The following is a 288358-nucleotide window of genomic DNA, read 5'->3' on the forward strand; positions in this document are numbered from 1 at the left end:
CCAACCTTCTCACTGGCAGAGCCTGGGAAACTGAAAAATCCCTGACTAAGTATAAACATTACTTAGCAACAACCAAGCACATCAGTGTTATCAACGTTATTCTCATACTAAATCCAAAACACAGCACTGCACCAGCTACTGAAAAGAAAATGAAATCAGGGCAGCGGGGAAAGGAGGTGAACAGTGGTGGGACCCATTGGGTCAGCCAGAAAAACTGAGCTTAGCTGTGATTCTTAAACTGATGTTCATGAGTTTTAGATGTTAAACAGATCTGCCACTGCACAGGGCATTGCTGACTCAAAAGAAGAGTACGGCAAAGCTTTAGACCTATCTAGCTAAAGGCTGACCCTGAGCACTGTTTCTTGGCTCCTGTGAGCAGTGTGCTTTTTGGAAGTGATGTGCTCCAGATGTCCCTAGTGATTTTGCACATCTAGGAAGGAGAGTGCACCAGGGCCGGACACCTGTCCTGTCAGCCCTGGAGCAGGGTTTTGTCTTCAGAGTGTAATCTTGAAGACTGTAGAGAATTTTAGGTTAAAGAGATGGGCACAAAAGCCTGTTAAAATTGGAGTTTGTACGGTTAGTTGTGGTGTCACGTTCAGATCCCTAAACATGAGTCCCTGCATGCAGGTCCCCAGCTCGGGAGCACGTTCCCTATGGAAGAGCCTGCCCTAGGGCTCACCAAGTCACAGAACCTCCTCCTCCAGCTCCTCCTGGTCCTCCCACTCTGGCCATCCAGGGCTGCACGAGGAGGCAGCCCCCCAGATGGAGACCCCAAGCACTGTGACCCCAGCTTTTGCCGTGTTCCTTGCCCCACACCCCAGGCACAGCACCACTGAACAGGGTCCATCGACTCCCTGGAGACCAGTGTGGGAGATCCTGGGCATTTTTCAACCATTTTTCAACTCTAGACACTTTCCCTTTCCTCATTAGTTCTCTAGTCTCTGCTTTTGCCTAGTCTTTTCTCATCCCATGAGAGCTTAGGTGTTGGTTAGGAAGAAATGAGACCCTTGAAGTAACGTGGTAAAAGAACTGTGCAGATTGCCAGCGTAAAGCCTTTGGTCTCATTAAAATCACAGCTAAGTCACAAGTGTGCTTTCTGCATGAGGATGAATTTTCCTTCCTTTCTACTTTCCCAGCCCCTACCTGTGATACGGGATGCTGAACTCCTCTGCTTTTCAGCATCGCTGCAGGACCATCAGGACTTTTTATTATCCGTAACCTTCTTCCTGCCCCATTCTGCACATCCTGGGGAGCCTCAGACCACTGCTATACCATTGCAGCTTTGAGCCGTGCTGTTTCCCTCATCCTCTGCTGCCTGGCTGGCTGCAAAGGCATATTAAACACCTCCCGCAGCCTCCGAGTGCAGCAGGGTGGGCAGAGCAGAGCTGCTGGCGGAGTTTGCTTTCAGCTCTCGGGGCTGAAGTGGTTGACAGATGTTTGGAGGATTTCTTGTCTCTGGACCAGCGCTTCGTCTGTTCTGAGTTATTCAAAACACAAACAGTGGGATGGCAGGAGTGAAATATGTTCAGAACTGGGATGTCAAAACAGAAATATATTTTTAAAAAGACAAGTGTCAAAAAAAAAAAAAAGGTGTTCATGCAGTTTATAGCAAGATGTATTTAAATATTTGAGATTTTTTTTTTTCTTTTAACCCCCGGACACCCACCTGACATGCTGTTCCACTCTATCTATAGCAGTTTTCATGCTCAAATGTTATCAAGGGCATTTTGGGTCCTGAGACCTTCCCCTGCTGATGAATGGATTGGCCACATTTCTAAGGTGTTTGGAGTACTAGCTAACAATGTAATTTGGGACTATCCTGTCAAGTGCACTGTTGTAAAATTACAGTGAGATCCCACAAATGCAGTAAATGATACTGCTGAATGGAGTGGTGGAGGGGGCATTTAGTGAGAAATAAAATTACTCAAAAAAAACCCAGAGAGGAGTGGGGGAGAGATAGGGAGGAGAGGATGACAGAAGGATAAGAAGGCTTGGATTTAGAGGAGAAGAGAGGCAGTTCTGCATATTTTGGAGCTGTAAACAGTATAGGAAGAAGAGTTGCAGGGTCTTGTAGCAGATAGCCACAGCCCTCTGAAAAGGGCTGTTCTCTTTTGGCTGAATTACTGCCAGTGGGTTGGGTGTTAGTAACTCCAGTCACAGATAGACAAGTAAGCATTCCTCCGTGAGATCTTTGGAAAATAACCCTAATAAAATTAAAAAGAAAAAAAGAAAACACGGGAAGCAAATGTTTTAATCAGCAATGGAAGCAAAGTCCAAAAACAGAGGATAAATATGACTTTTTTTTTTTCAATTCTATTTATGTTTTCTCTTCTGTTTTGAGCATGATGATTGGGGGGGGGAGAAACAAACCTAACCCAAGCAATAAACCAACACTCCCAGAATGTTGAAAGTTGCTATGTCCTATCCAAATGTTTCTGTTAGAATTAGGGGAGTGCAAAATAAGGATAAAATCCTATTATTGCTCTGCACTAATAAATCAGCAGAGTGCTGCTTTGCTGGCTTTCACCAGTTGCAGAAATAATTATTTCTTCAGCTATTGATGTTGTTCATTTGGGTATTATCCCCATCATTTCTGTTCTGCTTATAATCCTTGTCATCAGGACAGAGTCATGCAGTAATATTACCTGATCTCATGATACTCTTTGGCCTGCAAATTAATGTGTTGCTATGCTTTATTTCGAGAACACTTTTGGCAACAGTGGATTCTTGCAGCGTTGTTACTGCTCATTGTCATGACAATGTGTTTTGGTTAGGAACACTGTTTTGGTTTTTTTTTTTTTAGAGGCTTTCTGTTCTCATGGCAGGTATCACTGATGTTCTGGCACTTTCCTTTTTTTTTGTTTTGTTTTGTTTGTTTTTGTGTGTGTTTGGGGTTTTTTTTGTGGGGTTTGTTTTTTTTTTTTTTGTTGAGATCTGGTGTGAAACTGAAAGCTCCAAAGGTACATGCATGGTGGATTTATGAATTCTAGTTTTAAGCTTGCAGCACTTCTATTACAACAGTTTGGACCATGACTGAGTGCCTGTTCCTTTTTCTTTCTAATAGATGGATGGCTGTACAAGCAGGGCCCAAGTTAAAAGCAATGGGACTGCTTTTCTTTCTACATTAGTGTAACTCAACCAACTTCAGTCCAGATTAATTTGATATTAACGCAAATGAAGAATAGAGAAAAATCTGGCTGTGTTCAGGGGTGTTTTACATATTTTATATTCTCATTTTTTTACGTTAATGTAAGCAGATTTTATGAATTCTTAGCATCCATAAAAAGCACATAGCCAGGAAAGATACTGCATTTTTTTTCTGAAATGCAAGTGGTTATATTTACCCGTGTTAGATTCATAATGAATGTTTGTTTTAATCTGTTTGTGTGCACTTGGTGGTGGACAGTACTTAAATATTCATACATAAAGCATTAAAAAATTTTGTAAACTATTGTAGCTGAGGGCATAGCTATACCTACCTAGCCAGCTAGAGAATCAGTGTGTGGGTGTGGAGAGGGAAAAAGATAAAATAGCAAACCTGGATGATCTGTATTTCACATAACTGGATCCAAACAATGATTTGCCTTTATTCTCGCTGACCCTCATATTTAAGGTGTAATTACTTTATGTCATTGGAGGCATTTTGGCTTGGTGTGTTGTAAACCCAATGGAAAGATGATCTGTAACTGGCTGTGTTACCTGTCTGCTGGGTGATCCTAGGAGGATCCTTCTGCCTACGGCTGTTCCAGCTTGTGCTGCTGGACAGTTTTTGAGGAAGAACTAGCAGGCTGAAGCCTTGATCTGAGAGCCCAGATATATAACCCTTTCTCTGCCATGGAACTGGGTACTGGGGGCACTTTTAATTTCTGTCTTAGTGGCCAGCAGTACCCAGCTGAAATGTCATGGTCCACACTTAAAAAGAGTATTCCGGTTGGGTTGTGTTTTTTTTTTTGTTCCCTCTTCATTCATCTTTCTTTTAGGAACACTTTGTTTTAAATTGATTTTGTTATTAGCGGATCTGCTCAGAGGTAGTGCACCTGTTAATGTGTATTGAGAACCTGACTCCTGACTTTAGCAGGAACAAGTGACAATGTTTTAAATTAAGCTGTCCTCCCTACAACTATCCTTCTTTCCTTTATCTCCCCACCCAGCTATAAATAACCAGGCAGCAGAAGGCAGGTAGTGTTATAAATTGTCTAGCTACACAATTGCCTCATGTTCTGCATTCTGTTCTCTTTCCCTACTATCATCCATTTTAAACTAAAAGTTCATCAATTTGTGGTTCTGGCATGAAGGGATGTCAAATAAATTGATATTGTAGTGTTTAAAAAGTATTAAAGAATACAAATATATACCAATACATTGATAATGCTCAGCAACCAAAAATATAGTGCTTTATTACTGTCATTTAAAGACCAGGGGAGTGACGTATAATATGAGAAAGAGTGATTATCGCTCATAGTCTCTCATTTAAAAAGATGAGTGCTGATTTCACTCGCCACTAGGCCCATGATCTATTAGCCTTCTGTTTCCCTTATACAGTAGGTGTTCCTTTAATAAAGAGCTCGCTATTTCCTTCTAAAATGTCAGTATATCATCCATCCCAGGTTTTCACGGTGGTTCTACTAAACAGTTGCAAGCAGGAATTGTAATGAGACATGGCCCTCTTGCTTTCCTAAATGCCCAACCAGAAGCGCATGACACAGTACCTGCCAGGCAGTCGAGGCAGCTGGCAGGAGCAGCATCCTTGCCCAGCCCCGTCTTACTTTTGGGTTTGTGCTTCCCCTCCGTTGGTTTTTTTTTTCCCCATGACCTTTCAGACTGCCTCCCTCTATTCCGCTCCCCTTTGGCCAGTGCTTTGCTATATTTGGAGAGGTGCTATAACAAGCATAACTTATTTTGCATTGCAAACATTTTTTAAACACAGCTTAACTGTCATGTAATGTAAGTGGATTAGGTCTGAGTTGCAGAAATGTGTTTGCATTCATACCTAGAGCTTGTTCCATACACTGGGGCTGTGAGGTGAGTGTGACCTTCCGGGCATTGCTCACCACACCACTCCAGGCTGCCACATGCACATAACAAAATGGGCAATCCCAATTCCTCACGCTAATCCTGAATTTCATCTTTATTTATTAAGAAATGTGAGGGTGTGTCTCAGTTCAACTCACAGACTTCTTGAAAGAAAGAGACAGAACACCACCTACCCTGTCAGAACACTTTCCACAATTTTACTGCCCAGGCTATGACTGGCATCTTTCATTCATGTCTTAGTAAGTGTTAGAAGACAAGGAGTCGAAACTGACTGTTGACCGCTGTTTGCCCTAACAGTCCCTTTCCCTGATACAGCAAAAGCACGGGTGAGCCAGCTTGTAGGGGAAGGGGACTTAAGGGGGGAAGGTGGGTAGAGTTGTGGGGGGGATTTTTGTTTGTTTGTTTTTTCTTTAGTCACTAGCAGCTTCTAAAATGCCTAGTCATAGGAAACAAAACTTTCTTAGCTGCCAGTTTACTCATAGATTTGTCTGAATGTTTCCCATTTTGGATAAACCTTCAGGTATTATGCAAAATCCCACAGACCATATCCTGCTATCAGTTTTAGAGCTGAACACCCCTCCCATTGCCACTGAAATTTTGATGGAGGAGGGGAGGTTTGCATAAAATGCAATGACACAGTATGGTCCATGATCTTGTTTTCACAAATCAGGCTGACTTGCTAGATGGGTTTCTACCGTTGAGAGCAGACAATGCAGCACTTGTGTCTGGTATTTGCAACTCTGGGGATTGAGACCAAAAGTGCTGTCATTGAAAGTTGTCTGGCACTGGTCAACTTCCTTCCCCTTTTCACTCTTCTAAAAATCTTTAGAATTGTGTTTTTGACAGTATTTTTTGCATAAATGTTTTGTTAGGCAAACTTGAGAAAGCAAAAAAAAAAAAAAATCTTCTACATACTTGAACCAATCTTTCAAGATATCTTTCATGCCGTGCTTTTTGTGCAGTGCCAATCTCAAAAAATTATACAGAGTTGTTGAGAAAGAAAGCTGTAATGCAGTGCTGCTGCTCTACAAACTAACAATATCTAAGAGAGACCATGGTCAGTTGGGCAGCAAGTCACTCTTCAAGTTTCTCCTTTTTCTTATTATTTCAGTGGTTAAATCACAGCCTTCAGAAATTACTTTCACAGAAATAGTTATCAATAAAACCAGCTTCAGCAGGAGGATGACAATAAACTTTATTATATTTGTGCTGCAACTTCCAGAAGCATACAGGACTATTTAAATAGATGTTCTTATTCCATGTAAGGAATCACTGGCCATGAGATATGAATACCAGACTGACAGCAACGGTGTATTCCAGGCTGGAGACTAATCAAGAGACTAATATATGTCTGTTCAATTCAGTGTTAGTCTTGCTAGTTAAAGCAGACTAGTGACAGATATAGATGGGGGTAGGGCAACAATTTGTTACCCACTATAGCAAATCAACTTATAAATAAAAATGTTACAGAATAAATGCCATGAACTGGGGAAACTGATTTATTTACTTTAGCGAGACAAGGATGTCTTATTCTATCCAAAAACTGGGGGCAGTAATGCTAATGAGTAGGATGTGATTGTGATAGATCAGAAACAGGGATTGGAGTCAGTAGTAGTCTTTGTTTGCTCTGTTTCTTGCTTGTAAGTAGGAAGCTTTCTAAGAGGGGAACTCAGTGGTTCTGAGTTGGCTCTGTAAGAGATGCTAAAGGTAGATCTGGCAACAGAATGCAATGAGCCTCACACATAATTTGGGGGTGGAAGGGGAACTGTGAGTGAAATATAATTATGGCTTGCTGGGCTGGTGATGCTGCCTTGAAGTTGCTCTCCTCCCTGTATTGTCAAGACATTTTCAGTGCAGCTGGAAATGCTGTTGCTAACCAACACAGGAATGTGAACACTAAGAATATAAAACCACTGGCGTTTTTAAAGAGAAAATGTAAAAGCTCTTCATCTGGAAGATATTTGTATTTGCTAATGGCTTCTGACAGTGTTAAACTTGTGGGTAGTATCATTTCACAAATGAGAGGTTAAAAATTCCACAGGATCCCTCCAAACATGAACCCAGGGTGTTTTTAAGGTTCCTGGCAGTGAAGAAATCTAACCTTAGCCTGCCTTGTCATCCAAAGATGGATTTGTCCATTTTGTTGCAGATCTTCTTTTTCTGCTGGTTAGGAATGAGGAGAAAAAAAAAAAAAAAAAAGAAAGAGAGATTGGAAGTGGTTGTATTTCAGGAAAATACATCTTGCTCATAAATAGAGGAACTGCTGTACTTGCTGTAATGCTGCATCTAGTCAAGCATTCTCGATAAGCTCCTGATGCTCTGCTCCATTTGTGCCCAACACAGCAGCCCAACACAGGCATTGGAAATTACAGTTGCTCTTCAAAGCCAGACCTCTGGCAGCTGGCATTTCACCTGTGTGTTCTGCCAAGCGATCATGCTGTGCAGGGGCCCACCTCTGCAGAGGAGCTGGCTTCTTGCTGCCCTGCTAGTCTTCAGTGTCACCTCTCCCCTCATGACTTGTGGAAACTCAGTCTGTGTTACCAAAAGAGGAATGAAGAAGGAGACTGTTGCAGTATATGGACGTCTGAAGAGCAATTGGAAAGATATGTATTCCTCTTTTTAGTGTTGTTTTGAAGCCCCTGCTCTTTTAAGAAGGGACAGAAAAGTCTCAAGGTTCCCCAAAATCATCCGTGAAACCATTCAAACATGTTTTCCTGAGAGACCGAGAATTAACAAGAATTGAACTGTGTTCGGCTTGATGTATTTTTCAGTTCAGTCAGAATAGCTTCTTTTTGCACATATTCCCTTGTGTCAAGTAGAGCAACGTATATGTAAAAGCAACCAGAACACAGATACATGTACCCGTATAACAACGATACAATCCTGTTTCCTACCAGGCGTATTTCAGATGTACTTATTCTCGTTAATCTATAATTGTTAGTGCCTCATCCTTTGACCCTTTTTTTGTTTTGCTGGCAGCTTGTATCAGTCAGGTACTGAGGCCAGCAGCTTGCACTGAGCTCCTGTGGCACGCTTGTGTTTCCTGCTCCCCCTGTCCGTCTCTGCTGCCTCTTCTCCTCTTCAGCTGGTGCAATTCAACACAATTCCTCCTCCTGGCAGGACTGCAGCACTCACTAAATCCAGGTCTAAACAGCAATCTGGGACCACATCACGGCACCTGTAGTGAGTTAAACAGAGTGGTCTTTCCCAAAACCTCTGCTGCAGCAGCCTGCCTGCCTGTTTTCTGGGTGAGCTCCTTTGTGAATTGGCTCCTCGGGCTGGAGGTGGGGTGGGGAAGTGGCCACTTAGGCACCTGCAAGGGGTCTATGTGTGCCCTGACCTCTGCTCATTAGGACTTCTTAATTCTCCCTCTTGCTTCATCTAGGTTCTTGCATCATTCAAGGGCATTTTTAGGTACTTGCCTAATGCCAAGCTGCCACCTCATTATTTTTTTAATTTTTTTTTCTTTTTGGGAGCAATCTTTTCTGTTTGGGGTGAAAACAAGCTGTGCTCAAGCACTGCTTCACGTCTCTAAAAATAAAAGTTGGCTTTCTAAGCGCACAGCACACTCCCTCTCTTTCTGCCTCTCCATCTCCCCCCGCTTCCCTCTTTGCTTGCTTTTTTGTGCTGGAGAGACTGGGAGGGGGGCATTCTTGGCAACCTCCGAAGATGGATCCTAAGTGGTGCACAAGCACACACATAGCAATTTGGCACACAGCAGGGGCTGGGGGCGGGAGGCATTTTGGATTTGTCAGCTCATCGACACAGCTAGGTTCTTGTCAAACAGCAGAAGTTGCACAAGTCCCTGGTGGCTGAGATGCAATCGGCGAAGCTGTGTTGGTCTGGAAAAGCAAAGTTGTGAGGCCATGGGATCATTTCTTCCCCCGTTTACAGTTTACAAATTGGGTCACAATCCGGTGTTACCTCTTCAACACCTATTCTCTTTCTTGTCTTCTATGCCCCAAATTTTATGAGTTCTGACATCTGTTCTCTGCCTGTGTATCTTCATGTCCCTGCCTTCACATATTTGCCATTCTGTTAATTGTGATATTGTGATACTAATTGCTAGGAAATTTTGGAGACCTTACGTGGCCAGCACGAGCCTGTGCCTGGGGAAGATTTTGTCAGGCACAGAGGGGTTCCAAAAGGTGATACACGTGCCATGGGAGTTGTACAAGCTGCTGCGAAGCACTACTCAGTATAGGGCTGAACCAGGAGCTGCCTTTGCCAGTAATGCTGCTGCCATTGATGCAGCGTCGAGGACCTGTCAAAAAGTGTATGAAAATGAAAAGTGTATTGCGTTCCTGGTCTAGGACCTAAATATACTCTGCATGGCATGATATGAATTTCCTCTGATGAGATCCCTTACACTTTCCTAAACTCCTTTTCTGACTTAAAACTTTTTGTCACTGCATTTTTGCATGACTCTCAGATGCCTTTTCTATTTGGGCTTGCAAGCAAAAAGCATTGGAGCTTTATACCTCTGTGCTGTTTGGGAGATGTGCTTTCAGCTGCAGGCAAATATACAGTGTAGTTTGGAATATGCTTGTCTTCCTTCCATGATTCTGTCAGTTGCTTCAATTCATGCTATATAAATTTCTTTAAGATATCTCAGTAGCAGAGCAGCATAACTGTGTGGTTAGATTCTTGCCTTGACCTCTGCTGTTGTAGAAGATATTGAATTGTAGTGAAGGGAGCAGAGGATGCTGACAGATCCCTGCTTTTGTGTGTTCACAACCACTACCCCTGGTGCAGCACTGCACTCTGATACAGTGAGGGGCTGCTTCTCTGCCAGTAGGTGCAGCTAAGTCCCAGGGAGTTATTTTAGAAACCATTAAGCCAATCTGTCACAGAAGGCTTGGCCTGGAATTAATTTTGTGCTAACATGATGATCAATCCAGCCTTCCCCAGAATGGTAGAGGTGGCATAATTACAGACTTGGTAGGAACGGAGCTAGGACATTCTGAAAATCTCACTCTAGGACTCGAGCAGTTCAGAGGAGCTACTGCTCAGCCTTATCTCCCACAACACGGTCCTGCACATCACATGCACCACTCTGCACACTGGATGAAAAGCTGTGTATATTGCTATTTTTCAGATGAACTGATAAACTGTAACAGAACAAAAACATGATTGTTATTAGTAACCACATGTGAGGATATACATCAAAACATTCACATTTTTGTCTGGGTAATTAAAGGGTGGCTGATGGTTCAAAAATAAGTCTCTAGTGATTAAGGTATTCTGCCAAATTAAATGTCCTGTTGCAGAAATATGTGAATATTCCCTTATATCTACAGACTGGCTGGAAACGTGCGTATTGTTTTTGTCTTATAAAAATTATTTCTACCTGTTCTACTAAAACAGCAACAGTTTGAAACTGCAGACATCTCCCTCAGAGTGCTTTTTAGCAGTAGCTTGGTAGGTAGGACCTTTTGTTGGGTTTGGTTCGCTTTAGACAGGGAAGAGGAACCTAACATTTTTTTTCATATACTGGCTCACAGATCTGATTACCAGGTGTTGGGGGACGGGGGTAGGGTGGGGAGGGAAGGAGAGAGATGTAGGCTGTGACCTTGATTGACCTAATCTTCAATATAAACTACAGTCCCAGACATTTAGTGCTGCTGTAATGAAGTACAACCCAGTACACTCAGTTACAGATATTTGGAACAGTTGTAAAAACTAGAGGCACCTCCACAACAAGGCAGAAGCCAAATGTGGCTTTTGAGTGTCCAGCTCTTGTGGATCTGATCATACCTATTTTTGCCCCCTCATATCCTTGGGTGTATGTTTCAAAATACAGGGGTTTGAGGGGCTGGACTATCCTTTCATTACTGTAATACTGATTCTCGTGATAGTGCATAGCAAGGTATGTTGTCAACAGTATAGGAGACCACACACTTGCTAGAAAATCTGTGATAACTCTAAAAAAAGAATATCAACATATATGTGAGAAGACTCAATAGTAAAGTAAAATCTCTTGTGGGAATTGCACGCAGGCACATCCAGGTCCAACACCAGCCTCATGCCAGAGTCTGAGCAGCTTGTTTCATGTTGTGAGTGCTTGCACAATATTGAGTGATGATACCAGCTGTGCTCAGGTTCTTGAATTACAGCTAGGAGGTGGCCATAAAGGGAACACACCATGCCTGCAGGAATGGTTGGCTTGCTGCTAAACTGCAAAGCAGTATGCTGGAAGCTGAGACTGAAAAAGAAATAAGTAGTTTCCTGAATATCTCTGTTGTTTATTATAACTATCTGGGAAAATACGGCTTTGCATGTCAAATTTTGTGCTGATATGCTTACCTTCTAATGGCAGATGTGGGCACGTTATCCTATATATAATACAATTTTAAAGCAGACGCTCAGAGGTGAGATAGTCTTGTACCTGCACTCAAGCTTTGTATCTACATTAGGTCTTCACTTGATCTTGAATTATTTGGATAATTGTTGCTAAGAACACGTTTCCTGAAATGGATATGTAACCCATGCCTCAGCCGCAAATACCCATCACTAAACTGACGTCTCGTGCTTCTCTCTTTTAAGGCAGGCTGTAATTTTCTTCCTCAGGAAGCTTCATGCCTTTGACAGAAACTGAACAAAGCAAAGAATAATTAAAGTTATTTGTTTATATAGGTGGTCACACATGGTCACCTAACAGATTATGTCACATAAGGATAAAGCAGGCTTCCATGTTCCATTTTGGTATGTATTAGAAGGGTTGGAAGAAGTGGATCTCAATCCACATTCCATAAGAGAAATTACGTAGCTTCCATCACCTGACATCTTTTCTCTGAAAGGCTGTGAACTAGAAAGAGAATTTTCCAAATCTACTAATAATGCTAGTTGATTTAAACATTAAATATGTTTTAAATATTTAACCTAAAGGTACATGTTATGGCTAAATGGAAACATTTTTTATAAACTGAATTACTTGAATGAGTAGAGAATACTTGCATATTGCAGTCTGGCAAGCCTATCTTGATTTGGTTGGGTAAAAAAACAATACAGCTAGTAGTGAAGAAGAGAACCTGCCCAGATCTTGGCCTGATCTATATATTACTATCAAAAGAGACACTTGGCTGTGGAAGTTAATCAAGTTTCTTTTCCCCCGGGATCAAAAAGGTTACTCACAGAATGCGAAGGGAATGTAGGGATTCAGCTGTGTCACATTTTCTCTCTAATTTAGCTGTCTAAGAAGCCTCCCACGTTTTGCAGAAGTGGAAACATCCAGCTTCATTTTATCTTTCTCAGACTGCAGCAGCTTGCTTCTTCAGAAGCAGAGGTCTCTCCACCTATACTGTTAGTGTTTGTCCCTTTAATGCTCCTACAGTTTTACAAACGCTTCTGCTGCATTTTTAAATTTTAGCTTATAATCACATTTTTTTTTAAAAGGCACCATCTGGTCCCTGACATGGTTTAAAATAACAATCCAGCCAGCATGAAGCCATCAGTGAGACTTTACACCTTTCACAACCCAGTATAACGAGTTTCCCCACCTATATTTCTCCATAAACACTGCCACCACTGGGTCCCATGCCTTCCGTATAGGTCTTGTAGAAAGCAGGGCCTTGAGACTCTCGCTTTCCGCCCCTTTCATCTTTGACATAGTTATTTAATGGAAACAAAACAGATGCATCAAAGAAGCTTACAGCTAGGACTATGGAAGATCTGCTGTAAACTGCTTGGTCAGAGAATTTGGAGTTGGAGCTCACGTTCATATTTAAGCTGCCCTCTGGTGCTTGTCGCTGCTGCAGTGCATGCCTTCATCGCATCCCCTGGTGCCTGGAAACCCCTGCAATATCCATGGCTCCATAGATAGATAGAGGAAATAAAGTGTTGCAAAAGTTCCTTTAAAAAAAAAAAAAAAACAACAACACAAAAAAAGTGGCCCAGTTCTGTGTGTGTTTTATTTAAAGCAGGATGTTAATGTTCTATTATCATTGCAGGTTATGCTGAGCGGGAAGGTTTTCTCAATTTTGGTTTTTATGAGTCACTTACAGCACTAGCTTCTTTTACCTTCTTGCTCTGTGTAACAGCACTGTCTGTCATGGTGCTTTCCCAGCAGTCAGAAATCAAAGCCTGCCACAAAGTAGTGCGATCGTGCGACCATCACCCTCGGCACGGCTGAGGCTCACCCTGGTATTTCTCTTCTGGCTCTTGGAGGACCTGAGGTTTTCAGTGCCAAGGTAGCAGAGACACTAAATACGAATATATCCTTTCCTATTTGTGGCCAGCAATTTTGGAAGGACCAAAACCATTGCTGGAGAGAAAAGCAGACTAATGTGATGAATGGCCAAGGACTACGCAGGGCTCTGGGACTTCTGCACAGGTTATTCGTCCGGTGGGATATTCACTCTTATTTTTGTTTCCCTTTTAACTAAAGGCCGAGCTGGACAATTATTTCCATACAAGCTGCTCTGTGCCTGGATCATGCTCCCGTCCCTGCTGCGCTTCCCTGGTGCTGGCGGTGCGGGTGGTTAATATTAGCCGCGCAGCTGATTGCCCCGGTTGGTGCCCTGCGACAGGTGCGGGACGGCCGCCACGCTGGAATCCCGCCCAGACCGACGCTGGCGCTGGCACCAGCTTTCCCATTATATCAGGATGGGCTGTGTCCCGTCGCTGCGATGCCCCAGCCCCCCAGGCTGGCCCCAGCTGTCTGTGGGACGTGGAGCAGGGTGGTGGGCACCCAGGGAGGCTGCTGCGGGGAGAAGCAAACTGTGATTCCTCTGGAGTGGAAAGACGGGACGCTCCTGGATGGGACTACTCCTGCTGTATGGATGGGGTAAGGAGAAGGTCTCATCAGAGCCCTGGGCTGGTGGTTTTTAGCAGATACAGGTTGTGTTTGCTCATCTGTTGGCCGTAGTGTCTTTAAAGCACAGCACTTCAGGTTTGCATTAAATTTAATCTGCAATCTCTAATTTTAGAATGCTCCTGTGCAGTTATTTTCAATTCCAGTGGTGATTAGATGGTGATGGCATGTTTTAATAATAAACATGGGAGAGATATAGAAAAAGAAATCAAATGTGCTGACTGCACTTGTGGGGAGGAGAAGAAGTGCTATTGCTCTGCTCTAAAAGGGTCTGCTTGGGTATAATACCTTAAAGTCTCCCATCTTTTTTTTTTTCTATCCACCCCCTCACCCCCTGACCCCAAACCATAGTAGTTTTGGCAAGACCAACAAAATGTCCAGGTGGTGTTTACTTAGTGTAAAGGCTGGAGAGAGGAAGGGGGAGCTGAAAGGCTCTTAAAGCTTCACAGGATCATTTCTAGTGTCCTGTTCTCTTTATGTGACTCCTCTCTGTTGATTGTGTGAGGTGAGGCAGGGCTGTCAGGCAGATCAGAAGAGATCTGTGTGCCTCAGTTTGACTTCTGCTGAACAATGTGGGTGTGCGCCCGCGTGGTGCCTATGTGCATGCTCACAGACAGAGCAAGGCAGGTTTGCTTAGGGAGTCGAGCAGGCTCTGTCTGCAGTGTGACAGTCTACCGTTTGCTGGAAACCAGATACTGCTCCTGCTTCTAAATTAAGGGGAAAAGTCAAAATAAAAAAGAGACTTGTCTGAAATCCAGTGATTTCTGTTCTGAATTGGTGCACTACCAAGGGCAGAAGGTTTGCCCCAGCAGTTCTCCTGGAGAGTTGAATTTGTGCAAATGACACTGAAATCAGTGGGAATGTCTCCCTTGATGGTGGCAGGCTTTGGATCTGCACTGTCCTCACTATTTCCATCCATGGGTAACAACGAAACAATCTTGGGGAGTTGTGAAATAAATAAGTGCTATCTGGGCCAAATAAATGCAATGTGGAACTGATGAAAAAGCTCCAACTTCTCAAGTGTCAGGTGTCTCTAGGCACAGTCCAGGTCTAAGTCTCTTCCAGGAGAGGTTTTTGTTGAGGCCATTAAAATTTGAATGTGCTCTTGACAACAAAGACAGACAATGCCTTTTCTCAGTGCTACGTGTGACAATTGTGTGTGTGTGGTTGGGCCTCAAAGCGCACCAGAAGCGTTTTGCTGCAGGAACCGTAATGTCTCGGGGTGGGGTGGGGGGGCGAGACCCTTCCTGGGCTGGTGCCTCTGACTGAGGACGCTGGGCTACTCTAACACTATTAGCGTTCCGCTACCCGTGACCTCTCCACCGCCAACACCGTGCTGGGGACTTGACGTGGCTGGTTGGCAGTGAGGACACTATGTAAACTATGATAATCCCATACATCTCATAACGCCCTGACTCATGCTTCCAGACAAGCTTTTCTCTGGCTCCCTCTCTGCTTCCCCCCATCCACCCGCCCTGGTTTCTATTTCTCTTGATACATGAAGCAGAATGTGCTGCGCCTCAAACAAGTGCTTCAGTCGTGCCTGGGATGGGGCTCCCGCACAGGGACGGACGGGCCAGTGCCATGGACTGGTGTTTTGCTGAAGGGAGATACACCAAGGCACAGGGAAAATACATGGCCACCTCCCTCTGAAATTAATTTATTTGCCACTTTGAAAGTGCCTCTCTAAGCAGCTCACAGAGAAGCCATTTGCAAATTTGATGCCATTTTTTAATACAAGGTGAAAATGGATTTCACTGTCACTAAACTCAGCAGCTAGGAGTCTTTCAGGAGAGGTGCAGCAGTCTGCGTCCCTGGAGAGCCAGTTCTGATGCCTTGCAAAGGATCTTGCACCCAGGAAGGAAAGCAAAAATGAGCATGTGGATCTCTAGCAGTGCTGGGGACAGGACAGCACATTAATAAAAAGTTTATTTATTTATTTAACCATTATGAGAAAATGCTCAGAGTTACAAAGGCTTGAGAAGAATATAATGTTTCTCCTGCTTTGTACACAAATCAGATCTGATTCTATCTTGGGTGGCAGTTAGAGGGCATATTGAAGTAAGTTTTACAATTGACCTTTCAATACCAAGCAGGTCATACAGTCATTGCTGTATCTGCACAGTTCTTTTTTTAATTAAAATTATGTATCAGTTTCATAGGAAAATGACATTATGTGTTTATGGGCTCCTGTATTACGTTATGTAGTACAGCATACTCATAACTTACTCTCCCATCATTCTACTAATTTCTTGGGCATGTAGCTCTTAATGTCACTGCAACATATTATGAGAAAATCTAGTTATATTTCTAAGAGTATGGGAATCCCCGCAGTTGCTGTAAACGCACTACCTGGTCAGAGTTACTTTACTTTGATGTTAAGGAAATAGAAGAATATACTCTATTGGCATACACTGGTGAGTAGGGAAGCTAGCTAGTGAGGAAGGCAATCTCTTTTGCTTCTTGAACCATTACACACATCTGCCTTTTCCTATGCCCTAGGAGTAGATATACATGTATGCATTTGAGAATATGATTTCTATGACATACAAAGGCATGACCTAGCTACTCATAAAATTGACCCTGTTAGGATTCTGACACCACTGCTGGTGAAGCTGGTGATAACCAAGCATGCAAGCAAGGTATCCCTCGGTCAGATATTGACAATCCTGCACTTCTGTGAAATTGTAAAGGAACACTTCTTTCCCTTTCTGGCACAGAAAATCTGACGATGGCCTGTTCCCTCCTCACCAAGGTCTGGAGACAAAGAGCAAGGGAGAAAAGCTGTTTGCCAGGGAAACTGGGAAGAGAAGACTGGGACAGATTTTCTACCAGATGCTCCCCAGAGCAAAGGCAATTTCCAGACGAGTTTGTTTACAGCTACAGTTGTGTACTGTTTACAAACTCTCACCTCCTAAAAACCAAAGAGGGAGGGGAAATTATTGGAAACACATTAAAAAAATGCATGACCGATCTTACCAAAGGTTGTAGAGGTAATTAAGTGACCTACGTGACCCATCCTTTGGGGAGGTCTGAGGAGGACGTACCCAGATGGAGCCAAGTCTGTTGTTGTCTGGGTGCCTCCTGTTCTTGCCTCACTTGTTATTGATAAACTTAACTGGCAAACTGGAGTAATGTTAATGTGTTCTTACAATAAGTGATTACATTTAGATGCCTTTGATTTGAATCTAGGTCTGTTTCGGATGTAATGCTAGGTTTCCCTTGTAACTTTCGTGGCAAGTTCAGACACCTCTCCCTTGCTGCTACAATGGCAACTGCACCTTTGCTTACACTCCCACCCCTTCCCTGCAGTGATTAAGAAAGGTTAGGTAAAAATCTGTGTTTCCCTGTCTTCAGGCTAAAGGTGTCCATATGTGTGCATGGAGGGGAGGGCAATACGGCAGCATGGTTACTCACAGGGAATGAAATCTCCATCCTTTTCTTTTCAAAGGGAGAAGGGGATGAGGTGTTCCCCAGACAGGCAGGTTGACATCTCCAGTATTAAGAGAATGTTGATAGAGGAGGCTTATAAAGCAGGTGCCTCACTGAACCCTTTGCAGCACGTTGGCAGGTCAAGTGGTAATGGAAGAGTGATGAAATGGAAAACAGGAGCAGCCCAGGCCCCTGGCAACCACAGTGGTGGATGCCCATGCAGTGCAAAGGCCCAGAGTGGGAGCAGGGTAGGTGACTACCAGTGACGGATGACATTGAGACCTCAGAGAGAAATGATATAATAAATGGTTGCTCTGACACAGTAGGAAATGTTTGCGTAGCAATGATGGGTAATAAATAATTATGTTGTTATAGATCCTCCAGGCCGTGCTGGAGCAAAAATACTTTCTGACTTTATTTCTCTAACGGAAAAAGGTAGGGAAGCAGGGACTCTTATTTGTAATACCCAGGTATGAATAACACTGTTTCCTGCACACAGTCAGTGTAATCTAATGCTGATCCAGATCCAAGTCAAGTACTGCTGCAGCTGTAGGTAGGTTCTCAGTTGTCATAGCTAAGGTTAGAAAACAGCTTCCCTTGCAGCTTGTCTAATGTCTCTATCTGGAGCTGGGCCCCCACCACTGTGCCCATGGTTAAAACACTGTCTTTTCTTGCACTTTATCAGGGCTGCCATGAGGATTGGGACAGTCAGACAGTTTGCCCCAGGCTTTGACTCATTTTATGTGATACATGGTAATATACAGAGGACCACAGATTCAGCTTCTGCCCTGGAGTTTCCAAGTGTTCCTGTTTACCATTTTCTATAGTATTTTACTTCCCCCCCCTCTTTTTTTTTTTTATGAATTTTTCTCTCTTGCTCATTTTTAGTTGAACACCAGAAAACAGACCTCTATTGCTGCTGCTGCAATGGTCAATTAGGTAAGCTCTCCATGCTAGTTTTTGCTGGGTATATAAATATCACCTGGGTGCAGCCTTAAAAAAATAGTAAATTTTTTGATTAAGAAATCTGTTAATTGATTTATCAATCTGGAAGGGATTGTTCAAGAAAGAGTTTACTATTTCTTATTTAAAACAAAACAAAAAAAAAAAAAAAAACCCAAACAAAACCAGGAATGTAGAGAATACACTGGCTATGTTTTTTTACATTTTAAGATAGCTTCAGAAGTCTTACCCAAAACCAGTGAAATCAGTGAAAGTGTCCCCTCCTTTTTATTTTCCTTATAAACACCTAAGGAATGAAGGAATACATAAGCAATGTCATACTGAAATTTTTTTTTCCCTAGTATGTGTCTGAGGGTTAGTGAGCAGCCAGAGAATGACAGCACTAAAATTATCTGCCTAGCCTCGATGTTTAGAGTCTTGTACAAAGCATTTCAGAATACTTTCAGTGTGTGTGGGGGGGTTGGTGGCTTTTTCCCCCTCAAGAATCCCACTCCATGTAATGGTAGCTATCCTGCTGTCCATGTTTAGAGGACAACTATACTGCAGAAAAACCACCACCACCCCAAAAGAGCCCTCTTACACAGTCAAGCTCTAGTCTCCAGAGCCTACATTGCTAAAAATGTGAGGTTTTGTGGGCCACTGGTAATTGGGATGGGTGGTGTTAGTCAATAAGGGAGGGGCCAAAAAAAGCATTTAATGTCCCCTCCCAACTGGGGTGCTGGTGTCTACAGGGGGATTACTAGAACTGTCCAAGAGAGTGTTTATAAAATCAGCATTGACTTTAAATGGCATACTACGTGTATTTTCATAATTTGTAATTTTAGAAGCTTTGTCATTTCAATGCCTTCTTGTGCACCTGATTGCATATCTCCCAATTTTCTCAGCTATGATAAAGGTTTCTGGGACTTAGGGCTTGGCAGGGATGGAGGGCTATTTTGGAATAGGCATGTAGTGACCTCTGATTTGACTTACAATATTAGGCAATGGCCCAACAGTTGTTATATAGGCCTACTGAGTACCGGCATTTAGAAAGCGAGGTCTGCAAAACAAAAGATTTTTTTCCTCAACGTGTCCCATAACTATGGTAGCTCAGTGGGACTTGATAGATTCTTATTATTTCCTGTGCTGCTGCAGTACGCTAAGCCAAAGCTAACTGGATTTTAGGATTACTTGCTGTTCAGTGAAGCACTGGCATCACCAGATTATAATGCAGGAGTTTCCAACCACTGGAGTATACAATATTAAATCCTGCAATATAGCTTCCAGAGTATTGCATTACATTGCCTCCTCATTAATCCTTTTTTCCCTAAACCATATGATCAAATATTTGTTCTATTACAGATAACCCTAATAGGGCTGGATCTAGTTGATAAGCAAGACTGCTCGGTTTTACATAAGAGAAAAATAGGGGTGGAGGAGATATGGGGTGGGAGGGGTTGTGTTGTAGGTAATTATATACAACACATATTGGTTCCAATATCATGTTTATCTTAATTATAAGAATCTGTTTGAGCCATAAAGAAAGTTTCCCTAGAAGACAGCTGACTAATGGGAGTAGTTTTATCTGGTCTGCTACTGTTCTTTTTATTTGCAGATGTTGTATGCTTTACAGACTAGTTGTGAATATGATTATCCCCACTTTAACAGGTGAGGGATCCTATTTCTTAAAGATGAGAGAAAAAGTTAGAGGGGAGCACCAGGTCTGCTGCCACCCATGCTATGTCCTCTTTGACTTTCCGAAGAACATTTTTACAGCGACCCATAACACTGCTCCCCATTGCAGGCTCCAAACAGCGCACACGTATTTCTGGGGTTGAATTTCAGCCCTACAGCTCTCCTTTTGCTGACAGTGCAGTAATGAGCTGAAACAACAACACGCTGGGGCTGCGTGGACATTGCTAATGCCAATGAGTAAGTAAAGCTTATTTGTCATGACAAGGTGATACTTGTATATTATGCCAGTTCTGAGGCTGTTAAACAAGAAAATCTCTACTAGGGGAAAAAAATATACTGAGGAGATTAAAAAAAAAATCAATATTTTCAAACTGGGTACTTATGTTTATCAGGTTTCTGCAAAAGACTGGAAGCTAAATACAAAACCTCACATAACAATTAATTTTGCCTTGAAATTAAAATCCTTTCCCTTTTCATGCTTGTAGACACATGAGTATAAGAGCAGTGTCAAGCCAATGAGCTGGAGAAGAGCAGAGAGCTGAGCTGGTTGTTACCTTCCCAACTGTCTGTCAGGCCCTCAACAACACCCTGTATTTAAAGGCCCCGTTGGCTGTGTGAGTAGAAGACACGTGGAGGGGCAAGAGGAAGAGCTGTTGCTTTGATTGGCACCGGTTATTTGTGACAGTGGTGCTGGCAGGAGGCAAGGCCGAGAGCTTCAGGCCCCATCTTGCTGAGATGAGTGAACAGAAATCAAGGGCATCATTGGCTTCAGCGTGGCCCAGGCAATACGATCATACTCCCTGTGGTAAGCCAGGCTGCCAAAAGGCGGGAAGTACAACTAAGAAGTTTTTTTTCTTTTTTTAGAGAAGGATGTATCTGAGTAAGCTTATAGTAGAAGAATTCTGCCAGGAAAGCTCAGGCTCCCTCTGTGGAGGTTTGGGCTGTGTTTGGTTACAGGAGAGAGGAGGTCTTGGTGTGGACCCTCCTTCTCCTTTGTTAGCCCAGAGGATAAACAAGGGACCCAAGAAGCTGCAATATTTCCACCATGTGCCATTAGACCCTGAACTGAAATCCCAGGATCATATAGCATATTTAGATTATTAATATTTCAATTATTATTTTAATTTTGTAGCAGTATTCATATCGGGGGTCCAGATGCTTCACTATTTGCAGAAGAGTTGGTATGTCTGCTCTATAGGATGGGGAAACAGGTATGGCTCCTGCTTCCCCGGGCAGGCTGGTCACAAAGGCAGCCTGCTTAAAGTCTTGGTCTGGCTCCTCCTTGTAAAACCTTCTTCTTCATTGCAAGGAGGCTTCAGTGAGCATCACAGGTGAGATGGGGGTGGTTTGGGGTGACAGGTTATGGGGCAAAATCTTCCAGCCAGATCTTTCATGAGCAACACCAGCCAGAGTAGGCATCCTTGTGTCTGGTCCCTGGAAAGGGAGATAAATCAGTCTTAAATGGGCAATTTTATTGACAAATAATTCAGTCTCTGATGTGCAAAAGATCTGGTGTTTTTCCCTGAGTGAAAACTGATGTGTACCATAGTAGCCAGATGAATCACTGCACAGAAAAAATCAGATATCAGAAAATGCCTTGTGACAAATGGTCAAATGCAGCTCAGGGCTGATCCCGTTGGTGTCCTGGGTGTTCCCCTCCAGGTCATTAACTAAGGTCAGAGGCACCTTTGCATTGCTCAGATTCAGAGCCGTCATCTCCACAGTTCATCCCAATTTTTCTGTTTGTTACACAGAGTGAGGAGGTGAGAGACTATCTGTTTGTCTCTCTTGGGATTCTGGGGAACAGCAGGGACTCTGGGAAAGGAATAGGGCATAAGTACCAAAACCTCCTCTCCCGTCTACAGCTCCTCATCTTCAGGCACTGAGAATTTTAGGAGGGGCTTGCTAACAATGGGGCATTGCAACCACCCTGTTTGTTAGCCATGTCCCTCATTAATTTGTCTAGTCTGCCTTTAAGCTTATTTTACACTTTTTGGCCTCTGCAGCATCCTGCAGCAGTGAGTCACAACTTAATTACACCTTGTGTGAACAGGTTCAGTGCTGCATTGGAACTGGCAATTAATACTTGCAGTGGCAATGCGAAGAGACATTTTCCACGTGAAATGTGCTTTTCATCAGCACTACCCCATGAGGGGAGCTTCCTGTTGAAGCTCACAGGAGATAACACGTTTGAGGGGGGAAGGGGACAGTGCCAGCCATCACCTCGCCGATGAGCAAGAGGAGGTAGTTAGGTACTGTCAGTGTGGTGCCACACACCTCGTGCTACCTGGCACTGGAACAATTAAAAAAACCCCCACGTTGCTTGCTGAACCCCAACTGCTTATTTGGTTCACTGTGGCTATGGAAACACCTGACCTATTTACACCTTCAGGGGAGTGAGTGGTGGCTGGTTGGAAGTGAGGTGGGAAAAGGGGGAATGCTTTGAAGCTGGATTTCGGAGATTTTTAATTAAAATGATGATGTGAATGAGTGTGTGTGTGTGCTTATGAGGGAGAGCCAGAGGACCATGGCCTGAGGAAGCCAGGGACTCCTGCGTCAGCACAGCTGTGGCATCAGGTGCTCCTGGAGCAAACGTGATTTTCCAGGGGCCTGTGTTTTGAATATACAGAATAACATTTGCCTTCTCACCTAGTATTTCCAAAGGTTTCTCCATGGCTTTCTCAGGTCTTATGGGAATTAGTTCTCCTGTTACTTTGTCAGCAGACTACTTCATGCTCCCTTTACAGCATTATCCCTGAAAAGGCTCCTGTACATTGGAACCAGCTTGCTCTACCAAGAAAGAAGAGCAGCTTCATTCTGCACAAGGGTTGCCCCTGCACCTTAGAACTCTCATCTGCTCCTTGCCTCTCCCTCAGTACAGCTGGGAAGATGGGAATGAGCAACACAAATTCATTTGGCTACCTCAAATGGAGCAGGAGATTTCACTTAATTGCAGCTGGGGCTTTTACTTAGGCTGCAGATTCCCATGACAGGATAATGCCATGTAAGTTAGCAGAGGATGGGCACAGCAGATATCAGGCTGAGCTTCCAAATTCTGTTCTTCTCAGGGCACGTATCGATATAAATGGGCAAATTAGGTTATAGAATAGCAGTTACCTGAAATAGAGCCCTAGCTAAAAGAAGAAGAGATCTGCTGGAGAAGGGAAGATATAAAACTCCAGGTGTAAAGAAGACCTCTGCAGATACACGATAATCACAGTGTGTATTAAGAATGAGAGGAACTCCAGGACTTCGAAGATCTGTTGGGAAAACTTGAGGAAGAAAGGACATTCACATTTGATATTAGTGAGAAAGAGTCTTTAATATTCCCAAAGCATCTGATTAATAACCATAGCATCAGACCTCAGGAATGCAAATTTGGTAGCTCTTTAAGATAAAAGCTCGCCCTCTGCAAGCTTTTTTTTTTCCTTTTTTTTTGATTGCATGTTTTAAAACCATTCATGTTCTGGCAGGTAACAGTTTTTTATCCTGAAAGTAAGGGTTGACTGAGGAACAAACTGTGCAAATTCTGTTCTCAAACACCAAAATTAGAGAGAAAATACCATCTGCCTCCTCTCCAGCCTATTCTCCCTGGTCCCAGTAATGCCTTCTAGTGGAAAAACAGTTGTGACTCTACTAACAGGGCACAGCAATGCACCATAGCACAATGGTTTGCGTGTGCGGCGGGACCGTTGCTCCTCCCCAGAGGAGGCAGGTGGAATTCCTGTTCCCAGCTGGATGGGGAAGATGTTCACCGTGCTCTGGGCTGCTAGGCCCCTGCCTGGGCTTGGTGGGATGACTCTTCCACGGCAAAGGCTTTCAGGTGGCATTCCTGAGAGCTTTCTCCTCACCCTGCTACAGCAATCAGGTTGATGGAGCTTTGACAACAGCTGTGACTCATTTCAAGAAGAAATCCACTTAAGTGCTCATTATCACTTCAACATCATTTACATTTTTCCCAGTCGGGGTGAATATTTTGTCGTGACAGGGCACAGGCTGTTTTCTTTGCCCTGGGAAGCCTGTGCAAACAGACTTTCTACCTGGGAGCTCTTTCCAGAAGCTTTGCAGCTGGCTGTCTTTTGTTTCTGACTTCTTTTTTTCTCCTTCTAATCCTTAATGGCTGTCTGGGTTTTGGAGACTAGTTACACAACACTGTTTTTTCCCTCCTCCAGCATTGCTGAGCAAATTTCAAGGCCGGGGAGGAGAGACTGATGTGCTGAGCCACCTTTGCCCATCCACTTGTGACTGGGGTATAATAGGTACAGTTGATTTGAAACTGCCAAGAGTTTGCTGCCAAATCAAATTTTTCATAAACTGATTATTGCAAAGTGCTCTTGGCAAAGGGAAGTTTAACACCTTTCTACCAAGTTCAGTTCAGCACAGCTCATAAGAGGACGCTGTAACAATAATCCCCTTCTGAATCCTTGGCCAGGATTTTAGATTTACCGAGAAACTGTTTCCACCCACATTCCCTCACCCATGAGTAAACCCACTTAAGGTTTTTTTCATAGCTATTATTGGTGCAGGCATAGGAAGACTTCTCTGCTGGCGTAAAGCAGCCTACCTCCATTGACTTTAGTGCCCTGAGTTACTTTAGTACTGTGGGGGTGACCATATGATTCAGACACAGGCAATAAAATTGATGGTAATCTACCTTCAGTAACTTAATCTTAGCATTTTCCTCAAAGAGAGCTACGTAGACAGGGAAAGGGGCTGGCTGAATTATTCAGATAATACATCTGACAATTTCTGCCTTGTGTTTCCTGCTTGCAATATACTAATCCAAAAAGTTTTTGGTTTATAAGGTATTTATTCTTTATTTTTTGTCCGTGGGTTATAAAACAAGTAGGTAAATTTTGTTCCTTAAGATGCAATGTTGTCCCTGTTGCCTGATGGCTGTCACCCTACAAGCAGAGGGACCACTTCTGAGGAAGCAGGACAGCCTCCTACCTACAGGTGACTACTTTCACTCATTCAGAGGCACATACTAAGTGGACAGTCCCCAGAATATGCTTAACTTGCATGAGTGTTCAGAAAAGGAAAAAACGGAAAACAGATCACAGCTGAAGCAAAGCTGCTATTTGCAATTAGCCCAAATCACTTTCAGAGCTCAAAAAATACACATCAAGAATGTTATTTTAGACAAATACACCCCTTCAGTTTAGCGACTGGAGGCTGTGCCCCCTCAGACCAGGAGGACCTGGTTCATGGTGGTGCCTTGATGTGAACTCCAGCCGGATAGTCCGGGTGGCGGGCAGGGATCCCACAGTGCAAACACATCTACTTGGCAAACCTGGCGGAACAGATGCCGGGTATAAGTGATGCTTTAACAAAATAATAATTCGCTATTATAACACACACACACACACACACACACACACACACACACCAACACTCAAATCACCTTTCTAGCAGGCACTCCTAGCTTAAAATGCATAGTACCTTAGCAATAGCAACAGGGGGAGAGCATGTCCCTATTTATTGTTCTATTTGCTTTGCCTTTCCTTCATATTTACACCATTAAAACATGGCAGGGCTTCACACATGCTGCTGACATAGATGCAACAGAAAGCCTGTACTACTCCGAAGGGGAGACCTTTATGGAAGTGCCAAGGAGCAGAACAAAGGCACAACGTGCTGCTGGGTCCGCCACCAGCAAGCACTTGTGTGGAATAATCTGTGCAGTGTACGGGACACATGCAGACAGTGCAACCACAATTGAAAATTATGCCATCTGTTTAGGAAATCTGAATGTTTTTGATCTGCCCCTGGAATGAAAAAAGAAGTATGAGTACTGAGGCTTTGATTCTCTTTAGTGGTGCAAACAAGCAAGACATTTCCAAATGTCCAAGCAGGTCCTCTTCTGCTTGGGAGAGGGTGCCTGTGCTGGTCCATGGAGCAGGCAGGGGAACTGTTTTCACATTTACGAGAATTGTGAAGTAATTGAGGTAATATTGATGTTTATAATTCAAATGTTTCTGCTACAATGTTTTACAAACATTGCATAACTTGAAACATTTGGGGTTCAAGAATCTACAAAACCTGGGGCGGGCGGGGGGAACCTGCATGTGGTCAGTTCAGGGATTCTTTTATTTTCATTTCTTTTTGTTGTCCATTAGCATCCATTTTGAAATGAAAAGTCACTTTGATTTGAAAAAGGATCTTTTGTAATAAAAAGTGAATTTCAGTGAGATGTTTTAAATGATGCGGAATGTTCACTGCAAATGACCTAAACCCAGTGCCAGATTCTCTCAAAAAAATGCTTCATTGAATACTTTGTCAGCTCTTCTCAGCACATAGGCGTTATCTATAGCAGTAGGAGTTCTGATGTTAAAACAGAAAGCACATATTGTGAAAAACTGTTGTTTCAGTCAGATAATTCTTAAATATTAAAGATAGTTATTTGACATGATAAATTGTATCAACAATAATTATGTAGTAGGGTAGGAAAAATGGCAGCTGTGAATGTGCTGTAGTTAAGTGGCCAAAGACCTTGGCACTAAAAATTCACATATTTGTTGTTTTAACAAGAAAAACTATGTTTTATTCTGGTTTTAACATTTCAGACATTGACTAATATGCCAGTGATGAAGAGTTTTAAACAAAAAAGAAAGCTAGAAAAATTAACCACTCATATTTTTCTGGCATTCCAGGGCCTAAAATGTCAGCAAAGATGGGTTAATGTAGATTTCCTCTTCTGCAAGACAGGAAATTAAAAAAAAAAAACCAAACAAACTACCCAAACAAAAAACAAACCAACCAAAACCACAGGCAAGCAATGTAGGGTTTTTTAGAAAACATGAAAAAAAGTTCATTTTATTCTGGGAAAAGTTTAGGGGTTTTTTCCCTGATTTTCTCTTTTAATCAACTAAGGAAGAGAGGGAAAGAGAAGTTGCAGTTGCAAAGTTTGACAGCTTCTTTAAAAAAAATACTTTAAAAGCGCTTTCATTTCTTGAAGAAATGTAAACTACTCCTAAACAGCAGTATAGGAAGATGGCCCAGAATAACCAAGCCTTCTGTTGCTTCTTTGCAAAAACACTTGTATCTGCAATGTAGCTCTAGAGAGCTGCATCTGTGCATCTGCCTCTTTGAATTGGGAGTCTGTTTCCTTTGGTGAGATCTGGGTGAGGAAGATTATGGTACGTTTCACTTCTTGTCATACCTCCCTCCTAACCCTTGCATGTGTACGTATGTAAAATGCATTTTGAATCAGCCCCCAGAAGGAGGGTGGCTTTTAAGACACAGATGTCAGGATCTGCCCTGCCTGGCACCTACTGTCCATGGAGTTCTTGCACTGAATGAGAGGATAATCTCAAAGACTAAGATGCTCCTTCTCTTCACCCCCCAAACCTCCTTATAATGAGTGGGTTGCCAGACCAGAGGACAGCAGATTCATGAAAGGGAGTGCGACTGCAGTGGTTTCCATAACCTGTTATTCACCCTCACCACTTTCTCCCAGCCTTATCCTAATCTGCCCACCAACCCCAGCAGGACTGGGGACATGGTACCTGTCTGGAGCCACCCAGGCACATGTCAGGTGAAGCAGGGACCACAACATTTGGGGTTTTGCCACTCTGCCTCCATGAGGTCTGGGAGAGAAGACAGTGATTTGATTCCTCAGTTTCACTCTGGTCTTCTTGCCTTTGTTAACAGAGATACCAGATTTTTTGGGGAAAAAGCTCCAGATTTATTTCAGAGAAAAAGCTGAAGTGTTGTTCTCATTCAGAACTGGGAACAAAAATGCTCTTGACTACTGGGAACAAAAATGCTCTTGACTTTCTCAAGGCATAGAATTCTAAAAATTCGCTTAACATCCTATTTTACTGGCTTTTCAGTTCTGAGTTTATTTTCTGTATTCTCCTTTGGTATGTCAAGAGCACACAGTGCTGGTTTTTTTCTTTCATTTGGTCTTTTTTGCAATAGCTGGAATACTTATTTTAATCGGTTCTGTTTTTAAACCTTAAGAACAGCTGTTACTTGGTGTTGACTAGCACATCTTAACATTGCTTGTAGATCACACAGTTTCTTTTTTACATTATAGCTGAAAGTGTTTTCCACTTAGTTTAATCTTTTCTATAGGTATCTATTTAAATACCGTACATTTGAATTTATTAAAAAAAAGAAAAGAAAGGCAGGGTCTCTAATTTGCCTGGCATTACTCTGTTAGACCATATAATCCAGCATCAAACATTTCTTTAGACACCTGCCTTGCCTGGTTTCATTCAAAAACTTTCCTCTGTTTGGAGGCATCGGTCAGACCCCTTGGGCAATTTGTTTCCAGTCGAGAGATATTGCTTCCGTGTGATAAAGTTGTGGTGTTTTCTTTGATTTCGTCCTTCTGTGGCATTAAGATTGTAAATGCAACAAGTGTTGATGAACAAGGCAAGGTGCTTGCAGAGCCTAACAGCCAGCCTACATCAGTGAAAGCAGAGTGGTGTAGGGACAAGAGTCATCTTTTGATCTATTAATATGTACTTTGTGTGTACGTATAGGCTGCTGTGCAGTGCAGTCTCATTTACTTGCTGCCTACATGACAAATGTGGTGCCTGTGTCATCTCTGACCTGTTCCTATGGAAAATGATCTTTTAAAGCCACGATCTTGTATGTGTGCTGCCTGGTCTGCTGCCAGAGGATGTTGAATACATGTATGGTATCATCATCTTGTAAACAGGGTTTGCAGTATGGCCAGCATCATTAGTTAATTAGACCCTGGCTATTTAGGCACCTGGAACAAGCAGAGGGAATATAATTCTTCTGATAAAAGGATTTATTTATAATGAGTCTTGCCCCATAATGAGTTCCAACTGGGGGAGACTGACCATTAGTGGATGACTCACAGCATTACTGTAAAGATCAGAGTCACATATTCAATTTTATAAGGCTTACATACACTCGGAGAGAGCATGGATTCTAGAAACAAATCTTTGGCTCCGGTTTTTCCATCGTGTTAAATTTGATACAGTCTCTATGCCTGAGAGTAAACAGGCAGGACACAGCAGACTATTTATTTTATTTCATTTTTTTATTGCTCTTCCTCTCTACAGTTTCAAGAGGAAAAGAAGCTGAGTTTTTAATATTGTGAGAATGCTCAGCCCTTTTCAGCTGGGAGATGTCAGAAGCAGCTGCAGACCTAAACGAAAGGAGCTCATCTCTGAAAATTTGCTATGCTGTAATAAATGCAGGGTTCTGCTGGTGAGCTGCTGATGGCCCTTTAATGTCTTTACACTTTAGCAGTACTCAGAGGCACTGTGGTTCATCCCCCTCCCTCCCTGCCCCAGCAGCTCCTTTCCCCTCCTCCCTTCCCACCCAGGCTCAGGATTTCATCATGTGAAGGCAAGAGTTTGCTATAATATCCAAGGGCTACGCTGAGTTTGAAGGAAAGGGCCGTGCCTGTGTTTATCATCCAGCCAGCAGCTTCCCTTCAGCTCAGGTTGATGTTCCCCCTTACTGGCATATTCACTTTAAACGTTTGGCTCCTTCAGTCACGTTCGTATACCCTGCCTTATTGGTATGCAGCATGGGGGTTATTATCTATTTATTTTATTTAAGTAGCATATGCTATGCAAGGAAGAATGCATTTTCCCAGTATCCTTGTGACGTATTTTCCCAATTAGGGTTGCACAGCGCGTTAGGATGAAACCCAAGGACTACCTTCCAGCCTCCAGGTCTCTGCTGTTTTTGTGCTAATCTGTGAGCATCGTCATCTGCCAGTCTGGAGACTGGCAAAGTGTTAAAAGCGTGACAGATTTCCAAAAAATGCATTTACAGCTGGGGAGGTGAGGATCGCGTATGCAGAGCTCGCTAAAAGGATCTCAGAGCTTGAAGGAGGCTCTGGGAAACCGTCTGGATGTAGTGTAACCTGCAGTTTAGAAAACTTAGAAAGCCTTTTCTCCCTGAAGTTTGAGAGATGGTGAGTCTAGTCATGCTGTAGTTCATCATGGGGCACATGAGGCGTAGAAGTGTGAGCTGGCAGGTGAGACCCCGAGGAAAGCAGGGAGCACGACTGACAGGCAAACCAAATACTGCCTGGAGCAGCTCTGGATAATGTGGCAGAGCTTGGGCTACCAGGCACTTGTAATGGCCAAGAGAATCACTTTGAGGCAAATGGGCATATGCAGACAGATGATAAAGCAACAGGATAGCTTGGATTATTTGGAGATTATCACAGCTGAAGGGCAAGAGTACTGTTCACTGCTGGGTAGCAATGGGACTAATCTCAGCATAAAATCCAAAATCTCTCTGACAGAGGAAGAAGGAGACCAATTGCTGGGATCCTGCTCAGCCTAACAGAATACAGGGACGTTTCTCGGCACTGATGAAAATATAGTTAGAAAAGAGCCGTATGGGGTTTATGAGACTGTAAAGAATGTGGCACTTGGAGCCCTGCAGGAGGCACTGAAGCTGGCAGTGCTGTGGTCTTGAGCTGTCACTGTACTTGCTGAAGCTCAGTGGTTAAAGGCAACAGTCCCAGTTGCAGCGGGATACTGGTCATTTGAAAGAGCTGTGATTTCAGGGTCAGGAAAGAACATGGCAGAAAAAGCAACTGTAGGTTTATAGCAGTCTCCATCAGTTGACCTGGCTTGAGAGGGCATGAGTGAGAACATGCAGGGTGACAAGGAATCCCGTTTGAAGACATACAAGCTACGGTAAAAAAGAAGCATCAGATGACCCAACAGTGATAAAACTCATTTCGCTAAGGCAAGTGATGCTCTGGTAACCTCTGACCATGGTAAGAGAGTCCGCTCATGCCTGCAGGTGACACCAAGCAACAACCGCTGAAGCCAGAAGTAGTCTCTGGAGTCTGGAGGAAAGGGTGTAAGTGGTTGGAAGACTGCCCACATGCCGAAGGTCAGTAGGTATAAGGCAGTCTCTACCTCATGGAAAAAGATCTCCTGCTAAAAAGCTCATTTTGTTTTACAAGCTTGGAGTCTTCACCTGTGCTTACCCAGCACTCAGCTGGCAGGTGTAGTGGTATAAAGAAAAGAATCGGCAATCATCATTATAATGAAACTTCGTATTTTCCATAGCTTGGAATATTGCAGTAAAATACCATCAAAAAGTGAGTTGTTCTGTCTGACGTGATAAGTATTAACATTGGGAAATCATTTTCTGTCTTAAATTTTCCCTCACATTTTTTATTTCAGATGCTGTTTTTACTTCAGTTTGATTTTTTCAGACATAAATAGTCCCTTATATAAGACTTTAGCTGTCCATTTTCTACTGAAGTTCCTCATTTGTTCTCCTTCTATTGTAGGAAACCTGATTGTAGATAGAGTATGCCAAGAAAATAAAATGGTCCTTTTGCTCCTTTTTCCCAGCATGCTACCCAGTTGTCCCAAAATCTCATTGCTCTTTAATACTGAAGACTTCAAGGCAGAGAGAGATAAATAGAAAGAGACTAAAAGTACCTTTATATGGGGCAGTTTGCCATCTGGCACATGCCTCAGTCTGAAGCAGTGTTTAATTGTGTTTGTTGATCATAGTTCTGGCCTGGATGCTTTAATATAGATGTTATCTATTAAAAAAAAAAAAACAAAAAAAGAGTGGAAAACAGAGGAAAATTCACACTGCAAGGTGCCGAAATACTTTTAAAATTTTATTTTTCCTTTTACAATCTAGAGCCTGGGAGATTGAAAACATCCACATTATGTTAAATGCAAGTAGAGTCTTTGGAGTACCAGTTTACCAAATATGTGCAAAATCCAGATGTAATTCATCCCTGATGTTGCAGCTGGGATGGATTTATTCCAGGATCTATACAGAAACCTTTAATTCCGTGGTTGACAAAGACCAGCAAACAGCCAGGTTGTGTGCGATGTGCCAAGCATTGTAGGCTGTGGTTGCTCTGCCTAAAGTGCCTTCAGTGACCTCATTGTTGTCAAGTGTTTTCTATGGTTTTGTATGCATGAGCAGCCAGCATAGTTCATTCAGCCTTAAAATATCATAGCCATTAGCTAATGGTGACAGGTTTGGGGTTGGTTTGTTTTCCTTTTTTCCATTTGTTTTGGGGTGGTTATTTTTGCACTCCCTTAACTTGTGATCCTACAACGTGCAATTCCTCTGCGAACCATGTTGTGAGAACGGGGTATATGTCTGTAAATTGAAAACTGAGCTACAGAAAAATCTTTCTGGGGTCTCTTCCTCTGTATAGCTTATTAAGAGAGTAATGCAGCATTACTCAACCTGGATGGAAAGCAGCCTGCGAATGAAGAACCGCAGTGGAGTACAGGAGAAAAGGCAGGTCTGGAGGCTGGTGTTCCCACCTCCACATTGCCTGGAGAGCAGGCACAATTCTTCCAAAAGTTTGGCAGGCAAAGCACTGCTCCCAGCAGCCTGAAGTTTCTAACTGGAGCACTTTGTCTGCTCCCCCATCGGGGGTCCCATGCAGGTGTATCGTACTTGAGCAGAACAAGAATCCAGCTCTTTGCAGCTAAACTGTTTCCAGGTGCAGGCAGCGAACCTTGTGTTTGGCTTCTCATGCTCCGCCTTCCCCAGAGCAGCCTGCAGCAGCTGTGGTGACACTGCCAAAAAATAATAATTATAGTTTTAAAAATAAAGCTCTCACTTTTCTGTAGCTTGTTTTCCTTTAGGATTAATGACAGTTGTAAAAAAAAAAAAAAAAAAAAAGGGCCTCAAAAAACACCTCCCCGACCATTATTGGGAATTTGATGTAGAGTTCCACACAGTTGTGAGCAGGGAGTGGGGCAGAATATTGGGCTCCATATCACGTGCGTGGGTTTGATAGGACAGCTTTTCCCTGTGAGAGTGATTCCCAGCTTTGTTTTCTTATTTTCAAACTTAGTCTCTGAAGGAAGTATGAGAAATAGGATAGATCATGTATAAAACACCCAGGTGGAGCGTTGCTGGTTTAGGTCTTTCATCCTTAAATTGACAAGAATGTTGTGAGTTTCATAAAACCTGAAGGATACATCTGTGTTCCTCTAGCAGGGCAATAATAAAATCAGCAAAGGCTGATGCTACTGTGCGGGTACATCGCTCACAATAAACATCTGAAAGGCATTACATCTTTACAGTAAATGAGGCTGTCAAAGAAGGCCACTTTCAACAAATCATACTAAATTATGGCATGTGAAAAGTATTGCAGATTAGCTACTTTTAGCTCATTCAGTGCTTAATGGCTGGACTTGAATGGCAGGCAAGAGGAGGGAAGCCGATGGCATTCAGCGATGTATTAGCTATGTAAATACAGGGGAGATGTCATGAACCCAATTCTTCTGCTGCCTGCCCTGCACCTTTGAAATGTAAGGGAGCTTCAGCATGTCTCCAAGGAGGTTGGCAGCAAGTGCTGGAGCAGGCTCACAGTGGCTGCGGCACATTGTGCTACTCGCTGCGCTCCCTCTTTGTGGAGACATGTTGAGCATTTTCCTTTTCCCTGATCTCATTGAAGCCATTCAGGCTGAAAATGTGTTTTGCTCTTTGTGTATCAGTGCAACAACCAGTGTAAAATGTCTCTTCATTCTCAGCATTACCAGCTGACTAGCAGCCACCCATCCCTGCCTGAGCTGCCTGCCTCTGTCCCCTCCCTGCTCTGCCACCAGCTCTCCTTGCTGCCTTGCTCAAACCAGCTCCCCCTCTCTGCTGGCAGCATGGACCAAGTGGCGCTTCCACTTGCACATGAGTCAGGTGGCCAAAAACCACAATAGAAAGGAATTATTCGTATTTGTAGAGTGAATTACTGGTATTTATAGTGCCTCTGGCAAACTCTCCCTTTTTAAAGGAAGTGCCAATAATTAGTTATGGTGGTTTAATTAAAGAGAGCAATCTGTCATTAACAAAGTGATGATATATTTTATATCTGATTTTTATTATTTTTATTAATCAGCAGTACTTCACAGATGTTATATTTTCAGTTACTTGTAATGCTCTTTTGCGCATTTTTTCAACTCAAGCTGGAATAATTATCATGTTTTAAGACAAAGTCAACCTGAGGGGGAGATTCTGTTCATGTCGTACTGGTGCTTGTGGCAGTGTTGTGCAAGTTACTTTGGATACTTTTGAGAGGAGGTAAATTTCAAGTTTTGTGCTTTAAGGTTCAATGCTTTGCTTCTTCTATGGTGTAAGTCACCTGCTGAACTTAAAACATATAGGCTATATAGAAACAGTTTACTATCCAACTTCTCCTCGCATAAGTGTTCATTTCTACTGTTTAGACATCACCGTGCAATAATTAGTCTGATCAAAATATCTCATGTGTAATTGACCACAGGAAAAAAAAAATAATCAGCTGTTCTTTTTATTTGTTTCCTGATAAAAAAAAAGAATTCACCTAAAATTTCATTTTGTGGTAAACTCAGATATTCTTCATGATGGCAGCTGTACATCCCAAATGACCGGTTTGAACGTGAAATGTATTTTGTTCTAGTAAATGTTTGTTCTTCCTGTGGTTTTATCTTGGTCTGGATAGCCGAAATTGGTATTAAAACCTGGTAAAGACCCAGTGACTATACAGGAGCAACTTTCAAAGAGCCTGTATTTTTCTATATTTTGCTTTGGAGACATATGTATTCAGTTGACAGCATCTAGGTCAGAATGACTATGGGCATTAATTTCTTACAAGATGTGTATGACTATTCATCTGTTTTTTGTACTTTAGAGACAAACAAGAGGCACAGTATTGGGGATCATATGCTCCTTAAATAGGTTGCTTTGCTGCAAAAGCTGGCAGAAAAATTCCTGAACAGCTTCACACTGTTGACATTAGCAGTTAACACCCTTCTTGTATATGACAGGGCATGTGAAAGTGGTGTATGGCCACCTAAGCTCACTGTGAAAAGCAGAGTAAAATGGTTCAGAGCTGTCACTACTACAAGATTTATATTCACTCCTTGCTGTTATGTCCTGCATGCACCACACAACCTCTAAGCTGATAGCCCCTGGATTTTAATTTTCAGGCTAAGTCCCTTGACACTTTTGCAGTCCTCACGGCTTTGGTGGCAGAGCTGTTCCTGCAAAGTGTAGCCTGCTGGAGAGGTTGTAGCTGCAGATTTAGTCTGAATGTTAATGGGATATAGAATTGATGTAGATGGGAAGGGGGAGGAAGATATTTTCTTTCCAACCAGAGGCACACTCTCACCAGAGGTGAAATTGGTGTGATCCCACCAGTGTTCTGCTTAAAAGGCTCCTGCTGAGGCTGGTAGAAACAGTGATGTGGCTTCTGCCTTGGAGCAAGAGGCATATGTACACATAGTGCGTATCCATCCAGGCTTCGCGGTGGGGGCCAAAAAGCCTTTAGCTTTTTTCTCCTGTCTTTCCCTCCTCCTCTGCTTTTCCTTCCTCCCACAACTCTATATCTGAATGTAATTGCTATTGTTTGTTTTGAAATCATTTGGGAAACTTTTACAACAAAAAAGAGGTTAGCATATCACTATTTTATATCAGCCTTAATTTCCTTATTTATCCTTACAGATATCTTTTGAAAGAGTAGCCAGGATTTAGAATGTCCACATCAACTATAAGCTGAACCTTCTCAGATATCCTAGTCACCTTCCCTCCTACCTCCCCTCCTACGTAGTGATTCAAAATAAGAGACACCTTCCTTGAGGGGAGTGCTTACCTGTGCTTAATTAGAGATTTAACTATAGCCTTAAATGCTTTCCCAAATAGGAATTATCAAGTGAATCACAGCCTTGTGAAAATCCCTGGCAGGGAAATGTTAGTTCTGAGGCTTCCAGATGGTTAACCATGCCCTTGTTTTGAGCTTTGCTGAAAAGTGCATGAAAAGACTCACAGCTAGAAATACTAGCGCTTGCATTTATTTATTTATTATTTTGGCTATACTCCTTTGCACGCAGGCTAATGATCCTCTCAAAATGAGAATTAGTGAATGTTGGTATTTACTGAAAAGGAAATGCCGTCATCACATCAATGTGTGTATGAGCTAATGCAGATTTCTAGGGTAGCAGAGAGAAGGTCCTGGCAGTCCCTCTTACTGTGCTGAAGGAAAGACTGGAAAGGTAGACGGAAGAGAGCAAAAGATAAAAAGGAAAGAAAAAAAAAAAGAGAAAGAATTAAAAAGCTAATAATGGTGAAAGCTTGCTGCCCGGGCTATGTCTCTTGCTGTGTTTGAATGATTTTTCTTTGTAGACAGCTTTGCATGGCACTATTTTTAGAATCTCTTTAATAATTGAGCTGTAGCGATTGTGCTCAGCAGTTAGAACAGGCAGGGAAAATAGCATCTCAAAGAAACCAGGCACCAGGGTAATAATTTAAATCAAACCACATTACATTGTGCTCCCCTTTCTCCCCTCCCCTGGAAAGGTGAAATGCCGCAGAACAATGAACATAGGGGGGAAATGAAAATTGGGCAAGTTTACAGCACGTAATAAAATCCATCAAGTGAGTTTATGTCTTAGAGGTGGAGCACAGGAAGAGGAGATCTGGTCAGCTGTTAACAAATTAGTTGCTAGATGGTTTACGAGGGGAGCGCCTCAACTTCCCACCATCAGCAGTGAATTAGGAAAGAGCGGCCTGCCTCTACCTTGCAATGGGAGAATTGTCACAGAGGAAGAACATTTGTCATACCAGGCCAAAACAAGTGCAAAGCAGCAGTCCAGCAGAATACAGGCAGCTCCAGGGGTACTGTCACTTTTTGGTGTGTTCGGCTGTTGCCTGGCTGTACGACAGGTCCATGGCCGTCACTGGCACGGAGCTGAGTGCCTGCTCTGCTCCTACCAGCTGCGCCATACAGGCCGGAAAGCCCATAATGATCGCAACATATTGCCCCTGATAACTCTCCTCATAAGCAGCAAACTGGGACTCTTGCAAGAAAATGACTGAGGCGTTGGCAGTAAATTCAGGATAAATGAATCACTGTCTAACATCTCTTGAAAGTACAGGGACAGCAGCTACTATGGCAATCTGTATATTAATATCACACCAGTATGATTTTTAGTGAACTCTAGCCATCATAATACATATTAAAACCTAAATTGGTAACATTTATATTTTTCACTATATTGAGATATTTTTATTAATGATACGTCCAAGCCTGATGGCATAGCTAAGTTCTCTTTAATGATTTCAGGCATTTACTTTGCAGTTCCAAGTTGGGTGTCTTGTCTTATATTAACATGTTTAATTATTATACAGACATAAAATACTTTGAAAGAGAAAAAGAATATAAAATATTATGATTAGCACTAAATGGCTGGCTTTAAAGATAGAAAAATAGGAAAATTTCAGTTATCATCTCACAATGTAATATTTGAACACAGTAATAATTAGAATCTATTTCTGAACAAAACTATCAGAACTTGTAGCAAATTCAGAATTTCAAAAATGAAAATTTTGAGAAAATAAGAAAAACCAAGCACCTATTCACAAGAATTTTCTTTTAACAAAAAACTCTTTCTCTGAAGAAGACAAACAAAGATATTGAGAATTTCTCAACCAAAGAGTCTGAGTGTCGACCTGGTCTGCTCAGGATGTCTGAAAACCTGGTGTAAGCTTGAAAAGGACATAAAGATCCACTGGGAGAAGGAGTAGGGCCTCTGTAGATGATGACTATAAAGAAGCTGTACTTGTCTCTTGGGAAGCTTGATTTTCCTATCAGCGTATGGAAGATTCCCCTCAGCATGCCTTTTTTCAAACTTTTTACAAATACTAGAATTTATTCTTTAATACTTGAACTCAAATTCCTCTCTCATAATACCTTCTTCCACTTCTGTGACAGTTTGTATGAAATAATAATATTGACAGTGTGAGATGAGAAATACCCGTATGATAAGAAGCTGATGTTGAAGTTACTGTCTTCCCTTCAAGTTTCAACAACTTGTCTGTGAGGGTGAAAAGGCTTTTTAGCATAAGTCATAAAGGTCCACTGAAAATACTAGAAATATAATTATATGGCATTAGCCTTCTGTCCTGTTCTAACCTGATTTGGAAAGGAGTCCCCTCTTTGAAATTCAAGAAGAATATTAAAATTGATTTTCTTCTATGTGTTCTCTTTGTCAGTTGGGGTTTTTACTTCCTTTTTTAATATTGTGCACTTTTTGTGTTGCTTGTAATAAGACTGATTTTTAAAGATATTCACTTGTGATTTTAAGCTCCTGGGATTTGTTCATGCACTGTATGTTGACCTGGTTCCCAGAATATTTAGTTTAATTTGGGAGCTGTCAAGAAAAACAAAAAGTAAGGAAGACTATGTCTCAGGATAAGTTGGTCCTCGGTAAACTAGTAGATGGCATCTAAATTTTTTGTGCTGAAGAGTCTGTTGCCCGTCTGCAGGCAAACTAATTTGAAAATTATAAACAAGAATGTCGCATTCATTAATAATGAAGTAATCCTAGCAGGCTTGTGGAAGGGGTTGTGTCAAGAACTGGTAGTTTGGAGACCAGGCTGAGACTGTGATTGCTGGATTGAATTAGTATAGGCTTGCCTGGGCTATCACAAGGCAGGAGGAGGCACTGAAGTATGACCAATATGTACTGGAAGACAGACCACCTAATTTCCAGATATCTGTAACCATCTGTTTGCTTTGAGACTGTGATGTGACGGAAGGACTCTTTGTTAAGTCTGTGAATCCAAAATTTTCTGACATGTCATCATGGGAAGATTAGCCCGAGAAACCTTAAGTCCTGCAGCCAGGGGGGTTCTGGAGGCTGGATGTGAGCAAGATGAGGTGCAGAAAAAGTCTAGGACATGTCTGCTGCAGCTGAGAAGATCCGCATAGAGAAAGCACATGAGGGGTGGGGGTTGTACTTGACAGATGTCCAAGACGTCTAGTCCCAGGCCTAATACCCATGATTGCTGACTGCAGACATGGTGACTCAGCACAGGGGAAAGGCAGAAGTGCATGAGGCCAGTACTCTGATCTTCTTCCCAAGAAGAGATCGGGGCTAGACTATAGCACACCCCACCCTTGCAAAATATGGACTAATATCTAATTATTTTTTTATTTTATTTTATTTAGAAGTACTCTATGCTTTCCAACAGCAGTTGTGCTAACTTGGAAATAGGAAGATTGAGCCTAAAGCATTTGGTATTATAGCAAATTCATTTGTCCCTGAAGAGCAGAATGGCTTTGCTCTGGTTCTTCTTTTACCCTGTGTCTGCTTGCTTCACCCCCACAGTGCCCTCCCTGTCATCTCTGGTGCTCGCAGCAGGTACGGAGGAGATGTGTTTGGGGCTAGCTAGCTGAGAGCACTGCATGCACTGCTTGTCTGCTTGGCCACTACCCAAAAGAACAGACAACAACTCTTACCTGTGTTTGCCTCAGTACAAGCAGTGGCTTGGGCTTTGCCTGCCTGCCCTTCTCTGTGAAACTCGTATGACCCTAAAAGTTTGAGAACATGTCCCAGAGGCCAGGAGGAATTTGTCAGTTCTGTGGGGAGTAGAGGGAAGAAGGGGAATGACACTAGGCAGTGCAGGCAACACAGTCGCATGATCAAACTGGTCTGACAAGTACACTGAAAGATAAATTTAGCCTTTGGTTTTAAAAGAAATTTTTTTAAACTTGTTAATGTCATATATAACAGAATATTTATAGCACTCTAAATGTTAAGCAGAGGGAAATATCATTGCTAGACAGAGGGCTTTTATATGAATAAAAAAATGTTCAACTTTTCTTTGGAGACTTATCAGTGGATAAGGAAAAGTTACCGATGTAGTAACTGAGGGGTAGAGGAATATGAATAGGCAGTAAAAAATTAATTGTATTGTTTTCTTTTCAGCCTCAGATTTGATTTTATGCTTACTGAATGTTGGCTTCTATTTACTGTGGAGCATAAGTGCTGGATTCTATCTCAATACAAATATATATTTTTAAAAAAAACACAGTAGCATGAATGCCTTGGCACAAAAATTTCATTGTTTATGGTTTACAGGTTGGCTGATATGCAAAGAATATGTGTGAGTAACATCTCTCTGCAGAAAGGTAGAAATATACATATATCATTATACTTGCAGGCATTCAGCAGAATGGCAATTTTCAACTTCACAGACTTTCCTAAAGCTCAGCTGCATGAGCCAGTTGGGCCCATGAAATTGAAAATGAGCTCAGATTGGTTTGGAGGGATTAGAGCTACAAAGAGCATCCACAGAATGGTGAACTTGGCCTTTCTGAATTATCTGAATCCAACCTCAGAAATTCTAGCTGGAAACTTCATTTGATGGAATTTGCAGCATGCCGGAGAGAGTCAAGTGGACCTGTGGTCCCAGAGATGACTTTGTGGCTTAAATGTTGTGAGCTCTCAGCTCAACCCTGACTCGTCTGAAGCTTGAACAGATCTATTTAGTATTTGGGGGTATTAGGTGGATTATGTGTCAGCTGAAAAGCCTATGGGTCCTAACTGCTCATGTAAGCTTGTAACTCTACTTCTGTTCCTCTTAACCTTCTTTTTCTGAATTATGAGTGATGGGAATTAGCCTTTACTTAATTTTGTTTTCAGTGGAGGGAGAAAAGGAGGAATTTAACATTTAATTTCTCCTGACTTTTTTAGAAGAGAATCACAGCTAATAGTCAAACATCTGGAAAACCCTTCAAGTTTGGCCTTGTTGGCATCTCCAGTGTTCCCTATGCAAAAAGAAAGACATCTTCCACAATAATTTTCTAAAATAGTAACGATAATTCCTGGTTTTGCTACATTCAAGTATCTCAGCTTTATGGAAATTAAAGTAAGAAAACATCTTCAGTAAGAAATGTAGTGGCTGAAAAACCTCTGTCCTGGTGACAGAAATAAAAGCTACCTTCTGTTGGGAAGATGCCCATTGCCTTTTACAGCATATGACATTGTAATCTCTTCAGTGTTCAACCATTAAGGTGTAACAAACTTCTTAATGTCCATTTGTTTACGGAGACAACTGTCAGAGGGATCATTTAATCTGGTCTGCAGTGTATTTTTTCAAAAATGAAAGACTACCACTTTTTCTACCAGTCCTTTTCTTTGTGTAACTAGCAAAAGCTATATTCTAGAGAGAAAAAAGAGCTTGTACAGATTTTAGGATCACTAGTTAAGTTTTAAATTGTATCAAAGCAGAACTCTAGTCACAGCCTCATCGCACCATCTGTGCACTTGATAAAAGATCTGTCCATTTAAGGATATGCTGAAAGGGAGATAGGTAAGAAATTAAAGACTCCTATATTCATGGACACTAGAATGAAGTACAGTGCAATGGTGTCTTTGTACATAATTTCTACAGTAAATCTCACCATCAGTAGTTTTATTTGTATGACAAAGATTAAGAATTAACAACAATATATAATAATCTTTTTCACATGTAGCTCAGTATCTATCTTTCTGCAGAGGCTGATGCTTTTTTTTTCCCCTTCCCCTCTGAAAGCTTGAAAGAAGCTCCTGTTTTCATAACAGCATTTTTGTGCCATTGTTTTAAATCAGATTGTCCTTAGATAACACGCAATCATTATCTTCTCTTAAGATACCCATTACAAAATGGCCATTGCTTTCTGTGTCAGTCTAGAGATACTGAAATTATTTTTAGTAGTCCCATAGTGAAAAATAAACCTTTAGAAATGGAGAGTAGTGGAAAGAAAATGACCATTTTATTCTAGCCAGGTAGATACAGCAGAAGGTATCTGAGTGTTAATTGTATAGAAAATGCAAAGTCTGTTCATCGTTATGCTATCAAAATTGCTTGGGACAAGACAACAGGCAATTGTGAGAAGCTAAATTTACTGAAGGATCCATTTAAAATTATATTTTAATTTAAAAACTAATTAACAAATGTACTTGTAAGTACATGGAAATATCAATTATGTTCTGAAAGTCTAAGTGCATCAATATCAGGAGCCTAAGCAGTGCTCTTCACACATGACAGTATAGTTAAATCGGGCTTAAAGTGCAAAAGTTAGTTCAAACTTATCAAGGTGACACACATAATCTATATATATAAATATATATATAATCTCTATATATATTTGCAGAATAGATACAAATGGATATTCTGGTGCTTTATATGCATTCATTCCTCTATTCTAAATTGTTTCTTTGAAATAAGAGGGTTTTATCAGACTAGTAAGTAATTTAAGACCTTATATTACATTTGGGCAAATATGTTCTTCTTACTAATTTATTTTCATTAGATACTCAGATGTATAAATGCACTTACAGCAAACTTACATGGCTCTCAGGAAGCAGAAATTGCCTCATGTTGAAGCAATTTTATGGTACCATTAAGGCTGACCCTAGATAACTGGTTAGGAAGGTTTTATGCTATCACTGCACCATTCAAGGTAAAGTGCTAACCCGGCATTGTTACGGCTTCTGAAGTTAAATGGAGTCCTGATAGGTCTTTGCAGTTATTTTACTGTTGTTGTTCATTAATATGTAATGGTCAGATCTTGGATGCTTTACTACCAGTACTTCAAACAGAAACAAAAATAAGTGATTTAAGAGCACTATAAATATCCAGCGCTGACATATTACAGTGCTAATACACTACGAGCCAAATTTTCAAAAATGTTTGACATTCAGGCTAAATTCTCAAATGAGCTAGATCCCAGTTCTGCATTTCAGTCAGACAGCAAAGCTTCAGGGGAAAATCTTGCTCCAGGGACTGTTTTGGGAAGAAAGACAGTTAGTCTGACTGGGGCCCATATGCTGTCCTGATGCAGTGACCAGCAGCATCACCTTCCAGCCTGGGGAGGAAGGGGGAACATGTGATCATGTAGCACAAAAGCTGCTGATGTTTCTTCATTCTGCTAAGATTAGAAGCATCTGCCTACAACCTTCAAGGCTGAAGAGCAAGGCTAAATTATTAAGTATTAAAAATAATATTAAGTATCAAGGAGCAATTACTTCCTAATTTAGCGAATTCAAGAATTTTATCTTTAGACAGTGCTTGAGATGAATCTGTATATAGATGCAGATCATGAATATGGCAGGATTCAAGAAAAGCTTGTAGAAAGACCTCTAGATCCCTATACTAGATTGTTGTCTATACACATATTCATGGAATATAAAGGGTGCGTGTGCTTATATGTGTCTGATGAATAACAGCAAAAGGAAGCAGAAATAAAACTCTTAATATTCACAATACCTCTCTAGTACAACCCTCAAAACACCAGCCTAAAACCATCACAGAATTTTTCCAGAAACTATATTTCTTGTACCGTGAGGAAGATAACCCTTAATGCTGATGCCCAGCCACTGTCATCCATGCAGATACTGCTGTAGGTGGAGCAGGTAGCACAGCCAGACACTACCCTTTAAAAAACAACACCTAAATACAACCCTTTCTTATTTCAGTTATTAATAGATCTGCCTCACCCTCTGCCATTCTCTGAATAGAAACACTCCAAAGTGCATGCTTTGGGCTAAATTTCATTGAAATTTCATCCAATGCCATCCATCTGTTTCTAAGAACAAAGCTAGGCAAAAAATAATAAAAAAAAAGGCTAGTTTTCCTTTACTAAAAGCAAGCAAACGGAAGAACCACTCTGACAGACTTTCCTGAAAAGCCCCAATTCCCCAACGACCTGAACCAGATCTTTGAAAGTAGCAGTTGTTTTGGAGATGTGCATTTTTGCTCTTCCCATGAGCATCTACTGAAATTACAAGTTTTGTAACTACTGTTCAGACATGTGCAATAGAAATTTCTTTTGATTCTATTAGCTAATTTTTTTCATGCTTTCACAGCGTTTTGTAAACGAAATCCTCTAAATAATTTAGCTGTCTGGAGCTGCAGCTATACAGTGAGTGTAAACTGCCAGCCTTCACACTGCTGTGGATCTGTTAAGGAAATACCGATGGACTATTGATGTTCTGCCCCTCGCAGTCTTTTTTGGGTCATAATATGATGCACAGAGGTTTTGGCTCACACTTACTATCTGAAACTGTCTGACATGCACAGATCATATTATGTCACATCTCTCATGAGGGTCTTTTAACAAGTCATAGCTTTCTCAAGAACAGGGTTTGTGTGTTTTATCAGCTCTTTAGTATGTGTTGCTGCCTATAACATATTTAATTATCTGCACAGATTTTCAGTTGGTCTTCATTTCCTTGAAATGCTTGATCAGTCAAGTCACTGACAACTGAACAGCTGTGTTTACTTCTGTTGGTACTTTGTTTGTCCAATTTGCTTTGATCCCTCTAACAAAGAAAAAGCCATTTTGATTCTGGTTTTGGCTCAGAAAAAATAAGTTTGGTGTATACAGGCCTCAATCCTAACTAGAGCTCTGTCCTCCAGGCATATTCTAAAAGATAAGGAAGGTGAGCTTCAGTCCCCATCCCACTCAGAAAGGTGTTATGGGAGCTAAGTGTGACTCTCTGGATCACTAGCAGTAACAGAAGGGAGAGCCAGTGGGGGTACAGTCTGAGTGACTAGAAATCAGTCTGAAGGAAAAGCTGAAAAAGAGATCTGGAGAGAAAGGGAAAAGACCAGGAATAACTATATAAATGGCATTGTTCTGTGTATTCTGAGGGGTATCAGAATAATCTTGCTACGCTTGGGATTTGATGAGGGTTCGGATACTAAGGAAGAGGAATGGGTCTGTGATAAATCTTAGGTTTGGAGGCTGTGATTAGCTATGCAGGGAGAATGATCATGAGATGAGTCCAGCTGGATGAGAAACAGGTCACGGTCACAATCAGGAGCTTACAACAAAGCATCACATTTGAATCCATGCAAATGCACTATTTCCACAGCCTGAAGTGGTTCTTCAAGGACCTTGGATGCAAGCTTTGCTTTTAGAAACTTCTGTGAAGTTCTCCCCATCCCAGAAAAATATGTGTTTAATTCCCTTTTGGCGTTGTTGCACCTGAACGCTAACCTACTAATGTCCATGAGGAAATAACAGTATTAGTTTTGCCTGTGTCACTTTAATTAGCCCCTCCCTGCTCTGCACATAAATAATTTACTCTTTGCAAAATAGACTTTAACTGCATGATCAAATTTTTCCCTCTTGACTCATGCTTCTTTCATTGCAAAGAATACCTCTGATACAGCAACAAATACACACTGTGCAGCAAAGGATGCTGTTTACCTACAGATCCCCTGCCTCACCTGTTGCAGAAATTAGGGATTGTATAGAGGAGCTAAAAATGGAGAAAGAAGATTATCATAGTGAAATGCTTTCCTGCGGGCTTTTTTTTCCTTGCTTCTGCCATGTTGTTCTGATGCAATATTTATTAAAACAAGACAAAGACAGAGAAGCTTTTACAAGTCCCATTTGAATACTTTCACAAACTGTTGCCTTAAAACAGAAAACGTCCTCTGAACTGAGATTCAGTTGCTGATAATATGAAAGCCACACTGCTGTTTCACTGGTTGCTTCTGTAATGGATCCAATGACTCTTTTCTACATTACATGGAATAGGAGCCATAATGTTCCTACCTAATCCTTCTCAGCTGAAGGCATATAACTTCCATGTAAGCTGCAGCAACTGGGAGCTGAGAGGCAGTAACATCAGAAAGCCTTTCAAATTCAACTGAAGCAGCACCTTACTGAAACCAGTCTTTCAACTAGGAGTGAAAGGTCTTCATTTTAACAGAAACCTAAGGGTCTTATCTCTATGAGCATTTGAGGACTCACAGCATCAAATGAAATTGGTGGGAGATGTGCTTTGGACATAAAAGATGTCATTGAATGCCAAGTGCATTCAAACACTCTAAGCAAGTCAAATGCCTCTTTAGCCTCTGTTTTTAAAATCTAATCCTCAATTCTGGTAATTTAAAATGGAGTTAGTACCATCGTTTAATCCCACAGCCTTATTTCCCAAACTGCTCGAATGCTATAGTGGTATGTGCCAAAGAAAACTCTGTAAGCAAATTGTCATATTCAGAGCAAGGAGTAAAGTACAAAGCCGAACCATTAACACTGATGAGAAATGAAACACTGACCAGCTTCTCATAAAGTGAGTACCATCCATCCAGCGTGTTGTATGGTGCAAGGCATCTGCCAAGCAGTAGTAGGTGACCATGTGATTAAAAACTCTTTGCTAATGCATTCTCATAAAGGGAGTAACCTGAAGTTGTACAGGCCATTGGAAGCTGCTCAAAAAAGCAGAAGTAGCCTTGAGAGTTAAGTAATCAATAAGGTGGAGTTGAGCATGCTATTTATGATATTCTGCAGTTTATCACATGGCTGTCATCACTGCACATACAGAATTATCTGTAATTGCAGAAAACTCTTCCATAAGATTCTTTCCTTATAAGAATGACTACAGTTTGCCTTATTTATTATTTTTTTCCTAATTGTGACTCTTCATGGAGAGTTTTTAATATGTGCTTCTTCTCAGTATCACTCAAAACCATTTTTTCTAAATTAAATTCACCATTACGTTTAGAAAAGAAGTAGTACAAATTTACCCATTATTCTAAGGGTGAATACTAGAACCTGCTCCATCTCTGCTGTAGGCTGTCTTGTAATAAACTGTTTTAATTACAAGTAGCCTTGCTGTCCATGATAAAATTGCATAATTGTGCTGCATTGCGAGCTGTGAGTGATACCTCTGTCTCTTTCTTTCCCTGAATTTTTCCTTCCCTGAACCGCACTTTTTGACAAACATCCTATAATTGCATTTAGTCACTTGGATGTGCTAGGCAGCTGGTGCTAATGATTAGAAATACTGAAGCAGTTTATCCAGCGAGTGGGTTTGTTCATGTGATTCTGGAGTTCAGTTTGTGGAGTGACAATGGCATGTGAGGGACACGAGGGGAAAGAAAATTTCACATCAAATAAAAGCATAAAAAGGAGCAGATGTGTAAAAGTGGAGGTTCTTGCTTACCTCCTGTGTCAAGTCAGAGTTAAGGAGACAGTCCTGAGTGGTCTCTTACTGGCTGGAGTGCAGTGGAAAATATTAATAAATTTATGAAGTGCCTAAACTTGCCTCCTAGCCTAAGCTCAAAATCTTGTTTAGCTCCATTGAACAATAAGGACCTTCTACTTCTATTAAACAACAGAAAGCATTTTGGTACTCATACTGTTAGATCCTTATAACCAGATGTGTCCAGATTACCCAATTTATTGAGTAATCTAAAGTTTTTTGTTTTTCAAGGACACAACAATCCAAATACAATATAAACCAGCAAAGTTATTCTGCATTTTGTCTGGAGGTTCTGAATCCTCTCTTCCTTTTATGCAGCTCTAATTTCTTTTGTGGGAATGTCAGAACTTAATAAAAAGGCTAGGAGCAGTACAACTTTGTTTGTAAGTTAGGGAGACAAGCAAAGCAGGGGCTGATAAGCCAGGATGATAATGGCCTGTCCCTTTCAACGAAAAAGCCTTGAGTAATTTTGTCCTGCAAGTGAGGTACAAGTTTGTTATAATTCCCAGTCAGGATCACCTGAGTATTTTCTGCCACTGGGTCTAGTGATAACAGGCAAAAATAAACAAGGCAACAAGAAACAGCAGACATTATATAGGCATCATCAGTAAGTCAAAGCTTCCTCTAGTGCTTCCCCCCCTGCCCCTCTCCCCGCCTCCCCCCACCCCCCCCCGCCCCCCCACCACAATAACTGTCTTTTCTCATGATACAGAAAGCTATTTCTGGTCATATGAAGAATGTTTGAGAAGCCAAGTCAAAGAAAAGCAGAGCCAAGGTTTTGTCAACAACTGAAAACAGTGAAGAGAAAGAAAAAAGGGTCTTATAAGGAACATTAAAAAAAAAAAAAAAAAGTATGTTTTATTTTCAGTTAGCCCCTCTTCTGAGAAACTATTTCTTTGCATAAGACCTGATGGCATAGGCAGCTTAGGTATCTGACATGCTCTCTGATGGTCTAGTATTGCCCATAGTACAATTGTTCATTGATAAGGTTGCATTTTAATTATGTTTTAAGAGCTCATTATGATCATAGAATATCTCAAGCTGGAAGGGACCTGTAAGGATCATTGAGTCCAACTGCCTGCTCCTCGCAGGACTACCTAAAACCAAACCATATGACTAAAAGCGTCATCCAGATGCTCCTTGAACTCTGTAGTACACATTTACCTTGGGACTAAGAAGAATGCATGCAAAACACTACAAGTGACCAGTTTACAAGTTACGCTGAAACTTCTTGATTTCTTTCCAGGGATTTTTTGTATCTTAATGATATTAAGATTAGTAAAGGTAAAAAAAAAGCGAACACCAAAAAACAACCAAACCCAAACTCCAGTTATTTTTCTGTTATAGTTAAATCTCTGAACAATTTAGACAAGAAGACCTAGTTTCAGTTAACCTGAATTGTTCAACATCATAACAGGATCCAGCATTTCTTATCGGGGGTTGTATACTTTCATAGCCAAGCCTAGTTTGACTATGGTTTTTCACCCCTTCTATCAGACTCTATATGTGATGGAAGCAGTGCTGTTTAACAGTGGGAATCACATAATGCAATGGATGTAACAGTATTTGGATTTTCTGTTAAAGATATTAAAAAACTGGCCTTTAGCAATGAGTCTTTACCACAACCTCGGGATACTCTAGTAGCTCTCATTTCTCAGACTTCATAGCTCTGGAGGTTGCTGTCAACAGCAGATCACAAAATTCAGCTCATCCCCACTCCTTTTGAGTTGATGAACTCTTCTCAGTCAGCCCCAGGTTAGACTTCTGTGTTGCAGTACTGAGGGACTCCACTCACCCATATGCACCACAGCTTTGGCTCCCCTAGTACTGTGAGACAGAAAGCAATTATGATCACTGAGGTTCTGTAGGACTTTCTTGGAAATTGCATACTGTATTTAGGCAGTCAATGGTGTTCTGCAATGCATGGGGCCGTTTTCGATCCAGAACTTACATGAAACCACCTTTCACCCTTTATTTTGTCATAGTTCAGTAAATTTTTAACTTTTTTGGACACCTTCAGAGACTTGTCAGTAAAATCCAAGTGTAGCAAGCTCCCCGCCCCCCCCCCCCCTTTTTTTTTTTTTTGTTTTTTCCTACTGGAGCAGCAGTCAGGGAGGCTGTTCTGTCCTAGAGCATCTCTGAAGCTTCCTGTCCACTGGTATCAATTCTCCTTTCTTCTGGGGCTTGCTTTTCTTGGCAAGACTGGTGAGCTACATCAAGTAACCTTTAGATCACCATTCAGGGCACATCGTTTGTTGTTTCCATCTTTATTCTTTGGGGTTTGGAAACAGCATACATAATTCATGTAGCAGGTGCAATTTCTTGTTGTCGTTGTGCTACAATATGGTGCGTAGTGGTAATCAGTAAATTAAAAAAAAACCCAACATTGGAAATGAAGAGGCCATGGTGGGAAGTCAAAATATATGGATATTCTTAGTAGGTAAGCTGGAAGTTAAATACTGAAGTTGTATGCTACTACTGCCATTCACAGTGATCTATCTGCTTTATTTTTCCTGTGTATCATGCTTTGAGGGCTACCTCCCTCAATTAGGAGCTTAATTGGAACTGGAAGGATCATATAAAGGAGTTGCAAGCTTAAGTTAGCCACAAATGTAGAGACACATGCTTAAAAGTAAAAACAAGAAAGTAAAAAATATGGATCACAGCTTAAGATGCTTTTCAGTTGTTTGAGGAGGCAAACTAGTTTTACAGTATTAATTAACATTTTAGGGCATGCTATATCTAAATAGCAGGAGACTGTGTGTACGTGTGTGTGGGAGGTGTCATTTCACCACAGAAAGATAGAAATAAATAAAAAAGTGGTCATTTTCTCAAAAGTAAAATTTTACTGATGTGGTACAATAAAAAGCTGAGAAGCAAGTTTTTACTATCAAATGAAGAATTTGGGTATTTTGGCAAAGGGCATTAGAAAAGCGTAGCACTGAAACAGTTGAAGAAGAACATGAAGTATACATGCATCTTGCCTTCTCCTTCTGTCGTTAATTGCCTCTCCACATCTCTGGCAATCAAGCTGTCCCTCCTCCATTTCACAGGCAATGAAGATGCCAAGAAAAGTTGTCTGGCCCTTTTCCCCTAACTCAACAGATACAAACAATGAAGCCCACAATGGGGCTTCTCCTTCGGCACAGCAAGTTTAGGATTCTCAGTGAAACCTCTCTCATGCGGATCTTTATTGCCTTGTTCATTGCTGGTATCTTTTGCCTGTTGCTCCCTTGCATCCCAACTGCACGGCCGTGGATGCCAACCTCAGCCCCTCTGTGCCAAGATTCCTCCTTCTAGTCACTCCTCTGACACGTGTCACCTACATAATAGCGGGGTTCACACAACTGCTCCCCTTGTCCTGGTGTCTTGCTTCATAGGTCTTTTCTAGATGCAACATCTATTTTATGGAAAGGTTGTGGATAGATGAATAAGTATATCTGCGATGGAAAAATACCATGAAATCTTTAAAATACTTGATTGCCATTTAATGTACAGTTACCATCTTGCCACATTTGTTTGCATGCATCTTTTGTGTGTGTGTGTATGTGTGTGTGTGTGCTTTTGAGCCCTAATCTTGCATTTCATTACGCCAGGATAGTGATTTACAACATCAAAAATATTGTCGGTGTTCCTAATGGAGGGGGTTGGTATTTAAGCATCTGATCATTATAATGATCCCACTTAGGCAAATAAAAGGAATTTTGCGTGAACTGAGGAAAAGCTGTGACTAAGAAAACATCAGTTACAATGAGCAATTGAAAGCAGCGGATTGTAAACACCAGGAAGGAAATCTGTCTTGCTGGAAAGAGAGGAAAAAAAAAAAAAAAAGCTGATTTTCCAAGGAGGCTTAGATAAATAATAGAACTAAATGGTGGACAGAATAAATATTAAATAAAATGCCTGAAAAGAAATCCTGATATCAGCAGCAATTACATGTTTTAATATGTTATTTGTAAGATAATGAAGGTGATTAGGACAGGTGTCCAATTATATATTCTGTTTATAATTAAGCCTTTAGTTGATGGCATTTTTAAACCAGACAATAACAGAAACTGAAGAACACAGCAGCAATTTTTTTTGTAGAAGTCTATTTTTTGTGAATCTCTGTGGCCAACTGTGTATTGATGCCTACAGTCTCGTTAAATCATCTATCAGTCATTACGATACAACACTGGATGTACTTCACCCTTACATTCTGACTACTGCAGGCAAAAATATTGATATGATTTATTTTCTAAGGTTATGTGTTATAGGAGTTAACTGACAATTCAGTAACTCAGCAACCTCCTTGATTATAGCTTCTTTATATTGTCGTGCTCTCATGAAGCAAAATGAAAGGAGGAAAACCCAGCTGAGATGCACAGTTCCAGATAGCTTTTCTGCATTTTCCAGGGAATATCCCAGTGAAGTGTGTTATGAAGTTAAACGATAGAAAGTCATCTCACACACTTGGCTTTGCCATTGTTCACAGCAGATTTGGGTATAAAGTGGATTTTCCAGCTTCTTGCAATCCTGGGGGGGGGTGGGGGTGGGGGTGGGAAGAGAAGAAATGAAGACTTCTAATTTAACTCAAAATGTATTCATACAGCTATCTATTATATAGCTCTGTCTTGGATGGATTATGAAAAAATAGAAGCTTCACGTCAGATTGCATGTTTTCAGTTCCAAAATCTGAACACATTTTAATTCTGAAAAGTACAAGCAATGTTTTTGAGTAAAGATTTTTTAAAGACAAAGCAGTTAGTTTTAAAGATAAAAAAACCTGTTATAATTATTTTTAACATTTCTGATGTGCTGGACTTTTTAGGACTAATGAAAGTCCTTGTAAGTTTTCACAAATGGTGAATTTCTCTTTAAAAGACAAATAATAGAAGAGGTGGCTATTAGAAAGCAGGTCCAGAGATACATCCCAACAGCATGACTCATGCTCCTAAACTCATCCTGTGCCTGATACATCAACATTTGCTACCCAACATAAGCCTGTAGCTTGGTTTCTGTTGAAAGAGGAAATAAGATTTTTAAAGCGGGAGATAGGAGACCAGACTTTTGCAACATGTATGGCCAGACCTCCAGCTGACAGCGTTAGCAAAGATTTACTGAGAGCTGAGGAGGACTGCTGCCTGCCTGTTAGCATCGCTAAGCACAGTGTGTTTCTTGTCTTAGGGACAGCATTGCACAGTCACATGTTGGAAGCACCAGCCGTGAATAGTAATCCCGGTTCTGTGCTTACTGTGCTCAGGGATCCACAGAACCAGGCTTCATTCTGGATGGAAAAGATAACGTAGGGAGGCAGCTGTGCTGTGGTGCCAAATGGTTGCTTGATGCCTGAGATTATATGATTAAGACAGAAAAGTAGGGGGAGTTACTAACTTGTGCTTGTGCATGTGTTTTTGGGTACGTGTTCAAGCACATATATATAGAAAAGCATTTAAATGCGCTTCTGTGCCAAAAGTTTTGAAAATCAAAAAGTAAATAAAGATGCATTCCTTTATCTAAAGATGAGGTTTTGGAGCTCTGAACATCTCTTTAGGAGGCTGCAGCCTTCAGACATATTCATAAGCACTCCACTGAGTTGCTACTTATATTGCTAACTGCCTTTGGTGAAGAATATGTTTCAGTAAATCATAAAAAGAATAAAATTAATGAGTATAGATTCATGCCAGTTTTTGGTTTTTTCTAAGCTGTTTCACATGTTCCTCCAGCCTTAAATGAAGGTTACCTAATACATATGCCATGATTACACACGCAAGGTTTTAAAGTGTCATTTTCATGACATTTTTCATGAATTTCATGAAATTAGTTTTCATGAAACAATTGAAAGCTAGCAGAGTTTTCTCAATAACTCTCTCTGGAGACAATCAACTGCTTCACTAGAGCTCAGTCTTTGCTGTGAGTTCATTTTCCTCCCATCTTTTGCCTCACAGAATGAAAGTAAAAAAGGAAAAATATAGGAAACTTTAATGTGAAAAAGTTACAAAGTGAAGAGCACTTAGCATATAATACATCATATTATATGAAAAGGTATTGGCTTTTTGTTAAAAATGTCACTGATTTCTAATTATCCAAAACAAACCATTTTAAGAAAAAGCTATTTTGACTATTTAACTTGTATGAAGGTTAAACTTCTTACTGCTTTTAACTTTGTTAACTGGAAGTTATCAACTTCCCTATTTTAAATATTAATGTATATACATAAGTATATAGACAAAGAAAACATTTGTTCCAAATATTTGGGTTAAATTTGCAATATACGCCACATAATAAAATAGTAGGAGGTCTGTGAAAGGATCTAAACAACTGTTCTTGAGAAAGAAAATTGCATCTTAACGATCTGTTAGTCTTCATAACAGAAGAAAAAGAAAGATGGATGGCTTTGCTTGATTCAGGCTATGATCCTCTCCAGCCGAGCAACTGGTGGCTTCACATTCACTGGGAGCCCATGAAGAGCCCAGAGAGAGCATTCAAGCTTTTCTGTGTGGTTTGTGCACACCTTCTCTCATGTTTCTTCCTTGGAGCCTGTTTTTTGAAGTGGAATGTTGAAATCTTGGCAATCTTTCAAAAAATGTCTCTTGTTTACTAGCCAGCCCTTACAGGATTTTTGCACTAACAGTAGTAAGATGGGAAAATGGACATCAAAATGCAGGCTTATTGGCAATGTGCATTTGTAGCTAAAAATATTAATTAGGAGTGATTAGGAACAGTAAAGATAAATGTTGACATGTTGTTAAGTCTCTCATAAATACATCTTCATCTGGAGTAACCTGTATAGAATAGCTCACTTTATCCTACAGAGGATTCTGTGAGGTTAGAGGGTATTTCAGAAAAGAATGACAACAATGAATAAAGGCATAGGAAAGCTCTTATATGAAGTGAAAAACCTGATTACCTTAGAAATAAGATGACTCACAGGTGAAATAAAAGCACATAAAGCAGTGAACGGTCACAAACAGGTAGATGAAGAGCCTCTGTATTGCTATGCTGCTGGAATTTATAAATGTGGATGTTTAACATTAGAAAATAAATGCTCTTTGCCATGACATCAAAGTTCTAGGGGGTATTGTTACCAAATTCATACACTTGAATCTTGGTCATTTGTATGGATAAAGAAAAATTTCTCATGTTTAGTGCTAGGAAAGAGCTTGGGAAGACTTATTTATTTCTTTTAGTTCACTTAAAGATCTGAGGTAGGATTCTGGTAGGATCAGATCCACTAGGATGATTTCTATGGGGGTGTATATGTGCATATCTCACAAGTGCCCCTTCCTTTACAAGAAACATAAATGCAGTAAAATGAAAACAATACACCCCAACTCTAGCACAGTAGACTCCAGGAGACATCTTATTTTTGTAGGTGTTTACCTAGAGGGAGAAGAAATTTCTCAGTTGAGGTTGTTCCTGAAACTAGGATATAGCATGCTATAGGGACTGAAGTTATTTGCTGGTTGTAGAAGAGGCTGGGAAAGAAGACCAGTATAACTTACTTCACTTAGGAAGTTGACCTTATGAAGGTCGGTAGACCTTGGGACTGTGATTGATTGCATCTACGTAACACACAGAGCATGGTTTGAATCTTCACAGACCTTCTACGGCACCTCTGTGGCAGAGATGTACCTTTTTTTTCTCTTTCCTAAGGTCAAATGGATCACCTGAAAAGACTAAAATCACAAGAGGGCAAAGCCACAGCTAACCAGAGAGGCGATTTTACAGCTTCATGCTGTGTCCGCACACAGTCTGCTCTGGCATGTGGCATGACAGTACGCTGAGTCCGTGGGGCACAAGAACAGCTGAGAGACAGTTTGGAGCTTTTCACCACTCAAGTTCAGTACAGGGTAGGTTCACATTGTCTGTAGCAGGCAGAGGCTCTGACGTGGGTCCTGTAGAGGGAACCTGTAGGTGTGTTTTTTTCCTGGAGGGAAGCAGTTACTTCACTCTGGGATAAAGCCATCCTTTCTTGCAGCCCAGAAGAGAAGGCTGTCCTGGTTTTAATGGTAGAAATGGAGTATGCTTCCTGCTATTTTATAGACCCTTTGGACAGAACAATAGAGAGGAAAAAATGGAGATGAAAGTTCATAGCAGGCCCTTTGCAAAAATGAACAGATAAAGGGAAAACTATCTATCAGATGGCAGCTGGTATCAATAACAACAAACACTTTCAGGAAGGCCTCAGATGCATAAGGAAAATGATCCCCTTTGCCTTCTCAATGAAAATTTTAGTCTATATTATATCCCATGAATATTATGAAGCTCTTAGAATATGAGTAAAGGGAAGGTGAGACACAAGTAACTGTATGTTTCTTTTTCTGAGGAACTACATGGAAAAGGCTAGGATTTCCCACAAGCTGCACCAACAGAAAAGATATTTTTCTTTCTTTGATGGATTAATTGTATGGACTGTATTTATACTGTATGCATGACATTCCAGCACATTGTTCTTTTTTGTTCTCAAATTGGTTTGTTTTCTCAACAAAGCTTGGATTGTTAACAGTGACTTGTCATTCATCTCGAAGTCCTTTCCAACTTCATGACTGATCTTGCCTGCCTTTGATTAAATTATATTTTAAAACATATTTTCACTTGGACTTTTGTAATTTTTCCAGCTGCCATTTCTCATCTCACCAGCTTGCTGAGGCTATTTCAAATGTTTTCACTGGAAAATAATTCTCTCAAGATATATCACATAACTAAAAAGGAAAACAAAGGAGAATCTAATTTACCTGAGGTAATAATCCTAGAAGAACATCAACTACTGAGTATCAAATAATAGTTTAGTAGTCCTCCAGAACAACAAATGAATGTACTCCTCTGTTCCTGGGACTCCTATGTGCAGGACATCACTGGGAGAGCTGGAACTTGAATTTTCTGATTCCATCAGAAACTGGGGATGTTTGAAAAATGGATAGTTCCTCTGTTGCAAAAATAGTATCACCTGCTATTCCAGGCACAATAAAAAACAGTTGAGTACTGACCTGAAAAAATTAGGAGTTGAACCTCCAAAGCAAGCTGCTATAAGCAAACATTTTTACCTCACAGCCCACCTCCATGGACATAGCATTTTACTGTTTGAATCATGCAATTGTTTTGGCCTGTAATCCATTGCTTTTCTTTCTTTTATTTTTCCTTCCAGCTCTCAAAAAGGCCAGCAGTAACATCTGTTAGAGTTAAGATACACTGCAATGACTTTTCTGATACTGGAGCCCTGTAGCATATTGGCTATGCAGAAGCAAGGAGATAGGCTTTTCTGTCTACATGATCTATAACACTATGTTGTTAATTCAAGAAGAGTGAACTATTTTTAGAGGTTACCAAATGACTCAGAATAAAGAAGCAATTGTATAACAGATGCAAAACCGAACATTCAGATTATCTGACTGTTAAAAAACGGGAAGAAATCAACCTAATTTCAGTTCAGCTGGAGGGAGTAGGCTTCTTTAACAGCACCGCAAGTTAATTTAAAGTGTGTTCCTGAATATAGAACCTTTGCTATCATGAGCTACAGATGCTTTAAAAAACAAACAACCCCTTGCCTCCCCTTTTGATGAAAAATATGAATTTTAGTGCGAGAGTTTTATGCAAGTGTTTGATGTTGCTGCATTGCACCTAGAGTTTTAAATCCCATTACAAACTGCTTATCTTATTAAATGAGGAGTTTAATAGTATATTTGGATAGTCGGCAGCCAAAACAAGATCAGCAGTGTTTTCACAGAGTAGGAAAAATGATAAAAATTATGATGACTGAGTACATACTAAGTGTCAACTCTGTCAGGATCATGGGCTTGAGATTTAAGTTTTAATATAATATTTCTCAAACCTTATTGATTGTCACTATTTAAAATTTACAGGTTCTCCTCATAATGCTTCAGGAACATTGAAAATGTTGCTACAAACTCAATACCTGGAAAGTTTTGCATTTGAGTGAAAAAAATAAAAATGACTGCAGTGTTTATTCTTAAAAACTGAGACAACCTAATAGCCTTAATATTTCAGCAGTTTTCCAGGCAGTTTAATAGATGCACTGCATGAGGTTAAGATAGAAGTTTTTCATTACAAAACAGGAAATAAGCAATTTTTAAAACTTGGCCAATGTTGTGTAACACTCCTGTAAAGATGAGTAGTAAAAATTAGGCTCAGGTGACATCAGTGGCATGAATTCAGCAGGGCTTGGATTTCACTCCAGCTGCCAAAATTCTGCTTTCTTCTACCAGATGCTGGCTTTAGGGGAAATACCGGTAGTGATGTGACTCTTATTGTATCGTAAGATAGGGTAACCTGATGTGAGCGTGCCAAGGTGGAACCACGCGATGGAGTCTGCAGTGGTTACCTTAGCATGTTCAGCTTTGGGGAAAAAGAAACACACAGAGAATGAACTAGAAACACGGGCAGGCTGAAGGAGGGCAAACCCAGTTTTGGCTGAGATGAGGGCTGACAGCAAATCCGTGCTGGTTAAGCAGAGAGGTGGAAATTTTCCTGCTGTGTTGGATTTTTCAGGTTAATATGGTGGAGCTCCTTACTGCTTCTGGGCTAGAGGGCAGGTGTCAGAGAAGCTACAGCTTGCAGGGTTGTGGGGAAGGAACAGAGCTTTGGCAGTTCTCAGATAGAGCTGATCTCAGTGTATATTTCTCATATTTGTGATACCTAAGTACAGAGAAACTCTGCTAGTGAAAGGGAAACAAATTCAGTTCCACTGCATTTTTTTCTACTTGGCTTTCCAGCCCTAATGAATGAAAATTCATCTGGAGAAACGCTAATTGGGTTTGACACCACAAACACAGCAGTAATGGAAGCAGGTTTCTCGGCTAGGCAATCTGATGATCTAACAAGCTGTCTCAATGAGATTAGCTAGTTTAAGGTCTTGTGACATTATTCATTAGTTTTCTAACACCAATCTTTACAGTACACTTCCCAATTTGATGTTGTATCTCCTTCTCTAGCTATAGGCTCTGTTCTTTTATACCCAAGATAATGCTTCTTGTTAATTCACTGAAAATCAGCAGCAAAAAAACCAAACCCACTCCCTACCACTTCAGCCTTCTCACAATATCTCCTAGGATGCTCGTTTCACATCCATGTCATTTTACTGTCAGTGTCAAGGTGACCAGATGAGTTGATCAAGAAGGCGTCAGCAAGTATTTATAAATGGATATCTGGGAAATGTGTCAATGCTGAAATTAGTTTTGTGCAAGAGAACTGGTCGAATGTAAATGTATTTTCAGGAATGGTCAAACTGCAGGAGTGTAACAGTTGATTGCCCAGAGGAAGTATCAAAATCCTGTGATTGGCAAGTTCTTTGTTCATGCCAGCGCAGGAATTTGAAAAAGGCAAAAGGGTGAGAATGTCTGCAGTACCATACATGAGCATGTCAAGAAAAGATTATCAGGACTAATGCATGTGCCTGTAAATAATACTGGACATGTTTAGGCGGCATTAGGATTGAAGCAAAGCATCCTCTGTATATTGTCACATTTTAAAACCATCTACAGTTATTCTTGTGATTATTCTTACTGCTTTTTGTGATAATTCCATATCAGTGTGAAAAGTTCTTATTATTGTAAGTCAGTCTGTTGCTTTCAAGTCAACCCAAAATAAAACTAAGTTGCTATCATAGAATAAGTGCATTTCACTGAAAAGGCAAATATTAGCTTCAGTTGCAGAGACACAGGAGTTGTAGAGGGAAAATGTGCTGTGCTATTCCTTTGCTCATCACAAAATTATAATGTGGAGGAAAAAGTTTTTGGCATGCATAAACAAAACCCAATGCATCTAACTATTTGTCTTGGTAGTTTCACACATTTCTTCTTTTATAGTGAATCATAATATGAATGCAAATATCAACTGCCGTCTTTCAAGAATTAGAAAGTTTCAACCACTATTTTTTGTCATTCACTGTGCAAATGAACACTTTGAGTATCATAGGAAAAGCTGTTCACAAATGGAGCGTTTCTCAATACTTTGTCCTATACTGTTTTATTTAGGCTATACCTATAAATAGAAATCAGCTGCTGAGAAAAGAGTTCACTGTGCTAAATCATGCTGTTCTATTTTGCTACCCAGCTAATCCTGGTAAGGCTAAAAAATAGTTAATAGGCAGTCTGTAACATCTTACAAGATGACATTTGGAAATCCTGCAGTCATATTAGTCATTAGCCATGGCAATATTCTGCCATAAGGCAATGAGTCAGACAATTGATTAGAGAACCTCATCACGATATACCCTCCGGCATGAATAGGGAGAGAGGGAAAGGAAAAGGAGAAAGCAGAATTCATGGGACACAGGACAGGAACATGGAGGAATAGAACGCAAAGAAAGTCTGAAAAAGCTAATTATTTAGAGGTAAAGGGTAATGGAGAAGAGAAAGACAGCATAAATCATTAATCTTGAGGACTCACAAGATGTGCTACCCTCATGCTTTGTGAGTGAAGTCCAATATCACCAGAAAATGTAATTTTTCTTGCACTCATAGCATGGCATCTTGCTCTAGACATGAGGCAGCTGTCAGCCACCTTCCTTACAGGTGTTTGATAAAAGTCATGGAGAAGACTGGCATCAAAACACTGTCTGTTTTTAATTCTCTCTATTTTCTCAAATGGCTCTGTTGGATATGTATGGCTTTACCAGCTATGATGTTTGCTGAGGAGCATCAGCAAAACAACCAAGAGTACACAGAAGCTGACAAAAGGCCTACAGGGGATACTGGAGAAATGCTCACCCTTGGAAAAAAATGCTGGGCACTGCAATTAAAAGGAGAGCGCTCTGCTATTTAGGGGTTTGTGATGCTTTTAGTGGTGGCCGTGCTATGACTCCCCTGCTGCTGTTTTGGAAATAAGCACACCATTTTTGGCTGTGATGCCCAGGCATGCAAGGCTGGGTGCCTGCCCCATCCCTGCCATCAATCTTAAAAGCTGCCAGCTCCTTGCAGGAGAAAGGCAGGACACTGAAAAGACAAGTAGGATTTTTTTTGTAGAAAATTGTAGAAATAGTAAGAATGGCAGACACAAGAAGAAATCACTTGTACAGCTATGATTTCACTGCAGCATCTATCTTTAACAAAATTCTTCTCCCTAATGCGTGCTTTTCTCCATAGCAGGGTATGATGACTTAAGGACCTTATTTGCGGTATTTTCAAATGTCTGGGTCTGTCTTGATCTGTCCTGAATCAAATTCATCTAGGTTCTCAAGTAATATACAGTTCCGTCAGATACTGGTGAGCATTGTCATTTTACTCCTGCAGATTTAGTACCATTTGTCCGATATACTTGTATTATAAACAGTCAGAGGTGCTTGTGCCTTTAATACAGGGGAGCTACTGGTAAGATGTTCTCCACGAAGACACTATCTTTAATGGCGTTCACTGGCTTTCTTGGTTTTCAAGATTCATCTCTTCTCTGAGGCATTTCAGGAAAGAGGTTCCCAGTTTTGTTTACCTTCATAGGAAAGTAATTACAGCTATAATATAGGAAAAAGCTATCTGTTGGGTGTTTTTTTGACTTGTTTTCTAAGTATTCTGATTTGTATGAAAATACTCTGCCTGTGATAAACGCCTACTATAACTACTTTATAAATCAAAATGAATAATTTATTGTTTGTGCTTTTAAAAACTGTGTTAATCAATACCAAACATTTCAAAAGAATACATACAGATGATATTATTGGCAAACAAGATTGCTGCTGAGATCAATGTAAAATTCCCATCGTCTTCAATGAGACTATTTTCAGACTGGGATGTAGAAAGTTACATTTTTGCAGACTGTCATTACGTAAACTCATAATGATGGATAGTCCTTTCCCCGGAATTTCAATAGCCATAAGAAAGAGCAGAAGAAACAGGTGTGAAGAATAAAGGCAGGCACTGGGAGGTGGGTTGAATTGCTCAAAATTATCTATTAAATAAAAGGTGGAATCAGGAGTGGAACCCTGATATTTGAAGTCAAGACCTGACTCCTGCTTAAAGATGTTGCTTCACATGCAGCTTTTTCAGGTGATGCATGGCTCATCTTGGGCTGTGGAGATCTCATATAGTGTGTAACAACAAAATCAATTGTAAGAACAAGCTTCAGCAGATTACTCCCCACTGCCACTAATTACTTTTCATAGTGGCGTCTTGTCTTTCTCTCTGCCCTATCGTCAGGCTTATGAAGCACTTCCCCTCTCCGTCATTTACTTCTGCGAGCCATGAAGCTCTCCTGACATTGACAGAAGAGGCAAGCTAGGGAGAAGGCTTCATGCCTCACATGCTCATATAAACAGTAGATCACAGGGCCATGTAATAGAGTTACAGCTTTGAAACAAGGCTCCTGTTTGCCATGCCTATCTCACTTTCAAATTGTTTAATAAATCCTTCCTTCTTCATAAGGAATCTTGAAGGGCCTGTGGCTAACTCCTCTTTGGGGTAATGTGGTGATATAAACACATTTAATTATCTTGAATAGCTAGAATTTTATGACATAAATGTTACTGTAAACAGAAATATTGTTGAAAGCTTCGCAGCGTAAGGATAATGCCATATGTCATTAAAATACATTTATCTTTTAATTGTCATATTAATCAGTTGATCCTGTGGGCTGTAAACTTATCACAAGTTTGGTTTGCATTAGAAATGGGCCATGAAACTGTAACTGCAAACCCTCACGCCACTTACTAAACTGTGACTAATTTTACCTATTCTGACATTATCAACCTTCTGCAGTTGCTTTAATATCTTTGTACAAAGATTAGCGTAAGTGTTTGGTTATGTTTGTGTCTTACTTTGTGATGTCTCATTTCTTTTGTGTAAGTGCTGTTGCCAATAGTCAAGTACATGAAGAAGTCCAAGCACTACATCGTTTTCTTCAGAGTACAATTATTCCTGGATAACATTGGGAAATGATGAATGTGTCTAAACATAGAAATTATTTTACATGGAACCAATCATCAAGATTAATGGCTACTGTGGTTCATTATTCACTGTACTTTAAGGAAAACTATCTGCAACATAAGCCATCAACAAATAAAACAGAGGTTAGGGTCATGGTCCAATCTTTCAAGAGTGTATAGGACTTCTCTTACGCTGTTCAAAGAACTTTTTGTGTGCATGCACTCAATTGGGTCTCAACAGGACTGTTCTGAAATTTCTTGATGGGCATGTAAATTTGACTGAGGAGCATAATCTGGCCCCTTATGAAAGCCTGACACTCTGCCCAAAATGTCAGGAGGCTTTGAATGTAAAATTACATATCCTATAGATATCTTAGTCCAGTGCTCTTGACCCTAAAGTCACTGACAAGAGATGAACAACAGCAGTAGCCACAGATAGCAGATGAATCTTGATAAAAATGAATTTCAGGAGCACTCTATCCATTTACACAGAGCAGTTATACAGTATCTAAGGGCAAATGATGAGTCCCTGAATATATGTTGAGCAAAGCTGGAATAGCACAAAAGTTGCCAGGGTTTTTTTGAATGCTGAGCAAAGGAACTTTATTAGAATCAGAAAGTAATGTCATTCTGAGACCTACTGTCTGCATCTGTCTCTTTTTCTGCCATCTCTGTTATTTGTTGAATTTCTACCAAAAGCCTGCCTGCCCTCTAAAGCCTGGCTTCTAGCTATGGATTTAAAGAAATAATAGAAGTGTTTTATATTTTTTAATTCATAATGTATTCCTAATAACTTCTTGTAAGATACACAGCATGCAAGACAACACTAAAGCGAATGGAAGGACCGATTTTTGATTCCTTTGAGTTTGGGTTTTTTTTAAACAATAGAACACTTTCTGATGTTAGGGAGTTTCATAATTCAGGTAATTGAAATGCTGACGAGTAGCAGCCATGGAATGAGATCTTAACTGAAAACAGAAGGGTGAACATATAGTTTACTCTGTGGGCCTTGGATCAGGCCCTGAGAAATTTTTGTTTGTTCTGTAGCACCACATAGCTCCCATACTCATCAAGAGGTGTTCAAAAGCAGAGCAAAGCATGGTTATTATCTCTCAGAATTTTCACAAGGCTGAAGCTACACTGCATTGTTGTGTTGTACCAAACTTTTAGGGAATTATTTAGTGTAATATGCTTCCAGGGTTTTCAGTGACACTGGAAACTGATTAGAAATGTAAAGCATATAGTATTAAAATAGAAAAAGAAAAATAGAAAAAGAACAGGCTTTTCTCACACCAAAGCCAATTTCCTTATCTGTCCCAGCAAGAGATCAGCAGTAGGAGTTAATATAAAGGCAACACATAGGTAAATGGCTCTGGCAAATGCATCTTCGTCTTTCTAGGTATCCCGTGCTTGGTTTAAACAAATATGTCATTCATAGCTGTCTATCCATTGATTCAGTCATGACAGGACATGCTTTTGTCCCATTTGGGACTATACCTCTATTTGTATTATGTATATATTTGCACAGATATTGGCTCCTGCTTTACTAACAGGGGAGAGGCATAAAAGGGAACTTCCCTTGGAATGGCAGGAAATAAATTTTTTATATGCACAAGTTCCTGGTAATCTTAAGGTCAAGTTGACTAGCCAGCAAATGGGTTAAGAGTAGCCACGCTTATTTATTAACCCTTTTTTCCCCCCTGTGGCTGTCAGTAAGTTTACATTTGGCTGCAGGAATCCAATGTCGGTTGGCAGCACAGGCGCTGAGACATGTAGAGCTTGTGCAGGTTGCAGCCTGGGTCACTGCTTAAATACTGAGTTCTGAATTTCATTCTTATGCTGTTCAGTGCCCCCACCATGTCTTTCAAAGTCTTCTAGGCTCTGGTTTATTGTATTACCTTTGTCAGTCTGAAGTGCAGTATTTTATATTTGTCACAACTGCCCTTCATCAGGTGTGGCCCAACCTTGGGCTTTTTTGTCTTGTCTTTTTTATCAGCGAGTCGTCCAGTATTTTAAATAATTAAAACCACATAAAAAATGGTTGCTGTTGGTGACACAGCATACAAAACTAAGGCGTTTTATGTCAAAGCCATGTATTTTTACTGCTACTTTCTCATTTGCTTGAACTAGATTACAAAATTGTTGTCATGAAAAATTAAAGATTATAATAATAGGCATTATAATCCTGTTTACTACATGCTGCTAATATAGAGAGATTTAGATTTCTCCTGAGGAATGGTTTGATGTATATTTGTTTTCAATTAAATTTGCATATGCTGCTGTAAAGGGAAAGATACTCTATTTATCTCTCTATTTGCTTTCACTGAGGAGGGAATAAAAGTTCCCTACGTCTCCCCCTTTGCTGCATCACTGCAGGAGAGCCCTGCATTGTGCATCATGAAGAGATTGGGAAGCTGGGTAATTAATCATGAGCTTTTATGTAATAGAAAGTTTAAAATTCATTAGCTTTATATCAGAGTGAGTGTTATGAGGGAGAACATGTTGTGAATGAGAGGGAGAGCCTTATAATTAAGGAAGTGTGTAAATAATAATGAAAGTCATTAGTGCCATTCAGTTTGTAAGAATGTCATAATGTAATTGGAGCATTAAAGTGAAATTTGTGATGACAAACATTAACGATACAAAAGAGAGAAAATGTGGTTATCTTTAGTTTGACAGATAATGTCAGCTTTCTTGCAAGGCCCAGATGGTGCACAGGAAAATGTTATGAACAGTTTTATTTTAATATTTTTATGATGTGATATTTGGGAATACAATGTCACAAACACACAAGGTTTGCATTTTTGAACCAATAGTGCCTTGCAGAGTACAAAGTCCAATGCTGAGTGGCTGAAGCAACGGATAGGGAAAGTCTTGTCATTAATGCAAGATGGTTGCAACAAAGGTGAGGTGCAGTGTAGCATGGTATTACAAGGCTGTGAAGTTTTCTGTCTGTGTCTCTCTCTCTGCATATGCACTTTGAATCTTTCTTTCCTTTAAAAAAATATAAGAGAGGGGGAGGGAGAAAAGGAAGAAAATGATTTAACAATTATGCAAGGAAATTATATGATGCTAAAATTGTACCATGTTCTGCTCTTTCAATGAAGGGACTTTCTACAGTATTGCACATTGCAAAGGCTATAATTTTAGGACGTGAAAAAATGTAGATTCCAAACAAAGGAAAATTTAAATAGTGGATAGGCAAGGCGAAACAAAAAGAAGGCAGCTGGAGAAAATCTGGGGGAACTGTATTATTTTAAGGGCAGTGACTGAGAAGTAACTATGCTTAAGACTCCAGGACCTGAGAGATCCAAGGCCTCAAAGCACTGGAAGCTTAAGCACTAGTCTCTGCATTCTGTCCATGAAGTACAGAGTTGAGGGATTTCATACTTCCCCCATCACTTCATCTTGAATGGACCTAATTTTCACATAAACAGTCATTCATTTTTGACTGTCTCTTTCCTGCAGCCAACTAGCCAAGACAACAGTTGATTCCAAAGCATTCAAGAGAATCACTGCAAATTGCTAAATTGAAGCTAATCAAGTTCATGTTCTGCTAGAGTCTTAGGAAATGAGCAATGGCCCCAAATGTGTGAAAGTGGAGGGGTAAGGGTGTGCTGGAAAGCAGTATGCTCTGCTCACGGGTAAAGGGCGTGTGCTAAGGTGTTAGGGCAGTCAGAGGGGTAAAAAAGCACATTCGGCCAGTGCAACATAGCAAATCCCACCCCTTAGCAAATAATTACACCAGTAGGATTTCAACCCATAGCTCCTTGAAAAACCTCTTAAGGCTCCCCAGTCGCATGACAAAGGCCACATTTTTGCTGGTTTTATCACCACTGACAGAACTTGAGAGGGTTTTCAAAGGACACAGCAGGAATTATTCTCTGCTTACTGTAGGGCTGCTGCTACTGTTGGGATCTTTGGCATCTTACTGTCCTAAGTCTAAAGCAGAGTCACTCTGACTATGCTAAATTATGGTTACATCTGTGCCTTTTCTGGTCATTTTTACCGAGCATACACAAAACTAATATGATGATACATAAACTGTAAAAAGATGCTGTCAGTTACATTGCCTCCAGTAGTTTGTAAAGGGCTGGTTTTGGAACCAGTGTGATTTAGCACAGGTTGGGATTTTTGTTTTGGTTTGATTTGGGTTTTTTTTCAGGTTGCTCCTGTTCTTTAGCACATCACACTGTTTTACACGTAAAGCACAACATGGCCTTAAAGGGGGCAACTATCTCACACAGATTGTGAGGGGAACTGATCTGACAGCAAATTACATTACACTCTTAACTCTGGTGGAGAGCCTCCTTATCTCTTGAGCAGCGTTCATGACCAATGTTTGTCGTTTGCTGCTTCTCTAACTGAACAGGTTAATAAAGCTGGGGGAAGAAGGAGGTTAAACACAGCTGATCACTGTTTTACAGAATAATAACTAGCTTTTCTTTTCTTTGCTTTTAGTGCAATTCTGACCTTTATATCTATTTCTATATAGATTACAGATTTTGAGAATTAATCTGTAATCTGCCAGGTTCATCCCTGTTTAGGTAAGACATTTTTTTTTTTTCAGGCTTTTCTCTTAATTATTCCTGGTGCAACAGTGTTTAAGATGTGACTATCCACAATACTAGTGGCCACATCTTAAAGACATTATATTGTTTTTACACTCTTTAGACCCAGACAATGTCTCTATTAGAATCATACAGTTGTTTAGGTTGGAAAAGACCTTTGAGATCATCAAATATCGCCATTAACCTAGCAGTGCCAAGTCCACCACTAAACCATGTCCCTAGGCACCACATCTACACGTATTTCAAATACCTCCAGGGACTGTGATTCCACCACTTCCCTGGGCAGCCTATTCCAACACTTGACAGCCGTTTCGGTGAAGGAATGTTTCCTAATATCCAATCTAAACCTCCTCCTGGCACAACTTGCCTTTCCTCTTGTCCTATCGCTTGTTCCATGGGAGAAGAGACTGGCACCCATGTCGCTACAACCTCCCTTCAGGTAGTTGCAGAGAGCGATAAGGTCTCTCCTGAGCCTCCTTTTCTCCGGGCTAAACAACCCCAGTTCCCTCAGCCACTCCTCCATAAGACTTGTGCTCCAGACCCTTCACCAGCTTCATTGCCCATCTCTGGACACGCTCCAGCACCTCAACGTCCCTCTTGTAGTGACGGGCCCAAAACTGAATGCAGGATTCCAGGTGTGGCCTCACCAGTGCTGAGTACAGGGGGAAGATCACTGCCCTAGTCCTGCTGGCCACACGATTTCAGGCACAAGCCAGGACGCTGTTGGCCTTCTTGGCCGCCTGGGCACACTGCTGGCTCATGTTCAGGTGGCGTTAACCAGCATCCCCAGGCCCTTCCCCACCAGGCAGCTTTCCAGCTGCTTTTCCCCCAGCCTGTAGCACTGCCTGGGGCTGGTGTGACCCAAGTGCAGGACCCAGCACTGGGCCTTGTTGAACCTCGTACAACTGGCCTTGGCCCATCAGTCTGGCCTGTCCAGATCCCTCTGCAGAGCCTCCTGCCCTCTGGCAGATCAACAGTCCCCCCCAGCCTGGTGTCATCTGCAAACTTACTGAGGGTGCACTCGATGCCTTCGTCCAGATCGTTGGTAAAGATTTTAAACAGGACTGGCCCCAGTGTTGAGCCCTGGGGAGCACCACTTGTGACTGGCCACCAGCTGAACTTAACTCCATTCACCGCCACTCTCTGGGCCTGGCCATCCAGCCAGGTTTTTATCCAGTGAAGAGTCTGCCCATCCAAGCTATGAGCAGCCAGTTTCTCCAGGAGAATGCTGGTAAACTGAAGCCCCCCATGAGAACAAGCGCTAGCGATCATGAGACTTCTCCCAGATGCTTGTAGAATGTTTCATCTGCCTCTTCATCCTGGCTGGGTGGTCTATAACAGGCTCCCACCAGGATATCTGCCTTGTTGGCCTTCCCCCTGATTCTTACCCATAAACACTCAACTCTACTGTCACCATCATTAAGCTCTAGGCATACAAAACACTGTCTGACATACAGGGCTACCTCACAGCCTCTCCTTCCTTGCCTGTGACTTCTCAAGGGTTCACAGCCATCCATGGCAGCATTCCAGTTGCGTGAATCATCCCACCATGTTTCCATGATGGCAACTTTATCACAGTTTTGCTGCTGCACATGTCTTCCAACTCCTCCAGTTCATTGCCCAAGCTGCCAGCATTGCTTTAGATGCACTTTCCTGTCACCATTTTGTGGGGAGAAGCCCTAATAACCATGTGACAATTCTCAAATGCTTCTGTGGTTTCTAACACAACTTGAGTGGGAACGACCTTAGCAAAGGTAAAGCCCAACCTTCTTCTACAATTAGACTTTCGACTGGAGGTCTTAAAAGAGCAATAATTTCTAAGTCTTTTTGTAGTGATGTACTGATTTGCATCACTTCATGTTTATGGCCCTGAGTTAGCAACCCAGCCTGGCAGGTGCATCCACAAGAGGTCTGAGGTAGAAGTCAAGGGCAGTGCCACTCTCTGGGAGGTCCTCAATTGGCTTCCTCTATATTATGGTTAAAATGCAAGTGCAACATTTAGGCATTGTGGGTGGTAGGAAACCTTGAAGTCCCAAGGTTAATGTATGTTTGTAGTCAGCTCATTGGAGGTCAGGCTTCCTGGCCAGTTGAGCCTCAGACTATACTGCAATGAGGTAGGGTGGGCAGCAGGAAAGAAACATCGAACTTACACAGATGCTGTAGCCAGCATCCTTTTCTAGACATTCTGATGCAAGATGTTAAACAGTATTCTTGAAAAAATAAGGAAAGAAAAATTGAAAAATGGTATCTGGTTGAAAAGTATCAACATACTAGTGTAGTATCAAGTTATTTGATACCGCAGGTATTCAAAAATATACCTACAACATACCTGTAAGGTATGTCTGGGCCTGATGTCAGTGGGAGCCTTCTCTCAAACTGTTATGTTCAAAATATGCATGTCAGAGAATAGTAGATGTTCTAGAAGCAGAAATTAAGAGGGCAACATGTTCAGGGAAATGTCAAAAGGAGAAACTGGTAGTTGGTGAGTACTCTGGGTTACAGGGGTTGACTGGCACAGCAAGCTGTCTTGTCTTCACCTCCAAATCATTTGCCAACTTCATTCTCTAGGTTTTCATGTGGTGTCCAGTCTGTACAGCAGCACTGCTTATTTACCAGCCATTGCATTGGGTTGCATCTATGTGCCCTGACTGAAACACAGAACAGAGATGCGCTGAACATTACCAAGACCCAGGCTCCTCACTACATGACATAAATAGCTGAACTGAAATACCTCACAGTCTGTATGATTGTTCTCTGTCTACTTACAGCTGGTGTGATGGTCTTCTCTAAATATTCTGGTGTTACTTTTGAGTGTTAAACCAAGCCTACAGCTCCATAAGCATGTTTTACTGCTATTCTTAATATTGCTTTGGCAGGATTTCTAGAAGGTAAATGGGGATTCTTCTTGAGATTGCTTTTTGCTTTTTTCCCCATCTCTGTCTTTTCCTGGATCCACTTGCTCACCCATGAAGTACCCCAGTCCCCAAGCATCCCTTTTGCCAGGACACCTTAAAGGCAGATGTAGGTCTAGTGATGGTTGAACAGTGAGAGGCACACCTGTATCGAAAGCCTGTATTACCCGCATCTTACTGTGGTAACTGAAAATTGTCAGCAAAGCTTGTCTGGTTTTCTCGGTATGCTGGGAGGAAAGCTGTGCTTTTATACTTTGCTTTAGACAAAGAGCTGCAACGAAGACTTTGCTTGGTAAGATCTTGATGGGAAACCGCTTTGTGCTAGTGAATTTGTTTCTGATTCATATGACTCCTATGCTGAGTACTGTAACTACCCTCCTGCAGACGCTATGTTTGTCATATGTCTCCTCAGAGCCACTCATACTTGTAAGCCAAGCAGTTCCTGGGCTCTTAGGTGACCCTGAGCCGTTGGATTATTAAAGCTCATAAATCCTATTGAAAGACTTCAGAATTTCCTCAGCCTGATTTCTTCCCTACAGTACTCTCATATGTGTAGGTACTGCACATTCCCCACAATGAATCACAGGTCTCAAGATAACCAACTCACTATGTTCCCTGCCTGGGACTCTCCTTCCTCCTCTTTTTCTCACCATTTTCTCTCTGGCCCATCCTAACACCACAGCTCACAACATTCATGCTGACTCTCTCTTCTTACTGCTCTTCCTCTTACTCACCACAGCTTGTTTTTTCTCTTTTCCCTAACGTGCACACCACACATATGTTATAAAAAATACCATGATGATGTTCCTACATCAGAGATGTTCTTCTGTCCAGAGCAACTGAGCTCTTCTGCCTGAATTTCTCAAACTGTCACAGCTTTTGGAATGTTGTCTACAATATGACTGTCAGGATACCAGGCTGAGCCCCATGTGTGGCCTTTGGCTTGCTTTGGAACTTCCTTTTCTGAGCTCCCAGCCACCCTTCAGCCTGTGAAACAGTCCACTGTCCCTCCAACACTGTGTTCTGAAAGTCCCCCAGTCCTCCTGCCTATAAACATATATTAAGGAAAAGGGTACAACAGGAAAGACCATTTGCACCAATGCTAGATGTCAAAGCTAGAGTTCAAATACCTGCTAATCTTCTTTTGAGAATCACAGCTGAGCAGGAGCTACAGTTTCTGGTCTTAGGGGGGGACCAGACCACTTTTTTTTGTGGGGTGAGGAACTCCACACCGGAATATCTTTTTCAAGATACACAGATACGGCACATCAAACAGTTTGGGATTTCTAAAAGAAACTAAGGGGGGGATTTGAAATGTCAAACACAAAGAAATGATGCTTTGCTTTCAGTGGGAAAAAAAACCCAACCTTCCTCAGCTCCTCTAGCAACAGATTATATTTTTAAAGTGTCGTTCATTGATCTTCCTCCAAAGAGAGTGTCTTAGATTTAGGTACCTGATCTTAATCCTAATGAAGTCCATTGCAAAATTCTCACTAACTTCAGTGGGAATAGCATAAAGCTTCATTTTTTTTAATGAAATTTGAGCTACCAGTACAAGCTGTATACAAATTGCTTGGTTAATTTTCCTTTTTGTAGCTGGCATAAATATTTCAGCTGTTCCTGAGACATGTTTGAAACTAGAGCAATTTGGCTATATTTACATAGTGTCAAGTGCCATTTTAAATAGAAACGCAGTATTTTTAAGTCCATCTGCAAATTATGCATGATTAATTTGTTTGTAACATGTAGGACATAAAAATGTAAAATGTTTTAGAAAACCCCAACAACTGAGATTGATCACTTTTACAGGAGATTATGATAGAACACATTGAAAGTTAGTGCATTACACTATTGTGCCTCATTCGGCATCATTCCATAACTCCAAAACACAACAGACTTTATATGCTAGCTTTGTTTCACTGAAAAATTACTAAAGGCAGAAGAAAATGCAGTCATGCAAGCTTTTATTGATGTATTAAGTAACACTGCATGCTTTCTATTACAGGAATCTCCTGTGATTGCAGAACTGCGTGAAGCTCTGTATGTTTGTCCGACATCACTTACCTCTGATCTAATGTCAGTTTTTGAGAGTCACTAAGGTGTTCTTGATTTCTAAGTGAAACTGAGGTAACATAGAAAGTGGGCTTCACAGAGAACAAGTAATATAAACTGTTGTCATGTTTCAAAGATACCTCCAGCTGAAGCATTTGGTGTTGCCTGTTGCAATTTTGTGTACATATAGCACACTTATGATTCACTGATGCAGGGTAGTCCTATTGCACCAGAGCATTTTGCAGGACCAGAGTGCTGGAGAGCATGCACTGGGGGTTAATTAAATGCTTTAGTCAAGAAAGTATTTGAAGAAGTAGGTCTTGTGTCTTTTTTTTTTTTTTTTTCCTCCTGATTACCACTGACATCTGGCTGTGCAACGGGCAGAAAAAGGTGTTGGAGATCTGAAAAGTTTGTCTCGTTCTGCCTCTGCTTAAAGATGCAGCTTTTGCTGATTTCTGTGAGGCTTAAATGGACAGTTATCCCTGTGCATGTTTACAGCTCAGCACAGGCAGCAGTAAACCATTGCCATGGTTCCCCACATCTTAGATACTATGATCCATGATTGTGATTTTTCTTTCTACTAAGAGAAGTCCTGAAGAAAGGATGTAAGGTGCATATTCTGTTAGATTCGTATCTGACCAAGAAGGTCTGAGGCGACTTCTCAACAAAGGGAGGTAATTTCATGCAGTGTTTGATGCTGCTCACCATTCTCAGTTGAAAAACTAGCTGCATGATACTGGGGTGACACTGGTTGGTTTTCTTTCTGGAGTATTTCTTTTGGTGTTGCTGCAGCTGGCATCTTTTAGCATTCAGTAACTTGCCCCAAGCACATCCTGCCACACAGGACAGAGTGAACTGCCAGGACTATAGCTTGGATGAATTTTTGTCTGCTTACAGATCTGATGCATAGCTTCGACGCTTCCGACCCTGAAGACACACCAGTATCCCAGCGGTGGGAGACAAGCTGTGGACACGTGGCTGTTTTACATGTTCATTGTGTCTAGTGACTGGGGTAAGGTTTTGAAACATTCAGTCCCCTCACCCCCACTCCTCCTTGTAGGCGAGTTGCAAGCCGTCTAGTGAAGGCGTGACTGAGTACCGCTTTAATGTCCTCATGCAGCCGCATTCTCTCCCTTAGCTGGGTACCCTTCTGGGGAGGGAGGGGATGATGTGCAGCAGCCAGGTGAAGTCCTCTGCACTTCAGTGTGTGTTCAAAATAGTTTTGAACTATTTGATATAGAATAGCTTGATAGCTATTTTGGGAAACGAACTTTGGTCCACAGTGGAGATGGCTGAAAGAAACACTTCAAAAGTAAAGAACTGGTCCTTCCCCCATTGCCAGCTGTAGCATGCTCGTGCCATTTATGGCCTTTCTGCCAGTCTTTTTGCTTTCAGATGCAACTTGTAGGACACGGTGTAGGAAACGTTAAATAATGACATTAAACGTAGATGGAGCCGCATGTGACCATCCTAGGAGTAAGCCACATCAGGACGTGCATTAGCAGAACAGGTTTTGGTGTGCCTGGCTGAATGCCTCTGATCACTTGAGGCGTGCACCCAGAGGCTGCTAATGCGCACCCCGTTGTGGTTCATTGCTTGCTGTATTCTTCCAGTCTGATTCTGTTCAGCGGTCCCTGGTAAAAGCAGGTGTTTGCTTCTGAGGGGAAAGAGGGATTCCAGGGGTGCCAGGATAATTTCTACTAAAGCAAATGTTACCTCCCAGCCTTCTGTGTATTTGTCTGTGTTTGACTGGTACACCTACATTTCGTTAATTCTGGCAAACTGTCTTTTATAACAAGGGCTTTCTGAAAGTACATGATGAAAGGAGTGCATTTTTAACTGTTTATTTTAAATAAGAATTGTCTGTCTGTGGGAGTCGGGTTATTTGTATCACTGTAGACAGAAATGATCACTATATTTCATAGGACCTTGCTGCTTTGTACTTATTGACTGTTTATTTTTCATGTGTAGAATTACTAATTGCAGCTAGTACCAGACGCTTCTGTCTCCTTTCAGGTTATTGTAGTAGAGGGCATTGTACCAGATGCATGGCTATTCACAGAGCATGCATTTCCAGCAGCTGAATTGCTGGATCTGCTCTAAATGATCTATGGCAATTACATTTGGCGTTGTACAGCTATAATTTTACTGCATATTAATAGTCACCTAGCAAAGAGGTAAATGCCCTTTTCTCGGCTGGGTGCAGAACGAATGCCTGGATGTATTCAATTGGGTAAAACAAGGCTCGGTTTTTAAATGGATAGCAGGGGTTTTATGTATTGGAAATGCATGTGCTGGTGAAATGTCTGTTTGCCTCTGCCTCAACGGTGTGCAGCGAGGCTCCTGGCGAGGCTCCTGGAGAAATATCATCGAGCCAGATCCCAGATAGAGACATGCTGGGGAGGGGGAGGGGAGGGGAAAGGGGATCATGTGCCATGTGCCCCATTTTAAGTGGCTCATCTGCTACCACCCAAAATCTGCTGCAGTCTTTTTTTTTTTTTTTTTTTTTTTTAACCCCTTTCAGCAGCTCGGCAGATCAGTGCGGATGCTATCAGGCTTCACCCGCAAAAACAATAATTAAACCCACCCTCCCCAGACCGTCGCTAAAGCTGTCCTCTGGAGTCAAGGGCCCATTTTCTTCCCTCTTTTCTTGGGGGTGGGGGCGATGGGGAGTGGGTGGGAGCAAATAGCAAGGAATCGGAGGAGATTAACGAGCTTTCTCCTTATTAGCCCTGCTCCGGTGCTTTGTCTCTGCTCCTGGCTGGGGATGGGCTGACGGGGAGGGCTTGGGGCGGGGGGGGGGGGGGGAGCGGTGTGACTGGAGGGGTCGGCGTGCGGGGAGCCACACGGACGGACGGGCCGACAGCCAGCCAGACCGACAGACATACCCACCCCGCGCACAGGCAGCCCCCCGGCGGCCCTCCCGCCCCGGATGCCCCCCGCCCCGGCACGCAGCGGGCGGCATGTGCCCGCGGGGGGGTTGGGTGGGGTAAGGGGGGGCGGCGGGCGCGCCATGGCGGCGGGGTCCCCGGCTCCTGCGCGGCGGCCCTTGGCGCGGCCGAGTCAGCACCAGCCGCGGCGGCGCTGAGCGCGGAGCCGGCGAGGAGCGACAGAAACGCGCCGCTGTCTGCGGTCCGAGGCGCAGCACGCTGCGTGGGCGGGGAGAGAGAGAAAGGGAGAGGGAGAGAGTGGCAGGCAGGCAGTACGGCGGGGAGCGCGGCAGATAAAGGACGGGCGGCAGGCAGAGAGAGCAGCGAGCCAGCGGCAGCCGGGCAGGCGCCCAGAGCGACGCGCCAGCGAGGACGGGCAGCGGCAGCGCGGCGGGACCAGGGCGAGGCGAGGAGAGGGGAGCCGGCCCCAGGCGGGGGTCGGGCGGCGCCGCCGCGGCCACCGCGCCCGGCCAGCCCCGCGCCCGGCCAGCAGCGCAGCGCGGCGCGGATCTCCTCCGCGGAGGAGGCGGAGGCGGAGGAAGAGACCATGTCTTTCAGGAAGACAGGCACTGTACTGTAACAGCAGCATATCTGCAGCAAAATAAACAAACCAGCCAACCAAAAAAACCAAACAAACAAAAAAATAACCCGAGCCACCAAGACGCTGGGGGCAGATCCCGTTTGCAGGCAAGGTAAAAAAAAAAAAAGCAACAAAAAAAGAAAGAAAAAAAAAAACCAAACAAAAAAACCAAAAAAGCCAAAGCAGAATCTGTAGACATTCGTGTGGCGTGATGTTCTTTGTTGTTGCGATTTCTTTTCTTTTTTTTTTTTTTTTTCCTTTTCCTTCCAGCATGTGTTTTCTGTCATTTCGTTGGAGCCATTCGCCCCCTTCCCCCCCTCCAACCCCCACCCCCCGTGATCTTTTAATTTTTGAGGTCAGGGCGGCTGGAGCATGTGAAGCGAGGGAGAGGGGAAATAGGAGCTGTGCATGGAGACGGGCTTTGCGTTTATTACATGCGATGTGCAATTATTTATAGCAACCGCAGGATTCCGACTCTTAAGATGTGGTATTTACCAGAGGGGGAGGGAGAACAAAACAAAAAAAAAAAAAAAAAAAAAAAAGGGGGGGAAAAGGGATATCATTCATAGCCTAGCGGGGCAGGATGGTATCGGTGCCGGAGCCGGAGCCTCGCATGGGACCTGGGAGCGGCGGGGTAGAGGTGGCGAACGCCAGGTAGGGCGGCGCGCAGGGCTCGCGGCTGCGGGCGGAGGGCGGCGGCGCCTCTGCAAACTTTCCGCGTCCGTCCGGCGGCCGGTACCTCCCGGCGGCAGCCGCCCGTGCCCCGGTGCGGGCGCGGTGGCGGGGCTGGGGCGCGGAGCCGGTGGCCGGGAGGGATGGCTGAGGCTGGGGCGCCGCGGAGGGAGCTGCGGGAGCGGGAGGAGGAGACCTTCCTCCGCCCAGTGGTAGTTTTAGCTAAAATGTATCAAACTGTAAAACCCTCAACTTTTGCTCGCGGATGTGCGAACACCGAGGGATAGGCTTTAAGAAGCCGCGCAGTGCTGGTGGGAAAGCCTCGGCTGGCGTGACTGGCATTGTTCTTACGGGTGGCGAGGTGAGGGCAACAGATTACTTGATGCTTCCTTAGCATATCTCTCTCTTTCTTTTCTTCCTTTTTTTTTTTGTTTGTTTTTGTTTTTTTCTTTTGCATGCAGTGAAGGAGGATCACACTCCAGGAGTTACAGTCATATTGTTAGGTATCTTAGCTGTCTGTTTTCATGAAAAAAAAAACCCCAACCAGTTAATGTTACTCCACTTAGTGTAATTCTGCCTACTTGTATGTGTGTGCGTTTCAACGATGTGGCTTGTAGATGTAACCAAGACGTGCTCATCCAATGCAGCCATTGCGCAGTCTTGTTTAATTGTCGATTTGGGTTTTTTTGGGGTTGGTTGTTTTTTTTGGTTTTTTTTTTTTTTTTTTTTGGTTTGCATTCATTTACCGTTTCAGCCAGCGGGGGGAACACACTCAAATTTCGGGTGCGTTTTCCTGTGCTAGGTGTGTTTTTGCGCCTCTGCTCTCCCTCCTGTCTGCGCTTCCAGGTGTGTGCGGGTTTGCTCAAATTCATCCTGCTGTCGCGTGTGACATTGCTGTAAATGTGCCGAGAGGGGAAACAAAGGCATTGAAGAGCGGCACAAGTGTTTGTTGATCACCTGTTTGACTTCTCTACCATTGCACAGAGCTAGATGCATGCCCGGTGTGCATTCTTCTAAATGGCGTATGTAAATTTTTAGGCAAGTACAAAGCCATTGAAGCTGAGGGTGATGGGGAGGGGAAAAAGAAATACTGTAAACTGACCTGCAACTTTTCAGTCGCATAATTTAACTGCACGCTGATTTTTTGTTTTAGCAGTCTTCGTCACGGATCGAGGCAAGTTTGTGTGCACAATTAGGCTTGCAAATTGCTAATCTCGCACTGACTTTGCCTCTCAGTTCCCAGCTGGGCATGGTTACCTTGAGAGCTGTGGTATCAGCACTGTCAGAGCATGCTCCGGTGGGGAGATCGGGTGTGTTCTATTTTTAATACTGTTTAATGAAGATGCTTCTCACTCTGCAATATGCGAAGCATAATGGAAGAGCAGAGCGATGATTGGTTATGGATACTGGAAAAGAAAAATGCAAAGGTAAAAACGGAAATCCCTCAAATATTTCTATTACATTAATGAAAGAAAATGCAGCTGTGCAGAAGGGTGATCGATTAGTTGGTTTTAAATCGGACTGGTGGCGTCTAAGATGATTTAAAAAAAATATCTTAAAGTTGTATGAAACAAACTGTAGATAGGAAATTATTTTGTGCTGTTGATAAATCTGATTGTATGTGGGTATACTTAAGTTGAGGAATATTCCATTTGAATTCTTTTTTCAATTTTGAAATGTCTTACAGTGGAGTAGCGCTAAGGAACATCTTCAAAATATTTTTTTTGTCTTGTGCTAACCAGTTTTGATGATTAACTATTTATGTTCTTATTGGTAGCCTCCTGAAGCAGTGATTTTGAGTTTTTCTTCCTTGCAGTTAAAAGTTAATTAAGCTGATATTAAAAATCATTCTTGCATGTAATGCTCGCAGAATGTGAGCAGCTGTAAACCTCTTGCGATATTTGTGTAAAGGAAAATACCTATAGATGACTACAGCGTGTGCCGTTATGCAAGATGTATGTAGATACTTTTGAAGAACTGCCTTGTTTAGTTCTTTGTATCTGTAGTCAGAAATACATTTATTAGCTATCCGCAACAGTCCGTGCACGCAGAATCATATAGAGAAACTTGCCTTAATTAAAGATGTCTTCTGTAAAACAACTGTATTTTATCTCTGTTGCCTACAGTTTTACTGGATGATGGTCTAAGAAACGGCTGAGTACCCCTCCTGCAAAATCATTTTTCAGGCAATTGTTTCTTTCTGCTCTGTGCTAGTCCTTCTGACTGGCCCAGGGCTAAGTATGCCAGTGAGGGCTGCTCAGGCGGGTGTTGTGCTGCATTGTACCTGTGAAGGAAAAAATACATAAGGGTGATAGAGGAAACACAATGAGATTTTTAACACAGGTGTAACTGATAGAACTCAGAGAGAGAGAACAGTGCAACAGTTGCTTTGAAACTTTATCCTGCTGTGGTAAAACTGTGGGCCAAATCATGTTTTCCTGACAGTGCTGCTTTTCCTGTGGGCTTTACCGGGGTTATTTGCATGACTGCAGTAAACTGGACTTGGCCTGATAAATCACTGTTATTAAAAAGAATTTCTGGAAGTACATAAAAGAAACCTAAGAAGTTTTAAGATCCGATGCATTCTTGGCTTCCTCCCAGGTTATGATTTTAACAACTAACTTTAAACTTGCAATGAATAGGGCAGGGGAAAAAAAAGTGCACTGATTCTAGGATGGCGTGCTTATAGTCAGTCTTTCCTTCTGTAGGCATCACTCTTCCTACAGTCAGTGGGAGCTTTATGTTTGGAAGTGTGTCTGGTTTAGTTCAATGGTTTTATGAGTGCTAAAGACAGACACAGGGACAAATCTCCAGCAGCTGTAAATTGGTGTAGTTCCATTGGTTTTAAGAACAGTATAGATTTACACCAGCTGATGATACGCCCCTCTGCTTGAGACATACAGGATCTGTAACTTGCTTTGAGTGGTATTATTGATCTTGATGGCATTAATTTCAGAGCAGGAAAATGATTTTGGCAGATTGGCAAACCCTTGTTTATAGGGACTACTCAGGAATGAGTGGCTTGATCCAGTGAGTGCTCCCAGCTCAATTTATTTGCTCAGTTGTAAAGAGAATTTGTAACTTACGTAACTAATTAAAGGAAATGCTATTTGTGTTAAGTAATCTATTTTCAAAAATACCACTAAAGGTTGGCCAGTTGAGAAGTAATGTAACTACCGTGCAATAAACTTGCAAAATCATTTTGTCCCCTGTTCATTCATTTATTAGATTTCAAGTTATGTATTAATGTTCTTAGCAGGTAGTAAGTCAAGCAAATGGGTCACTTTTTCTTCTAGAAGATTGAAACATTCATCAAACAAGTAATACATGACAAAGACTCTGTATGTTCCAGTGGAGAGCACTTGATTCTGAAGACTTAAAAGTACTGTGTGTGGACACCTTTGTATGGTAACATGCATTTCTAGGGTGCATTCTATTTTGATGACAAACTGCAATCCAGGTAAGTAGGATTTCCCCATTTTAAGGCTGGGTAAATTGAATTGCGGATAAATTAGGCAAACCATGTGAGGTCACACATCTAGGTTGTTGTTGGTGTTTTTTTTTATAGTTGTGAAATGAGACCTATTCCAGTCTTCAGCAGCACAGGTCACCCCCCTGGATGATAAAGCTGCCTGATTAATTCCTGCTTTTTGTTTTGTTTTCTAATTTTTCCGCTTCATATATGAAATGGTGACTTTTAGAAACATGTAGATGTAAATAAATTTACATGTTACAAATATATTTTTACATAATAATTTAATGATAAGCCCTTCTAACAAGGAAATGCCCTCAGATCAAGTGCAAGGAATGACTCGTGTCTGGTCATGTTGTTTTGTTGTTGTGTTTTTTAAATATATTAAACATGCCTATAAATTCAGGTAGATATACTGGTTACTGTTCGTGGGCAGGGTATGTTTTTCATGGGTTTAAGAAGGGGGCTTACACCCAAGTCAGAATAACAAGACACTGTGGTTTGCGCGAGTATGCCAGTGTGCACGCACACATAATTGATTAGAAAAATAAAAAAAAAAATACATTCTTCTCTAAAACTACAACACTTTCTGCTTTAATTAAGACTCATTTTTTTGATAAATAACATCTATGAGGCATTCTTGCCAAGTAAGCCCTCATTTGTCAGTGAAGGTCCAAACCGCTTAGTTATAGGACTTAAGAGCTAAACTGCTCTTAATTTTCTTCAGCGTTTGAAGTAACTCCAGTTTTAGGCTCCACATTATCTCGTGGTGGTTTTACAGTAGGTAAACTTGATGATGCACTATCAGTGGCCCTGTGTAAGAGTGCTCCCTATATCTAGAGGTCTCCTACATTTTTCCTTAGCTTAATTTATAAGAATACCTAATACTGTAATACTTACTGTGCGGCATATGCAGTCTAAAGTTAAGTATTGGATTAATGCCAGGGGAAGAGTATTGGAGCTTTGTGTCAGCTTTAGGAAAGAAGCCCTTAGCAAACACTTTCATAATATCTTATCGCAATTGCCCTTTTCCACCTGTTAATAATGTTGCCAATATTTACTACTGCTTCCTTTTTCACTGTTGTGGTTTCCAGGCTTTCAGGTAATCCATCATCAGTACACTTCTTTATGGTTCCTTGGAAAAAGGAGTTGCTGAAAAGGTCTCCTTCCACTCAGATGTGTTGGTTTTTAATTGTATGGTGAGATTTTTAAGCTATGTTAGATCATTCCAGATTCCTAAGTAATAAGCTGGTATATGAAAATGTTACATCACACTTCCGCCCCCAACTTAACACTTAAATTCCCTTTTACTGAGAGGAAGAAGCAGACTAAATACGGGGAGAAATACAAAGAAACAAGGAGTAAACAACATAACATTTTGCGGGAGTGAGTTCATAAGGACTGTTCAGGTGAAGCAATTGCTACTGTGATAAACATTGTGAAAAATACGAAAATACTAGACAATCCACAGGTTTTTCTGTTAACGTTGAAGATGCTATGAAGTGTGAGAGAGTGATAATGACATGCAGCATGACTTAGCTGAAATGCAGAAGGCGTAGTTAGGCAGTGACAGCTGGGAATTTGAAAATTATGATTTGGCTATCCAATGACTTTCTGAAGCAGGGGGTTTAGAGTATTTTCTAGTCACTGGCAATATATGGAGGCAGTAACTACGCAAGACTGTTCTCGGGGCAGACATGTTCACATAGCATATGTTGAAGCATGTAAGGTGAGAAGTGCATTTTTATAAGTGAAAGAAAATGTTGCTCACAAAGAAACTAGGAGTCTTTTATGCTTCTTTCTCCAAATCAGATGTCTGCTCTTGATCTTTTCAGGCCAAGAGTCACAGTTAAGAAGAAGAGTACCATGGGAAAGCAAAATCCTATGACAAGTATTCTTGTAATTTAATGCTTTCTGGTATATTTCTCATTTAGTCTTAGGCAATACTATGATTTATTTATGAGCTGATAATACAGTGCCTGTGTTAAAATTGTCAAAGCTTAGTGACATTGTCTGACTGATAAAACTGTTTTCCCTCATTTGGATGCCTTCAAGCCTTTGAGTCAGAGAAAAGCTTAAATGGTCAGCAAGACGGTGTTAAAAAGATAATCAGCAATTAAACAAAAAACCCCAAACCTAACAAAAGCCTCTACACCCCTTTCCCCACTATTAAGTACTCTGAGAAATAATAATAAAAAAAAGTCTTTTGTTTGCAGTCTATACTAAAACATAAAAATCAAATATATATGAATCAGCTACTTTCAGGCTTCTGTTTTATCCCAGTCTTTATGGCCACACAGCAGTGATTTTACTGGATTCATCAAATCATCAGAGCCAGTTTTATGTGCTATGAATTAAATTCTGTCATCAAAAGCATGCTTGAACAGCTAATAATTTTGTCATTAATTAATCCTATTGCAGTATTTTTATTTTTATTGCCTCATGAGTTGAAGTCTCCCTGTGCCTTCAATACAGAAAGCATTTTGTAAATTTTCATTTTATCATTAACTATGAGAGTCAGATTGTCATGCTTTTTTTTGCAGGGAGTGCGTGCATCTTGGTTTTGGTGACTTGCAGAGCTTCTCATGGTGTAATGCTTTGTCTGCTGTGAGGAAACTTAGCACAGTTGGTTCCTGAGTAAAGGGAGGTGGCAAGGCTTTTCAGCTGAATGAAGCTAATGCAGACAAACTGTAGTGATTAGAAGCATGTTAGAAATACAATTCCATCGTTATGTAGTTAAATGCTCCATGCTAATTAATATGGAGTTCAATGGGAAGTTTTACTGGGTAGCCGACTTTGGTGGTGATGCTCTCGTGAAATAAGTACAGTGTGATGTGCTTCTGGAGAATATGCCTACTTCGTGCTTTTTGGATGTTTGTGCCATTGAACTTAATTTGAAATGCTTTGCCTTCAGTTGCACAAAAGTAAATTGTAAATTGCAGTGGCTTAAACTAAACTTTAAGGTTTTTCCATTTTCAAGCGACTGTTCCATTTCTAAATACACTGCCATTGGCATAACATTTAGAATAGTTTGAATGAGTTTGCTTAATGTATTATAAAGTATTTGTCATGGAGTCAGAAATGTTTATTGTGTCATAAAGGCTGTAGGAGAAACACATCAAATAAATTGGTCCACTCTAAAGGTTCCCTACAGATTTTAACGTAAGCCCGGGAAATGTCTGGTAGCTTTATTATTTGTGTACTTTATAAGCCATGAAATCTGAAGTGAGGAGGTCAGACTTTCATGCTTTCGGGTTTGTTCCTTTAAGAAAAATTCAGAGCTTTCTCCTATCGACAAAATAAAGAATTGTGAATGTAGATCTGAAAGGAAAGCATAGTGAGTAACTTAAGGCATCTTAAAATGCTGTGTTTCATAACATATGCTATTATGAGGAAATTGATAATGAAGCTATGTTTAATTCAGGTATGATTTTTGAGGAACTTTAATTCATAGAAAACAAGTCTAACTGAATTGGAAAATGCATTGTACTTACTAGCTTTATGTATCTCAATGTGCTTTTCCACTATGGTATAGCAATCTGTTTTGCATCTGAGCAGCGAAATGGAGTGGTCTTTATTGACAAGAACTGTGGCAAGCAGCATAAGAATCCTGTTAGATAATGAAGACAATGAATTATTACTGATGGATAATGTAACTTTTGTTTAATCTGCATACTGATAAGAATGACAGCATTTGAAAGAAGTCCTTGAACGACCCGCTTCTTGAAGCAATCATCTCAAAATCAGAGGCTGAGGGAAGGGAGTGGTGGGGTAAGGGGCGTAAAGGAGGATTAACGGCACTAGTACTGCTTGTAATGTGAAATCAGGTTATGTGGCATCAGATGTAGGAGGACGGCAAAGGGAAGGAGGGCTTTCAGGAGGTATTCTCTGAAGATTAAGTAACTGGAGTTTTGAATTACCCTGAGAACATATATAGACGTGTAGCCTCCTTTCAGTATAATTTGTTTTCTGATTTAAAAAAAAAAATTATTAAAAATTTCTGATGTGTGCACTGTGATCCCTGTCTTTGCGTGAAGGATCAGGACAAAGTGACTACTCCTCTGCAATCACACTTGATCTCCTCAAATCTGAGGTTACAGGAATTGTAAATGATTTACGTCTTCTGATTTTGCTGTTGCGGTATTGCTCCTTTCTGCCACCTACCTGGCAGAAGAGAAAAAGGAAGATAACGAAATTGTTGCCAGGGTCTGAGGGCAGCTACAAGGCAGCGGGCGCTGGGATGGTGCATCTTAGCCTGGCTTAATGTCAGTGTGTGAAGCTGGTGGGTGAGTCCTGGGGAGGCATGCAAGATCGTGGGCTTAGTAGTATGTAGCCAGTTCTATGAGAATAAATTGGTTTCTGTCCTTAATAGCTCTTGTCTTGGCATGCTATAAGCTCATAAATTAGTTAGGTATTTACTGAAATAGCATAATGTGCCCCATGACTACATAAACTCACACCTTTCTGTAAAGGGCTTTGTATTAATGGAGAAAGATTGGTAGAAAAGAGCAGATTGAGACACAGATCCTGATGCAGATTTTGGCTACCTGTGGTTATGCTACCGGTAACCATGTAGCCATAGTCGTGGGGCTGTGGTTTCTGCAAGACTCCCTGTCCGCTCAGTCTTTCGTTGTGATCGTTTCCGCAATGCGGGAGGAAGATGCGGCAAGCACCTACCTCTTTCAAAGCCCGCATGTTTCTTTGATGTGTTTGTTACTCCTCAGGGTTTTTTTCAGGAAGGAGAACAGAGAACGTAATTTGTACTCACGAAGGCTAATTATAATTTTTCCTCTGCAGATAATTTCTTAGAGAGCTGTATGTTAAAATAATTGCTGCTGTTTTCTACATTAGTTATGTTCAATGTCCAGGCAGTGAAAGTCAAAATGTAGATTCTTTTGGCGCCTATTCCTGTTTGTGTTTATTTAATAACATACACTTGTGTCACATCTTTATTAATGTTGTCAGGTACTTCAAAGCCATCTGTAATAAAACTATCTGTATAAGAGTGTGTCAGAAAACAAGACAGTAAAATATAGGTACTTCTTAACAAAACATTTTATTGATTAAACAGCACCATTTCAGTATGTGGAAAAATGAAATCTGTTATTACTTCAGTACTTTGAGGGTAACTGCAGTGATACCTGAGTCTTTGGCTTGCCTAAAAAAATGACAGCAAACCGAGCAATTCCGTTGTGTGTTATGTCAAATTCTATGGCACGGGAACGTGCTTGCTAGATTTGCATTGACTTGAGGTCACAACAAGAGGAGCATAAGTGACCCAAGTACTTCTGATGCATAGTTAAATGTTCCCCTGGAATGTAATGTCATTTATTACCTATGCTCAGTAGTTGGAATGAGGCTGGCAGGTAACATACCAGCGCCTCTCAGAACATCAGCTGCATGTACAAGCAATTTTGATGTCTGTTCACTGCCAGACAGATGATTTTAATAAAAGGAATTCCGAGGCTCCATTTTTTTACCTCTGATGGTTTATTTTGGGGCCAGTAACTTGAGGTGCTATTAAGCAGTGTAAAACTGGGAAAATGGAGATAATTTCAAGTAGTCTTACAACCTCAGCAGAGAAAATAAAAAATATGGAGGGGAGCTAATGTTCTATTCTTCTGGCAACAGCAATGTGTGTGAAGTAAAGCACACTGAAGTTAGGAGACTTACTGCATCCTTAAGTGTAATGTACACGCAAGGGATCTTCCTTAAAACCAGTCCGTAGCCCTGATTTAAAGGTTGCTGAAAGCGCAGGAACTGAAATATTAGAGGAATTCAGTGCAGTCCTAATAGAAGCTCTTTCCATGTTTTGTTTCTTGATGTATGTTTTAAGCGTTTATGTCTCTGCCTCGTTCCTGCCTGTTTCCATGTATACATCGTTTGTCTCTGTTCTGCTCCTTACATCATCTGACCATTCTTCATACGGGCCCTTCGCTTTTGTAAGGTGTGCCCCTAGTGTGAACTTTCCTCTATTAAACTGACCTTTCTGACTTTTCTTGGGTTTTCATCATTTGCTCGCATTTCCCAGCTTTTTCTTCTTTCCTCAGTCTACATCAGTTGCCCCTGTTTGAAATGGCTGAAAACTTTGATTTATTCATCATATAGTACTGCACTTTAAAAAGTAATTTAATTGTGTTGATATCTGGACAGTCAGTTTATAACAAAACATGTAATATAATGCATATTATCGTTATTCAAAATATGCAGGTTCCCAAATCTCTTGGACTTTGTTTTGATGCCTCTTAAGGAGGGAGTGCCAAAACAGCTCTGATTGCATCTGTGAAACAAAAGGGTTTGTGCTGGAATCAAGAAGACCTTGTGCTTTTGAACTTCTTCATGTGTGCAACTCACAGCAGTGTCCCTGGGTCCCGTTGGGGACCACAGAAACGTGTACATTTGAAGCTCCTGGAATATATTGCATTCTAAAATCCCAGTCTATTTATGTAGGGTTTTTTTTCCCCTCAAATTAGTAATATTTAAAATAAATTTAATATTTATCAGCTCTTAGGAAATAAAGCATAATGGAAATGACACAAAATTAAGTGCCTTTGACAGTGTGTGTTGCCGAAGACTTTTTTTACATGTTGGCCCTGTGCCCTTTCAGATGGGCTGCTGTCCGTGGTGTGAGCAGCAGGTATTAGCACCTAATGCAGTTCATTGGCTGCAGTTTACTGTGTTACTGGGTTGCACAATGAAAAGAGGGAAAAATGAATGGTGTTCTTACATGGAGAATTATTACATATTTCATGTCTGGATGCTTGTTGAATAAGCTTGGAAACTGCACCAAAAGCTGAAGGTTACATATTCTTCTCATCACTTTAATTATAATGATTGCATAGCCACAGATCCTGGTCAAAAGTGGAGGAGACTGATTTTAAAGATAGTTACGAAGACATCTAGTTGTCTGCATTTGAGGATCTATACTAAATCATTTTTGTGAAATGCATAGGTAGAAGCCCCTTGTAAAGACAGGGAAGTAAAGGAACCGATGGCTGAAATTTCTCACTGAAATGGAAGACTGATGTATTTGAAGGAGCATGGCTTACTGCTGTTGTCTGAAAGTTTAATGTTTTATTTTCTTTTAACTGGGAATCCAATCTTTCCCCACCCCCCCCCTACATTTTGTTGAGAGGTACATGTGTTTAGCTGCCAATTACAGATTTAATTCACTTCTTTGTTTTTCAGTAATCTGATTGCCATTAGGGCCTAGTTCCCTAACAGTCCGCTGTACTGTCAGTTTACTATGAAAGTACCATTCTGAGTATTCCGAAACCTAATGGAATGATGGCAGCAGTCTGAACTGATGATGTATATCAGTTATGAACTGATTTATTTATATATTTTTTTTAATGGGTTGATCTCCAGACTGGTGGACGGTCAGTGCTGTTATCTCTCGAGCAGCACTGAAGTGAAGAAATCTCTCACCACTGAAAGACAAAATTCTGTGCTATGTGGAGTCATTCCATGTTTCAGAGGGATGTCATACTAACAAGTCATTTATTCCATGAATAACGGTGCCAATACTCCTCCATGTACTCAGTGATAACTGAATCCTTTAGTTCAGCTTTTTGATAAGGAGGTGATGTTTTGATTTTTTAACAGCATATGTGTATATGTCTGTAATATCACAGACCTGGAATGCAGTGAAATGGACTTGTGTTTTCCTGTAGCCTAGGTTTAAGTTGACTGAAGGAAAGCTCTTGCTTTTATTGACTTAATTCTCTAGTCTTAATCCTTGCAATTAAAGGTATGAAAATGTTAGTTCATATAACCTTATTGCTGCAACTCGGAGAAATCTGCAACTGGATTCTGTTTCTGTAGCAGGAAGCTGATGTTGCTAAAAGATCCTTCCAAAATGTGCATTCACATATTTTGTGGTCACTTAAGTTTGAGATATGACATTTATATCTCTGAGTAAAGCTAAGCCTGGGATGTTTCCCAAATGACTGCATTGCCGATCTGCTGCTAAACTGCCTTTCCAGTGCAGTGAATAGGAGAACAGCTAGATTACATTTGCAAGATAGACAGGCAAAACATTTATTTTTAGCTTTCTGCTAATTCAGACATTGGAACAGGTGAACTCCTGTTATGTGGCACAGGAAGCTGCTATAAAAGTAACGTTCCTTTGTGTTTTTAAGCCCACCAAAATGACTGTAGATGCAGAATGCAGTCTTGACAATCCCCGTGCTTGTGCTCACTAGTGTCAGCTAAATGAAAAGAAACTATTGATTAAAACATTATTTTTTCTGGCATCCCAGTAAAGACAAGATGTGGTGAAAAGCAAACAAACAAGAAACCCCCCAAGTTTAAGACGAGGAGGAAGACGCTGTAAGAGTACCTGGCTCTGTAGGAGACCTTCCTCCACTGATGCCTGGCTGTGAAGTGTGTGTATGGGGAAAAAGTTCAGCAGTGGTAAATGGGCCATTGGAGACCTTTTCCTCTCTGCCCCACATAGCCTATAGGTGATGGGTGTGATAGTCATAAAATACCTGTTTGCTTCAAGAAACAAAAGGAGACCGATCCTTTTATAAATTGGCTAAGTAGTCTGCCAAGAGAGAGGATGCATTTGTTGGGTCACTAGCAGGTAAACAGGGCTGCTGCCTTCTGAAGTATTTGTCATATAGACAGTGAAATACCATGACAGTTTTTTGTCCTGGTTTGGTTTTTGGGTTTGTTTGGGGTTTTTTTTTCAGGAAGGGCACAGATTTTCAGTACTTCCAAATGCCTGCCTGAAGTTATTGGAATAATTTTGAGTTACTCTTTTCCAGTAAACACCTTTAAAAATATTTGTCTTACAAAGGGGCTTTTCTGACAGTGGGAATAGCTACAAATTCAAATGCTACAGATAGTATCAGTCGGTGAGCTGTATGCCATACCAATACCCTCACAAAACCCAGCTTTCCCCAAAAATGCGCTTTCCAAAAAGCAAATGGGTATGTTGTGAGCAAGTAACACAAAACACTTTCAAGAGGGGAATGGTCTACTATGATGCAGTAACTCAGAGAAAGGTATTAGAGCAATAGAAATCCCTATTGTTTATTATTCCTCACATTTTCCAGCACTGAATTTCCCTTCCTCATGCTCAGCTTTAAGAAGCATGGATATCCCTTGGGAAGGAGAACAGGCAGCCAGCCATCTCTCATCAGCATGAAACTTTTAAACAAAGATTAATTTGAGGATTGAACAGAGGAAGAAAACGAAGGAATGGTGGTGTTGTGGTGGGGTTTTTTGTTGGTTTTTTTTTTTTTTTTTTAATGCGCTTTCAGCACCATTTGCGCTCCCCAATGAAAAGTAAGCTGTCCAACAACTAACTGCAGTGATCCAAAGTACGTCTGTACAACATGGTGGTGGTTGTACCACAGGGTAGACAGTGAGGATAAAACCTGTGGTATAAATGAATATTCCCAGCAAGGCTTTGAAAAGCACTGGCAGTGAATTGTAACTTGGGTAACAGAAGCAGACTAGAAGTTAAATTGAGCTGATTGTCCTTACAGATTGCCTTCTTCAGTTTGCACAGATACTCTGTAGTGTGCTTTAATGGGTGTACAGCTGAGGTACTCAAGCCTCAAGATACCCCAGAGAAATACTCCTCCTGTGTAAATGAAATAAAAAAAGATGGTGTGAGCAGTGTAGGCACTGCTAATCAGGCTAGTAGAAGGAAAATGAAGAACAGCAGTCCACTTTCAATGCTGTGTTTGTAAATAATGAAAACGCCATCACGTCTGTATTTAGACGCTGATATGACTGCCTGTTTTTCCCTGTGTTTGTCAGTGTTACAGTGCAGCCTTGCATGCTGCTTACTTCTGTTCATTACTCTTAGGAGATGAATCTGAGCCATTATTATAAATTACTTGTAAGTGCTATTTCAGTTTAATTAGATTTATAGCAGAATGGATCATGTAGACAGAATTTTGCATAAACAAAAGCATTTCTCTTGCACTTTCACTTTTTTACCTACCATGTTATAGTAGTAGTTCCTAAAACGGTTTGATCTGGAGGCTACATAATTGTAATGTGCTTCAGGAGATCGTACAAAAGAAGCATGGAAGGTTTTTTTCTGATCATTAATGCTGCTGTTAGAAGTGCTGAGCTTCTAGGTTTCTTGTCACATGCCCTGTATCTTCATGTATAAACAAAAAGTATTTGTAAATATGCTTACTGTTCATTAGTGGCTCCTTTTCATACATGCATGTTCACTACCTGCCACAAGAGTGTCTGGGTTTAAAGGGGGCACTGTAGGATGGAAGGCACTGGAGAACTGTAGTGAGGTGCATGTTGGTCTCTTGTCCAAGTAGCAAGCAATAGGACAAGAGGGAATGGCCTCAAGTTATGCTAGGGGAGTTCAGATTGGATATTAGCAAACACTTCTTCACTGAAAGGGTTGTCAGGTGTTGGAACAGGCTGCCCAGGGAAGTGGTTGAATCACCATTCCTGCAGATATTTGATAGACCTGTAGATGTAGCACTTAGGGACGTGGTTTAGCGGTGGACTTGGCAGTGTTAACGGTTGGACTTGAGGATCTTAAAGGTCTTTTCTAACCTAAACAATTCTATGTACCTGGGGAAAAGGATGCTGGTTACCCTTCTAGATCTTGTTTTGACCAATTTCACTGCTCATTTAACCTCTGTATTCCTCAGTGTCTCCTCACCTGGAAGGAAATGCTCACTTTTTGTGCTTATTCCCGCAGTGTGTTGTTTCTCCTTAATTAGTGATTGTGGCATTTCAGCATCTTTTATAATAAAGAGGCACTATAGGAGTATACATTTTGCCTCTGTTGGCAGATACAATCAAATTATGGTACTTTCACAAGTTAGTTCAGTCACAGTTATTACTTCTGGGTATGCCTTCAATCCACAGTGAATATGAAGATGCTCACTTCCCTGTTGCTGCTGTTACTCTCCACTGTCACTGTTGGGTATTACTGCCTTTATTTAGTAATTCTTTTCCAGACAAATCATGCAATAACAGGTTTCTGGCAGTTTTAGCAAGTGACAATGTTGAAGAATTTGCACAGTTACAAGATAAACAGAATTTGAAAGACAAGTCACCATGTGGTGTGGTTTGTGGTTTTTTTTTTTTAAAAAAAGAGCGTCACAACCATGTTAAAGTTTAAGATTTTTAGTACCTGAGGCAAAGCTCAAATGAATAGATAGGTTTCTTTCAACTGGTTTATTTTGTATTCTATGTGTAGAAATATGTGCTTATGTATAGCAGGTATTCAGGGTTAGCCCTTGCCAGGATAGTTTTTCAAACAATGTGTTGGTTTGTTGTTTTTTTAAAAAACCTGATGATATGTACAAGTAAAAAGAATGCATCCACAAATGACAGATTTGTGTTGCGTGTAGCTTTCGCTGAAGTAGGTAGTTTATTATTTTGCAGGTCAATAGACAAAACATTTTGAGGGGGAAGCTTTTGAAAAAGTTACAAAGTAGAATTGACCTGTTTTGTTACAGGCATGTGAATTTCCCTCTTGTGCCTTTATCTTTGTGTAGAGTGTTTATAAAAGGTCTTCCCCCTTTAATAAACAATAATTATTTATATTTCCTTGTGCTAAGTTCCATTCGATGTTTCAAAAATACTAGTTTTCCTGATAGAGCTGTGATTCTAAAATAATTGAAATTTTAAATGAATCCTTTATTTATGTGGTTTATTGTTGGAATTTAAATGTTTTTCTAAACAGCTTTTTAAGTGTGTTATGATAATATATGATATTGTAATGATTGCATAGGTATACAATAGAATTTAATTGCCTTTTACATCTCTGTTTGGACTTTATCTTGAGACACTTACTTTGCATTAGAATCTGTTATTTCTCACTTGACAGGGTTTTTCTGGAGGGAGGCTGGCATACAGAAGTGTCTTAAAGCCAGACCCTGTCTGGTTTGCTGTGCTCTGTGTGTGTGAGAGGTCCTGGCTTTTACCTTTAAAACTTCCACTGACTTCTGTGGCATCACAGTTTCACACTTGGATGTGGCCTGGACGTGACTGAAGTTTGTGTACTGAGACAACCAATTCTTCGTGTCACTGGCTTATACGCTGCTTAAATCTGTGGCTTTTGGGTGATAACATAATTTTTCTTTTTTCTTCTTAAAGCACATAATCATTCTCTTATAACTGCTCCGTGCCATTAGCTTTAGGCTTTTTTGCAGTCTTTCTCCTTGCCGCTGTAGGTTCACTGTGAGGAGCAGTTTTGACTGCTGTGCAGCAGGTACCCAGAGGCTGCATCCCCTGTTTCCCTGCTTGTCCAAGGAGATACCAGCCATGGATGAGTGGCTTGGACAAGTGTGTTAATTGCTCTTCCAGTTTTGTTCTCAACATAAAAGAAGGGTTTGATTTAAAACAGGAGTTATACTTCTTTCCAGCTGCCATGGAGCATCGTGCCTCTCCTGGTCTCCAAGTTTTTTTCTAACTACTGGAAATTTTAGTTTTCTGCTTGCTGGAGCTAGCTGCAGCCAGCTTTTTTCTTTTTGTTTTTAGTAACACCCTGTTTCTCTGTCCTTAAGTTCCTTTGTGTTTTTTGATATTTCTGATACTGTGAGATTATCAGTTTCCTACACCTCTGTGAACCAGGGAACACCCCTATGCCTGTTCTGTCTTGCTTGTCTGTTCCAGAGAAGCTTCCCTGTTATAGAGAGTTCTTTGTTCACTTCTTTAATAGTTTCTTATGTTGTCAAAAATCTGTAATGTGTTTTAAATTTTACAAAAACCAGATGGCTAGAGGCATAAATTCCAAAGCCAGTTTTGGTAATAAAATAAGCCTGTGGCAGCAGTAAAACATTAATGTATTTAGCATTAATTTGCTCTTTGAGAGGTAAGATTGCCTGATAAAACCTTTTATATTGGCCAGTATAGACAAAAGACAATGCTTTCCTGCTATGGTGAAGTATAGATTGAGTTACAGGATGTTGTGTTGGTTTTCTGATTGTCTGATGAGAATGTATATTCATCATCTAAACAGATAAAGGTACACTTGCATTCAGTAAACTTGTCCATAGTGTGTCAGAAGCATAGTCTTCCATGTGTGTCACTATTTAGCCTGCATGTGTATTTCTTTAGGACTTAATGCTCCAAAAAACTTAGTTCTGATCTACTAAAACAGTTGTGAATGTTTTATTGTTAAATTATGTGCGTGTCAGTGGTTACAGGATGTCACTACCCATTTGTCCCCAGTAGGATGATACTCAGCTGACATTAGCTTCCACAGAACCATGTGAAAATAAATACGACTCCAGTCATTGTTCAGTGACTTGTTTTGCCTTGTTTTTCTCATGCCCAGATTTCTTGTATGTATAGATGATATATATATGATGCTCAGCTGTGCTTCACTGCAACTAAATTTTTGCATTCACTGTGATCGTGAGCATTAAAATAGTGTGAAGATAGAAGGAAGGAATAAAAATTATTAGGTTAACTTTAACCAGGTAAACTAATGGCATTTCTGGTTCTGAAAAAAATCACATTTACACATCGGTTACATACATGTGTAATGTGGCGTTTGCCAAAAAAGAGAAAACAAAAAATCAATATAGTAATATCACTTTTCATTTTAAAAAGAGGGGCCCCGGTCAGCTTCTTTTGTTCCTTTATTTTATAAATATAGTCAAAGATTCTGAAGTATCAAATAAATATTCAGTGCTTTCACCGAACTGGAGCAGTAAGAAGTGTCCACAGCCGTGCATTTCAGGAGAGAAAGGGGTCTGTGAGTTTTATGGTGCATCCTTGAGATCAGACTTCCCCAAGAGACAGTCCATATATGAAAAGCAAATTGAGTCTCTTCGTTTCCTATAGAATCTCCTAAAGGACCAAGAAGACAAAATTGTGGTAGTTTTAAGGTTTTTTTTTACCATGGCCAGTTTACATCTGGAACCAATAATCTATAATATAGGAGCAAACCCAGAAACAATGAAAGCAAGCTCCAACCTGAGATACTCTCCTGGGAGGTAATTTTGAATCTGGAACGTAGTCAGAGAAGTGCTTGGCAGAGGAACTAAAGACCATTGAAAGAAGTTTTATGTTGTGTCTCTTGAAACAGAAATAAATTTAATGTACTTAAATTATCCCTTCAGACCTCAGGCTTTATATTTCTATGTAATTATTTTCTTTTATTTTTTTGTTTTCCCTTCCTCCCCACCCCCCGTCTGAATTGTAAGAGATTCTAACTAGGTATATGAAATTCATTCTTGTACAGTACTGGTTCACATACTTGGATTGCTACAAATATTTAGCATAGTAAGTCAACAAGCCTTACTCCATAAGAGATTATAAAAACTGAAGAAGCGGATGTAAAAGAAAATTATTTGGGTGTTTTTACTTTCAGAGAATGTGAAAAAAAAATGTTTAAATGCCTTTTCATGTTTTGGTTAGTTTTGTGAGGTTGCTCATGCAAATGTTTGGACTTAAATGAGAAGAGCTTTGATTTCAGTGGAAAGCAGCAGAGTATTTTCAGCATAGAGGAAGGTAAGCTGATCTTGAGGCCCCTGATAGGGTGTATAATACACGGGTGGAATTACAGCCAGCAACCACATAAGGCTGTGGTGTGGGGAGGTTGAACAGTAGCTTTGCCAATCACAACTTCAGCTGAAATATTGTTAATTCTGCTGTGGCCAGAAGTCAGTGCAGTCTGATATCAGAATCAATTGCTACAAGGTATTATATGTTTGCATATTGAGAAAATCACTGACACTGAAATTGAGACAGGTTTCTCCTTATTGCATTTGAACCTTTGGCAACCCCCCAAAAAGTGGCTATGCAGAAGTTAAATAACCTGAGAGATCTTTCTTACAGTACAGAGGATAATAGTAAGACATCTGATAATGAAGGGAAGTGAAAGAATGTCCTCCAGAGGAGGTCTTCTAGTAGTGTGTGCCCTACCAGCAGCATGCAAGCCATCTTACGGTGTTCTGTGAACAGTGCTTGGATAGCTACGTGTCCTGTACTTCTAAAAATATGGGAACTGCCTCTCTTAATTATTTCTGTTTGGTCTGAGACTTCATGCTTCAGAAGTTTTTTTGTATTGAAAAGCCCTCTGAGGAGGAGAGAAGTCTTACAAATTATTTTAAAATACTGATTCTAGCCTCCCTAATTGAATAACTGTAAGAGTTATGTTTTACATGAGTGTCTAGATTTTATGGCCAAGATCAAAGGCTTATTAAACTCTTCTCTTTTTAGAACCACATGCTGAAAAAAGGGTCAGTTACATTGAACAGGCATAGGTGGGAGGCAGACAGAGAAATAAAGACAGAGATACATGTTCATGCAGCCAAACAGAGCATGGGAGGCAGATGTGTTTGCAGCATCAGTGGTGGTGGTTGTTTTGTTGTTTTTTTTCCCCCAGGAACATAAGGCACATTGTTTCTGACAGTGAGTGAGAAGCATTCATTGGTAAATGCTATGTCTTCAAATTTGTACCTTTATTATGATAAAGATTAATTGGTTTGTAGAAAGTTATAGGAGTGAGAATACCTTTGAAACTCTTGTTTTACTTTGTGTTTTCTTTCCTGGTTTTCTTCTCTGCTCAGTAACCTTTTTGATAATCTTTGTTCTGTATATCATAAGATGAGAAGAGTATTTTTAGGCAGCCATGTAAATTGAAAACTGACATGTCCCATTTATGCACATGCAATGTACTGAAATGTTAGATACTTCGTTTCTTAGGCTGTCCGAAGTATGAAAATGATTATATGCCAGAGCCTCCAGAACAATAATCTTGTCATGCTCTGGTTGTAGTCAGAACGCAAGAGGTGCAGAATTTTTGGGTAGAAGGCAAGATAGCCAAGAATCAGGTCAATCTTGATAAGTATTAAAACTTCTTATCGTGGCACCCCAGTCAAGTGTGCTTTGGGCAGTGTACAGCAGAATTGCACATGGTAGACGGAATATTTACAAGTTCTGGGCTTTTCCTTCATGTTGGTTTTAGAACCATCATTGAAAAGATCCATCGTTGACTTTCTTCTGACGTAGCTATCCTTTCTTTGATTTTTATAAAACTGGTGACAAGCCACTTGCAGGGAAGGAAGCTTGATTCTGTAAATATGTGCGTCTAGGTGGGTAAATATTTTGGGGTATGTTTTTTGTTTCTAAAAGTCGAATTTTTATTGGTCAACACAAGTATGTTTGAGAGAGTTGTGGGGTTTGGTGGACTAGTATGACTAGGACAGGTATCGTTCAGTTGGCACTTGAAATCCTGCCTTGTTTCATTCTGAGCTTTTGAGCAACTGGTATGTTTGCTGGAGGCTGGTTAGTCTGTCTCAGTATTTTTCTACTCTATCAGTGCCTTGGCATTTTGATTTTTGTGAGGTCTAAATGTTTCCCAGAACAAAGGTTTCCAAGAAAGGAGGAAGAGCCTTTGTTGAACCCGACAATTGAAGTTTGGGCAGTTCAATGAGGCAATGTCTTTTAGGAGACCATTAATCTTTCAAATTCTAACCTTTGGTTGTATAACAAAAAAATGCAACACTAGGCATAAAGTAACCTGCCAGCAATTACATTTGGCAGCCTTTGCACCTGTCTTTGGCCGTAGTCATATACAAATGTAAAGAGCCTTAGACCTTTTATTCTTAGATCTCCACTTAGGCTAGAGGCAGGCTAAAACTTTTCTGGATTTAAGGTGGTAATGATGTGGATAAGGATTGGGAAAAATCCGATGAAGGAAAAAAAAAAAAAAAAGCAGTACATTCCCTCTCTATTCTTTGTTCTTCAGAGACACTTCTGAATGAAAATTAGGTCAGTCTTAGCCTTTTGTAGCTTTGAAATTTGAGGTTCCAGAAGGCAGTAGTGTGTTTGGATATATTTGTAGGACAAAAGAGACAAGGGAAGACTCTCCAGTGGCTAGAATTTTCTGCTCTTTAATAAGTATTCTGTGTCTAAATGTGTGGGAAACACAGGGTTGTGGGGAGGGGAACTGCAAAGCTTATATATGTAACACAAAGCTCTCTGAGCAAGAGATGGTGGGGTTTTGGGGGCTTTACTGTTTATTTGTTTGTTTTAGAATGATTGCCAAAGCTAGACATGCTAATGATTACTATTTAGAAATGTTGTAGTAGTACTTAAAGTGTTGGTCAGTTCCCACTGATGTAACTGTTGTGCAGTCTCCCAGGCTTTGTCTGTACTGAGAAGATGAAAAGGGGATGGGAGAGTAATAAACATGCAACCTGCATAAACAACATATACCAGCAAATGTCACAAGAGTTACAAGACAATGTTTTCTCACGTGGGTTATGAAGATAGGTTAGGCCATAGACCTCGGATGTCTCTCCTGGGGATAAGGAGAAAAGGAACATTGCTGTCCTTTAGATTGAATTTGTCCATCTTCAGAACTCATTGTCACCTAGTATTATTTTTGGTATCATATTATTGTAGACTGAAGAATTTCCCTTTGACGAGAGAAGATCTTAGTATGACTTGTTAATGGAAAATGTAAGGTCTTTGAGTTGACTGAGAGACGTAGGTCTTTTCTTGGCTGGGTGCATTGTAACTGGGAACATGATAAAGGGGATCTGACTGTGTTGGTTGGTGTCAATGTGCACTGGAGTTGCCATAGCAAAGTAATATATACAAGGGATAGTGGATTTGCCTGCACAGTGGTGTAAAAATGTAGTATTGTAAGTACTGGTTTTCCTAATACTTGGCACTGTCAGCTCTATTTAAATACCAAATTCACCATGGACTTAAATAATTAGAATACATAGAATAATGTTCCTCTTCCTTTTTTGTGCCCTGTTTCCCTGTATCTTTTCCTCCCTCATTTTTGAAATGAACAAGGAGATTAAGTACCAACCTCTATTAGTACAACGTTGCAGTTGAGAACGAAATTGTCAGGATGGCTGCTTATGGTTCCCACAACAATCATAACTAGACTAAATTGCACATATGTATTAAGACATAAAACCTAGAATATAGCAATATGGAATATTCTTTATAACACATTATGCATGCCGTGGGAGCCATCACTTTGAAAATCTTGACTTCTGTGTTTTTAAAATCTCTTTTGACATGCAACATTAATGTATTTTTTCCTTTTGCATGTAATTTTTTTTTTTCCTGTGCCCACTGGTGATGAAAATCGGGTCATGAATGTGATCTTGGTACCCCTATGAACTCTGCCTAGCAACCAGTCCTTCTCCTTCATTTAATGTTTTGGCAATGAAAACTAATACAAGGAGAAATAAATAACAGCGTGCAGTGAAATGAGAAGTATAAAACAGTGAGCTCCCATTAATGGCTGCATTATATCTCTGTAAGTTCCAAATGATCTCTGATAAATGTTTTTAGAAAAAACAGATTGAAATATTACTTTCTTGGCTTACAAATACAAATAAAGGGATACTTAAATTTCACTTCTATTTTGCCGACTGGTAAGAGTTGTACCATTTTGCAATCTAGCCAGCCTTTGGTTCATGTGCTCTGCAGTACAATTAACAGTTCCCTTGCCGAGGCTGCACCATTCTATCTGGGCAGAAGTAAATTCACAGTGATTGCTGAAGCTAACTAAAATCACCAGGCTTCTATGGCAGCATAGCAAGCCTTGCTCTCTTCACTAGTCCAGTGGTGGGATTCCTGGGCTGTTTTTGTCTCCTTTTAGCCTGTTTCCAGTCTCATCCTTGCTTTACCCTGTTAGATTTGGTTCTGATGTTTGGGTGTTTTAGCTGTCAGCCAAATGAAGACTTTTCTTATGTCACTTACAGGGACAGGAAGATTGACCTGAAACTGGTCGTGCAAGGGTCTGATTATTTCTGTTCGTTTGAAGATAGCTTCGTTTTCAGAGTCAGCATTACTATCATGCTTCAGGCTTTCTACCATCATCCTCTTCTTGTGACTCCCATTGAAATCAAGAGGAGTTCGTATGGAGCAGCAGGATAGTTTGTAATCAACAGCAGGGTATTGCATGTACAATGATCTTGTTTAATTTAGTATAATTGGAGTTGAAGTGCAGAAATCCTGTTATATCTTATTATGATAAGGAGCTGGAATTTTCATAAGGGTGTGTGATCTTTTGGTGTCCAACTTCTCTTGGAAGTTAATGAATGTTTGAGTCTTTATTGTCCTACAGTTTGAGCAACTGCAGTTTAACATTGATTAACAGAATGCTGATAGGACGTTTACAGTTTTAATAGGGATTTGCTTTTGTCCCTAAACATACATTCCATGTTCTTGTCTCGTTTTGGTTGGCAGACTTGTTTCCTCTATTATGGTAGCTCTGAGCAGGTCCTATCAAAATGTGGAGGATGCTGGATAAACACACAGATTAAAAAGTATTTCCCTCATCAAATAGGATGCAATCCATTTCATTTTGTAATTTTAGTTAAAATGACAAAATAGACTTTAAAAGCATGGTGTTATCTGAAATATTTGAAAAGCAGGCACCGCTTTTCATGCTTTCACAGGTGTTATCTTTGCAGCTGCTGATAATCTTGCATTGGTGTTGTTGGAAGATGTACTGTGAGACAGTGGCTCTGACAGCCACAACTTCCAGACTCCTTGCTTATAGGTCAAGATGAAGGTGACTGATAGTATATGACCATAAGAATATTTGGTTTTATTAACAGCGAGGTCCGAACTTGTATGTTGGTTTTCTATGAGCTGGCTAGCTAACCCAACAGGTCTCTTCAGGAGAACCAAGATTCAGAACAGGGATAGAAAGAAGACAGAAATATTACTGTTCTTTGATGGTTTATCTATTTAGTTGTCTCTGATTCAAAAAGTATCCCTTAGATGTAACGCTTTATTGAAATCATAGGCTTGAGGTGGTTCAGATCCCCATGCATGCAGGAGTTTCTGATTATCAGGGCTTTTCTGGCACAATTCTCAGCTTGAAACAAACCTAGCTTTGCTGGTGAGTTTAGTTGAGCCTGAAATGTGTCAGACTGCATGGTGCAGTTACACGAGTTGCTGGTAGGCCTGTTCTTAGTTCTTCCTAAATCATGGAAATTTCCTAAAGAGAAGTTACTTGGATACTCAGAGGACAACCTATACTGTGCCCACAAGTTTTCAGATTCATGACAACTATGTATTTGCTTAAAAGTAAATTACAGCACTGAACTTACTGCTAGATACTTTATTTTATTTTGAGGTATGCAACAGTTCTATTAACTTTCCTGTTGCGCTTTTAGGGGAAGAAAATTAATGATTGTCAGGTTATTCTGTGTACATTGTACATGCACGTGAAAGCCCATGCTCATCAGTATGAGCTGTGACAAGTCACTAATGCAACACAGAAGCCTAGGCAATAGCAAAAGGAAAAAACTGCGGCCCAGTTAATTCTGTTCAGCAAAAAGAAATCCAGCTGGCATTCTGGAAGTTTTAATTTTAAGGAGAAGATAGAGATACAAGTATTTTAACTGAAATATTTTGGAAAATAAGTAAACTCTTTAAAGCAGCTGAAGGTAGTTTCCAATATATTTTGTTATGAAATTAGTTTTTCAAGTCCTCCCTTAAGTTTGTTTTAAGATATTACCATAACTTTTATGGTCAGTTGATTACTCATTTAGCCACAAAGAGGAATTTCTTAAGAAAAAGTTTTGATATTTTAGAGTGAAATTTTTTTCATTTCTATAATGTGATGAAAGATTTCACTCAATCTTATGGATTTTTTGGAAGGTCATGCATTATTGAAAGTCCAGTGATTCTCCAGTAGAGTTGCTAGTGTGTGATTATATTTGGATTTGTTCCTGCTGGTTTTCTGCTAAAACTGGGAGTATCTGTAAGTTTGCAAAAGTCCCTGGCCGTGTTAACCACATTTTGAAATAGAGCATATTTACTAGGGATTTTGTGGAGGTTTTTATTTCTTGGGATTGTTTTGTTTAAATTAATTCTTATAAAGCAAATTTCTTAATTGTTTTGTGTGATTTTGAGATACTGTAGTACTTATACCATTTGTGGAATAGTTAATTTTCTTTATTTTTTTTGTATGAAACTGTGATTTTTCCCTCTTTCTCTGTTCTCAGTGTTTCAAATCATACAGTAGGTACAGTTTTTAAATCAGTATTTCATCAGAAGATTTGTTTTGCTGTATCACATCATAAATTAAGCAAAACGTACAGTAAGCTAGTTTTACTACTTTACTACTGTCTTTTGCTGTAAGTTCATAGGCAGGTAATATTTAATGTCAGAAGAAAAGAAAAGGGCATAAATTCTTGCCATTGCACTTTGACATGTTACAATAAAACATGCAAAGGATAAGGTCTATTTTATTAGGAAGGGTGATTTGCAAGAAGGATCACAATTCCTCAGAACTGCCATGGTTATTGACTTGCCCTTTCTCATAGTTGTGTCATGTTTCATCAGCCTTTAAAAATCTTGAAGGTATCACAATAAATCCTGAGGCTCCAATAGGGAGCATTACATATTAAGAAGTATTGACCAAACTGACTTTGTGTTTTACACGAGGTGATGGTTTCAGTTCTTGGAAGGGGAAGGTCAGCCTAGACTCAAAATGACTGAATAGGTGAAAACTACGTTCTTCACAGGTGGACTTCTTTAAATGTGTAGAGGGACAAAAAAAAAAAAAAAAAAAAAAGTCACTGGACACTGGATTACGTGGTTGAATACCACTAATATTCATAGCCAGCTGATACGAATTTTTTTAAAAAAGAATTTAGGGCAACTGCAGCTCCAAAGTATTCACTAAATTCTGAAATCTTAGAGGAATCTTCTTGAAATGAAAGCCTTTTGTTTTCCAAAGGCTGTTAAATGAAGGCCCCATTTAAACAGTCATTTAAGGTCCAGTCTGGGACGCAAGCCTGGAAATACATCTTTACTTTAAAGAATCTGTAGCTTAGAGCTGTCTCTGATATATATCAATTTGTCATAGCCAGCAAAGTTCTACCACCTCCATTTTTCTTCTTCAAATTTCATAAAATATATTCTTCTCAACCATTCCAGTGTTGTGCTTTATAATCGTATTTCTGTTTACTCTCTGATACTGAGCACGGCAATGAAAAAAATGTGATGATATGGCCATTCTGCGATGGAAATCAAATCTATTACAGGCTATAGAAATTCAGTCCCACACTTCTCTCCTGTAATTTAAATCTCAGTATTTTTGGATCATTGATGTAGTTAGTGGTTTCTAGTGCCAAGTAAGACAGATTGTTTCACAGCAGGTAAACACAATTTTGGATATTATAAAAGTTTTCTTAAAATCATGTTTGAACTTGTGGAGACTTCAATCTGTGTAACAAGATTTAAAGTACTCAAAAAAAACCCCAACCAAAACCACCACACCACCTTCACTTTTTCTGATTGTTTTTTGTATGTCCTTTTTGAGTAAATATTTTTTTTCTAGTTTAGATTTAATAGCACATATTCCTTGGAGATATTGGCATGAATATTTGATTTCTGCTGTGTGTTCATTGCTCTCTTTTATTAGTTTGTGTTTCATGAAGCTTTCTGGCTTGGCATATGTGGAGTGACCAATTAAATTTTTAACAAAATTGCTTAGCTCTCTCTCATACATGTTATAATTTCTTCCCTGAAAAAAACAGATATCAAACTGCTTTTCCTGCCTTTTCTTTTGCTCACAAGATCACGTGGAGCCTGGAATTACCCACTGGAAAAGGCAAACATAATGCAGAAACCCCAGGATTTCTGGCAAGGTATTTTCAGAAGCCAAAGCTGCAGATCCATGAACCGATGCTGCCAGTTCTGTCAACCCATGTTTCTGCCTTTTCTCTCTTGACTATTGCAAAAGCTTTTAAAGAGGATTTCTTCCTCTCACCATTACGGTGACAGTATAAGACACCTGATTGGTGTTTTATAGTAGGATTTTTTTGTTTCTTCAGGAATTGATTGCAATGTGTAGTATGTTGTAGTGATGCTGCTAATGAGGCAACGTGATGTGTATCAGTACCTGTCTTAAGGTGGATTTTAAAACAGGGGGAGAATCTCTAACAATATTTTTAGAGGTGTCAAGGGAATTGTCAAAAGATAGGAACGTTGATTTCCCTGTTATTTCTACAAGTGAGTATGAGCTGAGGATATCTGGCACTGAAGTGAACAGGGCGTTGTGCAGAAATGTGTAATGGTTTTGTTGGCTTTTCTAACATGCATTTAATCATTAGGCATTTTAACTTCTAATTTACACTTACAATTGGCATTTTTCTTAATTTTCTTTTGAGACCATGGCAATATAGACCATTGAGTGCAATCCATGGCATGCTTAAGGCTTCTCTTTGTAATGTGTGGTGTTTACCACTTAACTCCGTTGCCTGAGACTGGCCAAAATGGGACCAGCTAAATGGGATTACTGTATTTACATAAAATACAAATATTAATAGATTAAAATGTACATTTTGTGTATTTCTATATATTTATGTTTTATATAACTATATAGATAGTCATATATATTATATGTGTTTATAATTTCCCTGTAGTATTAGGACAGTAAGATAACATCTCTGCCTTAATTTTCTTTTTCTTCAGAGGGACTTTAAACAATGAGAGAAAGGGGGATGTGGATCTGGTGGGAAAAAGTAATCATTCTTAGGAGAGTCAAAGTTAAAAATAGGGAACATCTTCAGATTTGATTGAAAATTGCCAAAATCTTGACTATACCCCTTGCAAGATTTTAGGGAGAATGGTGGTGTCTAGCAAAGTTAGCTTACTTGATGGGATTTTATTTGCATGAACTGTTCTCACTGGATGTTGCTCTCCCAAATCTACTAAAGATCAAGTAAACCATCTACCAAAAGCCATCAACTAAGCATTTGTATTCCAATATGTTTTCTGATAAACACAATCGAGAAGAAGCAATGGCAGCATTCCTATGTTGATAAATGAGTAAAACAATATATTAAAAAATCATACAATAATCTTGTACTAGAAACTCTCAAAGGGTCTAGCCTTTGTTAGAAGAGACTTGAACGATAACTATACAAATTAGTTGGAATATGAGCTTGGAAAATCTACTTTAAAACAAGCTTGATTTCAATGGTCTTTGACTATGGAGAGTATAATTGCACGGTTTCTGAGCAGCAGAGTTAATGTCTTGTAGTGTGTGATATGATGTTGGGGGTTTTTTTTTGTTGTTGTTGGTTCCATGGTTTGGGTTTTTTTGTTTATTTTTCTTGGGTTTTAATCTCATATAGAATTATAGGGGTTTTTTTGTTTGGTTGTTTTCTTGAAAGAAGACTTTCTTTAGCTTCAGGTGAATTTTGTTTTGGAAAGTGATATTAGGACAAACAGGAATAGCTACTACATTTAATTCTAGTAATCAGAAGAGACTTTTGGAAGGAATTGATGTTTGTGTTTTTTTTCTTTCAGTTCTTATGTGAAAGCTTTTTGCTGTTTTGCAGTCAGTGTTTGCTAAGGCAATTCTAGTTATTAGGCGGAGGACTTTCATCAGCATAGTGCTGCTTTGCTGTTAGCAATTATTTTCTATCTGGGTTCGCCAATTAAGCTAGTGCTAGTGAAAATGCACCTAATTTGTCAAGAAATGGTAGGATGACATATAGGGCCCACTATATAAATTGGGAAAGAAAAAAAAAAATCAGGGAAAGTCTATTTGAAATTCAGGAACTTGGACTGTTCCTGCAGCATTTTCATTCTGGTTATGCCTCCATTCACTGGTGATGTTTGAAGAAGTGTAAAGCAATTGGTCATAAGTTATGGGCCATCCATGTCCTGAATATCAGTTTTTTAAAAATTTTAGTACTGTACAAAATTATGTTCTTTGTTTTATTTAGGGTTTTGGGTTGTGTTTGTTTGTTTGAGTGTTGTGGGTTGTGTTTTGGTTTTTTGGGTTTTTTTGTTGTTATTTGGGTTTATGCCCCTCCTTGGACTCAGCTGATTTGAGTTTGGCACTTGGTTTATTAGTGCGTGAGGCATGACAGCTTAGCTGGCCACTCATTTGTAACCTGCAATCTGCTTAGACTGAATTCTTCAAAGGCATGTATGCTCAAAATGTAGGTGTGTGATGTTTAGATTTTCTAAACAAGTCCTTAAGCTTTAGGAGGAACTGAGTAAATAAATAGGTTAATTTAATTTTATAGTTCCTGCATGTAAAGCAAAATGGACTTAATCCATGGTTACCTGAGAACAGCAATATTAAAGAGAAGGCATCAAAGTAAGAAAGAGTAGTGACAGCTTGACTTGAAGAAACAAAAAATGTTTCAAGAACTTCTGCATTAAACTATATACATTAATTTTAATTTGAACAAAATATATGTAAGCTATATATTAATCCAGATTTCATTATGGTGTACCACAAAGGGCTTTAATTATCTCACCTAGACTGTACTGCGTATCTGTAGTCCCACCACTTCAATCTGTGGCAGCTCCCAGGCTCTGCAGTAGCTCTGATTGCCCTCAGCACTGCCAAGACCCCTCTGTGGGGAACCTGAGCTCATTTGTGCTGCATTGTTGATCAGTGTTTCATATTGGAAAGACAGTATTCCTTCTGGGATATCCTTATGATATTCATTGTCTTTAAACTGGCTTTTAGTGTTTGTGAAAACAGAGCTCCTCTAGTGCATTCACCACTGTGCATCAATGGGTGGAGAAATATCTGACTCCGAGTGCGGTCCTGGCGGAGGAAGAGTGTGAAAGAGATGTAAGGAAATGTGGAAGCAGATTGTCAATTGATAAAAATTAGACTAGATGTAGATAGCAGTGGAAGCAGTGTATACCTGTTTAACTGGCAATTAAAAGGAATTGGCTTCTTTAAACCTAACAGCAAATAATGAGGCAATGTGCAGTTATTTCTCACAGAAAAAGAGAAATATTGAGAAATCAGGAAAGCTATTTAAAAATAGAGAACTATTGGCACAAGAAGAAAAAAGTACAAAGTATTTGATGCATACAGTGGGGTAATGGAGAAGGTGTCTGGCAAGGCAGTGAGGTTCTTGAACGTCCTTGCAGTAAAATTACTAGAGCATCCTCCCTAGACCCTCTCTAACCTTAAAGCTCTCTGTCTTTCAAGGGGAATTTGTGATACAATTATTTCTGATAGCTGAGAAACAGATCTGATTATCTGGGAAGATGAGTTTCAGTCCCCCTTTCCCTTTGAGTTGTGTTTTTGCCTATGTTGGCTCTTCTTTTCATTACGGGATATGAGGAAAATTACTTCTGTGTAGTGGAAGGAGACTGGGAGCCACTGTGTCTCTGTGTTTGGAGTCATGGGAGCTTTCCACCAGGTGTAGTTTTCCACACCTAACGGTGCGACCAGTTAGTTTAATGACTTTGATTTTAGGGAAGTTTGTCAGGTTTATGCCTGGGAATGAGATACAATTTGGTGCATGTGTTTGAAGTGCAGGAGGCAGTGCTGAAGGCTGGACTAAAGCAAACGACTCATTCCAAGGCTGCTGATTTGTACATCTGATAGCTTGTTAAAAGATTGGGTGTTACTTAGTTCCTGGTAAACTTGTATGATTGATGTTTATTAGTCAGATCACTCAAAGCCTCATATCTTTTCATGCTGATCCTGGATGACTTCAAATGGTCATCATGACAGATAAAAGAACATTGGGGTTTTTTTGAGCCTTTTCTTAAGTATTAAAACAAAGCAGGCTCTCCCTATAAGCCATCTATATTTACTTTCCTGGATAAAGTTTCTAGCTTTGCAGAAGTGTAACAAGCTAGAGGGAACATCATCATCATTATTATTTGGCTGAAAGTGATGATATTTATGTGAGATCTTCTGACAGGGAGTTAAAGTGGAAAACATTAGTGACAATCTATTAGGAACAAGAGCATCCCTTTGAAGAAAGGGATCAGGTGTAAACCACAAAAGATTGCTTTGTTTCTGGGGTTTTTTTTGGTTATTAATCCCTGCTTTGATTTGTAAATACTGGGTTTCACGTGCAGGTTGGAAGGAAAGCCAGTGCTATTCCAAGATAGCCTTCAGCTGTGATGCTGCTCCTGATATCATCTAGTTGCCTCTTTCAAAAGATGACTGGTTGTTGTGTAGGATCTGAGATCCGATCCAATATGTTTCAATCCACCCTGTTTTCATCAAATTTGACACCGTTGCTGCTGATGGTTGTTTGCTGGCCTGCTTAAGGTGGGTCAGTGGCCTCTGCACTGCTGCTTGTACACAGATGCTTATGTTTCTGTAACTCCTGGAAAAAAAAAAAAAAGTGTCTGCTGACAGTCTGTCTCTGTTAAAGTGCCAACAGTAAATAAGTCTAAATAACCTTTTACCCACAAAGGTCTGTGGCGCATAGGAGCAGAAAAATGTGGGCAATAACTGTTTTTTGCAAACATCTGTTTTTGTAGTGATGATGGAGAGGGGACAAAGTAAAGACAAGAGGAGGTGGGAAATAAAATTAAGGCTTCAAGCATTTCCTTTAAAAATACTTTTTTTGCTCTTTTTTCCTAAGGTTTAGTCTTCAGTCTTTTAACAACCAGTGAGTTTGTAGGATTCTGTGTATTTCACAGCCTTAATTTTAATTTTATTTTAAAAGTTTTTTTCATACTAAAGCACTTTGGTGTGAGAGCTGGCATGGATGATTATTCTGCTGTGCTAATACGCAGCAGCAAACTTTAGCTTCCAAGTACGTACATGTATTTCTGTGGGAAATGTAGGAAAACAGTGAGAAGGAACACGCAGTACCAGCTGTCTAATGGTGTAGGTCCTGAAGACTAGGACTGACAACTGAGTAGTAGTGTGTTTAAACTCAAACCCCAGGATTTATTTTACTTAGCTTTTGTGGGGTTTATGGGTTTGGGTTTGTTTGTTTGTTTGATTTTGCTGGGTTTTTGTTTTTTTTTTTTGAACAACGTTTTATATTCTGAAGATTTTCTTTGAAGCCACTGTAGAGAGTTGAAGCTTTTGCTTTCAGTGTGAAGTCTGAGATCGTCATATATTATTTGATGATAGGAACTGGAATGTTTAAGTAGATGTCAACTAATCGGAAACTAATGCTTTAAGCCATGAGAATTTGGCAGCATTGAGGGTTATGTATGCTGATAATTTTAAGATAATGCCATAGTTTATTTCCAATGGTTTCCTGGAATCTGATGCATTAGTTAGCAATAATGAGTCAAAGCTATCTCTATATGTATGGATGAGGTATATATTGCGTAGTGGAAATCATGACTGACATCTCTGCTTCCAGTTCATGGGCTTGTACCTGCAAGCCATTCATGCAAGTGGAGAATCATTATGGGATGAGAAGGATCCTGACCTGTAGGTACTGCTAAGATCAGCCAGTTTTCAGTTACAGGAGCCGTTCAGGGTCAAATGATTTTACTTCTATGTTTCGCAGCTTTATTTGGAGAAAAAAAAAATATAATTGGGTTTCACTCTGGAAGTGTTCAGTCCTGCCTTCTGCTGCTGCTTGCTCTTGGTTAAAAGTATGCTGTTTGATCTTAAAGCCTGCTCATCTCCTTTCCTGAGAGAGGACATGTTGATACCTACTGGGAGCATAAGGATCTCAAAATTCCTGCTTCAGTATGTGATACCTTTGAGACCATCCAAACATTTCCAGGTACATAATACTGAAAGGGCTGGCTCACCTGTGGTGGGCTCTTAGGGTTTTTTTCAGATGTCTCTCTTTAATTTGGGTTGATGGTCGGCTATCAGATGATCATTGAGGGGGCTGTCTTAATGGCTTTGCTCATTTTTCTGTTCTGTTCTTTTTTGACAGCTCTTCTTCTGGGTATGTTTTTTTAAAATTCTTGAATTAAGTGTATTCCTTCCCACACACTTCTCTTGGAATTTATATGGTATGTGTTGTATGAACGTATATGACCCTATGTGCCTTCTTCCATCCCTTTCTTGGAGCTCTGGCAATAGCTGCTCAAGCTTGGTAGTACCCTCAGTTTCTAAAGTGAAAACCCTGTTACTAGAGAAAGCAATTTCAGAAGAAAATAACATTTCCATCCCACAGTGTATGCTGATCAGCTGGTGCTTATAAATTCTGTATAAAGAGATTATGTTTCGATTAAAATGGGTCTACAAATGGCTTGGTGGGCACCTGTATTTTCTGTTGCATTGTGGTATGCAATACTTAGTTTGGTTTAAGGAATTAGAGGCTGAAATTTTGCCGCAAGCTCCTGTAGACCGCTTCTAGGATCCCCACACCCCTATGAAATTTTGCCGCTTGCAAATGAAGACGGTGGCTTTCGCCTAGCAACAAGCTTTGCGGTTTCTACCTGAGGATCAAAAACACAAGTGCATTTGTTCAGTCTTTTGCGTCACCTCGGTACTGAAGGTTTTGACAGTCAAATCATTGCTGACATTTCTGTTGATGTGCAAGAAAGGGAATAATCCAGTGTGGTTTTTTGATAGCAGTGCTGTCACTGTAGGACTGACAATAGTAAAAAGTGCATTTGTCGCTGAATAACTAGATATCCTGGAAATGCTTGAGAAAGAGGTGTATTTTCAATCAAAACGCCTCATGCTTAGTGGCTATTTTCTGACTATTTTCTGACTGATTCCTTTTTGGTATTTATACTCTCCCTGAAGTATTTTTACAAAAACCTGATTCCTTCTGAAAACCCACCCAAACAACTAAAAGTGTATCTTACGTATTGTAGTATGTAAATGATTAGTCATCACTTGTAAATTGCCTAATGGAGGAGGAGGAGGAAATTTATATTGAGGGAAGTTTGATTGAGACTCCTGTATGTGTCTCGGTTCTTCTTGCCTTTTTCCCCCCCCACAGAAGATAATTATGAAGGATTTTTTTCAAAAAAACATCCTAAGAAACATTGTCATTGCAGGTTTAAAAAAAGGGTAGCTGCAGATTGTAAGCTTATTTTTTACTTGCTCATGTTTTCTTGGGGAAATTTATGTGGTGGTTTTGTTGTTTAAATGTAAGATTGTATGGTCTTCTCATGCATTGCCAATGAAAAATGATGTTGGCATCAGAGATCTTAAGTGTAACAATATGGGGAACTCAGTTTATGAAGAAATATGTCTTTGGTAAAATGTGATAAGATTACGTTAAGCACCTGTGGCACAAGACCAGAAATGCTGTTTATTGGAGTCTTGGCAGGTGCCTTCACTTGCTGGATATGATACCCTTTGGTTGGTTGGTTTGTTGTCTGGTTTTTGTTTTGCTCTGTTTGTTTGCCTTATGAATAGTTAATTCACAGCGCATGGTAACATTGAAGAGTCCTGAAATAATTTGCCTCCTGATTTTGGTACGGTTATCTGTTTCCTGGTTGGTTTTGGAGGGTTTTGATTGCAGTGGTCTATCCCCTGGCTGGCTGTTTTCCAGGTGAAACTGTATTGCACTGTATTTCCCTGGGTTTTTTAGTTTGTGGTTGGTTTTGTTTGATTATTATTTTTTTTCTTCCTCCTCTCTTTCGGAATTGTGAGGGAAAAGGTTAATGGAAGATGGTTATGAGGAAAGGTTTTTTCAGTCTGGTTTATTCAGTCGTTTCTCTCTGAGTATTTCCTCCGTGAAATACATTTGCATGTGCTTGAGTGCTTAGGCATAATTTTCCGTATTGTTCCTCCGCTCCCATCACAATCCTCTGTTTGTCAATGAGATAACATTTCTGAAAATATCCTGCAAGAAATACCAAAAAGCAAGTTAGAGGACGTACTTTGTGTTACTCAGTGCAAATTTTTAAGTGGTTTGAGGAAAAGAAATATTTTTATGTATATAAATTTGCAGGGTGGCAGTGGTAGTTCATAGAGCTGCCTGCTGATCTGCCCTGTGTGCTTGAGCCCCTGGAGAGGGCAGGGCTTGATTTTTGTGAAAGGCTAAGTTCCATTTCTGGCACATGAAATTCAGCTTTCTTAACGTGGTGATTTCCAGTGTGCTGTCACGTACTGTACAGCAAATGCAACCATGTTCAATTTATATTGTGCCTCAGAAACAAAGCATCTAATATTAGAGTAAGATGATTTTCAGGCTGGTCCTCCCCCACCCGCCCAAGTGGAATGATACATATTTCCTCCTGTTTGCTGTTTTTGTGTATTTGCACTAATTGCTTCAACTGTGATTCACGCGCAAGCCTTGAGAAGAGGTGCCTGCTGTATCAAGACAGTTCGGCACATGGCCATGGCTTGTAAATCGGTCCGGTTCATCCAAAAATACTCCTTTTCCTTCAGATCAGCTATTCAGCTGGCAAAGACAATCCTGATGAACAGCATAAATTGCATGGCTGAGGTGACTCTCTCAGGTTTATTTTCCAAACCGTAACCTGGAGATCACTCACATGGTGCCTAGAAAGAAAGTGGTTTTGGTTTGGTTTTGGTTTTTTTTTTTCCTGGTGCCGTTGTTCAGGGAACAGGATTTCATCCTCCTTCTTCTCCCATTCTTGATCATTTAAACTTTTGTTCAGCTTATTAAATTAACATCTTGATTCACTCCCTTGGAAAAGCAGGTCACTTTCTAAAAGCACCCACCTAGCTTCTTTTTCAATAGCGTTTGACTATTGAAATTTTAATTGGAGCAGAAGCCGTAGTTCAAAAGCAGGCAAGTCCTTTTTCCTCACGGCCTCATTGATTTCTGTTGAAGCAAACAGATGAGCTTACATATAAATATGTATATATGCTTTTTTAAATGAAAAGTGCCGAAATTCACTAAAAAAGGTTAAATTTGAAGTGAGTAATCTTCAGTGCATAATGCAATTGTTAATTTTAGCTCCTTGCGTAGGAGCTGTTATGACTTGAACAGCCGGCTCAAGCCTTCATTAGAGAAGAAGCAGTCGGTTTTGAGACAGGTGGAGCTGGATCAAGCTGTGAAAGTGATTTGCTTGAAGCTGGTCATTAGTGTTAGAAATGTGGTCCTGTGTATTGCATCCTTACCTTGTACCATGATCATTATCATTGTTATTATTTACTTTTCGTCTTTTTCCAGGTTGACTATGATTCGTCAAACTCTCTGAAGGACCAGCATGGAGATTGGCATTCTGAACTGTTAATGGGGACATGGGACTCACGTTGTCATTGATCATTTGTGTGGACTTAACCAGCGAAGAGCAACAGAAGACGTTAGAAAGACAGTGGGAATTATAGCAGTTTTTCAGGTAAATGGCTTCTTTGGTGCAGCTGATAAACCATGAGTGTAAATGTTTTTGTGAACACTGTGTAAGCACGGAGGTGAGCTGCGAGGTAATATCCCATGAAGAACTTGTGCATGCATGTCCATCTCTCGATGAAAAACCTTAACAAATTAAGGGTTATTTAACAGACCAGTTTCAGGTCTTGCCATTCATCATGTTTTGCATTTTTAGCAAAGTGGTTCCAGTTTCAGGGGTAACCTCAGAATAGCCAGTACTGCGGAACTTCCTGGGGAGGGCGGTGGGAGGATGGAGAACAACTCAAAGCTTGAGTTGGCCGATTGGGAGATCATTTGTGAAATTCCTTTTCCAGTCAGTTTGTTTGTGAACCGTGTAGCCTCGTTTCTTGTGAAAGCCATAATCTTCCCCAAACAAGAAGATTATGTAGGAAAGGTTTTGTTGTTTTATTTGCTTACAGTGTCAAAACAAAAGCAATTATTGGAAAAAAATAAGTTCTTAAAACTCGGTATGTCTTATTTTTTCACTTATACCTTAAAAAGCTGAAGGTAAGCGATATCAGATCTGTCGAATGTTAATTACAAGCTGTAAAAAGAAACACGGCAAAGTGTGATTTTGTTTAATAGCCAGTGTTTCATTGTTGAGAAGTGGCAGGGTATTGCAAAAGACCGCTTCTGAAATAACTCTCTCAACTGCAGTTGTTTTTCCTGAAGATACTTCTTAAACCAAATGGATGGGGAAAGAAAAGTTAAATTATTCATGAGTCTCATTTGACAATTGATCAGTGGGGGAGGTTTCAAGAGGGAGTTGAGGGTAGAGAGAGAGAAAGAGAGATAAAATAATAATAGGCTTTAACTTTGAAAAGCCTTTAAAGCTTCTGTACAACAACCCATTGTGAGCTGAGAATAAATGCAGTTCAGTTAAGATATCTTCATTAGAAATACCTGCCAAGGGCTTCCTGTAGGATTTTCATAGTGCTGGAGAGTGACATGGGGTTTGGGAAGAGGCTTACAATTTTAATAATGGAGCTGTCAGTTTGATGCCTGAAAATGTTGACCCTGAAAGCTTTATTGCCAAATTTAGATTTCATATTTATGTTGAATTATTACCTCTTCAAAAAAAAAAAAAAATTTTTAAACTGGTAGTGAGCTCCATGGTCTTCTGCAATGTACAAAATGCATGGCTGAGCACTAAAAACAGTGCTCTTCCTCATGTTTCATTTTTATTTCTGTTTGTTGCTTGGCTATTCTATTTTATTAAAAAAAAAAAAAAAAAAAGGAGGGGGGAAAAAAGGTATAGAGGGGGGAGCACTGAGATGCCAGAGACCTGGAGGTCTGAATGGGTCTTTCCTGGCTGGTGCCACTGAGCTCTGTAGCGGAGAATCCCTCACTGTCCCTGTCTGTACCTGGGCAGTCCTGGGGCTGGGCTGGGAGGGTCTCCACCAAGACTGTTTAGATTGGAGTTCTGCTTCTTTAACCTGATGCAGTTCTACCGTTATCCAGTAGATTCAGTATATCTTCATATATATACGATTCAGTACGTATCTTCAACTGGGGCATACATAGCTTTCTGCTCCTGAGCTGCATATTTTCATTTGTTTATCAAAGGGAATGAATTTACTTACTTAGGCATTAAAAAAAATAAAATAAAAATTCACCCCCAGTGTTTTTTTTGTGTGTGTTTGTGTCGTGATATCTTGACCTTTCAGGTCACCAAATCTTGTTATTTTAATTTCTGTCTGGAAGAATGTCTGAGCAAGGTAAATTGAACCAGGAGACAGCAGAGGAAGCTGTGAAAGAGCAGGAGAATGCCATCTCTGAAACGAACCCAGACAACTGTATCCTTAATAAATCTGAAAGCTCGGAAGTAGAGGAGAAGGAGGAGAAGCTGAGTGATGCCAAGACAGAGCTGCAGGTAAGATAGGAATGGTGAATGAGTGCGTTAAATATCAGTGTGTTATCATCGCCTTTCCATTTCTGTGATCTCTTTCATTGCCTATTCTTCCCGTTTTCCTCTCATTATTTTGAGACTGCTTATCTTTTGTTGAATTTTTGTTTATCTATTTTTATTTTGAGTCCTTTTATCTCCCTATAAAATAAATCGTGTTATTTGTTATACCTTTCGAGCTCTTTAGGCTGCTGTGTTATTTAATTTTTCTGAGAATTTCTAGACTTCTGTGTTAAAGCTTGGTGAAATACTTGACTGTTTTCCCTCTTTGGGGATTTAGAAAGCTACCTTGATGTCATGAATTTGCAGGTATACTAATGAATAATTACTTGATATGTGGTTTGGTTTGTAGGTGTTACTGCCAACAAAAAGTTGTTATGCAAAGCCTAAGAAGGTAATTTGATAAGAAGACTTTATCAGCTGAGGGGTTTTTAATCCTTTTTGCTCAATCAAATATAAAAATAAAGTGGGAGACTACAATTTAAGAGGAATTTGGAGGGGGGGAGCATTTACTGAAGTGTGCTTTTTCTTACATTTTTATTATATGCAAAAATACAGACCACTTTGCAGCGTGTTTTTATTGTTTATACCTGTTCCTGTAATGAACAAATTGAGCAGAGATGGTTCTTGGTTTTCCTTGCTTTCCAGACTGGGTTTGGGGAAGTTGTTTTTGCAGTGACCAACCGATTAAAGTACCATTTAGGAGTGATTTAGTCTTTTTATTTATTGGTAATGCTCTTGTCATGCACACTTTCCACTGAAGGGATAACTGCTTCTCTTTTTTGCTACACTCAGAAACGAGGTGCAAATCAGAACCAGCAGAAAAAGAGATCCAAGGTAAGGGTCCATCTCTGTTTATTTGGAATTGCATGCCATGGTGTAGGATAAAGAATTTCAATCAAATGTGTGTCTGCAATTGAAATGATGGCCTTTCATCACTTGGTGTGGTGGTTGGGGTTTTTTTGTTGGTTTTGTTGGTTTTAGTTCGCTCCACCCCACCCCATAATCTAGTTGCACAAAGGCAGAGGACTTCCTCTGAATAAAATGTGTCAGGCTCCCCCTTATTTATCCAACATACTTTTATGCTTCTGGGCTCTCTGTGCACTTGTGCTTTATAGTGTGCATGCTTCTGTGCACCACTGGGGAAGGAAAAAGCTCATTCCTTTTGCTTTAGTAATTAACATTTTTGTTTGGATTTTATTTTAATGGACTAATCTTGACATAAAGAAGCAGGGACTGACTAGCTCCCTAAGGGGGAGGAAAGGAGCTTTTAGGAACAAAAATACTCTGAAAACCTTATTTTAATTTTCCAAGTGCAGATCCGTAAAACTTGCAGGTTTTTAATTGTCTCTGTTCCTTGGTTATGATACTACTAGAAGCAGGGGGGGGGGGGGGGGGGGGGGGGGGAATACCCAAAACAAACAAAAAAAACCCAACCCCAACCAAAAAACAAATGAGAGAAGGAACCTTTGAGTTTAACTTTGTTAAATTACCTTCAATATTGGATTATCCATTTTTTGCTGTTAGGATTTTTGGTGGAAGTGAGTGAACTGTAGCAGAAATCATTAAAAGCAAAAAGAAACCTGCCACCTACTCTGTGTGGCAAACAACTGGTTGCTTAGAATCCTTTTCTATCTGCATTAAAGGCAGATACAGTTTTGCTGGCTGGGTGGGTAGTAGTTACTTTGGATGCTTAGGGACAGCTGATGTGTGCAGCTTCTGTGACTTGGGGTCAGTAGTAGTGTTCTCTGTTTTGTTTTTTTCTCTCTCTTATTCAGTCAGGAGCTAAAGGAAAACTCGTCCGGAGTCTTGCTGTATGCGAAGAGTCATCCCCTCGCCCAGGAGCAGAAAATCTTCATGATAATCAGGTACACTTGCAATCATTGCTGTTATCTGCATGGTTGACCTCCATCTCCAGTTGCATGATTATGTTACTTAATTGGGCACTTAACAATGTCTTTCTTGGGGGAAAAATTACATCCGACAATGAACATATTTGTATGACGTTATCTGGTTTAGCGTGAACTTTATTTTGAAATATCGGTTTTGTACTATATCACAGGGTGTTGTTTGCTTTTTTTTCCAGACCCCCTGAAAATTTCAGCAAATGGAAAAGAATTCAAAAGAATTCAGATTTTTAAAATTAAAAAAATAATCAAAAAGAATATTAATATGTTCTTTTCTCTAAGGCTATCTCTTTCAAGGCTGCACCAGATACAGTTATGAATATGCTCTGGTTTCTGATTCCTCTGAGACTCCAGTTCATATCAGTGTCCCCCTTCACATAAAATTCACAGGTCCTTCGCTCTCTAAAATACCTTGGCAGAGCCAAGGAGGCCTCCCACTGAGTGGCAATCATTTTCTAAACTCTTGGTGTAGACTTTCCAGTACCGAAAAGTGTGTATTTGAGTCTACCTGTCCTGGTAGCGTTGTATTCCCAGCAGCTGGTGGAGCTCTGTCCCCTGCACCCTTCACCTCGGACAATAACACTGGTGGCAGTCTTTGTAAACTAACTTCAAAAAAGCAAAAGTTAAAATCTCAAATACTCTTCTTTGCTTCTTTGCTTGCTTGGTAAAGGCAAGGCTTAAACAAACAAACAAACAAAAAACAAAACCCAACCCAAAATGTCATCAGCACTGCCTATAATTTATGGGATGTTTATGTGCAAATGGCATCAGCTATTGAGAGAGCTTGAGCAAGTGACTTCTTGTGAGCTTAGCACAAAAACAAAAAAATCACATTTAAGTGTACTTTCTCACTGTTTCCTCTGTTGACTTGAAACAAATCCAGCTCTCCTATTTGCTCATAAGTATGGAGAGGCTTTTCTTTTTTCTGTTGTGTGTTTTTTTTGTTTTTTTTTTAAAAGACCAAACCCCAGGTTGTTTAGCTGGGGAGTGTCTACATGTTCTACTGCTCTACGATGATGCTTGTGCAGTAGATGGGCAGGTTATTTTATCAGTTGTTCTGTTGTAGGTATATACTTTCTGCTTAACTTGCGTTAGTCAAGATGTGTGGCTTTTGTTCTGCTTTCATTTGTATTTTCTATTGTTTAATGGAGAATGAAAAGGAAAACATAAAGAGATTGTATTAAGCATCGCATGGTAGTTTATAATGTACTGCACAGGACCTGTATTAAATGTCAGAAGCTGGCAGGTTTTGAGGCAAAATCCCTGTCTGGATCGCACCCTGACACCAGGCGGAGGAGGGGTTGCCCCCATTACACACAGCCTCTGGTCTTACCTGACTCTGAGCAGCTGTGGCTAAGATTTCCTTGGCCATATTGAAATATTTATGGGAGATAAAAAAACTCCCTGGGCTCCTGCATCCATTTCCTAAAGACGCAATTGGCTTGATGTAATAATTAGGTAGGAGTTGCACTTTTGCTCTTGCTGAATTTTACTGATGAATGTGGCTCAGCTTTGCCATGGAAAGCTGGACCTGCAGGCTCCTCCTTGGACTGGCTGAAGGATATAGGAAGTTCTGTGCCAACTGAATTTCTTTGCTTTCACTTCAGAGGAAAAAAAAGTTTATTTTTGGTATGGATTTTTTTTTTTTAATTATTGTTTTACCTTAACGGTTTACAAAGCACAGGGAGTTAATTACCAGAGAATGTACGGTACATTGCCAGAACTACTGAGTATGGATTGTACTGCAGACTTGATGTTTGTATTTATATTTGACTACTTGCCTTCATTTTCCTGTACAGGGAAAAAACTTGTTTACCTGTATTACTTGATCTTGAACGCTTACCTGATAGTTCACTATGTCCTTACTTAAAAGGAATGTTGCCTTTAATGTTATACTATTGACCAAGAAGTGTATTACTGCAATTTGAACATTTATTTTGTTGTTCACTATACTTAACTTGTATCAATGTATTTATTAATATTGTATTTTATTATTGAGAAAATCAATAAAAATCTAAGAAAATATACAGTAGCTTGCTTTCACGACTCTACAGCCCTTTTGTGTATTTCTTATAGCGCAAATATATAAGTATTATGTTACATGTAAAACAGTATCTACTATATGTTCATATGTGTGCTTATGTGTTAAGTCTGTTGTTTTTATTTTCATAAGTGCACTTTAACAACCACTGTGAAATTTAGGATTAATATCCTAGGAACAGCATGGCCAGTTACATTTTTCTCCTGTTCTGAAAATCCAATGGTGCAGTTGCTCTGCTTTGGGCAGCGCTGGGAATCGGAGTTATCCTTCAGGGGTTTTTGGCAGTGGTTGATCCAAAGTTTGTTGTTTGAATGAGAAATTGAATTGTCATTTGAAGTGAAAGAAAGCAGGCATAACATTAGTCCTCTCAGTGCTTCCAAACTGAGCAGGTTATCAAACATTTTGCTATTATCCTTACCTCAAATGACCAGGAGTTCCCAGTCCTTCCGCCTGTGCCCTCAGTTTTTGGCTAATACTGTCAGCCAAAAGTAACAAAGCAGGGATTAAGGACAGTAGGTCAGGTTAAATTTTGGTTCTAGGGCTTTGTTTCTCTTTTACAGTGCTTTCCATCTTAAGTCTTTCGTGCCACATTAGAATTTAACAAAACCAATAATGATTAAGCTAAGAAATTACCAATTTCTGTCTTACTGTGGCATGTTTATGCTGATAGCTTGTTCCGTTAGGATCTTGTCTTACATGTGTTGTGGTGGCTGATTGGAATTTATAAAATTCAGAAACCTAAAATTTGTAATAATTATTGAAAACATCTTTTGAATTCATAATGGTCTGGTTGCTTAACACACACACACACACACACCCCCACACACACACACCCTTACTTCCCCTTACTGTAAAATTTTGTATCAATCTTCTGGTATGCTAGTATTCCTTGAAAAGTTGTGAAGGAAGGCAATTTACTAGCATTCAAGAAACTCTGATTTTCTCCAGTACTGGTGAATTTGGTTTTCATTAACATGATGCCAAAAAATTATCAGGCATGCAGGACTCTCTTGTATTAAAGAAAACTGCATTACCATGGAGTTTTGTGACAGCTGAATTTGAATGTGCATTTTTACACTACTTAAGCATATAGTATTATTTTGGCCATTTTTTCTTTCAAAGAATATGAACACAGAAGTATGCTTGCTTCAGTTTTGTTCAACCAGATTGCTCTTTCTTAAAATACATAAATTATGCCATGGTAACTTCAAAAGAAAACAATTTGTGTTTTGTTAAAACAAAGTCATTTTAAAATAATGTTGTAAGTGGGGGGAAAACAAGTTCTTTGAAGCAAATCAGAAAATGCAAACCAGCTTGAATTCTCAGATTAATTAACTTTTAAAGCTGAAGCATGCTTTTGAAGGGACTCATAGTCTCTGAAATAATGAATTTTTGAGGATAAAACTTGTGATGCCTCAAAGCAATTCACTTACCACAACTTGTTTGAAAATCACAGGGCACAATTCATCCCTTTTGCTAAAGGCACTTCTGCCTATGTCTTTATATTTAAAGTACTGGCTAAGTTGGTAAGCCCTTTTTCATACAACTGAGTTTATAATTTGCTGGCTCTCTTCCACTATCAGAGCCTGAAAGCTCGGTCTAGCTGATACTGCGCTTACGTCTGCAAAAGAGCTCATATGAACCTGTAGGTTTTTTACTAGAGGAAGAAGTTAAACTTTTCAGACGTCTATCCATCAATCATCATTTAACATGTATAATATTAATTAAATTATAGAATTACTTAAGAAAGCCCATATAAAATACTTGTCGCTGTTTTGATAAGTGATAATTACTAGTGTTGACTAATACAGTGCCTTTAATATAAGTAGGCTACAAGTTTATAGTATTCAAGTATTAGAGAAGAAATAGACTTACCACTAGAATTTGGCCTCTGAGATGTCATTAATTCTCCTGGAAAAAAAATCATTTTTTAAATAGGAAAGAAATGTATCTGGCTTCAGCTTTTCTAGCTATACATAGTTTAATGCAAATGTCTGCAGGTTAGAAGCCATGGGAAGCTTACTGAGTCTGGCCCTAAGTTTATCTTTCTTCTTTCCCAACAGGAATCAATCCAACTGCAGCTTTCAAGTTTTCCTAGCTTGCAAGAAGAAGATAAATCTAGTAAAGATGACTCCGAGAAAGAAAAAGAGAAGGATAAAAATAAAGAAAAAGATAAAAACAGTGAAAAAAACAAGATCAGAATGTTATCAAAAGGTGAACTTAGAATTTAAATTGCTATAATTACTGTTATAAAAAATATTAAGTTTTTATAAGCATGCATTTTTAAAATTTGTTATAAGTACACACTAGAACTGTTTTCATACATTGAGAAGATTCAGAACCTGAAATATGTATGCATGAAAGTGTTTTCTATACAAACATTGGACTCTGAAAGTGAAGAAACTTTCCAAACTGAGGTTTGGTATTACAGATGATTAATTTTGTTTAATTGAACATCGTTGTTCTGAATACTTTAATCATGTCGTTATAAACAGATATAGGTGTGATCATATAATAAGATAATTGTAAGACTCTACTATGCTTTTTTTCCCCATTAATGATAATATATTGGCATGTCACTTGTGCAATGTAAGCAGTAGAGAGCAATCCTCTTAACTATTGTTCTTCTCTCATGGAGAATTTCTCTGAAATAATATAAGGAAATCCATCCATGATGTTTAACCTGCATTGCAATCTCCTATTATCAGCTACTAAGACTTCTTCGGAAAAGATCTTGTGTCTAAATTTGGTATTTTTTTAAAAAATCTGTTTATTAATCTGTGGTATAAAGTTGCAGTGTAATCTCTCAAAAATAATCATTGCCTACCTGGGTGTGGATCCGCAGCTGGTGTGAATTGCCATTGGGCTTCAATGGAGCTCTCACAGTTCACGCCAGCTTGAGGATCTGTGTGTACTTTTGAGTCAGGCAGTATAACAATGCTGAAAAATTAATTCTGACTGCTGTCATGCAACCCTGTTACCCGCCCACTCTTGGGCGTCACTGGATTTCAGTCTGTTCATGCAAATACATTTCCCACTGGCACGATGCCTCATTTCCTGTGTGTACAGCATTTATGAAATGATGCAAAGAGACACTGATGAATAAAACTCTTGTTTTCTCTTTTTAAAATATTGTGTTTAGTAGTTTGGCAGGATCTTGAGTGGCCTTGAAGGTTTCCTGTGATTTTTCAAATGACCAGCAGCTTCTGTTGGTGTCTAGTTTTGGTGCTGCCTTCTCAGTAAAATGGTACAGAGGAGCCATGAACGTCCACCCGGTGCTTCTAAGTGTAGATCTTTCTTGGCTGAGATCCAAACAAATGTTTTCTTTCAGAGCATACGCTTTCAGATTGTTGGTGGAAAATGGAATTTGATTTATAGTTTAGTTTAATCGTAATCGTTGACACGAAATAAATGTGTTTGTTTTTATTTTTCAGATTGCAGTCAAGAGTACACAGACTCAACAGGCATAGATTTGCATGAGTTTCTCATTAACACATTAAAGAATAACCCCAGGTAGGTATTTTCTGCATTAGAGCTGGCACTCCTGAAATGATAGTTGGTGCTCTGAGCTCCCGTAACTGTGCACTGTGTTCTGTTAGCGCTGGAGATGGTTATGAGGGGAAATGTAAAGGAGGTAGGCAAAAAAAACCAGTAAAAAGTCATCAACTTCTCCCCCATGCAGTCACCTATTGCTTAATTTCACTTTCAGTGACACCTGGTCTTTGTCCTTTACCTTCTTGCATATAGCTTTGTGTGATGTTAGCAGTAATACATTATAACCGTTGCAGTTGGAGACTTGAATACGAATATAAAGTAGCTTTCTTTTGGCAATGCTGTACACAATTAAAATCCTGCGCACAGTGCCAAATTCTGCTGTCAGCATTCCCACAGTTTTCATTTGGAGCAACAATCTCATCTCGTTATTGAATTGTCTCTAAATGTCTAAGGAAGGTTCTGTAATGTTTTTATATGCTGTGATTTTCAACATTAATTTCAACTGAATCCGTTAAATAGGTACCACATAATTCTGCAATTATAGGAGAACTAGGAACAACTGGGTACCTAACAGCTTGCATAACCTCTTGTATAGATGATGGAAGGTCCTTGAATTGTTTTATCTGCACAAAACGAGAAAGTTCAAAAGGAGTGATGGACTCTGTCAAGCTTAGAAAAAAATGTATGTGTGGAAATATGCTGGGGAATTTTTTGAATGTTTTTGGCAAGAGAGGAGGGGAGGAAGGAACATCTGAGACCTTCCAGTTGAAAACAGAGCATTTTGACTGAGAAATGCTGTAGCATTGCCTCCTGGGAGCGATAGTTCAAAGGCATTGTTCTGCATTGTGCTCTCTAACTAGATTAGATGTGCCCAGTCTTCTTGCCTGCAGATCAATGCCTCGTGTAAGATCTGTCTCAGACAAAATGTTGGAAATTTCTGTGGGTAGCAGCCTCTCTCATGAAAGAGCGAGGTTAGCTGGAAATCTTATTTTCCATCAAAAAAGGGGGTGAAAAAGGACCAAAGCTATCCATAGCAGAGTCTTTCTATGCAAAGCATTGATCACAGCCTGATGTGGCTGGAAGCACTCTTCAGACCATGTTTGAGCTCAATGAAGAGCTAAACCTGTCACGTATGTCAGCGAAGGTGTAGCAAAGCAGGCAGCAATCTTCTCCAGCTGTGCCAGGGCAAAGCATATTTCATTTGTAATCAAGAGGGCTGACAACACTTGCAAAATTGCCTTCCAAACATTGATACCATTGATTTTTCATCTAATATGTCTATTGGTAGTCGATACTACAAATCTTTGCATTTCTTTTTGACAGGGACAGAATGATACTCTTGAAAATGGAACAAGAAATTATTGATTTTATTAGTGACAACAAGTAAGTAGAGTTCCACGCTTGGTTATTAAGTCACGTGTGTGTGTAGCAAGGCGAGCTGTGCAAGGGATGCGTTCATGGACTACAGTGCTCCTGAGCACTGTAACTGGCGTGCTGCAAGACCAAGCTTTTATTTCCTGACACGGATGGTACTGCTTAAAGTACAATAGATGTAAATGAAAGCCTTTTGGTGTTCATTGCATCATAGTTGCAATGGCTCCACTCATTTAGGTCCAAAAATACAATTAAAGCTGTCAGTATGGAAGATGATCGAATGCGTAACTTCATGGGTTTCCCTGTATGCAATGTTACTCTGAAGCATTGGAAAATAAAACTGAACTTGGGTGGAGGGATTCTTGCTACTGTCTGCTCTTTATAATAAAATGTTTCTGCAACTTGAAAAAATAGACAGCAGGGATAGCAGCAAAGGAAGAAATCGTGCTGATGGGAAATAAGTGTTTTGTCAGTAAGAGAGAAAAAAAGGAGTATTTGCTAGATCTTTCCATCGTTGCCCTGCACCTGATCTTCAGGAGAAAGGCAGAAAGCTGTTGCCAGTGTCTCAACAAATCTGCAGGATTTTTCGTGCAGGGAGCATGAGTGTGTGTATGAGGGGTTGGGGGATGAGTTCTTCTCAAGATACAGAATACTCAGTAGATACCACGAAGCATGAGCTTTATTTGTCCCAACGTAGCGCATGGAAATGTGCTTATTAGAAACTTTAACAATAATTCATTTTTTTTCTGCTTTTTCATTTGCACATTTACATATAAATGTTTGCTACAAGAAGTTTTTAGTTAAATTTCTGTCCACTCAATTATTGAATGTATTGCTATTTTCATTTAATTATAGCTCAGAGGGAAATGTAATTATCAATGTGATTTGTTTTCTTTTTTTCCCAGTAATCACTATAAAAAGTTCCCTCAGATGTCATCGTATCAGAGGATGCTAGTGCACAGAGTGGCAGCTTACTTTGGAATGGATCACAATGTGGATCAGACGGGAAAATCTGTAATTATCAACAAGACCAGCAATACAAGAATGTAAGTAACAACTCTGTTGTGTTTTTAACTTGTTCCCTTTCACAAGAGCTGGTTTGTACCATGACTGCGAGGCTTTTTTTGTTTTGTTTTGTTTTATTTTGGGTTTTTTTGGGTTTTTTTAACATCTTTTTTGTTTTTTAATCTCTTTTATTTTTGTAGGAGGAGTGAGTGCTGTGTATCGCTTTCCAGGGTGGGGAGGGGAGGACAGGGCTCGCATTGAGAGGTTATTTAAGGATCTAAAGATGTATAAGGAGAAATCAACCCGATTTGTCTCTTGCAAGGAACTTAACCACAATATCTTGGAATGTTACTTTCCCTGATTCCTTAGAGCCACCACTTTGCTACAGAAATGAGCTCATTGCTTTACATGTCACCTGATACCATATGGCTATATTCCTAAATAACCCAAACATACTTGGAAGATTACCTCTTCCCTTGTTCTGGCTCACTCTGCTTCAAGAGTAATTTTCTGCCCAGCCTGATTATCTGGGATTTGGTTCCCCTCCACCACCTGCCACCATTCATTCCCTTTTCCTCCTCTTCTCCCCTCCTGGTTCCACTTTATTTTCTCTTCAAATCCCATCGTTTGACCACAGAGTTTTTGTGGGATATAAATCCCTTCTGATGGTTCAAATGAATTGCAAAATTCCTGGCAGGTTAAATTTGTGCTGGCATGCTTTATGCTTTCCTCCACGAACCTGTATGAAGCTAGCAAAAGCTCGATAGGAGGTTCCCTGGCTAATTCAGCAAAGATGCAGTTGTGTCCTTGCCTAATCAGCATCACTTGTTCTGCCAAGTGCCACGTGTGTATCATGGACCCATAGCTTTCCTCTTCTCTCTACCTATAAACGATATAATGAAGAGGGAGTAATTACAACTGGGTAATGAAGTTTTGGTGTCTGGTACTGGAACAGGAAAGCCCCATTTGAAAATTATGTACTTCCTGTATTCAATTAGTAGGAGAAATAAAAACATTTATTTCTATTTACATATCCAGTAGTTAGGTGATTTACTTAGATGCAGTTGCAGAGAGTTTTGGTTTGTTGTTTGGTTTTTTGGTTTTTTTTTTTTTTTTTTTTAATATCATTAGCTTCTTCTGTAAAAGGCTAGAGGGACTATTTAATTTTGCAAGATCAAAACCTGAGCCAAACACATAGGTATTTGTTATTTCACAGAGCCCTGAAAATCTTCCATGTGTGTGAAGTAAGTTTAGATCATGGACAATTTATTTCAGATCTTTTTCGTGGGCTATGCCTGAGATACTTGGACATCTGTAAAACAACACTTAGGCATTAATTTTTTAAGGGTTTGAATAAAGTGTGCACGAACAGCCTGATTTTCCAGGAGTCAAGGGAATTACAGTAGTTTGATAAAACTAACACTAAGGCTGCTAAGGCTTAGCCTCTGGGTCTAGTAATACCTAGCCCTGTGCAAGGGCGATGTTTGGGTATGAATAAGAAAAAGCTGGGTGTGCAGCAAACCCGTGTTCATTTTTGAGCTGTAAGTGAGAAAAAAAAAGAAATAGTCTCCTCTTAAACAAAACACAGTCAATCATCTTTGAATGCTTTATAGGCATTCTTTCATCTTTACAGCTCTCCCTTTTCCCTTCACATCTGTGTCACCTCTGTAGTGCACCAGCTGCTACAGATCTTCCCTTCCAGTGTTGTCTTCTCCTGGTTGACTTGATAATGTGGTAATACCACATTAATACCTGGTAATGCCTTGCTCGGTGGTGTGGCTGCGCATCGCAGAAATGGGTAGCGCTGGAAGCGCTGCTGGAAATGCTTGCACAGCTCTTCTGGAGAGGACACTGAAGTAGTCTTCAGCAGTCAAAACTTTATCAGAGTGCCCTAGTGAAGCTGTGGCTTCTGGCGTGGCTGGGATGAGCTAGCAAGGCTGTTTGCTAGACATAAACTGGCATCCTTGCGGGCCAGTGTTGCAGGGGTATAACAGATTGGATAAGCCTTTCATCTGTGGTCTTGCAAGCTGGAGGTGAGGCACAGAACCAGACAGATTGGTTCTGACACCATTCCTGTGTAGATCTTCCAGAAATAAACGCAGTCCTCTGTTGACTTTTGAGTACAGCTGTTTTGTAAGCACCACACAAACTGCAGATTTTTTCTCTTCTGCAGTGATTTGGTGGTAGGTAACTGGATTATATGAAGCTTGTATGGCATCATGGTGCTTCCAGTGTGTTATTTACATTATTTTGATACTGCTGTAAAATAAAGCTTTGTAGAAGTAGCTCTTTCTTTTCATAATTGGAGGAGATCGCATGTTTTTTTAAAATGTCCCTGGCTCTGACAGAAAATAGATTCTTATTATCCAGCTTGAATAAGGGCTGATGAGATTTTATTATCTGCAGCAAATACTGTAAGTTCTACATCTGAAAGCGTCCGATGTGATTTCATGTGTTCTGCATTTCAGTACTCTGAGGAGAGTATTTTGTGCAGTTCAGAATCAACACCAAATACTGGGAATGTGTTGACTCTATTAATTACTGCTTGGACAGTATCCAGAATACTAGAGAATCTGGAGAGTGGCTGAAATGCTGTTCAGCGTGGTTATGCTTTGCTGTGAACCTGAGCCTTGATAGTTTTATGTGAATTTATGGAGAGGCCTCACAGGCAGATTTTCTGAAGATTTGCATTTTGACAATAAATTATCTCTTTATGGCATATGGTTTCCAAAGTACTTTAGCTGCATACTGTGGAGAGGAGAGAATATCCTTGCATAGTCAAGAATTCATAAATTCTGCACTGGTGGTGACTTCTGTGCGTGTGCCTGTTTGGGAAGACCATATGACTCTGCGGAATCACCATGTGTGCTTGGATAAGCACCTTGTGGCATATTTCTTTGGCCAAATGAGGGTTTGTGTGACATCTGTGCTCGCACTTGCAGGTGATGAGTTGTTCCCTGGCTCCAGGCAGTGAGGTGCATTTATTTTGTTCAGCAGAGACCTCCTGTGCTCACTGCCCGCAGGTGCTTGGAGGCAGAAGTGTCAAAGAGTTAATGGCTTTGAGATGAAGGGGGTGGTTGGGACAATCTGGTGACAACTCTGCCTTAGAAGTGCCCGTGGTACAGAGTGGATGTGGTGCCCGTGGTACAGGGGATTTGAACGGAGTGGATGGGGGCAATTCACTTCTTTCATTAATTGGCCATCTTAAGGCAACATATATCCATTTCCATGCACCTGTGCATTTTTAAAGTACCTGCTTCTTGGGGGTTTGGAATTTGAGAAGGTGCTTATTGAGGAGGTTGCAGCTGGAAGGAGGGCTGCAGCTTGTCTGGGGCTGCTTTAAAGAGAGGGGAATGTGATGGTAAAAATGCATTAGGACTTGAATCTCTCTGGGATTTATATCCTGCAGCTTTTGTGAAACCTCAGTGAAATCTCTCTTAAAAATGCAGCCAGACCATATGACAGTTTTGCAGTCTGAAGAGTATTTATGATGAGAAGCTCAATCTAAGGTGCCTTTTTAAAATTTTGTTGGAATGTGAACAAGTCTTACTGTTTCTGAAGCTTTTATTATGAAATGAAATTTTAAAACACAGAGATAATTTCAACTACTCACATGTTTGTTAACCTTCATAAAGTTAAGTCTCTGGCTCTTATTACAGAATAGTAGATTTTTAAAAATATATCTTTTTATATGATTTTTGAAATTAAGACTAGGTTAAAAAATAACAACTTTGAAAAATAAATACCATTTTTATTGGTCTCATATCTTACGAAGTCCTGCTAACTAAATTGTCCCAACTTCTGAAATCTTATTCTCAGCAGTATACATGAGAAGTTGATCAGAAAATGAAGGCATATTTTTTTGTGTGGTTTTGTTTTTATAGTCAAAGAGTTCAAGTACTACTTGAAATGTGAAGCCTGCTTTGTTCAGCATGAAACTGCTCTTGTGTCACCATTGTAATGTATATTTGCCCGTCACCTGTGTCTGCTTGTTGTCTAGCTAAAGATTAACAGAAGTGTACAGGGGACTTAAGACAGTGAAATATGATATAAGCAGAAGTTGGGAATTGAGGCAGTATGCTAGGGCATCCCATACTGGAGCCAAAAATATGTGTATGTGCCACCTTCTATTCTGTATATTCCTTGTAATTCCTATCAAACAGCTGGAAGTACTTTAGAGCTTTTTGAAGAACTGTTGATATTATTATACATACCAGTTCAATCAGGTTCATTCATTTAATTATCTGTAGATATGTGGAGAAATGGTAGGTGAAGTGTTTGGTGGGCTTGGTAAATGAAAAAGGTTTTCATTTGGTTGAGATCATCGACCACGTGACAAGTATGTCTGTACCACAGCCCACATGTCCCTTACATAAGCGTGAGTGGCAGGGCTCGTCAGAATTGAGAAGGTGGAGTGCTTATGATGTATAATGGTTGTATTTAGACATTTTCATACATTCTGAGGGTGTAACATACCTATTACGAACTTTATACCAATACTCACGTCTTCAGTTATGACTAATGTTTTTTTCCAGAGCATCGTGAGTTATGATTCTTTTATTATTTGGTTTTCTTTCTACTCTGTTAGTAAGTAAATGTTAATGTAATATTGACCCAGCTGGAAGGTTTTTTGGTGCCTTTGAGATGCATCAAAAACTTTGGCCAGTACTAAGATGTTATGTATATTACAGGGGTCCCTTATAATCTAGGGCTGAACTGTATCAGCAAAAGGAGACATGATGTACAGTATGTACTTGAATAACTTACAAGACTTTTGTAGTTATGCCATACAATCTGTTGTTCTATCCCCTCTGTGAGGGGGTGGTTTGAATCGCAAGCAAAGAAGAGAAGTTCTGTTCAGGTTTCTATTGTGTATACACCGAGTGATGTTGCTGTAGATAACACCTATGCTAGTAAAGCTGTGCTGTGCTCATTTCACCGTCTTAAGATAAGAATCTGAACTTTGGTACCGGGTCCTACAGGCATGTCAGTAAAATGGCATTCACTGAACACGGGCAATTTCAATAAGGAATAGTTTAGACATTTTTTAAACTGGAGGCTAAAGTGGCAAGACTTCCTTGAGATGCTGAATGCAGAGAAGTATGCCTTTTTCCTTGACTGAGTAAGGTATTCGGTGTACGTGACTTCAATTTCTTTAAAGAGTTGTTTGCTGATGGGAAAGATTTTTCACATGCAGTTCATATTGGCTCTTATTTTAGTTAATTAGGTGTATGGTAGTAGTTACAACTGTGTACCTGAACACGTAGGTCTCTTCTTTGTAAAATCTGTCAAAGCAACTCGGTGTTTGCCAGAACATTTGAAGCGTGGTTTTGGGTGTCTGTCCCTATCCTGTACCCACCTGCCCCATAATACAGAATAGTTATCTGGCAAGTGGTTTGCTGCCTGGTGTTGCATCTGCACATAAGCACCTTATGCTGTCCTTGGGTTATCATGTATGTACACAGAGTAATGATCTCATGAGGTCAGAATCACTTTTATGAGCCATACGATGCAGGAAAACATGTGAACACCATTATTTCTCGGTTTTTTTTTTTTCATTGGAGTCTTGCATTACTTCAAGGCACTATGGAGTGAGCTCCATTCCACTATTTCTTGTTGTAAGTACTTTTTTCCCATCTTCACTACAGAATAGTTGCTCCTTGACTACTTAGAAATAAGCAGAAACTGGGGACACCTATACTTTCCCTCTGGTTTACAATTCTGGTTGCCTTATCAGTGTACTGGCATCATATGTTACAGATGTGTAGAGAAATATAAAGGTACATAGTAGATGTATGCAAATAAAATGGAAAAACTGTATAACTGAGAAATAACACTGTAATTGGCTGAGACATTTTGTTCCAGTTTAAGATGAACTAATTCATTATGCAACTAAGAATTTGGTACGAACATCAATAAAACAATAATGTATAATAATAACTATGAGCTTATGTAGCTGCATAGTAACATGTAGCATGTAAGTAACAAATTATGTTGGTTTTCATGGATTTCTTTCTTCTGTCACACGAAAATAATTTATTTCAGTCTGGGATTAAATTAGAAACATGATTAGAAGGAAACTTTTTTCAGTGCAATAATAATCGTGTTTAGGATGCAAGAGCCCAGTGTCCCAGTAGTCATTGCTGAGATGTTTAGGTTTTAGCCTTCAGCTCCTTTCTGGCCTTTCCCATTGTGGAGCTGGGCAGTGCATCCCTGCACACCGAGCAGGGGAAGGCTTTCACATGCAAGAAGTGGGCAACTTCCCATGAAACGCTTCAGAAAAACGTTAAGGGGAATTAGATATTTTGCACTGAGGTTCAGGACATGTCTGCCTCCAGCAGGGGCCTGAGTCTCCTCGTGCACTGCAGTGCCTCAGCTTTTTATGGCAGGAGGAATTGCCTTTCTCTTATGTAGTCACATGGTGACTGGAGAAGTAATTCAGGGTGTACATATGTTAAAAACTGGTAGGGATTTTGGCAATATCTTACTATTATGCTACAGGCATTTGTTTTGGACATAAAGTTGCCACTGTTCTGCTAAATGCATCATTTGAGGTTGTGTGCATTCATCATTTCACTGCTTGATGCTCATCTGGAAGAAATTGAGCTGCTTTTTCTCCCAGTCTTTTTTTTTTTTTTTTTTTTTTAAATGTTTATGTTCTTTATTTTAATGATACTTGAATTACGACAGCCTTTTTTTCTGAGCAAGCACTCTCATTTTAGTCATGTGCCTGTTTTACATGAAAGATACAAAAGAAAAAAATGATACTTGGTACACTTGAAGCTGAGCTGAATTTGACCCTTAAATACTGACTGCATTTCACGTTGAGCTGAATTTGACCCTTAGATACTGACTTCATTCTTACTTCAATGAGTGTAAGCCATGTACTGGACCCATGGAAATTACTTACTCTGTAAATGAGATGTTAGGGTTAATGAACCAGTTCTAATAGCTCCAATATTAAATTTTCATCTAATGTAATTTATCAAAACTAAATTGTTTATAATTGAGGTGGACATGTACTTTACAGCTGTCCTATACTGAAATGAAATATTAGTTAAGCATTAATCACAAGACGTCTGGCATTTTTAAATTTTTTTTCTTATTGAAGCTTTACAATCACACCACTTAATAGTGTAAGTTTTAATACACCTAGAAGGTTATTCTCACCTGCTGTGTGTAAAGAGATGGGAGGTTACTCAAGAAGAGAGTACTGTGGAATCGCAAGTAGGTAGTTTGGTTTAGGAAAGCTCGTCCTTGCATGAGTAATTAACCCTCGTCTTTATGTCTTGTCCAAGCTGTAGCAGGAAAGTCCCATCAATCAAGGTGCTGTTTGGTCATTTATACTTTCAAATCACTGGAGGGAGATCTGGAAACCTGAAACAGCCCCTATGCTTTCCTCAGAGTTAACTGTATGTCAGTAGTAGGTGAAGTAATGTCTTTAAATCTGGGCATTTCAGGAATGAGGTGTTGATATATGAGCAAGTGAATTTGAGAGGTGGTCCAAACTGCTTTTAGTAGTTGCCTTTTATGCTTGCCTGTGTCGTGTTTAATGTAGGAAAATGTGATGTGATCACTAGAAATGAAAAAAAGTATTGTTTGGAGTTTTGAGAAAGCTTTGTCTTTATAAGCAGTCAGTTGTCTGTGCTGGCTGTTTCCAAGGTAGCCTTGTGAGGCTGTCTCTGACAGTTCATTAAAACCAGGCACTCTTCTTCAGGCCAGTGTTTGTTCAGGGGATGACTGGTGATCCATGAGTGTTCCTGCTGGAGATGGGGAAAATGTTCATGGCCTGAAGTAGAAGTAAGCACAAGTATTTTTTATGGTATTAATTTGCATGCATGGGGCATTGTACGAGGACTAATAGTTTCTTTGTTAGCTTGTTGGCTTTTGGGGAACCATCTTGCCTTTATTGGTAGTCTTCAAATCTTGAATTTGCTTCCTTTTTCTCTCTCTTTTCCTTGTTAATTTTGAACTTCTGAAATAAAAAAAATGTAATTTTAAATAGAACACAGCAGTTATGCAACACTGTAATTTGCAGCCACTTACAGGGTATGCCACATCCTTAAAATCAAATATTAATGAATCCTGTAATAAACTATGCTACCACTTATGAGCCTCTAATAGCTGGAAATAAATTGGTGCTGTGCAAGATATTCAGTCTCAGCAGACATCTTGAATATCAAGAACTAAATCAAATACAGGAGAGTGGGAGCAGGAGAAGCTGGTCCCTCAGATACAGAAATAATCTTAGGTTTGATCGCAGGAGGACAGCACAGCATCCTGAAGCTCCTAAAATGGTCCCTGTCTGAGAGAAGGTGTTGTGCTTCAGCCCCATCTAGCAGAACTGGTATTTCAGCATGGCCTTGGCCTGCTGGCTTCTCCCCTGAGTTCCGAGCTAGATTCTCATATTCTGGCCCCAAAATACTGGGGCAATATACTGAGGCAGGCTCTCAGGGAGTCAAGATGTACTGTGTTTTTTGCACGCGTAGATTAAACCTGAAATTAATGTCATGAGTTGTGCGATGATGCCTCATCATTAGATCAGGTTCTTTAAATACTGTGTACTTTGAAAGCTTTCAGGATCTGGCCCTCTGCTTGCTTCACACACAGAATAACTTGGCAAGGAGGAGGTTCGGTGCACATCGACTTGATCCATCCTGCAGCCTTCAGCTTCGCTATTGTTTTCCTAATGGGAAAATCTACTGGTGCCAGCCCCACTGAAATCATGCTGCTGGAGTACTTGGACTGAGCGTCTTGAAAAGCAAAATGTTTACAGTCCAGATGCTGTTCTGAAAAAAAGTGTTAAAGAATATGCAATCTTTAAGCAGGAAAAGTGTAGTATTTGAGGGGGTTTTTGCCCCTGTGCTACAGAGAAGGCGGCACCTTGAAGAAACTGTCTTGTACAGGGTTGATTTTTCTTTTTGATGGCTTTTGCGTTTTATCATCATGAGAGAAGTTCTTAGTGACTCATATTATAAAAGCAGCAATCTGTTAATGAGGCATTTACCTTCAAATGCTTGAAATGCCATCTTGAGTGTTTTAAGTATTAAGTTGTAATAATGTAACTGCTCTGTTCTTTAACAATTATCTGTATTTAAATTCCCACTCTGGCTTTTTGAAACTGTGTTTTAGCATCTATCAACCCCTAAATACATGAAACCTATTTGAAGGCTGTAATTCCAGGCCGTCATTCTTGAAAAAACATAGTTCTGAGAGAATTAAATCAACTAATTTAACCTGTTGGGCTGGAATTCTGTCTTATGTCATTAAGTAGGGGCCTTTTGACAATGATATTTGCTTCCAAGTTCTGTAAATTCTCAAACTCTCAGAATATGTTCCCATGCCTCCAAGATCAAAACAACCATTTGTACTGCAGATAATAACGTTTTGGCCTGCAAGGTAAAGGAAAGAAACAGTAATGCTAACGTAGTTTTACTGCGGCGTTAACGCAGAACCCTAGGAGAGCCTCCAGCATCAAACCACAACCAGCACAGCAGGCAGATGTAGTAGATAGTCACAAACTAGCAAAACAAGAAAGGCCACCATGCTGGCACCATACTGTGTCACAGCGTGTCTTCAGAATAGACGCCAACGTGATGTTGGACTGCACAGTCAGTTTAATTAAAGACAAGCACAAATAACAGGAAAACACCATTAAACCATCAGAAAACCTGCATAAGAGTGTCCTAATCTTCACAACTTCTCTGAATCTGGTTGGCAGCAGCACTTCTCTCCCCCTCTGTCCCGTTGCTCTCCTGATGGCATCCTTGTATAAAAATGTTTTGTCAGTTATTTTGCGTGCTGGATGATGATCCTGCGGGTACCTGGAGGTGGTGTTTTGCCCTTTCCTAGCCCCATTACCCTACCTACTTTTCATTTTGTGTTGCCATTCATTCTGGAGAGGAATATTAGCATGCTGCCCCCCATTACATGCATTAAATGAATGTTGCATTGCAAATGCGAAGTTGAAGTTTTTTATATATATACTCTTGCTCACCACAGCGATCTCCGCTTTTGAACTCACTATCCTATATTGTATTCCTCCAGACAGCTGCTTTGCTGTTACCTATGAGGCTTTTGCAAATAATGTGCTATAGCACTTGCTAGTTTGGATATTTTTTTTTTTAACTACATCAGGTGCTGTACTGGCAAACCCATCTTTTCCACACATGGTGATATTGTTGGTTCTTTTGAAAGGCATCTTGCAACAGCCTGTGTGCTGTGGAGCTTTCAGAAACACATGCCTCATAACAAAGATTTATGTGCTGTATATGTCAGCCCTGACAATACCAGACTGCTTGTGTGCTCTGCTAATACAGTGACTAAGTCTTCAAAACTGTAACGTTCAAAGCTCATGCTTGTCTCTTTCCATTTGTCCTTTTGGTTGGTATCTGTGTTTCCTGTTTCTTAGCAGGTTATTTCAGAGCTAATTAACTTATATTAAATAAGTGCCGATTTCCGCCCCCGCCCCCAGTATTTGTCTCCCATGCAAATAGAGGTCTATGAAACTGCATTAGTTTGCTTCTAACACGGCAGACGCAAGGAAATGCCCTGTGATTTCCTTAGTCTGTATATCCTGGTAGCTATTACCACACTGCATTATGTTTTAAAATCTGTAATTTGATTAAATAGTGAATATCTGGTTAAGGTACTTAAGGTTTGGGGCTTTTTTTTTTTTCATTACTACTTACAGTGGTTGACTCAGAATCAAAAGCATTAAATGAGCACATAATGGGAAATTCTGCTTAAAGAGTCCATGTAAAAAAATATGCCTGAGGGGTGAACTCTGTTTTCTGTCATACAGGGATAAACTGAGAAGAACTCTCTTGAAATGAATGGAAGCATCTCACATTAAGGTCACCATAATGGTGATAGAAAAAAGTATTATAATGGTTGTTGCTATCAAAATCTTTTTCTTTTTCTTTTTCTTTTTTTTTTTTTTTTCTCCTTTCTGACACACACAAATGTTTTGCTGGTTAGTCCTTTTTTACTGTTTCCAAAATATGGGCTTCTTTGTGAAGACTGAGTCCAGAAGAGTATCCTTGCTGGGCATTGCTTAAGTAAGGACTGCAGGTGGCTTTTAAGTAACTATAAAATGAGAAAGGTAAATGATAATGGCCAATTTGTGAAAGAAAAAGAAGGCACAAAAAACTTCTAAAAGGTAGGATGGGGTTTTGTTCTACTATAGATTTGTTACTGTATATCTGATTCTGTTTCACAAAATGACAGCATGGTTGAAGTTAGAAGGGACCTCTGGAGGTCAGCTTGTCCAACCCCCCTGACCCTGCTGAAGCAGGGCCGCTGAGAGCCAGTTGCTTAGGACCATCCTATGGATGGAGACTCCACCACCTCTCTGGGCATCCTGTGCCAGTGCTTGGTTCCCCTCACAGTTAAAGTATTCCAAGCACAGAGATAATAAACTTAACACATATCTTGAAGTGACTGTTATAATGATCTCCCGACATAAAAATGAGCCTGAAAGAGTTGAAATGATCATTGGCTACATGAGGAAGAGCATAGCCACTAGAAATGGGAAATCAGTATTGCCCTGAGATTTTTGCTCGAATACTCTCCCCAAGTCTGGACCTGATATTTCAGTGAAGTATGCAGAAGTGCTCTGGAACCAGGCAAAAACACTGGATAGGAGGCTTAACAGTGCCTGGTACATACTGTGTCTGGCAGTTGGTTAAACTGATCACTCCCCAGAAAGTTATTCCATAATTCATCCTCTTCTTTTCGCTGTGAAAGAAAATGGATTAGGAAAAGGTTTCCAAAGATTTTGAGTGTCAACAGACTTTGAAGAAGTCTGCAAATACTCAGAGAGTTTTGGGAAGCTTTTCATGGTGAAAGGCTTGGATGCTGCAGGATGCCTACTGAAGCTGATTCCCTGTAGGGATCCTGCTGGCACATACCTGAATAGCAGGGTGCTACCTTGCTATGCAGGATGGAGAAGGGAGGCTGTCTTGGCTGTTGAAAGTGCCTACGCTTACTGGCAGGTCTGGGGGTGAGAAGGGGGCTGTGCAGCCACCTGAGGATGCATGGCAAAGAGCACTAACTCGTTCTGAGATCTAGTTTCTTTAAAGCATTTGTAGCACCTGATCAAGAGCTTTACCGGGAAGGAAGAAATGTGCCAGGTGTTTTGTTCTGAAACACGTTACCAGAAAGAAGACTAACTGAGCTACCTAACAACTTTGATGAAATATTAAATGAGTTCACATGCAGTTGTGGTTTTGTGAAGTTGCATTTTTATGGCACAGGTGTTTTGCTTCCACCTATATTGTCAAGCAATAAAAATTTGGATGACCAAAAGGTTATATCAGCTAAAACCAAACCAAACCAACAAACAAAACACCCCAAAATTTACATATTTTTATCTTGTGTGATTCCCCCTCCCTGTGTGCTGGTTTCTGAGTCTTTAAGGTGTAATTGGGTCATACTTCCCGGTTTTCTCAGTACAGTCCCCAGATTGCAAAAATCCTATTGACCTGAAAGGGAACTGGTATTTCTTCCATAAGCTTTTTTTGGAGTAATGGTGTTCTGAAGCAATGCACTGATTCCAAACATGGGGGCTAAATACTGAAGGTCATACAGGCAGGCAGCACTCTTTGTAAGCATACATTTACTTGGCTCTCTTCTTGCAAGCAGTTGTTGGCATGTAAATGGGTGGCCTGTGTGGCCAGGGTCAATCTGCCAATATGGATAGGTATTGTAGGTTGTTTTGTTTGGGTTTTTTTTGTAGTGGACCCCTAAGTAGAATACTCAAGTTAGTGATAGGGTCTTCAGAAGTACTCGGTGTCTCTTCAAAAAGGGTATGCAAATCCCATTGTTACCACTTAAAATTAAACTGAGGTGTGGTTAGGATTTGAAGATGTAAATTAGGTAACCAGTGTGACAATAGTGAGTAAATTCCTGATTTTACGTGGGTTTGTGATAGTAATTGTAAACCATGCTTTGACTTGAGTAAGACCTTAATTTATGTCAGTACTGAAAATAAGCTCGATAACTTCACTTGTGGACACAATCTGGTATATTGTGCAGACTCTACTACTGACAGTGTTAGGACTAAAAAAGCTCAGAAGAGAAGTAAATGTGATTGTTATTAATTTAGGACTTGCATGAAATGAAATCACTGCATCTGCTGTGTTACTGTAATGATATACTGTATTAGTGTATTAGTATTGACAATATACTGCATCTTACTCAGAATTACATGTTAACTTCTTCCATTTCCAAGTAGACGACTCACCGGTGGATTCATAAACTGATGCAACAGATTTCTCTAACAGAATAGCCACAATATCTCTGCTTCCTTTTAGCAAATGCATTATACAGTTACAGGAAACTTTAAAGCTGTGAATACAGAACTTGTACTGACCTCTATCAGAGGACGAGGTACAAATCTTTGCAGAGTCAACCTCTTCTCTACCCAAATGATTAGAGCATTTGGTTCCACTTCTTGGTTTTAAACATTGTTTGCCACCTGTATCCTACTGATAATACCTTTTTGCAATAGGTGTTAAAAAAGAAGATGCTGTAAGCAGTACTGAAGAAAAAACCACAAAAACGTGTAAATATCACTGGAGTCTTGAGATCTGCTTTAAAACAGTTAGTTTACATTTCTTTCAACTAAATGTCCTTCTCTGATTTTTAATGTTTGAGGGAGGCCTGCAGGTTGGCGTGCCTGAAGTTATTTGTGGTACCCTATTTTTCACTTGGCGGCCTTCCCTCAAGCTTTTCATCCTTATTAACTGAGCTGGTCATGCTGTTTGCAGCCTCACTGGTAATGGTGACCCAGAGTTGCAGCGATGACTGGGAGGGAAGGACCTTCTCATGATGCTGGTAGCTCTGTAATGCTCTGTAGATTTGCAGAGTCTCTCTGCCCAAGCAAACCTCTTTCAACATCTAGAGATTAATCACCTACGGGGCTTGTAGATTAATTTTATTAACAGGTACATACCAGATCATTAGTTCAGGCTTTTGGCTTGACCTTGTGCTTTTCCTGTTCTCTTCTGACAAGTAGAAGCATATTTATAAATAGTAAATAAAGTGAAAATGGGATTTAAAAATGAAAAGAATGCTATGACGTATGAAAACCACGTTGTTATTTAAATAAGTGAGTAGTTCCAAAGACACATTTTCCCAAATTGCTTTTTCAAGATTTTTTTTCTGTCTAATTTTTTATTACCTTTTTTTCCTCTACGATGTAAATTCCCATTTAGTTGTTATGCTTGGTATATAGTTTATTAGATGCTCAGCAGGTAGTTTACAATGTATTTTACACTGATAGTACAACTGCAGAGGTTTTGTTTGTGCTTTAGGATGTAAAACCAGAAAAATAACACTCCTCAGCTGGTCCTGTCAAATCAGAGTATTTGAGGGAATGAATCCTCGTTTCTGGCTGTGTAGGCTCATTAATGGGAGCAAAGGCAGAACAGCCCACCTAGCAATCCATTAATGGAGCTTTGTAGCCTTTCTGTTTATGAGGAAGCATCACGAATGACCCATCAGGTTAGAGAACTATGCAGAAAGCCATGCTCCTCTGGACTTTCCCAAAAGGCAGCTAGTAGGGCATCAGAGGAATCTGCTGACTTTTGTGTGTTGGGTCCTATACTTGTTAGTGCTAGCACCTATGGGTCGTGACAAAGTTTTCTTAATTTTTCAGGATCTATGGCAGTTGGGCTGGTATGTTTTGTTGCTTTGTGGCAAAAATGCAAATTGTGAGCAGAAGTGTGACTCCTTCAAATTCCTACAAAAAGAAAGGCAGGAGAGCTGCTGTCTCTTAATACTGTATTGCTAACGGTTCATTATAAACGTTCCCTGCACATCTGAAAGTGAATTGTAATGGGCTGTAACTGTGGCACGAATATGTGCTGTATTTCAACTTGAAATCCATTGCTAATTAAATCTGAATGCTATAGCAACAAAATGGTGACTGATCTGTGCATCTGGCTTAATTTTTCATTCTGAAATAAGATGAAGCTGAGGTTTTTATTTTAAAGTCTGCAGAGGACTTTCAGTGACAAAGTCACTGACTTTCATGAATTTTGCCTTTTGGTTTCTTCACAACTGGTCAGTTAATGTCAGTGGAAGCTTTGTGTCTTGTTTATGTGGGTCTCTAGGCAGGAGCATCTCCTACCGGTACTGCTGTTAGCAGCTCCTTCAGCACAGAGTATAAGGTTTGCATTCCCTGAGAGAAACCATGGTGTGACACAGCATATTACTGCTTTGTAAAAAAAAAAAGCTTGTGTGGTAGCAGCCACCCTCAGCTGGATGACAGCAGCATGTGAATCCAGCCCAGTTCTTGAGGCCATTGGTTGCTCTATCAACATTGCTGGGACGTAAAACGTTTGGGCTGGGAGTCATGCAGGCTGGAGCGTGACTTAATGACAGCTACGAGGTGTGGTCAGTGACCAGCCTGGTGACATGAGATGCTTAAATTTTATTTTTTTTGCACAAGGTGAGGTGACATGAGATGCTGCTTTTTGTGCAAGGTGACAACATCGAACAGCGTCCTACCAGCTTGCAAACCTGAAAATGTTGAGCTTTTAACTAGTGGTGTTTAACTTTTTTTAAAAAAAAATAAATAAAATAACGTCTGGATGGGTTTAAATTGGTGAGATAATTGATACTGTATGGTTGTTCTGGAGTATTCTCCCCATTTAATGGTTGTGAGATATTTTGTTTAAACAAAACACCATCAATCCCTCCAATTAACTGTTTTGTTTATTAGGAGTGAGGAAACTCTTGGTTTTGTTGTTAAGACTTCTGTCAGTTTTTCCTTACTTTTAAAGGTGGATAGGCTTCACTGAGTAGCAGTGTTGCCAGAGGCCACAGCTACTGAAGGAAGCAAATTAACATACAGTATGTTAATTTGTTTTCCCTGTCCTTCAGTTACAGTGAGGAGGGTCTAAATATTTCAGTGACTGAGACTTTGGATTCCTGCTTCTTGCTACACAACAACAACAAAAGCTATTTATAGCAATAACAGTTAGCAGCGATACAGCAGCCTCAGACAGCTATAGGCAGCGTCTCACCATGACCACAAATGTTAACTGCTTTTGCACTGAATGCCTCTGTGAAAACAAAGAGCACTGAGAAATAAAGATCAAAGCAAAACCAAAAGAAAGATTTTTTTATTGCTATGTTTTACTTTGCTGGCAGACCAGAGCAAAGGTTTTCTGAACATTTAAAAGATGAAAAAGGTGAAGAATCCCAGAAGCGATTTATCTTGAAGCGAGATAACTCTAGTATTGATAAAGAAGACAATCAGGTTGGTTCTCGGTTCGAGAGTTGCTGAAATTTGTTCTGTTTTTGAAGGTGGGCTGACTGATGTTATTGTTGTTCTTTTGTTGTTGCTCTCCTCCTCCCCTGTCCCCCTCCCCGCCTCCTTCGGCGTACGTACCACCATGGGTAGCATCGAGCCCTGGCGTGGCCGCTTCAGCCGTGGCAGTGTGTGGGTTTGCATGGGTGGTTTGCTTGGCGCAGGACTTGCTGCATGCCCACGGGAGGGGGAATGCCAGCGGCTCTGGGCTGCGTGGAAGGCTGTGTCAGTCGCATCTCTCAATGTCTTGCCTAACTATGGCAGTTTTTCCGCTCCCTACAGCTTCCTCCTTCCATTGTACCTATTCAGAGTTGGATTTCAGTATGGACTGATGATAAAGTGATGTAGCCCAAAAAGGAGAGAGGAAATAAAATATATTAAAAAAATAATGCCCTAAGCAAACATGTGATGGTGAGGGCAGGTTGATTTTTGTTTTTTCTTTTGAAACTATCCTAAATTGTTTTGACCAAAAATAAATCAGTTTCATCTTTTAGTTCCCTCCCTCCTCCTGTGCCCTCACCACCTTTTACTGTCTGTGTAAACTTACTTGCTTGTTGTGCATGTACTGTGGCAGACGTTCCCCCTCTGTGTTGCCTGTGCCTTAACACTACCTTACCTTAGGTGAGCCCAACGAGTAGGGGAGCGCCAGGGAAACGTGTGTGTTTGTGCTACCTTTAAGAGTGGGTGTTGTGCTGTTTCAATCCAGTGCAAGCTGTGTATGTGGAACATATTAACAAAAAAAACCCAAAACCAAAAAAAAAACCCCACGACCCAAAAGTTTTCTGATGTGTATTGCTTTTATGTGAAAATTCTCACAGGTAAGATGACAGTGTATGCTTTTTTTACTTAGGTTATATTTGTGGAGGGACCTGCCAGTGAGTCTCTCATTTCCACTCTCCTTCATGTTTTCAGTAAAAGACTGATTTTTCCTTTCTTTCTTCTCCCCCCGCCCCCTGCCTTTTATTTCCTTGACTTTCAGTTGCACATAGCAGCCTTTCCAGTTATGCTGCATCTGATTTGGTTCCGAAAACAAACCCCAAGCATTCTCAGGGTGTGGTGAACAGGGGGATCAGCCAAAGGAAAGCAGCGTGACCTCTCTCTAGGTGCTGGGGTGCAGGGGGAGAAGGAGCGGTACTTGAAACCCAGTTGCCAGTGCAGCATTTCTTGCCGGGGGTCCTCTTCTCCTCTCCTTCCTCCTATGGCACAGCCGTTTTCGTGCACTGTGATTTATCAGGAGGCACAAATGGCCCTTTTCCCAGCGAAACTGCAGTGGAGGGTTACTTATGGTGTAGAAATGCTTAAAACCGTCATGCAGAACATCTGGGACTTCTCCTTGTGCACATAGGACTCAGTGGGTTTCTTCTAGGGTTTGCAGTTTAGCTCTTGCAGCTTAGTTTCCCTTTTTTCTTCCTTGATTTTGTAGGTAGTGCAGCGCTGCTTGCCCTCCTGCTTCTTGCAGCCAGCAGGAGAGTCAAGAAATCTTAGCAGTTGAGTGCAATGGCACTTAGGCTTGGGGTGAGAACACCCAGTTTTAGGACAAGGGGTCCACAAAAGCCCTGCAGAAAGCCTCAGTCTGGCCACCTGCTCTACAAACCCATGGGCAGTATCTAACTGGAAATCCTTAGGCACCAGCCTTGCAGGTGCGCTTCATGTAGGAACGACAGCTATCGTTTTCATGCTTCGTTTGTTTAAGTGAACATTTATTATTCTCAGCTGACAGTTACTTAATGGCAGTTTTTAACAGCTCAACTTATATAACCCTCCTGGTTTTCTTTCTGCTCAGCAAAACAGAATTCTTCCATTTAGAGATGACAGACGAAGTAAATCAATTGAAGAGAGAGAAGAGGAGTATCAGAGAGTGAGGGAGAGAATATTTGCACAAGATGTGAGTAGTTGTTTTAATTGCCTCTTTAGTGCCATACCTTCGCCGGTAGTCAGACAGTTTTGCCCCCCTCCAACATGAACACCGCAGCCGGACTGACCCTGTGGAGCTGGAGGTGACAGGGAAGGGCGATTGGTGCAGATGGTCTAAGAGGACCTTGAGAGGTGTGGAGGTTGGCTTCTGGAGAAGGAGGTGATGAGAGTTGCAGGGAGAAGGGTAGAGGAGAGATCAGGCCCAGCATGTTGTCTGGGGAGTGCTTATCCTGTTTCTTTGAATGTTCATATTTGTGTGGTCTAGGTTTCCTTCTTTTTCCCTTCTCTTTTTCCAGCCAAAGAGCAGTGATTTAAATGGACACTCTCAATAATTTCATGTAGCTATGTTATTTCATATTTGTTTTGAGCTGGATCAAATTTTGTAAGTGTCCTTCTGCAGATCCTCCTCATGGTTTTGTTTCTTTGGACTGGTGCTGTAGCACTAGGACACTAAGAACAAAGAAAAGCCAGAGGTTAAACATGGAGTTGCATGGAGTTTTTGGAAATGACCGATTTAGGAACTGTATTTCTGCCATCAGAAAGAGTTGGTCACGTTGATGATTTTATTCTGAAAGGAATAAAAAGAAATAGGCATTATAAGTCCTGCCTTTACCAAAAAAAACAGAACTTGCATAACAAGCTATGTTGCTAGAGGAAAACATCAAAATTTGAAACATCTGTGAGCAATACCTTATGTTCCTGAAAGAGGAGGAAAATCATAATTTGCTATACTACTGTAATGATGGGGTCCGAAAAGGAAAAAAAGAAAAAAAGTCCACATTTTGTTTTATCTTGGATCTCAGTGCAAGATCTGCCGGCTAGAGGAACATGGGAATGAACACAACCCAATTAAAGCTATTACTGAAAATCATACTTGACAGTGTCCTTTTAAATTAAAACTGTTCATATGTTGCAGGGCTAATAGTACTATTTTAGATACCCTTTTATTTTGCTCTGGTTTTGGAGTTGCACACATCCAAGTGACTTTTCTTTAGCAGAATACATCGTATAGTTTTAAGGTGTGTGTTGTCTCTCAGTTGTGATAAGGAATTTTGCTTTTTAGTAAGTAGCTTGCCACATCTAGATTTTTTTAGCCTCGCACTTTTTTTTTCTTGACTGAGACACTTCTAGTAAAAGCAGAGACCTTTTGGTTTACTTTTTGTTTTCAGCATGTGAGTCTGATGTAAATACTGTCACAATATATATGGTAGAGTTGAGTCACTCAAGGGCTGCAAAAGAAAAGTCTCTTTGCATCCTGTTTCCTGTATGAAAGTTGCTGTTTCTGGGTTATTACAAAGGAGCTTGTGCAAAAGCAAAAAATCTTTGGGTTTTGAAGCAGACTTCAGATGAGGCAAAATGTTGTTTAAAAATACCATATGGAAAGTTGTTGCCAAAATAATGCAGTTTCTATCACAAGCAGCAGCTAGAAATGCCAGGCTTGGAAATGGAGGTGTCTGGAAAAGTGTGCTGAAATTGGCTCCACAATGTGCTGCTGGTTTTGTCTTGAGATGCTTGACTTTTAAAGACAGGCAATCAGTGAGCATTTTAATTGCCCACAGCAGGAGGTTGTTGTGGTCCATTGGGTTAGCATCTCTAAGTGGCAAGTCCTAAGTAACAGCGTGGTTTGTGGCAGGCAGTATAAATGGATTGGGAGTGAGCATTTGTAAAGATGAGCAATGTTAGATATCTCTCCCTCTCTCTCTCATACCCACTCATTTGCGCTCTCTCTCTGCTGTTGCAGGTGTTAGTGAGATCATAGTGCAGTGAATTGCAGCAAGCTGTACTAATAATGTCAACAGGAATATGTGTCTTAGCTGAGCTTTTTGAGTGGAGCACTCCTCACAGATATGAGGTGTTTTTAGGATGATGTCAGTGGCTGCGGTGGTGGACAATGGTTTTTTTGGGGGGGGGGTTTGGGGGGGTCAGTTTTAGGAAAGAGAGCAATGGCTTCCTGTTATAGGTAGCTACTTACTGCATGTAAGACTTTATAATTTTGAAGCCCTCTTCAATCATTAATTAATCCAGTTCTCCCCAGGTTTCTCTGAGGTAGGTACCTAAGCCTTGTCATCCTGCAAATTATAGCTGTAGAAAGATTGACAGGGAGGGATTAATCATGTGGTATTTTTATTGTCTCTATACTGTTTACACTGCCGTAGCCAAGCCTTTATCAGTGCCTTGCTTATGAACCTTAGCAAATGGATTATAGATACTTCACTTCTAATTAGAGTGTGCATGAAGAGAGCTTGCATGAGAGGTCCCCAAAGGTCATGAAGGTCAAGAGTACTGCTATACCTTGTTGCACCTAGCACCCCCTCTCTAAACATGTCTGAGGTACCCGAAACTCCTTGGGTAACACATCAGCCCAAAAGTTAGGAAGAAAGGGCAGTCTGGTTACAGGGACAAAGAGTTCTGTCCATATTTCAATTGCTGTGAAAAATGTCTTAACCTGGGCCCCCACATACCAGCCAAGGAAAGCTTCCTTGTCCTTCCTTTGCTTTTGCAGCACTGTAGTATGCCAGATATCTTCATTTCCAAGTGGGAAGATTTTAGCAAAAATAAATATGTTCATGAATAATGTCATCATTGTAATAGTCCTTATGATTATTAGTCTGATATTAGTCAGTTTAAATTATACTTTCTGGCAAGTTTTCCATCTGCTGTGTTGGCCATCATAAATCTTGACAAGGGGAGCTGGAGGTTTTAATGACTCCAGTCATGTGTAAGTCATAGCAAGTGACAGGGATTGAGAAGCATGTTAATGTGATATCTTAATAAAAGGATCAGTGAAGAAATAACTAGTTAACAAATGTGATCATTCCAGCTCACTGAAATAAGAACTACAAAGTGCACCTCAAACTTTTCAGGCTGCTAACAGTAAAACAGTGCTGCACAAACTCTGTTATGCTCAAAGCTATTTTCAAGGTTATTTTTTAATTGCAAAGCCTACAATCTTCCTTGTAAACCTTTAAAACATGGCGGGTTTTTTTTGAAACTGAGTTGTACCGTTGGTGATTTTTACAACCAAGTGCACTGGAGCAGAGGACCTGGGGTATCTGGGTCTTGCAAAGCAGTAGTTTCTTGTCTGAACTGCTTTGATTACTCTTAGCAAGTTGAAAAGTAATTGTCCAAGACAGACAAAGAAACAATCTAAAAGAATAAAAAAAGTACGTGTTGTTCTTTCCCTATGCATTAACTCAGACTGTAGATTTAACTGAGGAATCCCAAATGCATGCGTAAATGGTACACTACATTTGGCTTTTAAGCATGCAGAAAATTGATTCTAAAGACTAGCAATCAAATTACATGGGGGAAATTTCATTCTTCAAGGTTAATGCAATGTATAACCTCATGAGCCAGAATCACGTAAGGACCATCGTTCATAAATGTATTCTCTAGTAATCATTGTGTATTCACTGAAAAATGTAGATGTTTTATTACTTACACAAATGTTGCCCATGGTGCACATGGAACTTATTAAAGGAAATACGCCATGCTTTTTGTTTTTTGTTATTAATTGTTATGACTATTTTTGAATAAAGAATGTATTCTGAAGAGCTGGATCATTTACATAAAATAAACCATGATTCTCCTACTTAAGAAAACACTGGGGATCTCTATCACCCTTTGATTAAAGAGAGTAATGAAAGAAATATTTGAAAAGGTGGCTTCGGACTGTCCTATCCTTCTAGTAGGAACAGATTAGGAAGAAGAGGGTTTAAAATTAGTAAAACCAAAACAAAGGCATGCCTCATGTTGGCTTCCATAAACCCATAGGTACTAAAATTCCCATGCTGCTGTACAGAGCTTTTGTTAGTGGCTGCAAATTGAGCAATAAGCATTAGTTGGAAGCCTGAGATCTATCACGTCTTGTTAACTGACATGAAAATGATCACCTGATGGTATCCACTGCAGGATATTGCTGCGTGTTAATAGTTATCTGGGTTGGCTAATGTAATTAAAAACAAGAGCAGCAACCCCCAGTGTACCTAGTGCACTGGCAGAGCTGATTTGTGTTTTCCAGTTAGGACTTTAAAAGGTTCTGAAAAATAGGAAGAGTGAAATACTCATTTCATAAATGCCAATTAGTCATACAGAGCATCCTCATGGAAATCTTGCACACAAAGGTCTCCAAGGAGGCAGATTTGTAGGTAATCTTACATAACTTTTTTCCTTTTGTAGGTTTATTGTCAGTGTCTTTGGGTATACAAGAACCAAGTGTTTTAAGAATGTTTATGACAGCAGCTGTGCTGTGTACTTAAGCTTTCCTGGTGTTTTAAATTGAGCATTATCGATGCTATAGATCAGGAAAGTGAGTCCTGACCTTGTAGTAGCTAAATTGCTATCCAGAGCTGCTTAGCTATCTGATTTTTAACAGTAGGAATAATGTAATAAAAAAAAAGTGCCTGTCTTCTCTGCCTTTCAGCCTCACACCTGTACTGAAACATAGTTTCCAGGGTTTGTGTGGCCCTGTGCCAGCATCATCAGCCAGGAGGACAAATGGAGTTGTTATGGACTCTGTCTTGTAAGACTAACGCAGTTGATAGAGGTTCCCATGAAGACCCTAAAAAGGGAGCAGACCTCTCCACTTGCTTGGTAAAATAGAAATCCCAGATATTTATCCTGCCTTATGCCCCAGTCTCTTTAAAAACTTGGAAAAGTAAAATAAATAAAAAAAAGCCAGACAGGTGCATGCCCCTTTGCTTTTGTAACTTTGTGGGGACACAGACCAGTACTCCAGTCTTAGCAAAGGTTTTTACTTCATTGTTCTGGAAGAGTCACTATAATGCTGCTTTGGAAATGTGCAGTGAGGTCAGTGCACAAATGCCTATCATGAACCTCAAAGTGAAGATGCAGCCCCACAGCTGAGGTTGTACAGGCCCACAGGGTGATTTCACTGTGCTCGTAGGTAGGTAGACTATGCTGAAGTCTGCGCAGCCATGTTGTTAATGAAACCTTGTAAGGTACATAAAATGGGAAAAGAGACAGTTGTAAAACCACTAGAATCCTTTGTACATGGAACAGTTTGTGTCTTGTCTCGGCCTAGGGTGAAAGCCTAGGTCTGCTGTAGCTGATGGAGATTTGGTCCCTGGCAATGGAGATCTTGCTGCTGATATCTAGGGGTTTGTGCTAAGGAGAGACGCACTCGCCACCAATGCAGCCCAGAGCCTTGTGTGTTTAGTAGGAGTGCAAGGTGGGAGCTTGCCTGGGAAGACCAGGGAGGTGTCACATGTTCCCTGATGCGGATGCTGGGTGGGCGAATTACAGCTTTAAAGAGAAAACAGGTTGCATTCCCAGGGCTGAATTCCTTTCTTGTGTAAATTGATGGGATGGCACTGGCTTCGGTGCCAAGGGAAAATTTTGCCCATGCATCTGCTGGAGCACTGGAATGAGCAGGGTGTTGCTTCTGGTGTTGGCCAGTGCTCTGAGTAGGTTATAAGCCCACCCTTTTCCAAACAGAAAGATCCCAAATCTGTGCATAACCCATGCTGTTAAAATCTGGCACAGCTAATGATGGCATTGCACTATTCTTTGAGCTGAGTCCCGTTATTACAGAAGTAATGGGTATGATCTCTGGTGCCCTCCTCCCATTGCCAGCCTTTTGTTTAAATTCAGTGCAAGTACTGACTATCCTTTCTTCTCTACCTCAAGGAGATATAATCCAGTGACAGCTACAAGGCACTTTCTGTAGTGAACATGAAATAGGAGGGAAAGAAAAAAAATCAAAGAAGGAGAATTATTCATGGGAAATTGAGCACAGCTTCATTTCTCTGCATAAAAAATTAAGTAATGGTAAAAGAATTATATACTTGCCCATAGGATTTATTTCTTCTGAGCCCTTCACCTTTCTTGGGATCTAAGTCCTCCAGCAGAGAACCTTTTTGCAATAGACTATTATTGTTTAATATTATTATTAAGATGGCTATCATCATTTTATATCTCAACATGGGTATGACTGTTTCCTCTCTAGTTGTAAAATGTGAAATCACATACTATTTCTCAGTACTGCAGTATCTTCTCTCCCTTTGAAGAACTTTGTCAATCCTGCATGCTTTCCTTCTGTTTTTCCTTCTTACCTGCAGCTCTGTGCTTTTCTGCTATCTTATTTGAGGTGGTAGGGCAAACCAGTGGAACCTTACGTTATTTAGGAAAAATGTTTTTCCCCTCAAATGGTCAGTATTTTGCACATACCGCCTTCTGACCTCAGGACTGTGAAATTTCAGTTTGTTTCGAAACTGAGACCCCTCGTTGGCAATGTGTTGTAATGCATGGAATTTATTTTACTGGCCTGACCTTATTCTTGACCTTTTTTCCCTCTTGTCTTCTGCAAATGCAAATGGTGCATGAATGGAAATCCCCTTAAGCCTGAACAGGGGAGGTAATTCTAAAATCAAGGAAGGAATTGGAACAGCAGAGCATATCTAGAACGTCTGATACAATGCCTTTTTTATTTTTCAGTCAGTTTGCTCCCAGGAAAACCTTTTTGTGGAAAACAGGTAAAAAATAGCTTTTTATTTTTGTGTTAAACTTAGCGTTTTCTTTTATTATTTTGTCTATCTATAGTTCTATAGTTTATCCTAATGTGAAGACTATTGAGCAAATTTGTGATTTGTATTATCTGCAGTGCTTTGTGCTTGAAGAGGGAGGAAGAGAGATTGCCTTGCAGTATTGTGTCTGAGCAGATAAGGTGTTACTGCTTCTTTCCTGAGACTTTGCATTACAGTCTAAAAAGCAGATTGTGGGAGGGAGGGGGTGCCCACCTAAGGTTTCATTTCAAATGGCCAATCTGTCTTTGGAGTGCCTTTAGAATTTAACTTATCGATCTTTAAAAAGCACTCTAGCAGTGGCTGGATGATGATATTTATGAAACACCACGCTTGTGTTTCTGTTGTTTAACATGCTTTCCTGTGGGGCTGAGCGGCAGCGCTGACTTCACTTGGTGCTTGCGAAGGTTCAGAAGTCCCCCAGACCAGACCTGCTTTGCTGCTGCATTGCAGTAATGGAATGGTGATATCTGAGCCAGCTGTTACCTTGCATTACTGTGTGATACTTCTGGATGTTCTTTTCATTATAATAAATCCACTTAAAGCAAAGGAAGAAGAAACCGTGTTTAAGATCTACAAAATATGAAGTGTTAGCTCCATAGCAGCCATAAGTTAGCTTAACTGTGTTGAAGATCCTGGGAACTGTGCATCTTTCTGGCAGATAAGGATTTTAACCAAAAAGCTGGGAATTTCACTGCTGAGTGTTTGAGCAGTGCTATCCCAGGTCTGTCCTGGCCAGGTTTTAAAACTAATTATCATCCCCTTGAAGAAGGGGAGGCTATCTTTCACAGTATTTCTATCTCTGTCCGTCCTCTTGTCTGTCAGATGTATTTATGGGTGAGGCTGTTCCCATGGAAAATGACTCCACAGTAAGGGTATAAACCGGCTTCCCTAATGGACAGTCCTAAAAGTGGCATGAGGGAAGGCCCTCAGGAGGTAACAGCCACTGTCATCAAACCACCTTGTATTCTGAGACCCAGGGATATTGCCTCTGCTACTTTTTCTGTATTGTGACTATGGAGATATGTTTTATCAAAATAAATCAAAATTGCAACAAAGGAACCCAAAAAGCAAAAAGCAGATGCTCCCATAAACTGACTCTTCCCTGTCTGGAGAGATTGGGATGATAAATATCATGTAGTTGTTCATGTTCCCAAGTCAGTATGGAAAGTGCTCAGACACTGCGCTGCTGAGGGTGGGGTGGGGACCTTTATGGGGTAAACCGCGAGCTTCATAGACAGGCCTCCACTGGTTTTATGCATTCGATCCCACACCTGTGTGCGGGAAAATGTGGCCAGTTCTGGTGTTTGCACATGGTTTGCTTTGCTTGAACCCCTGAGCTGGCTGACTGGCTTTCCTGGTGGGAAGATGCATACCCAAGTGGAGACCAGTAACGGGCCAGGCTGGAAACTGGGCTTCTGTTACTGCCTATGCTGTTGTTGTCAGGAGAGAGACTTCAGCTGCGTTCCTCAGAACACTGCTTTTTCTTGCTGCATGCCTTACAACGTTCAATGAGGTAAAGCGCTGAAGCTCGTACTTAGCTCTGTGCACATGAGTGATCTTGTTGATTTGCTGTGTTGAAAACTAGGTATGTGTTTAAGTGCTTTGCCTTTCTTTTTCATCAGAGAACCTGAGCATTTCTCTGAGCTGAAGACATTTCCAAGCGACTTAGCAAGTGCTTAAAATTATACATGCAGTATTTTGCTGGCTTGCATTTTTATGTTCTTATTAGGTGACATTTTTATGAATTTTCTTTTGGATGTAGATGTATGGTTCCTTGCCTTCTGAGAATTACCTTGCTCAGTAACAGGAAATGTTACATGGCCTTCAGCCTCCCTGGCTGACATTTCTTATGTTCATGTGACTGTGCACAGTTATGGGGGGTGGGGGGTCGTGGCAGGGGACACACACACAACATGGCTATCAATTTTAGCCTTGTTCTTTTAAACTATGAATCTAGTATAAGTTGGAAGATGGTGCTTGATATTAAATGTAGCTTCACAGACCAGATAAATTGGAATTACCATGTCTGTTACCATAATCTTTCTTTTCATTTTTCAGTAGGCTGTTGGAAGACAGTAGTGTATGCAATGATACCCATAAGAAAAGACAGCTGTTTAGGTTTGTATGACTTCATTTAATATTCATTTCACAGTAACTCTCACTTGTGATTCTGTCTGTGTCTTCACCAAGGGAGACCTTGACAGGTATGTCATTTTTCTGGTTGGAAAGATGCATGGAGAATGGAGTTCTTACCCTGCTGATCGCACGCTCCCTGAATGGGGAGGTGGCAATGGGACCCTTTCCTTTGGTTTTACAGATCATTAACTCGGGAACCATATGAGTTTTTCAGCTGCCCAGCTGGTCAAACTGCCACAATTTGGGGGTTACTGTGACTGGTGGAAGTTCATTTTGCTCTAGTATATCCAACAGGCATGTTTCGCAGACTAGTGCCCAGACTGACCTTTTTTCCTTTCATTCGTTTATTAAAAGCTGAAGTAGAATTATGATGAGGTGAAACTGATTGAAGTTCCCTTATCTAAAGCAGTAATATTTTGAAACCTTTTTTCTGTGAACTTTGTCTTCCAAACTCCAATTCCTTCTGCCCAGAAAACATTCAGATGTATCCTGTACCCCAAATCTTGTCCCAAGCCACAAGCAATCAGTACGAGTCAATCCATGTTTTCACGAAGAACTTTTTTTTTTTTTTTCTTCACTTGACACAGTGGATCAGTGGAAGACCCAACCTAGCGGTCACAGTATTCCTCTGAGAGGCTTAGAAAGGCTCTCTTCCCACACCTTGAGCTCTCACAGGTTCAGTTCAAATCAACAAGAGCTGAACATGCCAAGCTGCTTTTAAAGTCATCAGCTACCACAAGTGTTAAGCAGTGTGGGCAGAAGTAATAGATGCTTTCAGAAGCATGTCCTTCAGCCAGTAAGGCATGAGGACAGCTAGGCAGAAGTAGGGTGATCGCTACATGACTGTAGGCATTAGAATTTGCATATGTTGGCAGTGATAGTTTATGTCGCTTCAAACCTGCATCTTCTATATTACATAATTTTTCATTATGAGGAGGAAAGGATGCAGGATTATCTGATGTGTGGCTGCCAACTGTACATCCATCCCAGCAGTCACAGAGGAGGTGGTGAGAATGCACCAGACAAGTATCGGTGCTGAAGCACCCAGAGCTGCGTCCCATTGCCACAGGCAGAAAAACTTTTCTCCATGCTTTGGCCTAGCCTTGATGATCTGAGAGTCATTAGACATGCAAGAGTAAGGAGGCATCTTACACACAGACACTTTTAATAACAAATATCTGTTCGGGTTTGGGGACCAAAAAGAAATTTTGTGTAACCCAAACCCACAGATGACTGGGATACAAAAACATCCTGTTTCTTTCCCACTAGAATGTAAATACAAAAGAACTGTCAATTTCTAAGTGCAAGAGTGCAAAAGAGTCTGTAAATAATATACTTGGGTTTCTTTTCTTTCCAATTAAATCTTAAGGACAATTTCTCGTTAAAATGTTTTTCTTCCTTTTATGTTATTGCTTATGTGCTGTTCCTCTTCATGCTTTTCTACTGTTTGGGTCTAGCAAAGGTCAACAGGTTAACACTGTTGATCACATCTGTGAGAGGTTCTGATCACAGCCAAGAAACGTATCTTTGACACACCGCTCTTTGATGTCCCCAGTGACACAGCTCAGCAGGTTCTCCAAACAAAAAGCAGAAGCCATGTTTGCAAGGAGAAAGAGGACCAAAAAAAAAAAAAGTGTAGTCCCATCTTTTTGATTTGTATAAAGAGCTTTGAGCTTGCGAGGTATTATACTGTAAAATAAGACAGAGGGATGGAAAATGTCTTCTAAAAGCTTTCCAAAAACCAATGTTACTAGCACCACTTGGGATAATGGTTGTGGTGCACTAAGCTGTGGTAAGCATGCTGATTTTGTCATTTTAGCAGCACATTGTAAGTGGTTCACCATAAATAAGCCAAATTCTCCTCCAGATTCTGCTCACAGATTACTATGGTTTTACTCACAGTACACTGGGTGCTCTGCAGCTGTTCAAGGACAGTCTCTACCCAGAGATTTTTGCAATTACTGTATGCAGGGGGGGAACCCAAACCCCAGCTGGTGGGTCTCTAAGTGGAGCATTAGCACTGAGGAGTTTGTGGTCACACTGGGAGGACACATGTTTAGGGAGGGATTTGGATGACTTCACAGAGCAGATGATGAGTGGGGGCAAGGTGCAATAGAAATAAGTAGGATGGATATGAAGACAAAGGTAGAGGGCAGGTGAAATTAGTGAGAAAAACATTACAGATGATGGGACAGCAAAGTAGCAAGGGGCTTGCTTAGGGAAGAGACTGATCAAGAGGCAACAGCAATGCTATGTCAGCCCCCTCTGGTGAAGTGCTCTCAGGATATATGCAGAAGGGGAGTGGTGAAGTGCTGCGCATATAAATATTTATAGCCGTTTACTTGCTGAAAGCAGGTGAGTATGGGGGTCAAATCCCCTGTTTCATGTGTGCTTTCATAAATGCAGGTTATTTTCTTTTTCTCATTAGATGCACTGCAGGATACCTAAAGATAGACTCTATCCTGACACAGTTTTGTTTGTGTATAAATCCTTGTTTCCTGATATCTATAGGGGTAACAGAGACAGCATGGGGAAGGCATCTGGCAGTCGACAGAGCAGTACGGAGAACGAATTGAAGTGGACAGACCACCAAAGGCCATGGAGCAGCACAGATTCTGACAGCTCAAATCGAAATTTGAAGCCAGCCATAACAAAAACAGCCAGTTTTGGTGGGATAACTGTCCTGACAAGAGGAGATAGCTCATCAAGTAACAGAAGTACCGGCAAACTGTCTAAAACAGGTAGCTAGTACTGTATTGGGTTCACAGTACTTTTTGTTGTGTGGCGATAAATTACTTGAGTGTGGTATATCACAGAATCGTTTGGGTTGGAAGGGACCTTCAGAGATCATCTAGTCCAACTCCCAGGGTTGGACTAGGTGGTAACTTACATGAACAGTGGTATTCCTTGTGTGTAGCAGATGTGTATGTCCATCTATGTACTTTAGTGTCTGGGTACCTGGTATTGAGCTTTTAGAATCAAGAAGAAAACCTGGTGCCTGAGGTATGCAAATCATAGGTGAGGTAGGCTTTCCCCTGAGCAGAGCATGTGCACTACCTCTTTGAGCACTGACTGCACTTGTAGCCTGAAAAGGTGGTGCTCCTTTCAGACAAAATGCAGATTTTATCTTTTTATTAATATTAATCCTTTTGAATCACGAAAAATTAATTGTTATATATCTGATGAGAAATTCAAAAACATTTTGTTGTTGTTGCTAAAAAGCATACCATCTGTATCTTGGAATACAGCCTCTCCCTGGCTGCTGGCCAATGAGGCAGTGTGCTGTGGTGGAAACAGGCGGAAGCACTGGATTCACACAGGTCCCACCATCTCTCCATTTTCTTGTTTAGTTCCTATTAAATGAAAGTACCCTTTAAGGAGACTATGAACCTGGTGGGAATTCTGCATTTACTTGCATTAACTTCACGGGTACATTAACATATGATTGAGTCACAGGTCTGGATCTAAGTAATTTCAAGCCATGCCATTAAGCTACTCTATTACATTTTTGTGTAAAAGTGCATAATAAATAATGGGCCCATCAGATGATTCCATCACTTTGGTTCATTTGATACATATAGTACAGGACAAGTGGTAATCAATACTTAGCACTTAGTGCTCTTTCAGCTTGAGAGTGTTTTCTGGATGGTACTTAATTTAAAACCAGTTTATCAAACCTGGGTTGGTCAGATTTTACTTCTATTCCCAAAATAGTGTGGTAGCCTTTGCCATGATTCAGGATGCCGGGGAATGGAATTTTCAGAATAAATTGAGAACCTTTGACTTGGTAACTACATTCTGGGCCTCTGGATCTTGAATGTAGTTTAAATTTTATATAATCATAGACTCCTTTAGGTTGGAAAAGACCTTTGAGATCATAAAGTCCAACCATTAACTTAGCACTACCAAGTCTACCACTAAACCATGTCCCTAAGCACCACATCTACACGTATTTCAAATACCTCCAGGGATGGCAACTTACTGCCTCCCTGGGAAGCCTGTTCCAATGCTTGACAACCCTTTCGGTGAAGGAATGTTTCCTAATAGCCAATCTAAATGGCCATTCCCTCTTGTCCTATCGCTTATTCCATGGGAGAAGAGACTGGCACCCATGTCGCTACAACCTCCCTTCAGGTAGTTGCAGAGAGCGATAAGGTCTCTCCTGAGCCTCCTTTTCTCCGGGCTAAACAACCCCAGTTCCCTCAGCCACTCCTCCATAAGACTTGTGCTCCAGACCCTTCACCAGCTTCATTGCCCATCTCTGGACACGCTCCAGCACCTCAACGTCCCTCTTGTAGTGACGGGCCCAAAACTGAATGCAGGATTCCAGGTGTGGCCTCACCAGTGCTGAGTACAGGGGGAAGATCACTGCCCTAGTCCTGCTGGCCACACTGTTTCTGATGCAAGCCAGGACGCTGTTGGCCTTCTTGGCCGCCTGGGCACACTGCTGGCTCATGTTCAGGTGGCGTTAACCAGCATCCCCAGGCCCTTCCCCACCAGGCAGCTTTCCAGCTGCTTTTCCCCCAGCCTGTAGCACTGCCTGGGGCTGGTGTGACCCAAGTGCAGGACCCAGCACTGGGCCTTGTTGAACCTCGTACAATTGGCCTTGACCCATTCATCCAGCCTGTGCAGATCTTGTAGATGGGCATCACGTTGGCTAACTTCCAGTCAACCAGGACCGCGCCGGTTAGCCAGGACTGCTGACAAATGATTGAAAGTGGCTCGGTGAGCACTCCTGCCAGCTCCCTCAGTGCCCTTGGGTGGCTCCTATCTGTTCCTGAGAGACTTGTGTGTGTCTAAGTGGTGTTAGCAGGTCTTTGAACATTTCCCCTTGGATTAGGAGGGGCTTCATTCTGCTCTCTGTCCCTGTCTTCCAGCTCAGGGGGCTGAGTACCCAGAGAGTAACTGGTCTTACCATTAAAGACTGAGGCAAAGAGAGCATTAAGTATCTCAGCTTTTTCTTCAGCCTTTGTCACTATGTTTCCCCCAACATCCAATACAGAATGGAGATTCTCCTTAGCCCTCCTTTTGTTGCTAATATACTTATAGAAACATTTTTAATCGTCTTTTATAGCAGTAGCCAGATTAAGTTCGAGTTGGGCTTTGGCCCTTCTAATTTTTGCCCTGCATAACCTCATGGCATCCTTGTAGTCCTCCTGAGTGGCCTGCCCTTTCTTCCAAAGGTCATAAACTTTTTTTTTTTTTTTTTTTTCTTCTGAGTCCCAGTCAAAGCTCTCTGTTCAGCCAGGGCAGTCATCTTCCCCACCAGCTCATCTTTCAGCACATGGGGACAGCCCGCTCCTGAGCCTTTAAGACTTCCTTCTGGAAGAATGTCCAGCCCTCATGGACCCCTTGGCCCTTCAGGACTGCCCCTCAAGGGACGCTGTCAACCAGGCTCCTAAACAGGCCAAAGCCTGCCCTCCAGAAGTCCAAGGTGGCAGTTCTGCTGACCCCTCTCCTTACTTCTCTGAGAATCGAGGGCCCTACCATTTCGTGATCACTGTGCCCGAGACGGCCTGTAGCCATCACATCACCCACCAGTCCTTCACAAACAGCAGATCTTGGGCTACTTCTTCCAACTTCATCGCTGCCTACCTGAAAAATCCGTAATGGACGGTAATCTGAGGGCCGTACCAGGGTAGGAAGCTTTCCCTTCCTATCTTTAACCTGGGCCCCAGTGGGGCAGCAGCTGCTCTGAGCTGTGGGTCCGGTCCCGTATGGGGCCTTCTGTCCCCTTCAGAGGGGGGTCTCCAGTGACCCTGCCTGTTTCACTTCACGGGGCCCTGGCCGCCATTGCTCTGGCCCTGCCCGGCTCTGCCCAGGCGCTGCCCTGTGAGCCGCCAGCTCCCGGCGGGGTTTGCTGCTCCCCCTGAGGTTCAGCCCCCCCCCCCCATGTGTGTGTGTTACATGTCACAGCTGTAAAGGAACCCGGCTGGCTGGAAAGCTGCTGGTCATAAAGCTGCCGGGTGCTTTTGGAATATCCTGCCTCTTCTTAATGCTTTCATTTTGTGTTTCTTTTGAGACTCTAGATAAATACTGGCTTTATTATCTTCAGATTCATAGAATAGCTCAAGTTGGAAGGGACCCATAAGGATCCCTTCTTAATATTAATATCCTTCTTCTGCTTTACTCCATCCTTATTTATGGGAAATCCTATGGAATTAAGACATTAATTTGACTTTGAATCAGTACAGTATAGTTCTTTACCTCTGGCTTGTTCCATATATATATATGCAACATAGCAAAACAAGTGTGTATGTAGTTTTGAAACTACACCCTCCTGTATTTTTTATTTGTGTAAAGACTGAATAGGCTATATAGTGGGGCATGAAGTAAACTATGTTTTTACTTCCAGATTTCTTTGCTTCCCGTGAATCTTTCCATGGCATCAGAATTCAATTTAATATATGTGAATTAGAGAGGAGGCACAGGTTCCTGCTATATTTTTTTAATATATTATTCATCTTTAGTAGAGTGCAGGTAAATACATTTCTTTGCAGCATTGTATTGCAGAGGTGCAGAGCATTTAAAATGGTGTCAGGGAAATCCAGTTTGGAGGGTTGAGACGTCTAACTGCAAAAGAGTAATGCTTTTAAGTAGCTGTTTTAGTCTTAAAATCAAGCGTGTTAAAGGGTGTACTTAGAAAATGTACTAAAGGAGAGATTTCAGAAGCATGCCAATATTTGTAAATGCATCTGCACTCCCTTGCACCAAACTCAAAATTGCTTTCAAATGAAAGCTCTTATAATGCATTTTTAAAACATCACTGATACTAAAATTCTGTGTTATTTGTGAAGCAATTACATATTATGAGTGAGTTGACATTTTTAAAATATTTAATTTTGAAAGCTAGTTGAGGCACAAGAAGAGTAAAAAAGAAACGAACTAAAAGGAAGAGGTGGGGAAAAAGAGCAAGGCTGGATGTCAAAACAAACTTACACCTTCAAAGCCAGGACACAAAGTCAAACTGTCAGTCAGCCTGCGGAAAGTCATAGGAAATACCTGGTTTCCTATTTCTATTCTTCTCTCAAAAATCATATTGAGTGGCATTAAAGCAGAAAAGAATGGCTGTTCAAAAAAGTAATGGGGAATATATCTTAATGAAGTCTTCTTCCTTCACTAAAAATGCTGAGTATATTCACACAGCTGTCGAAGCCCTGACATGCTGTTTGCATGTTTTCTAAGGTTCCATAGGTACCATGTGACAATTTGTTGTGTCTGTTTTGCATTAGATCATCATCACTTTGTGCTCCAGTTATAGGGAATGCTGGGTGTTCCGTAGCTCAGTACACATTTAAGGCTTGATCGTGGTTTTATTTTGGAGGATTTTGTTTATTTGCTGTGTCTTTACTACAGTTATTGAAATGAGATTGCAGAGGTGTAGCTACTAACATTAGGCACACTGCCCTGGTAGTGTGGCAGGGCACCTGGTAGGCACCAATTCTACCCCAGTTCTTCTCTGAAGAAAGTAGTAGCCTGTTCTCTGAAGTGCTTTATGCTTCACAGTAATAAATTTAAACCATTTTTGTCTTGTATATAGTACATATGAAATCAGTCTGAAGTCATGAGTTGGTCAAAATGTTCTTCGCTGGTTATATGATGGAAAGTGTTTGTGACCATTTTAAAAGTGAAAATTATTCTACATATATGATAGTTATTCAGAAACGTTGTCAAACACCCTTCTTGAGCATGGGAACATTAACACTTTCAGAATTTTCACAGATGGCTCACAGCTGCCTTTGAGAGTATATAACAGTGCTGCAATACTAGCATTGTAGCCTTTCTGGATCATTTTTAATGTTGTCACCAAAATTAAATGTGTTGCCCTTAACTTTAACTTCTGATAAATCAGTAATTAGTGGTACATAGCAGACAAACAGAAACTGAAGCACAGAAAGATGTTAGCCGCCCCTTAGGTGAAGAGACATCATGGAACATGCTGTTCTTTGCACTAGAGTCCAGTAATGTGAATTAGTGTTAGACTTTAATTGCACTCAGCTGCATGGGGATTAGAGATTAGCAAAGGAATTATGTTACTTCATTCTTCCAAACTTCACAAAAAGGGCTGTTTGAAACCCATTACATGTTTATCTTACTGGTTCTGATGGTTATTTTCATGCACCTGTTGATAGTTTAGAAAGTCCTGTTCCACTGAAAAACACATATTGTGTATTGCAAATAAAATTTTCTTCTTTGTTCTTCAAAGCTTAGGAGATACGTAGAGATGTATTAGGCTATAATTCACCAATGAGTGGGAAGTTAATAATTTAACAAATTGTAATCACATTGCATTCCTGCAACATAGGACATCATACAAAATGGTTAGTTTAGATTTCCAGCAATATAGTGGAATTTCCAGGGTTGACTAAGCATGCAGAATGTTAAGTGAAATGGATGTCCCTGTAGCCACCAAAGATGTACCTGTGCAGTCTCTAACACATCCGTGAAGAGAAATTCTAGCACATCAACTACCATGTTATTGTCACTGACACATTGCAACAGCTTTTAATATACATTATTAGGAGGGCAGACAAGATGTTTTTCAAAGAAGTGTCCTTTTTGTGTCTACGTATCTATTTAAATTATTGTTGGATGACTTAAACGTTTCAACTACTGCATCATTAGCTTCTCTTAATGCTTTTTCCTTTCGGTGGAATGCACATCTGTTGAAGTATTTCTCCTCCCCCCACCACCCCTTTACAAAAAGCTGGTTGCACTGGGGTATCAGCTGTGTTGATATAGATCTGGAGGGATTGTTAGCTTCCTTGGCAGGGCTCCAAGTAATTGGAGCCACAGTCTGATCTCTCCTGTTAGGTGTTCTTTGCTTTTCCTGCTGGGGAAAGATGATTATACTGCATACTGCAGGCATTTCAATACACTAACCACCTTATTTTTTTTTTTTTTTCTTTGTAATAAAGTTTCCTGTAAATTATAAATTTGTCTGTGATTTTTAGAAATGGATTTCTGCTTCTCTATGATTTTCTTTAATTGGGTGTTAGTCATCTGGACCTTGTAGAGTCCAAAAGAAACTGTAGGAATGTTGATGCACAGGCAATAAATCAAGAGGCAACTGCTTCTAGTCATACTCTTCCCACCAACTGACTGTGCTGAGACATCAATATTTTTTTTAGAAGTGCAGCTTGCAAAGAAATAATCATGTTCATGTTATCATGTACCATTATCATTTAAAAAGTCTAAATACATTGTAATACACAGAAATACCAGTGACTTACAAAAGTGAAAATAAATATTTGTAAGCCAAGAAACTATATCCAAGACAAAACCACTTCCAGAGGCGATCGGTGCTCTGCTGTTCCTGAATAACTGACTGTCTGGAGCAAGTAGTGGGTAGATCTTGAGAGTCTAGTTGATAAGAAGTGAAAAATTTACCTCTGGCTTGGAAGGTGAGATGAGCAGAGGTGTTCAAAGTCATCAGATACTGAATACTGACCCAAAGAAAATAAAGCGAGACATGTTGCATTGCTCGCTAGTGCTCAGAATATCGGAAAATTAATGGTACCTCCATGTTCTCCCTCTGCAGACCCTCTAAGCTATTAAGCATTTGTGGTGATTTTTCTGTCTTTCTTTCATCGCTCTTTGAACTGCTGTATCTCTCAGAATATTTTAAAAATATATTAATGGAAATTGATGAGAATATGAAGGTTATTATTATGTCAGCTGTGAAGCAGCAAGAAAATTATAGAAGAATCTAGAAGAAGTCGCCATCATTACATACTGAAAAAAAAACGGTTGGCTTATGTCATGGGGGCAAAAATCTCATTTAGTCAAAGTTCCTTTTAGAAGTCTTTAGCAAGACATCTCTTAATGTGAATCTGAATAAAGTCAGATAGTTCATTTTTTTCCCCATTTGCTACAGTACTGAATTAATTATGTGGTGGTTTCTTATTCCAGATTTGGACACCGTGAAAACAGCTAATCAGAGCTACAAAGACAAGATTAATTGGTGTTAATTTCCAAACATTAGTGTTGGAATTTACTTGCCTTAGTATGTCTAGACTTCAAATGATAGGAAATAAGTGTAGTGATGGAAAAAAATGAAAACAGATCATTCAGGATAAATGGGGGCAAAATTGGTAAAGTAGTGATTTCTGTGATATATATATACATTTTAATATTCAGAGAAGTGCTGAAATGGTTTTGTGTCTTATTTGTGTTCCTTCAAAATAACCAACTTTTGATCTACTGACATAGGAGAGCAGATGCCAGGTCTTTTAAAGCTGCTATCATCTCACCCAGTAAGGGGTGATAGCTCCAGAGGTTTTTTCACTTCTGCCTACCACAGTACATCTGAATTCATTGCAGTCCTTTGGCTTTTAACGTATGGATGCTGGTAAGGATCAATCTGTGATTCTGCCCTAAAAGCAGTTGAAAGGGGGAGAAGAAAAAAACAGTTGAATGTCAGATCTTCAACCTTCTCTCATGCTGGTGGCGTTTCTTCGGAATAGGACAAAATGGGGAGGAAGAAGTCTGAACTCAAGCCTGATACTACTTACATGCTTAGAAATAACAGGTTTATGAAGTCTCAGAGCCACTCCTGCATCTGCAGACGGCTTTCTAACCCATTGAATTCAGTAGGTGATGGAAATAAAGGAGAAAGTAAAGCAAGTACTCAAAGAAGCAACATGAAACACATGTGGAAGGGGCAGGAAAATGCAGAAAAGAATGTGGTAACTGCTGTAGAAGAAAAAATTAATCTCTGCATGTACATTAGTGAGGAAGATGCCAAATACTGCTTGCAGCTTGATGAGGATGACCTTCAGGAGTATCTCTGCAATTTGTAGAAACACTGAAATCGGAAATGATCCAATAGATAAAACTATCCCTGCAGGAATACTCTTTCTAAATTTCCAACATCATTTACAAGGAGGGGAAAAAATATAGCAACTAATACAACTTTAAAGTGTATTTATAGAAATTAAAAGTTTCCTCTAAAACCTCTGTTGCTTTCTTAATTAGATACTGAAGAAACAGATTTAGGGTCCTGCCGATGGCAAATAATGCACAGCTCATAAAAAGGACTGTCTCAGTAGCAGCTGCCGTATGAATATGAAGTTCGGAGATGAATAAAAATGGGTTTTACACAGGAATCCGCAGTAATCTGTAGAAAGACCTTCTGTTTAGTAATAGGATGGTGGTGTGATTTCTTCAGAGGAAACCTGAAATTTGGATACCAATATGGATTTGACTGAAAACGAATCCAAGTCTTTAAGCAGTCTACTGCACGGTCCTCTTGTAATATCCCAAATATGACAGGATGCAATTTGCTCTCTAAGAAAGAAGTTCACTAAAATCTAACTCTGAGTTCGTTTTTTTGTTGGTTTTTTGTTTGTTTGTTGGGTGTTTTTTTTTTGTCTATACGTGCCGGAGGGCACTAAGGAGGTTAGTAATTAGCGTAACATGCACAGACAGTGCAAAGAAGTAAAATAAAAGAGGTTGCAATTAAAGTATGCTTTATGTTTGGGAGGAAGCATCCATACAGACATTTGCTTTCACACCTCCCTTGTATTTGCCTTAACATCCTGTTTGAAGGCAGCCATTCACCTGAACCTTTGCTGTCAGAGATTCTTGTCATTTTTACACGAAGCAAATTGAAACCTAATCAAGTAAAATCTCTGAAATCTGGAAATTATATTTGTTTTCAGAATAATGCATCACCCCATTTTTACAGGTTTTCACATGTTTGATTTATCTTGGATAATCAATTCTAATAGGCTAGATGCTGAAAGACCAAAGTGGCAAACGTTTTAAGTAGCATCTTAGCTAGCTTTAATTTAATACATGCATGGCACAGCTACCTTGTTACTTGACTGACAACTCAGTTGCTGGTTTATGTTTTCTCCTTACAGAAAATATTTGATGGGGTTTTGTGCTGGGTTGGTTTTTTGTCATGGGTTTTTTTTTCTTTTTAATTTACAAACCCTTTGTTTAGTTTTTATATCTTATGAACCAATGCTTTGGCATTATAAATACATGCTGAGTATTTTGTGTTCTATTTGATAAAGCTTTTTACTGGCTGAGGGAAGCATATGTTGCAGGAGGAAAGTGGTCTTTTGAATTGTAGAAATACAACTGGATACTGAGCTCAGCGGGGAGTGAAAACCCCACTCCTAATAGCTGGGCATGGACTAGCACTTGCCTTTGCAGTCTCTGAAGGCTGTCCTTGCATATGCACCGTGTCTGATGGGGACTGGGATCTCTTGTAACCCCCCTGCTGTGGTTGTGTCTCTCTGTTAGGCTCAGAGTCTTCCAGCAGTGCTGGCTCCTCAGGATCACTGTCACGACTACATCAGCCTCTCCAAAGTGCATCTCTTGTGCCCGGGGTGACGGCCAGCTCTTCAGGCAACGTGTCCTACCCTGAGAACGGGATGAATGGCCAGGTGGCTCCCAGCAACACCAGCTATATCATTCTTCCACTTGAAGCTGCAGGGATACCGCCTGGCAGTATCCTTCTCAACCCGCACACAGGTCAGTACGATGCTCTCCTGCCTGGTACTGCCCTTGGTTGTTTCTGATGTCATCTAGAGAACTGGCAAATTTGTTGTTTCTAGAATTATTTTCCTTGAGGCACTTTATGAGGAAGTAAGTAGCAAATATACATAGACATGACATATGGCAGGTTGTTTTTTCAAATCTGCAGGCAAATCTGGATTGTGGCATAGCCGGTGGGAAGTGATACAAAACACACTTGTGTGGTCAGGATATTCATCTCGTAAAAACCCTGGCGCTCCTTGGCTGTGAATCCTCCAAGATCCCATTAGCTTCAGTAAGGACAGATACTCTTCCATATTGAGCATGCTGAGATACAGTGCAACCAAAATACAATATCAAAGTCTTAGAGATCGTGCTTAACAGCAGAATTTCAAAAGGCTGGAGGGCTGCATTTGAATTAGCACTTCAGAGTTGATTTTGTTATGTGAGCTGTATGATTAGCAATTGTATTTAAATCAGAAGCTTTGTGATAAGAGAAAGTTGTAATTTCTTCAATTCCTGGTAGTTAGCAGTGCTGCAGCACACAAAGGAGGCACTTGCTGTCACCCAAGCACTGTGGGGGCTTTAGACCACTCAGCTTGAGCTTGAGTGCTTGCTGAAAGGTTAAGGCAATTTGTTACCTCCTTGGTCCAGATCATGTTATGCTATTACTCCCCACAGTATTGTACTGACAGTATTCAAAAGGTTTAGGGAGGTTGAGGCTTCGATGCTTCTTCAGTGATTCGGTGACCATGACTAGCTGTGCTGTCAACCTTAGCTGAGTTATGCTGGGTTTAAAACAACAAAGCCTTCAGTGAAATGTATTTACCATTATGCTGGAAACTGAGAGTTGAACTCCGAAATATTTTCCCGAAGTTCTTAATAGAGCATTCAGGAGCTTTTTGTTTGGGGATTTTTTTTTTTTATATATATAGTCAGCATTCTGTATATATTACACCCCTGTGTTCCAGTATTTTGATGAAAATGTGCAAAGCTTATTTGTGAGTCCACAGCTAAAAATAGTAATTTTTTTGGTCAGAATTCAGTCAAGAAAAACTGAAAGTTGCAGTATTTAAGAAAAACACAGCATTGACAAACTATTAAACCAAGCATTCCATGAGTATTTAGAGATAGTAGTAGCTGGAGCTAATCTATATAAATCAACATATATAAAATCAGGAAGGAGTTCTTGTTTGTTTAGATTCAGTGTGATAAGTTCTTTCCGGAAAGATGACTTAGTAACTTGCACAAACTTGTACTTTTCTCAAGCTTTTACTGTTGAGGTACACTTTCTTCAAGCTATTACATTATTGACATGAGAGCCTAATGCTGCCATCATGAATGGGGATTTTGGACATTTCTTAAAAACTCACTTAGGGCAGAGGATAGAATGATAGGTGGGCATAAGAGAAAACCCATCATTATTAATTTACTCATTTCTGTTGTTCTGGTAGTTGATAGTTCTGTCTGTAGCACTGGCATTTCTTAGTCAATACAGAAGAAAGCATTTTGTGTACTATGTGGTCCACTTCTGTACAAAACTCAGCAGGCCTAGACAGAAGTCATCCATAATTCAGGTGACAGGACTGAGAGAAACAAACAAAAGGAATTGCTGCTGCTTTGAGCCCAACAGCAGCTGAGAGGTTGTCCTTGTTACTGGCCACGGCAAGGAGGCTGGAGCTCGCTACACTTGCAAGCCAGAAGAGCTGTTTAAGAGGAACATCTCCTTTTGTTTTGTCAATTTAGCAATTTGCAGCAGCTAGCTTGCATTTTTCCCTGGTACCTAGTCTTTTTCTGCTGTAGGTATAATGTCTTTCAATACTGTCACTAGACCAGAGCACCTTGTGTCCCCTCCTAGCATGCCTCATTGTCTGCAGAGGCATCACTGAGAGCTCCATGTGTTTTATTATGTCGGACATTCAGGGAGCAAGTGTTTTTATGTATGTATAATTTTGTGTTTCTTTCAAACCCTGTGTTTTGTTTCTGTAGCTCCCGTGTAAATACATACCTAATAAAGAAAATGGAGGAAGCAGATTCTTTTGAAGACTGAGATTCTTGTCTCAGATGTATAGCTTCACGCTGCTACCTGTGCTGGAAGTCAGGCTATGCTGCAGTGTCTACTGTGTTTTTAACATGCAACAAAATACATGCTGCAAGTTTGCCACTCCTTGGGCTCAGAATCTTTGCATCTTAATTAGGGTAATATTACAAAAGAAGCTCCATAGGGAGGAGACTTAGATTGCTGGATGCTGTGATCGACTATCAAAGTGATGGATGCTGTCAGAAACATAGATGAAGAGAAGTCAGATTAAAGAAAAGGAAAAAGGGAGCTTTGTTTCCTGTAATGAATAGATTTTCTTTTCCTGTGTAACACCATTCTTTAGCTCCTTCTTCTCTTGCAGAGTGGCTATTTCCAGTCTTTTTCTCTCTTTTGATCATAACACCGTGTCCTTTAAAGATCTTTGCTTCCTTTCACACTACATAGTCACTAACAGGGCAAGCCTCTAATAGCATCCATAGATACTGTCAGTATCTCCCTGCTCTGATTATACCTGTTGGCTCCTTCTCAGGTGTTGGCAATCCACACTTTTCCATATCTTCAATTTCCTTTGTTTCCTCTCCTCTGCTTTACCCTTCTACTTCCCCAGACAGAGAAGCTTCTTGCTTGCTTTGGGAAAAGACTGTTGATGTGGCTATGCTGTTTTACTCTCTATTTCAGCTGCTTCACCAGTCTGTTTTACCCTTTAAAGAATTCCTCTTGACACATTCTCTGACTTAACCCCTTTGACAATTTAAGAGCATTTACGTTTCATTCTTACTCCTTTAAGTGACATTGCAATCTTTGCCCTTCTATCAGGGCCACAGTTCGTAACTTACAAATGTCTTCCCTGTTGCCATCTGATCTCTCCTTTTCATTTGTTATTTCAAGATTTCTTCATGAAAGGTTTTTTTTTTTTCATCTTTAAAAGCATTACTACACCTTTTCTCTTTCAGTTCTGTCATACTTTGCCGAGCCACAGGAAATGTTCTTCACAGCTTCGCTTGAGTGTCTGGTGTAGGATTCATGAGCCTGTTATCTTGCTCACCCAGTCTGACCTTCCCAGTCTCCTGAAGTACTTCTGGAGCCTGGGACTCCCAAATCTAGGGAGTCCGTGCCATTGTCACCCCATGTGTTCACAGCAAGAAGCAGGAAATTGACTAGAGGACAGTACTTCCCTGTGCTTCTTTTCCATTCACTCTAACTGTGACCTTTCTCACTGTGGGTGTGACGTGCCCAGTAGAGTATGGTGACTTCATCCAGAAAGTCTTGGTGCTTTAGAGAGAGAAGGCAAGGTCTCTGTAGCCAGCGCTCCTCATACATTTCTGATCATGACTAATAAGAGGGAACTGAAAGTCTGAGTAAATAGAAATGGTAGAGGTGCTTGTGAACAAATCAGAAGTTCATTATTTCACTGTTGCTCCCAGTCACTGCATCTCCCTTTTTGTCTCAGATATTCATACTTTAGTTATCTACTTCAAATGTTATACTTCATTACTAAGATTCCTTTTTTCTCATAGAAAAAATCTGTAATTCCTTTAATTTATGAATTTATGATGGAAGTGAAAAGGTCACTGAGGTCATGGAAAACATTTTTGCTACAGATAAATAACATTTCTTTTTTGTTTATGAGTCATTGACTTGGGTAATTTTATTTAAAAAAAAAAAACCAAAAAAACAACAAAACACATTACTTTTACAAAGTTTCTTTCCCCAGCTAAAATATCTGAAGTAAAAAGAGTCCAGCAGCTTAGAAGAACTTTGGACGGAATTTGTCCTCTATATAACAGATTTTCAAAAACATCTTAAATGTTGCTTCCTTGATAAATTCCAGTGCTGTCTCATCTGATTACATAGGCCACAACACTCAGAAGTACAGCAATATGATATTAGAATGTGTAAATAAATTAGTAACGAGGATGGGTTTTTTTGTTCTTTTTTTTTTTTTTTTCTTTTCATACAAACTACGGTATGTCATGCATAGTTGTGTACATTTGACTGCTATTGTGTGGCAATAAAATGTATGTGAATATTCTCTACCTCCAGTATTTGCTCCAGAGTTCAATTTTAGTATCAACTGATTGATCATTGAAAGTCTTCAGGTAACCATAGCATCTGAATCATCTTATAGTCGTAGTAACCTTCCACCCATTCCTTGGAAAGTAATACAGCCGAAACAGATACTTGCTGTCTGCCTTGCCTATGAAAAAAAAAATAAAAGGTGATACTGTAATGAGGCATTGAGAGTAATGAGCTCTTTACTGCTGTAGCAGGTCAGCTGAAGACCAGACGGGTAAAGCAAGGTTGTATGATTTCATACAGGAAACAGTATATTTGTAAAAGTTTTCAGCAAAGGCAGGATGTTTTGTTTCAGGTCAACCGTTTGTAAATCCTGATGGGACACCGGCAATATACAATCCTCCCAGTGGCCAGCAGACAATGAGGAGCCAGATGGTGGGACAGTCTCAGCAGCAGCCTTCATCCCAGCAGCCTCAGCAGGTTCAGCAGCCACAGCAGCAAATGACAAGTCACCTTGTCACACAGGTAGGTGTGGTAGTCATTGGAAAAAGAGGAGAAACTCTCAGGGATACAAAGGATGACCTAAAGGGTAGGAGGGATGGATGCAGCTAGACAAAATATCAGGATTTTACTTTCTTTTGAAACAAATGGGACTTATGATCTGTGTTTTTAATGTGGGGGAAACAGTTGGAGAGGCAAGATTACTTTTTCAATTCCATCTAAAGGATGCTTTCATTTTGAAAAGGACTGTTAAGCAAGTTGGTGTATACATAAATTTATTTTGCAGAAATTGCCCATAATGCCCAGAAATTGCTGAAGCATTCGTTCTCAAACCAGTGCAGTCTATAATTCTCTCCAAAGAGGCAGGAACCTTTCCCTGTCTCTTTTGACAGCCGTGGGGTTGAGTCAAAGAATCAAGTAGTACACAGGGCTTTAAAAAATTGTCTGTATCTGGTTATGTCAGGCCTGATCTATGGGTGGGCAGCTCTCTGAGCACCCCTGACCCAGATTGTGGGTCTTCTGCCTGCACCCTGTATTCTGGCCATGACCCTTCTCTGAAGTAGAAGCTCTGGAGCTACAGCAGGAGAGGGGAAGAGCAGCGTGGTTTGGGCACACTGCCACAGTATGTCAGCTCTCTGGCCCCTGGCCAGCCATGGCATGTGGCCAGATGTGACTGAGCATGGGCAGCAGGGTTTGGGTCTGGTTCAGACTTAATTTTGTGGATTGTGTGTCTGCTGTCCCAGAGCAGAGCAGGCGGGAACTACTCAAGCAAGAATCCTACATCCTGCTTACTCACAGAGCAGCCAAGATCTACTGTGGTTCTTGTGTGGCTTTATAATTTGGCACAGTTTCATCCCAAGTTACCCAGAAAAACAATGTTTAAATTCAGTGCAGTTGCTTTGATTTTACTGGGTTTGGACTTAATATGGTTCTTATTTCTTGATTTGGTCCTAGCAGTTTTAGAAGATGGAGGTAGTACCAAACCTGTGTAAGACTCAAGTTAAATGAGAGGTTAAAATGAAAGGAATAGTAAAGCTATTCCATGGTAACAGTGTTCTAGAAAATTGTTCTTTCACTTAGATGTCTGCTCCAAGCTGACGGGCCTGTCTGTTGATAATTCTCAGCCTGTTCTTTGTCAATTTTTTTTTAGCTATTGTGTTCTGCCAAAGCAGCTTTATAGCATTATTCCTTTGCCTATGACACACTCAGAGTTAAATCAGTCATTATCAGAAAAATTCAAATCTACACTTATACTGTGCTGCTCTTCGATTTTATCTCTGTAAATTAAATGTAGAATCATAATTTGTGTTTGCTTTACTTCAGTAATAAGAAGGTATAGCTGTGGCTTCCTTTAATCTAACAGCCATCAAATATCTTAAAATAGGCAGAAAAATCTTTAATACAGAATTTCTTGATATAAGGCTAAAATGAAGACGAAAACTGCAGTACCTGACCTCTTGTTCTTGGGCTGGCAATGAGTCACCTGCATTTTCAGAGCTGTGGTTGAGACCTTTGTTCTCAGTGACAGAATTAGTGACGGCTATTGTTATTGTTTCTTTCAAAGTAGGTTGTATTTATTGTTTTTCATTGTGTTTATTTTGCAGCCTGTTCAGGCAATGCAGCCATCTTCTCAGTCAGTCCAATATCCAGCAGTTTCTTATCCTCCCCAGCATCTCCTGCCAGTCTCTCCAACGCAGCAGTTTTCTGTGGTACTAAAGATGTTTTTCTTTCTTTCTTTCTTTCCTTGAAGTTGAAGCTGGATGTGTGAGCATGAGGATGCCTGAGAGCCTCTGTAAAGCACTGCAAGGGGTGTCCCACAGGAGAGCCTCATCTAAATTCCTGTTTGCCTTAACGCTTTTGGTACTGACAAGCATTCTGTAAGAGCATTGCTGCTGATTATGGTTATCTAACCAGGAGGATGTTAGGAGCAGGGCTCTCCAGCTGGTTAGCAGAGCCTCCAGAAAAATGTTCTGTTGTGCTTGAGCCTGATAGGAGCTTGTGCCTCCCCACTTTATATCGAGGGAACTTAAATTTCTAAGTTGAGCATTTGAGGTTTGGGTTATCCCTCTTTTATGTCCATAAAGACTGGAGAAGAGACCTCTAGAAATTGTTATTTTTTTATTTAATATTATTTTATCAGTATACTAAATCCACTGCCTGGATTTATTCCCTGACGATACCAGAGCACTTGGAAAATAGAGTGGTGGTGAACCAGCTGCAGAAGGTGTGGTACGCTATGCATCATGACAAAGCACCAATGGACATATAATAAAAATAAGTAGAGTGCTCTTCTGGAGTCTTAATCTGGCTTGGTGCTTACAGGGCTAAAATTATACTGTTGTAAAATGAAGTTGACATTTTAAGAGGGACTACAAGATTGTTTTTTCTGTTGTCTGGTAATTTTATTTATGACTGTGTTTTTTCCCAAGGTAGAGTTGTCACATAGTTATAGTAAGAGATAGAAACAAAGCTGAACAGATCCTTGCAGCTAAAATGATGTTATTAATGCCTGGTAGATGAGCGGTACCATTTAAAGGACAATAAAAAATGTTCCATGCTGAACATACGAAGTTGCATATCTCAGTGCTAATTCTCTTGAAAAGTGTCTTGCAGGCATCTCGGGTTGTTCTAGTGATAGTCATAGGAAGGCTGATATTTTTAGTGGCTAATTTAATAGTGAAACTTCACCTGAATTAATGTCTTCAATGTCTATTAATTATGCACACGATATATAAATTATAGGGGCTTGAAGCTCTAGGTCTCTGCTGTGCGAATCCAGAGACATTCCAGACTCAGTGAAGTTTCTCATAGGATCTGTTTGCAGTCATTCGCCGTCCAGGTAATGAATATCCTAGCTTTTTACAGAAACAACTTCAGACAGACAACTTATTTGCCTGGATATGCATGTAGGATGATGGTAAAGTTAATAGCATTACTTTCTTATGCAACCTGAAGATCTTCCAGGAGTACTCTAAAATGTTGGCCCATGGTATCCACTCTCAGAGTCTGGGGGTGAGCCTGCCATCTTTGGCAGTGCTTTCCACAAATAAACGTGGGTTTTTTTCTTTCTCTTTTGAAGTTTCCGGCCAATAAATACCTTGTGGGATGGTTTTGGAGAATGAACACCGCAGGAATGAGAACAAAATCGAAGAGGCTCCTTTTAAAAAACAGCATGGATGTTCTAAGTGAAAAGCATTTTTATAGTGCTTATTCCCTATCCATGAGGGGGCATAAGGAAGGGACTGTAATCTGCATATTAGCACACAATGGAGTTTTATGCTGGATTTATTGCTGTATAAAGTATGTTTTAATGTTGAGTATTAAAAGTCTTACGGTGTGGGCACAAATGAATATGCAGAGAGCCACATTTGTAAATCTTTGACCTTCACAGAATAAACTTGAGAGTGTTGATTAGCATGGATCTTTTTGCAAGACTGAACAGATACTGTCTAGAATCTGTGTATCATTACCAGCATGTAATGAGACTCAGGTCCATTGACTTTATTTGGTACATGCATTCTATCACAGATTTTATTCCCCCTGCCCCCCTTCAGTCAAATAAAATACTTGTTTCTTCCCAACACTGAATAAAAACCCCACTTGAAATAGCCACTGTAGGCTTAGAGGTTTTTACCATCTTTATGTTTACAACCTTGGATTTTCAAAACAGTCCAAAAAGGAAAAGGTCCACGCCTGAATCCTACTGAATTCCTCTTGGGATCATTTTGAAACACAGGTGAAATTACCCGCATGTGTTTGGCTGAGGGATCTTGTGTATGGGGGAAGAGGTATTTGTAATGTTATTTTCATGCCCTTTATATTTAAAATGTCTTCTTTTGGACACTATAAAGTTCACTTGTCATTTTGGAATAAAAGGGGAGGGCAGGGTAAAAGCCAAAATAATTGGCTTTTGTGCCAAGCAATGCCGTTCACCTTGCAGGCTGGACATCTTTGTCAAAGCATTTATAGTGATTTTCATTTTAATTGCCTCAATTTTTGTAGCTAGCCATGCAAAGTGTGGCACGTATTTGAGCTGAGTGATTCCTTTCCCCCTCCTGCTCTGTTTGAACCTATTTTGGTTTGCTAATTTGCGTGTCTACTGCAGACATCATGTCTACATCATTTTCTACTGCCTTTTGCCCTGCAGCGAGATGACATGACAACACAGTTTAACCAGATGAGCTTAAGTCGTCAATCATCAGGAGACAACCCCGAATCACCTTCTGGTCCTGTCTACCCATCGCCTATCTTGCAGCAGCCTGCCCAGCAGACAGGTTACATTATGGCTTCCCCAAGTCAGCAGCTTCCCCCAGGAGGCTTTACAGGTTCAGGTCCACCAGTATCCCAGCAAGTGCTGCAGCCGCCGCCGCCGCCCCAGGGCTTTGTGCAACAACCACCACCACCACCTGCTCAGGTAGGCAAAACCTTTGCTAACAGTTTGGCATGGCACTCATTAGAACATCATAAAAAGAACAGAAAAAAATTATCCAGACTCTGGATTTTTTTTTTTTTTTTTTTCCCCTGGTAAAAAGCTTAGCAGATTTTTAGGCAGCAGGAAACCTGCAAAGCTCCTATTGTTTCCTGGGTTACAGTAAGTCCTTCCTTATCTTCAAACCATTTTCTGAACATATGTTCGTACTCCAGGACACATCTGCACATGAATATGAAGGAGGAGGGTGAGTAAATATCCATAGTCCCTTTTCCCTGCATATATACCAAAAGAGCAACATGCACATCAGCCCAGGTAGTCATTAATCATATTTAATTGACTTGAACATGTGAGATGTCACAGATCAGTAATTTTAACTGTCTTCCTGAAGACTGATTATGTTTTACTGTTCACTACCAAACATCTCTACTTGTCTCCTGGGTACCTTTACAGAATATTGAAAGTGATTACTGTCAAGAAGTAAAATGCACAGATGACTTTCTGGCCTATTTTCAAGGCATACACTTAAAAACCCCAAATTTCTTTATCCAGTTACAGATAAATTCATTTAAATTCTACTTTAAAATGGTTTTAATAGTATTTTTCCTGTTTTCATTTTATCCTTTGGAAGAAAATTAGAAAAAATAAAGTGAAAAAGATTCACAACTTCTTTTAATGTAGTAGTGTAAACCCTACTGTTTGTTTTGTTTGCATTTCTTACTGCAAATCTCCAGTTGTGTTTGTTAATGGGATTCTGTATTGCCACAGTAATTAAGAATTTATACTGTTATAATGTTTTAAGTGGGCTAGAGATCTAGTTAATTACATCACTAATTAACAATAAAATAAATGTGAAGAGTACTGGATGCTGACATCCCATAGAGGACTGTGACATCCATAGTTTCTGTAGTTAGAAACTTTGCAGCCAATTTTTCTGAGAGAACGATTACAAAAAATAATTCTAAAGAGCAAAAGTTCAATATAATGTGATTTTTTTAAAATTTGAAAATATTGCTAGAAAAAGATCTTGCTGTTTGCCAAAGGTAGTGTTTTTCTAAAATTTTGAGAGGAAAAAATGACCTGAAGAGCAGAATCCCCTGATGAATCCATCTCCTCATCTAGACTGTGTCTCTTATGTAAGTAGAGGCTGTCCAGGCTTTTCTCCTCATGTACAACCCCCTGGTGCCGTCAGTGTTTTCAAGCATCGTTTAGTCAAGCCTCACGCCACTTCTAGTGAACCAGATAAATGTGAGCACCTCCATTTTACAAGCTGTCACCGCAGCAGGCAAAGCGATGCGTTCCCCAGCCCTGCTGGCTGGGGTTTGCTGTGGGAGCTGAGGGGGCTGCAGCATCACGCTGCCTGCTGTGCCAAGGGGAACCTGCATCAACTCCTCTCCTCCTTAGGTGAGACCAGGTTTGCAGCTCACCCTGGGTTCTCTGCTAGATCCTACCTCGGCTGACTTTGCAGAGGCTGCTTCTGTGGATTTGCCTGCAGCTTCTGCCTGCCTGTGGCTGAGCCTTCATCACCTAGAGCGGGAGCATTGGATTTCACCCTTGGGTGTGCAGCAGGATGCAGGGTTTTCACTTAGTCTGATGCAGTGTTACTTTGTGAAGCTGTTTTCCCTCATTAGTACTTGCTCCGGTGCTACTAGAGAGGCAGGTAACTTCAGAGGACAAGTGATGAAGAGAGGCCTTTTCATATATAGGAGGACCAGTACCATACTGGTATGTTTAACAGCCACTGTGTCTCTGTCCACACCCCAAATACGGCAGATGAGGGCACTTTCCTCCTACAGTGTAAAAAAGTGGAAAGTTACCAAAGACAGAAAAATATCTTTTGGATTTGCAGTAACTTCAATTATTTCACTGGGGAATGTTTTGTCCTCAGGGGGTGAAGCAAGGTGAAAAATTCAGTGCTGTCAGCTTTCTCTGCATTCATTGCACTGCGTGCACCATTCATCTCCAGCTTGTGTCTATTCCAAAAAATCCTTGTCCGACACCTGTGTGGAAGAGGGTGCGGGGGGCTTAGTCCCTGCTGCCTGTGTCCCTATACTGTGAGAGCGCAGTGGCCTTGGTCTGCTAGGAGGGAGAGGGGGCAGCAGCTGTCTGCATCCACCTGCACAGGTGGGAACTGCTGATTGACGTTTCAAGTCTTAATTCATTCTCTTCAGCCCTAGAATTTGGCACAGTGCTTTGGATGCTGCTTGTAGTACATTTACAGCAAATAGGGGATCTGTCTTATAAAAAGATGAGCAAAGCCTTGGGAAACAATAAGGTTTTTTGCCTAGCAGCTCAGCTTTCTGTGCAGGGCAGCTAGACTCTACTCCCTGTTCTGCCCATGAGCAAAACTTCACTGTGGCAGTGGCTATTGGCAAACTCAGTCACCTGTTACACTTTTGGGCTTAGATGCAGTAGTAAGGTTGCTCTTTGATGCCAAAGCAGGTGGTCTAAGGCAGGCTTTAAAAAAAAAATAAAGGAAAAAAAAAAAGGGTGTGATGAAGATGATAATGCACGCAAAACATGATACAATGCATTAATCAATGCAATGCAATCAATGTAAAAGCACTTTTATATCTTAAATGTTGCTATTGAATTTATACCCATCAAAAAGAGGTTTGACTCTAATGGCATTGCTGGTAAGGGTTCTAGTAGGCTGGCTGTTATGTCCTGTATACTGTTGGAAGGTAATAGTGAAAACTTGGGTGGAGGTCCTGTGAGTATGATCTTTTCATTTGGGAGCTGAAAGGAGGAGAAAGAAATGCCCTCCAAGCCTACAAACCCAATGGTACTGCATTTAAATTTTTAGGTTTTGCATTAAAGTTTAATTAAATGTGGCTGTACAGCTGCTCTGCAGGACTCTCTCTCCCAGTCTGTATCAAAGTAGAAGCAGACTGAGTTTGAAATGAGATGCCTAAGAAATGCTGAAAGGACCCCTTACATTTCTTTTGCTGCTTCTTTCATCACACCTGTTCCCCATCTTGACAACAGAGTCGTGATTTAATAACCTAAAAATAATGATCTGTCTTTGTTCAGCCAACTGGAAAAAAACCCACAAAAAACCCAACCATTAGTCTGGGTTTGCTGAAAGGGACTTGTAGCAACAAATGTCTGTTTGCTTTCTGTATCACAAATAGCAAATGTACATCTTTACTTTTTCTTTTTTATGCTATTTTCAATTTTCTTCTCTTTCCAATGGTGGTTCTATAGCACTGATGGGCCCAGGCACTTCAACAAGGGTCCACATTAGTTTTTTGCAACATTCTGTCAGTGGTGTTTGCTATTGCTCTGCCTCTGCAAATGATGAAATGGGAAAAATGCGAGTACTATGCCAGTGGGAAAGGATATGCTCCCTTAAAATTAATTTTCACCTGACTCCTCCTTTCTGGAAGGTATACTGGCAAAATGATGTCAAAAAACGAGATGGCATGAATTTTTGGAGAGGTTTGAAGAAGTAATATGCTAGTTGAGGGATTTCTTACCTGAATTCATTTTGTATCATCATTAATTTTAGCTGTGTCTTTGCAGAAACCCCCTCCTAGACACTCCATAACTACTCTAAGACAAATTCTTATTCGTAACATGTCTTCTCTAGGAAGCTTGTTTTGAAGAAGGTTGGGGAGTCACTGCAAGTGGATGGATCTCAAAAATTATATTGGATGACATCCTACCATTGTTCTACACAAGCCCCCTCCCCCCTTTTTTTTTTCTTCTTTTTTGAATTGTTACTGTAATTATGATGGAAGGGGTGGGTGGGGAACAGAGAAATCCTTGAAGAATGACTGATCCCAGTTAGTTAGGTAATGATACCTCCATGTGTCCATACATCTCTGTGGTTTCTGTTTTCTTCACTCCCATTTATGCACTGTAGCTGCTATTCACAGTAGCGTCAGCATCGCTCATCATCTGAATGAAGGTGTTAATCCAAACCTAACTGGATATCAACAACATTAAGAGAAGGTAGAATACCTAGCAGAACCAAGCTGTAAATCAGTAGGGATATAGTTTAGCAAAGTGAGATCAGCCTTAAAGATGTGTGGAATCCTATCCCTACCATGAGGAAATAAACAACATACCTGTAAATTTAAGAGGTGCTGCTAGAGAGCAGTCCAAGGGAGACTCAGCCTGGTAATGGGTTTCAAACTGTATGTGAACAGATCAAAGCAGAAAGCCAATATCATACTGAGTCTGCCCATCATCTATAGACAAAGTACATTAGAAGGAGGAAAAAGTAATGTCTTGTTGTGACATTTCTTGAGTGTTTCTGAAGTGATGTCCCTAGTCCTGTTAGATTTTAAGTAAAGAAAACGCTATATATGAAAGAAAAAACAGAATGCATTGGAATGGTCAACCTACAAACAAGGAAGGTATTCACCTTCAAAATAAGAAAATCCAGGAAGTGAGGATCATCTGTCAACTATTTCAATGGCAATAATTAAGAAGTGGTGGGGTGTTCGCAGTGTTCAAGGATTAAGATCAACGTACAATGCTTTTAGACTAAAGACAGCAGCATTTATTTAGATTATTTCTTAAAAAAAATGTCTTTTGTTTTTTTTGTGGGTTTTGTTTGGTTTTTTGGTTTAGGACAACCATATAGCTGTGTTGGCATGCTTGTTAGTGCAGTGGAAACTTCCTGCTTCTGTAAATGAAATATGTCATACAAGCAAAAGGTCCAAGGTTAGACTGTGCATTCACATGGGAAAGCAATTCAAGTATAATTTAGCATGTCACTAGGCTGCTACAGAAATGTGATGTTTTTTGTTGAAGAACACATAAGCAAAGGTGTTACTAACACTGATGTAATGAGAAACTAAAAAATTCAAGAGGTTCACAGCAAGCGATGTAAGTGATACTTGTTATCTCTGATCCCTCTGATTCCACTGTTCACTGAAGTAATATCAGAAAGGACAAATAATATGTTTCAACTATTGATGCACAGATGTACTCAAGATAAATGAAAATGGATCCTTCCAAACCCTTCAGCCATGAAAGACCTATTTTATCCCTGTCTATATTTTAGACCAGGCCTTTCTTAATGTCTGACATCTTAAAAAATACCAAACCAAAAACAACAACAACAACAAAACACCAGACTACTTCTTTGCAAGTCATGTGTGCATGCATGATTACTGGCAAATTCATCTACTAATCTTTCTAAGTGAAATTATTTCTTTTTTACCCAATATTCCAACTACTAGCATTTTTCAGGCTGGTAGATAGCACTCTGATAAGCCCCTAAGTGGAGTATATAACGAGTGTATTCTAATGAATTGAGAAGATGAGAGAAAGGGAGAAACCCCTTTGACTATGAGGTGTTATCTGTGTGGCAAAAATAAATACGTGTTTCGAAATGACTGAGAATGCTTCAGTGCACATACATGTTTTTGTGCTAACCATGTTCAACTATAAACCTCACTTCAAAACCTATATTCTTTAGGCTATGTTTTAAAGTTAATACCTGCAAAATCTTTCCATAGGAGATAATTTACATTGTTCTCATATGCTTGTGTATTTTCAAATATCTAGGGGCTTGTCTGCACAAGGAAAATGAGGAAGTTAAGGGTAAATCAAATACATTTAAATTCTTTAAGTGAGATTAAGCTGCTGCCAGGAGAAGTGAGAGTATTTCCACAGGGGTTTAATATTTAATTTGTAGAATACGGTGATAGAAAATAAAGAATCTTTGAGAAGATGTCTGTTCTTTCTCCTGCTCCAAGGAAGGATCAACTATTTGCATTGACTTAGACTGAGTCTTCTGGCTTCTTTTAAGTCTCCTATTGTAGAGTCTTGCTGAGAGCGACCAGGTTTCCACAAGATGAATTTATCACACTAAACTTGCCTGATCCATGATTTATGCTTCTATGATGTTTAAAGAATGATTTGGTCCTTAAATGTCTGGGTCAACTTTCCTATACCTTGTGGCTTTTCTTTGCAGAGAAACAAATTCGTCATAATTTTGTCGATTTTACAAAGGCATTTTGCTTTTGTTACTTTAGTCTAACAAAACAAATGACTGAAGGGCAGGCTGTAGCCATTAGGTGTCATGGTATTGTCTGGAGGGAGGATAGCTCACATCATTTTCCAATCAAACTGTTCTTGTTTTTCTGGTATTTGTTTGAACCTGGCTGATATTGGGGGGTGGGTGGTAGGTGGATGGCAGGCACCCAGGGGCAGGAAAGAAAAGAAAAAAGATTTCCATTGATTGAAGAGAAAATGAAAAGACCTTGAAGAATGAATGGATATTCAGCCTCTTGATTGATGGATAATATTGATTGTCAGTTGGTCTGGGGATTTCACTTCACCATGAAGTCCAGCTTTGTTGATCCTGATACTTTTCCCACCAGTTACCCATTCAGTAGTCTTCTACTTGCCCAGTTAGCCATCCATGCCCTCTTCTTGCCTAGTCCTTTGTATCTATGCCTGTTTTTTCTTCTCTGACATTGTCTCTCAGAAAATTTTTGCTCTCTCTTGTGATGTCCTAGCAGTTTACAAAATGATGCAGTTACCTTTACTGTGCTAATACTTTAAGGGTGATCAAGTTGAATGAGCTGTTCCAGGAACATTTCCTCCATGCAAATAAAAGTGGCAAAAATAGTCCTTGGTTTTGTATGAAAAAAAACCCAAAGCATTTAGTATGACTCTCTGCCTGTGTCTGAGTAGGATAAATGCTACACATAAAGGGAGAAAAATATTTTTATGGTTAATAAAGAAATGCTGACAGATGTGGCAACAGTCACAAGAGAAGCAATGTTCTCCCAAGCCTGTGTCCCTCAGCAGTTTGCTGATACCATAGGCTGCTGAACGGTGTTAGGTACCTACAGCATCCACTGCAGCTGAAAACGAAAAATTTTGAGTGCTTTGAACTTGCCAAGGGTCAGCTGAAAGCTGTTTAGCTCAAATGTCTCAGTTATGGTGGTATGGCGTGTATAAGAAAAGTCTTTAGCTCCAGTCACCCTCAAACTTCCATGTTCACCTATGTAATATGGTGATATAGTACACGTTGCTCTGTAATGATACAATTAATAGAAAATAAAAAAGGCTGCCTAGCAGAACTTGCTGACTCAATGCCTACCCTCAGCTCCTGCAAGAAAACAACTGATTGTTTTTTGAATTGTAATTGCATTCACACCAAGTGCAAGAGAGGCTTTACAGGGAAATGTTCATGGAAGGAAGGATGTAGCTGTTAAACAAAAGCATGAATTTAATAATTGTTTCTTACAGGCGTTAAGGGTACATGCGTTCCATCTTTCCCTCTCTCTCACTCCTATATATGTTCACTCCAGGACCTTCTTTGTTTCAAATTGACTGTTTTCTCTAGAGTTCATTTAATGGTTCAATATGCTGTCTATATGTATCGCGTTGATATTGAAGGTATTTGCATCCATTTTTCTGCAGCATTTATATTTTACTGTGTTTTCTTCGGTTATATGCATGTAGTATTTTATGCATCCTGTACGTCTTTGTCTCTTGGAATTAAAATTCTTTTTCTTCTGTTTCTTAAAGTATCGGAGAAGTAATTTGGGCACTGATAGCCCTTTTCCTAGCAAAGCTGAAAGCAAGCAGCAATTTTTGAAGAGACACGATGCACATCTTTCCTCTTGATTACTGTTACCACGAATATGGTTGACTTGAACTCTTGCTCCCCTTTCAGTGTTATTCTATTTTGTGAATCTTTGAGCTGTAGACTCCATAGTTAGCTGCTGTTTTCTTTCTTTGCAGATGCCAGTGTATTACTACCCATCTGGTCAGTACCCTACCTCAACAACTCAGCAGTACAGACCCATTGCCTCAGTTCAGTACAATGCACAGCGGAGTCAACAGATCCCACAGACTGCACAGCAAGCAGGTATTTACATTATACATGATCTGTTACTCATTTCTTCAGCTGCTCGCAGTGCCTTTGCTCATGAAACCTATTGATTGTGTTTTAATTATGAATTTGAACAGCGGAGGAGAAAGCTGGTCACTGTTCTGTTCAAAACTACAGTGAAAATTACAAATTGAAAACCTCTTTGCTTGGAGATACCAAGCGGTGGAAGAGTGGAGGCTGTGTTCTCCACCACTGCTGTCCTGCACACAGTGCTGTGTCCTCAGTGTCTGTGCTCCATATGACAGGGCACAGAGAGAGCTAGGAGAGAACTGATGTGAGCAGTCACACTGCATGTTCAAGCCAGCTGTTGTGGTTTATCCTTCATCATGCAAACTCTCCAAACATTTGTAAGACTCTACATGGTGGACAGGTTTGCAGTGATGCAGAAAGGGCTGGTCGCGCTCCACCACCTTCTGCTCTTCATGAGCCCGAGGAGTGGCAAGGTGGTCCATGTGGTGCCCGGCAGGACTAGCTCCCCACAGCGATGTGCGGCTGGAAGGGGGGCCGTTACACTGTAAGAGAGTGAGTAGCAGGTCTCACAGTGAACCGGTCTCTTTTCCTGCTGTGTCATGCCACTCCTGATGACACCAGAATAAGAGGGACGAAGGCAGAGTTGGACTGGTGTGTGCTGGGGAGGGCAGGGGTTGTGCTTGTGAAGTCATCCTTGCTTCTCAAGAGAATAAACAGTTCTTTGGGTTTTGGAGATTTTATATATATATACATATATATATATATATTAAGCTATTGATTGTACATTTATTTAGTTCACACCTCCCCTCGTAGGGAGTCTCAAACAGTAATGCCAAGGTGTATGGGGGGGTGTTGTTTCCAGATAGGGCTTGCAGTTACAGATGTGCCTGGTAGGGCAAAGCATTCATTGTTCTGACTGGTTTTGGCAGAAACCTTTCTGAATGGCAAAGCAGGTTCCCTGCAAAGACATTGATATGAAAGTCTTTTAAGGTGCAAGTCAAGACCCCAGACATCAGACGTGAACAAGACTTAGGGTGGCATCCAGCCTGTCAACCTGTTTCTGTAATGTGACTGCTGGAAATTTTGTTCACATTCTCTCAGGTGCTCAGGGAAACAAAAGACACAGCAAACACAGCTATAACTATAGGCAATTGATTACTTTTTTGGTGTTTTTTTTTTTTTAAATCTATTCTATATTCTGATAAAATTGGTGGTGTTTTGGTCAGTGTCAGAGGTGGCTGACTGTGTCTGCTTTCATACCTTTGTATTTATACATTCCTGAGAAAGAAGGTGAAGTATTGCACAAAGGTCATCTGTCTCTTCTGGCTTCTTCTGCCCGACAGTCTGGTGCCATACATATTATTCGTATATACTGGATCTTTGAACCTAAGTGCAAATCAACTTAGATGACATTATCTGGGTCTAGTGGGTTGTTACAAAATCATATTTGTCAGTTTAATGCTACATCCATAGCATAGCGGAGATTATGGTAAATGAAGTGCACAAGAGATTGTCTGAAGCACTTGACTGATGTTCCGGATAAGATCCAGCTATTTGATCTTGAGGAAAACCTAGTTTTGAAGATGTATTGTAGCATGGGAGCTGTTATGTTTGAGTACAGACAGTGCAGAGATGCAAATGCTAATTTTGTTTCTGTGTTTGCTGCATCGTTTTCCTTACGTGTTTGGAAAACATGAGTCAAGGAGTTTGTGTAGAATCTCTAGCATGTCAGTCTTTTCCTGCAATTCACTTTTTCAGCTGCCCGCTCAGTTGGAAACATTATTTTTATCTCTTGTTTAAAAATGAAAACATTGTGACTACAGTTTAGACTCCCTGCTGTGGCAATGATTTTAAGCGTTTAGCTATTCTCAGATCTTGAGACTTTGCTGAGAACAGATTCCTCAAGCTGGTTCATCCCTTTGGGCTCAGATGCATCCTTTCCTGTAGTCATCGTCCGAGTGTGTGATAGGCATGCCAGGAAGCAGCTTGCAGTTTCATACTGCAAGGTCTTTTCTTGGAGATTGTGTAAGAATCATTCAGATTGATGTTCCACTGCATCCCTTTGTGTTTGGAAAATAAATAGCTTTCAAGATTGTCACTTAATTTATACTAAAACAAAAAAGAAATTAAGTATAGGAAAGCATATTATTTATGTTACAGACTTATTGCAGGAAGCTCAGTATAAGCACTGAGATACCAAACAACCAAATGATTCAATGATGGTTTAAGGTGGTTTCATGCCCAGTGTTGCTGCATCTGCTTTTCTTACCATCAGCCTCCCCACACACATACATTTTGCTACTCCTGTGCCCTGTGACCTCAGACCACCTGTAAAATCCTCATCTCTTTTGGCTCATCATCGATGCCCAACATCTGTTCGCTAGGCAGGAGATGGTGTTTTGCCATCGCAGCAGATTGACTAGCACCTAAAACCAGAGCAAATAACTGCTAGCTCATAGTGCAGTCTTTCGATTGTAGGGTAAGTGAGCTGGGGCATGCCTCTCCTCTTTTAAGCCACTGATTTTTATGAAACTTTAGAAATGTCATATCTTTGCAGCTTTCATCTCTCTGTGAAATGTGACAGAAATTAGACAATGAACTCGGAACGTTACTCTGAAGGTTGAGGAAAACTGGCAATCACACTCATTTTCCTTCAGAAACCAGTTTTAAAAACCCAAAACACAGAAACACCAAAAAAGCTTTGAAATCTTCCTAGAGACTTGTACATGACTGGAAAATGGTAATCAACAAGCGAGTGTTTCAGACTGCAGTTTCCCTTCCCATGCATTAACACGTGAGCAGGTTGTGCCAGAGCCAGGAATGAGGCGGGACTAGGGCAGGAAAATGAACACGTGAAAGAGAATAGTGCTGGTGAAACAGCGTGCAGGTCAGGAATACTGAGGATGGGAAGGGGGAACAGATGGGAAGGAGGCAGATGAAAGAATGATTTCTGAAATGGTTTCCCTAAAGACCCCTCAACACTTGTGCTGCTTCAGAGGGAGGATGGCTGCAGCTCAGGCAGCCTGTGGGAGCCCAGGCTGGCTGCCTGTACCTGCCGGCTGCTTCACATGGCAGCAGCATCAGCCTGGCACCTCAGAAAATATTTTATTAAAATAAAAAAGTTTGCCTGCTTGGAGGAGCTTTTGGAAGCTTTCAAAGCAGCAGGAAGGCATTCGGATCTTATTTCCCCCACTTTGGGCTGCAGAGGTCAAAGTCTGATCTAATGCCAGCAATTTGTTTTCATTTTTCTTAGAAAAGGTCTCTTCAGGAGCAGAGTGATATTGATGACTTTTACAGCAAACAGCTAAGTAAAATGTCAGCACAGCATCTGTGGTGGCTAAGGGAGCCTGTACTCTCTCGTGGCTCTGGAAGAAGAGCAATATTAAGTTAAAATGGCTCCAGGGCAGAAAAAAAGATGAGCTCACCTAAAATTACATTAGAGCTCTGGCAGCAATAAATCATTTGGAGAGAAGGATGAGAATTTGTGTGTGTGTTTATTTACTTTTTTTTTTTTCCTTTAAGTGCTGTCTTGTATGAGAACATAAGTGACCCATTTCTGGCAGAAGCATGGTACAGAGACTTGTCCAAAAAGATTTTTTAAAAACCTCTGCCATTTGAATTACACTTGTTTCTGTTCAAGCCAAAATGTAGCATCTGACAGCACTGTAGCATGGTCTGTAAACAGAAATACTTCTTTTTTTCATTCAGATACACCATTGTTGCTTTTCTTCATTATGCTGTTTCTGCACCATTCTTGTGTCCAGTCCTGCTCAGTGCAAAGTTTTTCAAAGTGTTGCCATTGAGTGGGGCCAGGATGAAGCCAGTGTCTGTCACACCTTGGCATGGGGAGGACATCTTGGGTGGATTTTTAGTGTGTGTTAGGCAGCTGTTCTCAAAAATCCTATGCTCATTTTTCAGACTGGGTATATTGCTATTACTCATTTCTGTGCTCTATAACAGATGATACTTAAGATACTGTGAAATGCCCATTTCTGTAACCACACAGAAGAAAATATTATTTCTGTATTCTCAGCTAGGAGTACTCTATAAATTGCACGTCTAGCATCATCAGTATTTCATTCTTCAGTAATTATCTTTATACTGATAGATTTGAAAGCTTTCAATCCTAGTTGTTGTGTTTGAATAAAATAGAGTTATATGGATGATAAATCAGGAATTATTTTTATTTTGTCATGACAGAAGAAATCAGCAATGTGTTATCTGCATCTGTATTTTCTTTCATTATAGCAAGTGCTGTGCGCTTTGAGGATTTTTCATGTTTAAAGTGCTTCATAAACATGAACTAGATAAGTACATGAGTATTACTTTGGGATATGCAACTGTTCTAACTGCCATTCACAAACGAACAAGCTGCAACAAATGACATGATTTTTTTCCTGCTTTGATTCATTGTTGTATGTTTGCCTCATGTGTTCCAGATAATTTCAGAGTGCAACAGAAATTTTATGAATAAAATAATATGTAGGTGTGTGTTTGGGCCTAGTTCCAATAGTCAGTTAGCTTGGTTTATCACACAGTTGTAAGGTAAAAAATCCATGGCATGTGTTTTGCATCAGTAATGAAGATCATCTTTTGAGGGGATTAAAGTGAAGACCTGTAGTATTTGGTAAAAAAAATCTTCCAACCAAAAGCTTACACTATAATATTTCCAGAGAAATAAGATGGCATTTGGCATAATTGGATGGTCTGTGATTCCTGGAATTAATGTAATGTTTTAGGATTTCTCATAAATTTGAGACTCAACTAATGTTGCCATTATAACCTGTTCCAGTGCCCAGATAACACGAGAAGGCTCAGATTACAAAGCAAATGTCTGCTTTTTCCTATAAATGGTCTAGTCGGTTGTGTACAGTAGGCAAAGGAAGCCATTATGTGAGGGAAGTATATATCTGAACACTGTCTGGATGTAGGATCCTTTCTTATGTAAGTATACATGGATCTTCTGTAAACAGCAAATGTTTGTCTTGAAGGAAAGGTAATATTTCTGATGGAGTACTGTATTATTAGCCTTTATAGCTTCCAGTAAGGAAAAAGAGGTAATTGTCTCTTTAATGTGTCTCTGAAACAAATTTTAAGTGAAGACAAAATGTACCTTAACAGAGTCCATAAATTTGTTTACGCAAAAATCAGAGTCAAATTGACAATGAAATACTGATTTTTTGCTTAATTTAATCATTTAGGTGTCAGCATAATTGAAGAGTGTTATCTTCAAGTCTTTTTCATCCCCTTTGTCTTCTGAAAGCATTTGTCACTATAAACTGATATTGAGAGGGAAAAAAATGTGCAAGGGAAATGTGCAGCACTAAAAAAAAATATGGTGTGTTATCATGGTCATTAGAGAACCTTATAAAGAAAGATTGCTGCTTTCTACCTTCATTAGCAACCTGACAGGAGCTCATGGTCCATGATAGATTTGTTTGCATAATTCAGTCTATAATTTCTGTGCTTGTATAAACATAACAACTTCAATTTTTAAGTATCTAATTATCTGAAGAAACTATTTCTCCAACAGTAATTGCTTACTGCGCTATTGAAACAGATCTGTACTAAAGGTGTCCGTCTGTGTTTAACGCTGTATTTTTTTCAGCGGATACTGCTGCTCCTGAAAAGCATTGCAAGGCATGTGTGTCTTGTTTTTACAGGGGCTTGGCAGGAACGGGAGGGAAAGAGCCCTACTGGTTTAGATACTTAAGTGTAGGACTGTGCTCATTAACGTTGATGTAAGGCTTTGAAATTTAAAAGCATTTTATGAAATAGTAGGGGCGGATCAAGGAGTTTGCAGCAATTGCAGTAGGAAGGCTAAATTTGAAATTATGATCTTGAAGTGATCCACACTGTTAGTTTCTGTCCAAGCATTTTATGTTTAAGTTGCCTGGAAACGTAAAGCTTTACCTACAAGCACTTCCATTTGGATGGTACTGAGTGTCTCATACCAAGAGTGTCTGCAAGGCAGAGCTCAGTGCTCCTGCCGGCTGTGGTGGAGAATTCTGTGCCATGGAAGCGCTTGTAGCAAACCTAGGAGACTGCTCTTCAGGCTTGTTCAGTTTGGAGTTTTTCCCCCTAAATTACATTTGGAGAAGAAGGAGCCCTTGTCTTTTTTTCAATTAATTTTATGATTTGGTTACAACTTCAGACGTTCCCATGGTATGAGAAACCCAGGTGCCTAGGCCTGAGAGGGTTTTTACCCATATTGTGCATTGCAGGGGAAATGCTCACCAAGATCTCTGCTCTTCAGGGATGTTCTCCTTCTTCCTTACAGTGCTTTCTTTAAAGGTGTGAAGGAACAGAGAATTAAGCGCATGAAAGAGAAGGATGTAAAGCAAGAAACTCACTTAGTCCTGATTATATATTTTTATGTGGGTTTTTGTTTTTTTCAATTTTGAGGTCTTGCTTTTATGGTATTTTGCTATTTTATATGTTGTGTGAGGAAGATTAGCTCCCAGACCCATCCACCTCCTCGGTGTTTCCTATGCACTACCCATAGGGAGTTTCCTACCTAGAGTTTTGCACCCTGGATTTCATTCCCCTACTGCTAGAGGAGGATTGTGTGACTGAGTATTGCGTTCAAGACTTTTCAGAATCCTGCTGAGAAATTGAGAACTGGGACTTAAAAGTTTTAAAATATCAAGTCTTAGAAAGACTAAATCCTGTTGTCCTTCTGACATTAAGCAATAGTGCTGCACCAGTACTGAACCAGCAGTGTTCAGCTTTACAGAACATCTGTAATTTAAATTAATAGCAGAATTAATATGGTCACACTCCCTGCAGCATACTTGATTCTGAAAATTAAAAGGCAAAATCACTTTTGTCAAAAAAGCTTTGTTCTTCCTCAAATGACTTGCTTAATTATTCAGCATTCACACCAAGAGAGAGCAAATACTGAGGGAAGAGAATACCGGTAGGCTCAACAACCATAAGAGTCTTAAAGACAGGCATTTATTTGTGGTTTTCTTTCAAGGCTTCTCAAGTTTTGTTGAACTTGTCTAGCACTAATTAAATTCTAAGCCATTTCTGACAGCGTTCCTGGGGTTTCACACTAATATACAGATTAGTTCCCCCCCCCCCCCCCCCCCCCCCCCCGAGGATTAGCATGTATTAATCTCATGTCAGTTAATGTACAGGAGCAAGCAGAGAGAGAAAAGATTTCTAACAGCATTGTGTGGCGGTTAGGACTTCAAAATAACCTCTGTAAAAGTTGCAGAGGCCACACCACTAAGGTGTAGGGAATGTTTTAAGGTATTCAACAATGTCTACAAAGAATCTTTGTATTTCTGTCTATGCTTTGCCAAAAAGAGTTATACATCATCTCTATTGCTAATTCTGTGTTGGATCAATGCACAGTGTTTCCGCTTCTTCCGATGGAATTTTCCAGCACAGAATAATTTGGAGGTTTGTATTGTAGTCCTTGAGAACAAAGACAGATTTCTTTTTTTCTTTTTTTCTTTTTTTTTTAAATTGTTGTATTTTGTCTTTTCTGGTACCATCCTGCCATTGCTAGAATTAGTGGAGCCCTACCACTGACAGACATGCTAGAAGGCCTCCCTGGAGGGGCAGAGGCCATTGCCAGCTCTGCTTCAGGCATTCTGCTCACAGTAGGTCTATAAGCTTGGGGGCTCAGTTTTCTGTAACTTTCCTGCAGATGAAAGCATACCCCAGGATGGAGAAGTGCAGGAGGATTTTTGGGTCTAAGCTAATAATTGAATACTCAAAATGCATACCAGAGATTTGCACTGGCGGGGGGGGGGGGGGGGGGGGGGGGGGGGGGCACAGAATTTTCCCTTACAGTTGCTATTGACTGAGGATTAAAGAATTGAAGCACCCTTTGTGGTTGTAAGACTTAATAGAATAGGACACTTATTTAGATTTGGACATGACAGAAAGAATGTGTATATGAGCATGAGCTGCCTGGAAGAAGGGCCACAGTGTGTGTTCAGTGTTAGGGCAGAGGAACTCAAGAGCAACGTCCCAGTAATGAAGTGGTGTTCTGCTGACCAGCAGTAACCGTAAAATGATCCCAGTGCTTTTACCTGAGTTTTGTTCGACCTTTGTTACAGTCAGTTATTGTTTTGCCTAAACCGTCCGCAAGAACATCATCCCTCTGCAATTGCAAGGACCTTGTCATTTTGACTCACCAACACTAGATATATAGAATCTATGCATTAGTACAGCAAGTGAGCAATTGATTTTATTTCTCTTTGGTTTGTTTGCAAGTGAATTAAGGCTGATAGTGTGGGTGTGTGAAGGAAGCAGCCTTTGATTCTTCCTAAAGAAAGGAGCTGGTTTCCTCCACAATAGGCAAGGATGCCCGATACCTCTCCAAACAGTTCTTAAGCTCTTCCCCAGGTCCTGCTGTCTGTTGCAGCTTGCTCGTTATGCACCAGAACAGATAGCATGCTTGCTGTGTGAGCTAATTGTAATGCGTGATGGCTGGTAGCTGTCATTGGTATTGGACAAAAAATAAAAGAATTTGAATTTGCTGTTTGCGTGTCTGGATCTAACAACAGCTTGATTATTTCTGTTATTACTTGTGATACATATTCCCTGCTGAGGTTTCACTTCCAATGGGTATCTCTGGCATTTATCATTATGAGTGATAAAGATAAACACAGGATTTCTTGCTGCAGACTGGCGAGTGTTCCTTTGTGGCCAACAGGATGTAGATTGAGAAGGGGAAGAGGTGATTCTTTACTCAGCCTTTGCTGCCAGTCTAAAGACCTAGCTGTAAATGCGAGTCAATTTACAGTAATTCACTCCAGAACTGACAAATAGAGATTGGTTAGTAATATTCAGAGCTTCTGTTTCTGCTTCTGTTTATGTGCTGATGGCAAGATATGACTATATCCTTATCAGAAATATTATTTTCAGGATAGAGAGACAAATAAGCACACTGCTCAGTATGTTGAATGGAAATTCCTTTTTATCCAAGAAGTCCGAATCCCTAACGCAACCATACCTGAAAAATGTAAATTTAGATAAGCTTTTACCCCAATTTATCTGAAAGGAGCTAAGATTAGAAGTACTTTAACACAGGTTTTCCTTCTCTGTTTTTACATATTTAATCTAATTTTTATTTTCAATGCAGTTCCCAGTATCCTAATGTCTTAGTAACGAATACAGTCCTTTGACTACCATCATATAAACTCATTAAGAGCAAGGAAAGGAAAAGAAGCCAATCTGTGCCATAATGATTTTTGTACCATAGTCATACCAAGGAGCTACAGCTAGCATTGAGAGCCCTCTGTGCTAGAACTGTATGTATAAATGTGAAGGGATTTTCTTTTCGCTCTTGATGCCCAGCATAGAGCTGGCATCCAGGGCTAAAAGAGTATTAAGGCACACACTGTGGTGGCCATCCAATTCAGGACTGTTGTCCATCTCTAGAAGGTTCCTTAGCTTAGGTAAATCAGAAAAAGAAAGAAGCTTTTACTGTGGCAGCTGTTCATTCATTCGCTACCTGTAAAACTTTGGGCACCCAAGTTCCTGCTGAGTGCTGAAAACAGTAAGTAGCTTTTGAGATCATATGTGTAGGATCCCTAAGTGTGCTTTCCTAAATATTACTGTTTGGAATAATTCATATTTTTGCAAGTATTTGAACGTCTCCTTATCTTTAGTGTAAGTGTTCCTTATGTTTGCTTATGCAATGAAAACCCACAACCATTATGACAAGCGAGTAGTGGACTTTGCTTGTAAACAACAGCAGTCTTTTGCATGTTGCAAATCATTTCTTTCTGAAAGACCTTAGCCCCTGTGGCGTTACTTAAGAAAAAGAGAATAATAAGGTAGCCATTTCTGAGCAAGCAAATATTTAGGAGATATGTATATATATATATATATATATATATATGTATGTATGTATCCTTGCTCTTTGTCAACCTGTGTCATCAAAACAATTTATTATATGCTTCAGCACTCTCCTCAGGGCTTCCAAGTAGCATGCTGGTAAAACAGAACATCTTCAATAGCATCTGCTTAACAATGCTGCATTTCCAGTTTGCTCTTTGTTGAGAGCTACCTTTCATCAGGTACCAAGTCTGCAGGAGTGCATAAGACTGGATTTTTACAGGTCTTACAAAAGAACCTCCACAAATTAAAAAATTTAAGGGTACCAAGTACAACCTTATAGAATAAGCAAAAGAAGGGAAACGTTTTAAATTATAAGAAGCAATGTGTTGATTCAAAATGATTGCTGTGTTAATAGTTTGTATCAAATGGCAATTTTAATTCTGTCTCTATTGAAGAAATAGAAAGCAATTAATCTTTGTAGCACATTGTGAAAAATAAGGGCTTAAACAGGATCTCAGTGAGGCTGTTCCTTCACTTAACCTTGAGCTGGGCAATAAATAATTATAAATGCAGCTACATTGCAAGGCAAAAGTAATTGGTGAAATAGAATTATCATCTAATGCAGGAATTAGAAATCTGAATTAGGTTTCATGATGTTCTTTGTTCCAGAAAAGTATGAATTTGCCTGTGATTTGTGTGTAAAAGAGTGGAGCCGGGTTTTACAAAGCATCTTTTATACCCAAGCTATCACCAGATGATTTGTATTGCACTGCTGGCATGGGCAAATGCTCTTGCACTCTCTCAGCTATAACTCACATAAGGCTTCTGATGATAGGACTTGTTTTATGGAGGGAGAAGGTGATGTCCAAGGTGCATGGGTGTATTAACATCTTTTGAATAATTTCCTGCTCTTCAGTGAGGGCACCATATCATCAGTGCTGCCTTCCACAAATTTTTCAGTGATACTGCATCATATAAAGTTTCTGCTCTGTTGTGAGCTGCTAAGGGGGCTGAAGATACAAGTCAGAGCTGCTTTACCCTGACCCTCACTCTCCCGCCCATGCAGCTTCAGGGGACACTTTTCCCCTCAGTGCCACACTACTGTTCCTTGCAGCTCCCACGCATGCCTTGCAGATCCCAAAGCAGCATTGCTAACCTCACTTCACCTTGGGGCTTTTCAGCCAATGAGTGAAAGCTGGTCAGTGAAAGGATCAATGATGCATGTATGGGATGGATCATCAGTTCATATCATGGGGCAGGGTACAGGATGCTTTCTCTGATAAGGAAAGGCAAAGGATGTGGAAAAATAAATAAATGCAGGAATGTGAAGAGCTGTATTTTTCTACTCCAGACCTCTGCCTCAGCATGCTTGCCTACTGGAGCAATAGGCAGGAGCTGTTCAAGCCCCCGCCTAGCTCCTCAAAAATGGGAAGCCATGAGTTTGCTATTTCAGGGTCATGTTAAAGGAAGAAAACATTCCTAAGTAAAATAAAACAAATATTATTCTGCTTTTCTTTGAATTGCTCATCTGCCTCGAAATAGGACCTTGCGATATAAGGAGTAAGAACCATAGCTAACAGCAGTGGGTTTGTAGGGCGATGTTGGGTCTGCACTTTGGTACCGCTGATTTCATGGAGACACCATAAGTCTGCGGAGAACCATATTTATACTACTGTGGTGGAAACTTCAGGAGTGATAAAGACTCATCTGCTTCTATCCAATTTGTCTTATGTTCATAGTGAGCTATGGAGTGTTTACAAACTAAACTGAAGAGACTTCTTAGCTTTATAAAATGTAAAAGGTGAATGTAATGTGTAACTGCACGAACACTCTTCATTTCTTCTATGCAAACTTGAGACTAACCAAAAGACTACAAAGGCTGACATGGTATACTTCAATTGGACAGAAGTTGAGGAAGGCTAGTTTGTACCTTTTTTTCCCTTTTTTTTCCCCCTTTGATGTATTTACTTGTTACATGATAAGGAAGAAAAAGTGCAGAGCTATTAATTTTTATTAAGAATGTTAGTCAGATGAGCAGTGTGTGGTAGGACTGAGTCTTTTTAGACCTCAAACAAATGAGTTTTCTGACCATTTTGAAGCATGGAGGAGGGAAAAGTTAGTTCAACTTCCCTCTGTTTTTTCTGCTTGGTCCTCATTAATATGTTACATGAGTTTACAGTGGTGTTGGAAATGCGTTATGCAGCTCATTTTTGCTGTAATATGGCCCGTTGTGTAAATAAGGAATATGATTTATTGAAGAAACAGGTGTGGACATGTGGAAATACAATTTGCCTTAGAGAGTTGTTTCTAACTGACTAGTAAAATGCTGTTTCCAAGTAGGTCATAATTAATCAGCAAGAACTCCTTTCCTGAGTTTCCTTCTGTAAATGAACAGATTCAGGACATCTGTCAAGTAGAAACTGAGAAAATGAGAGAGGGAAAAAGCCTGACTCTCCAGTGAGCAAAGTGGTTGTATTTCTGTGAAGCAATCACAGCAGGGCACTTCACTGGGTGATCGCAGCATTGGCGATGGAAAGAAATACTGAATTTCTCATTTTTCATAGGTTTGTTAAAGTTTTAGTACACTTGTGGTAGCTACTGTATGCTAAGAAGGTGGCTAAACTAGGTCAAGAAGAATGATGGCACGAAAAAGGGGGCCAGTAAACCAAAACCTTTCTCTGATACCCTCTTAAGGGGTCTCACATTTTACCTCATTTTATTTACACATTTACCACATTTTACCTCATTTCATTACATTTTGGTGTGCAAGTACGTCAGTAGTTACTGTAATAGCTCAAATGAGGCTGCACTCGCTAAGCACAAAAGTGAATGACAAGAACTTGTGTTGAATATGCATTTTACAGCAGCATTGTTACAAATGTTTTCAAAATCTTTAGGTCTGGAGATGTTTAATTTGGAGATGAAAGAAGTGATAACCCAGTTCTTATAATATATTGTAATAAAGTGAAAAATCTCGATAAATTTTGATCATCAGAAATGTGATCTAGCTTAATTTTTGTATGTGTTGTGTTGGCAATACACCTGTCATGCTGAGAGGTATGACTTCACCATATACTCTCTGCTGGTGATGGAACAGGGTTGGATATTGGTAGATCTGCTGTGCAGGTGGTTGATTTCAGACTCTGCTTTAGCAGATTCAAGAATATCTCGTTATCTTCTTGTTCAGCAATTTGGAAATGAGATTTATTTTTTAATACCTGAAAGTCAAAGGACTCCCAGCTCTCCATTGTTTAGCGCAAGGACCATGGAGCTTGCTGGTTAGAGAATATTTGCAGGGAAGGCAGGGCTTCCTGGATGTGGAAAAGCAGGGAATGTCTGGGCGTCCATTCCAGGAATCAGCCCTCAGAATACCATCTGCTTAATTTGCAAGAGTTGGCTTCTCTTCAAAAATCTTAAGAACTATATTAGTGGAGTGGAACCCAGAAGTCCAACAGTTAGATGGGGTCATGTGTATAATTTCATAGTTGGGTTGTGCTGTAAATGAGCAAAAGCTGTAATGTTCCAGGTTGTTCAATTTCTTAGGTCAAGGTCATGTGTCATGTATTTCCAGTGGTTTTGAAACTAGGGACAGTTTTACATTTGTTTTCCAAGAATCCCCATGAGGCACTTAAGAAACTGCCTTAGTCTTGCTGCACAGTGAAGGTACCAAAAGCACTCTTTCAGTATTCAGTTTATCAGCTGAATTTTTACCTTTACCACTCAAAAAGTGGCTATCCAAGCATTTTCTATTGCTTTCTAGTGTCTGAAGAAGGACAGAACTAAGAAGAAGATACTGAACCTATCCTTTTTAAAACCTTGTTTCTCTAAACACCTGCAATTTCTACAACTCACTGTGTCTATCATACTAGAAACACAGCCCGTGGGCTGCTGGTGTCCTTGGGAAGAATTGTGTTGGCCTCAAGAGTTGCCCTCTGTTGCATGAATGTATGAGGGACTTCCTAGTACCAGCAGCCAAATCTTGTTTAAAAAATGCTTAAGATTATTTTAAAAAAAAAAAAAATTGTGAGGTTAAGAGCAGTCACTATATGATAGAAGGAAAGATGAAACAGGCAAGGGTTATTGAAATAGTTCCCCCAATTCGGCTGCTTTCATGTGAAAACCATCTGCCTCCTTTGACTTGTCCTTTCTTTTTTTCCCTGCAGTGGAGCTGTGGGGCACTGAAGCACATACTTACATCAATTCCTGTTCAGGTAATCATTTCACAGATATGAACCCCATCTTGCTCCATAAGACTTGCTTACATGTTTAGAATGCTTTCCTGTATAAGGATTTGCTTTCCCATGTCTGAGGCAAGAGCATGAGCAAAACTGAGCAATGCTGCTTCCTAAGGAACAGCAAATTCTGTTCTGATCTCAGTTAACCAGCAAGCAGTTGTGGTTTCTTCACATCTTCAACACCCATGCTTTGAGCTGACCCCAGGACCAGATGAGTTTGTGTGGAGCTTTTTTGCCCATTTATTTTTCAATATGTTTTGTGTTAGTCTGTTTCTTTCCAAAGACAAACATCCTTTATCTAATTAACAAAAGCCCCATGTGTGTGACTTCAGAGTATGAGGAGAACATGTGTAGGCAGGTAAGTTCTTCATATGATCAAACAAAGAGGAAAGGAAACTTGTGGCTTCAAGTGCCAACTCTCCCCAGGGCAGGAGGTTAACGTTTGACAAGACATCTGCCCTTTTGAGGTATCCCAGCAAAATCAAATGCAGATTTCATCGAGGCTTGCTCTTCTGAAATTCACTTTGCCTACTCAGCGTACTTCTCACAGGGTTTTTCTCACGGGTCACAAATGATCCACCTGGGCAAAACTGCTAACGTTGTATACCAATTCGTCTGTGCGCTTCCATGTCTGGACCTGTGTGAGGGATGAGGTAGTCTTTAAAAGCTGTCATGCTCAAAACCATTTTGAACTCCTCCCGTGGTTTGCAGCTTAGGAAATACGAAGATTAGAAATACTGCTGAGGGGCACTTCGGCAATTTGTAGGGCAAATCCTGTTGCAATATATATAATTATTAGGTAATAATTAAATACTGCATCTCATTCATATATGCCTAAGTTGCTGGAATTAACATTGTAGGGGCTACTTTTGTGTTAGCTTTTTCTCATTTCTGAATATTTAATCATGCCACCCCGGTGCTCTCTGAGACCATATGGACACAAATGCATCGACCTGGGTTCCTGTTTTAAAAAGCTGGAAGTGTGACCCTTTAAGGCAATGCGGCTGTAGCCAAGCAATGCCCAATTTCTGTCTTCAGTGCTTGATTTTTATTTCAGGGACCTGCTTGTCTCTGTACAGATGTCTTTGTGTGGTTTGCTCCAGATTTCTCAAGCTTTTTCTTACCGTTCATGCATCCATAGCTTTAGGAATAACTGCAGCTCCCTGCTGAAGGGTCCTTCAGTAGTGAAGCTGCTGTGATCACCCTGTGGAAGAGCGGGGCTGGCATGAAGGGAGCTGTGGGGAGTATGGGACTTCTCTTTACTTCAGACCTTAACCTTCTGCTGGCATGAAGTGACATTTGGGACAGGTGCATCTGCACAGATCATCCTGCATCATTAGATTACTTATTTGTGTGCAGAGCTTGGGAGAGAATGGTGCTGCATGATTAAAGGGTATGTAGGTTTTTCCATCCTGGGCACTTCAGCCTTTGATCTGAAAAGCAGATTATTATCTACTGAGTTAGAACTGTATTTGTATTTTGGCACTACATTAAAATAGAACCTTAACAAAGAGATACCAGTTGTCCTTGCTTTAGCAATAATATTGATCCCAAGAAGATGGAGAAGCTTTTGTCTCCTTGTTACAAAAGATTGTTATATTGACATAACAGAAACTGAAAAATTGAATGTAATATAGGGGGGATTTTTCCTTTCATTTGAAGGGGAATACTGCAAAAGGACGCTTTACGGTTACTAGGCTGTAAAAGCAGATAGTAAAATACTCTCAGCTTTTACACAGTATTGGCTTTTTATGGCAGCTTTCCAGAACCACTGTCTTAGGCCTGGGAACCCCGTTACTATTTTCCTTGGAGACCTAAGGAACCTGACATGTATGGAGCATTTCCAGTTTTCATGTAAACTTGTTGTTTGTGTTGCCATAGTTGCTAGAGCCCTCAAGTAGAGCCATGCCTGGTTATTATCGAACACCTAGTAAAAGGAGAGGGGATGGGGGGGACTGTGTGCCTCAGCAAGTTTCTCAGCAGCTTAGAGAAATGGGGAGAAGGGGACAGCAAGGAGCAGACGGCAAGATCAGAAACCGCCTTCTCTCCTTTCGATGGTGCTCTCTGTTTAGTCATTTTCTTTCAAAGAGAGGCATGAAATTGTAAGTCTGTCACACTCACTGTGTTACAAGATGCTGGGTTCTGTAATGAGATCTCAAAGGCCCAGGAGACCATCCTTCTCCCTATGGAAGAAAAATGAACTGCTGCTGCAGCAGCTAGGCTGGCTGCTGTGGCCGGAGAGGCTGTGCAGCACGGAGAACCTGGGAAGCCGACCGAGGAGGTGGAGCAACAGTTTTCCAGTAAGTTGGGCTCTTCAGACAAAGTAACATTTGTGCCCACATGTGGAAGTTTGCCTTCCAGTTAAAATGTCCCAAAAGACATTCTGAAGATACCAACATAGATATGGGTGTTTGGGAAGGTGGGAGATTTGGAACCTATTTAAGAATGAAATTTTCCAGGGGACAGGGGATAAAATAAATGTTTTCTGGATTAGAACTTGTGGGAGGAATAGAAATAAGAATTTTCTGGTCACGTTTACTGCCCTGATTACTGGCATGCTGTGAAGGTTATTTCATTGCTTCAGAATGGCAAGTGCAGGCATGTGGTGGGGCAGGGAAGGGTACTCTCATGTCTTCTGTCATTGAAATCAAGTCAGGGGCTGTGGTGATTACTATCTCCTACCCAATTTGCAGAAGAGAGGAGGGAATCCCTCTTCTGCTCGGATGTAAAGTTTAGCAGAATGTTTCTGGTCTTTTGGTAAGGTAGAATTTGAGGCATGCTACAAACACGTTCCTTTATTTAAGTGACAAATGTAAATCTGAAGGTTGTAGACAAGAAAGAGAAAGGAGTGACTTCCACATTACAGCTTTGATATTCAAGCTGTTGCTGAAAAAACAAAATGCTGCTGTTCTTCTCTCTTGCTTGAAGAAATCTATTTCTTCCTTGTATTTCTATTAAGTGCTGTAAAAAAAAAAATCATAATTACAGTGTACTAAACTAATTCTTTTACACTGCATTAAGCTTAAAATAATGTTGAATCCATATTTCCATTAGCTAGCAATGAAAAAACTATTAAGAATAACACTTAACATACAATCAATTTAATTCCTGCAAGTGTTTCTAAAGAAGAATGGTGCTGCAGAGCCATAAATAAATGAAGTGATAGCCTGCACTGTGCTGTAATATCTGTACTACCCAGAATTTCAATTCAAGGAAAAAAAAAGTTATTTCTTATAATCATTAGATTAGAGCTACAAAAAATAGATAAAGGGGCAGGTTCAAAATGGTGCTGAGCTCTTCCTTCCCATATGCTTTAGGGAAATCAGGGAAATAACTACTAAGTTTTGCCAGGTTTGCATCTTCTCCGGGTCTCGATCTGTAAAGCGTTTAGCTAGCCTAGTTTTAAAGTATCAATCTGTATATAGTTGTTTTATACTATTTCAGTTACAGTGTCACAGGGATGATTTTCATACAGAGACTAAATACAGAAACATGATTCTGTCAGGCATTTACTGGCATAAACTCAAGAAATGGTCAACTTCCTCTAAAAAGTTACATGAACTCATTCTGTAAGTATGCGATACGTCCAAGGTCCTCAGGTTATACAGTAATGGGTACCATAGAAATAGATAGATACTCATTATCACTTCCCAAGGGAATGTTTTGGATGAAATAGAAGTTCAAACACCAGAAACAAACTCTTTGATAAATGTGTTTTATCTTTTGGAGATAAGCCAATTACAGTATTATTGCTGATAAACTTTTTTTAATCCACAGCAAGATGTAACTGTTTTGGCCAAGTCATTAATTTCTCTTGTTGCTCTTAATTTAGGAGCTGTAAAGACACAAAGATGAGCTTCCTGGTGTGTCAAAATGGGAGGACTGTAATAATTGAAGGCAGGCCCAATTTGTAAAACTTTCGCTGGTAATGTGAGAAGAGCCTGCCTTGGCTCTGTCTAGGGAGATGTCCTCTTCAAACCACCCTCTGAAGGCTAGGTTGACTGTCTGCGCTAGAATGTCAGAGGGTAGCGTTTAGCCCAGAGTGTCTTAAACTAAAATAATTTTTTACTGCTTTTACAGTAGTAGAACATTGCTGTGGGAGGAGACTGGCATGGTGCTTTTTCTGTGCTCCTTTCCCAGTGCTGTTCTGAGCCATCGGAAGAGCCTGGCTCTTACTGTGGGTTTGAACTGGTGTGACCAGTGAACAAGTGTGCCCAGTAACTTGCTTCCTTCGCAGAAGTGGCAGTGCAGGTGCCAGCATGGCCGTGGTGACCACATGGCCGAGTCCCCATCCCATTCTGGGTATTAGCACAGCTAAACCACAGCAGCACATGGGTCACTTTACCAGTCCTGTCGCAGTCGTGCAGCAGGCAGGCGCAGGCAAGGTCTGTGGTGTGCTGGCAGCCTGTAGGTCCACAGCCTGTGGTTTGCTTCAGTGCCTACAACCCGGAAGCAAGAGGCAGCTATTTTCCACCTTCCCCCTAAAAGGTAGCATCTAAACTGTGACCTTCTTTGCCAAAGTTTGTTCCAGAGCCAATTTGTAAATGCTTTGTACGCCAGCTTTAGCTGGGAAGTCCCAGCCACTCTCACCATTATAAGCCAATGAAAATACAGCTTTGATGTGTTTCCTTAGGTGCTCAGATGCCATTGCATGTGTGGTATTATCATGAAAAACACATTATCGCAGTAGTTCAGGGCCTTCGGGCATCTGATGTTGCCAGTTGCCTTCACTTCTTGCTGGTATGTAATTTATCACCGACGTGGCCTGCCCTGCTAAAATGTGCCCTTTGTGGGCAGAGGCGAAGCTAATATACTTTCAAAGTGTATTTGAATTGCTTCAATAAATCACAGCTGTCACTGTGAGCAGTTTTATCACTTGCCAGAACAATATGTTATCTTCATGCTTTATAGTCTTGATATTATTCTGGACCTTTATTTGTGTAAATTGTAATGCATCATAACTTATTTTATCAAAAAAAAAAAAAATTGAGCAGCCCTCATTCTTTTGTTTTATGATTTTTTAAATGGAAACTTTCCCTTGCTCTGTAAAGAAGACAGCATTTTTATGGGATGTGTTTTATAGTTCTAATTATTATTTTTATTATTAATTAGCTCTAAGAACACTTGCAGTTTGTTTTCAATTTGTTCATTTTCATTCTTTTACGCAGTTCATGCAGCTGGGGTAGCTTTGTTCTGTCTCCCACTCTGCTGTGTAGCAGGAAGAGCAGCTACACAGGGATCCATGGCCGGGGAGGCTCTGCAGCAGGCAGGACGGGGGGGAGGTGCAGGAGCCTCCCTGCCTCAAAGAGTTTGTTTGCTGTCTGTGCAGAATATCCACCAAGCTAATCAATTGTGTGGATTTAAAATAAAAACTTCCTCAAATCTGGAAAGCAGCTGCAGACGAGCCCTCATACCTGAGACCTGCAGGGTGTCATGACAGGGAAGTTATGAGTCATTAACTGGGCCTAAGGCGTAATTCCTTCTTCTGCCGGTCCTTCCCCGGAATCATAGAAAACAGCTGGGAGTGTGAGCGGCGCAAGGACTCAGAGCTGTGATGTGGTGCCCTGGCTCAGGCATGGGCTGGTGAGGGGGAAAGTTGTGTCTCAGCAGCCAGATCCACTCTCCTGGGCAAGGACCAACCGTGCTCCCACTGCCTGCCGTGTCCCTGTCCCAGGTGTGCTGCGTGGGACTGCTACCACCCACCAGCTCAGCCTCCCGGCCAGGCAGGTTCCTGCTGACATCACTGTAAGCTCCAGACTGACACAAGCTCATCCATTATATTTTTATTCTCATGCCACGGTGGTAGATCTGTTTGTGAGTGTGACCTGTGGCTCCTTCAGGATCTCACTGTTAACTCCTTGCAATGAGAGCCTCTCCTCAGCTTTCCTTTCTCAGGGGTGCTTTGACATTAAATGTGCTTTTCCAGGACAGCCAGTAAAATGGCTCCTTTTTATGGCCATGCCTAAAATACCAGTGAATATTTATGAACCAATTATCCGTGGCTTCTCCTATGATGGGGAAAAAAGTGCTTTTCTTTTAATTGATGCAATAGCTCATTCCAGAATATGAGAACAAGGACTATAAACTAGTCAGTTTTTATAATTAGGAATTTATTTATTTGCAGCAGATATATTTGCTAAAATGTGAAGATTGTATTCATCTGGGGTTTAGTTTGAAGAAGTTATGCTGATTTTTTAAAACTGAACAATGGCTCTACTGTAAGGAATATTTATAGGTGTAGATTAAGTTCCTTGTCATGAGGAGTAGTCTGAAGGTATGACTCACATTTGTCCTTTTGCTGTTACAGAAGTTAGTGTTTATTCTCAAGGTCTGCACTCAGAATGAGCAGTTGTTGCTAAAGAACATTTTGCAGATGTGTTTGCAGATCCTGTGATTTTCCTTTTCAAAAATTTTAGCTACACAGACATTTTCAGCTGATTGGCTAGGCACATCAGCCACCACTTCAGAAATGCACATTGTAAATTTTACATGGAGAGAAATTTCTGGCAGCTGCTTTGCAGTTTGACTTTGAGGAGCCCCAGAAGAAGTATGTGAAGTTCAGTTACCCCACCCAGACAGCATAAGCAAGAAATAAGTATTTTAGCCTAAGGTCGAATTGGAAGATGGTGCTGCATTAAATTCAATGATTGCATGTATAGGAATGCATATATACTTCTGCCTGCATGCATATCTCGTTTCAGAGGATCAGAGGAGCTAAGGATGGAGGACACTTGAGATTCTGTGTAAAACCAGCTTTTCCCACAGAAGACATCTCTCCTGTCTGAGCTGAGCCTGGGGAGCTGGTGGTTGCCTTTTAGCAAGCATTACAAAGCCTTTGCAAACCCTTCAGGGTTGATTTTAAAATACCCGTTTCTACTGGTTTGCTGACAAATCTCTGATTTGCACAGGCCTGTAGTTAAGACTTGTGCTCTGGCAAATGACTTTCACTATGCTCTCTTCCTCACCTTCCTGCCACTATTGGCAGACTTCAGGCTCTGGGGCTTTGGCCCTACCCTTGCAGGTGCTGACAGAAAAAGAACATGCCTTTTTTGGATCAAAGTAGTGTTCTTCATGCAACTGAGAATTTTGCAAAACTCCATATGTAACTCTTAGTGACTTCAGCACTCAAAGGTCTCTTCACATGATATGTTATACTGGAGATAGTTGTTTCTCCATTGACTTTATCAGTTGAGTATACAACACTTCTCAGCGCTGCTGGATTTCAAAATGTCTCGTGAAGTCGCCCCACAAAACCTGACTTTACAGATGAGAAAACTAATACACAGAAAGGAGAAGTAATGCACTCAGGGTGTACTATGTCCCAGGCAAGCAAAAAAGAGCTATCAGAATTTATGAAGTATGTAAGGAAGTTCTGCAGCTGGCTCTCAAATCTACCTTGACCACACATCCAGGCTGATCTTCAGTATTTACGCTGAGTTGAAGACTTCCTATGTTTATGGTCTTTATTGTGCATTTCCCATAGCTCTGAATGCTTAGCTGACATTGATTATGAGATCAGACTTTGCAAATACTTTTGGCCATGAAAATTGTAAACACAGCTTTGCTGGAGTTGCAAACCATTAAAAGTGTGCTGTGTGACAGCAAATGCTCTGTGGTAGCTCTGCCCTAGCGATTGCTGAGAGCAGATACCACCCTGGAGAGACCTACAGCAGACAAAGCATGAATATTCAGGAAACTTTCCTACAGTTAAATTTGTGCTATACTTAATTTTTTTGGCTAATGAAAGTAAATTTTGCATCATGTACAGTTGCACAGTTGCAGATACTTTGAGGGAAGATAAGGACATCAGGACTGATCCTATGAGTTTTGCAGAACAAGTCTGCATGAAAAGCTTTTGCTTGGCAGATCAGCCTTCTCAGGCTATTGCACTGGTTGGGTTAACCAAAATACCCTTTTGCAGCAGTAACACTGGACCGGCTATAGCAGGAGTTTTCCAACTAATGTGCCCTACAGTGAAAGCCAGGGATAAGTGAGGACAAAAAGAGGTTTGGCTGGTTTTTTCACTGTAGCTGAATTAAACCTTGCTCTGGCTGAACATTGTGACATCTGTTGACCACAGGCCTGATTCCAGGCTTGCTCGAGCTGCATACTGCTGCTAATGCGAGCGAGGCAGGGGCTGGTGGAGTGACATCTGCCCTTGTCCCAAGCACCACTGTCAACCTGTTGGCCAACTTGGCAGAGACTTGGGGATCAATGTAGAAATGATGCAGTCTTTTCTGGAGCCACCTCCATCCTGTCCCTTTTCTCTTTCTCTCGATCTCTTTGGGCCAAGATTTCTTGGCACAGCTGTTCAGGAAAGCTTGCTGCTGACAGTATCATATCTATTCATTTATTTTTGAATACACAAGGAGTTTGTGGCTCCAATTGTTAATCCTCACATTTTCAAAAGTGCCACTAAACCCTTTCTAGAAAAGGTAAAGGTGAAGGTTTCCATCCACAGTTAATTTCCTTTTTTTCTTTTAATTCTTTTTTTTCATTTTTTTTTTTAATGTTCACATTATTCTGCCCACCAAATGGAAGAGTTGAAAATGTGTTTGCCTGTGATGTGGAGATAGGCATGCTTTGCAGATGTGGCCGTCTGATTTATCAAGAGTTTATAAAACTGTATGAACAAGTTATTTTGCAGATTCTTTGGCCAATTAAAACAAAGAAACCCTCAAATTCCTGTGAAATGAGACTTGCCTCTTCCCCCTCCCCAAGGCAAACCAAATGATGAAGCAAAGCTCTGAATTGCCTACGGACAATTAAACTGTTGCATCTAATTTAAAATATTTTTTTAAATGTAAATCAAACAAAATTTTTGACATTTTAGAAATTGGTACTGTTCTATTTGGAATGTAAGAAAGGAATATTTTACTTTTTCAGACATGTTTGACTTTTACTCACTTATTCCCTCCTTTGTAAAATGAGTAATTTGGCCACAGGTGAAGCTAACCAGGTACTGGGATGACTACATCTGTAGATTTTGTTGTTCACTTCCTTCCAAGAAAAAGCTCTAGCTAAATAATACAGCCCACTTTTAGTGCAGTAATCTGATGTATTGCTTTTGTAAGCCTGGCAGAATTGCTATTGCTGTTTACATTTCTGCAGTAATACAGAGTGGAGGGGGTGCCTAGAACAGAGACTGATGCAAAGTACGTGCAGGTACTTTACACGTCTTTTGTCTTCTGCTTCAGGGAGTGATGGGAATGGAGGGTCTTAATGATAATGGTTGCTTTAGTAGCAGAAAAGGTCTGACCCAATTTCTTTAACAGCTCTTTTTAATTAAGAAAGGCAAGAGAAGTAAACTAGGGTCTGCTAGTAAACAGGAGGGGGGGTTAATTGCAAGGTAAACATGGCTGGGAGTGTTCCATTCCTGTGCCATAGAAGTGGTTAGACTCATCCCTGGTTGCCATTTGGTTTATTCTTTGCTGGCATCTCCTGGTACATAGCCAGTGCTTAGTCTAATGGTGCTTTCATATATGTACAGATATGTGCATTGACCATATGTGAATGCAGACACAGTCCCATCTTGCCCTACCTTCTAGGTTTTTTAGATTAAGCAATGACTGTGCAAAAGGAGAGTTGAGAAGTTATTTGGTTTTGTATATCGCAGAACGGAATTTTATTGGAATGGGACCTCTTTTTCCTAGGTTGATTACCACCTGCCTGGTCAAGTTTCGCAGGAGCCTTTTAAAGAATAGTAAGAATACACTGTGAATAAATGTGCCAGTATCTCCCCTGTTGGAGATCACAGAATCATAGATCTTGGGTTGGAAGGGACCCGTAAGGATCACCATGTCCAACTCCCTGCTCCTTACAGGACTCCCCAGCCCTTCCTTCAAGGGGCTGAGTTCCCTGGCCTCAGTCCAGAAGTGTATCCAAGCTTGTAAATCAGTGCTCTGAAATCAAGAAGTAGTCTCATATGCTTAAAAGTTAAGCAAATGCTTAAAGGCTCTGCTGCATAGTGGCCAGAGTAATGACTATGTTGCAGGCGAGTGCTCCTAATATGCTGCAGAGCTGGTTAAAGTTGATTGCTTACCCCAACAGTCTTTGGATTACGTTCTGCATGGGTGCCCTTGGAAATGATGAGATTTTTGCACTTGGACCCATATGGGCAGACATATGTTCCATCAAAGTTCTGTTGGCTTCAGTATCATCCTTACATCTGTTTGTATCTAGCTGGGGGATGTAGCCTATAACTTGCTGTGCCCGTGTGTTATAGGTAAGTAAACAAAACTCCTTTTGCTCAGTGATTTGATACATTAAGCTATAGATGTGTGCAGAAGCAGTGTGCCATCGGGTAGCGGCCGTGCCTTTGTTGTAGGTGGTATTTACAGTTGGTGTTCTCTTTGTTAAAACTCTTCTTGAGGCTGAGTCACAAACAAAGCCCAGCTTAGGAGAGTGAAAAGTGGAGACTGTTAGTGAGAATTTATGGTGCTGGCAGTTATTTACCCCATTCTGCCCTCAGTAAAATGCTGCACAGTATTGTGACCTGTGCACGACCAGCACACTGCAGCCTTCCTCCAGTGCACAGGAGGTTGGCAGGAGCCTGTACCTGAAGCTGTGTGGAAGCAAACAGCATGGTAGAAGCAGTGAAAGCACATGGACCGTCCCTCCATGACTGTGCTGGTGAGCAGCAGCCTGCCTGAGCACTCCCTGCTCAGGCTGGGGCTCTAAGCACTAGTGCTATCTAAGGCAGTGGATAGACATTTTGGCGTATTTTCCAGAAAGGTTTTGTGCAGTTCTGCTGTTTTTCTCTGGGCAAGTTATTTCTCCCGGGTGCTTATTTTCCCATCTACAGCTGTCTTGCCTGTTCAGGAATGCACTATCTTTCAGTGCAGGGACTGGAGCTATTCCTTGGAGTTTGCGTGGTAGCTGGCATGGTAGAGATTCAGCCTGGGCTTGTGCTGGTAGATATTTCAAGAATATCAAGAGCTAAGTTACAGAGCAATAAATGGGGATCAACAGGTTATTTGCTCACACCTGCTGTTATTTATTTGGGGGCAATCCAGAAAAATCAAACTCCTGTAACATAGAGGTGAACCTGCTGAAATTCAGTGAATCTGTGGGTTCAAGCTTGCATGGAAAATCTGATCCTGCTGATTTTGTATTCCTTCTTTTTATGAATCAAAATTTTGCTGGAATGGCTAGCTGTCACGTTACACACAGTTCTTATGTATTTGCTAACAAAACCAATGGGTATTGCAAATAGTTGTTACGCTATAGCCAGGAACTGTTTTATATAACAGAATGGAAACACACACGCAGGTACATACAGGGAGTATTATACAGGGTACTGTTCATTTAAGGAGCTACGACCATATGTGCTTTCAGACTGCTTTATGCACGAAGGCTTAACCCACCTCCTGCTTTGCTTTGCATTCAGCACAGAGCAGTTGTGCACAGTCAGTTCATGTAGCCTAGCTGATTATCAGTAACTTGGACGTTTATTGTGATCATCCTGTATCTTGAGCCCCATCACTCATGTCTGCAGGTACTTTTGGCTGGAAATAACAGCTCTAAGTCTGCTGTCCTTGGAAAGGCGAGTCTTGTTATACTCGGTGGGGAAAATGATCATATTGGCACCTGACTCAGGTGAAGAAATCATTCCAATGCAATCACAAAGTCTCTCTAGTGAACTATCCTGAGTTGATGTTACTTGACTGTTTTCATTATTTATATGAACTCTCCCGGGCAGCCCTGCGTTGGACCGCTGCATCACGCAATCTGGAACTGTCACGTGCCCTGCATCCCACCGTTAAAGCAGGCAGTTAAGTTAGAGCCCAGTGATTGCAATGAACAGGCTACTATTTAAGTTTTTGAGCTCTCCTTGTTATCTGATATTTGCTTCCACCGATACAGACACGTGTGTGTGTATGTGTATGTATACTAAGAGTTGCTAGTGCCATTTTTTTTTTTTTAATAAAGGTTTGAATTTATACCAAGTGTAAGTTTGTACCAGCTACAGCATTGATATTCCTGCCCTGAACTACAGGAATTTTCCATTTCATATGAAAAATATTCCCATGTAAAAATGAATACATTTGTAAAAAAGGTTACATTTTGCAGTTCTGCAAAATATAGTTTTCTGGATAGAGAGATGAGAAAAGAGCAGTTTGTTCTTGCAGTCTTCAGCCAAAGCTATTGCTTTGGGGTTTTTTCTGAAAAAAAAAAGTAAAAAAAAAAAATCATATGCTTCATTTCTTCACAGTTCACTGTGAATCTTAGCTTTCAAGAAAACACAATTTTTCTGCAAGAATGTATGGACACTTTGTCTCTGAATTCAGCAGAATCCTGAACATAATGTCATGTAGTCATTCTAAATGAAAACTATAATGTTTTGCTAGGAGGGGCATCTCTCTAGATGCCACTTTACAATATGAGGCAAGACCTACAGCATGTCGTATGCCAAAGGAATTTTACTATCAACGCTAATGAGTTTTTACATGGGTGTTTTATCTGTATATTAGCTAATCAAAAATCCCATAAAGAGGAATTGCAGCAGATTACAGCAGTGTAACAGTCTATAGCCATAGTAAGGGCTATGACTAGATATACATCTGTTTTGGTCTTTAAGCAGTAAGGTCTCTTAAGAGCAACCCACAAATTCTCCAGAATGATCTATTGGCCTGCCCATGGATCTGCATTAACCCTTGTTAACATCGGTGGGATTGGCAGGCAGGGGCTGAGAGCAGAAGGACTATACTTAGCTTTTCCCTAGCACTATTCGGGACCTCCCTGATGTCATGAGAACCACGCACCAGCTTGCAATATCTGCCTTCAGTGGCTTAGCTCTATGGGGATGAGAAGGCTTCACCCCACTCAGAATAATGTTTTCCAGGTCCTGTAGTAACCTCCCTGCAGGAACCTCAGCTGGCTTTGGGCATCTACACCACTCCAGTGTAGACCTCGCTCATTGTGCTGGCCAAAGGGAAATGCATTCCAAAGCCCATCTCCCCAGAGCTGCCAACCCACGTGACTCCATGGATTAGCTTAGTTCGAAAGCAATAAATACTTTCCTCCTTTCTCTATATCACCTGTGTCATTTGCTGGCTGAGTGAGATTTTGTTGTGGGGTTTTTTTGGTTTTTTTTGTCTCCAACAAAATGCAGAAGCCTCAGATTACCAAAACAGCTGCACATACTTTGGGTTAATGCATTTAAGTCAGGCTTCAGGGTCTGGGTAAGTGCCAAGATCCTGGATCAGCTGCTTTACCAGAATTATGCTGCTGTAATGGAGCCCTGCATTATTGTGTTGCAATTATTTTGGCTTGCAGCTGGCTGTTCCCTCTATATTTTTACTGAAGTGAGATAGAAGGATTTTGTCTTAAAAATAGAATTTTCTTTTCTGAATTTCACAGCAGCTTTGAGTTACATACCGTGTCTGAGAGATGCCCCTCCATTTATTTTCAGGTTTATCTTCAAGGAGAAGAGCAAATAATTTTTGTCATAGTTTTTGAAGAACAGGAGCAGTGCTAAATGGTCTCAAACCATAAAATAAAAGTGTATAGAAAAGGGAATAAAATAAGTGATTAAAGTGTCATATAATGACATGGTTTTAGGTTCTCAGCAAGAACGGGTTTATTTTCAGCCTCAAGCCACTTACCGGTAGCAAGTTGTTCTTAAAGCTGTCCCTATAATTTGGAAATCCTTTGAGCAGAGAAGTAAAATAATAGATCCAGATTTTAAACTGAAGAAGAACATTTCCCCAACCTTGAATCTCCTATATTCATATCTATCCAAGCTCTTTTTGATGCTTATTTATATACATTTCTTGTCAAATAACAGTTCTCAGGTTCTCCAGTTGATGGCAAAAAGTAAACTGAATGCAATCGTTTATCTTTGAACTGTTCGACTGTGCCCTTCTTCATGCTCTTGTTAATAATGCCAGGCCTCCAAGGAGTGCTCTCATGCAATTTTATCACATAAGCTTTTTGTTTGACCTTACCTGCTGTTTCCCTGGAACATGGGGACAGGCGCGGGGGGGAAAGCCAAAATGCCAGCCTGCCTTAATTAAAATTTTAGTCTCAGAAGATGTTACAGTATGTGATTTCATTAGGTACGTAATGAAAGTATTTAATCATACCTCTTATTTGTCTAGGCCTTTTTGCTTGGTAGTGAGGTCACTGAGTTTTAAAACAACTCTTTCAAGGTGTGGAAAAGTAACTGAAGGGTGGGTATGCATTTTTAAGTGATCCATAAATTCATTGTATCCATGATTTTGCATGTTTGCCCTAAAGGTAGTTGCTTGGATGTTGAAGTAGAAGGCTCTAAATAACAGTTCAGTGCTCTTTGCAAAAACATTTTGCCCTCCTGGGACAGCAAGCATGCATATAAATGGTTTTTAAAAGGTAATGCTATTCCTTGTCTCCCGCAGTTGGAACTTGGCATCATAGAAAAAGGGTAAAAGAAAATGTGATGGGTTTTTCATTCACATGTAAGAAGCTTTAAGTCTCATGTGTGCTATACACTATAACTTTCATTATTTCTCATTGGCATAATCTAAACCCCCATAACAGGAGCTTTCTGCCACCCAGAAGAGGCCATTTGTTTTAAGCAGTGACTATTCCTGGGAAAGTCTGTGAACAAAGCGCTCGCTCTTAGCTTTTGTAAAGATGTACCTATTCTGGTTTATATAGGACAAGCAGAGTTAAAAAATAGATTTGTGAGGCCCTGAGCCTGCACAGCTTTTGAACGGGGAGGGTTTGCATTGCTAGGGGAGTTGCCTTATTCCCTTAATTTTTTTCCCATTTTGTTAGCAGCTGAGAAGTGCCCCCGGTTGGTAGCGTTGTCTCAAGTAGCACATGAAACCATCCCTTCTTGAGATGCTCTGTGCTTTGGGTTTCTTCCAGCCCCAGGGTTCCAAAACAAGTAAACTCAGGATTTTATATAGCTTTTCGAGGAAGAATAAATGAAGAGGACAGGGAGGGGCAGTTCAGCTGGAGAAGACGGGTCCTGCTCCAGCAGTTGGACAGAACTAGCCAGATGGGGGATTTCAGAGCTGTTATCCAGAAAAAGTGTCTTGTATATCAGAGTATTTTCATTGGCACTTTTTACCAAATAAAATGAATAGGTTGCTTTGAAATAATGCAGAATTGCAGCAGATTTCCAAATTTCAAAAGAAGAAGCTGGATGAAGATATTTTTGCCCTATTGATTTTGTGGGATTTGTAGCTTTATAAACTAGAGAGAAAAAGAGAGGTGGGGAAGACAGACAAGCTGTCCTCTAACCAGTATTTTTCTTCTTTCTCTTGTGATAATAAATCTTACTGGCTCATATCTCTGATGCACATACATCTTGCTGAGTTTCTCAGTGCAACTGAATATGGCTCTTTCTCTGTGGGTCTGCCAACAAACGTCTGTTACCAGGTTCAGGAAGCATGAATGTACTCTTAGCAAAGCTGTGGCAAATTTAGGGATCAGGGAGCTACGATTCTGGCAGCAATTATGTGTCAAGACTCTAAGTTCAAAATCCTGCAGTTTTATAACCCCAACTTTGCAGAGAATTATTCGGGTCACTTAGGAGTGTATTTACTGTGTTATGTGTTTTCAGTGAATGTAGCTGGAGTGCCATTAGCTAAAAATTGTTTTGGTCTCGCACAACTTGAAAGAATCGATGTCATTAGTTCTAAATTTTGAAAACAAAACTAGCATAATACCCCATGCTTTCCCCTGCAAGCTGTACTGCTGGAGTGGGATGTGCTTTTAGCCAAGTTGAAAGAAGCCAAACTGTAAGCGGCTTATGTGAAAGGCTTCTCTTATTTTTGAGGGTCTGAGCCTGCAGAGTGCCACGGGGAAGGAGTCTGTATGCTGGTGTGGTCTGTGCCACATGTGCTGTTTTATGTGTATTATAAGCCACCTCATACCTCCAAGTTATCTGTTGCTTCTGAAGACTTTTATTTCAGGCATAGGTGTTCTTGTTTTTTTCCTTTGTTTGTGTGTGAAAACTAATTAAAATAATGGTATGGTCTTACATTTTGAGGGGAAAGGGATGGACTTTTAGCATTCGGTTATTACATATTTGTCCTTCTAGCTCACATGGTATCCAGTTCATGCCCATAAATTATCTGTGATGCCTTCAAGTGGAACACAAAGCCCAAATATCTTACTAGGTCAAGACATTTTTATGTGTATTTGAGAAGGAAAGCAGGCACGGTAGGAGTGGATCCATCAACTGTGGCAGATCTGGTTTGCAGCATGCCTTGGATTTTAGATCCAAGCTTAAACTACAGAATTGTTTACAAATTGTTTTGGATTCCAGCTGCACAAGGTGCAGTTTAAATCTTCAGACTCACACAGAAAATGATATAACTGCAGGGAGACATTAGTGTATCTTGTTTGAGAATATTCCAAACTGCAGAGACGCTTTGGGGTGAGGCTAAAATCAAAATCAGCTTAAATTTAAAGCTTAATTTTATGTTTTCCATGAGACTTTTAGTCCATCATTTGCGGTGAAACTGTCCAGGTAATGACCAACTGCATAATTAAAAAAAATAACCAGACAATTTCCCCAGCAGCCACCCAAATCTAACACGTAACAGCTGAGCGTGAGAAAACAGCCTGAGCACAACACCTTGGGTCAGCACTCCTCTAGAGCAGGCAGTATATGGGGAGGTTTTGTAGCTGGTAATGACGATGCTCAGTGTAGGAGGTGAAACATCTGGTTGCAATTCCGTACTTGAATGTCTCATGTGAGGTAAGGAACGTCAGCAGGAGGGACTGATGGATGCCTGTAGCAGGAAGGGCTTTGTTCTGCCAGCTAGAAATCCCTTGCCTCAAATTCCTGCTCTGAGTGGTGCTGGGAAGGGATTTCAGTGTATACCTCCCACAGCTTGGCCAACTGTCCTAAACGCAAGGTTCCCCAACCTGGCTTCCTTTCCTTGTGTTTTACAGATAACATTTTGTGTCTGAGAATCAAAAGGTTCTTTGTGGTGCTTGGGGACATGGTTTAGTGGTGCACTTGGCAGTGCTGGGTTAACAGTTAGACTTGATGATCTTAAAGGTCTTTTCCAAACTAAACCATTCTATGATTCTATTCTGTGATTCTAAGGCACAGCGTTTGATCTTGCCAAACTGCTTGCTTCATTTTTTTTCTTCCTTCCAGTTTTGCAAATACTTTGGAATGGACCAGCTCAGAGCTTTTGGCAAATAAGTGAGTTGCCAAAAACTTTACCAAATTTACTGATGTGTGCATGACTGAATTGTAGTTTTACAGTGACATTTTTTCTTTTCTGAGTAGTAACTTATCGTGGACATTGTAAGTTTCTGTGATTATAGAGTAAAAGCTACATCTAGCCGCTTCAGTACTTTACCCATAGCTTATTTTGAAAAGTAAAGGAAAATGTAGCCTTAGCAAAATTGTGGGAATAGGTACCGATCATGTTCTTCAGCCTACAGAACCTACTGGACACTACTGCAGCCAGGGCAAAGTACACTAAAATAGGCCAGAAATAGCCCTTAGAATATCCACCATGCACAGATGAACTCTCTCCCTGCAGAAGGAATTGGGTGGCATTGCCAGTGTGTGATCACAGGGAGGAGAGGCTGGGCAGGAGATCCTGTCTCACAAGCAATAGATTAGTCATTTTCCTTGGAAGACAGGAAAAGTGTTAAGAGTTAAGTGGCTAACATTTTCATAAGTATTTCAAGTTTGGAACATGTAATTTAATGCTCTGAATAATACTGGACACAGAGCTCACTATAATCATCTCTTTATTCCCAGAACTTCTTATTAAACTGATGAATATCTTCTAGCAAGCTGTCCATCTTTGTTTTAGAGGTTTCGGGTGATAGCAAATGTGCTTCCTCTCTGGGTAAATTGCCCCCTTGTTAATTATAAGGTCTGTTGAAACTTTGATTTTTTTTTTTCTAATCTGAACAGTTCTAGGTTTATCTTCCAACCATGTAATTTTATTACACCGTTTTCTATTCTGTTCAAGAACTCTCCGCCAGCAGATACCTCTTCATCTTTTGAATAAATTGAGCAGAGTGAGATCATTAGGTCTCCCAGGCAGAGGTGCGCTTTCTGACCTTGGATCATTTTTGTAGCTCTCTTCTCAGGTCTTATCAGTTTTGGGGAGTCTTCTTCAAACATAAGCCCCTGTGATGAGCACAGCACATGGGGCTGGGTGCAGAATCTGCCGTTAGATTGTTTTCAGTACATCAGAGGGTATTCCTTTGTGTCCGCACCCAGAAGTGGTGCTCACTCCCCTTGGCTTTTCCATGGGAGCCCAAATTCAGTCTCTTCCTGGTGCTCCTGGTGGCAGTTGCAGCAGAGGCTGACCTGGTCTATAATAGGCGTGCATAGGGCACCACAAAGGTACTGCAGTAGTTGCAGGGTGAGCAGGAGCACAACTAGATCTGTGTAGCATCACACCCAGCCCAGTTAGCCCTGCTGAGGTTTCCCTTTTGAATTTCTTTTGGGCTTTACTTGCCTAAGCCACTGCAGCGTGTTGCCAAGGTACTGGCATTTTGGATTTACTGGTGGCAGCGCCTCGGCTTCTCCCAGCACTGCACTGAGTGAAGTGGGAAGGGAGCAGATGAGCTCTCAAATTACTTCACATCAAAACCGCTGTGGATTTCTGCATTTGCATGTGATGGAGTTAGATGCAAGGACTCTGTTGAAGTAATAAGAACGCAACAAGAGTACGATAAGATTTGCAGCAACTCAGGCCAGGCTGCCGTGTTCTTCAGCCCAAGTGCTGGTTACTCTTTACAGAGAGTGCCGATACACGTATCGCAAAGCTATCTTGCTAATATATGCTTCAAATCTAGAATAAGCAACAAAAAAGCCCCTCAAACATGGATGTACTCTTCATGAAGGATGTATGCTGAGGCCAGCAGAGCACCAAATACGCTTTAATCACCAGCACTAGGTGACATTACTGGCAGAGGTGTAACCTCTGTGCTTTGTCTTTTGAGCTCTCTAGCCCCATTAAGAAATTAAAACATCTCTGGGTCTTTCATGCAGTCTTTCTCCCCCTGGGGTGTTTAAGTTAGCTGACTGTCAGCATGGTGATACAGGCTGTAAAGGTTCAGAGAATTACCTTCATGGTATAACGGCCTCTTCCATTTTGACTGCAATCCAAGGCTTATTTTTCCTCTGAGGTGTTCATTGAAATTCTGTGCACGATTTGTTCCTCTGGTTGTTTAACAATGTCTCTCATGTTTGCCCTGATTTAAAAAATCCTCCTTTGTAGCAGAGATAACATAGAGCAGGATGATATAATTGCAGTAAAGAGGCCCTGGAGCTTGCAGTAATAGGATGGTTCATCTGATGTGTACTGCCATTAGAAAATAACCCACGTATGTATGTTCTCTGGGGACAGTAAAGAGGCTTTTAAGGATTACACTTTATGTAGTGTGAAAGCTAATGAGCAACAGAGCAAGTATGAAGAAAACTATTCCTGCAGAAAGTATGGTGCCACTTCCTGTTCTCACTTGTTTCTTGACACCTGTGAAGCTCCAAAACATCCATCTCTGCCCAGCAATGCCAGGCCTTCGTGCACTGCAGTCAGTTCCCGAGACATTGAGAACACTATTATTTTCGTTTCATTGAAAAATAAATAGCATGTTAAGTGCATGGCAGAGCCGAATTGAGGATTGAAACTGGTGTGTGTATACAAAATAAATAATTCTGGGGCAATACCAATCTCCAGTAGTCTGTGTCCTCAAAGAAGAAAAAAAAAATATTTGCTAGAATGATACAGTTTCATGAACATTCCTAAAACATTGATATATTAAGGCTATCAGCTATGCAGAGTCTTAATTTTCCCATCTCCATTCTTTCTCTGGCCAGGGCACAAAAACATATGAAGACATCAATACAATACTATAAATGCTGAATGATGCATTTCAAATATTACATGGTATGCAGAGTCAGAGTTGCAGAATTTGGGCTGCGGAGGTAGGAAATTCAGAGCAGTTGGTTTCTGATGCTTAGAACTGCTTGTTCAAATGGATTGCCATGTAGAGTGCCAACTCCTTCCCCTTGCATTTGTACTGAAACAGAAGCTGTTCAGCAGAATGGATTTGGGCTTCTTTGTTTTATCACAGCATTTTTCTCTTGCTTATAGAGCTTGTTGTAAAGAAATCAGTTCACCCTCTAATACTCTCTACCCCCTCTGCACTGTTTGAGTATATTTTTGTACCTTGTCAGGTTTTTATATTTGATGGAATGGAAGAACTTACATCTTTTTTCATATATTTAACGTAGCAAAGGGTCAGACTTTGCTATCAGGTGAAGTGGCTTCAGTAGAATTGCAGAGCCTTGAAGAGGATGCTGGATTTTGCCCAAATGCTGTACTGGGGTGTTGCATCAAGGTCTGACATCAATTACTTCATTGTATTCCAAAGGGTACTGATCATAAAAAGGAAGTCCACGAATATTAAGTGAGGAAGATATGACAGCAGCATCTTTGCAAGAATGCAGGCAGGCCAGGAACCTTCTTAAATATCCCTGTTTATGTGCATAAGTCAAGGGAGCCAATGGTCAAGAGACCACAGTACCTCCTTCTGGGCCAAAAAAGTGACCTTATTTCCCTTACCAGCAAAGAAGGTTCAGGAGACAAGGCGGTCAGATTTGTACATTAATACCTCTTTGCTCCCATCTAATCACATTGGAGTTGTGTTAGAGTGCGTGGGAAGTATTTTTCTGCTTGTATTGAGGGCCCTCTGTGTGGACAGAGCATTGTAAAGGGTGTGCAGAGGGAGTAGGAAAGAGGTCTCCTGACACTCAGGGGTATAAGCAGCACTCTGCAAGTTGGGACAGGGGTGAGAGTGCACATGCCTGATGGGCAGGAGAAATTGCTGAAGTCCTTGAAGAGTAATAATATTGTTAAAACAATAATCCATAGCCTAGTGGACCTCAGCTCTTAACCCATACCCTTTCTGTATTCCTGCATCTACAATGTGGAGTGGTTGTGCCATTGTACTAAGCAGTGTTTGCTAATACAGAGGAGATCTTGAGGGCAGAGGTACACTTTATAGTAATACCCCCATGAGATCATGCCTACATGTTCAGCATAAGGGTAGATACTTAGTAATTTCCATAAATTTTTGTTTCGGTTTGATAGTCATGCCTGTATTGGGTAATGAATTTGTTTTATTGGAGAATGTGGAAGACAAAGCTGAGATGGAGAGACAGCTGCATGTTCAAACATGTAGAGTATCAGCAGTAGTCTGACTAAAGTAACGGTAATGCAATTATATTTACTAGAGATAACAGAAGGTCTCTCTACTTGGCCCCAGTGGTGTCTGTCTGTCTGTTTCTGGAGAGCACCAGTCCACCACCCTGTGACAGTGCATCACGGTCCAACCCTGTGAGCCCAGGTCTGACGGTTGATTGCATTCCCCAACTTGATCCCTGGTCCACCATCAATCTATAGTTCATTACAACATCTGGGATTTACTTTGACAACTATGAGTGACATAAGATGAATTATCTGTTGCTGCTTCCGCTGTCAGTTGACTCATCTCTGCTTAAACTTGCAAATACCAGAATAGTAGTGCTAAACTTTTTATTTCTGTCCTTTCTCCCCTCCCGCCCATAATTGGTATACAGGAGCAGAAAAGGACTTGATTTTATTATTGCTGTATAAGCCTTCTTTAAACTCAGTTACAGCACTTCTGATGTTGGTATTTTTTGTGACTAAAAATATGCTGACACTGTGTTTGTGCGTAGGAAAAGAGCAAATTTGAATGTATAATAATTTGGTGCATTTAGGAGATGCTTGATGCTATATCCCAGCAAGTTAATCACTCATAGAATTATTTTTCTATTTTTTTTATTTTGCTCAGTTGACTGGAGATGTTAATCTCATATTTGTGGAAAGGCATTTTTAATGCCAAAAAATTGATGAGAGCTACCCAGCCTTTCTCTGGCATCAGAAAAGATTTTGAGGAAAGGCTATCAGCTGACAATAGATCAGCAGAAACAGAGACATTCATTACTTTATTTTTCTTACATAATGAAGTAATACCCGGGTGGTGATTTCCAATTCGTGAAATATATTGAACCATGTACTGTATTCATACATATAAATCAAGCAGACGTGACACACATTTTTCATATAAAAATAACACAGCGTTGCTCCATCTGATAATAATTCTTTGCCTGAAATATGCTTATTCTGAGAACATCACTACAAAGTTAATAGCACACTGCATAACTGCACGTTAAAAAATATGAGTGCTAAAGGACACAGAATGTCTTAAGGAGAAATTATTCATAAATTTGTAATGTCTGTGGCTGGCTGTATTTTTCAAGGACAAGATCTTTCTGCATCTTTCCCATTTTTCTGCAAAATCCTTCATCTCCAAAGAGTAGCATCACCCAGCCAGCCCGCTTCCATCCAGCAAGGCTTATTCTCAGGCTGGATCTTGTTTGCTGCCAAGCAGGGCACCACTCACACTTCACTTCCCATCCACGCTTCTGCCTCATTAGCAGCTTTACCCTCCAGATCATCCAGACTTTACCCATTTCTCAGCTAGTCCTAGAGAAGCTGTCCCAGCAGCAACCTGGAATGTTGTGGTGATTTTGAACATGGAGCCAATTGCAGACTGAAACAGAAGCACCAGCTTCTCAGCCCTGCGTAGTGGCTTGTCTCAGCAGTGTTCCGACCAAGCAACAGGGGGACCAGATGCTCCCTAATTTATGATTTTCCTCTTTTGCTAAACATGAAACTAGCAGAGTGGAATATGATCCTTAATATGCTCTGATCACATAAAAATCCTTGCAAATAGGAGACAGTATGTATATGGACGTTCTTTGCAATTAAATAAAGCCTTCTGTGTTTATATCATGCGAGGGAGCTGCGTTACAGGAAAGGTAAGAGGGTAAGGTAGGAAACGTGACCTGAAAGAGAACTACCCAATTAGACTGTGAGGGCTGAGTACTGGTGTCCTTGAAGACAGTGGGAGTTCTGCCTCTGTGGAAGTAGCCAGGGCACCCTGTGTCCGTTCAGGGCTTTACAAGCCTGTGCTGCAGTCAGAGCTCCCTCAAGGTGGTCTCTGCCACGGGGTGGAAGAACATGAGGAAAGTGCACTGCCTGCTCGTGTTAGCATGCCTGGGCTGTCAGCTCACAGCATTTGTTTATTCTGCTTCAATTTTCTCTTCCACTAACGCTTCTCTAGAAACGCAGCAACTTTTTTGATGAATGTGGGGAGAAACGATGAGATCATTTGTTGTTCCTTAGAACAGTTTTAATTTGGGCCCTCCGAGTGACAGGGTATTTGAAGACGTCTTTTCTCGCGCAGGTTACCAGCCTGTCCTGCCGAACCAGCAGCAGGGGTTCCAGGGTCTCATGGGAATGCAGCAGCCACCCCAAAGCCAGAACCTGATGAATAATCAACAGGGAAACCAGGTGCAAGGCATGATGGTGCAGTATCCAGCCATGTCATCTTATCAGGTACTTGGGAGCCATAAACACTGCTTTTCTCAGAGAGTGCTTAATTAAATTAAGTTTTGTAATCCCAGAATGGTCTTTATTACTTCATTAGGACAGCGTGTGGCAGGAGGCCTCCTGATAAATACACTTCTAAGTCAAATCATCTTTTTTTGCTTCCTGTTTACGTATTCTTAGTCCTCCCGATTTTCATTCTGTGTTGGGAATTCTTCAAATGAACTGTTTATTATAGCCTGCAGTGCGGGTAAAATGTCACAGAGAATGAAGGAATTATGAAGGAATTACACTTCTCCCTGTGAAGAAAATGAATTTTATAAAAACCAAAACACAGAAGACCGTTCTTTTCTTGTTACTTTTCCTTTTTTTTCCTGCCAGTCCAGTGTTGTTGCCTGTAATGAAGTTGAGGGCTTTGCCTGACCCTGTTGAAAATTACTCACCTGTGGAGACTCCTGCCAAGGATCTCACCGTGTCTTCTATAACAAGCTGTATCAGATAGATTTTTATTTATTGGGTTCTGGGGAGAGGGAAGGCAGTGGACTGATTTTTATGAAGTCCTTGAGTTACCCAGACTTATTTCCCCAACTTTCTACCTGGTTTCTGTGAGACATGCCAAGAGCCTGTGAAAGGTGGCCTGTGCTTCCATTTCCTCTGGAAAGTTAGGAAACTAAGTGACATCTAATTCATTTTAATAGATGGCACTGATGGAGCAGCCATTCACCTTTTCTCTCAGCTTCTCTGAAAACACTGCAGCAACCCAGATGGAAATGGGGGGATTGCTTGTGGGTAAAATTTTCCCCTTATATCTTCAGAATTACTGTATTGAAAATGTGTTTTAAAGGTTAATGATCAAGTGAAAGGTTTTAGATGTTTTAGATGGCTGAGATATGCCAGGGTTGAGTTTTCTGTTTGCACTGATCCCAGAAATTCATATTCAGCTAGATCAGCTGGGAACAGAGGGATTTCTCTTTAAAACCTCACCAACAAATAAAATCCTCAGTGATGTGACCAGTTCTGAGCATCAGAAGGTGGCATGTTTTGACAAAGTATGTTGTATACTCAAATTCAGCTAGAAGGAAAATAGCGATACTTGGGATCTTTGATTTGTTTACTAATCACTTTTTTTTTGTTGTTTTTGTTTTGTTTTGTTTTTTGTTTTGTTTTGCTATGCCCTTCCATATTCATGCCTAGGTGCCAATGACCCAGGGTTCTCAAGGATTGCCGCAACAATCATATCAACAACCAATCATGCTACCTAATCAATCAGGTCAAGGAACACTTACAGCCACTGGAATGCCTGTCTACTGTAATGTCATACCTCCTGCCCCACAGAACAACCTACGGTTGATTGCCCCACACTGCCCCTCCAATAACGTTCCAGTTATTTCTGCCAGCTGCAGGACAAACTGTGCAAGCATTAACAATGCAGGGTGGCAGGTCAAGTACTGACACTGTGGCTTAGTGTGGATATACGAGGATAGCGGTGCATTATTTGACAAATAACTCATGGCCTTCAAATGAAGAGGAATACAACAGGATAATCAGTTGAGGACATAAGTACTGACTATGCTCAAGTGATTTGCTGCTGGAAAAATCTGTAAAAAAATCAAATAAAATAAATTTTGAAAAAAAAAATGTTTGCTGGTTAATGGTGCATATTTTTGTCATGTCTGCTAGGTATGCCTTTATAGCTTAGCTAGTGACATGAATTCATTGAGGTAAGATTTTTTCCTACCACTGGACACCACTGTGTAGATTGTAATATCCCCAATTCGGATTAGTTTTGTACTTTGTGTTGAGTTTGTGAAGCTAAAAGTATTTAAAAATATAATAAAATCACATTGTACCAAAGCTGTAATGGAAATGAAAAAAAATGAAAACAAACAAAAAAAAAAAAAGAAGAATTACTGAATGGAAGGAATAATTTATATACACTATAGAGTTTTTTTATGGATATATACTGTATTGTAGTGCTTAATCACAATAAAGATATTTGACCTCATGGAGAAAGGTCATGTTTCTACCACCTGCTTGGTCTCCTCTGTTTCTGAGTGAGTGAACTTCCCTTTGGTTCTGCATTGTCTTGTTTCAGGGGAAGCTAATGAGGGAATGATGCTTAATGGGCTTATGGGAGTTTGATGAGAAGGCAACATACCTGTGTCTTAGTGTGCAGCACCATAACAGCTAAGATCACTTAGAAATTGTAGCATAGACACCCAGAAAATGTTCAGTGAATGATGTACCAGTTCATCTTAAACTATGTTTGTGCTTTTACCATCCCTAGGGCCATTAATGTCACAAATGCAGTTCACCACTGCTTCAAGCCTCTACTAAGTCCTACTTCTTCAGGAGACTATACAACTGTTGTATGTAAGACAACATAGATGCCCCATGGTATCCCATCCACTGGCTGGAAGATCATTGCTGTAGCAACCACAGTACCCAGTAATTCTTCTGCTGCAAAGACATATTCTACCCAATTATTCATACTCCAGCTATAAAGCCATTTTGCAACAAAAAAAGTGACAACCCCAGAATCTGATCCATCATGGTCAAATAGTGGGAATGAACAATATATTTGGGGGTTTGGCTCTTAAAACATGCAGCACAATGGTGTGCCAGAATTTCTAGAATTTTGGGAGGTTTTTTTAATTCCTGTGGTGTTTCTCATTGTTATGTCCATGCTCACTCAAATTCCCAGCCTGTTGTGATAAATTATTCTTCATTCATAAATGCTGCATGGAGTTCCTCATTCTGCTTCAGTGATCACATCTGAGTCACAAATATGTTTACCAGAAAAAAAAAAACTATGTCATTTTTCACTTAAGCTGTATTTTTTTATCCATTTGGAACACCTTTAAAATAAGCAGGAGTTGAGCACTCTGGAATTATGCATACGCATCATAAAAAAGCCTGAGATCCTTCTGTGCATAAAATCTGTATGTGCCATGGTACAATTTTAGGTACAACTGAGTTGACAGCAGCCTACAATGCCCTTGACCATTGTTAATCTGAATGTGCAACAGCTTTTATTTTACCTTTAAGATGGGTGGCCTTTCCTTTCCATGCTTCAGCCTTGGAGGCAGGAACTGGAAGGAGTACAACCCATATTTAAAACGCTTTTCTTTTCTGTACGCTGAACAGGTATCTTTTAGAGTTCAGTCTTTTTTTTACATATGTGTCTGGAAGTGGGGAATCTAGTCCTATGGGATTATAAGAAAGCCAAACACCAGGTTTTATGTAGTGTAATCACGATCCATTTGCAGAGAGACAGTCAAGAACATGAGCAGGTAAGTAAACACAATTCACTCTTCAATTAGAGGTGAAATGCCTTGGGAGAACCTACTGATTGATTTTTTATTTTTTTTTTTTATTTTTTAAATCGAGACACTGCATTAAAATTTTGCCCACGACCCTGAGCTCTCATTTCAGATGCCCTGCATTGTATGGCTTATTTCCTTTTAGTGTTTTATATACTATGGGGGTTTCTCTTTTAACACTACTATAATTACACATAATTAGGTTTGCTGCTGCTGAATGACTGACAGCTGAATGAATGGGTGTCCTTCTTGGTCAAGGCTCCAGAGGCCAGCAGGAAAGACCTGCAGGGGACCTTGCACAGGACAGGTTGTGTATAACCAGGCTGAACGCAAGAGGAGGGAGGGTGAATCTCCATGCATGTGGTGTCTGGAGTGAAAAGACCCTTTGGTAATCACTATATTTAAGTCGCGTTTCTTCTGTTCTCTGAAGCACTACGGTTACCTCACTGATCTTCCTTCGTGTCAGAGAACTATGAATTCATTGCTAAAAAAAGTCCACTCTCAGCATCATAGATCGATGGCAAGCTGGGCTGTAAATGCTCTCAGTAGTGATGGGGAAGGGAGTGAGAAAGCAAAGCCTAAGAATCTTGCTTTTTTAAAGAGAAGCTCCTCACGTGCTTACACCACCGTTGGTCACGTCCCCTCGGCAAACAGCATATCCCATGACTGACCATGGCCATGAGTTCCAATGATTTACCTGTCCCTGCCAGTTCAAAGACCAGCTTGTGTAAAACATGCACGTAGCTGTGGGAGCAGGGGTCCTGCTGACTGACTTCTCTCGGCCGTGTGACAGCAGCTCCCACCTGCACATTAATGCTCCTTCCTGCTGAAATGACACTTTTTTAAATGTAAAATCAAGCAGTTTCAGGGGAGGTCACAGCCACCCACCCCAAAATGGCCTACATGTTCTGATTGTCTCTATCTCCAAAGAGTTTGAATCTCCTTAGGCACGGGAGGAGATGGAATGTGATCTCCCTCAGCTATGGAGAATGCCCTAATTATTGAGGTACTATATACATGGGGGAGACATCTCACGTGGTGGTGCACGTATTTGCTTTATGCTGGAAGGTTTTCTGTTTGGAGACAATGAAGTAATTATGTTTCTATAGCAAGTGAAGCACAAAAATTATTTTCTAGTTTAATTTTTTTAATCATACAATATTTTAAAGTTTTTTTCCTAAACTTTTTGTTCATTAATAAAAATGTTCTGAGCTGGATTGCTTAGCAGCCTTCTGCTATTAGACCAGAGATGTTTCAGCATTGGCAGAAGGTGAGGAGGAGAAAAAAACAGTGACCTGCAAACACACATAACAAAAATGGGTAGGTGAAGCTCAGTGGTTTTTTCTCAGTCCTTGGAAATATTTTGCTTGCAATCCCCTTAAGAGGAGTGCTGTTAGACTCACTTGGCCGAACTTAGTTCAAGCAATTCAGCAACTGGTCACCTTGAATTCAGAGTCCAGCTCATAGTAGTGAAATAATTTATAAGACGTGCCTCTCTCCTCTGAGTTGCTCTGTCACAGTGGGCTTGTTTTTCTCTCGTCTTCCCTTGGAATTTGGCAGGCTCAGGCAGCTGCTCTGTGGCAGCCCTGTTGTGGTGCTAGGGACTGTTCTTTCCATTTTACTTTTACCTGCTGAATACTTGCTTTGGTAATTGTATATTGCTTTTTCCTTTTTTATATTCTGAAGTCAATGGAAAGTTCTCCCTAGGCCCCATGCATATTTAATTTGCCACTGTTTTTTTCTGGTTTTGTCTTGTTTTGTTTTCTTTTAATTTATATTGCACTGAAAAAAAAAAAAAGAGGCATATCCTGAATTAAGCTGACTGCATCAGATGACACTGATCAGCCTTTTGGATGGGTCTAATCCATTTGGGCTGTAATTTCCAGAGGCTGTATGTCCTAACAGAAGCCAGATGCCATTTGCTATTGTTTTGCCCTTTGTGCTGCCCGAGAAGTCAATGATTTCCTTCTAAAAACTGTATTCCCTTCTGTTTCTGTTTAACTCTGTATGAACAGCTTCCTGTATCAAAGGAAGACCGCATGAATTATCCCAGCAGCAAGGAATGGAAATGCACATGGAGCCTGTAGCAAGCCCAAAGCACCTTGCTCTCTGCCCCCTTAGCTGCTCTGTAGCATGTGAGGTGGCTCACACCATGGCCATTGAATACTTTAGTGCAATTGTTTTACTGACATTCACAAAAGCAATGCAATGTACACACTGGCCAGTGTCCTTTCAGCCCTCCCATTCACAAGGCTGAGGAACTGTGGCTTGTGTTGCCTCTTTGGGCTAACTGCAGGGAAACCAGTTTCCTCCCTTAGCACTTGGTGGAGAGGCTCTGGTGGAGGGTGATGCCCACTCTGGGCTGAGAGCTCTGGCTTGCTGTCTCCCAGAGCTCCTCTCTTGACTGGCAAGGAAGAGGGATACTGGTTTCCCTGGTCTTCAGGAATATGCCACTCACACCTAGCCCCAAGACCATGCTTCAGAAATGCTCACAGCCTTCAACACCTGCTTGGCCTATGTTATCTAAACCCACATTTCTGCTGTAGGACATCAACATCTAATCTTGGGCAGTGTCCAGCTTAGGGCAAAAATTAACCCAGGCTCTGACTAGTGCCTTAACAGCGATCCAAGAGCCTCATGCTGCGCGGCAGGCAACAGAAATGCCTGGAGTGTTTTGGAGAGGAAGAAGCTTGGCTGCATGCATATCACCTGCACCTACAACAATACAGGCGGTACAACAGTTTTGGGGATGCCTGCTCCCGAAGCAGGGCAAAAGATTCCCATTTCTAATTGGATTTCTGTCTCTGGTTTGCTGTAAGAATTGGCTCTCTTCTCTGCTGATTCCTTTCATTCTTCAGAAAAGTGGATATAATGAGCCTCTGAGGCAGTGGACTGATGGTTAAGTAATTAATGCCACCCGGTGCTTCTGAAGATGGTTGGCCCAGCATTCAGTGAGTGGCATGAACTGTCGCTATACTGCTCTGTCTTTTGCAGAGTTTGACTTTGGGATGAACGCTGCTAAAAATACTGCTTTCCACTGCATGTCAGAGGGGGAAATCAAATCCTGCTCTTCTGGGTTTTTACAATATCCTACCAACTATGGAAGGGGATGACTCCTCATTACCTCTCCTGATATAAGGACAAGGGGACGTAGGAAAAAAAACCCCAAACCTTACTGAAACATCAGTCTCCAAACAAAGAAAACAGAGGAAGAGCTCTTTTTTCCCCATAGAGGATATAGACACCATGTGGCGTTCCTTGCTGCGGGATGCTGGGTGTGGTTTCAGAAATGGGTGGATGAGGTCAGAAAAGAAAGTTGTAGTGAAGGCTGCTAAATACAGCCAGCCAGTGCCTAGTTCACAAAGGCAGAGAGCAGCCTAAAGAAATGTCACTGTACCATTGCCCCAGCTCTTAAACCTTTCCTCAGACACTGTTAGAGATGAGTGTTGGACTGAGAATGAACCTCTGATCTGATGAAGTATGGCAGTTCCCTAAAGCAGCATTTGTTACCCAATACTTAATAAGCAAATTAAAAAAAAGTAATTAATATCACCTTATAGAGTCCGTCCTGTAACAAATCCTGTAAGGATCAGAAGGAGGAGGTACATCTGACTTTGGGATAATTTTCTTCAGTTTATTTAGTGCCAAATGCCCCTGACTGCATGGGTAACCACAACTGGCTTTACTCATCTGCTTGTTCTGCTCTTCAGAGCAGGACGTAATACCATCTTGAGGGTGAAATAAACCTTTCAGTGGTTTATTTCTCATGATCTTTTCATCATCTTTCATTTCTTCTTTGTAACACATAATCATTCAGTATTGTTGCAAAGGTTAATTATGCATAAGCAATGCTTTCGTGCTAAGAGTTGCTTTAATTGATAATAACAGAAATACGTGCTTTTGAGGTGGCTTTTGGTATATAATCTGTTATTTCATGTCAAAAGTCCTGGCTTTTCTGAGCATCAGGTGTAGCTGCTGCTGAGGGTGTTTTTAATAGTGTTTTGTCATTGACTTAAGAGTGATTAATTGATGTAGGAATTACAGGAATAAACTGCCAGAGAACACCTAAGATTAGCTTTCAAGCTGAACAGGTGTCCTGGGTAAACTTAGGGATAGCTTGTTGAAAAGCAGTATTGAATCCTTCCCTGGCTTGCATTTGGAGAGATCAGCTGCAAACCTACAAGTGCTTAATGAAGCACTATATCTCAGTTCATCCTTGGGGTTTTAAGGAGTAATTTTGGAGGCTGCAGATTTAGGAAAATAAGACAAAAAAAATGTTGTCTTTTATGCCGTGGGTGCAGTTATACAAAAGACAGTCGTATAAAGGAAATGTAAGGAGAAGATAATGTTATCGCAAACTTATATGCTCCCCAGTGCAGAAATAAGCTCTGTTGAACTCTACTAAATATATGCCTAAAGGAATGTTTAAAAAAGGTCCCCTCAAAGAGGACTGTGGATCTTGAGATAAAGAGCAGACTTCACAGTTCCCAAGGCTACATGGCTGGTATTAACCCTGAGGGTGAATCATATGGGTGTGAATCATACAGGTGTGAATCCAGGCACTTGCCATACCCAAGTTTTGCTTGCAGGTCTATGCCAGATCATCTCCACTGTTGTGGAAAAACTGCTTTTATCTGTGTGGAAAACAACTGTACATTAAATCCCTTGGTAATTTATTATTTTTTTTTTTAGGTAGTGGCCACTGAATATGGAGTAGGAAGAACAAGTGAATTGATAGCAGGCTGGAAATTTTCTGCTTGGCTCCCATTAACTTTGATTTCACCAGGATCAAATCTTATGCCAGGTGGAGCTTGTCGGGGGAAAGGGCCTCTGTGCCTGTGTGTATCTATGAGTAAAAATTTTCGGTGGAGGAAAAAGAATTTATTTTTTTTTCTAAAGCCTTTCAATTAAAAACAAAGGGTTTACAAAATTTCTTGTGAACCATGCTCCTGTTTTCCAAGCTAAGTGTCACTGAGTCACTGAGGATAGGATTTAGTCATGGGATGCAATGTCGGGAGGTGGGTGGTCACAGTACAATCCTTTGATGTGCAAAATTTCATGCAGTTATTTGCACAACAGATGCTCTTATCTAAAAACCAAGGAGGGAAAAAATTGACATTGAGATCAAACCTAAATGGTAAATCTGGACAGATTCTGCCTTTCAGATAAAAACTTCTTAAATAGATTAGAGAATATTTCCATCGGGAAATAAAAAGAAATCGCTTTCAAACCCTCAGGTTGTGTCACCCATTTGAAAGGCCAGGAGATCAAACCTTCAAGGAAAGTGCTGGATATTTGTAAGCTTCCTATAAATAATAGTTTAGAGCAATTCACACATACACTCTCAGTTAATCACATTAACAGTAAATAAAATGGAGGCCAACAAGCATGCAGAATCCCCCTGGCCCAAATTTTCAGTGAGGGTCAAGTGCTGACTACGCTTGAGCTTGAGGTGAGGTGTCTTGTGGAGCAAGCAGGAACGCATCTGCGTGAAGCAGATGATGTGGCACTTGAACCAAGCCCCTGTGTGTGTTAACGGACACTCTTTCAGTTTGTTTTATCTCCACAGATGCAGCACTGAGACATGCAGCACGTTGTAATCCAGAACTGCTTCAGGCATCCACAGTCCTGCTTCCTGCTGGGTGCATAAACTTGTTGGGCAGCATATTCCCAGGACTATGGGCTATGCACAGCTTGATAGTTATTTTATTGGCATGGATATCAGAAAACCACATGTCATGGGGCTGCTGCCATCTTCCACTAGGCTGAAATTACCAGGGAGTGTTTCAGAAACTACAAAGGAGTCAAAATTATATGGGCAACACTTGGGTAAATCTGGATGCTTGGATAAATCTGGATCCTTCCTGCTGTCCTGGGGATGGAGAGCAGTAAAAAAGGTCCATTTTAAGTATTTCTTGAACAGAATTTATCTTTCCAGTCCATTGGGACTTGAGGATTATATGTAGTTGGCATGTGGTGAAAGAGGTTGCTGCTGATGTGCAAATAAAGATGTTGCAGACATCAGAGCTGTCACACAGCAGTGGAATGAGCTCTGGACATGAAGCATTCATACAGCATAGGAAAAATTTTGATCTGAGAGTCATTCTATTATTTATTCGCGTGCTTCTGTGCTCCCATGGACAGGGGCTCTATTTTTGAGAAACCTGCCTCACTCTATAGCAGATATTCTGCAGTACAGGACTAGAAGCATTGCCTCTCTTTTCTTAAGAAATAATTGGGGTTTGGATTTATTATTTTTTTTTGAGTGGGAAGGTTAATTGTCTGAACAGATGTATGTATCTGTTTAGCAAAAATGTCTGTTAGTGAGAGTAACTAACTGTCTAAGTACAAATGTGCAAAAGGATGCTGCAATTTTTTCAAACCACTCATCCAACACAGGACTCTTCTGGTGTAACTGTAATTTATGACCATTCTTCTCAGCAATAAAGCATGTTTTTTTAAAAAAAAGCAGGGGCTAAGGTTTAACTACAAAGGTATCAGTGGCTCTTTTAAAACACTTTTGTGTGAAGAAATAGGCCTTTTTTGTGAGAACTGAAAATTTATTCTGCATTCAAAAGCAGCAGAAATACCTGAGAGCAAGCTGCTCAGCTCTGCTGTGATGAGCTCTGTGGATGCTGACTGACCGGTATGAGTGGCTGAAAGAGAAATTTTACTGCATTTTTTCCCCCTTTTCCCTTCTTTTTTTGTGCTGCACAGTTTTGTTCTAGGTAAATAAGCTTGTACTGCTGGTAGCTAGGGTTGAAGGGGCTCTGAAACATTGTACACAGAAAACAAACAGTTTGCAGATATCAGTGGGAGGGATGTGATGGCAGCTAGTTTTTGGGAGCATGTGAGGAGGTTCAGAGCAGACAAAATGCTGCTGTATGCTTCAGGCATGTGTACTGACCCCTGGAGATGAGCGTGGCAAAGTCTGTGAAGCTGCTGGCTAAAGCGAGGAGCCTGCACTCATGCTTGCTTGTGAAGGTGCACCAGCATGAACAATGTACATGATCTGACGCCAACGTGGTTTGCAAATGAAGTCATATCCTGGCTGCATGTTCTCTGCGCCTATGATTGATGGACAGTGTTGCAGTGCTCTTTGTACAGCGGAAGCATGAAGAAGCCAGCTGTGGCCATACGCGTGGTACTAGGGAGGGTATTTCTAATACCAGTAATATGTGTAAGATCAGTAGGAAAAGGATGCCTAACACACCGGCACCCTCAAGATCCAGAAAGGAGATGAAACAGATGCTAATAATCACACTATGGGACTGGTTCTGTGGGAGAGGACCAAACTTTTGAGCTCAAACAGGCAGGAAAGGCACTATTAGAGATTCTCAACCTGTGCCACCAACAAAGAATATTTCCCTTGGCTGCTGCTGCTTTCATTAAAAGAAGAGCTATTATCCTCAGGTTTTCATGATAAAGACATTCCTTTACAGAGATCTGTAAGGATGCAATATTCTAGGGTGGAATGAACTGCTCTGTGCAAGTCCCCATTTCTCTCTCTATTGACAATATAGGAGCCAAGATATTTAGTGCAGCTTGCCATCTAACTTCTACACAGTGAGAAGTGGGATAAATGATACCCAGGGCACACAAATCATTCCAGGTAGACGGGTGGCAACTACTGGACTGCCAGTGCCCTGTGCCAACTATGGTTAAAACACCCCAACCCCAAATATTTTACCAGAGCAGAGCACAGCCTTTTTGAAATGCATCAGTGTAGTGTGTCTCATGGGTAGCAGTTGGAGAAGAGGCCTGAAGGTCTGGGATGTTCTCTCACAGAATGACTTATTTCTTCAGAATTATTAAAATGTTGAGCTGTGGGAAGACCAAGGGGAAGTGCTGGGGTGTGATCTTTGCCACTGATGAATAATGGAGCCAGGGGTTTCGGTTCAGTGTACGTGGCTCTGAATCCCAGAAAACAGAGGTTCACAACCATTCTGTTTTTCAGTCTGTTACCCACTGCATTTCTTCTCAACAGTCATTTATCTGTGTCCAGTTTCTCAGTTGGTCTATTTCAGAGTGAAATGGTGGTTGGCAGCTTGTAAGAAAATCTGGGTCCCACGCCAGACTATGCAGGAGTTAAGACCCCGACAGCAGAGACCCACGTTGTTGTTGGTTTTCAGATAGCAATGAATGTCATCTGCGGGCCCAACTGCCTCAACAGATGCACATTCCTGTCAGTCAGCTTTCGTTCACATCCACACTTAGCTTGCAAATAGTGCCTAATGCCGATGGGCCTAGACATGCAGCTATGCGACCTTCTGGTCACTTGTGTGGACCGAGCCATCCTGGCATCTGTGAAGCTCAGAGTCACGATAAAGCAGGCCTCCTGCTCAGTAATCTGCTGCAACACTTAATCCTGCATTTGTTTCTTGCTTGCTTATAGCAGCCGAAGCAGGCATTAAGAGCTGCCCCCCATGCCTGCGGCCGCAGAATCTGGAACTGGGCTTCAGCAGGCGGCGTTGCCTCCTCCCAGCCAGCAGCGATAACTGCTTGGCAAAGGCCGGCACCGAAGTAAGCTGATATGACCGGTATAAATATTGCACATGCTTGGCTTTTAGAAGAAGCAGGGCCCTCTAGGGAACGGAGAGAACAACTTTGCCAGCGTTATTTTTCCAATCTCAGCCAGCGTAGACATGCTCTCCCCAAAGATGCGTGCTCTCCTGAAAGCCAGAGCAGTGTCCAGCCCAGCTGGGCGCTGGGGGGGGTTCCTGCACAGCCACGCTGTCTCTTTGCTTTTAAACGTAGGCTCGCTCCACCACACAGAGAGCACTGACTCTAGCTCCTGTCAGAAATGTTAGTCAGCAAGCTAGGGGAGCAACCGTGGCACTGGGGAGTGCTTGTGTTTAGTGCATTGGATGCTGCTATACAAGGTAGCAGCATTTTTTTGACCCTCGTAATTTCCATCATGATTCTATAGAAAGAGGTAGGACATGTACAGAAGTTGCTTAATACTGGCATAAAGTCCTTGTGAAAACCTAGCTAATTAAAATTGTGTTGTGTTCCAGCTTTGTTGTGTCTCTGCTATCAGTCCGTGTAAGATAGTGGCAAACACCAAAACCATCAAGGAAAAATGTAAATAATTAGCTAATTTAGCATTGTACTTGAATGCTTTTTATTTCTTCTCATTTTTATTTCTTCCTTCTTATGTGTGCTTTCTCAACTGTGCATTTTTCTTAGAACGCTATTCACCATTGAACATCTATTAGAAGAGAAGGGAAGAGTTATTTTCCAAGCACTGTCACCACCTCTGAATCTCTCCCTGAATTCTGTAGATTTAAAATTCATAATTTTATAAACTTTTTTTTTTTTCTTTAAACCGTTCTTCATAGATACAAAACGCTCTTGGAAATGGAATGTGGTATTAAGAGCATAAATACAGCCAATACATTGGGAAATATTTTTTCCCCCAACATAAGTTATCTTACCTGCTGTTGGCACTCAGGCTAGCTAATATGCTTTTGGCTAAGATACAGGAGATGGTACCAAACGTGACTTTAATTGGCATGCCTCTGAAAGAGCATTCTGGCTGAATGTGTGTAGTAGAGCTGTCCATTACAGAACAGAGACAGGCAGGAAAACTTCTGTCTCAGGGACTAGATTTGCAAAGTTCATACAATTCCCTGCTTTGCACAACGTAAAACTTGCATTAAGACATCACTGGTTTGCACGTCTACGGCCATCTTTGTGCATGGATTCAACTCCTGGTGTCTGCTGGTATCTAGAAATAGCAGTGATAGCATTGACATACAGGAAAATGAGGATAGTTTTGGATGCTGATAATGTGGAGCTTCATGACTGAAGTCTGCTTCTTCCTTCTAATTTCTGTTCTGTTTTGCTAAAAAGTCTTAAAATTTCTGCCCTCTTTCAGGGGAACTGCTGATAATATAAGAAACCCTCTCCAACAGCACCAAACTCTTGATAATAATTTTCCCCAGATGTTTCATTGTGTACCGCCTGTGTAAGGAGACTAGCCTCATCATTTCTTAGCAGATGGAGCCACTTGGGTGAAGGGGTTTGATCAAGATCATGCAGCAAGTTAGCAAGTAACAAAAATACAAGAAACAAAAAGACTGCAAGAGAGCAAGAGAAATACAAAGTTCTCTCATGTAGCTGATTTAAAACTGGGAGACGTCAGCATGGTAATTCTCAAAGCTGTAATCAGTTCTTTGTCCCCAGTGTTGCAAAGGAGGGCGCAGGATGAACCTCAGATGTAGGATTCATGCCTTGCTCATTCAGAGCAGCTTAACTTCAAAGGCAAGGAGCAAAACCTGGGTGGTTCCACCTTTGCCTTCTCTTACTGTACTTTCTTGCTCAATTAATTTTTTCCCCTAAAAGGTTGACAACAGGGTGGTTGATATATTGGCAACAGGAGAAATCCAACCCAGCCAGCTTATAGAACCTGACTTTTCAAGATGTCAAGTTTATATATATATATATTTGTTCTTTTAGTTATCACTGAAATAAAGTTGCCCAAAGTTTGGAGTGTAGCAGGGCCTGAAAGAGCTGAGAAAGCTCAAAAAAGATGGACAGATGTGATTTTTTTTTAACTACCACAGCTCTAGTGAAACAAATCAAATAGAGCTTTAAAACTTCCCTGCTTGAACTTCTCCTCTTCCCCTTCCCCTCTCCCTGGGGTTTCTGTTTTAGAGCTCTTGAACTGATTTGTTGAGACAGATCAAAGTATAAAGTGTTTCTCAGCTGGTCTTATTTCTCTCACTGGATTGTAGTGGCAGGAGACAGGCAGCTCATTACAACCGGGAGAGTGCTCCTGTGAAACCAACTTCATTACAGCTGGTAAGAAAAATAAGATTCTGCTGGAGCCGTAGTTCAGTCTCACCATCACAGATGTAAATTATTTTAGAATGAATAAATAATGTCACACTGTTTTTCATTAGGGTATGAGGCTGAGTATTAACATGATGTTAAATACATCTGAACTGTACTGCTGCTGTCTGCTACTGTGAAACCTTTGAAATACATACTCGGTTTGTCCAATTTCAAGCACGCTTCCCCTGTGCTTGTTCCTTTTCTTCCCTCTTGCACAGTGCTTCAGTGAGCAGAGAGGAGGGGGAGGGAGTTATGCACCTCAACAGCCTGTGAGCCTTGCCCAGTGCTAGGTATTTTGTAAGGCACCTGAAAGTATTTATTTTCTGTATGTTTTCAGGGCACAAGATGACGGTTATCTGAACTCAGCTGTGGCTCCCTATGTTTATCAAGAGTGCATCGTGGAGGCAGAAAGCAGGAAACTCAGAGCCAGGCAGCATCCGGGCCTGTTGGCTGTGAGCTCCAGTTTGAGAGCTGCTCAGAGGAGGCAGGTTGGGCAGCTGCTTCTTGCTGAGACCATGTGTGTGAGCGGTCTTTTCACAAGCTCCTGTCAGACAAGGGGCAGAATGAACTTTCTGCTTTTGCCCCATCCTTGTCCACTCCCCAGCCCAAGCCCTTAGCAGTCTCAAAACCAGAAAAAAACCCTATGTCGTTTTGACCGGGGTCAATGCCATGGTTTGCTTGCAGCCATGCAGACTTCATGGGTAAGGCAGCAGGAATAATGGCTCTGTTCAGCAGCAGAGCTGGTTTGTGAAATTATCCCCAAAAGAATTTTAATCTTGAAAGAGTGGGAAGAGAAGGGAAATGACCCAATGAAGGCCACAGTTCAGCAGCAGGAATAGGAACAGATTTCAGGTCTCCTGACTCCCATGAAATCATGCCCAATTCTGAAATACACTTGAGGTGTACATGGCTTTACAGGTAAATTGAGACACAGCATCTAGGAAGCAGAATGGAAGTGCCTTTCATTGGAAAGAGACTCTCCTCATGAGGGTTTGTGCTTATGTTTCTGTTTAAATGCATCATTATACACGTTGTGGGCTCTTTTCCTCTCTTTTTTCCTTCATGTAAGACTGAAAAGAGCCACAGAAAGATGTGTCTCTGTAAAGAAATGTAACTATATCACATGTCAGCTGGTGATGATTTTTTGAATGTCAGGACCGGGCATTTTGGACAGGCATGGCTATAGCACAGGAGATATCCTGGGCAATAAAGCAAGAGGTAGTGGTGCTGGCAGAGGAGCTAATCTGGCCTAGCTGGAGGCACATGGTTCCATCTAAAGCCAGTGCAGCTGTCCCCGCTACTGAAGTGCTAAACTTTGCTCAGGCTCTGCTGCAAGCTCCCTTACAGAGTAAATCAAGATGTGGGATGGAAGTGAGGTCAGATCCAGAGTTTGGCTGGTAAAGCAAAAGTTTGAACATGGATAAGAGAAGGTAAAGAGGTAAGACATTTCCAAAGTTGGGCTCGCTGCCTTTTGTATGGCTGCCAGAGAATGGGAGAAGAAGAGCTGGTGGAGCCAAGTGCATCACTCAATAACTTTTTCTCTGTATGCCCCAGGGTTCATTTTGGTGGCAGCAGCCTGGTTTCCTAGACTTGTGTAGAAAAAGCAGTCACTTGCAGGATGGAAAATGAGACGTGGCTTCCTGCTTTACCTATGCTGTCCTATATGCTGAGATTTTAATAAGAGTACTGTAAAATGGGGCAAATTTTGACCAGGTTCTTGCAAGACAGAGCTAAATATGGCTGTATCCTGTGAGCCCAGATGCGCTGCACTCCTAGGTCCTCTGGAAAGGAAGGACCAGTGAAGATGTGGCATGAATGTACACACCTGAAGAAGGGCTGAAAAACATCAGGTGTCCCCCCCACCTCAGTCTCAGCAGACCTACTGTGAAATTAAATATCTCCAACAAGGCAAGGTTTGAAAAACATAAAGCACATGAAGTCTCCTGGGGAGGCTGCATTTGAAAATTGTGTCCTCAGCTTGCTGTAGTTTAACAGAATGAGAGTGGGCTCATTGGGGTTTCCTGTACGCTAATGTCACTCTTTGATAGCTCGTTCATTTTATCTTTCCACGATGCTGCCACGTGGACACACACATCAAGGGTCCCTGTGGGGCCCATGACCAAAGTCAATGTCCTTGTGGATACATTTTAAGCATGTGGGATAGCTAAGCAGGAACAAAAACATCATGAAGGCCAGTGGTTTTTTGTGTAAATACAAATCTAAGCGTGAAAACAGGGAATACAGCCTTAAATGGACCTTCTGTGTCAAGGCATTCTGTCACTGTGCCACCCTATTCCTTTCATCCATGGGTGATTGTCAATGGCTTGGAGCCATGCCCACCCGGTGCTTTGAGACCTCCTGATTTCCAAACTTCTGGCAAGATTCTCTGGGTTGACTGTAACATAGAGAGATTGGAGTGGGTGTTAAATATGGATGGTGGGGCCTCTGTAGCGACAAGGGTTGATCCCAATCTCTGTTGCCCTGACAGCATTTCATAGTTGGTGTTAAGCTACCTCGAGGACATCGTTTTAAATAAATGAGCTGTGCAGTTTGAGGCTTGAAAAAGCTGGCAGGAGCCCGAACCGTTTAATGCACTTTTGTTCATCCACATCCCCTTTCCCAAGCTGAGGACTGACCTGTATGCAGCACACTGTTAACTTCTGAGTGGTTCCTGCTCCATAAACACTTCTACAAAGGGCTGAGGAAGGGAACAAAGATTTAACTAGCAACAAACATGTCAGTGTCCCTACACACCGCCCCTCCAGTTTTACAGGAATGCTCCAAAATCAGAAAGAGGTGGACAAACATCTTATTCTATTTTCATGCTTTTGCTCATGAACTAAAACTTTGGTTAGATATACCTCACAGATATACACAAAGTCTCTGTTCCACAATCATCCTGAAGAGTTTTGTTATTATTTCAAGGAGACTTGAGCTTGATACTCTGAATAAGTCTTGGCTTTGTTAGGCAGCACCTGTGCGTTCCTTACTGCCATTGGTGGTGGTGATGGAGCAGCTGTGTATAATTGATCCTCCTGACAGCTTGTGCTCCTCCCTCTGGAAGGAAGAAAAATGGTGGGCTGAGTAGAGTTCTGGGAGTCAGTCCTGGTGAGTACTAATTTGAATAGTTCCTTTATCCTGTAATTCTGGTGTCTGAGAAGCTGTGATTGTTTTGGATTGGTTTGGGAGATGGGATTTTCCTACTGTAGTGAATGGGGGTGCTGCGTCAATCAATTGGTTAATATTCTGAAATGCTGTGAAGGAAATAATGTGCATGCTGTGAGCAGTGGGGGTTTTTTCCTGCATATTCCAATGCTTTTCCCTGCGTCTTCTGAAAGTTGGGTCCCTGCCTCTTTGTCCTAGTATCCCATTCCTCCTACTATAGCTCTTAGGAGACCTCAGTGCAGAGTATTGCTCTAATCCTACTACTGTGTAGTCTGGCTCTCAGGTCAGCCCCATTTATTTAGTCCTTGATCTGTTACACACTGAAGTTCTTACCTTGTACACACCCTACCTGCTTGCTCTGTTTTGTTTTTTTTTGTTGTTGGGTTTTTTTTTTTCCTTTCAGTCCTGCTGCTGGGCAGAGTAACTAGCTGTGGAGGGTTCCTGGTGTCTGCATAGACAGTAAGATGCTGGAGCTGTGATGGGCTGCTGGGTTTGGCCACAGAGAAGTGTCTCTGCAGGTATTTCTGTAGGAGGGGTGCTAAAGATGACCCACAGCTAGGTCAGCAATATACATGTTTAATGTGGACATGCACATTACTGTTTCAGGAAATGTTCTTGCAATGGTGACCAGTAAAAAACTGGTATGATCTCTTTTGTGAGCTATGTTTACTACTTACTAGCAGTGCTGTGGATTTCTTTCCTGCTTGGTGGCTCCCTGTAGACCTGCATGGGATTTTTTTTGTTTGCCTCTCTCTCCTGCGTGTTTTTTTTTGTTGTTGTTGCTGTTTCGTTTTGTGTTTTGTGTTCTGTTTTTCTGAAACCATCTGAATGCTGGGTATCCTAAGGTTTTCACTATAGGGAATGGCCAAAGTCAAAGCAGAGCTTTCACTTTTAAGCACTTTTACTTTTAAGTTTGGACTCTTTCTGTGATTTTTACTTCCTGCTAGCAGAGAGATTAACAAAAGACATAAAAAGAACTTTAAAGCTGGCTTTAAAAAAAACCATCAAACCCCTAAGACTTGCTTTGCCAAAACTGCATTATTTTTGTTCTTCATTAGGTTGTATCAAACTGTACTGAAAACAAAAGGGGCTCAAAACTATCACCACCTACTAGCAGAATCATCCTCCAGGTTAAGACTCGGGCAGTATTTCCCAAGCTTGCTTTTTTGGATTTGGGAAGGTGCAGTATGCTGTTCCCTTACCGTACATGTACTAGTGGGTATCCAATTATCCCATCAAAAAAGAATGGTGAGTCCCATAGTTTAGGATAACTGGAGCTAGCTGATGTGTGTTGGAAGCTGAAGTGGAAGGTGATAATATTACGCCTTGCTTGTCTTCTAGGAAGGAAAACATTGAGTGTGAGATTTCTGAGAAGTTGCATTCCTTCCTTTAAAAGTAGCATGGGAAAGAAACAATACTTTCCTTGAAGTGTAGGAAAATATTGCTGTGGTGCTTTAGCTCTGTTGCTCGAGGTGGCTCACCATCTCTTACCAGCATGCTTTGTGAGTGCCGCAGTGGCTGTATGCAAGTAGTACAGCCTGCACGTGACAATGTGATGGGGGAGTGTTGGAAAGATTGACAGTTTCAAATAAGCCTTGTGGATTTGTTTCCTGTTTTTCCTACCATGACCAAACACTTCCACCGGGAAGCAGAAACTTCTTCATCCACCCTGTCTTCTGTCTTTGATAAAGAGCTTGCAGTAATTATGTTCTTTGGTGTACCAAGTACAGCCCTGTCGCCTATGTCCTCCTAGCCCATGTGCCTTTGCTGTGGAGAATCTCAGCTTTTTCGGATAGGTAAAAACTTCTGTACTGAAGCAGCGCAAAGTTAATGTCAAAGACGACAACTCACCCAGAAACAGCAGGTGTAATGCTGCTTGAGACAGCCAGCTGCTTCTTGTGTACATTCGATTGCATGGATGATTACAGAAGTGAACTGCAAATCTGTATTCCTTTATTTCTTGCATATGTACTGTTGTGGCATTGGCTTGTACATTCTGCTGTCATATGCTTATGGATTATGCAAGTCCTGAATGTTTATCTTACAGGTAACCTGAACTATCAAGAACCAATAAATAGGAGGCATTCTGGCAATGTTTCGGTTAATATTGTCTTTTATTTCTAATGTTGCAGATAGTAATTTCTTCATGCAGTGGAAAATTCTGTAGCTGCAGTGGGAGGTTGATATTATTCAGTTTCTTGTCTAGGAATGATTTTTGGAGGCTCCTTCCTTGTTTATGTCTGAGGCCAGGATGCTTTTTTTTAAATCGTATGAAGTGAAACTGTGGGATTCTTTGCTGCATGCTGCTGTCGATGGCCACAACTTACAGACAAACTTCTGGAAGAGCAATTTGCTAATATCTAGACAAAAGTACTGTCTCTGGTTTGAAAAGCCCCTGAGCCTTAGATCCTGAGACGCTGGAAGTATATTGTGGGGAAAGAATGGGATATATTTTCCCCAGTCTTACACTCTTCCTAAACTGTTTCCTGTTGGGCTCAGTTAGAAACAGAACTAAGTGCTGGATTGACTTTGCTCTGATTCAATACAGCCTGTTTGCTCCTTTGGTCTCTGCAGGTACCAGCTTATTGTTTAACTGGCATTAAAATCTTTGTTCTAGGTGATACGAGTCTTGATATGTACCCCTTTTGGTTAATATACAATTTTAAGACTTTAGTAATGTCGTTTTCTGTACCTGTAGGGCACCTAGCGAAAAATAAATGAAACCCCAGTTCTGACTAGGCTCTTTCAAAAATTATTATTTACAAGTTCATGAATCTGAAAATGATTCTCCCAATAATACAGAATACCTTGTTTAGATAAAACAGCCAAATGGATGGTTATTAGCTTCACATATCCAGACTGATTAAGGTGGCAGCTGATAAAACAGGACTTGACCTATTTCAGACCTCATTGTATTTTTGCCCTGGGTAGCAAGTAAAAGTAATTTAGTTTAAATCATATTGCTTTTTTCAGCTTCGCTCCTAGCCCTTATGTTCTACCCAAATCAATAAGAGGGAGAGTGTCTAAACAAGATCCCGTTAAAACAGTGACCTTACGTTTCAGAGCTGTTCAGGTGGGTTTAATAAGTCAAACAATTGTTTCTCTGAGGTGTTTTGCCCCTGTGCAGACAACAGGCAGATGCAGTTAGCTTCTGGTATCTATGAGAAAAGTCTTTGAATCTAATGCTATCTGAGTCGTCACCTTTATACAAATTTGTACTGGATGAAACTAATATGCAGTAACTTTGTCAGTTTGCAGGCTTATTTTAAAGAGCTCGGAAAGTGGTTCATGTCGGGTTATCTAAAGTAATATTGAACTTCTGCTGTGCAAGAGCCTGAAGTATATCCAGTCATAGATTTCCCAGCAGACTGTTCCCTCATTCAAAAGTACCAATTCATCAGAGGCTGAACTAAGTTCTAGTTTTTTAAAAATGGAAGCAATAAAACACTCAAACATACCTCCCCACCCTCAAAACCTGAACAGAACCCTGTGAGAACAGAGGAATAAAGAACACACTTTGAATTTTGTCTTCAGATACTTTTGGTCTAGAATTTTCATACTGTAGGTTATAATAGAGGAAGTTGAAATCACAATGTTGTACTTTGTTATTTTGAACTGAATAGTTTAGCCTGGACCTTCTGTGAGGGGGTTGTTGGTTTGGGGTTTTTTGGGGGTTTGCTACTTGTGTGGGGCTTGTTTCTTTTTTATAATTCGAATCAGAGGGGGGTTGTGGAGCACGGACTATATGGAGATCCTGGAGTTCCTTGTGTAAAGTAGGACTGTATTTCTGCCTGAGTGAGAGGGATGGATATCTAGGATATTCAAAAGAGGATGTCACCAAAATAAAGGGCCTTCAGATAGCTTTTCTCTAGGGGGAAGTTTCACTTGTGCAAGAGAAACAGTGAAGGTGAAGCACGGACAGGTATAGTCCCTGTGGGAGGCAAGAAAGTGGAGAAGGTGGAGTGTGTAGCTGTGCAGGACACAATTGTACCCCAACCTCCTTTTTTAACCAGGAAACCTGCATCTGTGTGATGCAATTCAAGGACAAACTCTTCTTGTTGTGGTGATTTTTGTAAAAAAAAAAAAAAAAAAAATACAAACTCGCCTTCGGTGTTTTTCTTTCCCAAGGCTACCTGGGGCCCTCCTGGTTGTACCTTTGTGTGCCAGGTGAGAGCTGGGGCTCCTTGTCCTATAAGAACTATTGTTGTCTGCAAATCATCCATGTTATGACCTTAGGTATTCTATATAGTAGTCATAAAGCAGAAAATTATGATCTATTTCTTATCCAACTGTTTGCCTTATAGGAAATGAGTGTCTCTGTAATTGAGCATGAAGTATTTTAAACTGGGCCATCAAACAGACTGCATCTGTTGTTCTCCTTATTATTATTCATTACACATCACAGCCACTGATGTTGTGTTTTCATTAATTTTTCTATTAACTTTTCTCCATCAGTGTGATTAAAGATTCATTAAGCTGAAGCAGCATAAAACAACCTGCCACCACCCCAAACCTGAGATCACATCAAAACCATCCTGCATATAACATTAGGCAAAACCTGATTCAATCTCATAAAAATGAGATATCTCTAAAACCAGATATGTTAGCAAAGGATTAGCTGTTCAAATGGTCAAGTCAAACAAGACATAATCAGGGCTAACTTTACACCTCCTCCTCATTTCACTTCTGCCATCTGCGATTTCACAACCCTTTAGATGGGAGTTTAACTTGGTACCAATTATCTATGTATTTAATTTGGCCATGTAATTGGCAGACATTTCCAACTTGGCTAATCTTTTATATGCTATGTATTTAACATAGCTGAAGGATTATTATTTTTTTTTAATTCTCTCATGGTCTTTTAAGAAATATACGTGAGCGGTCCTACCTCTTTCTGGCTGTTATAAGCAATGTTGCCTCGAAGTCTGAAAAGTACTGTTTCTAGCAGCTTGTAAAGAGCAGGAAAATGATGGAAATAGAATGCCTCTAGACATGGTGTGTTCATGTGGATTTAGAAAATGTAAATTTTAGGAACCCATTGGTGACTGTAATTTCATCAGTATTGTTACATAAGAAACAGGCATGACTGTTTCTATAATATAAGCCCTCTCTTCCCCCTCTCCCCCAAAACTGCTAGTCGCTACCCTAATGTTAAATCAATCTGACAGAAGGCAATACAGCATAATCGGGCATGGCAATAGACCCATGTTTAAACCTGCCTTTCCCAAAATCTTCCGCATTCTTTGTCAAGCCAATTTCAGCTTTGTACTTCTAGAGAATTGGTGAAAGGATTCAGACGTGCTAATGTGCTTTGGCTGAGGGCCCTCTGGTGCTTGCTGGGCTCCTCCTATGCTTCAAGAACTATTGGCCCGTCTCTGCTCTGTTACATGCTCATTCTCCTTGGCAGCAGAGCTTACAAGTGAAGGTATTGCTGATCATAACTTCCCCAATGTGAATTAGTTTTCCTTCACAGTAACCAGTATTTAGGTTTTGATTTAACAAAGCACTCGGGCTTACCCTTGGAAAACTAATGTTACTTCATCTGGTCTTGTGTGCCATACCTAATGGAGATTGATTATGCATGCATTGGAAATTGAATTACAGTCCAATTTCCCAGCTTTCCTTCACAGCTGAGAAGAACTAAAGAAACTGCTGTCCATAGAGGAATTTGGGCAGGGATGTTAAAGGCGCTCGGCCCGAAGACTGCTGGCAATGCTCTACCTGTTTTACGTGCTTTTTCCAAAGCGCGGATGTGTTAATTAAATCATTTATTTCACCCTGTGCAGAACATGGGGTGTGTATGTGGGTTGTCTTTCTTCCTGCGATCTGTAAGAGCACAGTACTTTTTATCATTCGCTTCCCCTGGGAAGCATGTCAGAAGTGAGGCTGTACACATAATGCATCCTCCTGAAATGGCAATGCAGTGGGGAGAAGAAAGTTTGTGTTTGGGCCATAGCTGCATAAGAAAGCCAAGCAGAAGTTTTTCAGGGTTGTACTGAATCAGTGATTTAGTCCATCTAGCTGTCCACAGCTCAGGCATGCATGCTTTGCTCCACCCAAATACTTTGTATGTCTGTAATGGTACCTGACATGCTTTCAGGAGCCGGGGCAAGCTAGCCAGATCTTACTGCAGATGTGATTCTCTTAGACCTTCCTGACTTTGCAGAGTCCATTTCCAAAGTCAGGATTTTCAAAGGGTCCTGAATTAAATGGATTTGCTTAAAAAACTTGTCATAACCTGCTGCTACCAATAACGGCTGGGCTAATACCATCCTCCCATACCAATTTCCACACAGCTCGGTGCACAAATTAATGCCAAGCGGTCAGCAACTGATTAGTGAATGAGCCATGGGGTGCCCCTGATGCCTCTGAAACATCTGTGAATCGTGACTTCAGCCCCTGTATGGACGGCCTTTCCTGCAGACAGGGACCTCCAGGTACTGTGGTTGGTACCAACCCATTTGGAATGTTCCAATAGATGAGCATGTGGTTTTAGAGAAGGATAAATTTAATTTACTGTAAGGTAAAATTGACAAAACTTGAGTCTACAGGCAGAAAAAAATGACACAAGAGTAGGCTTTATAGTAACATATTCTGCAAGTTATCTTTAGTTTCACCCATCTAAAGAGCTCTGTGGCTGGGAGCCATGTCTCTTGCAAAACTTCAGCGATTGTTTTTAGATATTGTTTTCATCAACCATGTTTGGGGAGAAGATTGCTGTTTCCTCCTCAGAGAGGCCTTCAGCTTTCACTGTTTGTAATTCATAACAGACAATATTTAATTAAGGCATCAGGAGGAGGTGAGGGAACTTTTTGTTTCTTGTGCTTTTTGTCCCCAGGTGTGCTTATTGTCCCTGCTTAATTTTGAAAGGAGAAAAATGCTGTTGTCCCCTGGACGTGGCTCTGTAGGGCCATCTTCTGGCCAGGCAATAAATGAAACTTTATTGACTGATAATCAGCCTCATGGCTGGCTGGGCAGTAACTTGGCAGTAAATGCTATTTTATACAGATATGTAAATGAAACAAGTGCATGCTCAGTGTTCCTCTCTCTTAATAGAGGATACGTATGATGGTGGTCCAACAGCTTTGAGGTTATGTGTTCTGCGTGGGAAAATTCTTCAGGGGAGGTGCAATTTTTAGAGATGCAGCAGTTCTGACATGTCTGGATATCAAATAAACCAGGCCATACAAAAACTCCTCAGTGCTAGTGAAAACTTCTGAGCCTTGCATATTTGAAAGGCTGTTATAATGAATAGGTTTAAACCAATTTGACCGAGATCATATTCTGTTCACTTTGTTGTATATTTTAAATACACTACTCTTTTTCTGAAGATCTTATTCACGTATACCTTAAGTGAGGTCCAAGGCTGTGCTCTTATACATGCATTTTTCATTCCAATTTTTTGAGAAAAGTGTGAGACACATGTACTGGGAGACCTCAGCTGAAATTTATTCAGTCTACTCGAGGCAGTTAAACACAGCAGACCTGGAGGAAAGATAAACAGCTTATCTGAATTTACGCTGTACTACTAATGGTGAAAGAGAAGAATTGTCTGGAAACTTCTTAATTTCATCATAATTGAGTACTGCAGGAAAGGTTATTTGTCCTAGCTCTGGCCAAATGGAAATGCCAGATATATTGATCTTTTATATACGTGTGTGTGTGTGTGTATTCAAGATTTTAGTTTATCTCATGCCTGTGAGTACGTTTGGCACACAAGCAGAACACTTTAAAGTGATGTGCTGTTTAAGTGGAAAGAACAGTTCCAGACGGAATTGAAGAGATGAGATGCAAACAAAATTGTCTACAACTCTGAAGAAATATCTGACAGTTGGATGATGAAAGGAAAATCACAATTTTTAGAAGGAAATATTGCAGTCAATAGAGATACTAGTTCCCCTGGAGACAAATCAGTAGGAGTTACCTGTATTGCCCTTCAGAGATTGTCTTTTTAGTCTTTCTTAATCTTTATGAGGAAAATGCACTATCTGAAAATCAAATGTCCAACTTTGACCCTTTTAACAACACTATTTGCCAGAAATTATGTGCTGTCTAAATCCTGGCCAGACCATTAAAGTCTCATGCTGCCCATGTTCTAACTATGTAAATGCTATGATGTACAAGGTGGCTGTATCGGAGTTTAATACACAGCTGTGCAGGGAAGGAGCCCATCTCAGGGAGCAAACAGGCAGGGACAGCAGTGCAGTCTGTGAGAGGCATGTTGATGAGGGGTGTGGTGTACGGTGAAGTGTGGAAGCTCACATGGACTTGAAATTATCTTGTTTACAATTTAAAGGGTTTTGAAGTCAGTCTTCAATTGTTGGTGTGCATAACTTTGCTTGGATTGATTGCTTTTCTATGTGGAGCTGCAAATAGGGAAAAAAAAAATGCTAGTACCTGACTTATTGCAGTGTTTTAAGAGATAGTGAAAAACGACCTGGAAAATGTTGCATCTTCGATGTCCATAAACTCGCCTTCACTCCTCCCTACTTATCCACCTCCCCTTCTCAGGGGTTTAGCAGTCAAATACCTAAACAATTATATAACTTATAAAATAGATAATTTATGCTGCACTCACAGCTTATAAGGAGGGGGACAAAAGGACTTGTGAATTCACAAAGATTATTTTAGTAATTTCATCAATTGAAAGCAAATTGATGGAACAGTTTTTCCAACTCATTAAGTGAACTGACCCCTGAAGGTTAATGTTGAGTTTCTGAGAGTGCCAGAGCGAAGAAGGAGGGAGATCAGCATCAGGGTGACTATTGGCATGTGCAACAACTCCTTGTCTCTCTGCAGAGAGGGCTGTGGGGTGGGATTAAGTGGAATTACTTTCTTTGCTTTTGCAGCACTTCCTGAATAACAGGATAGCTTATGCTCCAAAATATACCCCTGGCAGTAGTAAGCAGTTTCTTTCACCTCACAGATCTGAAACCTGAGGAGCGAAACTCATTACAGAGAAATGCATCACTTGGGGAATGTGGAAGAAAAAAGCACACCACATGTGAAATAATAGCTATTATCTACATGTGGTTAACAGGTCAATGGTGGCATACAGTGAGTTTTTTTCCTCCCAGCTACATAAGTTTCACAGTGGTGCAATTTTACTATCTGCATGAACTTAACCGATTTATCTGAGGAAGAGGAGTAGGAAGCCAATGTCACTAATGGTGTGTGCCGCATGGTGGATATTTCATGACATGCTCAACAAAATAATTTTCTATGCAGTAGATACTTCATACAAGTTGAAGTTGTCGGACTCATCTGACATAACAATGTTCATCTACCATTTACCTGGGAAGCCTGTTGGTAGAGAAGAGGTATGCTACCCATTTGTTCCTCTAGCCCTGGTATCCCTACAAATACTTCTGCATCTTCCATACTGCAGAAAGGAAGAGGTAGAGAAAGCGTTAACTGTTCAGATGCAGCACCTACTTAAAAGGTTGCTGCCTCAATTCAGTTTGCGGAGATTAGTGGGTGGTGTGGGAGCAGGGAGGGTGCAAAGTCTCTAGCTGTTTGAAGAATTCCTGCCATCAAGCATATATCTGAAGTCTGAAGATAGGCTTTGTAAAGTGCACTTCATGTTGATCTCTGTTTCACTTAAGCTGATGTTCAATGCTGACAACAAGCTGTTCTGTAGTAGCTCTTGTTATTTTCCCAGACAGCACCCTTAGGACTGTATAAATGGCAACAACAGGAAAAAAGTATTGAGAACATCATTATTCTCTAAGTGAGTTTCTGTTGTTGTTACAGAACTTGGAGAGTCAGGAGCACTGAGACTCATAAAAGTGTCTTTGATTATTAGTTCTTATGATTTCCTCTTTTTTTGCTATGTTGGAAATGAACTGGGACCCTGAATGAAACATGCATTTATGATGATATTTCTGGCAGTTTATGGAACACACGTGACAACATGATGAATTGATATAATATGTTTATCTTCAGTGTTCATAAGATAGAAATACTCAATTATTCCACACTTACATAAACAAAATCGGAGGTCGTTTGGAACCAAATCTAATTCCTAGACAAAGGGCTCAAAGTAAGGGGAAATCTTGAAGAAAGACACTTTTTTTCCCTTAAAACCAGTGAGAAAACATGGCAGTATTTCTTTATTTGCTCCCAGATTTAGAAACGTGCTAACATTGTATTCCATGCAAAATCCAAATGTAAAGAGTACTTGGTAATTACATCTACCTGCTTATGTTTCCAAATATCACAGCTGTTGTTTAAGCTAGCTTGTGATAATATACTTATTGGCCAGTATTAATGATAACATCAGCATTCCTGGCTTGAGGATTTTATTTTCTGCTTGCAAAGGATTTAGGTAAGACTTAGAATGCTGGGCAAGCCATCAAATCTGTTCCTCAGGACAGAAAACTATTTTTCTAACTTAACTGCATGGAGACGGAGCCAGGTCTAAGGAGTGAAGGAGATGCCCTGTATGACTTGGGAATGGTCCTGCTCATGGGCACCTCACACTGTCTCTAACACTCGAGATACCAGGTGACATCATTCAGTGACTAAACATTCAGTGAGTACAGCATGAGTTACAACCAGGATGCAACTTCTTGTACATGCACTCCTGGTCACCAGGAAATAGAAGGTAATTGACTGTTTCTGAACTTAAAGGAAAAGTATATAGTGGAGCTGTATCATTCCTTTGCTTCTAGCTAGTGCTAAGGTAGCTTATCAGATATTGGTAAGAAATAGGTTTTTCACTACTTAAGAATTGTCTAGGTCCTTCTCAATGCAAAATATGGAAAATGTCTTGATGTTTTTCCTGTCCTCACAGGTCTGTAAGCATCTTGTTATCTGATTGTGCTTTTACAGGTGCATTGATGTTATACTGAGGTATGTACTCAAATAATTACACAAGTTCTTCCTGAGGCAAAAGAACAGACTTATCAGGTCTGACCGGTGCTCTTAAGCTCTTCCTCCACAAGGAGTTTTGGGCAGGGAAATCTTTTGATGAATGTTATTTCCATGTCAAGTGAGGTTCTGCATGCGCTAGTGTCCCTCCAGTGGAGCCTTGCGCAGAAGGGAGCCCAGATGTAGAGCAATAGGCATGCTATTCTGTTCCAGGCATATGAACTGCCAGCTCATTCTTGTTGTGGGCAGGTGACTGGACTGATGCTGTGAAGATGCTATTACTTGATTATAATCAATCTGCTATTTTATTAGTCTCAATCTCCTCTTGCACGTTAAACCTCTTCAGATAAAGTGTTGGCTTATCTGCATATTTATTTCCAGCCATCTTCCCAATCATTCAGGCTTTTTCATTAAAATCCTGTCTGTAACTGGAAAAAGTCCTGAAGACAAATCTCCTCAGGACCTGCTTATGCAATGGGAAGCAGTTCAGAGATTCTCGCCCTTGTGCCAAAAGTCCTGGATCTGAAACCAAAAGAGGCATAAGTACACCCCTAATGGGCAGTTACACAGACAGGACACAGAAATATTCTGCTGTGCTTCTGAGATGCATATGACTGTCTGCAAAGCAGTGGTCAGGTGTGTGAGCGCCAGCCTGGAGAGCTCTTGTGGCATGTTACAGACGTATCTGTAAAGGCAGTTCCAGCTCCCTGTTGCTGGACAAAAGTTAAATCTGAAGAAATATTATTGCTGCAACTTGGGGTTGTACTAAAAGTTACTTTCCCATATTTAGTGTAAAGCTGTATAATGTAGTTACTGTCTATCACCATAGCTAGCTAAAGTGTCTGTTTTCCTTTAGGATGCCTGCATAAAGCGTAATGATTGAGCAAGACCACTTGAAGCTGTGTTTACTTATGGTCTATATATCTATAGGTTCATGTAGTCCTCACAATACTTTCGTGGAAACAGGCTCTGAATGGTCAGCAGTGAGTTATTGCAGGAGGGCTTTAGAACCAAATCAGCAGAACCTGAGCTCTGTTCTGTAAGTGTAATGGATGTTGCAATGAGTCCCACGTTTCAGTAAGGTACCCAGCAGAATGAAAGCTATTGATGGACAGTGCTGGTGAATGTTAACCATGATGACATAGCAGAAGTGGCCAACTGATTGCAAATCTCATTGCAGAGTATGGTAACTGTCATTTCTTTGGGTGTGTAGAAAGTGCCCTGAAGTACTATGTCTAATCCATATGCTGTTAAGTACTCCATGTTTAAATGGATGTATAAGAGCAGGGAGCTGGTTTTTATTATTTTCCTCAGTCAAAACCACCGTCGTATTGTCCACTGCAAAGGAAATGGGCGGAGAAGGTATTGTAGAGGCTGTGCAGGAGTAGCCTGTTACAATAAAGTGTCAACTGAAGGTCAAGGTGATATTTCTGCAGAAGTTCATTAAAGTGTTTAGTAAGATGATGCTTCTTGAAGAAATTCCTCTAGCTGAGAAAGGTCAGTTGATACGGGAGTGATACACTTGGTTGTATATGTTTGAGAGGAAAAACTACACAACTGGAATTTGGTAGAAAAAGAGCTACAGCATTAAAGAAACAAGTGAGCCAGACTCTAGTATCAGCTACAGGTTTGTTCCCAGAGGAAGTCTCAAGGATGCTAAGAAAATCACTGTTGAACACTGGGAGTGCAAAGCAATCTTTCTTAACAAGCATGTACAAACCTGAAAACAGCAAATATTTTAGGAAACGGTGCTGTAGGGTTTCAGACAACTGTCCCGCTTGGCTCAGGGTAACAAAATGGCTGCTGTGGACAGGTCCCTTTGGATGGCTGCCCTCTCGACTTCATGCCGTTAAACCTTACAACATTTAGATCATGCCACCAATGAAGAGGCAGGGTGAGATGCTGCGAGGTGGTGCCAGTTGTGCTTCAGGCTCAGAGTGGAGGAGCACTGTCATGGCATTTCCACCTGGAAACCCTAGGGAGGATGTGACTTGCTATACCAGAGGAAATCCAGATGAGGTAGCTCCCTTCCTTGCAGGGGATTTAGTATGACTGGCAGTTCTCGGTGAGCATGGCTGATGTCTGTAGACCACCACAGAAAATCCACTCACAGGTGATGACAGAGAAGGCGTTGTGTGGTCTTTTACTGCTGTCTTTGAGCACCCAGCTCCTGCTTGACCTGGTGGAGACATGTGGCTTAGTGTAGTCCAGGTGTGTGTTCATGCACTTCAGGTGCTGTGCTGCAGCCTTAATGGGCAAGAATCAGACTCAGCTGGGGTGCCAAATAACTTTTTTGAAGTGATTCTGCATGAAAAGCCTTTTCTTGCAGCTTTTCAAAAGTAAGTATAGTGAATCATTCCTTAATTGAAAGCTGTGACTTTCCATTTGAAGAGGAACTGAAGAAGAGTTGGGCTTTGTGGAAGCCTTTTCCTTCTTTTGGAATTTTTGAGATTTACACCCCCCACCCCAAGCCACAAAGAAACATGTGGACAGGGTAGATTACCCATATGTTTCCTTCTTTTCCTCATTAAGAAAATGCAAGATCAGAAATCTGATCAGTAATTCTTCTGTCTTACTTAATGCAAAACAAAACTGTTTATAATATGATTACAACATCAGAATTTCCCACTGCACTCCAGGAAGAAAAAAGAAGAGCAGTCTGCTGCAAGCTTGGGAAAGCAGAGTTCTTTCAATACTGAGCACAAGCCCAAGCTGTTCTTGTAACTCGCCACTACGAAGAAAGCCTGGAGTTTTCTGGCTACTTCATTGTTCTGCTGTGAAATGACAGATATTTAACTGTTTTCTGTTTAAAGGGGCAGCATCCTTCATACATGTTTTGTTTGCCTTTCAAAGACCGTGTCTCATCTATCTTCACCCTGATGCATCAAGATAGTAACTGTAACTGCAGCTCAGTGAGTTGCTAACACAGGGGGAAAAAGGGCTGCCTCTTTCTTGGCTGTAATTGTCTGCAAAGTGGTATATGTCACTTCCAATTTTATACCAGCTGAAACTCTTCCGTGTTTTGTCTTGCGGTTATTCCCAAAGAGGGAATCCTTGTTCCCACATATTTATGTCTTGATTGGTGGTGGGAGAGGTTGGCTCACTTTTTTGCTGGTGAGCAAATGAGAGTAAGAATGCAATCATTACTAAACAAGGCAAAACACCTTCCCTTCCAGTTTTTTTTTTTCATGCTTCTTTCCTCCCTGTGTTAGGATTCCTTTTTTCCAGTTGTGGTTTGTGTTTTTCTTTTTTTTTAACCTAGTGACTGATTTATTGACATTACAATCAAATAATCACCAGGAGAATCAATGTAGTGTACTTCAGCAGAAACAGTATTTAGTATGTCAGTTTTCATTAAGCAAGACTGCTTATGTAGTTAAATACTTGAGAAAAGCATTCCATGTAGGCCTGAGCCCAGTGTGTTTTCACAGAAAGCTTGCTAGGTATTTAAAAGGTTAAAGTGGATGTAAAAAATGGGAAACAGCCTTATTCTACCAAAGAGGAAGAAGAGAACAATTCAACTTGGGAGGTATGAAGGGGCTTCCTGCAAGCAAGTCTCCGTGGTTGCCTGTAAAGTAAAACTCATGTCATGCATGGGCTGGGTGCTGGCTCTGTGCACAGGCTGCAATTTAATGAACAATGTGAAATTTCTACCAAAAGCAGTGCCCAAGGAGGCATATAAAACATGTGGGAGTAAGCAATGACAGCATTCTTGGAAATAAAATTAAATAAAAGGTTTAATGGGATAACATCCAACAAAATGTAAAGACATATAGTTTAGCTAAATTAAGCTCCAGTTCTGAATCAACGTTTAGAGGAGCCTCAGTCTCCACTTATGATCGTAGGAATCTAGGGAGACTAAGGAGCCAGTGATTTTTTTTTTTTTTTTTCCCCACTGCCCCGCATTGGAAAGTGTTACAAGAAGGACAGACTGGGATTACCCCATCACAATAAAAACTGAAGAATATTGCCACTTGAAGCACACTTAATAAAAAAACCCAAACAACACTATTTTTTAATGTCTAGACACAACTATGGAATCAAACCAATGTTTTTTTCTCTGGGAGGCTCCATGCATGCTGGATTTCTGCATCTCCATGGAAGCACACTGAGTTTCAGATGTGGTTCTATGCGTTCTTCATATGCATAAGAGGCTCCTTTACTATGCCTCATGTTGCATTTCCTATGGGGTAAACACCATCACAAGGCAGATCTACTGTCACTTAAGGGTCAGGACCTTTGGATGGTCAGGCTCAGAAGACCAAAAAGTCTGAATCTTCAAGCCACTGGATCACACTCTGTGTCAGAGCAAAGCTCTCTTTTTTTAATTATGGTGGTGTATTATGTTCTCAAAATACTGAAGAAAAGCCTAAACCCATAATTTTGTACCATCACTTTTGATTTCATAGAGAGTCAAGGTGCAGGAAGTCTTTAATCACCTTTTTTCTCCTACTAAAGCAAAATACTCTCTTTGAAGATAGTTAAAGAAAGCCAGGGTTCATCATTTCACCTTTTACTAAAAATAGGAATTATGGTCTTTCTGAGATCATCTTAACTAAGAAACCAGGCTCCTGTTTCTGGGATGGACAGTAGGATCCAGCGTTTGTGTGCAGTAATCAATGCTGAACTGGCATTCTTTGCAGCATCGCTTCTGGGAATTGCGTGGCTGCTCCAACAACAACTACAGCTATCAAACCAGTCTCTTAGGTAATCAGCCTCTCCTCTGTATCATGTGCTGGGTTTCTTTTTAATTAGGAAAAAAATGCTACTTCTTACAGGCAAAGGCTTCTGTCATTAGCACTGTGTGTCTGTCTGGGCATTTGGTCCCAGATTAATTTAGAAGCTGAAGCAGGAGCAGTCTCACGAGCGAATTGAGGTTTTTTCCCCTGTCATCATGAAAGATCAGTACTGCTCTAAAACACTTTCAGGAAGGTCCCACTTTGAAATGGCCTTTAATACCAGTAATTTCTAATGGGATGCTGAAATATGACAGCAGGATTGTGGGCAATGAGTTCTGAAAGTCTAATGACAGTCTAACATTTATCTTCTGTGTTGCTAATCTCTTCTGCTGCTGGTCGATTAGTTTTCGGAATGTTGAAATAAAAGCTCATTCACCCTTTCGGGTCCCAACACTATACAATTGGGAAGCAGGTTTTGCTTGTTCGTTTCCCTCTCTGGGTACCTTAAGATGAACTTTACTATGCTTTTTCACTTGGATGCTGTTTTTCTGCCACCCTTGTTCCTCTTGTTCTTTCATGTGCCAAATTGCTACAGATGCACCTCAGTTAGCCACCTCCCAGTTTCCAGCTTGTTTTGGTGTTTCCTGATGACACCTGCCCCTATGCCTGTAGAGTTCTACCTTTCTGCAGCAAAATCTACCCCTCTCACCAGCTCTTGTCCCATCCTGACCACCAGCAGACACCCCCTAAGCAGCATTTTGCCCAGGACCCTCTGCAGCTCCAAGTATTGCGTCAGTGTACCTGAGAAACGTGGCCTTGTGCTCTCTGCTCCTCTGACCACGCTTGTGCCTTCCTGCCTCTCTGGGAATTCAAGTGGAAAGAGGTTAAGCTGCAGCTATAGTGGGATTATAGCCTGTCTTCCATAAGATTGGCTTTACAAACCTACGTTATGCCCTGATTAAAATGACAGTATGACTTGGCTGAGGAGTCTTAACAACAACATGCTTTGTATGCAGCTCAGATTCTTTGACATGTTCTTCATTTAGATTTTTCCTGAAATATTGTCTTCAGCTATTTGGTTTCATTTGTGTCATTTGGCATAGATTAATGACACTGCAGCTCTGAATAATTTTATTACCTACTACTGTGTATTGATGTTAATGAATTATGTTATTTCTGCACCATTATGTGTTATCATTCTTCAGTACAATTGGGACACAGAGTATCGGTACTTGAAAGATGTCCAGCCACTTCAAACGACATGAACTGTATTTTATTTCCATGGGTTTAGATCTTAAACTTTCCTTGATTTATATGGCTCATCTGATGGTCCATTTTTAACACCCTGAGTGACTGCCTAGGAACTCTTTCTTTCAGGAAAAAAAGTACAGATTATGAAACATTTAAGACACTGCCCATACTTCCCTCATGTATTTCAACCAACTTTGTGATTAAGAAATGCACTCATTCTCAGAAACAGTTTTTGGAATCGTTCCCTAGATGTATTTGGAGACGTATACCAGAGCTGGTGTGCAAGGGAATGTGTTTTAGCTACCACAAAGCTACTTTAATTATCCAATTGAAAGATTTTTGGGCATCATCTAGTTATTTAAAAAACGGGGGATTAACAGAGTTCTTTCACCTCAAGTGTGACCTTGTTTTTCAATTTGGATGTCCTATACTTTCACTTGTTGTTTATTGTGGAATATGCTAACAGCTTTTTGCTTGTTCAGTGAACTGGAACTTAAGTTAAACATAAGTTATCTGGAGCCTTTCATCATGTATGACCCCTCTTATACTGTGAACCACAGTCTGTATTTATAACAAGGGGCCTTTATTCTGCATTTACATTGTTACGAAGAAATGAAATTAATCCATGGGCATATAAAATCACTTAACATCTGCAATCATACTCGTCTGTAACAACAAGACTTTTATTTTTATTGGGGGTGTGGGGAGAAGAGTAAATACATTATACTGCTGCTGTAATAACTGTCTTGATTTGTTTTGTTGTTGTTTAGTGTCCTTCAGAACTATATCATTTGAGCAATATTGCTAGTAAGAAATCAATGTGCTCAGACAATTACCAAAATAGCGCAGTCCCATAAGATTTGTTGTGTTGGTAGTCATAAATAGAATGAAACATGATCTGTAAAGGCAATAAAACACTGCCATGAAAAGCCTGGCTAATTATGTTTCCCTGCAATTTCAGTTGATAGCACCACCTCAATAGGTATTAGACTTCAAAATGAGTGAAGTAATTTGGGCAAGGGAGATGAAGTCAACACAATTTACTAGGTTATGAGGTCATGTAGGGCTCTTATTAATTTTAGGTAAGTTCTGCTGTCACATGGAGTATCAGCCAATGTAGAAGGGGGTTTCCTTAGGTGAATATAAGTGATCTTGTTCACCTTGACAAAAGTTTTATTTAAAAAGTACTAGCTCAGCTGTCAAGCTTCCACAAATGCATCCCTACGTGTGATCCTAGGTTTTAGATTAGTAATAAAGTTTGATTTTTAGGATGGGTGATGTTTTATTCTAAATGTTTGCAGTGTAACTTGAAGTAGTCTGTTTCTTTCCACAACCAAATCAAATGTGGTAGTGTTAGATACTGGGACAGGGATCTGTGAGATAAATGGTGAACTGCCTCTTTGATGCCTGTTCCCTCTTAGCTGAGGTCCGCAAGGGGTTTTTCCTCAGAACATGGTGTTTGCAGCATCAAATTTGCAACTTATAAAGATGCACATCCTAATTCCTGACACTTACAAGTTCACCTGAACTTGTAGGAATAGCATACCCACGTGCTATTGCTGCCAAATTCCTTATCTCTGAGGAAGTATCGGGCAGTTTCACCTAAACTCCTTTAGTTCCCGAGAACGCTACAAGTTCTGTCTATTAAAGCTAATGCACTCCTGAGTACAAAGCTGGAAACAAAGTTACAAAAGAAAATTTTAAAAAAGCAGACACATGAATTCTTAACATTCTGTGACAATAAAGAACAGTAGTTATTATCAGCTGTGCCAGCATCCTAACTTTCTCACTTGGATCTTGAGGAAATTAACCTGTTAAACAAGACTACTTAGTTCTTTTAACTACCATCTGTCTGATGCTTCACAGAAGTCAACCCTAAACTGAATCTCGAGTACCCCTGGCTAATCAGAGCAGCAACCTTCTGAACTCCATAGGTTTTTTTACAAGGTAGCTCCCTTCCAGCCACACACACACACACACACACACACCCCTTGTTTACTTATTTACTTCCTGTTGCTTTCATCCCACAAAGTGTAGTTTTATTGACTTTATAAATAGATTATGGTGACTTCTTTTCCTCCTTTTCCCAGGAGTGGAATTTCCTTTTTTTCCTGCCCTGGTGCTGGTTGGTTTGTTTCTGGATGTGTTACAGGATGCTTTAAATGATGGTATGATTTAAAGAATTGGTGACTATTTTCAACATGATTATAATGACCTCAGGAAATAAGCTGATGCATGTGGAACACGCACTGCAGTGCGTAGGTGTTTGTCTTTGGATGTGTTACTCCCTTTGTGTTATACCTTCCCATCACCTAGATATGCTTAACCTAGTCTTCAGTGAGAACTGCTCTCCTTTCCAAGAAACCCTTGAAAGGCTGAAGGAAGTGCAAAGTGAAATAAATGGTTTTAAGTAGTTGTTTGTTCTAGTGTGACAGAAACCTGTGCTTTATGCCCAAGCTGCATGTCAGTGCAACGATTAAAACATTTATCATCCATCACCTGACAAGAAGGTGTACTGCTCCAACTATTTGATTATATCTACTTTTCCTTTTAGCTGCACCTCTACTGGTTTTCGGGAGAGAAAGTTACACTGGCTTCACACGGCAGCCTGATTCTTTAAAACTTCCATTGTGTTCCTGCGCAGCTTGCTGTGCAATGGGGGAGGTATAAACATATCCCCTTGGCCTTTTGTCTGCTTCTACAATGTATGATGATCACAATATATTATAGCAATCTCTAGAACAGTCTAACTACTGAAATACCATCATGTTGAAATGGGGGTTATATTCACAGCTGTGAGCTCATGTGTTGTTTTTTATTTTGTGTTTTTGGTTTGTTTTTTTTAGTTCTCTGAAAGCATCAAACAAACTGTATACTAGGACAGATGTACCGAACTTCTAATTTTATACTGGAAATGGTTATGTAGTTTAATCGTAAGTGCAAGATTAAGGAAATCTGCAGTGAATTACTTAGTGTCAGGACTACATAAATCAATAGAATCCTGCAGCACTGAAATAACTGCACTTAGTTGTGCTTTTGTTTTGCTCTTCTCCTAGCCAAACTCCACTTTGTTTTCTCAGGGAATGTATCCAAATGTTCATGGAGTGCACTGAATTTCCTTTTCCAGGGACATCAGAAGTTCATTTTCATTCTTGTCTTTTTTCAGTTTAGCATCATGTGGCCCCTTGATTATTTTTTCTTTTTCTGTCCTACTTCTAAGCATAATAGCAATGAAGGTAAAGTTTGAATTTGATAGGAAATACTTTACTCAGTCTGAAGTTTCAGTATGATTCCTCTGAATGTATTCTTATTTCGTACTTTTTCAGGGAAAAATTACGTTGTCAGGGTGGTATCTCTGTTCTTTTTTGAGCATTGTTTGTTCAGGTTCAGTTGCAGCAGGGCAAAGAAACAGACAAAACTTTAAATCTACAATTACAAGGATTGAGAAAGCGAGGAGGGTGGATTAACTACATACACAAGGGTAGTGCTGTTAAGAGAACTTCTAGGGTGTATATCAGAAACAGCTTCCTGTTGTAAAGAGATGTGGATATAAAATGGAGATATGGTTAAAAAAAATCATGATAATTGGATGTTGAGATATAAATATATTATCAAAATGTGATTTTAAAAGCCTTGCCTGCGATAATGCTGCACTGATCTGGCCGGATGGACTGTTGAGGTAGCTAGAGGTTAGACATTTGTAGCCTTTTAAAAAAAAAAAAAAAGGTTTTATACTTTGTTACTGCTAAAAGCAGCAGGAGAACCTTGAGTAATGTCTTCCCTGTGAGTGAGGGTGGCTGACTCTGGAAGATAGGGGTGGGGGAGTGACAGCAAATTTCAGGTGCAATGTGATGTTGGCAGTTGCAAAGTCCAAGCCTTTGCATGGCAGTTCCCCCTGATCTCTGCTGCTGCCACTGTTTGTGGGGTCATGCTGTGAATCAGGTGAGGAAACTGAACTATTCCTGGAGGGGGAAGAAAGAGAAACTACATCTTGCCTGCATCACTTTGGCTGTCCAGTTGCTACAGAAGTGGTAGACATGACTGCAGAGCAAAAAATTCAATAGCAAGATAGAAAAAGCAGTACAGAAAGACGGAAACTGTGAAAGCTGGCTCTGTCACCAAAGGCAGCCACACACAAAGTGGGAAAATGAGAGACAAAAGAAGCATTTAGAAGGAAGTGAGGTGAATGGATGTTTACAAAGATAGGAAGAAAACTGGAAAGAATATTTTTTAAAAGCAACTTGAGAGGACCACAATAAATGGATATGAAGGAGGTAAATGGATAAAAGAATGTCCGTGAACCTAGGAGAATGTTGGTCAAAGCTGAAATGGATCACAAAATCAAATTACAAAAGGGAATCTGGAAGTGGCTCGAGTAAGTTATATGTTATATATGTATGTGTATTTGTACTAGTACATATATTACATGTACTACTAGTTATGAACATGAAAGTGTTAAAAGCCCTTTTTCCTCTAACTGGTGCCTTTGTTACCAAAGGCTGAATTTAACAAGGAGATTCTGAATCCCTCTTTCCCTTCCAATTAGCTCTTTGAGACTATCTGTTCTTTGCTCTGCTCCAGATCTCAGCATTAAATCCCACTCTTGGCCCTAAATCCTCTTTGTTTGATGTGGTCATCTGTGAAGTTCTGACTTGCAGCTTTAAGGTTTTCATATCCAGCTATTTCATGAAAGGTGTTCTCCTTATGTCAAATCTATCAACATTTCTAGGAAATTCTGCAAAGTCTAATGTTTGTGACCACTTTCTGGTGGAAGAAGTACTGTCTAGAATTTCTCTTTCCATGTAGTTGGTATCTACTTCTACCTGGTTAATTTCATCAATAGGAATGTCCATGGATAAAGCATCATAACTGTCCAGGCAAATGGGGGATTGTATTGAAGCAGCCAATAATACACTGGCCATGTTGGCTTGAGTGCTGTAATCAGGAAACTGAATTAGTATGTGACCTCTTGCTCCCCATGAAAATCTCATTGTAAATGCAAGAGCAGATATGCCTAACAAGTTGGAATACTCTCACATAAACAACTTGCTAAATAACTCTGAATTCTATTATCTTCAAACTGGAAGCATGTGCATCATCCAGACAAAAAAAAAAAAGGAATTAAAGGTTCTATGAATTTGTCACTTAAATGATATATCTGCCAGCTGTGGCTTCAGCACTAACGCTGCTGTCATCAGGAGGAGGTCTTGTATCCTTTAGTGGTCTAGCTCATGGAGGTTTCCTTATGCTGCAGAGGTCACAGGTTTACTGATCTAGAAAGATGCTAGAACTCTTGAAGCAATGCCTGGTTCCCCCTGTATGTCCAAAAATAATAACGAGAAGGCATGGGACAAAGTTGGAAATGTGTTGATAACATGCTAATTACAATAAAAAGATAGAAGGAGGTTAACTCTGGAAGGTTCTATGGTGAAACAATCTTGACTTTTCAGTATGCCTTTCTACTCTCCAAGGCCACATGCCATCAACCTGCACCCAAAGCAAGATTACTAACCCTCCCAACAGCTCCGCAGACTGAACACGCATCCCAAATAATGCAGATGTTTGGAGAATTGTTCTTTACTTCATAGAGAACAATGCTGAAAAGGACCTTGAGGTCTTTTCTTCTAACATCTCATTTGAGACTGGAGAGGGACGATGCCTTGTCTGTTAAATGGGAAACCTCAATCTTTGATAAAGTATGGCATCCTTTTTCCAGTGGTACATTTCTGTGTATACAGGATTGCCTTAATTTTCCCTTTTTTCCCCTTGTAGCCATACTCCTCCTTCAACATCCTGTTTCATTTCAGTGTACACACACACACTTTTACAGCAATAGCAACTTCCAGGGTACTTTCTAGGTTTCAAATAAATTTAAGATGGTGTCTGTTTTCCAAGAGTAACAAGAAGTTTGTGTACCTCAAGCTTTGGGAATTTTGGTTTCTTTGGTGTTTTTTCTTTTCTTAAAGATATTAGTATCAGCCATTCTGTGTGGCTTTGACAGGCAGTGAGGATGAATGTAAAGATGCTGATGAAGTGCTGGCATCACAGATTTCATGGTCACCTGCGAAAACCTACAAGCTTACAAAATCTGCCCCTTGATTACAAAACTTCTCAAAGCAGACCACAAACCTTTTGAGTGACCTTCATCTTCAGGTGCCCGCTGCACTGTCTGGAGACTTCTTGTGCCAGTGCCTCTGACATTCCTGCTATTCCCAAGGCTGTGCTGGCCAGGTGACAAGCCTTCAGCAAGCTCTGGGCCTGGACCACCTCCCCCAGGCTCACAGAGCTGTTTCTCTCACTTCCCCCTCACTCTGCCAGGCAGGGTTTACCCTTTTTGAAACACGTTCCCATTAGCAGCCCACCTTGGCTGGGGGGCTCAGCTGTGCCCTGCGGCAGGGCTGCTGGAACCAGCCATGATGGCTCAGGGCAGTCCTGGCCTCTCTTCACAGGGGCCCGGCAGCCCCATGCCAGCACCTCGCTGCCCGCGTTCGATGCAGGACTCCAAAAATGTCCTGTACTGATCTCTTGTAACAATTCCTTTGTATTGGTACACCCAGCTGTGTCTGCTGCAACCTGTATTAACACCATGAGAGACTAAAACCCAGTAATCGGCAAGATGAGTGCCCCCAGCCCAGGGAGGAAGCCTGCTATTGTCTCTTCCTTGTCTTCTTTTCCTTGCTTCTCCTTATTTATCCACCTTTTCTCTTCTCTGTGCTCTGGCAGTGCTGCTGAATAGCAGTGACACAACTGGCCAGATAAAAATAAAAGGAGTATCCACACCACCTCCTCATTTTCTTTGGGGTGGTGAAGTGACCTGCCTCATGAATTTCTTTGCCTGCCTCACTTTAATAAATCATTATTATGACAGTGGCTGTTGGTCATTTGTAGTTCACCTGTTAGATGGCATTGAATACTATTTTTAATCTTAACAAAGGTTGCTCAAAGCATGTACAAAAGTTCCTGTGGCACGTAGCGTAGAAAATAAACAAATATAGGTTCTTGCATATTCAGTATTAAGGCAACTTAGCTTTTGTAAAATGGATTTTCTAGACATGTATGTAATTCCATAGTTAACCTTAAACTGAAAGGATTTAAAATATAAATAAAAGGAAGCCAGCCTAATGCACTTTAAATCAAATGGGTCCAAAAGGCCACGTGACCTAGTGACATATCTGTGTTTAACAGCAAGGCTTGTCTGGGCCATTTAGTGATCTGCTGGTCCCTGGCAGCTGAGGAAAAGCCTGGGCTGAACAGCCCCTTAATTAGTGTGACTACATTGCTGGATATTGTGCTATGACATGGCTGTGATTGGGGCTTGTCAGCTGAAACAGCTCCACAAAACTGTTGCTCTTTATTTGGGCTGAGCAATCAACTTGACAGGTGAACTGAATGTCATTAATATTTTTTGTCATCACTGTTATGATAGAGAGTTGTAGAGTAAATTTTATGCTTGCCCTGATAAGTTTTCATGACAGTTTTTCAAGGTTAATTTAGGCCTGTAGCTGCAATGAATAAAGCAGTGCTGGAAATGAGCCTTCTCCCTCTGAAGCTTCTTTTCTGTTGGGTTGTCTTGTTATCTCTGCCAGAAGGTTGTTGTTGTCTCTGATGTAGCATGACTTTGACAGCTGAATCCTTGACCACAGAATGCCTCCCCAAAACGGCTGTGGTTTTCCTAGCAAAGGCATGATAGAAGTGGTCATCTACTTTTGTACAAAATATAAGCAAAAAATAGCTGCAATAGCATTTGCTTCTTCAATAGACTGAGTCCTGGTTCCTTAAAGAGACATGGTAGATGCTATTGCAGTATCAAGTATTACATTTTTATAGTCTAAATGCAGTTGTGATGGTGCAGCAGATGCCCATGCTTAGAGTTCCCCTTGGCTCCATCTGTGAGATGAAATATATTATTTGAATCTCAGAAGATCCTTTCCTCCTGCCTTGGGAGTGTAAATTCCAAGAATTGTCTTGGCTAACCTAATCAGAATGAAATACCTTGCATACCCTCATAATTATATTGCATCAAGAACGTGTACAGCTGCAGTAGGGTGATGCAGGATTACCCATTGGCTACTCCATTTTTATAAAGTTGCTTCCTATCATTGAAAGAAGGCTCGGTTTCCTCATTTTTACTGCAACCATGTTATTGTGTTAACCTTGCTGTTAAGAGTGCCAGGTAGGAAAGCAGAGACCCCATCATGAAGGGGGCTGTGCATCGTACCAGGCAATGCCAACAAAAGCCCCTCTCCTTCCCAGCTGTGAATGTATCAGGCCAACAGATTCAGGGCTGTTGTGGACTCGAGTAAAGATGGTAGTTTTTAACAAGTGCTGCGTACAGCACTGAGAGCAGTGGTGTTCACGGGCTGGGCTTCACCAAAAACATGGCCAGCAGGTATCACCTAGCTCATTTTCTTGTTCAGACCTGCAGGAATAAATCACCACAGGCAGTGTGCTACAGCCCTTGTCCAAGCAGCAGAATTTGGTTAAATTGATTATCTGGGCACAGCAGTGTTACACTGTCTTTCATTGCCATCTTTCTCAGGTCTACACAGTGGCAGATGTAACTGAATTTTGCTCTGTGCAGCAAATATATATTGAAAGGGTTAGTGGGCAGATGCTTACCTGGTATAAATTGATGTGGCTTCATTAACTTCAGTGAGACCATGCTGATTTAGAGCCGCAGAGGAGCTGGCTCTGTGAAGCAGTCAAATTTATAAATGACTGCATAATCTACTAGAAAGTCAAGTCAGGCCAACCTCTGTGCTATGACATTTCCTCTGAAACTCACTTTAATAAGGTAATATTTTCTTCTAGTTCCATAAATGCAAATCAGCTGAACTGCACTTCACATACTTTCTCGTTTAATTAGAAACTCTTAGTTCAACTATACTGCAACTGCAGGTGAAAGTGAATTATTCTAACAATTTTTCATTTTAATTATCTTGATTAGCTTTTTCTTCTTTGCAATTTTACTATATCTCATTTCAGAAATGTCCTTTAATTTAAGACAATAAATAAACTTTTATTTAGCAAGCTGGGAAAACTAGAGGATATGATGCAAAGAAGATTCAACTCATTAAGCATTAATGTTACTAATATCCTTACACTAATTATTCATTAAGTTGATTGTCTTAGCAGAAAAGTAGGCTTGGCTTCTCTTGTGGATCATCACATTTTATTTGCGTATGCCACAAAAAAAGAAATAGCATAGCTTACCAAAGTTAATGCTAAAATACTTCAGAGGACATAACGCACTTAATGAATTTCTCACCACTAGGTGTATTTAAGGGCTCCCACTTGGTTTTTAGCCAGAAAGCTCCAGATACGTCCTTTCACAACTTTTAGAGGAAGTGATGTCTATTCCTTCATAGCTTCTTTGTTTCTGATATTTTTTTTTAAAGGCATCTACAAAGGGAGGAAAGATTCACCAAAAAATACATTGCAATCTCCCCTTTCAGCCTCCTGAAAACATAGTCTATACAAACAGACTTTCTAGTATATTAAAACAAACAAAAAACACCTGGAGGATGTTACTGTGTTGACTAAGGATTTTGTTACTATGTATCTTACAGGGGCAATAGTGTGTCTTTTTCCCAGTAAATCCAGATATTTTAAGTTTTCAGACAGCTGCAAGAACGGAGCACAGGAAAAGGTTAAAACTAAAGTCAGCCTGTTTATGTAATCTAGGAGGAAAGTTAAGGAATGACTTGATCATAGAGCTTATAAAGTCTACAGCTACTAAAAAACATGATACAGGATGCATATGGAATTCAGACCTCTACATCTGAACATGCACTCTTGTAAAACCTCCTCTTAGCTGCTGCAGTGCCAGGAGATGCTTGTATTTCACAGATAGTTTCCCTGGTTGGCTTCAAAGCTCTCCACTGTACTGCAGACTAGAGTTGTCTGTGTCTTGGCCTGACGAAGACCCTCAACATCTGATCTCCCCTGTATCTGTGCCCCGGGGATGCCATCAATGAGAGCCAAAGGAATGACTGATGACAGTACCTGGCCTCCATGTTAAATGCAGGGAGGTTCGTGTTAGTGTAATGTGCAAGTGGGTTGTGCACCTGCTTGGGAAGTGCACGACTGAAGTTTGCTGTGATCTCATTTCCTAGGGCAGTGACGTAACTACAAGGCTATCTTGAGAGGCTTCTGGTGGCGGGTAGCACTCTTTACCCAGCTTCTGAAACCATGCCATTCTGCAGGAAGCAATTTGAGAATTGAGAGGCCAGGTGGTAAGAAAAGAAAATTAAATACAGGTCTCCATATATACCAGTTATGGGCATGTTTTTTGAAAACAAAATTGGTGTTGTGAATGTGAACTTCCTCTGCTCTCTGATCTGAGGATGGATTTAAACTTGAGTTCTTAGATTCCCATGTAAGTGCTGTGTCAATGAGCTGACTTAAGTTACCACCAGTCTTGCCTATATTTTGAAAGGAGTCTGGATTGTCCACAGTTCATCCACAGAAAAAGGCACTGACTTTTACCTCTGGAGGGATGATTCTCTCCTGGTGGTGGTGGGGAAGTAGTGACGCATCCTCAAAAGTCAGAGGTGACTAATTCCCAGCTATCAGATGCAGATGTGACTCTTTTTCCTAGGCTCCTGGCTAGCCTTCTACTGCATACCAGCAGTTGGTATTGTGTTGGGATAAGTCTACCTCTACTTATTGTGTAGGGAGACTAATGCATCTTACTCCCAGTTATGGATTTCACTCTGGGAAGGACTGAGTCTTGCAACCTTTTTTTGTGGTTTGACACACAACAGATTAAATAAGGAAGAGTTTTCTCAAAGATAGGCCAAAGACTGAAACCTGAAGCTAGTCAATTATACATAGCAAAAAAATGGCACAATGGTCCAGCAGTTACACGTTCTCACAGAAAACAATTTGTGATGCTGTAGTGGGATGTCTGTGGTAGAGGGTCTTTAAATTAAGCATTGGGGGTCTTCCTAGATGATCTACCTATCTGAAATGATATGCTCTGGGTGACAAGTTCTTGGCCTCTGGTAAAAACTCATGTCAGAACTGCTATGGATGTGTTTATTGGTTTCTGCATGCTTTTATGCTGTCAGGCTTTTGATACTGAGGTTCCTGGCCTTCGATAGACAAAGCGAATCGGAACTGTACTTTCATGGAGTGATGTCTAAGGTCCTGTTCATTTGGTGCTGCTTATTTAGTCAGGGAAAAAGCTGAAATTAAAGACTACAATCTACTCTTTGAATCTGTTTTCCATTTTTTTTCTGTCATGCTGGACTTTCAGGACTTCAGACTTGTTCCCTGAATTACAATATGAGGTCTGGAATATCTGGCATAAGTTTAAAAACTCTACTCTAGTTATGGCAGATGTGCATAGGAGACCCTTGTCCCATTCTAGGGAGAGAGTGAGACAGTCAAGATTTAGAAGGAGAACCTGACAACCTGACCCAGTCTACCTTGGAGGAATATCTCTAGAAGAGTTGTTCTTGAAGACTAGGAGAGACTCTAGAAAACCATCTTGTTAAGAGAAAGGGTGTTTGGCTCAGTTTAAGACTGGAAAAGAGATGTGCTAACATTCATGGAGTTCCTGTTCAGTAGCTGATGTTTGAGTCACTTTTGGTGTTGTTCATGATGCCAAAGATCCTATACCTGTCTGAAACCCACATTTTAAAAATTATTTACATTAATTTTCTATTGTTATCAAATTTTCACTTTAGCTTGTTTTATAATTAATGAAACATACTCTGACATAAAATTTTCAAACAGTGAAAATTAAATTTGTTTTTCATACTAAATTTTTAAACCCTTTTTCTGAGCATCCCATGCTCATGAAATCCTATCGCAGATTGATGAAATAGAGCCAATTTGAGAAAGTCTGCCAATCTTTTACCTTTTCTCCCAGCTTCTGCTACTTGCTGCTGCTGGACACAGTCCTAGGCTACTAGATAGGCCTTTCTTTGGTCTCTGTAAGGTTACCCAGCTGTTGGAACTAATGCACACAAGATCATTCAATGTTTCAAATGCCTGGCCTGTGTGATTGATATGAAAGGTACATGGGACCAAGCTGGCACCTAGTCTCTGTTTTTGCATAATGATTTATTGAGTAAAACAAGTTTTCACAGTGACAATATTTTTGTGCTAGTAGCCTATAAATATTCACTTCAACCCAAAGCTCATAAGACAAGTGTGAGTTGAACTGTTAAGAATCCATCATGACAGGCAGTCTTCTGTTGCTTTTTCCACAGAACTTCACAGTCTCAATGAAAAGAGTCTTGAGACCACAAAGTATAAACACAGCTGAAGATCTCAAAGGGATAGTGATAGTGATATAAGAAATGGTGAAAATGAGATAAACTAATGTACGCTACTGTGAGCCGAAAATAATCTCTACTGCAATTCATTTTTCTCCTGTCTCAGAATAAGTTAGCTTGCAGAAATGAAATCCTCTAAGGAACAGTTGTCTTGCAGTATCATTGAAGGTGTCAGGGAAGTTTTTGAAGAGGTTCTTGTAGTGGATAGCACTGACCCCATTAGGAGCTCTGGGTGTAGCTGGCCCTGCCCTCTGAGGACGTGGCCCAAAGGCTTCCACTGTAGTGATAGGTTAAATAAAGAGCTTAGTAGGAGGCACGTTTTCCCCGAGAGCAGCTTTCTGCGTAGAGAAGAATCTCTCTTGGTCCTTCAGTGTTTGAAGAGCACTGATGCCTCACTTGTGTTAGGCAATTGGTTTCCCAAATCACATGGCCTGTGTCACATGTGGCTTTTGTCTCAAAAGTCAAATAATCCATGTCTAAGACAGCTTTTAAAAAGCAAAATTGCCCTAGTTTCTGTGGAAGGATGGAGAGAACAGCTAACAGCCTAACATTTAGGAATATTAATTACTGGCTTGCGTAGTTTCAATTTCTGTGCTTGTCTTTGCCTCTTAGTCCTCCTTTCTGACCTTGATACTGATCTCTTTTCTTCCTCTACCTTCTTTACAGCCTTCACAGCTGCAGTGGAAGGTGGCTGGAAGGAGCATGTCTGGACAGGTTTTGCTATATGTGCTTCTCTGTGGAAGAGGACTGACAGCCCTATCTTCTCTTTGATCCTCTTTACCCTCATCTGATCGGTTCTTCTTTAGAACCAATTGTCCACTGATAAGGTTAGAGCAGGGCTCAGGAGAAGCATGTTTCTCACACAGATTTGTTCATTGAGGGGTAGTGCTCTCCTCATTTTCATATTTGACCTGGTTTTATATCATAATTTATTTCTGGAGCCATGGGGCAGCTCTTTCAGCTGGTTACAGTCATGAAGAATCTCCCACTACACTAGGAGTTTTGACAGTAATTTATTTACTTTTAAATTTCACTTAAATACCTGCTATATTAATTTCTTAGAAAAGTCCCACTTGTAGGTTTTACTGCCTTGGATTCCTTGTGGTTTCCTAAGACTCTTATTTTAAAGGTTTTGTTAAAACTAGTCTGTAGGTTTCTTCAAGCAAAGACCAGGAGTATATGTGTCACAGGTATGTTTAGCTCTACCTGTGCAGGGAAACTCTTCCGTGGTTGCCATGGGCTTAGTTTTGTGTTGGGGCATCTCAGCCTGGTGTTAACTTTTTACCGACTGGAAAGAAAAGTTTAGCTCCCAACATACTCTTGCTTTCAGGAAGACTGTATCTGACAGGTTAGGTTAGATCCAACTAGCTATAAATATTAACAGCTGCCAAATGTCAGGTTTAGAGTTGTGCTGTGGAGCTGGCCAAGGCAGCAATTACTGGTATTTTAGCTAGTGCTGCACATTGACTGTGGATACATTAGCTTTAGTGGAGATTATTTAGAGGCTCAGTAGCTTAAAAGCAGAAATCACTTTACATTCATATTGGATATTATTACAGATTCAGGAGAGCTGGCCATAAAAACACTTAGCTTCCTGTAACAAAAGGACTCCTAGCCAAGCAAGTAAAATGTTAATGAGACAGCAAGCACTCATTTTCATGTCTGCAGCCTTTCCCTCCAAGGTTTTGCTGCCTCATACCGAGGTTCATTAGAGTAGAAATGGTTGACTTTAAAAAAGAAACACCAGCTAAATTGCTAGGGTGTAGACTTTCCTTTCAGATCATAATTATAGGTGATCAACAGAGTGTGTAATTAGTAAGTTGGGTGAAGGATATTTCCAGAAAAATCAGCAGCAATTTCCTCCCTGCTGTTTCTTTCTCTGCTCTGAGGACCTTTTTGTCTGCCTTGGTAGGTGTGGATTTATTTATTTTTTTTTAAGCCCAGAAGACGCAAATATAAAAAACAATGTCAGATAAGAGGCACAGAATAAATCATAATTAAAAAAAAATACCAAAACCAAAACTAACTGCAACAGGATGTTCTGTTTCCACTGTAATAGGCCTTACTGACTTTTCACTGTTTCCAGTACTGGAGCACAGAGAGTTGTCCAGAGGAAAACAGACAGGCTCATTTCTGACCTCCCTTGACAAACCTACGAGACTCCTGCTGGAGCCTGGATTTGCAGTTGCACAGCAAAAATGTGAGAAGCTGTCATTGTCTTCAAATATCATAGGAATGCCCAGGCTGTTTCTTGGTGCTGTGAATAATTCATGGAATTATTCAATGAAGCTGTCCAGCATGGCTAAAAATAGCTGGGTAAACTGAGTGCTTTTGACCTTAGGAAACAAATTCTGTCTCAGATTTAAAACAAACAAATGAAAAACCATAGAAAAATCCCATGGAAGCAAAGACATCAGTCTGTAAAGATACATCTGGTATTGTATCCTGGAATTAAAGAGGGCTCATATTTTCCCTCTTAAAAAGATACTTTTAACTATCTTCACACAGTTTATTGGTTAGAAAAATGAACATTTCTTGTAAATTGGATAGGTAAAGTCTTTTGGTCATCTCTGTGTCTTGACAGTTAATGGGCACTGTCAGGGCATGGATTTGCTGTGTCCCTAACTAACTGCTCTCTTCTCCGTTGATCCTCAGTGGACAAGTGCTGCAGGAATGATGGTTGTGAAAAGGTCAGGGATGGCATCAAGTGCAAAGCCGTCAGCCACAGCCTGAGCTGTTCCCGCATGTGATAACATGGAGCAGAAGGCCCTTAGTGCTGCTGTTTGGGGTTGGGCCTGTGGATGCCTACAACCTGCCCCCTGCTTCTGACAACAACCACTGTGCCTTGTACACAGGGCGACTCTAGTGAACCTTGCAGGGCAAGTCTAGAGATCCTTCAGCTGTCAGAGATGTCCTACCACTAATGCACTGTAGGGGTCTTCCTCATTTACTTCCACCAGTTGTATTTTAGAAGCCATGGATGGCCCTGTTTCTCATGGATATGTTTTGTCCCCCAGCCCATTTCGGCACTCTCCGTAGTATGTGACAAGGCCACAAACTAATTTGATTTTGTGGTAATAATAATAATAATAATGAAAATAGCACTTGCTTTAGTTAAGCTTTTAGTCCTTCTGCCTGGTAACTTCACTATGTGGCCTTCTGTGGCACCTGCTATTGCTTTTGCAGTACAAGAATATCTTCCCTTGACACAAAGAGCTGGGCCTGTATCTGGATGTTGTGTTCAGTCACAGTCTACCTCCTGATCAGAATATATCCCAAGCTGCTATTTAGTGTTGCTAGACTCCCACCACAAGCACTCATAAATCCTGAGGTTTGTCAAAACTGAAGACTGTGGTCCTAACAAATCTGGGTTGTGTAGAGCACAGAAGCAGCTAGCCAACTTGAAAAATTACCCTGGACTTGCAGTAGGAGGGCCAGACGCTGGTCTCCAGAACTAAATGGTGCAACATCTTCAAACAGCTGGTTTTAAACTCTGTTTATAGCAGGAAATCTCAACCTGAATTATCAGCTTGATAATGTTATCTAGATAAGGATATATTCCCTTAAAAAACTATTTTTCTGTCCATTTTAAATATGGGCACAATTCTTGGAAATAGTATTTTGCTGTTCTGATCGATGCTGAATGGTAACTCATGCTAGAAATTGAGGTTGAACATGGAGAATCTGTTTTGCATTTCTGTATTGATACAATGGTCAAATTAAGCTTTAGCACCAGCTGGTCCAGAGTGGAAAAAAAAATCCTGTATCTGATTCTGCAGATGTGTCAGACTACTTGCATGGGCCCTTGTGTGGGTTACAGGAAAACAGCTGGCATTCTCCTGCTCCTGTCTGTTCCCTTCCTGCCATATACTGAGTACATAGTATGCTGATCGACCACCGGTTGTGAACAACCATAATGATGGGTTTCTTCTAATGCCTTGAAATAGCAAGAAGGGAAGCGGTTTGGGCACGGCTGCCATGCCATGCAGCCAGACTGTCCAGCTGCAAATGTGAACACACTGTACTGGGAGAGCACCCTTCATCTGGCAGAGAGAGTCAGAATTTTTCTTTTCAAACACTTGTTCAAGAAAAATAAAATTCCATAGAAAATGCATACTCTTTCCTTACAAAAGCATTTCTTGGTCTATCATTGAAAGTGTAGATTCAACAAAATCTGAAAGTGTAGACTTGACTGGGGGGAGAATCATGCTTTCCATGTAGATAGATGCTGGCTTTTGACATCAAAAGTTTTCAGCACACTTTTAATCTACTGAAGCAAACATGAATAAGTTATAATTTCTATTGGCTCAGTAACTCTTTGGCAGGGAGAAGATGGGGCAGGGAGGGAATTGATGTACTTTGGTCACCAGCTCTAATCTTTGACATGAGGGTTTTTTTTAGTGAGGCAAACGGACAAGTAGAGCTGCATGTTCACCCTACGGGGCTTCCAAGGGAGAGATGTTGAATATGTTTTTAAATAAGTGGCACCTTTATTGTTTATTCATAACTAGCATAACTGAAAAATGAAAACAGCTACAGCAGTTATTTCAACAAAGCTTTGGCTGATTTCAAATACAATTCCCATCAGTAGAAAAATAGGACTTAATTTTGACCACTTCAAAGCTTTACCCAAATGATCTGTTTACTCAGTGACTGGTATTGTTTCTAGCTATGGGTATCTTGTTTTCATGTGGTTTTATTTAAATTTGCATTAATAGTTAAAACTGGAAATTTGGGACACAGCTGACTCAGCGGCATAAATTATATACGTAGAAGCTACTGATCTCTTTATGCAACCTGGGATCATGAGTTGTGTTCTCCTGCTCTGAGCTCACTGTAAACCTCAATCCTTCTGCTACTTTGCATCAAAATTTCTTCTTTTCCAAGGAGTACTTTACTTGTTTCCCACAAGCTAGAGCTTGAGCACCTGACAGTGACAGGGCTTGACTGCATTTTTGACTACTTTCTGGAGCTCACAGGGAAAAGTGTTAATGTTACTCAAACTAAGGCCTGGACTGTGTCACTTAACATTTTCCTGACCATCAGGGCTGGAGGGCTAAGATGAACTAAAATGAAAGATTTTTGGAGGGGTCTGTCACTGGGTTTCCATCTCTTTGGGTCAGAAATTGTCACGTGGAGACCTGAACCAGAAAAATTCTTTGAAATATGGCTTATTCTTTGAGCAGAAAATGTTTGATTATCATGTCAGGGTTCAGAGACAAAGCTCTTGGATGGAGTACTGTGGATGTGATGTTACAGCATTAGTACTGGGGACTCTGGAGATGCCGATTTTGTTTCTGGTGTTGTCCTGGGCTTGCTTTGTGGCCCTGGACAAGACACATCACCTCTACAGCCACAGGGTCCTTTATGTAATGAAGACTCCCCTCTCAAACAGGCCCTGTCCAATACCTCTATGTTCATGCACTGAACTTGTAGGTGGACTCTGGCTTACCTTTACATGGCAGATGAGGGAGTACATGCTCCCCTTCTGCACTCATAGGTTTGTGCTTTCCTGCTCCCTGGCCCAAGGTGCATCTTCCAAATGATAGCCTGATCTGCAGGGTAGCAGGCAGTGACATTGCTGTCAGAGTGCCTCAAAACAGAGGGGCTGCAGGAGATCTACTGCCTGGCTTTATTGCCATTCCTCTCATTGCATCAACACCAGGCATAACTTCTAGAACATGACCTGGTACTGCTTTTATCTCCAGGCCAGGACATTAAACACTTGAGAGCTTTCTTAAAGGTGGGCTACATGTTGAAAACTGTGGCATGAACAGCCAGTTCCTACCTGCTCCTTCTTTCATAAGCGGTGAAATCTTTTGGGATGCAGAGTGTCTTTTCCATGATTCCATCCTGATGAAATTTGGAGTCCAATGCTTGGGTTCCCCGTAGTGGGCACAACTGGATTCAAGATAAAGGTGATCAGCTAGAGCAATGTGGGTTTACCATAGTCCACAGATGATAACCTGCCCAGTGCTCTGAGCAGTTGTCTTACCTCAGACCAGGTAGCATGCAGAGCCCTCTTAGTGGGCTCAAAGCCTAGAGGGAGGAGAAGAAAGAGCCTCTGTGTCCCACAGTAGAAGGCTGCTACTTAAGTGGAGCTCACAGTCTGCTTAGAGGGCTGGTGTATTTTTTGTAAATGACTCTTCTGTGAATGCAAGCCTAATGTAAAAGCAGTTCTGCATTCCAACTTGAAAAAAAAACCTTCATCATTTAACAAAAGTGGTGTCTTATTTAACTGCCTGAAGCTACCATTACTCTTTTTGCCTTTTTTGCTTCTGGTAAAGTAGTACACATAAAATGGGTTGCTCCCTAGAAATGAAATTACTGCCTCTTGCTAAGGGGAGAGCTGAGAACCTCCGGAGTGTCACACTGGGCTTGCAAGCGGGCCGGGCTGCAGGCAGAATGGAGGATTGACTCCCTCTATTGTTGGGAAGGGAAAAAACCAAACCTGCAGTGCAGCTAATATTGTTCTTTCTCTGTCCATCCTTAGCTTATTTTTTTTTTTCTCCCCCTCTCCCCTGCGCCCCCCCCCCCCCCCCCCTTTTTTTTTTTTTTTTTTTTAATTTTTACCTTTTCATGCAGTGGCTGTTTGCAGCCTCGCGGCTAACAGATGGCTGGCTTCATCTGGCCACCTGAGGGTCTCTGTCGCCAAGTAAATTCTTGTCACAAGTGGTCAGCAGGGCAAGGCTGTTTGTCTCTGCTGTCCTCACCAAAGCATGAAGCAGAAAATCAGCCATGCAAATCTTTGTGCATTTTATTTCCAGCAAGACTGCGTGCTGACAGAATTCCAGATGGCTGAGGCACACGTCCTCTGGCTTGCCAGTACCTAAAGGGCAGCATTGCCACCTGCTCTGTGAGACACAGGTTGGCCCGTAAAGCCTAGTTTGCAGAGATTACCCTTCATGCAATGTATAGTATGATAGTGACCTTGTATATTCCTCTCTCAGCAAACATTTTGCGGTAATTTACTGGTTTCATTGTAGTTGGTGGCAGTTAATTTCTTCTTTTTTCCCCCTCCTGCAGCTTATTTGCAGAAAGCTCTTTTGCAGCTTCAAGTCATGAAGCCTCACCTGTTCCTGCTTTTATTCTGAACACAAAGCTTTGCACTTCATCAGCATTAACTGATCCTGATGCATCCCAGACAACGATATGATGGCTGTTGGGACTATTAGGAGAAGCCTCCCTGGGCTGGTAGATTCAGAATTTATAGAGTCTCTCTTTAACCTTTTGGAAAATGGAGAAATGTCTCATTATCTAAAATGATAGCCTTGTACACTGGAGAGTTTAGCTGTTCGAACTACTTAACCAACTATACTTCGAAGATGATTTTTTTTTTTTATTTTAAAACCTGAAGTTGCAAGGATTTTTGTTCCTGTATTTCCTGTATATTCCTACTTTCACCACACTTACAGGAGAGGGCTATACCCATGTGTATTCTGATCTGTCATTCAAAGTGATCTGCCCTCTTGCTGTGCTGCATACATCTTCTCTTAACAGCAGCTCTTTCAAAAGCTCACCTGCAGAAGAATTACCTTTAGATATTGTAGGTTTCACCTGGTGGAATTGATCTATCTTCTACCCAGGAAGAGATGTAGATAATCAACAAGGGTATTATATGTACTTGTTATAGGTTTGATCTAAGGAGCACACTGTCACTTTAAGGGAGTTTTGTGGACTGTTGATTTGGTGTTGTGCATGCTCAGAGGCAGCAGTAGTCACGGAAATCAGGTCTGCGTGATGCTTGGCCAGCTTTTGAGCAGAGAAAGGAAGTGCCAATAATTACAACAGAGGATTAAACCAAAGCCATGTAGGGGTTTACCCAAAATCTCTCAGGGACCGTGAGAGCTAGGAATTATAGCTCAAGCTGTTGAATCTTAGGTCAGGGTTTCAGACAAAAGCTCATCATTTCTCTGGGAGCAGTAAAATACGTTGTAGTATGATCAACATGGGTGAGGTGGTATGAGTCCCTGAGACCAGACTCCAAGTCCAGCATGCTCTGGAGGCACTAGGGAAAAGCTTGTTTGATCTCAAGTGCAGAGATGTCAGAGCGAGGTGCTCAGCTTGAAATTTGCCTATTCTGCCTTGACATAGGCTGTACCACAGAGCACGCGGACGCCCTTCTCCTGCAGAACACAGGCTGATAATGCAGCTCTATGTGCTGCTCTAGGAAACACTAATAAGCACTGCTTCTGCAGCCCCTTTCTTTCCCACCTCCCTGGATTTATCCCTGACTGGCCTTTGTACACCCTTGCTGTCTTCAAAGGAGGACAACAATATTGTGTGAGAGCCCAGTGTCTCAACAGAGAGGTGTCCAGACAGACCATAATGCCATTGTAAACAGGCTTAATTTTATATATTCTTTTGCTTTCTGTGTTGCAATGATTTGCTTTGAGGGAGTTCTCCTACAGCTGTCTGTTATATTGTAGCATTTGTTCTTAGAGGAAGCTGTCAGGAGCTGCAAAAATGTTTTCATTCTCCTTTAATCCACTGTAAAGCCAGTCCTTGAAACTGATTTGGTCTTGGAGAGCTTGGGCAGTGGTATTTGGGTTGAGACTGGCTCAGATTGCAAAGCCATCTTTGCTAGCCCTGTAACATCTGAAATGTCACAGGAGAAGGTAGGCAATGTGTATCGAAGTCGTCCTTCACAGGCCTATAAGGGTAGATAATTGCTCATAAATTGCTGTTGTGATGCTTCAATTTCTTTGCTGAGGAACTCTTTGCTGAGAAGGCTGGGTACTTAAAGCGATAAGAAAGTGAGGAGTGATGTTACTTTCTGCAGCAGGATGCAATCAATCAGTCCTGAAGTTTTACATGTGCATGGTGCAAATTGCTGGTGTTTCATACGTTTTCAGAAGGCACCTACTTGACAAATGCTCCCTACAGATCCATCAGCCTCATGCTGTCTGTGGGGCATTTAAAAGTAGATGATAGTGTTCTTTACCTTCCCGGGCTATGAAATAGCATAACTATTTTCAGTGTCAAAGTCTGAATGCACTGTGTGACATAGTGATATATCAGATTTACAAACCTCTCGGCTCTGCAGATCTGAATTCTTATCATGTTAACTCCTCTGATGTGAAATAATAGCCCGGCAACTGCTCTGAACTCCAGTTGTGGAAACAAGCAGGTACAGAACAGGGTCTGGTTGCATCCAATAAATACAAGAGCCCACGTTACATACAGAGCTGTAGTATGAGTGCTGTAAGGCTATGAGTAGGATTTCAGCCCACATTACTACCAGGAGCAGTTGGCAAGTCTGGCTCTTGTCCAGCAAGTAGATATACTTCCTCAAGAGGGTATGGTCTCCCAGCAGGGTGGTACTTGGGTTCCAGCATGCAAGTGCAAGTAGTACGCCACTTGTTCCTCTTCAAAGATTTAAGATGCTCAGCATAAGTTATCTTGCCTTTGCCAGCAGGCTGATGGAGTGGTATAGAATGACTGGCATGCTCCATGTCCATTGCAATTTATGGACAAATAAATTAAGCCTTTAGGATCCTGTTTCTTTCTGCTAGCCTCTGTAGTACTCATACTTCTCCCATTCATAAGTCAGATGCCTCCTATTTGAATGCTATGTGACAGATGTTATTCTGGCATAGGTTAAATGCCAACATAAAGTCATCCAGGGAGGTCGTAAAAGGGAAATGTTAAAGGTAGAAGGCCTGTGATAGAGGTAGTTGGTACATAAGTAACAAAAGGAGCTACTCAAAGGCTATGAAACCTTTCCCCATGATCCTGCAAGTCAAGTATCTGCTGAGGTTTGTACTCATGTGTGGGTAGGTGTAAACTGGAGGAAGGCTTAGGCTTGATCCCACACACAGAGGAAGTTGTATTTACTCTTACATTTGTTCAAGAACCAGCCAAAAAAAGTGAGGTACGGACACAAAATAGCTATTTCTTCTGAATAGACTTCAGTGAAATACTATTTGTGTAAATTTACTTCTGGTAATGTTTGAAACTTAGGTCTTGATTGTTATCTAATGTTCTGGAAGGATAGATGTTTTACTGGCACCAGAGGAATGCAGAGGTCATACAGGAGTCACAGTTCCATGCAAGCCCCTGCATTACAAAGCATGAGGAATCTGGTGGTTTCACGGCACAGATGGGAACATGGTGAAGCTGGAGTATTCCTTCCCCCTTTGCATTTGCAGTGCAGCCTTACAGACCAACAAACTGCCCTGATCAGGTGGAAGGGTGCAGCTTTAAAATTTCTTGATGAGCTTGAAAAGGGATTACCTGAGTCCTCCTTTTCTTGCTCAGTTGTCAGGCCATTCTGTAATACGCACTTTGTTCTTTTAGCAGAACCTCACTTTCCTATCGGTGTCTTGAACTGCATGTGGCTTAGCTCTCGCCTTCCTTAGCCTCCCATTCACGGAAATAGACTGTCAATTAGTCTTGCTTGCAACGTGGTTTAACCCCATCTGGCAACTAAGCACCACACAGCCACTCACTCACTCCCCCCTACAGTGGGATGGGGAAAAGGATCAGAAGAGTAAAAGTGAGAAAACTCGTGGGTTGAGATAAAGACAGTTTAAGAGATAAAGCAAAAGCCATGCAAGCAAGCAAAGCAAAACAAGGAATTAATTCACCACTTCTCATCAGCAGGCAGGTGTTCAGCCATCTCCAGGAAAGCCAGGCTCCATCACATTTAATAGTTATGTGTGAAGACAAATGCCATAACCCTGAACATTCCCCCGCTTCCTTCTTCTTTCCCCAGCTTATATACTCAGCAGGACATTTTATGGTATGGAATATTCCTTTGGCTAGTTCAGGTCAGCTGTCCTGGCTGTGTCCCCTCCCAGTTTCTTGAGACCCTCTAGCCTTCTTGCTGGTAGGGACCAAGAAACTGAAAAGTCCTTGACTTAGTATAAACATTACTTAACAGCAACTAAAAAGTTCAGTATATTATGAGCATTATTCTCACACTAAATCAAAAACACAGCACTGCACCAGCTGCTAAGAAGAAAATTCCCTCTCAGCTGAAACCAGGACAGCCTGCAAATGCTTGCTTGATTTTCCCTTCCACAGCTGTGCATAGAAGCTCCTTCCTGCCACCCTGGATGGGGCAGAAGGAGGACTTCTCACTGTTTTCCCTGATAGGACAAGTTCTCTCATGCACATGAGCTGGTAGAAGAATACAGTGATGCTACCCTGCATGGCTTCTGTATCCATGTTGTCACTGACTGATACAACACAGGCTACTTGGTGGGCAACAGAGCTGTCTCTACTTCCCTTTACTGTCACAGCTGATTTGACCCTGGTTTTGCCCCTTGGTAGTCTCACAGGTGGCTGCAGTCTTTCAAGTAACGATTCACAAGAAGCTGTGTAGTGTCTTTCTGCAGAAGGTACATCCTTTCAAAGACATCTCTCCCATACAGCTTTTTTCAACTTGTATTAGGGCATGCAGTGCAGCAGAAAATGCAATGAAAATATGTCTTTCTGTTGCAAAGAGTAAGTTTTGCACCCTGGTTTCCTAACTGGGTTTTTTGCCTGTATGCAAGGGAAGAATTTGTTATAGAATTCATGGCAAAACTCCTGTTGACTTCACCTAAGTATCTAGTGGGATAACTCTGTTATTGGAGAGACTGGCAAAGCACCTAAGATTGACCATATTGTGGAGTAAAAGCTTTAAAGCCCTCTCTAAAATGATGAACAAAGCCTGCAGCACAGGATGTAGGACAGATTTATGTTCCAATCATATGAGAGCTTTTTAGGGGAGCTGAGAACATCCCACACCATAATTTCAGGTGATGGTTTGACAAATAGGAACATCTTTCTCTTAGCACCTACTTGATTTTTTTTTTTCTTGCTAATGCTCCACCCCAGAAAGATAAAAGGAGTATGTAAATATGTACATGAGAGTATTTAATTTTGTAGACATAAGCTTGAATTTTATTTTCTCTTTGCAGACTCTAAAACAGCAGCTGTGGAGAGAGTTGTTTTTTTAAAAAAAAAATAAAATAGGATTTTCAGAACTTCTGTGTGCAGGACAGGAGATGGAGCTATTTCCTAGCATGAAATGTATTTGGCAGTTTAGTTAAGCATTAGCAATAGTTGCATGTTGCCCTTGATCCAGTTCTTACGTTATCATGATTGCAGTTCCCCTCTAATCCCTTTCTACCCCTGCAAATACCCTCTTTTTAAAAAAAGTTCAATAGTAGTTGTCAGCACATCGGGATGACATTTTATTCACAATCTGGGTTTGTGATTAATGGAATCATTAACCAGCAATCCGTTGCTTATGTCGCTGGGGTAAGCTGCTCTCAGAAGTGACAGCTGCTGGTTTGGAGGTGAAAGAAAGGTTGTTTGTGAGGCTGTTGTGTGCCCCTTTCAGCCACCAGGGAAAACATGAGTTACTCTTGCAAACCTTTTCTGGTTTGTTCCTAATATCTTTTTCCATCAAGTCACGTATTTATTCTTCGGTATCTAAATTAGGTGTAACTATTTCCTTGGTTTCTGAAGGAAATGAGGCTTTGGGAGTCATGTTCCATGTACATGTGTGTATGTTGGACTATAGCAATTAACTTCTGAACCACTGGTCAATTCTAGTGGCATTTGGCAGAGGGTTAGAGGTCTTAAAAACAATTACGTTCCTGCAAATGGCACAGAAATTGAGAGCTGGGTGATGGAGAAAATCCCTGTTAACACTCATACAGGGGAAACCATCAGCCTGTGTCTGTTACTGAACATGAGAAAATCCACTTAGAAATACAAATTTCTTAGAATACTGACTTCATCGAATTTGCTGTTCCTGGAATGCTTTTTGTTTGTTTTCGCTCAAGGGATGTTAATTTAAAAAAAAAAAAAGTGTAGTCAATATATTTTATTTTTATGTTAAGAGTTATAAGGCTGCTCTGGGAGAAAAAGCTGAAACAGAATCAGTATTTAGTTTAGGGGTTTTTGTTTGTTTGCATGAAAGATGTGCCAAAGAAAGAAATAATGCTCTCTGCTTCCTGGTTCTGGCAGGAAATAGAATAGATTAAAGATAAAATAATAATTTCTAGAGTGCCTAGGAGCAGGAATGCTATAGAATTAAGAGCATCTGTTAACATATAGCTGTCCTATCTTACCTCAGTTTTTTTTCCTGGGAACATGGAAACATGGAGGAACAGTTCTCTGTCTCCTCTTCCAAATCACCTGGGCTTCCTGATCTATGAGCAAAAGAACAGCAATACCTAGCAGCGGTTTATTTTCCTTTTCTGGGTGGTGGTGTGCTGTACTGCAGGGTACTCATTCCTCTTTTCAGACATGGAGATGTCTCCTGGCATCACAATTCTCATGGTAACTGTTATCCCAAGTCACGCTGCAAATAGTATGGTACTGGTGCCTGCGCCGAGCATGCGTTTGCTCAGTAATGCAAAGGGTCTGTGGAATTTAGGGAAGTGCTCCAGGTAGGCAGATTACTCCGTCTCCTAGCAAAGATCAGTCTTGTTAGGCAAGGAAGAGTCCTGCCTCCTCTCCCTGGAGAACTGAGCTAGGAGATAAGAAAGCAGGTATTAGTGTACTTTACATGCATGTGCGGCAGAATATGAAGCAGAAAATGCCTAGCAGTTCAATGTAATTAATTTTTTTCCCATTGGGAAATATGTTGTTTAGTTGCTCTTTTCTGTTCTTTCCATGTGCTCAGCTCATCTATGAGGTTAGGAAATGTGTTTCTTTGGAGACATCTTTCTTCTTTGCTTGTTAAGAGAGCCATGTCCCAGACTCTGTTGTCCCACACAGGCTGCCTGACCCGCCACTGCACCTGCTCAGCACTACTCTCAGATTTGTTTTCTGCCATTAACTGGTTCTGGCTACAATACCCCAAACATTTGAAAAATGCAGCAAGAGTAGTTCCCATCTCACCTAGTGTAATAAGAAGGAATCTTTTCATATCCTGTGAACTTAGGTGTCATTAAATCAAAGAGCAGTCTACAAATACTACTAGATGCTTTCTTACTTAATTGGTGGCATGGACAAATGAGATATTTTTGTATGGATTTTGGCACTATACAGGGCTTTTTCTAAAATATTGTCATAGTATAACTAGACCAATGTTTGTTTATTCTGAGCCCAAATGACTACCTTTTCAAATGCCTGGTTCATATCCAGTTTAACTGAATTGAGCCAAAAATGCACCATATGTATAAACCACAGACTGGCCAAATTGCCATCAGATTTTGCGAGGTCCTTTTGCTAACTTCCTCTCTTGCTTATGTTGTATATTCATATAGTAAATTTTCTCATGGTGGGACAGTGTCTAAATTGTCTGTTGTACAAAGGAACTGGCTTTACTTGCTGTTCTGTCTCTAAACTGTAAGTGCTACCATGTTTCATGCAAATTGCTGTGGCATTGCACTTGCTTACAGGCATCCAGTGTTCAAACGGGGAGCGTGCAGGGTGCTGACCCACTCTCACATGTTACTGCAACACAAGGCAGTGTGTAAAGATCTGAACTAGCTCCTTCCTTCCTGCCATGGTTTAACCCCGGCCAGCAACCAAGCCCCACACAGGTGCTCGCTTGCCCACCCACCCCACTGTGTGATGGGGGAGAGGCTCAGAAGGGTAAAAGTGAGAACGCTCACTGGTTGAGATAGAGACAGTTTAATAGGTAAAGCAGAAGCCGTGCATGCAAGTAAAGCAAAATGAGTTATTCTCTCACTATTTTCTATTGGCAGGCAGGTGTTTAGCCATCTCCAGGAAAGCCAGGCTCCATCATGAGTAACAGTTACTTGAGGAGTCAAACACCGTAATGCCAAATATTGCCCCCCTTCCTCCTCCTTCCCCCAGTTTATATATACTCAGTGTGCATCGTATGGTATGGAATACCCTATTGGCTAGTTCAGAATGGCTGTCCTGGCTGCATCCCTCCCCGTTTCTTGTACCTCTCCAGCCTTCTCGCTGGCAGGGCCTGAGAAACTCAAAAGTCCTTGACCCAGTACAAACACCACCCAGCAAGAACCAAACACATCGGTGTGCCATCCACATTTTTCTCATCCCAAGTCCAAAACACAGCACTGCACCAACTACTAAGAAGAAAGTTAACTCTATCCCAGGTGAAACCAGGACACCTCCACGTTCACTTTTAATGCAAATGCCTCTTTCACCATCACTGGGGCCTCTCAATCCACCTTTGCCTGGAGCAGGTTGCTTGTGGTGCTGAGCTTGTGCTGAGCCCCAGCCAGTCTGGCTGTGACGGTGCTTGTCCGAGCTGATGAACGTGGCGCACGCCTCCTGCCCAAGATCACTACCAGTACGGCACTTTTAAGGCTCTATTTTCTCACAATTGGCTAAATGTAGTGTATGAAATCTACACAGCTAAGGAACTTGCTTACTATGGCTTTGAGGGATTATTATTTTGTTGTGGGTCTTATACATTGAGTTGGAGGCATTAGCTTGGGAAGCAGTCCTCCATATGTGGATCATTTAAAAAAATATTAAAATTAAATAAAGCCACCCAAAATCATTTTGGGTAGCAGAGCATGACAGTTTCAGCATTATTCATTAGAGTTAGTTCAGTTAACTGTGAACAATTTTTGAAGGGATGATGAATACATGTTTTGTTGTGGATTCAGTGGATGTTGCAGAATAAGAGCAAACAGTAAAGAGAATACAAGCCATATTTTTCTACCAGAGAAGGATTTTCTGTTCTTGCTTCTACCACTAAAGATGCTGACAAATGCACTTACTTTTTGGAAATATTCACTAGGCTTTTTGACTTACTCTGAGACATTAAGTTCTTACAAGTGCTATCATATAGAAGTATGTACTTCCAGGATATTTTGAAGTCCCCTGTTCCTATTCCTAGATTGTAGGGGGAAAGAGTATCTTAGCTAGCCAGAACAGCTAAGAACTCATTGATCATCCATGTTACCAAGAATGAAGGTCTCCAACTTTCTTGCCTGCTCTCTGAATGTAAGATATCTGATTAAGAATAGGGCTCTTTCTTGCTGCTACCATACTGCGTAAGAGCAGATACACATCAGAAACAGTCTGAACTACTATGATGGGCACAGGAAAGAAAGAGAAGTTCACATGTGTTCTGGAAGCAGAAGGTAGAAAATGCTACCAGGGTGATTGTAGCGTAGCTGGGGAAGGAAATCCCAAAAGCTGGCAGATGTGGAAACTGTGGAACTTGGGCTGTTCTCTCTTAATCCATTTTTTTTCTTAGCTGGATCCCCTTTTTTGGTCAGGGGCTTTTGTCTGGCAAATGCTTTATTTCTCAAGACAGCTGCACTGTAAGACACAGGGATTGATGACAGACAGAGGTCTACTTGTGCTAAGGAAGTAATAGGCTCTGCCTAAAAGAAGAGACAACATAGCTCTCCAAGAGGCTGCCCATCTTCCCCAAGTTAAATTTCCCCCCTGAATCTTAATCTGGTTAAAGCACAGAAACTTGATGTTTTATTTAACTTATGGCCTTAATGTAGACACAAGAGTATGAGTGAGATGATGCAGATTCCCTTGCCTCATGCTCTCAGCCTAGTTTCCCACAAAAGCTTGTTTCTGGTATGTTTTCTTGATTCTTTAAAGCAGAATAACCTGTCCTCCAGTGTGATGGTAAATCTGCCACCATCCCAAACACACAGCCTTCTAACCACATGTCAAAATGAAAATCGGTTTAAGTAATTTCTGAAATCAAACTGATATTCTAAGTCTTGAACTCAAATGGGACCAAACTATCAAAACTTCGCGTCTGTGCTATAACTGAACTCAGGATGCATGATGCTGCTTCCCTGCCTGAAATGTTCAATTGCCCTGGCTGCTGGGGGACTGCATGGTCTTTCAAGTTTGAACATGCATGCAACATACTCTAGCATACAGCAAATTTAATTTTCTTACATTCTTATCAACAAGGCCAGCAAGTCCCCCACCACTAAACATTTTCACCATGTGAAAGCACTGGCACAGAGTGATCAAATTACTTCTCAGTCTTCACTTTGGTAAAATGAATAGCTTAAACTTCTTAATCAACAAAGTAACAACTTCTGCAGTCCTCTTCTGCTCTCTTTCACAGTTCTGTGGTCTTCCACAATGTGAACACCAAACCAAAATTATCTAGTGGTGTGTACAGAAGCCAACCCGCTGCTTTTTTTGATGGTGTGAGATAGAGTAAGATATCAGAATAGGGTATTGGATATCAGTTTGTACATTTGAGTCGTCTATTTGGGATAAATGTTCTGTTTAAAAACCAAGCTCTTTAATATATTTTGAAAATGAAATTCCCTTGATGAATGTGTTCCTCAAAAGCAGGTCAGTGCAAAGAAACAACAGAGGAGGAACAACAAATGCAACCAACAAATTTAAATGTAAATTTCATTTTTCATAACAAAATTGGTAGCTATAAAAAATTCAAGTATGTTTTCTGGAGGCCCCTTAGAATGGCAGTGGTGCTGTAAGGAGTTTATTATTGTCTCTGTACTCAGATAATCAATAATAAGCAATGCTATTTTATTTAGGATCTGTGGATTCTGATTATAAAAATAAATGTTGTGTTACTCAATCCCTATTTCAAAAACATTTACTGTGAGTTGATGTTTCTTTTCTTGAAGAGAAATCAACAGAGGTTTTTACTGCATGCTTCAAATTCATAGTTTATTACAGCATTTATTGTTATTTCATTGTATTTTCTAGACACCCTAGTAGAGTAGTAATTAGTTCTGCCAAGTAGTGTATAAGCTTGTCCTAATATCTATTTTCATGTCTTCTGTACAACATTTCAGATTATTTTTTCCTGAAGTGTCACAGTGAAGGAAAAGGCTACTGTTTGTTTCCAATTAATAACTCCGTATTCAAATATGGCATACATCTTCCAAGTCTTTGTTACTTGAATCAAACTACTTTTTCAGCAGACTTCTGAACTACTTCCACCTACTCGCCAGTTAAATTAGGCTGTGCTTCCTCTTGTTATTAATTAAACTTCCTCTCCTTTTCGGATGGACTGTCTTTTATGCTTATCATCATGTCTGGGTTTCTACCCCCCAGATTTTTTGTAGCATCTGTTTTATAATTACTGTTTCATTTGGTAGTAAAATAGCTATTGGTACAAGTAGCACTATTCCCTGGCTGATAGCAGGAAAAGCCATGACGATAACTATCTGTCACAGCCACAAATATTTCATTAGTTAGTGGTATCCTCACTCCCGCCGAATTATATGGGAACTGTCAGCCACACAGCAAATAAATGTTGTAGGAAATCCACACTGCCTTCTCATATAATTCAACACTATAATTTTCTCATTTAAATCTAGTACTGGTAAAAAAACAAACACTATCTAGGGTTCTCAAGCCTGTGTTTTATTCTTGTGACTAGCCTGGTAGGGCTTTTCACTATAGGATTATTTACTGCCTGGTGCGATGGTTTAATCTGTATGGTTTTCACAGGGAGAGGCTTTGTGACTTACGGGGAGTGGAAAGTCCACAGAAAATACTTGGGAGATGCAGACAAGGCTATGTGCATCCTTTGTCTTGGCATACGTTGAGATGAGAAGGAGAGGGTTTGCAGAACATGAGGGCTAATCAGTGTCTAATTTATAGGTAGCTGAGCTGGGAAAGGAGTCTTTTGAGGTTTTCTGTTGAGTGAAAGATGAACCCACCCAATATTTGAAAGCAGACACTGAGTCAATATGCCTTCAGAAAGCAGATGGGCTATAGTCAGCTGGCTAGGTTTTTTTTTTTTCTCTTACACATCAGCATGTCAAAGCCAGTTAACAGTAATCAGCTTTGAATTTAATGGTCTTCACTTCCACTGAGGACGTGATGTGTAACAGTTCTTACCTTTCTTAGTAGGGGCTGTCTTTTGAGTATTGCAGCACACCATCCTTGCATGGACGTCCTTTAAGGAAGTGAGCTTGTTTTCCTCTTACACTGCAGAAAATCAGTTCAGTTGACATGAAATATGAGAGGATACATTCCTGAGTTGTGAGTGCATTTGAAATTATTTGTCATCATTAGTGCAATACTCTGTAATTACCTTTTTTCCAATGCCAGTATTTGACTAACAATATTTCAAATTTCAGTCTTCTCTGCACCCTCTTGCAAAACCCTTAGTGTTGATTCCCTAATGTCTAATAAGTGCATGTGTAGTGGGGTGATATGTACGAGTGTTTCCCACTGTGGTTGCACCATAGGACCTCTGACTTTCAAAGGAGCCCTTATTTTCATTAAACCAGTGGGAGTTTATCTTTGAGACTTCTACAGCGTGATTGTACCACAGAACTAGTTAAAACTGTGAGGCTAAACCACATTTTTCACCCATTTCTCTCTTCATATTTGCCCTCTTGCTCTGGAAAGGTGTTGGTAATGAAAGCAGACTGACATATTCAGAGGAGAGCTACATGGATGTGCAGGAGAGGAAGGAGCTGCAATGCTAATGAAAACTACTCAGGCTTCACATTCAACTTAGTGACCTTTCCTCTCTCCCACTCGAGTGAGAGTCTAAGGGATTAGTAGCCACAATAAGGACCTGGGACACGAAATGCTGTGATGTTAGCCTGTTAAGCAGCAAAGTGCATTGCGTTGTAGGTGAGGGAAGAGACTCCTTTGGTCTCTGTTCAGTTCTCCCATAAAGTGTCAGACATAGCTGATTTCATGCTCTTCTTGTTATACCTGCAGACACAGAGCAAAGGGAAGCACTGTAGGATTTGTCCTGCAGAGGAGCAAATATGCAACTTTTTCAGGTTGCAAATTGTTATAGTTCCTCGTTTCCTTAGATTGAGCTATTGCTAATAAAGACCCAGCCTATCCCTAACTACATATGAAGAAACAAATCCTAATTGCTTTGGTAATGAGCACAACTGAATCATGTTAGGTCTTAAAAACTTGCACTGTCACCAGACGTTTCTGTGTCACAATTATTCTAACTGGAATTAACCTAATAGCAGATTGGCTGGCTCATTAAGTTGCTAATTAGTACATATTTATGTTAAAAGGATGTATTAGTGTTGCTTTCTGTGTTTTCCCATGTTCTTAAGGCTTGAATGAAAATTTTAACGCTTTTTCTATAAAAAGATCCTTAATTAGGTTACACTGAGAGTGCCAATTAGCAAAGATTTGAAAGTAAGTTCCCAGAGTATTCCTTGCACTGCTGTCATCCTCACAACTGAAGAAGGGAATGATAATCACACATTTGCATCATGTGGGCACCACGCTGCGGATGACATATTAGGGTTTGAAGAGCAGCTCGTTTCCTTTTTGTGATTCCTGATATGCTTTTGCTAACAGTGTGAGATTAAACACATTTATTTGGTCAGTTTCTTTACAGCTCCAGAGAACATATTTCCACCTGAGAGGTTAATTCTTCTGGAGAGACAGCTAATGTTTTCTCTCAGAGCTGTTCATGAAACAGACCTGATGCCCATACTCCTGATGGCCAGTGGAGCTCTGGGAAGCAGCATGCTCCAGGTCCTGGTCAAGAATGCGTAAAGGTGAGGGTGTGATTGTGACTATGTATTTTACACAAAAATATTGCACCAAAAAAGCCCTCAATGTTTCAGCCAATAAGTAGAGACATTTTATGCAGTGGAATTGCTTGAGTGTGTACATGTGCCATATGGATATAAAACCTAGCTTTCACATGCAAAATAACGATCTCTGTACACCATCACCTTGAAGGAAGCATGATATTTAGTAAAATCAGAGTTCCAGAGTGGTGGTTTAATTGTTCAGAGATTTGACTTCTCCTAGGACAACTCCAGGTATCATTGGTATAGCTGTGGCATTGGTGTAACCTAAATACTTGTGGTAGTCCTTGAAAACACAACTTTTAGCTGAATGGTAACAGCTGGATGGTAACCTATGGTGTTAAGGGAGAGGCTGGAACTATCGCACAGAAGTTAAAATAGATATGTGTGCATAAACCCACACAAGTATTACTGTTAGGGCTGTATTCATCAGTCAGTTGAAATTAATTTAGGGTTGTTATTACCTTTTCTCTTTCAATTGAATTTATTTTCTGGTAACATTGGTCACTCCCATGACACGTATGGTAGAAAAAACGTAACAGGAAACTGTGATATCACATGCTGTAGCTTGTGTTTTGTTTTGGGGGGCTTTGATCCCTTCAAAAATAACGCTGCTCCTCACCAGTAACTTGGATGGGCTTTTTGAGTAGAAAAGGTTCTTTGTTCTGTTTCTTTTCTGCCTCTTTCCCTTCAGTAGCACTTAAATCAAAGCCAGAGGCAGGAGTGTGGAAAAACAGCTGCTACTGAAAAAAACAGTGCGATTAGCGTGCTGGATGCTTTCCTGTCAGCATGGAGAGAGAAACAAACTTGTTAGCAGAGCTCAGGTTTTCAGGCCAACCTCCTGCTATCTGTCCTGGGTAATCATAGGCAGAAGATGTGGATATATGTCGCCTTCCAAAACCAAGCAATCATCAGCTTTCGCTTGCGACTTCTAGGTTATATATCTTAACTAAAACAAGAAAAATTGTCACTAAAAGTAGGTGATTCACATTATTTGACTGAACTAGCAAAATTTGTAATAACTAATAGTGAAATACTATCAGTGTCAAAATCAACAAAGCAAGCAAATTAGTTTCAGTGTTTGATTAGTTAAACCACCGTGCTAATACTGCAGAACAATCAATCCCTGCTGTCCATTGGGTATAAATCTCACTAGGGAACCTTATTACAGTCAGTCAAACTTCTAATTGGAATCTAGCAAAGCATCCTCTTCCATCTTCAAAGTAGCTGGTGTGATCTTGTCAGGATCAGATATCTTAAATTATGTTATAGTCCTAAAAAATAAATAAATCCAATTTAAGATAGCTATAAAAACATCTAATAAAATATGCTGGCATAATGAAAACACTTGTTCAATGTTCATTTAAATGCAAACTAAAAAAACCTTCAAAATGTGATGCATGTTAGCTATTCTGCTGTGTACTAAAGAATGTTCTTACTGATTTTGGCAAGCAAGGCAATTAAGAATAGTACATTTTTGATCAGTATGACAGCTTTCAATCTTGACAGAAAATGTTTATCTATTAAACACGGCAAGATGAAACCAATAAGCACTAAAATATGTTCCACTTTGTAGATTTGTATGCTACCTATTTTCATCACAGCAATCGGTTTGTTTACAATTGTAAAATATTTTGTCATTTCCTTCTGACTTTTTAGAAAAATATTATCTAGGTATTTAGTATCTCACTGTATCTTGTATTCCTAGCAGACCAGGACTTTTATTTTTCCTTCTCAGACTCTTCCTTTAACATGGAATTTAAAATGCTATCTTGCATTGTCTAAAATTATATATGTATGCTAAACAGTAATTATGAAACATCACTTTTACAATTATAGTATCTGTTGGACAATTTTAAAGAGGAAACCCGTTCATACAACTTTCAAATGCAGGTTCAAACGCTTTTCCTTAAGTATGACCTGAAACAACAGATTTAATGTGGAGAGCTTGCATACTAAGTATTAGTTGTCCTTTGCACGTTGGGGGAGGGTTCCTATGAAATCAGTGTTCATATCACAGTATATTATTATGCTATAACTGTAGCTAAGAATTGGATCCAAGTTAGCTAAGCAATGATTACAAACACCTGGCAAATGTGTCGAGAACTAGTTAGTCATGTATTGAACATGTAGTGACAATCATTACTGTACGACAGGCTTTTTCAGCTGTGTGAAGGTTTTGTGACGTGAGGTTCTACCTTTCCGAAAAGCATGCAGAGCTGGTTGTAACTCTATTTTATGCAGGCAAGAGCCATAACTCTACTAGTTATTGCTGGTTCAGCAGAAGGTTATTGTCAAGACAATCTTAACGAAGCCTGAGGTCTCCAAATTCATTGAATTAGAGATTTGATTCATCCTAGATTTACGCCTTCCCTCTGAGCAGTGCAATCATTTATAATTTTGAAAACTGGGTGTAAAATATGTAAGAGAGGAATTCTATTTTGAGGGTGTTTTGCACACATTTACTCACATGTATAGTCCCAGAGAACTGCAGCAGCAAGTAGGATGAAAAAAACCACTTCTTCCCGTTTCCTCCAAAATACCATGTGTGAAGAATCATAGCAGGGGAAAAATAGCTGCAACAAAATGTTACAATATTTTTGTCAGATATATTGCATTTGTATTGCATGTATTCTCTGATTTTAAAATTGCACAAAAGGCCTATGTGACAACATTATTTCCTTCTTAACATAAAGAATGTGTGAAGCCTAGGTATTTTCTTATATCTTACAGCTGGAGGCACAAAGATACCAGAAAAGGCTGCTAGATATCAGTCGTAATGCACTATGGAAAGAATCCATGTTCCTTAATTTCCAGTTTCCTAGAAGGACTAGAATTTATTTAATTTCAGAATTTTAAAGGAACCCAAAAATTAGTTTCACATGGAAACTTTACTTGAAATAATACTGAGGAATTGTCACACTTTGATTAACTGGAGTGAAGCATTATTTGGATTTTGACCTTTGATCATATTCCATTACAGGAATATGTTGTGGGAGTTTTGGTTTAGTTTTCCAGAAGTTTTGAATTTACTGGTAATTTTGGAGGTTGTGAGTAGAAATGGAGAATTTTTGATAAGGAATTTCTGTTAATATAAATAAATAACCTTATTTATTCCCCTCTCTGTTGATTTAGTGCAACCCTGATGCTCTGCCCTGCCAAAGGAGCATGAGGGGTGAACTCTGGTTAAAGAGTGACGTGCACTAAAAGGAGCAGGACCCCTCCATAGCTGGAATCACTGGTGGCACTTTTTTTACTTTGTGTGCACCTGCGTATGGCTGACCCCCAATTACATCCCAATGTGCATCTCTAGCCTTTGGAAGGGGTAGATCATTTAGGAGGAAAGCGGTAGGAAAGGGAGGAGGAGGACAGTCCCTCATGTGGCACAAACCTGTGTTAACTCATTCATCATAACTCATCGATTTCACTACCGTGACATTGATTTATTTAGTTGAGCATCTAAACCTTTCTTAAAAAGGTTATGCTGGCTTTAGCAAAGCTGTGATGATTTATGCCTACTTAAAATCTGCCCTCTGTAACAATGCATGCCTATTATCTTAAATATACACAGAGAAAATTGCTGGAAAAGGAGTTGGCACTGCTGCTACACACTTAATTTGTGTCAAGTGATTGTGGAAAGGTGAGAAGCAGCAAGCAAGCCACAAACTAGTATTCCAGTACATATTCTCTTCTCTCTATCAAATGCATTTTTCTCATCTGTGGCTCTGATGGTACACCTCTGCACCAGCTGAGCCCTCTTTTACACAAAATTTCTGTCAGATTTTCCATTTTCCTCACTATCAATACTAGTTGTGGATGATGGAATAATAAAGAATTGTACTGGCCCAGTGTGAGGAACATCATTGAAGGTATTGTACTGAGATTGCCTGACTGGATTTGTATGGGTGTGGAGGACTGACCAGACCTCCTTCAGCTCTTGACTTACCAGTTGCACTGCTGTGGACTGCACCTAGACAGTCATGAAGTGGAAGTGTATTTATCCTTCACCAGCATTCATGCCTTGGTTGGCAGAGCTTGATTTCAGTTCTCTCTCTCGTCACAGTTAAAAACATCCTAAGCCCAACTGTTTAAAAATACTAGGTATAAAGTTTTCTGTTGTAGAACTGCTGCAAACAGACTTTGACCTTGGACAGTTCTGGTGTGCCCTTGGCTCCCATGTTAAACATTCTTCCTTTAAGACCACATTGCCAGCCATGTAAGGGCTGCAATGTGTTCTACCTCCATCTTACTCTATTATGTTGTAATTCAGAGATGTGGAAAGAAACTGTGTGGTTATCAAATTATTGACACCTTTCAGAAAGTCTAGGACTGCAGAAAATGTGTAGTGTTCCTTGACTGTTTAAATAAACAATATAGATTTTGTCTTTAATTTTTTTCCTAGTCTAAGTAACGATGCTAAGCAAATGATGTGTATTATTTTCTGTCAATTTTTTTCTCTTCTTGTATACTTTTCCAGTGTGATTTGTAATCATTTGTCTGGAAATACAGCATTGGGCTGGTGTCTTATCTTAACTCTTTTCAACTATTTGTTCAAGAACAATTGATTTTAAGCTATATTCATTATTTTTCAGCATGTTTGTAACCTCCCACTGTGCTCCTTCAGGCCAGAACATCCTCTAAACCTTCCTTTGTACCTCAGAAGTTATCTGGAATGTCTTTCTTTCAGTGATAGAAGAAGCAATATAAATTAAGTTTACACATAGATTGAATGTTACTTAGTAAGTGTACCTTTTCTTCTCAGAATAAGCTTCATCCTGACATAGTTTGCATAACCACATCACACTTGACATCTCTGAGCGTGAGGGTTTGTATTGTTAGAAACACAAACTTGGGCATAAGATACCTGTAAAATCTGAACATACTGAAGAAGGAGATTCTTCTGTGGCTGAGATCTAGCTGAAATTCTTCATCAGAATGGAGAAACTCTTGGTTTAACTGCTTGTGTTTGGTGTTTGACTGCCAAAATATAGAAATTATTCCCTAATGCTCAAGAAAAAGCAGGTAGAGCTGGTTTTACTAGGTCTCTCAACTGTGCGTATAGACAAATATAGGCACGTGCTCTTCAGATGACCCCCTATCTGTGGTAAAAGAAGGAACAATAACTCTGGGAAAAAAATTAAAGAATTGAAGCTTGAGATATGAACTGAACTCCTCACTTTCCTTCAGGTCTTGATTATACTGCTTTACAGAGGCTGTATTTTATGATCCTTCATTGCAACCTCTGATGGATTTGTAGACACATATGCATCATCTGTTGAGTCATACAAGCTTTCCTTATCAAAACAGCTTCAGCAATAAATACTTGGATATAGCTTTAGTAGGGAGAAACGGTTCCATCTTGTCAAGGAGGGAATGGGCTTGTCAGCATTCAAAAGCTGCTAGAAATGGCTTCTGTGGGATGTAACCCCCCTCCATGTCAAGGTCG

At 40.6% G+C, this 288358-nt stretch overlaps 1 protein-coding gene across 20 annotated transcripts; it reads left to right on the forward strand.

The window, feature by feature from the left end:
* Positions 1-71939: 71939 nt before the first annotated feature.
* ARPP21 (cAMP regulated phosphoprotein 21) lies at positions 71940-218082 on the forward strand. 20 transcript variants are annotated; one of them, XM_055806480.1, is made up of 22 exons: positions 71940-72060; positions 110460-110628; positions 112328-112533; positions 113362-113403; positions 114345-114434; positions 118578-118728; positions 119949-120027; positions 121333-121392; positions 122289-122429; positions 138550-138658; positions 140493-140594; positions 147080-147117; positions 149227-149286; positions 151816-152048; positions 161560-161790; positions 166206-166375; positions 167956-168060; positions 170499-170765; positions 178497-178623; positions 192585-192632; positions 215913-216064; positions 217250-218082. In XM_055806480.1, exons 3-22 carry the CDS (start codon positions 112366-112368, stop codon positions 217505-217507), a joined length of 2631 nt encoding a protein of 876 aa, XP_055662455.1. In that variant the 5' UTR covers positions 71940-72060; positions 110460-110628; positions 112328-112365; the 3' UTR covers positions 217508-218082. The 20 variants fall into 20 exon arrangements, with proteins under 20 accessions (XP_055662455.1, XP_027649521.2, XP_055662454.1 ...); XM_027793720.2 differs by lacking the exon at positions 71940-72060 and adding an exon at positions 73970-74670; XM_055806479.1 differs by lacking the exon at positions 71940-72060 and adding an exon at positions 75093-75212.
* Positions 218083-288358: the final 70276 nt, after the last annotated feature.

Source organism: Falco peregrinus, chromosome 5 (assembly GCF_023634155.1).
Source record: "Falco peregrinus isolate bFalPer1 chromosome 5, bFalPer1.pri, whole genome shotgun sequence".
NCBI classification, from domain to species: domain Eukaryota; kingdom Metazoa; phylum Chordata; class Aves; order Falconiformes; family Falconidae; genus Falco; species Falco peregrinus.

What these genes read in the sequence shown, in the direction of transcription:
- ARPP21 (XM_055806480.1), top strand. Translation starts at nt 112,366, where the DNA reads ATGTCTGAGCAAGGTAAATTGAACCAGGAGACAGCAGAGGAAGCTGTG. An exon ending in GATTTTATTAGTGACAACAA is followed by an intron (nt 121,393 to 122,288) that starts GTAAGTAGAGTT and finishes TTTTTTTCCCAG; the next exon opens with TAATCACTATAAAAAGTTCC. An exon ending in CAGCCATGTCATCTTATCAG is followed by an intron (nt 216,065 to 217,249) that starts GTACTTGGGAGC and finishes ATTCATGCCTAG; the next exon opens with GTGCCAATGACCCAGGGTTC.